At 37.5% G+C, this 243,793-nt stretch overlaps 1 protein-coding gene across 1 annotated transcript; it reads left to right on the top strand.

The window, feature by feature from the left end:
* Window positions 1–8,344: 8,344 nt before the first annotated feature.
* Window positions 8,345–131,180, top strand: LOC116712013 (cadherin-18). The gene is made up of 12 exons (XM_032551675.1): window positions 8,345–8,575; window positions 43,944–44,471; window positions 61,813–62,107; window positions 69,311–69,430; window positions 85,189–85,356; window positions 86,253–86,440; window positions 88,226–88,479; window positions 98,692–98,828; window positions 102,991–103,112; window positions 105,571–105,688; window positions 116,801–117,052; window positions 130,357–131,180. Exons 2-12 carry the CDS (start codon window positions 44,241–44,243, stop codon window positions 130,857–130,859), a joined length of 2,388 nt encoding a protein of 795 aa, XP_032407566.1. The 5' UTR covers window positions 8,345–8,575; window positions 43,944–44,240; the 3' UTR covers window positions 130,860–131,180.
* The last annotated feature ends 112,613 nt before the right edge of the window (window positions 131,181–243,793 follow it).

The following is a 243,793-nucleotide window of genomic DNA, read 5'->3' as shown; positions in this document are numbered from 1 at the left end:
AAGGATTAAGTCATTTGTAATCCTTGAAGACAACTTGATTATTTGTACAATATGACAGCACTGGACAGTCCCAATGGTGCTCTTATACCGTAAGAGGATCAGACAAGATCAGAAGATCAGCAGCACAAGAAGGGAGGTGGAGAGAGAAAGAGAAAACACTAACTCCATGCAACCACCCTTGAGAGTCTCATTTGTCTATTTCCCTTGTTCAGTTGGCACTCGAAGCCCTAAAGATGGTATCCTTTGACACGCAATTGCAAATTTACGTAGGTTTGTCAGTCAATGTCTGCGTTGTCGTAGGATCAATTTGTTGCTCAGTTGGTTTCTGTTTGTCTGTTCGTTTGTGTCAGTTGCCCCAGTTGCTTCGGCTGCTTCCTCATTACAGCTAATATTTCATGTCAGACCTACTTTGGAGTTACTTTGATGTTTCATTGTCTGCCTGAGTTGCATGCAAACAACCTGCCTTGTAAATCTATACCTCGATGCGTCAACAAGACATGACATAATTAACTAGAGCATAAAAAGCTGCTTTGAGGGTTTCCATTACTGAAAAGAACTGAAATAATATGCACCTACTGTTTTATTCATGTGTTCAAAACTCCCTTTTTCCGCTAATGACTTCAAAACCAATCTTTTTACCAGACTCATTGTGTCATTTTGAAAAATTGCAACTCCTTTTGCCACCTACAGGAAATTTCCTTGGGTATACTGACTGCTCATATCTAACAAGACAATTATACATTAGAGACTGCAGCAGTTGCTGTATTGGTCAGTGCAACATTTAATGCATTGTAATGAGGAAACAATGTATTTTCATAGCTGATGTCGAAGATGAAGATTTGTTGGATTCCTGAGGAGTGATTTGTTTTGACTGGCTAAGAGCTCCTGAGTGGGAATATTCCACAGAGGCGAGAGTTGTAGATGGCTCCCAAATGGCTGCTGTGTAACCTTGATGCTCGTTGGCCACATATAAATTAGATTTAGTGTGAGAGACGACTGAATTCCCAGTCCTACTCCGTCGATGTTTGTCTCCCAGCTTCTGTCTCTGCCATTTGTCTGTGTCCACAGTGGTTCCTGTGCCCACACCCACCCACACCAGTAGCTTGAAATGAGATTCACTCAAGTGCATAATCCCTCGGTTCTGCTTCATTGTGATTAATTGACCAAATATCTCACACATATGAAGGGTCCACAGACACAGCTTTCATAATTAAAAATGGAAGAAAATTAAAAAAATGATGTAGTTCACCACAACTATGTTCTTATAAGACAATCGCTTGCAAACTTGTACAAGGAACACATTGTAAACACAATGTACCATTAGAGGATAGTCACCAATTAGACTCCCCTGACAAAATGATTTACAGACATGTCATTAAAAAGCCGTCAGGGAAATGCACATCATGCATCGAAATGGCCCTTTGGATCAATAACCAAATAAGCTCTGGAGTGGTGTGCAGCTCGTTGTCAGGCTGACGCATTCATACATACGGAGTTTTGCTCTCGGGGAACTTCTCTAGTTCCTCATTAGTGAAGCCGCGCTCTTCTTATTAGTGTCATGGAGGTTTACAGGCCTTTGTTTTGCTTCAGATTACCTTTAGTGACAGACCTGTGAAAATCATTCTGCATACAGAGTGGAAAATAAGTGTTAAGTTTTTCTCAGCAAATATATTTCTGATGGGGATATTGGTGTTAATAAGGCAACATGTCACAAACTGGAATGATACAAGAAGTATTTATTGGACATGCTTACTGAAAATCAAAGTAGAAAACAATTTTTTTTAAGTAATGACAGATTCACTGTATGTCTAATCAATGGATTATGATTGTGACTGATTCACAATTATATTCAGCTAATATCTCATCCACACATTAAAAAGCTGGAGTAAAACACAGATTTTAGAACTAGATTTATCAAAACTACCTCGGGTGCAAATAACTATTTGTTTGGCTGCTGTTCACCAAGAAAAGAAAAGAAAGAATTATTTCCAGCAGTAAACTGTTTCTATGTTAGCATCGCTTTTTGTGTGTTTGTATCAGTGGAAAAACAAAAAACTGGTGCTTAGTAAGCATGAGTACCAATTAATCACGGTTTGGTGGAAAACCCCCCATCAAATGGTCTTTGGCTCCCTGAAAAGTATTTGTATAATTCATTTAAATCCTCAATCATACTCACAATACAAATTTTGTAAGTAGTCACTAGTTACTTCTTGTGTAATACTGCATAATAAGAAAGCTTTTCATAGGCCAGCAGGAAAGACCAGACCAGCTGATGTGAATTGCCAATCAAAGAAGAGCAAGTTTGTCTTCCTTTGTTCATCATGTGCTCAGTCCTTATCCAGTGTGCCGTTCTATTCCATTACACATAAATTAGGAGCTGTCTGCTCACTAGTTCAGACACTCAGCTTGAGCTGTGCTGCTGCTTCACATGTGATGTTTCACACTCTGCTCAATATCTCAAACATACCCTAACAATCTGGGTGGTGTGTTTAAGCTGTAAGACATCCTGTGGTACTGTACTGCCACTTTATTGCACAATACAGCAGCTATGTCAAGTTCAGTTATAGAAATGTTGCATACATTGAATATGACTTAAATTACATGGTCAAATTTCTTTTGATGTCTTGAAATTGGGCTTTTGTTGCTTTAAAAACTCCTGCTCTTTCTGAAACTCAGGAAGTCATCACAACATGGCTCCTCTATTAACCATTTAACAATGTTTTTACCAGCGTTTCACTGAGAAGTAGCTACTATAATGAGCTCAGCAGCTGCTCAGTTCCACCAAGTGTTTGCTAATGGCTGCTGGCTAGTCTGAAGGAATTGAGCAGGGAAGTCACGGAAGCTCAAAAACTTGGAAACTTCAACTCAGAGGAGGAGCTGCTCCTCAAAGGCGGAGCTAGGTCCAACCAGGGGTTTTGCAAAGCTGAATGGTTGCAATGGGGATTAAAGGATTTCTCAAACATGCAAAGCAACACTCTGGGTAATACTGCCCCTTTAAGAGCCAAATTTAAACATGCTACATTGGTGAATAAAACATATTTAAGGTTAGACAGATAAATTGTCTGACTAAACTTAGTTTATGGAATAATTTGTTTCAGTTTTGTTAGGGTTACTTGGATTGTGCCAGTCATCTGAAGTAAAAATTGTCAGTGGACCTCCTTCAGAAATGTTTACTGAGAAAAACGTTGATTTGTTCAGAAACTATATTCCCTTCTTGTCTCCAATGTCATACTCAAGCCCACTCATATAGTTTCAAACCCAGACTGAAATTAGAACCTGTTCCTGCTGATAAAGAGGCAGAGGAACTTTTCTCCAACATTGTCAGGCACTTTGACAGGAATCTTGCTGTGATGCAGCATAAAAGGTTGTCAGCTGTTTGTGCAAGGTCGTGTCTTCTGTTTATACGGGATGCTCCCACTTTGACACACGCTGCTTTTTTTATTCACCGCCTCTGAATGATATCTGCTGAAGCTTTGATCAAATTGACACGCTGTGAACGGAAGAACGAAGGAGCTGTTGACTCAAGCTTTTGTGTAATTTAGGAAATAAATAAAGCTTTGTTTTATCACTCGCGGTATATGCTGCATGTGTCAGGCATGATTGGCACAAATAGTGCCCCACGAAGAATGGAGCTGCATAAAGCTGGATAAAGAGACATGAAAAATGAAAAATAATTTTCTTTCTGCAGGATCTCACCCTTAAAATGTTTGCAAAAAATACAGATAAACATCTCTTTACAAAACAACCGCTGTTCATAATTGTTGGGCCCCCTGCTGTATGTGCTTTCTACAGCTCTCCTCTGTCAATAAGGCAGGACTCAGTTTTCTCTCACTGGATTTCATGAGTATGGAGCAGCAGAGAAAGAAACCTTTCTTCATTTCATGTTCCGTCTGGAGTCCTGCATCCTTTCTTTTGCACTCTTTTTCCACTCACTCCACAGATGTTGAACAGGATTTAGGTCAGAAGACTAAATCGTCCATGGAATAAGGTAGATTGTGTCTCTACCTTATTCTGTTCTGTTTCTGAGGTTTAATGTAACAAATTAATTATGTTGTAAAACCAGGATTTGGGTCATTTTCTGTCAAAATGCTTGCTATGCCGAGTTTAATAAATTAATTTGGATAAATGTGGTTCTACTTATTATAAAAGCTTGGTTGTAAAAAGATGAATATTTTATTTTGTACTCAATGTTTTGGTAATAATGTTTCCCTAATTTAAAACTAAAAGTTTAAGAAACAAATTTGCATCATTCTTGAAATGCAGCTGGGGACCAGAAAAAAATCAGTGCAAGGGCCACTAAAGGTCCCCAGGCCGCACTTTGGACACCATGATGTAGTTGCTCATATCGTGACATTTTTGTCCCCATATGCTGTCTTTATCCTGATATTTATATGTTAGATTAATTGAGATCTGTAGACAGACTAATCCTCCAAATTTAGGTCAAGCTGTAAAGTACAACCCAAATATCTGCCATGTTTATTAAAAAAATGTCCATTTCCAACAATCTGATCCCCTTTTCTTGGTTTTTTGCTCCGAATCAAAACACCTGTCTGCCTATTTCAAGGAGAGTCATTACTTTGGCTTAACATGCGGAACACATCCACTTTGTGGAGTTCTTGAAGCAGCATGCCAGCTCTGGATGTGGACCAGAGACGAACTTGTGTTGGCAGAAGGAACTGGGCTTGGATGATAGATGAGGCTGGAGGCAGTGTGCTGAGGAGCTGCTGACGCCTCGGAGACCCCCGTCTCTCCCTGTCTCTCCCTGTCTCTCGCCGTCTCCCCACGTCCACTTTCCTCCAGATCCTCATCACACTTCTCGCCTCCTCGTCTCTGGTGCCTAATCTGTCTCCTCAGCCAGCGCTCTCTGTGGTTTATAGGCCTGCAGTCCCTCTCCTCGTGTCTCTGTCCACGACGCAGCGGCCTCCATTCTCTTCATGCCTCCACCACCGTTTAATTGATGGGTGAATACTAACAAGTCACCCCCTCCCTCCTTTCATCTCTCCATCGTGTTCTCATCCCAAGTGGCCCCTCTCCCTCACTCTTGTGCTTATCCTCCACCTCCACTTGCCCATTTCGCTGCTGTCTTCATTATTCATTTAGTTTCCCTTTGGAACCAGAGAGAGCAAAAGCATAGCTGAATTCATAAGCAGACTCAACAGCTGGCCCAGGGGTACCTGTGTGACGTGACTGAGTGTTTCAAAGTGTGGGTGGGAGAGTGACTGACTGACTGACGGAGAATAGGAAAGAATGAAAGTCAAAAAAATTGCCCAGCGTGATTGCAAAAAAGTGTCTAAAACAGTGCTATTAGCACTGGAAAGCAGGAGAGTGTGAACAATTAAACTGAAAAGTGATGGCTGCAGAGCGTGGAGGAACGGTTGCCAAAATAACGAATGATGTGTGAAAAGAAAAAGAATACTTAGCATAACAATAATAATTTCATCTGTTGCTTGACTTTATTTTCATCAAAAATGAATATATGGACTCATTCGTTCTCAAAAATTCCTTAAGATATTTTCTTAGCTTTTGCTGCGGCTGGCTGTATGTGCTCTCTTTCATCCTATAGAAAACTGTCTGAAGGCTTCTCTGTTTAGCTGTGTTTCTCTACCACACTGCAGAACCACAAAATCACAAAGTATTTTTGGTCTAATTTTTAGTGCAAAAATCTAAGTAACTTTTGAGCAAGATACTGGAGCTTTTCCTTAATACTGATGAAATAGTACTAGTTCTACTGGCAGATTATTTAACTTATAACATGGGAAAAATGTCTTGTTAAAATGAAATAATCTGCTGGCGGAACTAGGATTTTTATTTATTTATTTATATTGCCATAAAACAAGCTCCTATATCTGGCTCAAAAGTTACTTGTGAATTAGCTTTGTGTTATTTTAAGTGTAATAAAATAGTTGCAGTCGTAACTAGACAGGAAGTAGTCAACAAAGTCAAAGATACAATGCAAGTGATATTCCAATTTTTGTTTAGATATTGTTTGATTTAAAACTCTGAAACCTAATTTTGCAAAATTTAAACATGAAAGATTTCTTCTTTTGCTTTTCAGAACTGCTATGAGCTTTATTTTGAAAGGCCAAAATAAATAAAAAACTCTTTGGTTTTTAAGAAAACCATAGAGTTTTCTTAAACTCTTTGGTTTTGCTCAATTTCTAAAGGTGAAATGAGTAACTTTTCTCAAAATACTTTGACTGTCTGTATAAGTAAAGAGATAAGAAAGACTCTAGGTGTTAGCCTGTGTGGTTATAGTGTCAAGATGGTTTCCACAGTATAAATAGTAAGCTATGTTTGGTGTTTGAACTGTTTAAAAGGCAGCTATAAGTGTTTTTAGAGGGAGTTTCAAGTATTTGTGGATTTTAGTTACTAGCAAACAGCTGTGGTCCCTAACCCTGCAACAAGGTCCCACTGTATAATTAGTTAAATTTATTGCATGTGTATTGGGATGAAGGGTGTAAACTGCCAGAGTGGTGCTTCTTTTTTCCTCTTTCCACATTTTGATTATCTCCCTGCCATTTTAAGGTTTTGTTAAGTACATAACTTTAATGTTGTGAAAAATGTCCTTGAATTTAAGGCACATATTTCCCTCTAGAGCAAAGCCCAGCAAAGCAAATTAAACTTCATGAACATTTAGACTTTTGCAGCTCAGATGTAGACCCACAGGTCCCTGAGTTCTTCTGAACTCACACAAATAATTGGAAGCTGTGCTTTGCTAATGGCACTGTCGAGGTTCTGGACAATAAAAATTAAAACTGAATCCCCAGCGCTTCTTCAACACTTTTTTTTTTTCAGAACTGTTTTATTCTTAGACTGCATACATCTTGCTACTATTTTTAAAGGTCCTGAAATAGAACACTGATCATTAAACATCACAAACGCAGCTGCCAGCTTCCATGGCCACAAGCTCTCAGGTGGAAGAAGTGGAAGGACACTGGCCACCCCCCAGGTTCAAAGAGTGGCTGTCTTCCCTTATTATTTTGATCCTCAGAAACAGTCATTATTTCCAATTTGGACTTAAAGTAACTGGAGCACAAACATCCTTTCACTTAGAAAGATAAAGTGAACTTTCCACTCTATTCCTCAGCAAATTGGGACAACTCTCCATGTTTGAGTACAAATACTTCTTACATACATTTCCTGTAACTGTATGACTTGGGTCAAACATTTTGGGTTTCCTCCCACAAACGTCTCATAGTTGTTGGACTCCTGGCCCATTCCTCCTGAGAAGGTTTGTATGCTGTCTGAGTCACATGCATTTCCAGATCTCCTCATAAATTCCCTGTTGGATTATGGCCATCACTTAAAGATTGACTTTGTTGTCCTTAAGCCATTTTGTAACCATTTTGGCTGTATGTTTGGGGATATTGTTGATATTAGATGTTGCTTCAATATTTCTACTTATTATTTTTTCCTCATGGTTCCATTTATGTTATGAAGTGCACCGTAGCGCCACAACATGATGCTGCCACCCCCACACTTCACAGTTGGGATGATATTACCCGAGTTACCAGCATCAGCATTTTTCTCCACACACTCTTCTTAATATCTTGGCTGATTTCTTGTGACTTTCTCATTGTGTCAAACCAGAAAGCAGTTTGTTCCAGGTGTTGAAATACATCTACAGGTGAGCCTCCAATCAAGTCAAAAGTGCCAGTCAACCTGGCACATTAGTTTCCAAAGCCCTGACATCAGGTCTGGGATTCCCCTCATTATTTAAAGAGATAGTAATCACTGTATGTAAATGTCAGTCATTGAGGTCATTAATAAAAATTTCGGACATATTATTTCCTTTGTTATTTTGGTTTTTAGAAAATAGAAATAATTTAGGTAATTCCAGCTTTAATCAAGAGAAGTTTGATCTGATTTAACCTCAGAGGAGAAAAAACAAACAAGGTGGTTTGTAAATCTAAGAAATATATTAAACCATTAAAAAGTAAATTCATATATTTTTCCTTCTTCAAGGCACGTCCATCTTTCCATTCAGGCTTGTGATGCTCTGCATTCAGTTGGGACACCCTTGGAAGGTGGGCTGTGTGTGTGCGCTTATGCGTGAGTGTGTGAGAAAATAGGAATGGAGGGACAAGAGAGAGGGGGGGGGGGGGGGGGAAGCTAAGGTATCACTTCCTGATCACTATCTTATATAATCACGTGTTAACAGAGAAAGACAGGAGCTGAGGATGAGAGAGAGATAATGGAGAGAAGGGGAGATAGGAGAGGAAGAGGATCCGTGTGTTGCAGTTGCGGATTGAGCTGCAAAGCGACCAATGGGGCGCCGTCTGTCGGCCTGAGCCGCCGCAGTATCCGCGCTCTATTGGAGAACGTGCGCACAGCCGGTGCCTGCGCTCGCGCAGTCGTTCGCGCGCGCACACGCGGACAGGAGAGAAGAGGAGAGCAGAGAGTGGGCTCTCTGCAAGCCGCGCACTGAAGCTTTGCCCCGGTGAGGATGGCAGCGCGCTGACCGAGGCGGGAAACCGAAGGAGGGCGGATAAATACGGGACAAACTCTTAACTCGTGCTTCGCTTTTCTGCGTTCGGAAGCTGTCGCGTGTGTTGAGGAGGGTGCGCGCGGACAGGTAAGGAGATGAACAAGTTTTTTTTTGTACTGTCTGTGCATGGGAGCTATTGGAAGTTGACATTTGCGCCTGTGCGCGCGGCTTTAGACGGGCGTGTGCATCCCCGCAAATTGGCTTCAGCAGGTCAATTAGATTGGAGTCGGGCTAAATGAAATGAAGTGCGTTTGGCGAGGCGAGTTTTGACTGTGCCAGCGTACAGAACGGCGCGGACTGTGCGCACCAGTCGTTTCTTGTTTTTTTATTCTCCTGTAATGAGTGCACACAACGCCTCAGTGGAGTTATGAATGATTGACAGGCCGAATAACAGAGCAAGAGTCTAAGGGGGTGCCCGATCCCCTCCATCAACACCATCTTTAATGTGTGGCCAGACTGGGATTTACGCGCACTGCAGGAAACAGGAGTCCACTCTCAGGGACTGCAGCCTCTATTTGAAGTCTATCCGACTACAGTCTCCGTCCACTTCCCTCTAGAAGGGGGGCAAGAAAGAAAGAAAGAAATGTGTGTCTTGTGTTTGGATTTCTGTGCAGATGTGCGTGGAAAGATGCGGCGCAAGTGTCCTCGTTCACGTTGCATTGACGGGGTTCGGCTGTGCGCAGGGAGAGCCGTATGGCTGCCAGTTTGCATGGCATCCTTTAAAGGTGCTCACCTCTCATCGTGAGTGTTCGGGCTGCAGTGGGTGAAGGAAACGTTATCTGTGGGAAGGACTTGCCTGCTGCTGTCTGAATCCAACAAATTCAAGTCTGTTTTACTTCTATCACTAGAAAGCAGAAGAAGTGGTGAGGGTTGATTTAGATGGCTTTTCCCTTCTCTTGACTGGGGCCCTGGAGATTTTTAGAGCTCTTACTTTCTGGGTATTGCAGTTATTGCTATATTTAGTGTAGACTAGATCTCAACAACAAATTAACAACTAAATTATCAGTAAAGGTAGCATCTATTTACAATGCAAAGCAAATATTTCCACATTAAAACCACATACTCAATGTATTTCAGTAGGATTTTAAGTGATACGCCAAAACATATGGAAACAAAATGATACTCGATTTAAAAAAATGTGTGCTGCACATTTATATTCACCTCTTCAGAGGCAATAGTCTTGGAAGGCTTTTCATACCTGAAGAGATTTTGCTCAAACATCTTTGTAAAATAGCTTCAGCTTAGTCAAATTGGAGGTGTACCTTGTTTGAACTATTTTACTCTAGCTTTGCACATGACAAGTCTCCCTATTTTTGTTAAAAAAAATATTCCCACATTATGATGCTGCAACCACCTTGTTCACCATGGGAATCTCAGTCTACTTGTTTACTGTGTCCAGAGTTAGTTTCTTTTCTTCAAGGGTGATGCAACTTTAAAGGTGGTATCATCCTGCTTTTAGGATAATACTAGTAGTTTTATGTATCAGACATTCTATAAAACAAGAAGTATTGTCTGAAATTAAAAAGGCCTCGCATTGAACACCTCACTAACATGTCAAACATGTAATTTCTTACCTTATTTATACATTTCTTTCATAATGTTCCCCAAAACCCGACCATAGATCTTCCAGTAGCACATGAGTTAACAGTTCCAGCTAGCTTGAAGTGAAAACCAGCTTGTGGTCTCTTTCAGAGACGCTCTCGCCATCAACACTTTCATGGATGGTGTTAAAGGGAAATGAGGAAGCTCACTTAATTCTGAAGAAGCTCAAACAGCGAGTGCTGGAGTTTGAAATGTTCTGGTCAGATGCCCGGCTTAATCTGGCAAGTGCAGCATTCTGGAATATTAACATAAGCAGAATAAATCACACCAGATGTACAAAAATATCAGTGTTTTGAGACTTTGGATGGGTTTAAATGAACACCATTACATTGATGTTTTTAGTGGCGATGGTCAGAAAAATCTCTTGACTTACCATCCATCTGTTCTACCTTCTTTATCCTTTCAGGGTTTCAGGTGTTTATCTCCACCATTATGCACAATTATGCGTTCACATCTGAAAGAAAACAAAAGTATTTGCCCCCCTTACAGACCTCATTTAGCTCATAAAACACCTTTTAATATCAAAATGAGCAATGAATTTTCAAATTATTTCATCCATCAGTGGTGCATTCACACCAGTCGTGTTTAGTCTGTTTTAGTTGAACTCCAAGCCATTTGTTTAGACGCGGAACAAAAAAGTGAACTCTGGTCTGCCTAAAAGCCTCAGTCTCGGTTCGGTTGAAGAGAAGTCTGGGACAATTCGAATGCATATGTGGTGCAAGCAGGCCGGAGAGCGCTCCAAAAGCAGGAAGCAGACTCCAGCACAGGGCATTATGGGTAACTGCAACCCATACAAATGCAGTAGTCTAACGCTAGCGGGAGAAATGGCTTGTGATCTTTTGCCAAAGACAAGGGAACTCTTGCAAATCCTACTGCTTCAGTCTAATGTTACTCAACTTTTGTCTGCATTTTGTGAAAAGGAAGTTGTGGTCATGTCATCTTTGGAGTTTATTTTGTCGTTTCCTTCATTGGTTCGGGTTGCCAGGCAGAGATGTAAACGACTCGATACCAGGTACCACATTTGCTTTAAAGCAGTCGTTGCAGTTTTCATATCACTACAAATTATAAGATAACTCTATTTAGTGCTTATTTAGGTTACATTTCCTGATTATCAACATTTATTTGATCAGGAATAGTTGGACTAAAAACACACTTGAATTATTTTTAGGGTGGTTCAGTGCTGTGATAAAAAAAAAAAAGTTTGCTGAAACACACCCACAAAAACCATCGCGGTAATAAGCAGACGGAACAATCATTTACCATTTGGAAGCTGAGATTACCAGTTGCTCTGAGCGTCAGTGGCCACCTATAAAAATGATGGAGGACCCCTCGGTGTTCACAGGCCATCAGCTGCCCAGTAGTAATCCGAGATGAACTGCAGATGTTCTGAAATGAAAAACTGGTCCCTCTGACACGGCTTGTTTATATAATAGTGCATGTTTGTGTGGCCTTGTGGATGAAAGAGTCTCGGGGTTAATTGGGCCATCATTGGTGCCCAGCGGTTCAGTTGATGCATTGTTCCCTCTAAACACACACCTGAATCCTACAAGTCAAGCTGGCATGTGATGCAGATACTGTGATAACCCCAATAAAAATGAACAGTTTTAATCGCTTTAATCCTCATTTGACACCAGTGACAAGTACCCCTGATGTGTTGTGTCAACCGAAGTGTGAATGCTTGTGTATGTATCAGTCACACTCAAAACACAGCATACATTTTAATGGAGTTTGTTGCTCAGCATGGCAGCAATTTGCAGTATTGCTGATAATCATTTGACACATCAAAAAGTGCAATTTACATCACACATTAGACTTACCAGAACTATACTGTTAATTAAGGAAGCTACCTTCATATAAGGTGAAGGTATGGAGCAGATTTCCACAGGTATACCACTCGTTTTTCCAAAACTTTCCATCATATTGGTCTTATACTTTTAAGCCCCATTTTAAATGCAATGTTGCTTTGAGCAGTCATCTGTACATGAGAGCCTAATAAAAGGAATTTCCAGATGTATTTATCCCAAATAAAAATAGAAAACATTAGTCATTGAACATTTTGTCAATAGGAACACTAAAGTTATTCTTTAGGCACCCCAGAAGCAGCTGCCTTTTCTTTGACTATATCAGTGTTTCCCAACCCTGGTCCTCAAGGCACACTGTCCTACATGTTTTAGAGGTTTTCCTGCTTTAATGTGCCTGATTCAACTGATTGCAGTTCAACGAACACCTGTTAATCAGTCATCAATTGAAATCAGCTGGACTGAAGCAAGGAAATACCTAAAACATGCAGGGCAGTGAGTCTGGAGGACCAGGGTTGGGAAACACTGGACTAAATAAATGTACATATTGGAATTATGAAAATAAATTCACTTAATGGAAACATGCCAATTTCAGAAAACTCACGTTTTTCAATAAAACATTTTTGCATTTTGCACTAGGATGAGGTGTTTTGTTTTTTTTGTTTTTTTGGTTGTACCAAAATTTGTGCATTTCACAAAAGGCTATGGAAACTTTTTCTTGCATCTCGAGTCATGTTATCAACAACCAAACGTTACTACTGCCAGAAAAGATGAAGAAGACGACAGGAAGTAGCAAGGTGAACAAGTTTATTCAAACCATCATCATACTGATGTAGCAGTTTAAAACTCCTTTAAATTATGTGTTAGGAAGTGTGGTACTTTTCCTGACCTAAAGAGTATAGCAGCATTACACTAACATGTTGCTGCAACTGGCCAGTCAGCTGTTAAGTGAAGAGTTTTATCCCAGACATTTCACCTTTTTCTCTTAGTATTTATGAAATAGACTATGTCAATATATCATAGAGGACACAGAATTTTCAGTGCTGGACAATATGGCTGAAAAATGTCATGGTACAAGCGTTTCACATCAATAAATATAAATAATTATTGATCCGTGGCTCTCTTTCTTATTTTTGAGCAGTTATGAAGCATGATGGCTGCTGCTGCCTAAGTTATTCAACAGGTTGTTGCTAGGTAACCAAAGTGTGAGTGAGCGAGTTGATGCCACCAACTTTGAATGCTGTGCGGTTTTGGATCAGCGTTCATTGAATATTATATATTGACTATTGAATATTTGATCAGACATATTATCTAAAGATGTTTATGACGTGTCTATCACGACATGTATTGTTATTAATTTATTGTCCAGCTCTACTGCCAAGCAAAAATAACCCATGAGAACCTTGTTGAAAATGTATAACAGGCTTACTCTAGATGCATTTCTGAAATTAGCTGATTTTGGTGGGTTTTTTCTTGGTCTTTCACTTTTATTTTGCGCTTGTTCAAAAGAAAACAACACTTTTTCAAACGTCATAACCTCTTTGTTCACTGGCATGAATATTAGTTCATATGTAATATTATTTTGACAGCTTTAGTAATAAAATTCAGAATCCTGGTTTCTACTTTGAACAATTAATTCATGTCACATGTAGTTTTAGAATGCTAGATTTGGCGTAAAAACATAACATTATGAAATCATCTTGACTTTTAAGGTCAGCTTCTTCTACTTATGGATAGAAGGTCAGATATTCTTAAAAAGCTATAACTGCAAACTCTGAGCTTTCTTTACACTGAGTGCAAACAACCTCAAACAAACAATCTGCCCCCAGGATTCATGGTCCAAGTTAGAATTGGCTCACTCCAGGTGGCTACAGTGAGCCCAATACAGTTTCAGTCACATCACTCGCAGACGAGACAGGAGGGAGAATAGTGGATTACTATAACAACAGCACAGCCGCAAGGCTTTTTAAAAGATGAATCATGCCTTCCCCACCCCTGACATTCTCTTCCCATCATGCCAAACAAAACCTGGTAAGTGACTGGCTCATCCTGCCACTCAGGGCTTTGATTCCTGTGGGAATTGTGGCTTTGAAAAGGCAAGTGTTGATGAGCCTTGTCAATGATGCCATCGTTTCTTTAAATCCAGAAGGTGATAAAGGAATATAATCCCCCTGCTCCGAATGCACCCGTGTCACATGGTGGTGTGGCTTGCAGATTTAAATGATGCATAGAATTTTTGGTGTTACATTTCATAGACATACTTACCCCGACAGGGACGTGTGCTGAGCTCAAACAAACATGAGTGCTCACATCTAGCATCAAACGTGCACAAAACACTGCGTTTTAGATTCCTGGCAGCAGACGCAGCTGCTCATTTGAAATTAGTTAAAGAGGAAACAGGCAGTGAGGAGTGAGAACAGCTCACAGCGGGGAAAACAGAGCACCACCTAGTGAAAATTAGATTATCCCTCAATAGGTTTTGTTTTGATATTCCTGTTGATGTCGGTAAAAATTATTGGTCAGTGCTGCTTTTTCATTTTACACACCCCTTGTTCAGATTTGGCTCTGATGTTTTAATCTGTCTAGTAATTACTGTCAATATATATAAAATATATATATATATATATATATATAAGCCTTTAATCTAAACAAAATGAGTCAATATCATAATAAAAACCAACAAAAGAGAACAAACAACCATCACAGAACAAACGTTTACAAAAGCTTCCAGGATATCTTTGTTATTTGTTAGAGGTGACAGAGACGCTAATTACTAGGTTATTTGACTCACTCAAATTTATTCGTGTAGTTCTTCAATGACTGACATTTGACTTGCTGATGTCCATCTTGGGAGCCTGAAGAGGATTCTAAATGCATCCTGAAAAGCCACTTGCAGTTTCTTCATTACAGCTTTACTATAGTTGCACCACAAGTGAGCCATATAAAGAGAATTACAATAGGCTCAAAAAGGGAGAACAACAACATCGTCTGTGCCAACATATTAGCTGGCATATAGAGCTGGCAGAGGTGTCTCTTTGTATCGACATCACAGAGATCACTTCCTAGAATATGGCTTAAATATTTCACTTTACTCACCACATCTGCATGTATTGAATCATTAACAAGAAGCTTAAACTCAGTTCACCCAGACTTACAATCATGTCATTCAACAGACAAATTATAAAAGAAAACAGGAGACAAAACTCCACCTTGTTTGACTCCATTAGATACAGAGAAAGATTCATTATCAGACATGTAAATTCTAGTTAAATATGCAAGACGCTTATAAATGTGAAAATAAGAACTATGTATTTCATCTTTTTTAGGTGTGGCTGTGACTGCATAGCACAGCAATCACAGCCGCACAAACACAAATACTATGCTTGAAAAACATTATTATCATACGTGTGGGCACCAGCTTCATAAAGAGGTGTGAAAAAAACAAAATTTATCAAGATAAATGATAAACGATGTGCCCAACCCTACTACTCCCTGCTTTTCTAATTATAAGAGCTTCTAAAAAAATCAAATGCCATTAATAGTTTGTCAGTAAACATATATATACCCACTGATATGTCTTGATAGTACAGCTACTGTTTTAAAATCCACCTTTTTATATGTATTTTTTTGGTTCTCAGCTATTTGAATGGTAGGTTTGTCACACAACTTGCCTCTGTATTTTCTATGCATAACTTTCTTTAGTTATGTTATCAATGATATCAGCTGCTGTTAGACATTATTTGAAGATTACTCTTCATAAACACCAGAGTATTAGGATCTTTGCAATTATGGGTTCCATTGTTGGTGATGACTTTATTCATTTAAAAGTTTGCATTGCTAGTCTCTCTTTGTGACTGACATTTGACTGTCAGTCACAAGCATTTTTTTTTAGAAAAAAAATACTTTTTTTCTAAAAAAGCATTTTAGAAAAAGTTACTCTATAAAACAAAACTTGTTTTATTCTGTAAATCCACTCTAGGTTTGCTCATCAGATGATCAAAACTCTCAGAATCTGCATTTCCACCAACTTGAAACTTTACCATAACATAAACTCAACAGGAGACCTATTCTAATTGCATACGAAGTTTGACAGCACAATACAATCTCTGATGTGCCTCACCAATGATATCAGAAAGCCATTATTGAGAAAGTTTTTTGACTTTTAGCTGGAAATCCATGTTTTTGTCATATTCTCATCTCGATGTTCGAGTTTTACAGTAGGACACTGAGCAGTATGCATCACTCTGACATTATTGCACTATGGGTTTCTTCAGTATGGGTGAAAGTAACATTAGAATGATTCATCTCCTACTCTCTCTGGCAGTGACGAATGACCAACAAAGCATTTCCTTTAAGAGCTCTCAGCACTGTAAAAGGAAGTTTGATTGTGGGCAAGCATCTACAGTGGGCTGCTGCATTATGGTGTTTATGCTTTTCATCTCAAGAGCACGCAATAAATGACAACCTTCTCCTGCACGGACTTCAAGGAAACCAAAAACCAACAGCTTTAGAGGTTTCTTGATTCTTAATAATTTGTCAGATCACCTTCCAGGGATGTTTTCATTGGTAAATGTTAAAACTTTTAGACTTGAGAACTCAAAATACAATTTAAGCAGTCAAGTATCATGAAATGAAGTTTGTTTTTGTGCTCTCCTTCGTATGTTCCAGCTGTATAGTGTTTGATCATAACCAGTTACAGGTAGACCTTTCAAATCATTTTGCAATACTGTCAAATTCAGGTGATCATATATCACAAGTCTGTCTTTGAAATCACCACCAACTGTATCAGGTTATTGATTTTGCTCCATTCTCTTATCTTAGCTATTCATGTTGCCATGGTGGAAAGAATCTACTTGTATATGTTGTGGTAACTGTGGCTCAGTTGACGTCTTACCTTAAAAAAGTTGTTTGTTTGATTCCGTCTTGCCCCTGGGCAAGACACTTAACCACAAGCTGCCTGCTGATCATCTTATTGGTGGATGAATGTGTGAGATTGTGTATTAATGAGTGAAATGGGTGAATGTGACAATAGGTAGGGCTGAGCGTAAAATCAATAACAATATATATTGCAAAAAATCAATATCAACAGAAAATAAATGTGATAGAATAGTCAATAATTTCACTGAAGTCTGATCCAGAACTGCACACAGTGGAAACTGTTTTGGCACAAAAACAAAAGCAAACGACTCCACACTTCCAATCAGTGGCAAGAAAAAATAAATGCTCTCAAGACCAAAACCCAGATGAGGTGGAAGATGATGGCTGGATGGCAAACTGCTCCTGATGTTGCGTTAAATAGTGGTTTGCTTAGGTAGTTCAGCTTCCCAAGATGTATATTCTTTACAACAGATGGTCTCTACTAACAAAAAAAAACATCAATATTCAAATCTTCTGTGAATATTTAAACATTGTGTTCCACAGAAAAATCAAACAAATAGGTAAATCTATATATACTTAGCCACATATAGATGCTATTTTAGATATTTCAAGTGGGATAAATGTCGCTATCCTCACATGTTGGTCTCCAGAAATGGTCATTTCTTCATCATAGTAAAATTGTTTATTCACAGGACTGTACATTTTAAACTACAAGAAACATGAAAGCTTGACTTTCTGTCAGTGTAGTACTTGGGAATCTGAGAGGTTCTTAGTTTAAGAACCACTTGTAGCAGAAGATGCTTCAGCACCATCTTGAGGTGTCGTGTTGGGTTTGGCTTTGACCTTGTGGCATCAGGAAACCATTGCTCATCTGTATTTGAGTCGACATAAGATAAGATTTTTTAAAAAGTCTTATTTTCACTTAGAGATTTAAAGTTTGAATAGCTGTGTATATTGTAAAACTACAAAAAATATATTTTCCAGTTTGATGGATAAGAGCTTATTCCCTCTGCATTTGTGTTCCCTTTTTTAGTGGAAGAATGACTTTGCGGAATATGAAAACAGAGCCATTTGATTGCCAATATGCTGCATGAATAGTTAATGCTCTATTAGAGGGTTTGGATTTCCATCTCCCATTCGTGAGTGTTTGCTCAGAGACGTTGACTTTTTTTAAATAGCTGTAAAGAATGAACTGTCATTATGTAATCGCTGTGCGTTTGTGTCTGGCATCCTGGGGGCTGCCTCAAAGTGCTTCATTTTTGTTCTCTGCTTTAAAGTGTCGGGCTGATGGGTAATGCCTTTTGGTCTCACTCTGGGTGCCTCACCCTTTTTTTTTTTTATGGAAGAGCTGTGTTCTAGTCACCTGGGTGCGTCTCGTATCACACTTACCCCCCGCCAGATTTACATTTTAAGCTTCAGGCATTTCATTTACACATTTGTAGTCAGCAAATCACACAGAATGGGGTGGCAGATATTCAGCAGTTTGCTGGAGGAGAGCTCAGCAGAATGGAGTGAAAGCATGCTGATGGACATTATTGGAGTGAACATAAAATGACAGGGATTGAATAAAACAACAGTGCAAAACATGTGTTTTCACACGTTCTCCACTGTGGAACAGCAGCAGAGTGGCTTTTTAATTTGCATTCCCTGCATATATTACTTTATAGAGTCTATTTTAGAAGCTGTGTAGAGTCCTGACAGAGTGGAAGGGGGGAGTCGTGTCAGGTAGTTGTCAGTGTCGCAGTGCAAAGAGAAACCCAGATGCGTGGCACTGATAAAACATTAGTGTGCTGCACGCCTGCCAGGCCGGCTCACCCTTCACGACGCGTAGCTGGGATGTTAATTGGACCATGCCAGTGCCTCATAAGAAAGAGAAGAAGGGAGAGGAGGAGGTGAGGAGGTGATGGACATGGCATCCATAGTGATTTGCAGATTTGCGGTGGATGAGAGGCAAGCCGTGGGGGGCTGTCCGCTCCAGTTAAGACGGCCATCGGAATTTCAATGCAACTTGAATACTTGCAGCAAAGAATATATTCAGTGCTGAAGCCGTTGTTTTCCAGAATGCACTGAAATTTAGATCTATTTCCAAATCACCAGCTAGAAGGCTTATGTAGATTCATGTGTCTTAGACGGTAAGAAAAATAAACAACGTTTGGCAGGAGTTTTAACACAAACTTGGTATTTTATGTGATTGGCCATTAAAAAGTAACACATCCTGTTGAACTGGAATGAACTGGCTTTTAAAATGTTTCTTGAAAATAATATCTACACTCCACATGTAACATGCTGCTTTTGAAGTAACCTAATTAGGAAATATACTCCAGCTTTGTATAATTTCTAACATGCTAGGTGTTAGAGGAAAGATAACACATCATCCTGAAAACACAATCCTTAATTCGAAACGTCATGCTGACGGGATCATTTTCTTCACACCTATTTTTCAAAGAAGGAACTACATGTGAAAAGCTAGTAGCGACAGATCCCCAAAGACTGGCCGCTGTAATTGCAGAGAAAGGTACATTTACATGCAGTTCTCATGGCAAACACATGGCAGAAGTTTAACCATTTTACCTAAACAATATGCCAGTACAGGAGAACCTACTCTGCAAGAGCACCTTCCAAATCCTGAGTGAAACCTGTCCTTCTTCACACTTCAGTGCATCAACTGTAAACCCGCCTTCTGCTATCACTGTTACTGCTGTATGACAAAATAATATTTAAAAAACAACCATATATTAGCTGATTAAGTTAGCTAATAACTATCCAGCCACTTTGAGGCAGTTGTAGAGCTTTAAAATATCCTATATACTGTATATACATATACAGTATACATACTGTATATATCCCCTATATATCAAAACAAAACAGAATGGTTAAATTACGTTACACTAAAGTAATGTACATTGTGTCAATACAGCAGTGCAAATTTCCACACCCTTGATGCCAACCCAAACAATCACAACTAAGAATGGAAGTGCATCAAAAGTGAAAGTTGTGCAACTCTGGTAGAAACATACCCCAAAACATCTGGAGCTGTAAACGTCAGCAAAGCACCATTCTGTAGTATGTTTAGTTACCTGAATACAAATATATTTCACACTGATCAGATTTTTGTTTCAAGACTTTTTTTAAAGCAATGCATCATTTTCATTTCTGAGTTATTCATCTCTTTGTCTGTCTCATAAAATACACTGAAGTTTGTTAGGTGTTACTCAAATTAATATTCTTTCAAGTTGTAAGTTATGTCATTGTAGCTTTACATATTAATATTTTTTTACACCATAATAATTCACATTGTTTCATCCATAGTGTAAAACGACAATAAAATTTAATGCATTACTATTGCTGCTCACGCTCCATAAAGATGTGCAGTACATAATCAGATTTCATTGGAACAGCTTCCAAAATTGTGACTGCACCATTCACTTTGCAACATCTGCCCACTTCCTCACCCCAAGGGCTTTACTGTACTCGGGAGCTGCTGCCAGGCTGTCAGATCATGTTCCAAAGTGTCAAATTGCTCTCTGTGTATCAGGATGAATCTCAGAAAGCAATTAGAGGGAAACAAGTCAACAGCCCCGTGCCGGCAGCCAGATTTTAAACTCACTATAAAATCATTTTCAATGTTAAAATGGTTTTATGTAATATGTTTCTCCCTAGTGTCAGAGAAGGTTTCGCATAAATGAAAAATGAGAAATAATGTAAAGTAAACACAATTATCTAATTTAACAATCAGAAAAATAATTTAGATGTACTTCGAATTTGTTGAAAAATCTGTAGGCTGTTGACATCTCTTTCTTCACCCCAAGGTCATGTACAAACCGAAAACCTTCTTTATTTTCAAGTTTCACGTTTTCTTTTAAATGAATGATCAAACTGATGGAATCAATGTTAGCAGTATTGTCAGTACTTTTGTCTTTAATGTAGATAGGTTAGTATGAGATCTTGATTGTTTCACTGTATTAGAGATCATCATCTAACAAATTCTAATTTAATTCTTCAAAGAACAGAAATACAGATACCACAATGCAGTAAAGCACTTTATCAGCAATCAGCTGATCTAAAATTTTTTAGCTCTAAATGTTGATTACCATGTCCAATGCTTGAAAAATGACTTATTTCTCCTAAATTTATATCCAGTTAAAAATATATTTTATCTTTGCTGCAAATTTACTTAATTAAAGATGCATCTATTTGCGTTTTTTTAAAAAGTGTTGAATTGGGTATGATGCAAATTTGCAATATTGGGCATATTTGATTAAAAACAACATTCCAGTCCGAACCAGATTATTTTATTGATGCTTCTGTTTTTTCCCACACAACTGTTTGAAATATAAGACACTTTTTTTGTGTACAATGTGTCCAGTCCTAGGGGTTTCCAGCCCCTTTTTGCATCTGTTAGTTAGTGTTTTTAATGTAATTATAAATTCATGTTTAAATATTCAGCACTTACTTATCATCTTAACCAGTCATTTAATTCAGTGTTGGACACTTGAAACCTGTGCGCACACTTACCAATTTCTGCTATTGTACTAAAATTATGTGCTTGCTATTTAATATTAATATTAATATTACTCATTAGAATTCCATTATAGTCTAATGTCGAAAACATATATATATATATATAAACAAGATACACATTTGTTTTACGCTAAGCTGACAATATGTGTGCAATATTAATATGCAAAGGACATTTGGAAGGCGATAACTTTTGTCTAATGTATTCTAAGTGACTCACTGCAGTAGATACCTACACCTGATGCAGATTAGTGTCCAGAATGCTGAAGGTCAAGAAGCGCGTTGAGAGCACAAATGAGTCGATTGTTCATTCAACAAAGAGGTTGAGTTTGGTGTGTACCAGCCACTTCTTTTCTTTGCCAGTTGTGATTAAAATTAGTTGCTTGCCATTTCTTTCTATTCTTTTGAAGGCTTTTTGAAGGGTTGTTATAAAGATTTTAAAATAGGCGAAGATTTGGTCAATGAGGAATACGTGAAGAAATTGACATTCAATTCAGTGCAATTCAAAAGTACTTTATCCTAAAAAGAAAATTAAATGTTATCGTGACTCGTTTCATTCAAATATCTTCAAAGCGTTATTGTGGATGGAGATGTTGTTGGAAGGATTTCCGAAAGCACTTACTTTTGCAACAAATCTGCAAAATCGCACTTACTGAAGAAAGCAGGAGTCTCCTGGGATGCTAACAGCTCAGTTCACGGACACGGACAATATTTCACCATAGCATGTATTGGATAACAGCATTAAATTTTTGTCTAGCCAGAAGTCAGGTAGAGATGTTGGAGTAGGGGATATGATTCTTGCCCATTATGACCAATTGAAGAGATGTTTGAAGCTCTTCCTCTCTATGCTTCAACTCCACTGGGATTTTGTGTTGTAGTTCAGGTATTATTTGAGATTTTGAGATGCTAATCAGCTGCTCCCAGTTGTAAAACAATACATTGAATGCAGAGAATAAGTGTTCAAGCAGTGTGTCAAACAAAAGATAAACTAAAGTCTACAAAAAGAACAATTCAAATCTAACAGAGCCACTCCAACATGCTGCCACCAAGAGCAACTCTAGAAACAGATAATGAATAGAAGTAAAATACATTTTACTTCAATTAGACTCAAAGTAACTGCAAGAAGATGCAAGAAAATACTCGAAGACTCAGAATAATGAAAACTGTAGTGAAGGAGAAAGCAATGCAACTCTTTGAATTTCCGCTTTTAAAAGTTTTCAAAGTTGGATTAAAAGGTTGAAAGAAATGTATCAACACAACCCCCTACCTAAACTGTCCATTCACTTGCAGCTTTGTCTCTGTTGTCTGTCTCACCAGCTTCTTCTTTATTTGGACGATGAGGCATATTTGTCTGTTGCTGCTCCTAACAACCCCCCACACACACTTACACGAGTTGCTGTGGGCCGTTGAAAAGCAAAGCAGCAAGCATCTGCGAAACCCCCAGATCTCTCACACTTCATCCACTCATGTGGGAACCTACCTGGCAGGGAGAAGGAAAGCTTATCTGTGTATGAAATGCGAATAGCCGCGGCCCCACTTCGTGGATGAGAGCACAGGTGCTTTTTCCTCATTGTAAAACCCACCTGCTCCGTGTGTTTTAGCATTTGTTGAAAGTGTGAATTCTGCCAAACCCCAGTGGCCTCAACCTGAATTTAGACTTCTCAAACAGGAGGAGAAGCCCAGTGCTGGAGGTGATATGAATATATTACCATCCTGAATCCACCTTGTGTCTTTGTCTTTTGTTCTGTTTGGCAAGGGACGACATTAATCCCAAGAGCTTGACATTCAGTCAAGCATTTCTGAAATCTGTAATTTGCTGATTAGTGGATTGATGGAAAACTTCCCTAACAGTGATTAATCAGTCAGCATTCATGTGTTTAATTGCTCCTTCTTAAATATGATGATCTTGCTCTTTCCAGGTTGATTTCATGAAGAAAGGAATTCAAAAGTTGATATGTGGGTTGTACTTTGTAAACAAATGAAGGTTGTCAGAAACTGAATAGTTAGTCTTATAACACTGGACTTCTGGGGCGTAATAATACAGTGTACAGTGAGGAGCTACAGACCACAACCATGCATGAAGACCTGAGATTTGTGAATACATGAAACACAGTTTATAACTGCCTATTTTAATAGTTCAAACACCAAATGCGCATTAATACACACAGTGGAAACTATCTTACCAGTACCACTCTTCACTGCTCCATCAGAGCTTTCTCCAATTGAACTGGATTCCCTCCAGTAGAATTTCTACCAGACCAATCAGTGAACGGAAGAAACTGTGAATGTTGACGTTGATTTTACAATTGTAATTTGTCTGTGGTTCTAGCATTGGCAGAGGAGGAAGTGAACAAAGCCGTTCAGTTCATGTTGGTCACACTTATAAATATTAGTGATTTGGTCAAATTTAAAACTTTTAACACAGTCCATGATACACTAAGCAATCGTTTCTCAGTAGCCAAAGATACAGGCCTCTGTATGAAGCAAAGGGCTTGTTTTTACCAGGCTAGATGGAACCAATTTCACAAATCTGTAATCACTTGCCATATTAACTGGCAAGTGAAGTGCATAACACTGATTGTCTCCTTATGGTAGCTGTTGGTAGATGGGATAGAAGAGTAAAATTTCATGAAATCACACCACAAAACTATTGTAGCCGTATGTTAAGTAGAGTAACTTCTTTTGATGGTGTTGGTGGTACGTTGGGTGATGTTGAAATTTAAAATAAAAATGTCTCCTGGCTGCTTGTCTGCCTTTGACAAACCAACATGTTTTTTTGTTATGTCTAGATGTGGTAGAGGTTGTTTAAGTTGCCCACAATTCTCAGTTAATTCTCAGGATGTCCCATTAATTTCCTATAAAATGATTCCAAAATCCACAGATTGAGGTTCCATGGGAAGCATTTAGATGATAAATTTATGTTCCCTATTGAATGCAACAAAACAATTTGTAAACTAAATTAATTGGCATATTTCCTTGCAAAAACAATGCATGCATTTTCATTTTTACGAGTTCAGGTCTGTGGTCCCCACCATTTTTTTGATTAATGTGCTCTAATGTTTCAAGGATACAGTCTGTCCTCCACCGGCGCCTCGCCATCTGCAGCTTTTTTATACGTTTGTGTGGGAGAGAGGAGCGAACATTTTGTGAGTTCATGAGTTTTCACAGTGTGTTACAGGCGTGTATGAAATAATTCACTGGAAAATTGTGATGAAATTAACTATCAACAATGATTTAAGTATTTGCTCTTTTTCCATTTTAACATCAGATATTAAATAAGAATCAAACAGTAATGACAGTGATCATCAGGTCTGGTATCATTTCTTTAAACTTAAAAAATGATCGTCAGTAAAATGATGCTCTGCTCGTTCAGATTTTAAAAGTGGATGAATCCTCTGTGTAATGAGTAGCTGCTGTTGCACCTACACAAATGTGACTGTGCTTTTGCTTTAGTATGAGCATTCATTTGCTATTTCTGTTCCACATTACGTCTGTAAAGCAATTTAGATAATTTAGTCAAAGTCCAATTTACATAATTTGTATTACAAAATGTAGCAGCAGTAACAGTGTACACATGGACAGAAAATAGAAAATAGAGAGCAGCTGAAGTGTCTGCAATTCTTGCCAAACTATGTATAGATTTTACAGTTAAAACCAGAAGTTTACATACACTGAATAAAAAGACACATTTACTTTTTTTCTCACCTTTTGAGGTTAAATTGGAGCAAACGTCTCTTGTTTTAGGTTAGTTAGAATTACCAGATAAATGCCAGAAAACATTGTAGCAATATATATATTTTTTCTAACTATATTTTAAGTCAGAAGTTTACATATTGTACATTTGTCAGCATCAGGGATAATTGTCTTAAACTGTATGATTTGGGTCAAACCTCGCTGGTTTCGGGTGCTGTGGCGGTGCAGGGGCAAAGCACAACCCACATATTGAGGCCTTAGTTCTCGTGGTGGTGGTCGCAGGTTCAATTCCTGGCCTGGTGACATTTGCCGCATGTCTTTCCCCTCTCTCATTACCCTCTTTCCTGTCAAACTACTTTCAAATAAAGGCCACTAGAACCCATAAAACCTTTTTTTTTTTTTTTAAACTCGCTGGTTTACCTCAACAAACTTCTTATATATTAACTGACACTTTTCATATTAGCATATCTGGGGATTATTTACAAATCAATGGAACGTTATTCTGCTCATAGGAAAGTGATGTTGCCAAGCACAACACCCTGTGAATCCCCATGATAAATTAGGATTCACATCCCAGTTTAATACAGAGAAATAAAGATTGTTTAATTGCCCTATTTGGTTTATAAAGCCATTCTTACTGAGACTCAAGAGAAAAACAATTGTTGTACTCTTTAAATATTTGGCTGTTTCATTTTCTTTAATGCTAAGCAGCAGCTAACTTTGATTTTAGATGTTTTATCTTAGGGTTCTAGATTTTGTCTTTTTGGTAAATGTATTGTTTATTTTCAGAATGATGAAACGATCATTCTTCTTGAAGCCTACTTTTCAATAAACATCTTTGAATTACATGAAGGAGAATTAGATATTTTTTTCTCTTAGAAGCAGGCAAATCATCTGTTTTATATATTTCCATATTGCTGTAGTATAACTGCTTGAATGGTTTTATATAATTCTTTTGAGGGGTGTATTTGAGCGCCATCTGCATAGCAACTGAACATGGAGTAAAAAGAATTGGTCTGAACAATTGGCCTGGTGGAACTCCAGGACTGTTTCGAACTTTTACAGTTCGAAACAGTCAAACTTTTACTGTTCGACTGTTCTAAACCTCATCTAAAAAGGTTTAGATGAATATGAGATCTATCAGCGTATGGGTTTGGATTGTGTATAGAAGTTTAATGTTTAGGACTCTAAAGGAGTAGTCTCTTAATTTTGCCAGTAGCGTCAGTTCTCTGATGTATTCTGAAGCCTGAAGGAAACATGCAAATTGCAACATAACTTCAATGATATTCACGATTTTCATTTTAAATAAAATTCTAATTCAGCTTCTTTCTACATCCTTGAATCACATCAAGAAGACAGCGACTGCTGCTGAAGAATTACCCAAGGCTGTCCATCGCATTGGATTGTGAGAAGCGTTTTGTTTTCGTCTGACAAAAGCCTGATTCATTAGATGATCAGCGTTCTGACTGACAACTTCAATACTCAGCTGGCTTGAAGACTTGCGTTCAGGCATATGTCAATGCTGTCTACTGTTGATGGACCCTCATCTAAATGTTTTGTGGCACCTCTGCACTTAGCGTGGAGAGTGATGACGGTGATGAGAGCTGAAAAACTGTGATTTGTTGTTTCTTTTTTGTGCTGTGGCCAGCAGATGGGTGCTGTCTGCTCCATCCCAGCGCTCCTGCTGTATGATGAGAGCTCAAGAATCCAGCCATTAAACACACAGCAGATGGGATATTTTCCATCTTCTACCCAGTTCTCATTAGGCAGCCAAACAACATATAGTGGGGGTTGAGGAGTACAGGCATGTTTTCTAATTAAACACGAAGGGAGAAAAAGAAACAGTAACAACAAAAACGCATTTCCTGATATAAATAAGTTGTTTGTTTTTTTTTAGATTGGCATGTAGAACACAAGGAGATGAAAACATCAAAGGCTCCAGTTATGCCAAGCTTTGTTTTGCTGGTTCATGTGAGGACTTTTTTGGTTTGAGGTAAGCATAACTGAGTATTAGAACAGATGGCATTTGGAAAGTAGTGTAGCGGAAGGACGAGTTACTGTTGACTTTGGGAAGGATGGTGGGAGGGGGGTGACGGAGACGCCGTCTTCTCCTCATGACTCTGTGGGAGTCATTACTGCAAGTGGTTTAATTACCTTCAAGGCTATTCTGAGTTTTGGAACAAGAGTTTTATTTATTGTAATTCACTACAGGGGTTGAAAAAAGACTGAAATGCAAGGCCCAAACTTTTTTCATTTATATTTCCGTATATGTACAGCTGAAAGCAGTTATTTACATACTTTGTTAAAACAACAGGAAGGCATCTTTCTAACCATCTGACATTAAATCAGACTGAGAATTCTAACTTTTCTTAAAGTCAAAATGTACCTAAAGTTCCTTAATATTTGATAGAATTGCTCTTTACATTGTATGACTCGGGTCAAACTGTTTTGATATGTGTTGTCAAGCTTCTCACCACAGCTTAGAGAAATTCTGCCTCATTTCTCCAAACAGAACCGGCGTAATTGAGTCAGGTGTGTAAGCCACATCGCTCACACAGATCTGCCCACAAATTAACTATTGACCCTTTGCAACTACGTCACTTCATCATGCAAGGTGCCATGATGGACGCCAGAAGTGAGGGAAAGGGAGTATTGCATGGAGCAACTGAGATCGTTTGCCCAAATTGTTTTTGCCAGCATAGCCATGGCTTCCACTTGTTTAAGTCGAGCTAATTTGTCTGTGGAAGTACCAGACATAGTTGGGGCTCATGGTCAGCAGTGTTTTACAAAAGTTTGAAATAGCTAGCTTAGAAACCGACCCTTGCCTTCTTCCTTCATCCTTCCTTCTTCATTATAGCCAAACACTTCACTTTTAGTTACATCAGACCACAAGGCAGCCTTCCAACATTAAGACATTTGCAGTGCAGTTGCTTATTGTAATAGGTCTTTTTGTGTTGCTTTTTAAGTAATGACTCCTTCCGCCCTGTACGTACAGGACTTGTTTCACTCTGAGTCGTAACTCTCTCTTGCCAGCTTTATCCAACATTTTCGCAAGGTCTTTGGATTTTGTTTTGGGGACGATCATTTCAGACCAAAACGGGACCCATTTCCTTCCTGAACGGTGCAATGCCCGGTCGTTCCCATAGCGTTTTCTTGCATTGAATTGTTCGTACAGATGAATGTGAAACCTTCAGGAATCTGGAGCTGTTATAAATTACCTTAAAGATTCTTTAAAAAAATCCATGGCATCATCGTCTTCCCTTTCCCAAAATGTTTCAAGGGCCTGAGTGTAAACTTTTAAATGTCTGATTTCAACAGAAGTAAAGAAATCACACAAGTTGGTCATTGGTATTCCTAACTGACCTAAAACAAGAAATTCTTAGACTTATTTGATGTTAATGAGAAAAAGATTTTTTTTATTTTATATGTATATATCTTGTCTCATAACTTATAAAAATAGTTGTCTTTCACTGTTCACACAACTAACTTTGATGATAGTTTACTTTTTATCAACAGCCACACTTTATTTTAATTTATTTCTTACTTTCTGTACCCTGAAATATAATCCTGCTTCACCTTCCTAATATTAGGCAAGGAGAGAGTCTCAAATCCTCAGATCTAGATCTGACAAGAAGACAGGCCTTGGGCCGTGACATGCATAGAGCCAGTTCATGATTATTAGATGATCTTCAAGTAATTTTGTGCCCACCATCCTGTGCTTATATAATATGATCAAAATTCCAGCCTTGCAGGTGTTGGAAAGTGAGCTAAAGTTGATGGGAGAAATCTTTAAGTACTTTTACATCAAATTGGGGAACTATGGAAGTGATGTTAGGTATTTGGAAAAACTTGATAGTCACATAGATGTGGAAAATGAAGCACTGCCAGTATATCAGTCTGAATTTTTATGTTTTGATCAGAAGTTTCATTTGACAAAACTAATTTAAAGTTATTGGTTTGACAATATTGTTTAATAAGTGCAGTTTCTATTGAATACTCTTCACATCTATTCGATTGTGGTCCAATTTTAGGTATAAAAAGACATTATGCAGAAGGATTGTATTGTGGTGATATTCAGAAACTAGGACTGTGGTGCTTTCATACATTTTCCACATTTTTCCACATTAAAACCACAAACTCAAATGTAATTTATTAGTTTATGTGGAATAACCCAAAAGTGAAAGAATTAGCTGTTCTACTCAGGTGAATAATGTGGAGGTAGTCCAGCTGACACCACCATTTTTGACAACTTATTCTGTTCCTACGTTCACAAAATCTTTTATTGGTTTCTTCAAAATGAAGGACCCAGTAGCTTAATCTTTGTCTTAAAACAAAACTTTTTTTGCTGAGGGAATTCAGCTTGCCCATGTAGGCAACTGCAAATTTCTTTTGAGCATAACTCGGTTGATTTTTGAGTGGGTGTGTGTTTCTCTGTTGAAAATCCTGGCCTTTCACCGAAAACCAGACGATGTAAATGAATTCTATCAATTCTGCCAGGATGAAAAGTTGGATATGCAGCCAGGATTATAACAGAAGCTCGGTGATGGCTACACAAAGTGTGTGGATGAGTTGCAACACGGTTAGAAACATTTCACTAAATGTAAAGGGAGGTGTAAATATATAAATGTGTATTATATTTCAGCCTGTATGTTTATTTCCAACCCTGCTGGAACCCACTGTAGAACAAAGCATACTTCTATTTCTATTTGAAAATATACTATAAATTCAAGCTTGTGTGCCCAGTTCTTGTTTAGAGAAACCACTAAAGTTGTTCGAAAAATGAAAATAAAACCTCAGAAAACTTAGAAGTACAAAAAAATGATCCTCTTCAAATTGGCAGGGGGGCTGTAGATGGAGAAAACCCACCCAGGCACGACTCCAACCTTCTTACAGAGAACCCCCCTCTGAGAATCCACTGATGAAACCCCCGCTGTGATCCAGCCATGCTAACCATGAGTCAAACGAGGTGCTGCGTTCTCTATATGGACACCTTTCTGTAATTTAATTTGTCATTATTGAAGCGATGCCTGCGGCGTCAATCCTACATGTCTGTATTATACCCTATATATCTGTATTTCTGCTCTTCAGTACTTCAATACAGAGAGGAACTTCAAAGCTTGTCAAATACAGAAAAACACATTAAAAGCCAAACACATTCTGCGGGTATATCGTGGGCAGGAAAGTTATCTTGTATGATCAAGATTGGGGGTTTTATGACTTTTTCAATCTGCTAAAGACAAAAGAAACCAGCATCAACCAGACCTCTCAGAATGAAGTTTTATTTGTCAGCCTCCACTATATAACTTTTTGCTAATGTGTGATTAAACTACAACTGGTAATTTGACATGTGTTCATTTAAAGACCTTAATCTTCATTAATACGCCGATGAATGTAATTTAGGACTGTGCACAAGACATAATAATGTCCTGTTTGTTGCCCACAGCTGGCGCTGCTTTATATTCCAGCGTGTCGGTCAGGTTATGTGTTTATTTGCATATAGAGTGGGGAAATGAGATCTGATCACAAGTGGTCACTTGAGACGGATGCAGACACATTCTAATGGCAAGTGTGAACTGACGTATTTAGAGCTGTCCGCTGCGTGATCTGATGACCCGCGGCGCATGTTAATGTCAGGTGTGAACCGAGCTTTTGGCGCATTGAAGCTGCACGGATCAGCCAAGTGAGATTTTCTACAATGGCGTGCTTAAGTTTTTGTAATGCACAAACATTTTTAAAAAATGTATTTAAAAAAAAATTTGAGTCACTGGCAAAAAAATAACTCTAATTTTAATCTCTGAATTTTTACTTTTCTTAGAATTTTGAAACAATTTGATTAATCATGAGGTATCAATTATGCAAACAATTTTCAACTGAGTAGTTGATTAACCATTAACTGGACAATACAGAGTCAAAAAAGTTCATTTGCTGAAAGAACAACATATTCAAAGCAGTAATTTAGCCAAAACTGCACAAAGTTATATAGATTTAGCATTTCAAATAATTAAAAAAAGCTTTGTATGTCAGTCTATTCTACTCAGAACTCCTCAAGTGGCAGCTTTATCTTAACTTGGTTCAAATTCTGTAGAAACAAAATCTCCTACTAAGCAACTTCTGCTATCCAATTATTAACTGATTAATCATAAAGAACAATCTACAGATCAGCCCAATACTGTATTTGTATTATCCTTTGCTACCAATGATTAAGTGCACACAAAATTTTATTTTATGTTCTTATTTAGAAAAGGAATTGAATTGCCTATTTGCATTGTTTAATGTCTTTCTAATATTGCATAAGAAAGGCTTTTGTGGTCAAATGAAAAAATATGCAAAACGTCCCAATTTCTTTTTCCGATTAATTGATTAATCCTCAGAATCATCGATACAACAATCTTTAGTTGCAGCCCTGGTGTTTTTGATGGCATTTGGTTGCATCTGATTTTATTTTTAAAAAGCATTTTAAAAAAGAGATCAAAGATTTTACAGATTTTTATTTAAAACTTATAAACTTTTAAAATCTCGCTGAGAATCAAATACTTTCCTGTATCTGAGTTGGCTTCATATATTTCAAAAATCCTGAAGTGTTGTTTCTTCAAAGCAGTGAATCTACCAGATATTAGAAGGAGACCAGGAGAAAAAAAAGAGTTTTAACTGCTCATCTAGTTTATTAGAATAATTTATCGGGGATTATTCTGCTTTGTTCCCTCATTTTATTTCAGTAAGATGACATTGTGGAAGTATTGTACTCTGGTTGGCTGAACTTCTAAACCGCTGGCACCGCTCTCCAAACTATGTGTCTCCTTCAATTTTGCGGAGCCTCCAGGGTGTGTTGCACAGTTAGAGGATTGTCCCGCTTGTGAAGCTGATCACACTAATCTGCTTTCTTTCACCTACAGAGCTAGGTCAAAGCATCCACAAGTCTGCCGGGAGGAAGCGCCTATTTATAGAGACGTTTCCGATCAATCAAACGTATTTCCACAGTTATGGTAAAAGACGACGGTGTCGTTTGTCAGAGAATCAGAAGATCTGCCTTTTTGCTGCATTTAATTCCAAGTAGAGAGGAATGGGGAAAGTGGAGTGGTTTATATTTTAGCACTGAATGAACTAATAGCAAACTGCTACGCATAATCAAGAAAATTGAGAAAAACAATTTAAATTTCGTGAAAAATGTGAGAAAAGAATGAATTGAAATGAATGTAACACCAGAAACTAATTTAGTCCATAAAACCTCATGTTCATTGGCTTTTCACCCACCAAGTCATTTTATTTGGCAAGTTGTATATAATATCTTTTATGTGTTTGAACCTTTTATTTCAGCACTTTGGTCAGTCGTGCTGGAAATGTCTTTGGGGAAAAAAGAGATTGATATAAAATAAATGATATGGATGTTTAAGTCTGTTTACAAGCTGTTAGATAAATTTGGTCACTTATTTCAGTTCAGATGGCTTGATTGGTTTCATATTTGTTCAGCTAATACATAAACTCACTTTCATTATGTAGTGTTGAATAAATAAAACAAATCTCACTTTTATTATTGTAATACATAACACACATCATTTTTAACAACTGAAGGTAACAAAGTTCCTTGATTTGGCTATAAAACGACAAAAATAGATAAAATATTCAAAGTGAAAATAGGTGATGTACATACTGTACTTTATACATGTAGCAGGATTTCTTCGCATTTAAATGCACAAAAAACACATTTAGAGATACTACAACTTAACTGTAGTTTCATATGCACACTTACAAGCTAAAGAGGATTAAAGTAAAGTCAAAATACACAGAAAATGTAAAAATTCAAAAAGAATCAAATGAATAGAAGTGCTGTGTCTATCTAAAGAATAGCAGTAGCTCTCCTTTTGTCACAGAAGTTCTTATAAATTCTTTAAACATCATCAGACATGAAAACATTCAGCTTTAGTATGCTCTGAAGATTATTCCATGACCAAGGTTTCAGAATAAGAAAACAGTCCTCTGACAAAATATAATTCATACGTACAGTATATACAGTACAGACCAAAAGTTTGGACACACCTTTTAATTCAATGAGTTTCCTTTATTTTCATGACTATTGACATTGTAGATTCACACTGAAGGCATCAAAACTATGAATAACACATGTGGAAATATGCACTAAACAAAAAAGTGTAAAACAACTGAAAATACCCCTTATATTCTAGTTTCTTCAAAGTAGCAACCTTTTGCTGTGATTACTGCTTTGCACACACTCTGCATTTTCTTGATGAGCTTCAACAGGTAGTCACCTGAAATGGTTTTCACTTCATAGGTGTGCCCTGTCAGGTTAATAAGTGGGATTTCTTGCCTTATAAATAGTCATGAAAATAAAGAAAACACATTGAATTAGAAAGGTGTGTCCAAACTTTTGATCTGTACTGTATATATATATATATATATTTTTTTTTTTCTATTAAAACTAGCAGCAACCTTCATCTTTCATACCTCTTTTCAGGGGTTCAGTGTCTAAAGCTTTTACAAGCAGCTGAATTCAGACATTCAGGGATGACGGACTAATCTGAAACTGAACATCTTGTGACAGTTCTGGACTTTTTGTCATCATCATGTAGGAAAATCTTTTCCCTCTGAATCAACCTGATGAGGCTCGTAACACTTGGGATTCCTTTAAAAACGCATGTAAACAACAGTAAAATGGTTCTTTATTCCCCTCTAAGCATGTTGCAAACTTTGTGCGTTTTTTCATGTGTCCATATTTTAACTCCAAACATAACCTTTTTATTCAGTCTGTAGAGGCTTTTGGACTTGAAGTTTAAATTGGGACGACTTGGGACATATGAATATGTCTATAAATCAAAAACAGTAATTACATACATGAAAACGCAGCAAATTTTGAGGCGATTAATGATTAATGTAGACTTTTATTATTTTGTAAATTTGCAAAACAAATTGACAATATCTTTCGCTTCAAAATCTGACTGCCCTCACCCCGGTTTGGAGTCACTTTCCTATAAAAAAGATGTCCATAAAATGTTTTATCAGAGAGGAATAAACAGACGCTCAGCCTCATTAAAGTATTTTAGGTTCATAAAATCTTGTTATGTTGGTCTAACTTTTGATATCTGCCAGCTGCCTCGTTCTGGCCACAGATGTTCTCTTCCCAAATCAGAACCATCAGATACAGACTGGAGTTTGTCTCATCAGATACTGTTGAGACTAAATAAAAGTATTTTAGGTTCATAAAATACTTCAACATATATAGATAGATATGTCTGCATGCAACTAACAATTATTCTAGTCATAGATTATTGCCAATTAATCAATTAATTGAATCTAGAATTTGGCATATTCTACTAAATTTTAATTTAACCACTTAGGTCTTTTTTAATAAAGTATTAAAATATATCAAAAGATGCAAACAAATCATTTCCTTGTTTTAACAAGAAAATGAACATTTTATTGCCTAAAATGCAATAACAAAGCTAAAACTCTGCCACTTGAGGAGCTTTGGCAAAAACATATATATGCACAATGAAGGATCTTTCTTTATTCATTTAAATGCAAAATGTATAAATTTTTTGTACAGTTTTGGCTTAATTACTTTTCTGAATATGTTAGTTTTTCGTGGACTTGTTTGAGTCTGTAAACTTTAGTTAATGACTAAGTTATTAGAAAATTATTTGATGCACAATTTGTAATGTTGTATTTCCAAGTTTAGGTATATTTTACTTGATTTTTTCCAGGTAGGCCAATAGAAAGTAGTGCATAGTTGTGAAATGAAAACTTCAAAGTTAAAACATCAACTAAAAACTCAAACGTGTTGGCTGCTTTTGCATTCTGTTCTTTTTACTTTTGATGTCACTAATGAAAATCCAGGAGAATCAATTCAGGAGAATGGAATAAGTCATGCACTTTAAATCTGTACTTTATGGATTGGAACAACGAAAGTCAATTGAAAGAGTGTCTTATCAAGTGCAGGTTTCCACAAACACCAAATAGATATTTGAACTTTTTGACCAACATAGAAAAGACTGGCACAAAAAAGTTCCATAACACTCTAAAAACAATACCTTATGAGAATGAAACTTTTATAAAGTGGTTCTTAGATGATCTCCCACAAGTTTACAGGAGAGTGTTGGGGTTATTGTAGCTTAAATAAATAGATACATGGCCATGGAGGAGTAAAATGTCTACCAAAAACAAATATTTACAAGGAGAATCTTGGATATTGTCTGATGTTGAAGTTGTAAATTTGCAGGAAAAAAAAAACCTTCTCATGCATAAATTTGGTATAAGAATACTAGAATATATTCAAGAGGTTTCAATGCTTTCCAAGACAGTGTATCTGTTGAGAAATTTTACTGGGGATTTCCACGGTCATGTTAACAGATTTAAGAGTACCCAGAGACCAGAAGTAGAGTGAATAGGTCCTGCTGATAATCAGTCACTGATGATACAAAGCCCTTCAATAAACAGGTTGAGATGTTTAAAGAAACAACAGAAAGGCTCCTGATCCAGTCGGGCTGAGAGGAAGTGTGAGTTCTTGTCGCCTGCTGCAAACAGCTAATGTTTCGCCCCCTCTGCTAATAGCTCATCCAGCGCATTCGATTTTAACGGCTCTGACTTTCTGCTGATGTCAAGCTTACCAGCCGGATCAAAACATGCATCACTGGGCCTCTGCTCCGTTCTCGGGACAATGAGGGTCAGCCGCAGAGAGGCGGCCGCAGCCAAAGAGCATCTTGACTTTTCACCTAACCAGGAGGAAAGAAATAAAGCATTTTGTGCCTGTTTACAAAGGGCCGTTTGTTGCCTGCAGTCTCAGAAGATGTTTTGCTGAGCTTGAGTACAGTAAGTAAGTACAAACAAGAGGGCTGGACCAGGAACAGAAAACTCAAATAGCAAGGAAAGAGAAAATAGGGAAACAGTACTGAGAAAATATTTGAAATAAGAAATGTTTCCGAGACAAAAATGTGAATTAATGTGATGTTTTTGTAGTTACTACTGATTTAGATCATAATCACGGTAAAGGACAGCATGTTATACAGATGTTCTCTATGTATTCACCCTTGTAAAGCTCCTATATTTATCACAATATTAGTTTGTTACAGTCTTAGCTTTCAGTGCATAGTCAAGTTTTTAGTTTAGGTATAAAAAATCATTGAGAGCCAATCTGAGATACAAAACACCATGTTTGCAATGTTGTTTTCTGAAAACTCAGAATACAGAAACTAATACTGTCACGATGTTATGCTGTCTTTGTTGGCCTGAAACTTTAATTCTAAATGGATTCGACCGAGACGGACCACAGTGGAGGTTAGGACCATAGCTACTAATACTTAAAACTGCCTATTTTAATTATTTGAACCCCAAATATACTTTAATAATATGCACAGTAGAAACCATCTTAGCACTACCACAGAAGCTAATGTCCACAGCACATCCTTCCATCTATTTTTGGCTTCATGTTTGAGTCTAGAGGGCCTCATAAATTAACCTTTTGATTACTTTTCCTTCAGTAACACCTTCCACATTGAAGAGTGTTGTTACCACTTTTCAGGTTGTGCATTAAATTATTGGAAAGGGATCAGATTTTCGCTAAGGATGTTAGAAAATCATTCATAAATCATAAGGAAATGCAGCCTTCTACCGAGAATCACTCCAAAAACATAACTTTTAGGGCATTTGGTTGCTCTAATTTGTCCTTAGGTATGGGTGTGAGTGTGTGTGTGTTCTATGTTTCCCTGAAATGGACTTATGACTTGTCCTCCATTCTCTCACCCAATCACTACTTAAGAAAAAAGATCCTGTTGCTTTGAGTTTCTCTTGTGCAAAAGTGTTGATAAGGTAATAAGAATCGGTTATGATTTTATCAATCTGACTCATTTGTTTTATACTGGAAAGTAAAAACTGTGTCAGAATTTTTCATAATTACATTGTGACTTTAACCTCCTGTAATGAAGTGAGCACACCCAATTTCAAGCTAAATTACACGAGCGCGTAACTGTACCACATTTGTGATTCAGCTCCCACATCATGACCCGTCTTGTTTGACTCTGCATATACTATGCACAAACACGGCGTGAGCGACGGGCCCCGCTCGAAACAATATCATCATCATCGGGAATGCGAGAAATTATTTTTGTTGATAGAGCCAGATGCTGTTGATTTCACGGCTCCCTGAAATGTATTTTGCTTCGAATCAGCATGATAATCAGACAATTAGGAGACTGATTGAAGAGAGCCCCAGGAGGCCGAAGTGAAACCAGTGGAAAAGCTATTCTTGTTGTTACTCACTGAGGTGCCACAAACGTCTCAAGTCTTTGTGATACAATCAGAAGAACACTTTTTCAACAAACATTCGTAGCAGATGAAAAAAAAAACTTCTCTTTGGGGTTTTATATATATTTTCAGTGAAAGAAATAAAACCAGACTTGGGAGTTGCAGTGCATGCAGATGAGAACCGTCTCCCAGATTACACGTTTAGTGTGTGGCTTTTATCCAACACTTTTAGTCAACATGGCCAGCAAACATGAGTTCATCCTGCTCAGCTACATTATTAGCTTGTAGGTATTAGAAACATTTGGATTAGTCAAATGGTTCTAAGCATATCCTAATCCATGTGGTTTTGTAAAACATATTTATTTTCTTTGAAAATATTTTAATAATTATTCTTCAAAGTGTGTAACAATCAAAAGTTCCATTATTGCTACTTTGCGGCTTTTCCCCTCTAATCTTGTCGCGTGTATTAAAAGAGATAGCGAGCAGGAGAAATGTTGAAGTCTTTCAGCACCAATATCCTGTTAAATATCAAATACATGCCTCCGTAATCCCTTTAAAGCTGCTGCTCCGTGCTCTAGGCTTCAAGAGGGCCATTTAAAACTGTGCTACATCCTATTAATAACGTGGGACATAAACACCTTTGTAGCACTTTGTACTTTTTTTTGACTCTAATTTTTATTTTGTAATGAAAGCAGTGTGCTTTCATTGTCCCTGTTTTGTTGTACTAAAGTGTTATCAAGTGTTGCTTTGAAGCATATCTGACCAAACTAAGCTGCAGTTAAATCCCTCTGCAGGAAGAGAGAAAAGTTGAAAATTAAAACTCCTGAATTCGTGTTAATCTGTTGTGACTATTATAGCTATCAATAAATGCTGTCTCTAATACTGTTACAAAACACTGAAAGTAATTAAACAATTACTTTAATTACAGAGAAAATTGGGGTCTTCAGAGGTCAAAGTAAAGAAACGGGTTTTTAACATGATGCTAAATCTAACATGATGCTAAATGTTGTTAGCTGCAGTACTTCTACAACCTGTCATTTTTTAAAAAAACATTTTAGATGTGATCAACAAAAAATGTGAGTAGGTCAATTTTCCATGAAAACTCTGAATTGTGTTTCGCAGAAAGGCAAAAGGTGATTTGTACTGAACTGCAAATAGCTGCGAGTTCACTGTGTAGATTAGCAAAAAAAAGAGAAACCAAACAAAAACAAACCTTTTATACATTTATTTTCTAAATGCCTTCATGAAGAGAAGAGCATAACTGAAGTCAAATTTATTGTGTGCAAAAACATGGCGAATACAGCTAACTTTGATTAATTTGTTCATATTTACAAATAGTTCATCCTGTTTTTCTAGTGCTAATACTGATGTGACCACAAAATGTATGAGTGTGTGCTATCATTGCATTACCGTCAATTTAAAAACATATTAGTGTAGAGCAATATATAGTTTTCGCGGGGGTTAGGTTCAGAAAAGAACCCGTGATAGGCGAAATCCGTGAAGTAGTTACCTTTATTTTTTACCATTATTATACAGCATAATTAAATACTCTACATTGAAACCAAAAAAACAAAAACTGTTTTCAGGCCTAAGCATTTTTTTTAACAAATAGAACGCTTTCTTACAAATAACTACAGTAAAATAATAATTTTAGTCGTCAATACGCAGTACAGTAGGACAAATTGTGACTCGTGTATTTCACTGTTCCTCTGACTGTGACGCTGCGACCTGACTCCGCTCTCTAGTGGCTTTTTCTCCTGAAGCCTGTGGTGCAGGTGTGTTTTTTGAGAGAAGAAGTTATCGGTAGATGTTGTCGCTCTTTTTTCTTCTGGGCAAAAATATTTGCCAAAATTTGCCAAGCTGTATTACGCATATTTAAATATTGTAACGTTATTGGGACACAGGTAGAGAAGAAGGTCGAAGACTGTTTAGCCAATCAGGACGCAGAACTCAATGCACTGTGGAAAAAAAAGAAAATGCACAAAAAACTCAGCGAAGCAGCGAGGCCTTGAAAGGTGAACCGCATTATAGTGAGGGTTCACTGTATATATATATATATATATATATATACAGGTAAAAGCCAGTAAATTAGAATATTTTGAAAAACTTGATTTATTTCAGTAATTGCATTCAAAAGGTGTAACTTGTACATCATATTTATTCATTGCACACAGACTGATGCATTCAAATGTTTATTTCATTTAATTTTGATGATTTGAAGTGGCAACAAATGAAAATCCAAAATTCCGTGTGTCACAAAATTAGAATATTACTTAAGGCTAATACAAAAAAGGGATTATTTAGAAATGTTGGCCAACTGAAAAGTATGAAAATGAAAAATATGAGCATGTACAATACTCAATACTTGGTTGGAGCTCCTTTTGCCTCAATTACTGCATTAATGCGGCGTGGCATGGAGTCGATGAGTTTCTGGCACTGCTCAGGTGTTATGAGAGCCCAGGTTGCTCTGATAATGGCCTTCAACTCTTCTGCGTTTTTGGGTCTGGCATTCTGCATCTTCCTTTTCACAATACCCCACAGATTTTCTATGGGGCTAAGGTCAGGGGAGTTGGCTGGCCAATTTAGAACAGAAATACCATGGTCCGTAAACCAGGCACGGGTAGATTTTGCGCTGTGTGCAGGCGCCAAGTCCTGTTGGAACCTGAAATCTCCATCTCCATAGAGCAGGTCAGCAGCAGGAAGCATGAAGTGCTCTAAAACTTGCTGGTAGACGGCTGCGTTGACCCTGGATCTCAGGAAACAGAGTGGACCGACACCAGCAGATGACATGGCACCCCAAACCATCACTGATGGTGGAAACTTTACACTAGACTTCAGGCAACGTGGATCCTGTGCCTCTCCTGTCTTCCTCCAGACTCTGGGACCTCGATTTCCAAAGGAAATGCAAAATTTGCTTTCGTCAGAAAACATGACCCAGGTGAGACGCTTTTCGCGCTGTTTCTTGGTCAACAGTGGTTTGACACGAGGTATGCGGCAGTTGAAACCCATGTCTTTCAAGCGTCTCTTGGTGGTGGATCTTGAAGCACTGACTCCAGCAGCTGTCCACTCCTTGTGAATCTCCCCCACATTTTTGAATGGGTTTTTTTTCACAATCTTGACTAGGGGGCGGTGATCCCTATCGCTTGTACACTTTTTCTGACCACAGTTTTTCCTTCCCTTTGCCTCTCTATTAATGTGTTTGGACACAGAGCTCTGAGAACAGCCAGCCTCTTCAGCAATAACCTTTTGTGTCTTTCCCTCCTTGTGCAATGTGTCGATGGTCGCCTTTTGGACAGCTGTCAAATCTGAAGTCTTCCCCATGTTTGTGTAGGCTTCAGAACTGGACTGAGAGACCATTTAAAGCCCTTTGCAGGTGTTTTGAGTTAATCAGCTGATTAGTTTGTGGCACCAGGTGTCTTCAAAATTTAACCCTTACACAATATTCTAATTTTGTGACACACGGAATTTTGGATTTTCATTTGTTGCCACTTCAAATCATCAAAATTAAATGAAATAAACATTTGAATGCATCAGTCTGTGTGCAATGAATAAATATGATGTACAAGTTACACCTTTTGAATGCAATTACTGAAATAAATCAAGTTTTTCAAAATATTCTAATTTACTGGCTTTTACCTGTATATATATAAAGTGACAGTATTGAGTAGCTTTCAGCTGCAGTGTTGCTTTGGATGTTCTTTTAACCAGTGACCATGATATGAGTTATTCTAACAGTGAGTCACATCCTGCCTGTGTTCAGGTGTCTGTGAACACCTGATGTATTGAAATGCAGCGATAACAAATGCTTTCTGCTGGTGTTTATATGCAAACATAAGCTATTATTAATGCTAATGTATTCATGCCAAATTTTGCTGAGATGAGTTCTACATCAAACTACAAGCTTTACCTAGCAGAAGAATCACTGTAGGTAGAGCAGTTCCTCTGTTCCTCTGCCATGGCTGTCACATAATCCTTTGGATAAGTCTCAGTCAGCCCTCCTCTTTTGTGTTTAGGTTCTTTTCTGTAAATCTTCAAACGCTCTGATCAACCATCTTTTTAGCACCTCAGGAAGGAGCAGGCTGGGAACTAAGAGGTGTTTCTGTGAGGATTAGAGAGGTTTTAATACTGCTGATTATATATATTTTGTACACAAGCCATTTTTTTCTGCAGAGGTTATTATGATGCAACACTAAAACTATGAAGGTTTCGACTTAAACTGAATTTAACAAAGTAGTGTTAGAAACTTTACATTTCAGTGCAGAGTATTTATGAAAACAGTTTGATTTAAGTTTTAACTTTTATTAATGATGTCCTCATATTCAAGTTAAATTTCAGTTTCTGTTTTGTCATTGAAATTTTCAGGCTAATATTTTATGAATCAATCTTTAGATAATGAAATTGATGGTATTCGTAGTGTGTTATACCTTCTATTTATACCAAGAGATAATAGAAAAAGCTTACAGATTCCCTGACTCAAAGTGAGCAGTTTTTTGTCAAAAATCTTATTTTTCTGCTGAATCTTTGAGTTGAATGACACTACAGAACAGCAAGGTCAAATGATTCATTCTTCTCTACAAGAAACAGACTGACTTTATGCATCAGCAACACCACAATAGCATATCTACTTTTCTAATCCAATCCAAGAACAGACAATTTACTCACTGATGCTTTCTGGTGGACTTGTTATCCACATTCTTTGCAGTGGCTGACAGAACTTGTCCTAAATGCTCACTAAGATGGAATTTCAATTATTCTTCTCATTAGTCTTTAGAAATTTCCTTTTTTTTTTTCTTGCTACTGTCGACATTTGAAGATAAGCTTTTTTTCAATCACATTTGAGAGATTCGATGCATGTCTTGATAGCAATAGAGTCAATTTCAATCATACTTGGACTAACTATCTAAACTTTTCATACTCCTAGAATGTTTCTTATATTAAAACAACGTAGTGAATAATTGTGAAGTTGAAGGTAAAGATGATTTTTAAATGCTTTTAACAGAAATTTTATGTGCCCAGCACTAGTACTGGACTCCTTTTATTCTGATACCCCTAAATAAAATTAAATGCAACTAACTGCTTTCTGAAGTGACCAAAGCACCATTCTGTCATCCCAAAATAGAAATACACTGGCTCAACTACGATCAGGGATGGAAGTTATGGATTATTTTTTAATCTAAAGTTGCTTAAACTTATCGATCGACTAATTAAATGAGAAAACCTGACTTTTCTCTTTTATTATGATTGTGTTTCGATAACACAAAGAGTAAAATTTTTCATAATATGCAGAAAAAAAAAAAACAAAACACATCAATACATCGTAATTTCTTGAGTCAGCTGTATTCATGTGAAACTGAAGGAGCTTGTCAGATGTTTATATTCAATAACAGAAGAAAAAAGAGCATTTTTATCCCACATCTGACTCTGTTGGGATCGTTTCTCATTCCCGTTCTGGTATGACCCTGCCGTCTTTGTTTCTATATCAACTGGATGACCAACAGTGCTCCACAGAGGGCACTGTTGGTCACTACCACACTGACAGAAGGTCTAAATGTCACTATAGTGAATCAAAAGGAACTAATTTTAAGCTAATAAACCATTAATCATAATTTAATTAATTGTTACATCCCTACTGCAAACCAATCAAGACATTTCTGTCCACTTAAACTGATAGACTGGGCAAGTAAAGCAGTAATGAAAGAAGCAATCAAGAGGCCCACAGTAACTATAGCTAGTCTTTAACACACTATCCCCACAGTGGTGGCGGTGTCATCATGTGGGACTCGGAGAACATCTGTTAGAGGCTGAAAAAGACTTAAAACTAGACCATAAAATGTTATATAGTGGAATAATAATGAATTGGTTTAAGTCAAAGCATATTCATGTGTGAGAATGGTCGAGTTAAAGTCTGTACTTAAATTTACTGCAAAATTTTGGCAAACCTGAAGACAGATTTTTTTCCCAGACACTCTCCATCCATTGTATTTGAGATTTAAATGTTTGCATGTAATTATGGGTCAGGTTTACAGTCTCATAGTGTTGGCAGACATACCCAAGAAGAGAGTATTTGCAGAGAATGAAGGTGCTACAGAATATTAACTCAAAGCGGTTGAACATAAATGCCAACTCTTGAATTCTTATTGGTAAAAACATAAAAAAGTTAAAAACGATCAGCATTTTCCTTTCACTCACTACTCGTATAATATCCTACTTAAAGGTTTGCAGTTTTAATATGAAACACTAACAGCCAATTTGTAAAAACTTACATTTGTATTACTCACTGTGCATCAGATACACACTAATTTTTCTTGTTAAAACGTCCAAATCAAAACACATGGAGTTACTTTTAATAAAGTCAAGTCAGGCTTTGAGGCACATTCCCAATGCTTCATGGTTGTGATTCATGATCTCGATTTCATCAGGCGATATCAGTGACCAAGCAGACCTCTGACAGTATAGGCTGAGACAACCTTCTTAATAACAGTGCTACTCTTTAAGTCAGAAGATATTTCCATCATGTGCGTAATGAGAGAAACAGCTGAGATAATGCAGCAGGATTTCTGGTTCCCTTTGTGTGTTCTCACAGTCAAACAGCTTGACGTGTGTGTCCTCGTCTAGAAGGATTTATGGGCCGCAGTTTAATTGGAGGAATTAGCGGACATTTAGACTCTAATATCCATCAAATTCATCTGTGTTTCCTCTGTTTTCTCTTTCAGGACATCCAGAATGGCCTCCTGGAATAACCCCTTCTCTTAGGGAGAACCACCCAGAAGTTGGCGTTCCTTTGAAAAGTCGATCAGAGTCTGGGAAATTCCATAATGTAAATGTACCTTGGCTTTGGACCATGAACCTTAGAGGATCCCCTTGGAAGATAGTTTCTGTAGTTTGGATTTAAACTGTCATTTTCTCTGGACCACTGCAGCGGTGGCTGTTGGAGGTGGCTGCTGCGGCAGTGGTGGGAGGACCTCGCCGCCTGGGAGTAAAGGAATACAGTTGCACAGCTCAGCGCCACCATGAGGATACCCGCCACCTCTTGCCTCTGTCCCTTCTTGGTTTGCCTCTACTTCATCCAGAGGTGCTCTGGGGTGGGCCATCACGTCCCCACCAAAGTGCCCTCCAAGAACCAGACCAAATTGGCCAGCGGGGAGACAGAGGTGCACCACAGACCCAAGCGTGGCTGGATCTGGAACCAATTCTTTGTTTTAGAAGAACACATAGGACCGGATGCGCAGTATGTGGGAAAGGTAGGAGTTTCACTGAAAAGATTCAGAGTGTAAAAATGAATTATTTCCAGCCCATGGAGCCTGCATTTGGAACAGCTTATTTGGCATTTTTCTCGCTCCTCTTGTTTATTGAGAAATGGGTTACAAACAGAACAAGCTGTTCTGTTGTTTTAGATTATCATGTCAGCATTATGCAAGTTTTTGTTGTCTTGTGATTTGGGTGTTAGGTATGAGCGTTTTTTTTTTTTTAAAGATATTTCTTGTAGTTTAATGGTTCTTTTCTGAAAATGTTTATAAAATGTTTTATTCTGAGTTCTTAAGAAGCACACCCTAGTGTCTCTGTCACTTTGCAAATCTAGCTATTCAAAATGCATTAATTCTGAAAATGGCTTTCCTTATCAAGCCAGTTTTCAGGTAACTGAATCATTTGCTCTGTTGAGGGAAAGAAACGAAGATTAGACCATGAAACTAAAGCTGCTTCTCACACAATGCTTTCTGTTGTTAAAACCACAAACTTCAATATACTGTATATGAATTTATGTGACTGACCAACAAACTGAAGCATAATTGTGAATTAGAAGGAAAAACATTAGTGGTATTAGAGTGTGTTTGAACCTCTTTGCACATTCCTCCTTGCAAACTACCTCAAACTCAGTCAGATTGGATGAAGAGATTTTGTTTTGATAAAGATCAGCTTTAAAATCTTGTCTTAGACTCCAAACTGAACCGAGGTCTGATCTGAGACTTAGATCCGATATGTAAACCAGGGATGAACCTACACACAGCTGTTATTTAAAAAAAACATTCAGTGGAGACTTCTAGACTTAACAGGATGTGGAAGGTATGTTAACCGCTATGACTTGGCCAACTTTGCTGTTTTTCAGTAAAAACAAGATTGATAACATCCAGAGTTAAGATGCGATTGATAACCAATCACAACAAATCAACATTTTCCTCCACCCTGCATTTATAATTTGTGCAGCCAACACATCTTGTCAACTATCTGTAGCTGCATTTCCAGTTGCTTTAAATGTGATTCTTAATGTAATCACTGCAATTTAGAAAATTTTTTATCACGTTTTTGCATTGGTTTTTCAGTTGTATCAAAACTAGTGTATTTCCCAAAACTGCAGAGGAAACACTGTTTTTGCGCCACATTTTGAGTCAAGTGATCAACAACCAGATGTTACTACTGACAGAAAAAATAAAAAGATCACATAAAGTGGTAGGAGGATGACGGCACAGCAAGCTGATTGTTGACTTGTTGCTAGAGCAAACCTTTTCATGATTTCATGATTTTCGTGATTTCAGTTATGATTCTAAATTTAACAGAAACACCACAATTTTGAAATTGTGTATTTTTGACATTAGCGGAATATCACCAACATTTTGCCTGTTTGTAATGGAAACACAGCTCCTGTGAGAGGCAGGCATCCACTGCTATCCTTGAAATTTCACTCTTGTGAGTTATATATTGTGCAAACCTCTACAAACTAGGTGATTTCTCGATTTTGTTTATGGGCATCAGAGTAGAAGAAAATGGGCCACACCTTTTTTAGGTCTTTATTTGTGAAACATTTTGGAAGTCATGTATCATGTTTTTACCTGCATTGTGGAAAAAAAGGTCAAGGGATAAAAATACTTTTGCAAGGCACTGCTTATACTTTCAGAGCCATTTTCAGAGTGACTTATACTCCTTTGGGTCCAAAAAATATGAGTACTGAGACGGCTTCCTGCTGGTGCATGGTACATTGAAGACCAGTTATTGGCTGTTGGTGGTGACTTTTCTGTTAGCTTCACAATAAGCCACAGGGAGCCGGGTAAATCCTCTGCTTGCAGATTGCCTACCCCTTATCTCCTGGAATGTGAAAATGTGGTTCTCTGCTGCAGTGATCATTATTCTAGGCACTCAGGCACAGAGTAATCCTCAACTGCACTCACAGAAAAAAGAATGAGAAGCGCTCAACGCTTCTCTGGCTACACATATGTCTGTATTTTAACTATCATTTGATAGCAAAAAAGAGAGAGAGAAGGGGAGAAGGAGACGATGATACGCTTGGACATGGGTCCTGGAAAAGAACAGCAAACATCACTTTGCGCCTCAGATGTGTGCTTATTGAATCAACCTGGGGATTTAATCGCATATCGCCTCGTTGGGCTGACAGAGAAATGTTGTTTACTGTTGAAACATGGATAATCTGCCAGTCTTTGATGCAAAAATGAACCATGAAATCTTCCACGTCAAAAAACAACTGAGCAGGCGTTGTGTCCTCAGTGAAAGCAACAACGAGGATGTTCGCAGCATATTCAAAGTGCCAGCTTAGCGATGCCCTGACTGCATAAATATGCAATTATTTATACATTAAATTGTTGGGCTGCTTTGAACTTCATTATGTCAGCTTTGCTGGTTGTTTTGTGCTGGTGCTGCAAACTACCTCAAGGGTTCTGTTGTTCCAAGTGTGTTATGTGTGTATGGCTGCGTGCTGCTGATGAAAGCAAAATAAACATAAACAGCTAAGCCTGGATGATAACAAAGCGGTGAAAAGAAATATAAACATTATTAGGAAATCAATTTGACATGCATGTTTAAAGAGATGAGGTCTCCAGATGGCAAGCACAAAGAAACATTTAATTATGTGGGTTGAGATGGGTGTGCAGTGTCCTAATGTGTCCAGGAGACAGAATGACCCTTAATTAGATGAAAATAGCAGAGAGGGAGGAGGAGGATTAATACACTCTGCATGGCCCACACTGTATTTTTTTTTTTTTTCTTCGTCGTCTCTTTGCTTGATTAAAAACTCTGGACATTAGCGAGAGGCAAATGAACGGCTCGACTGCAGGGAAATCGCAAACTGCCCCTTTGACGATAATTGGCTCATCAAAAGTTGGAAAGTATAGGAGAAACTTGGTGATAAGAGGTAAAATGTGGATAACAAATTAAAGAGGTGCCGAGGCATAAAGTGAAAACAATCACATTATAATGTATGAAATGGAAATTGGAAATAGGAGGCATAACGCTATCGATAATTATATGTAAAGTTGTGTGAAAAGCCCAAAGATATGGAGTAATCTTCTTTTGCAACATAATCTCACTCTGAAACATTTAGAAAAACCCTAATTTATTTTAAGTACAGTTATCCAGTGGGGAAAATGCCAGTCTTATCAAATACCCGAGCTTTATTGGCACACTTTTTGTTTAAATGTAGTATATTAAATAGAGCTGCCTGATAAATAAACACATGATTACAGTGACATAATTTACTTAACAAAAACCAACTTGTTTTTAAGTTCTGTTGTGTTCAGTTCTATCTTATTTTTAAAAAATTAAAGGTTTAGTATTTGACTTACAATGGATGTTGAAAATATTGATTTTAATGTTTTGATTCATGATATGTGATGACACAGAAATATAAACTTTTGCATCATCAGCACCCATGTACCAAAAGATACTGTAAAACTTCATAATCAGAACAAGAGCAAGGATATAGACATTGAATAAAATTAACACAACAATGGAGCCATGAGGAACCCCGCATGTAAATGTTCACCCAGATTGTTTAGTCTTCTGGTAAAGATCTGAACCAAGATCTAGTCATACCAGATCCTTTGCTGTCATGACTTATGTCATTCACTTCTTTTACCAATGGAGCCTCAGTGCTGTTGTGGGTTAAAGCCAAAGATCATTTGCCTTTCCAATAATCTTTGGCAAAAATGTTATGTAAGATATGATAATTACTTATTAGTGAAGCTTTAGGTTTGATTTTTGCATTTTTGAAGTTCAGTGGGAACTGATCTGTGTCAAGAGAAGAATTTACTACTTGCAATACTTTTAGGTACAACCCAGCATGTCGATAATGACTAAGAGCAGTTTAAGATAATTGGTAACCACACGATTTGGCTTTTTGTTAGAGTCAATAGAAGGTATTAGCAGTTTTTCTTTACCCTCCCTTAAGATCCTCCTTATTAGATCTGGTCATTGGTCATTTATGATCCTCTTTGTGACAGTTCCAGTTGATTTCATCATCTTTGCTGTAGATATGGTCACATTTAAGCAAATATCTATTTTCTTGTCACCATTTCAGCCTATCATAACATTTGCTGTCCTTGTGTGTGATGCTCTCTTCTCTTTCCTGTTTTGAAGAGTGGATATAAAAGCTGACCTTTGTGTCACATCCTATTTACTTGCAAGAAAAGGTCTTTTCTGCCAATTCTTTCCCACAAACAAAAATACAAATAAAGTTTTGGAACAAGTGAAGCGGCCAGTCTGTCAAGAACACTTTAATCCCCCTTAGGCTTCTCCTAATCCCTTGTGACACCTTTCTGGTGGGCTGACACATTGGGGAAATGACAGCTTCGTGCATGAGTGAGACGCAAATGCTCAGTAAAGGACAGGACTTGTCCAGATACCAGACAGCAGACAACCCATTCTCCCAATGGGAGGTATGAATGTCTCTGTGTCAATCAGCTCAGCGTGCCTCTTTGAAGTAGTCAGAGAACAGATTGGATGGTAATTTTGGATGATGCAAATACCCATACCCTGGAAGACGGTGTGCTGCAGCGAAGCGTCTGCTGTGAACTGGCAGCAGGATGAGGTTGAATGTTTGGAGAAAAGGAACTTGACTGTTGGGCAGAAAACATTGAGAAATCACTGGATATCTTTCTGCTACTGAACAAGACAGTAAGCTATATGATATATGACAGAATGGGTTCTTCAGTTCGGACATGGAGTAATGCTCCTTGTCTTATGTTGTGTTCATTTGCATAACAAACCCACAGTTTTGAAGAAAGGTGCCTAAATGTTTTATTCACGCATCTGAAAATGGGTTGCTCTGTGACAGAATCAGGCAACAGTGTGGGGTGTGTGTGTGTGTGTAGTAAGATCTCAACAATAGGAAGGAAAAGTCATGTGCTTCTCTGTGAGAATTCGCAATGCATGCAACAAGTCCCTGCAAATTGGACTGTTTGGAAGTGTGACATGTAATAACAAGGAACAATTCACAACCTGCACCACAATAACATTAACATTAACAACATGGATGGAATAGGAAAACACATAAAACATACACAGAAACTTTCAATGACCTTAAGACTTGAGAGTGGAATTTAAAGGTTGCAACGAGAAAGTTAAAATTAACAACACGCTGCTGCAACAAGTATATGCTGCCTTACACATTTGTTCTGTTTTTGCTTTTTTATCACACTCATGTGCTTTAGGTCATCAAACAGATTTTCATATCAAGCAAAGATAACCTGATTACAGTGAACCATAATCTGTAAACCCTTGAGACCCCCTAATGAATGCTCATCACTTCCTATTTTAATAGTTTTAGAATAGAATAGAATAGAAGTACTTTATTCCAAATATAATTAACAACACATGTAAATATTTGGTGTAATTATTTACAACACATGTAAATAATGTATATTTGGTGTAAATGTAATTTACACCAAATATATTTTGATATGCATTAATACACACATTGGAAACCACCTTAGCACTACTGCAGAAACTAATATCTATAGCCTTCCTTATTTCTCCCCTTGAGGTACCACCAGTCAACACCAGAGAAAATAAATGGCACTTCTGGATGGACTGCTTCGCAAACGTCAAGTAGCATTTTGCCTCGGTATTTTAGCTTCCCAAGATGCATTTTCTTTGTTTCTTTGAATCATTTTTGATTTCCATTCCACAGAGAAATGTGTGTATATGCAAATCTGTGAATATTGAACCACGAACAGGTGGAGGTCCTCTGTATACATGTAAGGTCAGAATTATTAGCCCGCCCTGATATAATTACATATTACTCTTCACATTTTTATGGAAATTGCCATAAGAAAAACTGTTCATGCAAAGAAAAACCTCCATATGCTTTGATCAGCACGTTTTATTCATGTGCTGAATTGTAACAAGAAAACTGAACAATGACGAGATTTAAGCTCTTTCCTAAGTCTGCATGGGTATGAAAAATATACATTCCTAGTCTGTATTACAGTTACATTGTCTGAATTTTCCATCCGTGCATGAATTCGTTTGTCTACTCACCCATATTTCTTTCACTTCACAGATTTCATCTGCATTTATTTTTCTGAAAATCCTTTTGGCGAAATAAAAGCTGCTTATTCCATGCACACTTTTTTGCTATGACTACAGGCTAAACCAGAAAACAGGATTGTCCTTCTTTGTATTTACAGCAATAAAATATTGGTTTAAGTCATCATGAATGGATTTGAAAGAATTTGTATGCATTGTGCTCAGTTTTATTTTTAATTGTAAGTATGAAAATCAAATGCCAACTTCAGCATCAGTACCTGAGTTGTTAGCCATTAGCCAGTGTCATGTCGCTGCACGTCTTTTCTAAAAGTCTTCAAACAACCTTTTCTCTGGTACCAAGCATTGCTATTCAAAGTAAAAGTGTGGGCTTCCTAAGTGGTAATTTAGCCTAAAATACTTCAGCTAAAGGTTTCAGAAGAATGATGACTCATAACTGTCATTCTTTTGGTGCATGTATTCTTTTTTGAGTCGATATTTCTCATTGCTTGAGGTCACTGCTTCTGCACTTTTAAGCATGCTTTTATTTTTCTCTGCCTATTTTTCCTTGTATTTTGCTCCTTGATCTCAGTCTGTGATTTTTCTGAAGCCTTAAATATTATGAATTTTGCCAAGCCCTCCAGGTTCCAGAGAGCTTAGACGAGGGACTGTTTGTTTCAATTTTTCTGGCTTTTGCTTAGACACAGACTTAAAACACAAAGAGGGAAATTGAAATACAAAAAGGATATAAAGGCAACACAGCACCGCAAAAACACAAATCTTACCAATTAATTTTGGTTTAATTTCCAGTGTAAATATCTTAGTATACTTGAAAAAAGACAAAATTGACTTAAAATAGGAGTTTGTTTTAAATTGTTAATATTGGTGAAATTCCACTGGCAGAATTTTTAACTCATATCAAGACCTTTTCCCCATATTATATACAAAATAATCTGTCAATGGAGCAAGTACTTTTTCATCAATATCAATGATTTAAAACAAACAAAAAAGTTCATTGTAAGTAAATTTTGTCTTGTTTCAAGACAAAATTAAATCCTAGTATTTTGTAAATACTAGGATTTTGACAAAAATACTGAAAAGGAAGTGCAAAAATAATTATGTTAAATGCTTGACATGCTTGATTCAAAACCAAATAATGTTAATTTAGGCTGTATCTTTGATTTAGTGTAACACTCCCTGAGTGTTACACATTACAAACTATAATGTATAACTTCAAAATACTTTCCTCTGTTTTTTATGTTTAACAGAAAAACAAGCTCCAGTTTTGCAGTTAAGACAATTTCTCTTTGCCTCACTGACTTCGCATGAGGTAACAACGTATGATGCAAATCTGACAGTTTGATTTTTACAATATGCTAAACTTCAGCAGCAATTACCAAGTTGCTCCCAGGACTCAGAGCGTCTCATTAGCATAAGTAAATATAACAATCCTCCCTGTTAGGAAAACAGAAACTCGTTTCAATTTTTCCTCTCAGATGTCAAAATAGAGGACAACTGTTAGGGCGGATCGGCGCGATGTGCATTAACGGCGTGTCTTCAGCACGCCCCTCATCACTACCTCTTGATGTATGGTCATTAGGCAGGCGCTCCGTCATCAGGGCTCGCTGTGACTGTTGCAAATCAATCAAAGGGAAGGGGGAGCTCACAGGAGTTGATTGGAAGGGAGTATGGCCAAAAGGTGGTGATAATCAGTCAATCAAGCACACCCACATAAGAAAGAAATAGATTAAGTCCCCTTGAGTTAAGTATGGGAGCCTGGATTTAATCAACAACAAACCCTCCCCTTTAAAACGAGAAGCCAAGAAATGGATCATCACATCAGGTTGGATGTTCAGTCATCTTTTTATTTCTCCCTCTCTTCTGCTACTTGGCCCAGCGTATGCTGCTGGAATACATGCTTCAGACCAAGATTTCCACTCTTAACTTTTCAATTCTAGACACAACAGTTTTAAAGAGACGTTCAGATTCTGTGTCTAAAGATTTGCAAAACTGCAACAAACAAACCTGTAGGGTAGGTGGGTAATAGTAACGTTTATTTTGAATAAAGTCTTGCAGCAAATTTTTCAGACCAAAGTTGAAATTATGTAGTTGTGCAATGATAATGTACTTACATGTTATCCTATTGCATAATTCTCTTGGTAGTGATGTCTAGTTTTTAACACTGACAACTTTAATCAGTGATTGGGGCATCTTCTTTGAAAATCTGACATGTTTAATCAATAACTCATGGAAATCATGAGCAGAAATTGTGCATATAATGAATTTTTTCATGTTTCAGCCTGTGTATTGTGAACGTGTGAACTGTGTATTGTGCATTCATAGATAGTACGAAGCATACCTTTGTTATGATGGGCAGGTAATTGAGCTAATGTAGCCCTTCTGTAACCTCAAGCTAGTCTACTCCCTGACCTCTGACCACTCAGAGCATTTTTAGACTATCTTCTGTAAACCTGAGAGATGGTTGAGTAAAAATCATCAGTTTCTGAAATACTTCACTATTATTTAATTATCTTTTCCAATCCATCCGGATGCTTCATTGGAACTTCAGGAAGTCTTTCTTGTGTCTAGAAGCCTAAAATTATAAATAATAAATAGACTGTGACTGTCATTCTAAATAAAAAATGCATGTTTCTTCTGTATTGTCGTAAATTAAGGTGAAATTTGACTGGAACCCTTTAAAATGCTCCATATACAAGACAAAATCCCCACCTTTTCCAAGTAGACGTAATGTTCCAGGAATGTATTAATGTTTAACTCTAAAAGAGTTTGAAATATTGGCTTGATCCACCTTAAATGTTGCTCAGGATTGTAACCCTAATTGGATCATGAAACAAACATGAAGTCGAGGATCTCTGTGGGTATAACTGTTGCAAAATCGATTAGAAATCAATACAGGTTTGATTAGGAAAAGCATGGCCAATGTAATGTGACTTCTTTTTCATCTCACATTCTGCTTTCACCTGCATTTTTTTCCTGCATAATATTCTAGTTCTCTCTTTTTTTCCCATCACATTTTCTAGCAACTGGACATGGATATTCCAACAGTAAAGGAAGTGCCTCTTTAAATTAACACAAAGCAAACAATCCAAGGCAGGCGCACACAATGAGTATCTGTAATTCAGCCAAGTCATTACAAAGTACATTCACCAGTAAAACAGTCCAACAATTCACATATATTATGAGGGTCTGTACAATAGGAAGCACAAAGCCAGGGTGATTGAAAACAGAAATAGTGTAAAAGAGATGACAGTCCGTATGCATGGCACCTAAACACATTTATATGATCCTCCATAGAGCATTTTTCCACCAGTCTGCTGTATTCTAAAGACTATATTATGTGCAGTGAGTCTCTTTTAAACAGTTATACTTCATATTCCAATAAAATTTTCAGTCAGACTAAGTAATTTCCTTGACTTCACCTGAAATGGCTGCTGTGTCTCTTTGAATTGCTGCCACTCCTAAAGCTTTTGGCTGATGGCTCCAGAGGCAGGTGGCCACTCAGCCTTATATTTGTTCAGCAGACAAATTGGCAGGAATAGCATAATTGGCATGGTGCTTATGTCTGAAGTAAGATTAAATGCTGGAAATGTGCAGCCGGCTCTCTTTGTCCATAAACAGAGAATTTTATCTGTTATGTTTTATTGTTGAATAGGGTTGTGAGTAGACGCTGCCTGCACCGGCTGCACTCGTTTTTTTTTTTTTCCTTCTGAGAATGTTCATAACAAATGGTGCTGTTCTTGGAATTTACTGGTAGCAAGATAAAGGTATTGATGGACTGCAGAGGTTCTTTGTAATGGAATCCATTTCAACCTATAGTGATGAAAAGACTGAATGACTCGGTGATTATTCTGTTGGTAGAATTCATATATACAATTTGCGGCTGGCTCTTTACATCAAGTGTGTTATCGCTTTTCTTAAACTTTTACAGTCAGGTAGAAATCTAATAAAGATGCATTCTTCTGTTGCCTCATATGGGAATGTTTTAGATTATACAAAGAAGACACTGGAAAGACTAATGAAAAAAGATGTTTCATTTTGGTAAAACATTCAACACAACCAAAATGGGCTGGTGTGAACATCTAATATGCAATACCGTACTTAACAGGGCAAGCAATTACTAGAATTTGATTTATTGGTATTCAGATGCAATAAAATATGGATACCCTTTATCAGACAGTCGTTGACATTTCTGAATTAAGGATTTAAAGGAAAATATCAGCACCGTCAGGCTCTGCTGTGGCTCTTGTCTCTAAGAGTTCTTTGAGGGGATTACCCAGGCCCTTCAAAGTATGAGGAAATTTACATGTTCATGTCTAAATGTGCTGCATAAGAATAAATGTGCTTTAGTGTTGGTGCTTTTTGAGCGAGAGCTCACACAGGAAGCATGACATGCTTGTTTCTCATCTCTGCACTTTTCCAATAATACCAGCCATAGATTATATATAGTAAATTTGATTTGTTTCAGGGTGTGGAGGTCAGTCACAGCTTTTGTTTTTTTGACTATTCACATGCTTTTGTTATTGATTTCATCCAGAAAGTCACTAAAACACCTGGATCATCAACATGTAATATTAATTCAGCCCCCCTGCCCGTCACCTGGCAACCCAAACTGAGCTCCAGGATGTTTGGTCAGCTGGTTTTATCGCTGTATGCATTGTTCAATGGCTGCTGGAAAAGTTGGTGACTTACCTTACAGAAACTACTTGCTGCTTTCTTGTTGGCTGTGCAGGTGGCTCTACTTCTGCATAGTTGCACATCAGTTTGCAGCCATTTTCACATGTGAATGAAAATGTTGAGTTGGGGGCGTGGCCAGCAGCAGTTTATCTGAATCTAAAGTTGATTCAAGTCATTCTGAAAGGAGACTAAAAAAGACAGAACTGAACAGAATAAAATCTGATTATCTAAGAATAATTTTGTGCAAAACATCTATTGGATATTTTTGTGACCTATTATTTTTTAATAATAAAAGATGTGATTAATGAAGACGACAAATATTTAAAAGATTGAAAAAGAAAAACTGTAATATACGTTTAGATTTGTTTAGAAACAATATCAAGCAACAATAATCAATTCAGTCATTATATATTACTCTAATTCTTCCTCTCTGAAATTGTATTTTTTCATTTTGACCTCTCAGTTGTGATTAGATGTGACATCCACTGATTGGCTGTACAGCTGTGATCCTAAGAGCCAGCTTAACTTTCATTACCAAAATGAGCAGAATTACCGCTTTGTTTTGCAGAAGTAACATTATTCGCATGGATTTCTGTCGGGTTTGATTTCTCCCTCAAATCTGTTGCCTTCCTGTAATTGACTTAGGCACCTGACAAGTGGCACTGGCAGTAAGTGGTTTGGCTGTAAGTACCAATTAGCTTGTGAATACAAACAATGTAAGTCTAGTTGTTGGCAAAGACTTTGCTGAATCTTCACTGTGAGAGTGGGAGAGAAGCGAAGATGAAAACTTTTGTGCCTGCTAGTTTGAGCTTGGAGTGTTCTTTTTCTGTCATGTGGCCTTGGAACCGCAGACTCTGCTGATTACTTTTATCTCCACAGAAATGCATTTCCACCTGCCAGCTGCCAGCCTCATACCAGTCACCTATTCCACTAGTCTTTAATAAAGTCGCCCATAGAGACTGGGAGATAAACACAATCCCTTGTTTTGATGCCCTATAGATGAAATGGATTTCTCAGAGTCTTTGTGGAGATATGACAACACAACAAGGTGGAAGAGGTTATATATCAAGTTCATTATAAAAGCTGGGATGCCTCTGCTCTCACCAGTATGATTCTCAACGTCATTATCATAGATTGTTTTTTACTCCACATCTTTCCCGCTGTCCTGCATTTTGTCCGGATGTATGTTAAACTTGCATCAGGTCAGCTTTGTAGCTTAACAAAACGGACTCTAATTGGGGTAAAGCTTTATGCCAGGAAATTTATATATATATATATAATTATTACATTTAGACATTGCAGTAATATGCTTCAACAATTAGTTGAATTAGTCAACAACTTAAATGCTTGTGTTTTTTTACAGCCTCTTAATTTTACTCAGTAACAGAAAAAAACTTAACTTATTTAGATCAAGTTTCTCTAATACACAAACCAGAAACAGAATTTTAACAGATTTTGATAACTTTTTTGATGCAATAAGTAATTTTGAAGAACCACTAGACTCAGATCACTCAGTATGATGACCAATTCTGCAGCACAGCAGCTTCCAGCAGGTAGTACGTGTTTCATGCTGACAGGGTGTCGTAAACAACGCTGGTCTTTCATAACAGGATGCTGCTTCCTTTGGCTTTAAGATTTCCAAGAGCACACTATTCCTAATAAAATGTAATGCTTTCTGAGTAAATTGGACATGTCTGAATTCTCTTAGCTATTGTTGAGACGCAAGGATTTATTTGCTGTGAAAGGAGAAACAAAGATTGAGAGAATTTGTCAACAGAAATGCTGAAAAGAGGGGCTTCAGCTAGTTTTTTCTCCAAACTTTTTACTATTTCATAATTCTGATTAATGCACATAAAAACATAGATTCCTCAAAATATAACAATTCTACTCCTGTCACTGGTGAGTGATTAGATTTGCTTTAAGGTTTATGTTGATACGTCGTCTTTGCATTTCTGAATTAGATGCAGTGTGTTGTTATGCAAAGCCTTTGTACATTTAAAAAAGTTGATTGGAAAATTCCTCTAAACTGTATTCCTGATGGAATTTGTCTATAAATTTCTTTGACTCCTGTAAACGTGATTTATTTATCTTAGTCTAATCCAGCTTTTCCTAGTGTAAACAAAGCCACACGGAGATGCCTCACAATGCCTGCACTGCCTTACGTTAAGCCTGTAACATTTATGTAATAGCATGCAACCTGTTGACACTTTTATCACCAATAGATTTTGGAAGGCAATAGCCTGTGAATGCATCATTGGTTCGAATTTTGCGGTTCATGATTTATTGACTCTTGCAAAGGAAGTCAATAGCTAAATTAGCAGTCTGTCTAAAGGCAAAATTACATTTATGAGGTGGAGTGCTGCTGCTGAACTGAAGTGGATATATGCTTTTAGCAGATATGGATTTGGATTGTTGTTAAGTAATAACTCTAATTCTTTGACCTGAAATCATAAATTTAGAGTTGGGAATTGATTATCCAACTCAGGCTAGCAGTGGAACATGAATTTTTCTGCGAAAGTGACAATAAATCAAAAGAGAGTAGGCATGCATAGGCTGGAGTACACCAACAAAGCAAGAGGGTAATAGGATTCTCCCTCACTGCTGCTGTATGCAAACAATGTCCAATTCATTTTACTTTACACTCTGTAGGTTGTGTTTCTTATTAGTTATATCTAGCCTCTAATTAAATACCTGATTCATTGGGATCTATGACTCCTTATCTAATTACAGGCTGGATATTTACAACGAAAAGGACAGCCGGCTCATCAGGAGTCAGGCCCAGAATAAACAGCAGCTCTCTAATTGGAAATTTATTTAGTAGTTCAGGTTTTGATTAGAAGTGGCCCTCAGACCTTTCGACATGTTAAATACCCACTGTCAGCATTTAAATAGATATTGAATTTAGACTGTTATTAAACATCCGCTTAGATGCACTTTAATATGTATTTTTTAAATTTACTCATTAGCCAGGAGAAACCTTCACAACATTTATCTGCAGAGGAAGTTATCAGTCTTTATACACAGTTTGGGAATGTATGGAAAAGGATGGAATTTTAAGTTTTTTACAGGTCTGGATAAGTAAGAAAAAGAAAAGGAAATAGTTTGTAATTATATTTGCAATTCCATCCATTAATCAATCCGTCCATCCATCCATCCATTGCCTTTTTCTGTAACCATCTATACATGCATTCATTGAAGCCACTCAATATATTATAAATATAACATCATCCCATCATCAGTGTTTGCAAGATTAATTTAGCAGAGTACTATTTGCAGAGCAATAATTGTTAATAATTGTTATGAACTTGCATTTTAATGCTGATGCTATGATAGCCAGTTGGACAGGACCTCACTGCTGCAGGTTTTATCGTAATGAACATTTGCATTCTTTGTTCGAAATGGACAAAATGAATTGAAAACTCCTGGGTTCAGCTCCCGGTCTTGACGTGCACCAAATGGACTCGGGCCATGTATCTAGATTACATCTACTCCTCCTCTCTCTGTCTTTTCAATGTTCAATAAAGCCCACAAGTACCTAAAAATATATTACAACAAAAAAAATACTACCATGTTTGTTCAGCTGGTTTTACTGCTGTATTCATTGTACAATGGCTGCTGGAAAAGACATGTTTTATTGTTGACTTGCTATTCAGAAACTACTTACTTCAATCGTGTTGGTTGTGTAGGAGGCTCCACTTCTGCTTTGTAAAGATGCATGGTTGTATAATTGCAGCCATTTTCATGTGCGATTGAAAACGTACTTCTTCAAAGAAGCATAATGAGTCATCTGTAGCAAGAGTGAAGCTGCTGTGTGAGAGCCTCACCATATGTTGCAGCTATATCAACATCGCTGTATGTGTGTAATATTAATATTGCAAAGGATTGCTTGAAATTGAGTAATTGCTGAGTAATATAATACAGCTGCAATGAGGGAATGTTAAATAAAGCTTCACAGCAGTAGATTTCCCAACCGGACATAGATTACCGACATGGCTGAAAAGGAAAATATGGGACAGAAAGCAGTGGGGAAATTTTGAATTTATAGTTATAACACTTATTTCAAAAAATATCTTCATTGTCTAATTTTCTAATGTTATGCAGCCATATTTGTAGTCATAAAACTAGCAGCTAAAGTAGCAGATAGAGGTCAAGCTAAGGAAATGCTAAACAGAAAAGCTCCTGCACAAGGCTTCATTATAACAGGGTGGTCTCTTTAAGACTGTCACACTGGACCAGTACCTCATAATGATAGATAGCCTCTATATTTAGATTACTGTGAAAGTAGACTGTCTTGTCCTTCCTTCTATCCTGGACTCTAAAACATTGTCCCAATTTGAACAGTGTACTGATTACAGAAACGACTATTGAAAAAGATCAAGAAATTATCAGAATGAAATTATATGAGACATGATAAATGAAAGACGTTCAAACTTTGTGTGTCTCCATTTGTTATAGTATTCCAGCCATTTTAGCTCCTCTAATGTCATAAAACCAATCACATGTAAAGGTTGGCTCTAGTTCAATTTCAATATTGTTTATTTATCTATATTAGGATAAGAATTAAAAACAACAAATGCCACATAGCTAATTTGTACAGTTGGTCTTCTGGTAATATGAAATAATAAAAACATTGTACAAAATCGTGTTTGATGCAGAAATGTCTTCTTTTTTTAGAGCCGTTCAGCTTCATTATGCATTTCAGGGAATTAGTCTAACTGCTCCTAATTTACAATAATCACTTGCTCAGCGGGGCTGCACAGTGGTTAGATAGTAAGCACCATCACCTGAAGATCAACAAGATCTAGATTTAGTTTCAGATTTTCTCTGTGCATGTGGAGCTTTTAGGTGCTCTTAAACTTTTAAGTGAGTTTATTTTTTTACTACCCTAAAGGGTTTGTGTAACCATTAGCGATGGCCCAGTTACAGGAAAGAAATACACAGACTTCATGGTATTACAGTGTTAAAATGTAATATTTTGAACAAAAATGTGCAATTTAAAAAAAATCAGTGCAACTTGTATTATTATTATTGCTAAAAAAAAACACATCTCGAACTGTTCCTAGTAACATAGATTATAATAATGTAAGAAGTTTGATTGTTTATGCTTTCTACCCCATTGGTTTTGCTAAGTACTATTGAAACACAGGAGCTGATGATTGTCAGGTATTTAGCATTTGTAGCTAGCTTTCAGTAGATTGTTTATTTTACCAATAGACAGTCTAACTCATATATTATTCGAAAGGCTGTTTGATTGACAGTGATTTTTTGTTGCAACATTTCACTCAGTTAATAAAATACTTCTTATATTTAATAGTATTAGCATGCCACCTTTATTTTGAAATTCAGCTTCACTGGAAAAATGTAAAACTGCTTCCCTGCTGAGCTTTTGGCATAAAAGTCTTAATCCTCTTGGTATCAATAATGGCTGAACCAATGGTTTAGCTTCTGCTTTATTCCTGTGGGCTCTGGTTAGAGAAAAAAGGGAACACTTGTAAGGATTTCCTTCAAACCTTTAATCTCTAAAGATGCAGTTCTACAGGGATGCTTGGGTATAGTAGCGCCTTAGAGAGGTATATTGAATAATGTGATGCCTGAGTTTGATGTTTGACCGATTTTTAAAGGGGAGGAATGTGGGCCAGAGACCACCATGCAGTGAATTAATCCTGTAAAGCCTCCTACTCTATGGAGTTCAGAGCTTCTACATAAAGTACAACTTATTGAGATGCAACTCATAGCCTTTTTCTCTTCATTAGTTTCTTTCCTGAGGAGGAAAATGCCCATGGCTCTCCCAATTTTTCTAAGTGGTGAATAAAATTATAAATGTTTTGTATTCTAAGTAGCTTTAAATGTCCATGGCTAAAATGTTTATACTTCTTGAATGTTTAGAGCTCTTTTCAATCCATTATCTAACAATGGAAAGATGGATGGAAAACCTGTAGAGGCTGCAAAAAACTATTGTCTGGGGTAACAATTCACCTTCCAACTGAACAACAACCCCAAACGTACATCCAGAGTTATAATATAATGGTGTAGATCAGTGTTTCTTTACCCAGAGTTCCACTTGTTTTAGCCCCATCATGCCTGGTTCAAATGATTGAAGCTCAAGGAAACACCTAACTCTTGTAAGTTGGTCCTTTCAATATGCAGACATAAATCCATTGGGAATCAGATATAGAACTAAAAGAGGTGTGTGAATAAACGGTTTCTATAGAGTATGACTGAGATTTGAAAGAAAGGAGATAAATTCAAGGTAAAGAGACATCAGCATAAAGAGTTCTTCTGTAATTACTGCAAAACCTGATTCTACAAGGTATTGAGTCAGGACCGTTGAATGCACATGCATGATATACTTTTTACATTTTATTTATGAAAGATTTGAAACCCATGTGATTTTTTTTTCCACTTTACAATTATGCTCTACATTTTGTTGGTCTATGTTTAAAAACCTACTGAAATAAATAGAGGCTTGTAGTTGTCTCATTAAAAAGTGAAAGGGGTATGAAGACTTTTACAAGCTGTATTTTCTGTCGCAACATTTCAGTTGCGAGTGATTGATTTAAAAAAAAAAACATTTAAATGTTTTAGGAACATTTTGTCCTCTGCATTCTAAAACCCTTTCTTTGTCTGCTTTCCATGCAGCTTCACTCAAACTCGGATAAAGGCGATGGATCCGTCCGATACATTCTGAGCGGAGAGGGAGCCGGGTCTATATTTATCATCGACGAGGTGACGGGTGATATTCATGCCACCAAGAGCCTGGATCGAGAGAGGAAAGGACATTATGTCCTGCATGCACAAGCCTTGGACCGCAACACGCAGGAGGCCCTGGAACCGATGTCGGAATTCATTATCAAAGTCCAAGACATCAACGACAATGCACCTCAATTTCCAGATGGACCCTTTGTAGCTACGGTGCCCGAGATGTCTGAAGTGGGTGAGTAGTGCAGCTTAATAACCTGGAGCTCTACATGATTGCCCTCTCTTGTCAATTGCAATAAGTCAGAGAGAGAATGAAAAAGACGGTCAGAAATGAACTTGAGTGGTTTTATTTGCTACTTTTTATGTAACACTCATGCCATCATTACATTTGTGCTCTGCAGTAAAAAGGGAAAATATCAAGGGAGGACCCTTGGCTTCACCCCTGCGTATAATTTAAAACTACTCAGAGTAAAATGTCCCAGTGGAAAAGATGGTGTTAATGTGAAAAGGTGCAATCAAACATTTACCCTGTGCTGCATTTTGGTTTGACAATCTTCTCCAGTATGTTTGATCTTTTCTAAGCCCGAGTCCTCTTTTTCATCTCTCTTTCTTTCTCTCCCTCTCGGGTGGGCAGGTCTTTATGAGCACTCAATAGTACCTCCACCATCACCACTGTAGAGTACCCCCACACTACAGAGGAATGTAAAGCCTCCAGCCTCCTTCGCTAAGACAGCCACTCTTCGCATGCCCATGCATCATGTGGCAAAACATCCATGTTTTATTTCTTTTTTTCTCTGCTTCTGTTTATAGCTTGGATGAACAAAAGCTGCTGCTTTTTTTGTTGTTGTTGGGTTTTTTTTCTCTCAGTCCAGTGGATTTTGCCTCACGGCGCAACAGCTTTAAAGTATGACGGTCTAATACTTTAAAATGATATGTTGCTTGGCCCGAACTGCAGCCAAACTGCTGTCAGAGTGATTTTGCTTCAAATGCAACATAAAGAAGCAGGTTTGTGGAACTGACAGTGAGGTGGAAGCGTCCCGTTTATTTCTGTCCTGTATGAAATCACCCACAGAAATATATGAGGGAATGAACGGCTTCATCTGGGTTGGAGGAGATGCAGGAATCCGATTAAACATGCAGAGCTCGACAGGTCTGTCAGAGCCCTCTTTATATACGGTCAATATCTATGGTTGCTCTCATGAATATTCATGAGAGCAAGAAGCCAGGCCTGATACACAGAGCTCTGCTTGTTACTGTGTAGGTTTCTGACTAAAGCATGTCAAATAAATGTTTCATAATCGCAGGTGATAAATATTTAGGTGTTGGTTTAGGGATAATGTGTTGGCACCAGGGGAGAGAATCATACATTTTTAACCAACTGTGAAAGAGTTTAATTTTTCTATCCTGACCTCTAGTTTGCTAAAGTATTTATACCACCTCTGCTTTATTACATACATGATGATGTTGGAACTACAAATTTACAAGTGCAGTGCTAGAAGACAATAGTTTGGCCATTTAAGTATTTATTCAGCTTTGTTGGTTACTTTTTTTGTCAGATTATTAGACAGATTTTAATAACAGATAACTTGAGTGGATAAATTCACCGCCAGGTGAATTAATTAAATGTTATTTAATTAAGAAGTCAAGCAACACCAAGAACTGCATATTCTCAGACCTGTTGAATCAAGACTGAGTTAAATCAGGGTTTCTGCAGCTTTTACTTAAACTCAAATGTAAGACTTTTTAAGACCACTGTGAATGAAACTTAAAACTTGTATCACAACAGAAATATACAAAATAAAACCGCAAAATTGTATGTTGCATTAGTTCCTGGCGTTTTAGTAAGGAATGCATGTAGAATTGTATGGGTTGGCAACAGAGGTGGAGAAGAAAGTCATCCAGCCAATTTAAACTATTTAGCTAGCTAACAAGGGTTTGTTAGCTGCTAGTTAGCGATAGCCGCAATCGACTTGAGTCACACAATGCAGTGAAGATGTTTTTGTGCGACTCAAACGTTTGCTTGACAGAAAAGTCCTGCGAGAAAAATAAACTACATAGAGTACAAGGTTAAATAGTTTTTCTAAAACTCAACAATTTGGTTTTGTAATTTCAGCCACTTTGTGTGAACACATACTGAGAGACCTTGTGTGAGATTTAAATGCACACTTCCCAAAGTCTTTGCTTACATAGAAATATGCAGTCACAGCAGTCTCACAGCACGCTCAGAACACTGGCACAAATGTAACACCATAAAGCTTTTAACTAAATGCATAAAAAGTGAGGGTGTTTAATCCTGTCACTGGGAAAAGTGAAGAGTGTTAAAATATGGATGTGACATCTGTGCGAAGGTGACACCAACGACTCAATTGCAGTTAATGGCGGCGTTACCTTAAAAAAGACGTGTGTGCTTCAAAACCATCCAATATGTCTGAAATGAAACAATTCTGCAAAGACAGGAGAGGCTAAATTTCTTCTGTCATGTAAGAAACACTTAATGGCAGGTGATGTTGCACAATTAGTTACTTTGTTTATTAGTTACTTTTTCACATGGAGTGGATAGTTTGTTTCCCTAAATGAATAGAATTATCATTTAAACACTTTTGTTTGTGCATTCAGGTTCTTTGATGCAAACATTTTGTGTCCTGAAAAACATGTAAATGTGGCAAACCATAGCTACAAACAAACAAATGATAGTTACAAACAAAGGCTCAACCATTGCTTTCACTGTGCAGGATTCTCTTTCAAACTATGTTAAAGTTTAAGATTGTAGGTGTCAATACTTCAGAATGTCTGTTTTCTTGAAGAGTTAACCTCTCAGTTTTCATCCTTACCTATTCCAAGGTTTTGACACAAACTCAATCATCAGTTGCATGTGATCAACTCAGTCACCACTAACATCCCAAAGAAATAAGTCAGCATCAGTAATGGGTAAAACAATTATCCTATTGGCCTGCCCCATTATACTTTTGCTCGTTAAAGTAAATCGACTTCAGCTGAGTGTCTTCAGCATCAAATCGGCTGTAACAATCAACTGTCCTCACACTCCAGAGCACTAATCCCCCCACCACATTTGTCAATACTAAATCTCCTAAGTGTAGGAATGGGCTGTGTTGGACTGTGGCAGCTAATTGCTTGTGATGTTCCTTTTCCCCTGTCTTAAGTGATTAGCTGGGTACATGTCAGGTAGTTCAGCTGCATGATCTTTTTCTATATTCACTAGGGCCATAGTGTTGTAGTGAGTACTGGTTTAAAGGGGATCAAGTCAGCAGTAGTTGTTTTCCAACAGTGGTTTAAAGATGCATTCAGCTTATGTGACAAGATGAAGGACGATTGTAGGATCATAAGATCGAGGGAGAGTAATCTGCGTCAACGCAGTGTCAAGAATTTCAATCAGAAATATTGATGCACTTATTGGATTTAAGCTTGTGAGTGGAAATGAAAACATCAAAACACAAAGGAAGATCTTGAGAATGGCTAAAGGAGTGCTAGGCTAAACACCTGAATATATTTTTCTTAACCAATTGCCTGTTATTTGGTACTCTTGCCTCAAGCATGAACTTTTTTAGCATATATTTGAAGTTTGTTGGAAACAGAATCCTTATATATTGATGGTGTTAAAAGAAAACATATTAAACATAATCTACTTAGGTCTATAATCTACTCTGGATATCTGTCAGCTTGGCAGTATTTGATTTTTTTCTAAAGTGTCAGTTGTTGAAGATCCTGTTGACTAGAACAGCGGTGTCCAAGGGCGATTGTCCTGCATGTTTTAGGTGATTTCCTGGTTCAACAAAACTGAACTTAATGAGTGATTAATTAGTGAGCCTCTGCAGACCTTAGTGACATACTGAGGGGGTAAATTGAATTTGAATTAGATGTGTTGGTGCAGCGACAAATCTAAAGATACAGGATATTGACAGGACATATTAACGACTCATAAACTCTCCACTGAGCCCGACCACCAAAAGTCTTTAAGGTGTTTTTGGTATCACAATACAATTTTCTGAAGTAAGTTAAAATATTTAAAAGTATTTCCATGCTGGTACTCATCGTAAAACCCAAATCAGTACTTGTCTGATTAAAATAACTGAAAGCAGATCTCTCCAAAAGAACAGCTGTTTCCTTTATAAATGTATGCTTTATCTTATCTAAATGACACCTAGTTTTGACCTATAAAGTCTCAAATAACATCACACTGGGGGTTCATGTCAGTGTAGTGGATTTTTTTTCTTCCACCCTGATGTTAAAATTCAAGCTTAACGCCTTGATTCTGGTCGCAGGAGGATGATAAGAACCTGCGATCCGTTTTCAGAGACCAGCTTTGATTTTAAAAGACCGTTATGTATCTCAGTGCTATCGCTGACTTTAGTAAGTGCTGAAGAAGTGGATAAATTGATGTTTGTCAGTAGGTGTGATAAGTGGATGTAAAAATGTGAATGGAGTAATTTGTATGAGCTGAATTAAATACACATTTAAAATGCAGTTTTGAAAGAAATTAAGAAAAGATAATTAATTCTGATTTTTACAGCAGTTTGGCTTTAAAACCTGCTATTGACCACATTCTGTTTTTTTGCTTTGCAGTATTACAGTTCAAGGGCTGAGTAGATGCATTGAACAAGTCAATGTGTGAATGTGCTATCTTCAGCTGAAAAAACCCCAAAACTGATTTTTTTTGTACAAAAAGATTAAAGATCAATAGTCGGCATGCAACCTCAGCTATCACTACTAGAAACTACTGATCAGGCCTGAAATCTGGGTGTAGTCATGGAATTAGATGTGAACATCCAGAGAAAAAAAGACAAGTACACAAGGCACAAAATACAATGTATGGGAACATGAAAAGTATTACACATGCTTAAAAAACCTAGCAGTTATAAAATAAGCCTCATTTCTTCATGTTCTGCTAAAACGTGTTCTTTAGAAACACCAACTTACGCGTCAACATGAGACACAGTGTGGTGGCATCTTTATCTCTGAAAACACACTAAGATTCTACAACGTCGTGTGTTTCTGTTGTTTCCTTACACTTGAAACTACTCAGAGTAAAACCTGCAACTACAAACGCTTCCATTTTTAATCCCATCCAATCCAAACTCCAAAGTACAGAGTAAACAACAGGCTCCTCACAATGAGTCAGTGTTAATGATGTTGTTGGAAAATATTTTGAAAATTCCCAAATGAAGGCCTATTTAATTTGCTGCAACTAAAAATAAACACAGAAAATACTACATTCGTTTTATTCACATAAACATAATTTTCCTCTTCGGGCTGAGTGTGCTTCTATTGAAAAACACAAAAACATGTTTGTTGTTTTTTGTTTTCTGTCTCACCCAGAGACTGTAAAAGGAGGTTTTAATGAGGTGAAAAGTTGATTGTATTTGATTATGATGCATCAGGGTTTTTCTCATACCTTCTTCTTTTGTTATTTTGCTTTATTTTTGAGTAATAGTTTATAAAAACAGGCACACAGAACATTGAGTTTAATGACTACAAACCTTTTATTATTATCATCATGTTGGCTCTAAATATAAAACACTATGGCTGATTTCACATTGCCATTTAAATGCTTCTTTTTTTTTTACATATATAAGACTTTCACAGATAACCTGTCATAAAATCAAGCTCATCTACCTCCTCCCTGTGGTCTGAAGAAATGCACCACTCCTGGTCAGAAACAACCAATCAGAGCCAGGAGGAAGGCCTTAGTGCTGGCAATCATGTTCATGTACACGCTGCACCTGTACTGATGGCAGAGAAACAACTTACTGTTCCAGGAAAACCATTTATCCACTGTCATCGTGACCATGCTAACTAGCTGTAGCGTAGCAGAGGAAGGGGGAGGATGGTGTGAGTAGCGCATACAGAGGAGTAATTAGCAGTGCTAAGACCCACCTCCTGGCTCTGATTGGTTGTTTCTCATCGTGTATTTCTGTCGATGGCATTAGGGCCACTTGGAGAAAACTGAGGAGCTTGATTTTTTTTTTCACAGTCGTAGCAACAGTTTTAACAAATTTGTAAAAAAACATATTGCCTATAAAGGTTATTTACTGCAGCTTTAAGTGTATGTGTGAATATCTAATGAATGCACTGTTATGCAACCTGCATAGATACTGTTCATTAAAGATGAATTCATAAAAGCAGGAGTAAACCTGTCTGTGTTAAATACTGGATTCTAACTTTTATTCATTTAGAACAAATTTAGATTGCAAAGCAATAACGGAGTTGATGATTTCCACTAAAACCATCCCTGCATGGTTGCTTGCATTCACAGCTAACCAGCATGCTGTGCACTGTTTATGATTTATGGTGGCTGCCATTGCACTCTGCTCCACCGGGTAACTGAAAAAAGGGAAAAAAATCACATCTGGTAGGACTCAGAGGAGTTTCACTGTGTAATTTCCAAAGAAGCTCAGGAAAGCAAGGCGAGAGTCCAGGGAGCTGCATGACGCATCATGCAGCTTACGTCAAATCACACTGTAGTGCTTCCATATATAAATACAGCAGTGCATCAAATAAGCCAGTTGTGCAATTACATCGCACTCATCATGTGATTAAAAGGGGTCAATGAAGCCTGTAATGCCATGTGAGCAACACTTGGTGTGTAAAATTGAACCTCAATTGCTTTTACAATGAGCTGCTAAATAAAAGGTCAGCATTAGTTCAGCCTTTTAATCACCTGTCTTTGTTTTATGGTGCTTTTTTAATTCCTAAACGTAATTGCATCCATAATATTTTCTCAGTTGAAAAAGGCTATTAAAAACATTCTCAACAACTTGCATGTGATGGAGGTCATGCATTGTACAAAATAATTTTTTTAATGTTCCCATTACATATTCAAAACCCTTTTTTTTCTTTAAATGATTTATTTTCTGATCAGATGCGCTGGAGCTGTTGACATACATTCCTTATGGGCTTCTACTTTTTTTTTGTAATTTTGAGTTTTTAATTTGATCTGTTTTTTTCCAAGATGAAAGTATTATACAACAAAAATCTGCAATGATTTTTTTTAAAACAAAATCTGGGTCCACAAGTTTGACGATTTTTCATAAAATAGCTCCGACTATTTAAGATATTGTTTTTCTTTGCACATTGTACCTCCACCACAGTCTCATTGCAGGCATCAATGAACCTCAGAGGATTTTTTCCAGCCATATGTTAACCAGTGTAGAAAAATAATAAATCAGCATGTTTGCTGAGTAGCTCCTTGTTTCTTTACATTACACAGGGTGACTTTGTTTAAAGTCTGACTAGTGTTTAAACTATTCTCTCTCCCGCCATGTGACCTTAAATCTTCTGGGATCTTAATGTTCTAGATGTGGTTGCTAGGAGATTTCAAACCAATGCACAATTATACACGAGTGTTACTACATTGCCATTAGAAAACCTTTTACAGAGAAAGCAGGAAATCACTTTTGCTTCTCTTTTCTTCTATTTTTAGGTACGTCCGTGTTGCAAGTCACAGCGACAGATGCTGACGACCCAACCTACGGAAACAGCGCCAGGATAGTCTACAGTATTTTACAAGGACAGCCATATTTCTCAGTGGACCCCAAAACAGGTGCCGTATTCCTGCTTGCTGGGAATAAAATATTGCAGTAAACGCCTATTTGCACAGAAGCACTAAAAGCAATATCCAAAAGTATTATCACCGTTGAATTTCTTTACATCTTGGCAACTACAAACCTGAATGTTTTTACTGGGACGTTTGTGGTTCACTGACAATAGCAACAGGTGACTTTCAAAAATGTTTCTGACTTGAAAAGCAAATTTTTTATTCAGCTCCTGTTACTCTGATGACTCTTAATAAAATCCAATGAACAGCTAAGAGGCTGTGTTACATTCATAGCTCAGGTGGAACAAAATGCAGACAAGATAATTATTAGTTTGCTCTCTAGAAATCTGGAAAATTTGCCTTTTCAGAGATTTTTCAGTATATAAAATATTCAAAAGAAAAAGCATTTTGACAAGCTGATTAGCTAAGTGCAAAGCTACTTGACATGCTACTGGTTAGCATTGGCAAATCAGACAATCTAGTGGATTGAATGCAGGAGCAGAAATAAGGTAAACTGCAGATATTAGATTCTGTGGAAGTGCCAATATGGTTTCTAACATGGACATTGTGTATATTTAGTGTTTTAACTTAAAATAGGCCGTTTTAGTTGTTTTTAGAGGAGGTCTCATGGTAATTTAAGCTGATGGAAGATGACTCTTGACCCCCTCTTGACAATACAATGTCTGCTGCACATTGTATTGTTCTGTCATCTAAAATGGTAGTAAAATACAACATAGATTGTTGTAATGTAACCCAGTGAGGAAAAGCCTTGGGTAAAAATGCTCCTGCAAGGTATTGTACAACTATTGTTGTTTAACTCTTAAAATGTAAGAAATCTTTGCTGTGGAAGCTTCTGTGCTATTTTCACCACATCTGACATCATAAACGTTAAAGCTACATAGTGCAGTTATGGCTGAGTCATAGAACCGCTTTATTGTGTAGCATGCAAACCTCACTGTGGACCATAAGTAAGTTCTCTTGGGACTGCGCAGACATTTGCAGAACTCTCTCCAGAAAGCCATTGTTTCCTGCTCAGCGGTGCTCAGTCTTTTAAAGTTCATCCTTTGTTTGAGAGGCCTCTTCTATAATCCATTAAACTTTAATAAGCCTTCTAAGGTACAAGACATATAACTTTTATACGATGTAAAAAATGCAACATTTTCAGCGTGTATACGTCTTTTTTATTTCTTATCTCTCTAAACCTTACACTGTCCTTTGTCCTGCGGCTGCTCTTGCATCTAAAGTTTGCATTGCTTTGTCTCTTCTGCTGCTGCTGTTGGGTAACCTGAACAACTCGTCTCTTGTATGAGTTGATTCATTGCCATCTGGGACACACTGCCACCTCCGTAGAGACTGTACCGCCCACGTGAAACGGGGATTTTCATGCTGAATGAGCAATACAAATGAACAGCTGTACATTTTGACTTCACCATGAGGAAAAAAAGACGATTGGGAATTAATGAAACAATTCCACAGTGGCAGATTTTAGAGTGAATACATCTCTTGTTTTTTGTTATTGCAGTGTAAACCCAATGGTTTCACACACTTCTGCATATTGTTCACTTTAAAATCCCATGCTTTGTGTCCTCTTGAGGCACTTTTCAATACAGTCACACATACATTTCATACAGTACATTTAGTTCAGTTCATTATTCAAATTAATTGTAAAAAGTTTTGTTTCTAAGGAAACCCAGCTGATTGTATCACGCTTTTCCTTTTTGACTTAATACTAAGTTATTAATTAAACATTTTTGTAACTTGATGTAACATATTTCTAAAATATGAAACTTGCAGAGATCACGATGGATGGATGGATGGATGGATGGATGGATGGATGGATGGATGGATGGATGGATGGATGGAGTCAACATTTAGATAGGACAGCATATCAGAATCTAAACTGTTTTTGCTTTGTGGACATTGTTGTCACTAAGCCTGTCGCAATCAGTAACAAATCAATTAATAACATGATAAATTAAGATGAGCTCAATAATATCCATTTGCATGATTTATCATTTTTCTCTTTTCTATCACTTTTTCTACCAAAATCTGGATAACAAAAGTCTTCACTCTGGTGCTTTGGTCTCAACTATCCCTGTTTTTGTTTACAGACACTTTATTTATTTGTTGCTTCTGTTGCTTTTTTCATTCATTTTGGAGATTTAAAATGTCCTCCAGGTCCAGTGTTAAACGTTCATGTGTACTTGCACTATTATGCCTTTATTATATTACTTCTAAATGGTTTCAAAACAACAATATTAATATTGTCCTTGTAGTTATTGCAATAACTTCAATAACAATTCATTACCCAGCAAAATGTGTTATTGTGACAAGCTGAGTTGTAACCTGACGTTTTTTAATCATTCTTTATGGAGATAAAAGGATGATATGTGCAGTTTTTCCCTCCGTTTGCCCATCCAGAGTCCTTCTGGCTGAATCAGATGCCTCACTTTGCCTGAGCTGACTCTGCAGCTTGTCTGAGTTCTAATTGGGCGTGGGGCGTGCAGAGGATAGGGATGTGATGGAAGGCCTCAGCCAGTTGCTCTCTCCACACAGCACTATTCCACCCACACATATTAATTTATACAAGTAGGCTGCTGCCTTTTTTTTGTCACTGGCACACCGGCCTTGTCTCTAAAATTAGCACCTGGACTCCTGTTGGTCAGCGGAGGACGCACACATGCAGCGAGCTGCGCTTTGATTTGATGGTTTACACGCTCAGGTATTAAAGCAGTTGTGCTGGCGCACCGCCACGTTCCAGCCTCCCGCCGGAGAGATGAAGCCACTTCTGCAGATGTCTCGCGGTGCATTAGCATGCTTACACGTCCTCACATCCTCCTCTGCTCGGTGCCCATTATGCTTAACCTGCAAAGACACCTTCATGGGAAATTCACAAACTATTGAGGGGCCGTTATATGAGTGCTCACACATGCAGCATATTCCCCTCTGAGCAAAGGTTGGCATCCTGACATAGAAGTGACTGAAGATTATTTAAGCACAGAAGGTAATCATGGCATTTGGCACACACACATGGCGCTGAAGAAAGACATAAGGGATTGCCTCGGACTTGACCCAAATCCTCAGCAGGAGTCAAAGTGACCGCTCTCACTCAGTTTTGTTTCTCCTGCCTTGGCTGGTGTGATAACATCCCCTCAGATCTGAGAATGACTGGAGAAACAGACGTGTCTGACCGCTGACAAATTGCATAAAATGGCAAAGATCTTTTCAACCTGGGAAGATGTCACAAATAGAGATAAAGTTATCTCCAAAGCAATCATGAATGTTTATTACAGTTCTGAAAATGCTCACTAAATATGGCTTTAATATCCGTAATGGCTTGCAGCTGCTTAATGAAGTTAAGCTATTGCAACTAAGAGCTGATGCAGATGCTATTATAACTCTGATTCACTCTTCAGTTTACATATGTTAGCTTTACAACTGTTTAGGCTTATAACTCGGAGTAGTTGGAAATTCAAATTCAACGCATCTGCCTTGAATTTGTACCAAAACATGCTATTTCTCACATTGCAAGAGCAAAATAAGCCCAAGCGTCTTGCGAGGTGGAATTTCGTTCCAGTGCGTTTTGTTTTTACTTTTTCTCCTGCTCTGAGTAGTCCATGTGTGTTAGGATCAAGGGTGTTAAATTTAATGTTCTTCATCATCTGGACGAAATATATTAGTTTTTTGTATGAAGTTACTTTTTTCATTTATTTATTATTTCACATTTTTCCATCATTGTCCATAAGGTCAGCTTCACTTTCAGTTTCAAGCATCTGATTTGTTGAAGGTATGAAGGAATCTTGATAGTCCAGACAGCACTGAATAGTGTGAGAATAATCCATGTTATTGTTGGGTCATTGCGTTGTCGTGGACTTTTTCAACGTGTCCTAAAAATCTGTGGCAGGTTTTGTTTGCTACAGTATAAGCTGCATGATAAGGCGATGCTGCAGCATATTTTCTGGCATCATGTCATCCAACATTATTATTGCACAAGGCAGATAGACTATAGTGTGAACATCCCTGAAGTTATAAACTGTAAAGCTTTTTTTCCTTTTTACTGCAAAACAGTGGAAATGTGGAATCTCTACCGAAGCTTACACAACCCACACCTGTTATGGTCACACTATAAAGGAAATTAACATACAAAACAGCTTAATCCCTGGCAGAAACATTGAACTGTTTAATCAGAATTGATTTTGTGTGTGTGGACGGGGCCTGTCCCTGTAGAGCCATTCTTCCCCCTGCGTGTCCCAGGCAAGGCATACTTTTTAATTATGCCTCGCCTCATGTACACATTGCTTTGCATACAGTGTCTCCAGGTTGACTGTCAAGGCTGTTGACTTAGCTGTCCATACGGATGCATGCATTTACAGTGCAAACACTGGGTGTTTGTTTTTTGTTAAAGGAATTGAACCCATATATGTATGAGGCAGCAAGCATCATTAAAAACAATTATTTTTTCTCTTTCCTCCTGCTGCATGCTGACATGCACAGGGTTGGGATTAATGCTGCACTATCACCTGCTCAAGGTGATTTTTTTTTGTTTTGTTCCCAGTGCATCCCAGAAACCAGCTGCAGTCAAGGTTGCAATGTTTTTAAGTTCATTTCAAGCACAAAGCACCTGTCTGTGCCCAGATATTCATTCACACATTCCTTTCTGGATGAAATGACAAAATATTGTAAGGGAACTTGCTCAATGCCATTTTAAAACACTGTATATACTGAATATATTTTCTCGCACTTGCTGCAAATTAGAGCCCATGGAATAAAAAGGTTTCACATTCAGTCAGTGTTTTTAGAAGGCTGCTCAGTTCAGGAAATAAACACAGACAATCTTTGAAAGAAATTGGACCAAAATGGTATTTTTGTTCATAGTTTTGTGTAGCAGCGGTGAATTGTGAAATCAAATGATGTGCCCATTATCTATTGTTTGAAATAAAACATTTGTTTTCAGAAAGCATTGAGCGAATAATAATTTGTGCCTCAGTTTGATTTGCAGACATTAATTGTGTAACAGTTAAATAGGCCTATTTGCTAAATCAAAGGCTAATTCTTTTAGACGTTTGACATCTCAAAGTCACTTACAGATGTGCTAAAGGGTGAGAAGAAATGAGTTCATACTTCTTTATAATTATGACTGAAATCACACGGAGGCATTTTCTCATCCCTACAAGAAAAAGAACCGAAGCCATGATGGAATCACAACTGACAGGACTGTGATGGTTTCATCTAAAATGCAGAAACAGTTGGAAACTTGGGATACGTTTGAATTTGTTATGGACCTAAGTGAAGGTGGCACAAACCTTAAGCTGGCATGTAGCCAGTGTTGCTTGTATTGGAAATTATTGAAGAGCTGAGGGGGAAAAGTATAGTCCTAAGACTGAAAGAAGCTGTGACACAAGACTGTCAGAACATATATGGCTGTGGACTTTTAAAAAACAATTGTGCTGGCCTCTCTTCACTGCAGAAAGCATTCACAATATGTAAGGCACTCTATTGATGTCCATTATATATATATATATATATATATATATACACCCACACATTCAGGACATGAAACCTCCATTGAGGTCATTGGTCGGGATTCAAACCCAGGACTTTTCCTTTCAAAACTGTTATGATTCTTCATAACATAGATTCAACAATGTGTGTGAAAAATTACTCACTTTTTTATTCTTGATTTTAAAAATGTACATAAAAAAAGTTTAGGTCAATTTCTTTCTATTTTCTTTCTCCAACATCATCATCTGTATTAGAAAAGGGGACTGAACAGGATTTGGTCTTTTCTGCAGTCCTAGCATAAATCAGGTGTCCCCACACCTAAAAAAGCTCTCTCAGGAAAAACACTGATTTGCACAAACGTGGAAATGCAGTGTGTCAGCACTGCGCTTCAAATGGCTGCAGCTAAATTCACAGAAAAATAAAAACAAAAAACCAATCACGATAACTGGCCAAACTGGTGACATGTAATCACCAGCGAGTCAACAAAAAAACACCGGGAGCCGTGATGGCAAGCTGCTCACATGAAACCACAGCCACCCTGACGGACAGATTAGCTGCACTTCTCTGCAGCAGGTGCAGCTGATTGTTGGCGCCTGATTAGAGCCCGGTACTGTGACTCGGGTCCAATCAGTCATGCTGGTAGGCAGGATGTGGTGCGAGCGAAGGCAGCGGCCCTGAACGTTGGTTTGCACATGCTGATTTGCATTCGAGAAAGACTCCCAAAAACCCGACTGGGGAAGAGAAAAGTGGGCGAGGCAGAGGTCACAGCAGAGCAGGGAACTCAACTCCTTCAGTCAGTGTTAATGAACAGTTCCAGACATCACCATTAAAGCTCACCAGTTTCTCTGTTTTACTACCTGAACTCTATGTACTACATTGAAACCACGTTAACTTGCATTGTATGAAAAAAACTAACATTTTTGGATATACTTTAAGGAAACGTCCCAAATAAACATTCCTTGTGTGACATTATTGACATAAAGAAATCTGTCAACATGTCAGGAAGAGAACCAACCCGATCCTCCAGTTATTTTCCAAAAGCCTAATGGGAGTATGATAATACATAATCAGGAACAGATTGGGTTTTTGTTTCAGAGATCAACATATTTTGGTGCAAATTGTGCATTTCAACCTCAGAACAAAAGCAAGACTCGTGTGAAAACCCTGGAACTGGAAAGAGAGTCCCAGACAGGATGTGGCCATTGCTCAAAAACCACCATAAAAAAGACTCCTACAACAAATGCATTTATGGAGAAACCCCTGAATTTTGGAAAAAAAAAATCTGAAGTGTAATAAAACATAAGTTGAATTGTTTTGTCATATAGCAAACTCCTGCCTATTCACAATTTGATTTCTCTGTGGAACATAGCACCAAATTATTTACTGAACTTTTTTTTTTTTCATTCTGTAGAGCAGGGGTCTCAAACTCCAGTCCTCGAGGGCTGCTGTCCTGCAACTTTTAGATGTGCCTCTGCTGCACCACACCTGAATCCTGAATAGAATAATTAGGTCATTAGCAAAGGTCTGGAGAACTGATCTGCACAAGGAGGAGGTAATTAAGCCATTTCATTCTAGCGTTTTGTATCTGTGGCACATCTAAAAACTGCAGGACAGCGGCCCTCGAGGACTGGAGATTGAGACCCCTGCTGTAGAGCATATATAGAATATCCAAAAGAAAATGCAGCTTGGGAAGGTGGAATAAAAAGGTGCAATGATACTTGACATGCTATTGGCTGGCGTTGCAAAGCAGCCTATCTGGGATTGCTGTTTGTTTTCCTTAGGAATCCTCATTGGAAAGTAAATCTAATCTTTTTGTTTACGTCATTTGGTGCTTAAGCTTTTAAACAGCGCAAAAAACACCAAAGATTACTCAGTATTTGGTCCAGTTTCTAGTGCAAATATCTTAGTGCACTTGGAATAAAACTAAACTGACTTACATGTAACTTTTCAGCAACATACAGGAACTTGTTTTAAATTATTACTTCCTTAATATTGAAGAAAAATTGCTAGTTCCTCTAGCAGATTATTTCACTTTTAACACAGCATTTTTCCATGTTCAGGTGAAATAATCTGTCAGTAGAACTAATAGCTTTTCAATAACATTATGGAATTGCTGACTGAAAACAAACTCCTATTTCTTGCTTAAAAGTTATTTTTAAGTTGCACTAAGATATTTGCTCAAGAAACTAGACCAATATGTGGTAAAGTTTTGGTTTCTTTGCATATTCATTCAAGGTAGTTTTGAAAAACTGCTAAAAATCATAATTTTGGATGAAGATCCTTATACCTGCCGCCTGCAGTACATGTTGAAGCTCATCGTGAAGCACAAGGACAGCAGTGAATCAGTCAGGAGCAGTGAATGCAAACCAGTACAGAGGAAATATTGTATTTGCAAATACAACCAGGCTGTTGTAGCAAGATTAGTGACATTCAAACTGTGTTCAACAACATTCACTGCAGAGGATTTACTTGATTACATGGTTTGCACATTTCAAAACTGCAAGCCAGCGGAATTTGGTAAAGCACTTTCTATATCTCAGCTGAGAGCACATCTGAGATGTGGTGCTGCATTCATCCTTTTTATAGTTTGGTCATAACTCCTGTCTTCCCCTTCACTACTGTGCATCTGTCACTTACCCGCCGAGACATCAAGGCTGTTCCTCTCAAGACTCACGCTCGAATACCCCTTAAACACGCTTCACATCTGTACTCCATCACACACACACACACATGCAAAGACTTTCCACATTACCAAAGCCCAGAGTCCCTTTTGAATCCTAAATAGGCTAATTTCACTGCTGATCTGGGATTTGTGAGTGTTTGAGTTTATTGAAGGAGCTGACACAGATCAGGATGTTTCTGCACTTAGTGAATTAATCGTTTGCTCTGGTTAAATCAAGGAAAATCTTTCCCGACACCAATCATTGGTGATGTAGTCCAAGCAGTTCCTTCCAAAACCTTACAGGTTTATTTGGTTTTAAAATTTTAATCACATCAGCACTTTCAAATTATAAAAGAAGTAAAAGTAATCATAATCAACCTGGCTTGAATTGAAAAATGAATTGTCCTTTAAACCAATCTTGATAGCAGTAGCAAAACTTTAAGTGTTTACAGTAACTAGCTATGTGTCTTTTACATAGCTGTGGAGGAATTTTTTTCTAGAATTGCTTAAAGGGTTTAAAGGTATTAAGATGGCACATCATCCACAGTTGAAACCATAAGTTTGCATAAACCCAATAGAACAACACACCTTTTTTTTTCTCACTGTCTGATATTTAATCAGACCAAACTTGTCCTGTTGTTGGTCAGTCAGTATTTGATAGAATTGGCTTCAGCATGTCAAACATTTTGGGTTTTCTTCCACAGACTTCTCACAGTAATTTCCTAGCATTCTGTTCAACTGTGATGCTTTCTTGGAGGTTTTAGCTGCAAATAACTAAACCTAAAGAGGAATGAATCTTCAAAGAGACTCATACTTCTGTCTTGGTAGTCATATTTATATAACTGTATAAAAAAATTGCTTTATTGTACCTGTAGAGGAGGAGAGTGCTATCATGATTTCTTAAATTCAGCTGCTGCTTTCATCCAACATTTTTCCCCTCAAACTCCAACTGTACTCACATGAAGACTGTATTAGATGAGCCAAAAGACCAAGATTCCTAGAGCTGGAGATTGAAGAGTGCTTTAGTAATCTCCTATAATCCTTTTTGTTCACTTGGGAGATTGTTCTCCTTTAGAAGTTTCCCGCCAGACAAAGAGGTGGATAGTGCGATAGTATCGACTATAATAGACTGAGGAGGTTGAGGAAAAGGCTAACCACCTCACCGTGTCAGATGAGGCCAGGTTCATGGAAGTCGGCTCTTTCTCAATTATTTTCTGAATTAACGGACGGGCACCGTAGAGATTTAGGAGAGACGGTCTGAGACGATACAGCTCAGAGTTGAGCTGGGAAGAGAGATCAGAGGTCTGATCTCTGTGTCAGAACAGTGATGTGTGTTTCCTGCTTCCTTCCCAAGAATGCCCCAGTGACTTTTTCAGTGTTGGAAGATAATTTGATTTAGGAATGAAGAGGCTGCAGTGAAAACTTTGCAACCAAATTTTGGTGACATTTTTACTGTGTTAAAAATATTCAAACCTCTTGAACTTCAGTGTCATTTTCATTTTCTGTGGCACACCAACACCAATCAATCATTTTTTTAAAGTGTGAAATTTGCTTTTGTATTCAGACCCCTGAGTCAATACTTTACACAACCACTGCTTACTGCAATTACAGCTACAAGTCCTTTCAGGTATGGCTGTACCAGCTTTGCACAGCTAAAGCCTGAATTATCTGCTTACACTGCAAAAACACAAAATCTTATCAAATATTTTTGGTTCACTTGAAATAAGACAAAACTGTCTTACAAGTCAATATTCCTTACATATTGATGAAAAGTATTAGCTCCACTGGCAGAATATTTCACTTCTAAAATGGGAAAACATTTTAATATATTTAGTGAAAATTATTTAAAACGAGCTCCTATATCCAGCTGGAAAGTTTTGTCTTATTTCAAGTGTATTAAGATATTTGCACTAGAAATCAGATGAAAACACTTCATAATATTTTGTGTTATTCATCTTTGGAAACACATTGAGTTCAGTGAGACTAAATCAACTGTGTTTGTTTTGCAAAATCATTGAATACAATAGTAATATTACAACATGATATGCTTTATTACATCCAGTAGGTTGGATTTAATTTAACTGCAGTGGATTCTCATACTTGACACATAAAACTACCAAACACATTAAAGGTCACAGAGAGTGTTGCCAATTTCATAATCATAGATGTGCAAGCATATAATATGACCACCTCATAGTATTTTTTTATTTTATTTGTTGCAACCCTTGTTTTAGGAAATGTGCAGTTTAACGTATTCACCTCACAAACCAAAAAAGGTAGATTTGAGTCTCATCTAATGAGAGAAACTTCTTCCACATTTTTATTGTTGACTGGCTTGTGGGGTTTTCTTCTTACAATGTTTTCCTCTGAACCAAAAACTCTTAGACGTCCCGTCAATAGACTCTCCCACCTGCGATGTTATTGGTTTAATAACCATCTCTAATTTGAGCGTCTCCACATCTTTCTCCCTGACCTGCTGTGCTGCTTGACCTTCTTGATGCTCATCTTCTATATCCTGAATGTACATTTTGGGATTCAATATGGAAAAAAGTCTGAAAGAGTTTAAAGGTTTGAAAACCTTTGCAAAAGACTATTTGTTTTACTTTGTGTGACTCACAGTTGGTCATTCTCACTGCTCACTGTGGGTAAAAGCAAAATTCTCGTAGCCACAGAAAGAAAATCTCATAAATTTTTTCTGTATGTGCTTATTGGTTTGGTTCCAGCTGTGAAATATTGTTCAGGAATGTCACACCTTTATGAACAAAGAGGTAATATGAAATTTGAAAGGTCAGGTCGTCTGTCTTGGTGTGGAGTTTACTCAAAAACTTTGACCATTTTCCAAGTAATGTGTCTCAAGGACTTAAGGTCAAATGTTGCTAAGGCTGAGGGTAATAACAAGGGAGTTTGCAGGGTTTGTATCATTACAGGAAAGTTGTTAGCAGCACTTTGATTAGTTTTTGGAACAAAGAACAACAGCAGATCCCTGCTGAGACCTGGCATTTCAGCAGAACACTTTGACGACAATAAGCTACTCAGGTTGTGAGTCTTGAAAATGTTTAGCTGAACGTGTATTTTCATTCCCTGTGGGAGTTGGAAAAACTGCATTGTATTATATAAAGCATTGCATCTTTTCTTTTTCTTAGAACCCATTACCCTTTCAGTCTGCCATGCTCTGCAGCTTATCAAAGTCTTAAACATATGAGAGAATTTCATGATGTCTTTTCACATTATTGAACTTTACCAACTCCAGCAGTAATAATTTGCTGTTTAGAACATGTAGTTTCTTTATACGTCGTTGAAGGACTGGTTGTGTCTTCAGACTTTCCTTCTGTAAGCCAATGGAGTCATAATTTTTCATCAATATTAAGGAATTATTGAGTTAAAATAAGCTCCTATATCTTGATGAAAAGTTACTTGTAAGTTAGTTTTGCTTTATTTGAAATGTACTCTGATATTTTCACTGGAAACTAGACCGAAATTAGTTGGTAAAATGTAATGGTTTTGCAATATATGTCCACATCATGCAGGGTACTACGCCATTTTCATTGTGTTCTAGAAACATAACAAAAATGAAACATAAAAAAAGTTTTATGTTTTATCCTGATCTCAGGTTTAAGCTCAGATTTAAGGTTCCTCTCTGGATGGAGCATTTCTGACTTTTCCATGGATGCCTCTTGTCTTGGATCCTTTATGTGATATTCATTAACAGAATTTTAGGTTATAGCTGTAAAAAATTAGGATGTCTGATTTGGAAATCTCAAGGTTTTTTCTTTAAATATTCTTAGTATTCTGTTTTCTGTTTGTAAGCTTGAGCTAAATGCTTGGTAAGTTTGTTTTTGTCTTGCAGTGTAAATCAGAAAGTAAAATGGATCTGAATTAAAATTAAACTACAAAAATGGAGCCAATACAAGACATCAACCATAGTTAGTGAGGATTCTCCTTGTAAGCCAAAGTAAATTAAATTCTGTTATATGCCTAGAAATAAAAGCAGCTTCCTTTGCTGCCCTACTTATAGCTACATCTTCTCAAGCAGACGTAATATGCACCGGATGACATAGTGAAAGCAGTTGTTACTATTGAGAGTGGTACTTGAGAATGAACTGCTACCATATAGTTCCATGAACTTTATTAAGAGCGAAAGTGGTTCAACCTGTTATTTCTTTATTTTACACAACACAGCCTCTGGTTTTAGTTGTGACCTTGAGGTAGAATTTTATGAATAGAGTGTTTTGTCTCATTTTATATTGAAAACTTGTCTCTTTCATCTGCTAAGCTTTAGTCCCCCTTTTTTTGCATCTGGAACGATCATAAAGAGGATGAATTACTGAGTTCCTCATTCATAGCACTACTAATACAAGAGTAGAACATTCTGTTTACTGCTCGCTTGCTGGAATGTCTTCAACTTGACAGGTTTATATTTGAAAGGTTACATTAAAATTGCAAAATCATCTGACAGGTGAAATCTTGATTACAGCTTTCTATGTTTTCTGTTTTGATAGACCTACATCCACCATGCTATTTAGCCTATATTTAGCCCTTTTTGTTGATTACCTCCTGTTAAATCCAGGTTTACTAGCAGTTGCCTGGACGTCAGCCAGGCTCACTGTGACAGATGATGTGTAACCTCAGATCCCTCAGATCTTAATACTTCTGCCTGCTTGGCTTCTTGACCCACTTTTAATGATTATTCAGCCTGAGGCGAAAGGATTACTTTCTGTCTATAGAGTCCTGAAAGCACTAGAGAGGAAAATGATCTATTGTGTAACACGCCAATGTCTAGCTCTTTTGTGAAGTACAGGAAATAAAAAAAGTGAATCCATTAACTCCTAAATGGGGTTTGGTGAAATTCAAGCTGCTTGGATTGAAACGGAGTACCATAAAATAGTTTGAATTTTAGTTTGACAGAGTGTTTCAAAGACATCTTAATAGATTTGATGCACTTTCATTTTATTGGAAAAAAGAATAATTGCAAATGCTGTAAATGTTTCTGACCTAAACAAGGCCATAAAAATTTGGTTTTTTATTATTTTGACTAACCCATAGTATTATACAAGTGCAGAACTGTGTAAGATATAAATAATGGTATGAATAACCAACTTGATTTCTCACATATATCAAACGTATTGTCAAAACTGGTAAGGATTGTGGCACAACTACAAATCTACTAAGATACGGCTACCCTCTGAAACTGACAAGTTCGAAAAAGACCAGCATTAATCAGAAAAAGGCCAAGTTGAATATGAAAACTATGGAGGACCTGAAGTAATCTAGAGCTCAGGAGAGACAACAACTAGTTGTAAGCTCTACTATTACTACTAGACACATAAATCCTTAAGAAATCTTGCTGAAACTTTGCCTTGAAGCCATTCTGAGAGCCAGCTTCTATAGGAGAAAAGGTGGTTGAGTTAGGTGAAACCAAAATGTAGAGAATATTTGTAAAAACCTTTTTTAAACTGTGTGGTTTTTGGTTGTAACATCAGTTTCAAACTGTATATAAAACAAATGACCATTACTTTTGGGGAACCAGTCATAAAATCCCTTTGCAATTTTCTGCTCTTTGAGTTTTAAATATTATGCCTCATCTTTGTTCTATCTGGAGAGATCAATCAATCAAATTTATTTGTACAGCACATTCCAGTACCAAGGCAGTTCAAAGTGTTTTATTTTATAAAACCACAAAAGTACAAAGTCATAAAAACATCGTACAGTCACCATAATATTTCAAGATTCTTAGGGCCAAGGTAGAGTCACAGAATGTTTGTGATAATTTTTCTCACATAATTATCAACATACCAATAAGAAAAGAATGATGCTGTTTTTTTTTTTTTTTACACTTTTTGGTGCGCTAACATCCATTTAGCCTTTGTATCCATTTTTTGTTTACCTCAAGGTCTCAATGTTTCTGTATAATCTCTAAATCTATTGCAGAACACAAGGTCAGTTGTGACCAGAACGTCCTGGCGCCAGTCAAAAACACAATATATAACAAAACAAGTGTGAACATATGGATTCTTGTCCTATGTGGTGTTTTTTTGTGTGCAGAAGCCAAAGCTGTAAATTATGTCTTGTTGGAAGACATAAAGTAGCACACATTGACCTTATAAAATCTTGCTGCATCTCTGCCCATTTCCTGTCTGGTTACTGCAAATAGAGGCCACTCGTGCCACAAAAACCTTTTTAAAAAGTCAACACAGGGAGCAAACTCATCTTTTGTTTTAGGCTCCTGCTGTGTCGCAGGAACAGTTTCTTTTTAGTCAGAGATGCAACCGTATATCATATTATGAAGGTTCATGGCTGAGCATCCTGTGTTTTCTGCATTATGAATAAATGTGATAGTGCAAGTACCTCAGGGTGTTACAGTATAATATGATTGAAAATTGCAAACGCATATTTAGATATAATAGAATCGGAAGGACAAGGCGATCAAGGATCTACAAAATTAAAGATGAAAAAGACACATTATTACATTCAGTACTATAAAATAAACCTGAAAATTTGGGAGAAAAGAAATATCTGTCTTAGTAACACTATTATTCACAAAATGTGAAGTATAATAAAAAAAAATATTTTCATTCATCATAAAAAGAATATACACCCACTGTAAATTTGATAGTTTTAGTATATGAATGATCCATTAGTATTCTGTTAAAACATGAATGTAAAGTTTGAATTTTGTTTTTATTTTTTTTTATATACCAAAAATGTTCTGAAATACAGTAGGCTACTCTGTCGCTGTCACCAGATTTTACTACATTTTAATTCTACAAAAGGCAAGGTATTTTTTTAATTGCATATTTCAATAAAGCAAATTAAAGTGATTTGCATGATGAAAACATAAAACAGCAAACAAGCAAGAAACATTACATTGCAGTGGCAAAATAAAGGGAAGTGATGAAAAGATGGAATACAGTTATGGTTGAGTTTTATTTACCTTTTCAGATTATTTGTTGGTCATATTCTGAGCAGTAACACAGTGTTTATCACGGTATAGTGACTTATTCAATAAAGATTATTAAAAAAATCAAAGTTTGTGAAAATGTACATCCCAAAACTTGTAGATACATAGAAAATACACAAAGCTCTGTCATATAACCATTTTATTTTGTGTTCATTCTGAATGGTAATTAGTCCAAAATGAACCTTTGAACTTTACCTAGATTCTCTAAAGCATGTCCCAGTTTTTTATTCACTCTGTTCTATTACAGAATATTTTGGGTCAGTGTTTTGTTTCCTTTGTTGGAAGTGTGTGAAACGAGGTTTTAGTCGATCTCAAAAAAAGTATTTACAAAAAAGTTATTTTTTCTTCCTTGACTCTTGTAGTGACTCAGACTTTCTCTTCTTTTGAATGGGAGTTTATACGAGAGTCATACTGTAGTTCATGGAACATCATGATGGATCTTTGTGACCTGACATAAATGAACAAATTTATATCACATAAGCAGAGTTTAAGCTATAACCTCCTTCATAGGAACCAGAATGGGGGTGCATGATAAAAAAAAAGTAATTGGTCTTGCAATTTTAAAACAACAAATAAATGTTTAGATGTTCCACATGTTATCTTTATCATCTTAAATTGCTTTTTTTTGCATTAAATTTGCAGGAATTATCAGAACGGCCTTAGCAGACATGGACAGAGAAGCCAAAGAACACTACACCGTTGTGATTCAAGCCAAAGACATGGCAGGCCAAGTTGGAGGGCTCTCTGGCTCCACCACCATCAACGTCACCCTGACAGACGTCAATGACAACCCACCCAAGTTTCCCCAAAGTAAGTACTATAATAATGGAATTATCGAAAAACAGATTTCTCTATATAGTTCTTACCAAACTTGAACAAATTGTCCCATTTAGGTTGGATATGTAAAGCTAATGGTTGAGCTGAAGTGTTTTCTGCTTTTCCTTTCCTGCTTAAAATTATTTTTCAAAGCCATGCTTGTTGTAAAACCGAGCACGGCGTTGCTCTGACATGTCTCCAGCCTTGAGCTGAAAGAAGTTTTCAACAAAAATTACCTGATGCTTTTTTATAACCTAAAAAGTATTTTTACAAACTGTGCAATCCTTTCATCTGTAAAAGATGAAAGGATTGCCTCTGAAATGCAAAGTTTAACAATTAATTTAAGCAACAAACAAGCTTCAATAATAGGGACAGAATGACTAGTAGCTTTTTGCTAAAGAACATGAACATAAATTAATTATATTAGTCAGTAATTCTTATTGTCATTTATCAAACTTTTTGAACTCAGAAATCTAAATTTATTTTTGTTTTCTATAATTTTCTAAACCAGATGAATATTGCTCAAACTACTATGTTTCCCAGGCTGAATTCTCTCGATTGTAATGAAAAATTTAAGTAACGACAGAGCCTCATCAAGAATATTGCCCTTCAGCAACGAGTTTCCCATTTATTCTGCAGCAAAGAACCATCAACATTTCCCCGAATAAATATCTGCTTCATTGCAGCGCTATCAACCACAGTTTAGCACTTAATGTCAATTGAAGCACTGCAGAGTATTTTTAATGACATTCCCTCAGGAGCAAATAGTGACAGAGTCAAACTGCTTAGCGAAGCTTCTAGGTAAACAGTCAGATATTCAGCTGTTTGGTGCAGTGGAGATTTTGCTTTTTTCTTTCTCTAAGTGAATACAAATCAATGTTCATTCACAGAAAATTACCAGCTGTATGTCCCAGAATCCGCTCAAGTTGGGAAACCAGTGGGGAAGATCAAAGCCAACGATGAAGACCTTGGTGTTAATGCAGACATTAAGTATAGCATCATCAACTCGGAGGGCGCCAATATGTACTCCATATCCACAGACAGAGACACAAAGGAGGGAATCATCAGCCTGAAAAAGGTAAGCGAGCGCAACTACAAAGGGAAAAGGCTGGTATCCATAGGTAGGAAATGGTTTGTTTACAGGTACCAAATGAAAGGAAGTTTGGATGGAGATGCCAAAACCTGAAAGAATAATTTGACCCAGAACCTCATCTACCATAACAAGCTTAAAGTCTTAGCCTTCAGTATCTTGTTTCTTGTAGCTGACTTTAAAGTCATGCCCATCGTGTTAGGACAGGCTTTATGTACAGTTTGGCTTTTTTTCCCCCAGTGTTTGACATCTAATAAAAATGTACTGTAGCTATTTGTACTTGGATGGTAAAAGAAATTTTAAATTGAAATCAGATTTCTGAAATGAAAAGTTGCTTAAATACTCTGTAGTGTAATATTTTTGATCACAAGAAAGTAGCAATTGTTTTGCAAGTGTTTTGGAGATATACTTTTACATTTTAAATAAATTGGCTCATTTTGTACATTGGATCCCTGCTTATTTGTGGTTCAGTATTTGTAGAGTTACCTATTTGTATTTTTGTATTCAGGATATCTAAAATTTTCAAATGAAATGCAGCTGGAATACCTTGGTTCAATGCTACTTGACACTATAGGACCATTTATTGCTGATTAAGTGGACCTGGGAAAACAAGAATTTAGCTTGTGCAGTAGTACTAACATGGTTTCCATAGAGATTATTAATGCTTACTAGGGGATATTTGATGTTTGAACTATTAAAGTAGCCAGAAGCGTTTTAAGAGGGGCTTTCAAATATTCATAGATTTCAGCCATTCATCTGTGGCTTTGGCCCTAAGCCATGCAAATATCGGCCGTTCTCAGTATTCTGAATCCATCTGTCTGTCCATCAGTTTTCCAAACCAGTTTTGTAATGTTCAAGAAGAAAGTATTTTTCAGAATTTCAGATCACATGTTGAACAATTTTGACTTAGGAATTAATGTTCCCAGCTGGTGTTCTGGGTATGTGAGATTTATTTTTTTAATTCTGGAAGGATTTTGTTGTGATTTATAGCAGCCTTGTTAAGAATTGTCTCCTCGTATTGTGCTTATCAAATGTCCTTGCATCCAACATACTTTAAAAGACACCTACAATGTTCACACAGTGAAGGAAATACTCTTGAAAATGTTATTTTGATGAAATATCATCCCTAAGTGGCAGCCATTGTACAAAAAAATTATTTAGACATCAGTTTATTCACTTGAATACAACAAATTTCATCATTAATTTACAAATACATTCTCTTACAACACTTACTATATGAGTGAAAGAAAGAAAAATCTTGAATCAAACTGCCTCTTCCTCAATAGTTACAAAAAAAAAAATTTGTGGACGTATAAATTAAATTAACAGTATGAGGTGCAAACAGATCATTCTCATTTTTAACTCAAAAGTGTTTAAGACTTAAGTATTTTTTCTCATAAAGTGTTTTGAATTGATTCATGGTAGAAAATTTTTCAACTCATCGTTCAAAAAATCCATAATTTTACTCCATGCTCTGAAATGCACATTTGTTTTAAAGCAGTATGCACAGTTTTGCTGTTGAAATCATATTTCCTTCTGTTATTTCTGTCACTTGAGCTTCAGGCTGAACTTTTGTAAATTAATTACCAGTGGTCTCTTTCTATCTTTAAACATAATAGGATTTTTAAACTAGCCAAATCACTTAGTTTCAAGATATTTGATTGAATAAACCATAGATTAGTTTGTTCTCTTGCATTCATTTTTATATAGAATTCTCATAGCTTTCTTTTGTGCCATAAACAAAGGTTTAGTGTTGTTTTATTTTTCCTGCAGCCCCTGAACTATGAGAGAAAGAAGACCTACACGTTACACATTGAAGGAATGAATACACATGTGGATCCACGGTTTTCCTACCTTGGTGCTTTCAAAGACACGGCTACCCTTAAAATCACAGTGGGCGATGTGGACGAAGCCCCCGTCTTTTCTATGGATTATTATATCTTGGATGTTTACGAGAACTCACCGAGTGGAACTGAAGTGGGATCGGTTACGGCTCGAGATCCAGACAGCAGGAACAGTCCTGTAAGGTAGGAGGCTCAATCACATTAAATCTGAATGTACAGTCTGAGCAAAAAAGTTCTGAAAAATGGATTGTTTGTTCCTTTAGACTTGCAAACTGCAAATGCAAAGAAAGCCCAGCCTTGATAAAGCAGTTAGGTTATTTTGAGGCTCAGCACTTTTTCTGCTGACTTGCAGCAGATAAACAGTATTTGGGTGATTTGATTCTATCTTAAATCAAAAGGTGTTTTGTATTTGGAGATTGGAGAACCTGTGAACCAAACAGATTATTTTTTATCTCAAAAATTGTTTTATATTTTCAAAGCTCACATTTGTGTGAGCTTTATATTTTTCAAAGCTCACATAAATATATATTTGTCCATTACATTTTCAGTCATGGACAAAGTTTTTAAAAACCCCAGCTCGCCAGAATATGTATACATTCTCAAATACAAACATGGGTACACAATACGTATATGCACATCATAACAGTGTAAACATTTACAATTTAACATGTTAAGGCTCTTTGAAAGCTCACTTTAAGAAGCACCTAATTTGAGATCATCATTCGGTTTATTCCACATATTGACACTGAAACACATCCGGATTTTACTTGGCTTTTCTCTTTAGCATGTTCAGATACTAAACAAACCTCATAAATTTTATTTACTGTCTTTTATCTTAATAATTTCCGAATACAGAATTATTCATTAAGGCCTTGTACATAAAAGTATAAAGCATTAGAATTATTTACATATTCAATGACTTTAGATTTTAAAATATTACTTTGATTTAAAAGTTAATTAGTTGGTTCCTGATATTCCGCTTTTTAATAAGCCTAATAGCTTTTTTTTTGTAGCTTATCTAAGATGTCAATAGACGTTTTATTCTCTTCAGTTTTGCAAGGTGTTCTGCATTAATTGTTGTCCGGATGATGTATTTGGCAAAATTCAGAAAAGTAAATGAGTAGAGAACAAAACAACTGTCTATCTTGGAAAAACTTTTCTATTTTCTGAAAATCATTTAAAAAAAATAGAAAATAGGTGTGACACAGTACCTGACAGTTTATCGTCCTTTGACAGTCTACTACTGTACGCCATGTTTTCAGTGACTTTGACATTAAAATTGTACTTTCTCCTCAAAACTGTGCTACTCTTTGTATTTTTTGATCAATTCAAGCTTGTGACATCATTGTGGCGTAGCATAGGATGTTCTTTTTGACAGGTTCTAAATTTGTCATTGTTTTTCAGTGAAGTAAAACTTGTAATGTTATAAAAAATATTCTTTACTGTTACATTCCCTTTTATTTAACTTTCAGAACATTCTGAGGGTTCACAGGGAGTTTTGCACTGTTCCCTGTAAATCATGTTAGTTTTTTGACTTCACCAGGTATCTGCTTATTTTTCCTGCGAGCTTGAGAAGTAACCTGAGGCAAGACAATTACTCTGCACATTTATATGCACTCTAAACAGATGCTTGTATGCTGGTGGGAAATGGGGGGAGGAAAAAAAAAAATTCATACTAGCCTTAGGCAGCGTGCTGAACAGGTGCCTTGTTCCTTGGCATTACACTCCAGCAACTACAGCGCTTGTAATGATTTGAATTTGCTCCATGTTCTTGACAAAATTGATGGAATAGTTGTGAATCTGATACTCCTTAAGAGGTAATGCATTGGTCTTATATCAGTAAGAAACAGTCTCATGTTGTTGCAGCGTGTAATGGGATATTATTTGGTATATTTGGCATGTGCTGCAGTGGCCAGAGGGTCCATAAAAAGCACTTAAGATTTATGAGCAGAAAGACATAACCAGTTGGTGGTTGATGTATCATTGGGTTATTTGCAAGAAAATATACCCACTGCCATTCCACAATGGGATTCTCTTGATTATTCGACTGCTGCAGCAGAAAATAGCAACGTCAAAACTTTGCTTCAAGAAGTGTTCGCCATCCTCCCTGCTCCTGGTGTTGCTTCACAGCGTTTGTGTCAAAGTCAAGCCTGCGGGCCAAATTCTGCCTGCAGTGTAATCCTAATTGACCTTCACATTATTTCTAAGAGTCTATTACAGCTAGTTTACTAATGGACAGCTTAAAACTAATATTGCAAATCTCAGAAAGCTCTGTTGGTACAGGGTAGAGTCTACCAAAAATGGTCAAGCAAAAGTTGGAAAGCAGAAGCTTGGGAAGCCATCTACAGTGGACACTCAGTATTTACAGGAATTTGGGACCACAGAGACAAACCAATAATTAAAATGAATAGTTAATAACACCAAATTTTGTATTAATACTCACAGTGGAGACTGTCTTAGCAGAATCTATGTATTTACAGCTCTTGGGGGCACAGTCAAGTCAACAACATGGAAAACAAATGACTCTTGTTGGATTGGCTGCTTATCAAATTCCAGCCAGTAGCATGATATTACATATGCTCCATAAAAAGCAGATTTGATTGAAAGATTCCACAGAAAAATCTGCCAATGGGTGAATTCAGAAATACTGTAATGGGAACATTCAAGCGTTCACTGGATCTGTTCATTAAGGTAAAAGACAGGATGCACCGATCCACTCTTTCACTTCAGATACCACCACGATAGCTAGGGTTTAGCATAACTTAAAACCTGAAATGTTTCTTTTTTTAACATGGACATAAATATACTGAATTACAAACTTATTTGTAATGAAGTGTGCTGCAGTACAGCACACTCAAATACACCAATAGCTTCAGAAGCTTGGTCAAACATGCAAAAACAATCCAACTTTAATTTGTTCAGACAAAAAAAACTGAAACTGACAAAGACAATAGTTTTAGTAAAATATGCCTGAAATAAACTGCAAAAAACTACTAAATTGTTCAGAAAGTAACTATAAAGGAATTATAAATATAATATAAAATAAGTAATAAAGCATGATGTCGCTCAAAGCACAAGGTATAGAATCAGACTGCATAGATCTGCCCTTATGGACTGGCATTGGGTGATGATACCCAATCTAAATAAATATATTTTAAAATATCAGGACTGATACAGATATTAATATCAGATTGGTGCATCTCTAGTAAAGGAGAGGCCTGTTTTTCCTGTGTGTGGAGTTAATGTAGCTGTAACTGAAATGTGTTCTATCTTTTTTAATAGATATCAAGGAAGGCTTTCCGATTTGTCTTCATTTCGGCACACTGTTCTTTTGAGTTTGATACTCTTGCTCCATAGTAAGAAATAACTTGACTTTAATGCAACTTTTGTGGCACCTTTGACCTTTATATACAGGAATCAGAAGGGAAACGTAGAAAACCAGAAGGGTGGAAGAAGGTATTATGGTCAGGAGTTGACCCAATATAGTAACCTCCGCATATGTGGCACCTGTTGTACCCACCACAACATGCCCCTCCATAATGCAAGATTTTTTTAAATAATACACATTAACAAGCACAAGTGTAAAGCTTGTATCTTGTGACAAAATGTTGTAAATATAAACAGCCTAGCAGCCACAGGAGTCCAGCGGGACGCCGTTGTTGGCCAAAAAACTTCCTGGAGCTGTTTGGTAGTCTGTGTCGCACACGCTGTGGTAGTGGATGTTTCTGAAATGCTGAGGGCAGTGAAAGTGTATGACAGGTAGCATGACAGTCAGCTAGTGGCACCATCAGCCAAGTCAGGCATTTATGAGCTGTCGTAACACTAAGAAATCACAACTATGTGAAGCAACAAGTGGAAGCCTCTGTACCAGGCGGTTAACTCCCACTTCCATTAAACAAAGAGCATTTTATCACTCTGAGTTCAAACATGTTTGAGGGTGTTTTTGACAGATCATTCCTTCTGTAACTGATAGGCAGCTTGGGACACATAAAAGGAAAACATCATGGAGGCATAAAGGGAAAAGGCAGGGATCGTAAGATCAGCATAGTCTAGTTTAAGACTCTGGCAGCACTCAAAAATGTCACAATTTCATGTTTCTTCAGTACCAAAATGTGCTAATTGCTACTAGTGTTTTTTTATTCGTAGTTTAAATTTATTTTGCATATACAGTAGACATGTGTTGGGATGATATTTCCATAGCAAATAAAAAAAAAGATAACTATCACATTTAAAAATATTATCTAAGATGACTACAAGTTTCACATTTCTCAAAACTTTGGCTTGGTTTTCTCTGAAGTTTAAAGAATTCCAGTCTAATTCGGAGTTATAATATCGGACGGTAATGTCAGGGTTCATGAGGGGAAAAAATAAAGAAAGGAAAGTTTCAGAAAGCGCCTGGGCATTCATCAAACTAAACCGGAACATCAGAGAAGGATCAGGAATACTGTGGGTCAAACAAGGCTGTTTATTGATTTGGAACCACTTAAATATCTGCTTTGTTGTTCTGCCAACTTAGTTCCTGTCTTGACTGGAAGGAGAGTGACTTGGGCTTCAGCATTGGTTCGCTGAACCATATCAATCATTAAATGTTTGATTTGAGGTCGCTCCTTACGGGAAAAGTTACCTGACCTCCCCTGGCTTTTGCTTTTGTGTTACCCGGAGCTTTGGATTTGGAGCAGCAGTAAATATAACAAATATATAACAATATAACAAAAATGTCGAAGAAGTACAGATAAAAGAAAACTATTTTCAGGAACTTCATATTAAAGTGAGCAAAACAACGCTGAGAAAAACATTTCGTCTGCCACCAAAATGGGTAGAGTTTACCAGGCTTGGTTTCAGATTATTTTGTAAAACCCCCTGCTGTTTGTGTTCTCTGTCTCTCTCTGCTTGTCACTGAGTCGGGACACACAGGTCAGCTGCTGCGAGTGCTGGAGCTACAAAACTGTTTAATCAGGAAAGAATATGTGACTATGTTACATTGTACAACCAATTACAAAAATTACATTTATTATTCAGATGTAGTGAGTTGTTTAAACTAAAGAGAGAGCAGAAAAGCCGAACCATGGTTTCGTTCACGCTGAGTTTACGTGCAGCGGCTCTTTTCCCGTCCTGTACTGCCAGATCGATAATCCTCAACTTAAAAGCTGCATCATATGAGTTTGAAGACATTTTTCCGTCGTGTCTGCTGCTAGCATGTGCTTGTTCTAAACAAAAATCAGCACTTTGTTCCTTGTTTTCCAATTTTGACTTCCAATGATTGACTTCCTGCTAAAGAACACCCTGGCGGTTGAAGAAAAAACCACAGAAAAGCCGCACCGGGCTACAAGCCGCATGGTTCAAAGTGTAGGAAAAACGTAGCGGCTTATAGTCCAAAGATACAATAATTGGAGAACTAAGCAGTCGTTTATGGCCAGTTTTCAATGTCCTGTTCTGTGACGCTTTGATCTACCACTAGCACTTTTGCTGATTCAAATTTATTTCTCTTTTTAAAAAAATAGATCATAAATAATATTCAAAGTATTATTTTCAATCATTCCTCTTACGAACATTAATCTGTTTATGTTATGAGCAATTTTACCAGTATTTGTAAACAAAGGCAAAATTATTTGGACTTTTTGACATATTAAGTAGTGCTGTCGGTTAGCATTAGTAACTGTACAGTGAGCCCTGCCTCTTTCACGTCAGCATGTTTCTGTTGACCATAACTAAATTGTTTGTGAAAAATTCATTTATTTGTAGATTTATGTAGATAGCAAAGTCAAATCTCCCCATGTTGTCTGAGATATAACTGTATTAATACAGTTTATTATTACAGCAGTAATAATAAATTGTATTATTATCAATAATAACACAGTGTATTATTATTATTATTATTATGAATAATAATAATAATAATAACTGTATTATTAGTAATACTGGTTCAGTATTTCCGAGGCATTTCAATGGACCTTTTTCCTAAAGATTTTAGATGTGGTCTATATACATTTTATATTGTGTCTCTGAATTGCAGTGCTAATGCCAAATATTTTTTTTAAATCCCCCAAAAATCTATGGCAACATGGCGTAGTTATTACGCAAAATTCACATTTTGTACATTTTTGTTCTTTCATTTGGGTTTCTGCTACTTCTAAAAACAGCCCAAACGCTTAAAAACGCCACCCAGCTGGTTTTTGCCGACAAGTTCATGTTTTTTGGGGTCAATAACAGATTTACGCCCCAAATTGATGATTACATGAAGCTGGTTTTGGTTTGCAGCTTTCACCACAGAACATTTCTGCTTGGTTGAATCTCACAGCATTTGATATCCGCTGTTGTTTCTGTCTCACTTTTTATCTCTGTTGTAGTAAAATTAGCTGCCATTTCTGTCTGTTTTATTGAGTGGGCAGCAGCAGCACAAGATGTAGTGAGGGAGAAAACTTGTAAGTGAATAAAGAAAAAAGCAGCAAACAGAAAATATATAGAATTTTTTTGCAAGAGTTGACTGTAAGAGGACATGTGAAACCCTCGGCCCAGCTCTGAATAAAGATATAATGTTATATCTTTTCTGTTGTTGTTTTGCTACCCTAACCTTTGACCTCTTTTTATTGAAGAGATAGAAAAAAAACCCTACAGGACTAACGGTGCCATGTGTTTCTGGGTCAAAAGCTGGATTAGTATTAGGCCTTTAGGACATTTACTTTGTATCTGTCCTTTACTGAATCTCCTAACCTGTGCCTGTGAGGATGAAATGCATGAATGTGGAAGGTTTAAGTCCATACACATATTTTTTCTGCTTTATCTCCCCTTTTTTTTATAAAGATATTTTCTTTCAGAGGAGAAATAAATTCAAACAGTTCTGCTCGCTGTCAGATAAACCTTTGCCGTGTGTATATCTCTTCTCACTCAGACTGCAGACCTCCTTTTGTTTTCTGTCTGTGCCTCAAAGAAACACAATGACTTGCAGAATCACAGCGTCTCATTGTTTACAATTTATCTACTTTGTCTGTCTGTTTTCAGCATCTGACTTGAAATCCATTAATGTGTAGGACAAGCTATAAAAACCCTCTCAGAGAATAAGGGGTAAAACCAAAGTCCATAAAATGCAGGGACTCCTTTATCTCAGTTTGCTCTCCAGAGCAGCCGAGTCCTGATAGGTGGGTTATGAAATGTGCATATGAACCAACTTTCTGAAAATCATTTTATACGCAAATTCAGCTGCCGGTTTGGTGATTTTTATCAGACACTGTCTCGTTTGTAAAATCAGTCACCGCTGAGTTTTGCGTTGTCTCTAAGGAAGGAGGGTGTATTTCATTTCCGATACTATTTTAGGCCTGTTTAAAATCCTGAAAACAAAAACAGAGAATACAAAGTAAGCATGACTTCAGTGAGAAATTGGTGAAACCCATTGAACTTTTACACAGTTTCACAGTATAATAATGAAGAAAAAAAAGAGATTTTACAAAGAAAAACAAACTGTTGTCCAGAATTTCACAGCTGTGGAGCTGCACAGTTTCTGAATCTATTTTATACATCAACTGCACACTCTTTTGTATTCATATATTACATAAAATCTATATAAAATACATAAAGATTTAGGTGTGAAATGTTTAAGGGGTGTGAATGTTTTTGCAAGGTTCTGTCTTAGAGGTCAGAGAGTTGAACTGAAGCAGTTATTAAAACTCAAACTTTTCTTGTTTCATGTTCCAGAAGCTGTTAGCATTTGTCTCTGTAAATATGGCCGCTGAAAATTTCCTTACATGTTAATAATGTCTATGTTTGCTCATAACGTGGAGCAGCAAATGCTCCTCTAGATTCACACATGCCTTGGACAACTCCACACGTTGTGTTTAAACAACATTTTTATATTCCACGCGTGTAGGTTTCCTGCAGCCTTAAAGCAAAGCCCATTTCTCTGAGTTAAAATCAAATCATTTGCGCGTCTGGTTGTGCTGTTGAGCTCATTCACTTCACCTGACTTTTACTGCGTCTGTGAAATGCCCTGTGGTCGTTGTGGCCTTTTAAAAACGGATGGAGGCTGATGGTGAACGCTGTGTGACAACGGGACAGTATAATTGCCTGAGACCACAGATATTTGTTTTGTTGAGTGAGACCATTGTCAGGCAGTAGAGCTGCCCAGCTCAACATGCATTTTATATGTTGTTTGTTAAAGCTTTTACCAGTCAACACTGATTTTAGCCAATTCTGATTTCACTTTTAAAACTTTACCTTCTTACTGCTTCAATGTAGGCTGCATACTTTTATTGTATGTATTAAAATGTATAAACTATAACATAAAATAACTGTTTGGACTTTTCTTGCCAAAGTCTAAATTAAGGAGAAATGTTACATTTTAATGTAGCACAAGCAATGAATAAAAGATTTAGTACATTAAACCACCTTTATATCTGGAATCCATGGATACATCAACCCCCCCCCCCCCTCTAAAAATGCATGCAGCTACTAAAATATGTCTATTTTATCAGTTTAAACACCAAATACACCTGGATATGCATAAATACACACAGAGGAAACCCTATTAGAAGCTAACATCTACCGTCTTCCTTATCTCTATGGAGGCACAGCCAATCAGCACCAACAAAAATAAATGGCGCTCCTGGATTGGCTGCTTTGCAGACAGCAGCCAATAGCATGTCAAGCAGCTTTGCGCCAAAGTGTTTCAGGACTTGTCCAGCACACCGCCATAAAATTAATGAGGAGTTCTCCCTGTATCAGAGGTGCATGAGGGAAATGTGAGACCATGTGTAAGAATATAAAGCCGTGAGACGTTTTAACAGTTACTTTCATGTACAGCCAGTTTTAAAGTCACCTCACAGCATCTGCATGAGTTTACGTTTGGCCTTGGACTTTCTTTTCTTAAACCTCAGCCACTCATTGGTGGGTTAATTGATCTGTTTTTGGATATTGTAATGTTTCAGGGTCCAGTTCTGCTTTCTCTGCAGAGAGTTTCACGTTTCCCCCAGACAGCCTTTGATAGGCGGATATATTCATGCAGGAAAACTTTCCCACTCATCTGACCAATATCAGAGAAGCTGAAAAGACCATATTTTAATCAAATGATTGTAGGTCCTCAATTAGAATATTCATGTTTGTTCGTGTATTTTGATAATTAGTTAAACAAGGTTATTTTTGATGCTTACTTATAAATTAATTAGTTTTTTATGAGATGGAAAAAACATAACCACTGAAAAGAGAAAAGAAAAAAGTTGGTTTCTCATATGTTCCAGATAGTATCTCATGTTCATGAGAGAATAATGGGAAATTAAATGAGATATATCATTTACCTTTTCTTCTGTGAGTTTTTGGATAACATCATGAGATATATTTGGTGTTTTCAGAAAGTTGGATTTTATTTTTCCATTTCTTCTGTTTTCTTTAATGGTCTGAATTTGTGACATCACTTGGTTGACTACAAAGAGTATCTGGTGTGTCTGATATTCATGTGTTTGAGAGTTTTTTGTTGTTTTTTTACATCGAACCAAAGACGTAACGGAGTGTCTTAACATTACTGTGCTTCGCTAAATATCTATAAAACTCCAAATTATAGAAAGGTGTTTGATTCAGATTTTTAATAACACTATATATGTAATAATAAATGATATTTTGTTACTATATTAACAGATTATTGTTGAAGCATTAGGAATTTAATTGAATGTTTAATGAAAGCACAGAAGAGAGCAATCATAGCAATAATCATAGACATTTTGGTTCTAATTAAACACAACTTTATTAGATTTTTAGTTTGTGTAAATACTTTCATACTATGAACTTATGGTAATTTTATTCAGTAGTCATATTGTCGGGGCTCGCCTCTTTGTCAAACCTTTCAACCTGAGACTGAGAGTAGTAAACTCTGGAAGGGACCCAGGCATTCAACTAGATACTTCTGAGACAAAGCAAACAGAGAGATTTGTTTGGTTTTAATGAGCATTATTAGTCACTGTGTATAATTTAATATCATCAACAGCTCTAAGGACCTAATTGCCATGAGTCAAAGAAAGCACAACTATGCCACCTAAAACCTTTAATATATTTATATATATGTATCAGTGACATGCGGTGAGGTTCATAGCTGGTGAGGCACTGACTTCATCATAATCAGATTTTCAAATACAGACCCCTGCATGTTATTGTTTACATAAGGAAATTTTGCGCATGTGGACAACGCTGGAGGTCAAAAAGACTATTCTTTGACCTCCAGCCTCCCCTGCCTCCCCTGATCGCACATCACTGATATGTACGTGTATGTATTTTGCACTTTGGTACATATATTTACACTCAAATTAATCTGTGTGTGCCTCCTTTTTTATCTTTGGGACAATGATTGCCTGATGCTTATGTACACTTAAATGCTTTTTAATTCAGTACCTGAAAATGCATTTATCTTTTTGACAGATATTACTTGGACAGCAAAGAGGACGGAGTAAGATACTTCCGAATTGATGAAAGCAGTGGAGTCATACGTACAACACAACCGCTGGATAGAGAAGACATACCTTGGCACAACATCACTGTAATGGCCTCGGAGGTTGGTAGGTACCCAGGTGTACGAAAAACATATTGCACTGACTTACTTATAAACATCTGGGCCAGAAATTGGCTGATATTTCCTAAGAACAGCTTTATTCTTCCTTTAACCATCTTAACCACCTTAACTCCTGTTTAGCTTCCTTCACAATGGATTAAATACCCTGTGATCTTTAGGATATTCATGTTGGATTTCCCCTTCTGCTTTTCAAATTGAATCTCTACTATTGGTGCCAGATTTTACCAAGAATCTTTGCTGAAATTCTTGAGAATCTCCTCATGAATTTTGAGGTGGTTTCTGCACCTCTGCCATCAGTTTTAGCAAAACCTTTAGCAGGAAGGAAATGGTGCTTCTGCTACTTAAGGTTCCTTTATTAGCTTGGTGAGTAAGAATAAAAAAATACACACAAATATACCCTCAAATGATTGATGATCTCACAATAGCAACTGTTTCTGGAGACCCTACATTTATCCTGATGGTTGTCCTGAGAACTGAAAATGAAAATAAGCAAAATGAGCAGGGATGAAAATGAGTTTTGAAGGATGACTAGGCTAGGTGATTACTACATGTTTTTCTATTTCCCATGCAGTGTTCAGATGTTTTCCTTCAGAGATGCTTTCAAATGGTTGGGAAATTCTTTACCATGGCAGCATGATTTAGATAGAAACAATTAAGTGGAAAAAGGCCCTGCCTATTGCTCTGCCTCTTTTTTCTCTCTCCCTCTAGATAACAGGACACCCTGAGGGGATCGTATAGTCAGAGGGCAGCGCAGGTTCAAATTCATAGAGAGTAACACAGGAGTCAGAATCAATATCAATAAAAGAGGGGATCCATAAAAAGCAATGAGTACATGAATCAGCAGCACACATGCTCCCCTCAGCTACAGAATCAAATCTGTTGCACATCGTATAAGTACAGAGCACTTGGTGGTGTTTGTGTTATTTAAAGACACTCTAGTTAGATTGCATGTTAGATTCTTTCCACCATCTTTGGAAAGAACATACTTAATCATACCATAATCAGCTCCCCATGAACACCTGTTGTGACCTGTTTTCCCATGTTAATGGAGCATGGCAGGTTTGATTTGTGGACACTCTGGACAGGCGATTCTCGTGGAAGTGATTAAAAAACAATCTAACTGTGGTGCAGTAAAGATGAAAGATGGTTCAGTATTTGTGACTGGCCATGACAAAACCAGGAGCAAGTCTCCACGGGAGCATATTGAGTTATTTACGGATTCTGAAAGTGACTGGTTTAAGCCTTCTAATGAAGTCAAACACACAGAAATAAAAATAAAATTAAATAGAAGATTCAAAACATCCATTTTTGAAAATACACATTTTTCTAAGAACAAGTCATTTTACCCTTAAAATAGTTTGTATTAGTGAAATTCACAAAAAAGTAGAATCATCCATATTAACCAAAATGAATATTTATTCCAAAAATGGCTGACTTTTCATTAAATATGTAATATTAAAATGTAAATGTCAAATATGTAGTTCAACAGATGTGACTTGTCTTATCTAGAGAGAAATGTATATTTTTAGAGGTTTTTAGGTTTTGTTCCATTTTCCAACGAAGCTGAAAGCGACCGTCTTATATTTTGCAGAAAAGCAAGAAACTCATCATTCTCTCAGTAATTGCTGGTCTTTATTTTTTTTGCTTTGATAATTTATTCCTACTTTCATCGTGATGCATCACATCTGTTTACATAAACGTCCAGTTGTAAATGAAATCACATTGTATAGTTCACATATTTATGAAGATATAAGGTAAAGAAAGTATTGGGTTGATTTAATTTGCACATTGTTTATACTGCATTTAAATATGTTGGAGTACTTTTCTCTTGGATTGCGTATAAAATTGAACCAGTCTCTATTGTTAAAATGTCCTTTCCTAGTCTGGCAACTAATTAAATCAATGAAGCCCCCTAACCTCCGGTGAGTTGGATAATTTGTAATCACAATTAGGCAAATCTCCAGCCAATGGTCATGCATGCTAATGTTTCTTTACCTCTTCATCTCTCTTTAGTGTTCAGCAATATAAGCCTAGACACAGTAATATTGCTACATAAAGCTTTATGTAGCAAACTGCAAGACTGTTTGCTTTATGTTGCAAACTGTCTTGCAGAGGTTAGAAGTTCATAGACAAAGCCAAAAGTGAAAAAGGAATTGGAGAGTGTGAATTTAGGTCAATTCTAAAGAAGATGCTGGTTCACAGAGTCTTGTATTCAGGCATGTTATTGGAAAGTTGAATCACAGAAAATCCTATTGTGAAAAAAGATGCAGAAGCAGCAGAAATAATCATGGGTTGGAGAAAATTGCAAAGCAAAACTCCTTTTTGAGTTTGAGGGGGGATTCACAATGCTTGCAGTTTTACCTTGAATAAATTATTGACACATTTAATTTTGATATTGAAGAACATTGAATTTATTTCAATCTAAAATAAAAATATAAATATAGAATATTTAATTTATTTTCCTCTTATTTGTTACATTTGTGTGCAATGTTTCTGGATCCCCATTGCAGACACTGAACTGTCTGAAAACAGCAGATCCCATTTTAAACATTTATTAGACTTTGCAAAACAAAAAAACAGACACACACACACAAACACACACATTCCTAAAGACAAAATAAAAAGTAAATATGTAGAACTTCCCTTGAGGATTTGAGCACCTGAAGATTGTTTTTTTTTCTTGTTAGGAGTATTTTTTGCTGAGCAAACGCAGTGTTTCACCTCAGCCCTTCTACTGCACACTTATACCGTAAATCATTATCTCTCCTGGAAGCCACCCAGTAAAAGCACTCTGCAATCCTGGACAGAGGTGCTTCACGGGTCGACAGGCAGCTGCATTCCTCAAGGACCCTTACTACAGGGCCACAGAAAATCCTGCATACTCTGAGTTATTTAAGCAGTTTGTTTAAGACTACCACAGTATTAAAAAGTGAACTATGCAGTTTATCTGATAATGGTTGACAAACTATTACATAATTTGTGGGCAGCTACTGTAAATTAGTGATAATTGTAGGAGACATTTTTTAAGCCAGGTGAACAACACTACCCAGCAACAAGTAGGGGAGGGGCACTGCTAGGTTAATTTCAGGCTTTCTAACTTTGACCAAAGGTGAGGAATATGCTTCATAACCTTCGAGTTGCTGTCTGTCCTCTGGTGCTCTGCAACAAGTCGATTACTGTATGCATTACACACCAATATATTCAAATTCAAGGTCACATTTGTCAGTCTGGAAAGTGAGAGGTTTACTTTAAGAGCCTTTTCTGAAGGCAGATAAACTGAGACAATTGGTGGAAAATCACTGTAGTTTTTTATGCTTTAAACATTCAGTAGATATTTCTAAGTAACCAAAAGTCGCTGGCTTATAAGCAAATAACTGAGTGTTTTACTGTGTGTTTATACATTTCATAAAATAGTAAAATTCAGATGAGTTTAGAAGCTTTTTTTATCCAGTTTCAGGAACAAGTGAGCAAGTGGTGTAGCTGAATTACTTAAACTATTATGAAAAACATTAAAATATTTTTAAAATATGAAAAATTGTCATTTTGCACATTTTTATGCACATCAGCCTCTTAAAAACACACAGCAATAAGTTGATCAATTAGTTGTTGCTTTTTGGTGTTTCACAAATGTGCAGTCTCAATTGAGACTGCATCCAGTTTGTTTGGTCAGCCGGTTTTACCGTTGTATGAACTGTACAATGGCTGCTGGAAAAAGACAAGTTTTCTGTTGTTGACTTACTATTTAGAAACCACTTTCTGTTGGCTGTGCAGGAGTCTTTACTTCTGCTTTTCAAGTTTGCAGCCATTTTCACCTGTGATTATAAACATTGAGTCGGGGGGTGGTGGCCAGCAGCAGCTTTTCTGGATTTAAAGAGACAGAATTCATAAACATCTCATTTTGAAATGAGCTCAAAATAGGCAGAACTGACCAGACTGAAATCTGATTATCTAACACTGATTTTGTACAAAAAAATTTAATGGACATGCTTTGTTTGCGCATGGACCTATCCTAACATGTTAAAGGATGTCCAAACAAAGCTTGGACATCCTTTGTTTCCAGTATCTGAACCATACCCAGTCACTGTACCCGTTTTTAAAATGTTTGCAATGAAAGCCTAAATTTGGCTTCTCTCTCTCTCTGCTTACAGACAACCCCAGTCTGCTCAGGCACGTTCCTGTTACCGTGCAGGTGCTGGATATGAACGACAATCCACCAGAAATAGCAACCAACGAGGAAGTCATTGTGTGCGAGAGCTCAAAGCTCGACCAGGTGAGTGTCTGGAACCCATCTGGGGAAGGAAAAAAATGCTAAACACTCCTTTACAGTTTTTCTCCCTATCTCTGGCCTCACATGTTCAAAACTTCCTTGAACTCAAAAGAAGAAAGTGTGGAGAGCTGCACATTAACCGCAGCCATTTCCCTGACCGCACCTCTTTGTGCTGAACTCTTGTTTCTCTCAGCAATTTTTGAGTTGCTCAGCGAGACCAGAGCTGTAGAGACGGTGCTGCAGAGAGGCTGCTTAATCATCCCTTATACAAAATGAGTATCTCAGCAGCAAACCATGACAGCTCTAAATCGAAGCTTGTTCCAATTTGCTCACAGTAGTCTTTGATTCATTCAAATTAAGAAGGTTGTTGAGATATAGAGCAATCAGCAGCTCGGAAATGGCTGAAAGTGTGGTTTTGCAAAGGATGATGGAGTAAAGCAGCGAAAGACGCAACTAAATACATTTTTAATAGTTAGGAGCTGGTTCAAGACGAGTCTAAAATAAATTTTGGATTAAATTTAAATTAAGGTTTGCAAGCTCAGGGTTCCTGGCTCAGAGGATTAAATGGAAAGAATCACAATGTTTTGCAGGCAGTGAAACTTTTGCATTCAGCAGAAAATGTGCATGGGGGAACATTATATTCATTTTGTGGTAATTATTTGGAAATTATCTACATTTACATTAGAAACTGCAACTGAATCAAATAGTTTTTGCAAATCTGAAGAAACTAAATCAAACTATAAAATGCTATTTTAAGGAGCTGCATATGGCTTACTAGACTCCAAAACTCCTCCAACCACCTGAGTTTCAGATGTCATGATATTAGACTAAGTGTGTCACTCGATAAATATGAACAACAATGTATCTATACACACTGCCTCCATATTAGACCAAAGTATTTCATAGTCTGAATCCTTCACCAAGCATAGATGTGATGTAAAGAAACCGAACCTCTTTTAGCCTGATAAAGTTCACATTTGACTAATTAAGGGTTAATGTTGTGTATTGGATCCCTAAACTTTTTATGCTGCACAAAAATGGGATGCATTATGAGTTGCATACTCTAACATTCGATTTAATTACAAAACAAACATTAGATTAAATTTTTAAAAGTTCTGCAGATAAACAAAAAGGAACTGACTGTCGGACAAAAATGGTTTGTCATAGGAAATTATTACAAAATTACCAACAGTTTCTAAAGAAAAATGTCATATTTAGGAATAACTAAATTCAGGATGAGGTCAGTCTCTTTCTAATTGTAAGAGATTGTTAAACCAGATATTTGACTCTCAGTTGTACTAAAAACGTCATTTTAGCATTTTAATTGATGTGACTTAACACATTAAGAAAGTAAAAAATATAAAAACCTTTGCAGTATTATATAAAACAAAAGAAATAATTAAAGGATAAACTGAGGAAATGGTACATTTGTCATGGAATAAACATTTGGAATAATTAAGACAGTCTTTTTCATGAAGATTTAACAGAAAATATGTAAAAAATAAATGTGGCAAGCATATGAAACTTAGCTTTGGTTGTTTTTATGCATAAATTATTGCAAAAAAAAAAAAAAATCTATAAATACACCCTGGCTGATGATGTTTAGTCTTTGTTCTTGTTCTGTAATGGGAAAGAAGTCAATGCTGCCCTTTATGTTAAATTGATTTTAAAACGATGTAGGAGTATCACGCTTATTCTTCTGGCTGTGCTTTGTACTCTATAATTTATATAATTTCCTATAAATTTATTTGTATTTGTTTACAATTGCTGTTCAAGTATTTACAGCAATTTAAAAATGAATCCAGTTGTAAATGTATCAATTACAAAGGTCCACAACTTACAAGCGCGGAGTTATTGGTTGATTTTACAGTCATTGTCGTTATTTAATTATTACCACTGTAAATTTATAGAGTCATAAAACTAATAAAGCCCAATTATCTACCTAAGAACAGAACTGCATGATGTATCACATCCAAATGAAGTCTCCTTTCAACACCTTTGGGTTTGGGGTTTTATTTCATCTTTTTGAAACTAATCAGTTCATCAACTGCTCCAGGTTGTAAAAAAAAAATCACTTTGTTGCCACGGTTTCACATCTGAACAACTGTACAGAGGTTAAAAAAAACAGTAAGAGCAAAAATCCTTCCAGCTGCACAGCATCCAAAATCACAATTGTGTAAAAAAACAAGCAAAGCCTCAACTAAAAAAGCAAAAACAAATCAGAACCAACATGAGAGATTTTCTCCAATCTGCTGCCACCTTGAGTGGCGCCATTCTAGATTGTTAAATCGAAGCTTCTCTTTTTTTTGAAATCCTAGATGGCGATGCTTCAAGCAAAGTGCTTGAAGCTTTGAAGGAGAATGTTTCATGTGATTTGGGCTGTTCTACTCTCCAGGCATGACAAAAAAAAGTAAAAATGTTGTAGTAATGATTTGAAAAGTATGTTCATTTTGTTTCTCAGTTGATCCAGACCGTCACAGCAGTGGACAAGGACGACTTTGCCAATGGACAGAGATTCTCTTTTGCTCTGCCAAGCCAACTGCCAGTTAATCCCAACTTCACCCTAAAGGACAACGGAGGTAAATAAAATGATCTTTACGTTTGTTCGTTTTGTTCCCGGGTTTTTGGTCGTCTGCTCGGGTTTTAAGCATTCACCAAGTTGTTCTGCTGCTCTCGTACCCTTGTGGTGCAGTAAAACCACACGCTTTATAACAAGTGAGCATGGTAAGCTGCAGACTCAGTGGGATCCCCTCTGATTGCGTTAAGCAGAGTCACAGAGCTGTGCCGTGTTTGCGCATCGTGTTGTCAAATGGATTACCCCGCTCAGCCGCTCCCTGTCGCCGCCTCCTGTGTATAATATCGAGCCTGCCTGCCTGTGGCCGGCGAGCGGGCGTTGCCATAGAAACCATTTTCAGTGTCAGGTGAGTACCTAGCCCCAGGGTGGTCGGCAATCACAGGGCTTTTATAAGCTCTCAGCCAGAAGATCTCACGGTTACCCACAGAGAAGAGGAGTTCACGGCACTCCGGATGCCATGGAGGAGCATAAAAACAAAGATGAAGGTCACAGTACGAGATAAAGAAAAAAAAAATCCCTGATCATACAAGATAGGTTGTTTTATCTCTTTGTCCAATTCCTTCCCATCACATGCCTTTCTTTGCCTCCCTCGAGTTTCTGAGGCAGGGCTTTTCTGCAGACATTCCTCACCTCTTGACCATCAGCGAGTCTCAAGGTGGAAGAGAATAAAAGCAAAGCCAAGACTGCAAAGACTCCATGAGAACAAAGAACTACTGGCGTTAAACAAACATATGGTACAAGAAGGTCATTAAGTCCTAGTTTTACTTTTATTAGCTCCAAAAAAAAACGGAATTCAATGAAACATCAGAAGTGAACGCATGAGTGGGAAAAGTAGGGGAAAAGTTCTCTAGTTATGTGGTTTTAATTCTGACCTATCAGTCTGTATAACGTCAACAAATTCCTCAAAGGAAATTATGAATGTTAATCTAATTTGCAAGAGTACAGATTTGACATTTCTATTACAAAAGGAAAACTGAGCCACAATCTAACAGAATGAACAACGTCTTTGAACACAAAGACTTTGCAACAAAACATAATTTAACTGCTTTAATTTAAAAAGGAAAATAAATAATTTTGTATCTACAGCTAAAATAAAACATTATCACAGTCAAAAGTGTTCTCTATGGCTTTAACTTATTAGCATCTTGATTAAAAACATATAGATTTTTACATAAAGATCCACTCGAATGACAGAACTTGAATGAATCAATGATCATTGTCATATACAGATGACTTATTTATCAATTAATTCCAGCTAAAGAGGTTTAGAAAAATCAAGAATTAAAGTCTACATCAGTGGGAATAAGCAGTGGGATTTTATTGAGCTATTTTCTGGTTAATTAGTTTGGGTATTGATGTAGGTAGCTAGCCTGCAGTCCGATGCTTAACACCTGCTGCTCTAGCCCTAGCATGCTAATTGTATTGACCATCCATGCTAACTCGCCTTAGTGATGCAGTTTTCCTCTAATTTTCATGCCAATACTTTGCAATTAGCTTATTTTATCTTCTTGTAAACAAAGGACACTTGTAGAAGACAATATTGAGTAAAACTTTGTCAGTCCTTATCTATAATCTTTTTAAATGTTGGTATGATGATATTTAGAAGTACTGATATGAAAGAATGTTAATGTCTATGTATTAATCACTTTTCAGATTGGTATTTGTTATAAAAAACATTTGAAATATTCTCTTTTCTTTTTACTTCATAATTATGCACTGCTTTGCATCACGTGAAATCTGAAAACCATCTGAATCTTTTGGTTGAAACATGAAAAAACATCAACAATCATGAACTGAATCAAAGGCAACAGAAGTTGCCTCTACTTAAGTTACACATATTTAAAGAGTGATATTTTGTCTTTTCACCATGGGTGTGATAATGATGACTGTGCTGTGAAAGTGACATGCTTTTTTTTAAATTTCTTGTCACCAAATTATTATTAATTTCTTTATGCAGATAGGTTCACAGTTTTCACAGAGTGCTATTAGACAATTGATCACATGTTAACAGTTGTTCAGAGTAAGAATATCTACGAACTTAATGCAATAATATAAAAACTTCTTCCAGGATCATTTATATTTGGTTAGCATTGTTTATTTTGTCAACGGTTTGGTAATACTTGTTATGTTTACAACTTTCCTGAAGTTTTACCTATTGCAAAATAAGAATCAATTTTTAAATCAACTGAGCTGGTCTACAGTTGATTTACTTGGTTTAATTTATTATGTTTGTTCTGTTGGGATGAGCTGCCTGGACAGGGAATGGAAACATTTAAAACATGGACAAGATCTGCTTTAAGTGTATACTGTAAAATAAAATTATCCACTTTTTAATACTTTTGTTTTGTAAAATATGTTTTAAAAAAAAACTAATTTAAATCCCTGCTGTAATGTATGTTCAAAGCCCACTGAAAGAGGGGATCTTCTCTTATGAGGGATTAATAACAGATTTTTTTAATTTAATGCTGTTTTGAGATACAGTGTCTTTAAATTTGTTCTTTACCTTCTGTTGCATGCTAGCCCACAGGCTCTTGTTTTTCTCTGATTAGATTATTTGATATAATCCTATGTGGGATGGGCAGGATTTTCCTGTTTAATTATTTTTCAGTGTAGATATGAGAGAACAAAAGGGTATTTTGCCCAAACTGATGTACATAGTAGAAGCTTGTGTTGTCGGCATATTTCATCCAAAACAGCAACATAGTATACTGGTTTGCAAAACTCACAGATTTAGTTTGTTTATATCTCATTATCTTTCAAATAAATACGGTCAATAACACAATTAGGATATTTCCTCCAGATATTGTTTCTGTTTAGCACAACCCTCCTGCTTTTTTGCCACAGGACTATGGAATAACATGAATATTGGATTTAAAGCAACAATTCATATATGAGCTAGGAAAACACAAACACTTAATGCTATTGCTAGGAGAGAGTTTGAGCAGGGACTTAAAAACCAGACCACCTAAAGTGGTGTCATATGTTGTTTGTGAGCAAAGCTTATCAAGTGGACAAATGTGATATTCATTTGTACAAATAAATAATGATTCTGAATGTTTGGTTATGAGAATCGGCTTTGCTTACAACAGGTTTTTCTCAGTGTCTGAGCAAAATGAAGGAAAACTTATTTGATGGCATCTCAGCAACTTAATTTTTCTTCTGTCCATTACATGTGTAGCTTTGATTTGATAAAACATTTAGGGTCAAACATATACTGTTGTTTTAATGGATATTGTATTATCCTCTGATCCCTGAGATCGACTACATGTAAATACAACTATCCTGAATTTTATGACTTAATACATATATAAAAAAAACAAGTATTCATAAAATTAAGATACGGGTCCTAAAATTTTACTTTGAAGTGTATTTAAGGTTGTAATGGTGCCATTCACTGATAGAAAATATGAATGATGTAAACCTACATAATTTACAAGTATGAAATGAACTTCACACTTACAGAATTTAAATATGCATAAAGTCTGAGTAGAATATTCTTTGAACGGACCACTGAAATACTCAGAGTTCTGGTATTCAGTGTAGAAATGCATAACTCTTTTAGAAATGGAATGACAGTAAGTGCAGAAACCTACTGCCCTGGACAAAAGGCATAAAAAAAGTAACAGACGAGTAAATCATACCTGTGTGAGTGTTGACTCAGCAGAGATAACAATAAATGGGAAAAGTAGACAGGACCATAAATTCAGCACAGCCCTAAAGCCTTTGCAGCCTAAATGGGTTATATTCAGGAATTTTATGTTCCCATTTCAAAGAGATTTCCACTTTAAGCTGATGATGAAAGGGTACTAATTGAAAACTATAAATTTACGGAAAGGAGGGGAAAGAAAATCCCCAAGAAGCAAACACAAAGAAAGAAGACGTTTGATATGAGTTCCCATCTTTGTTCCTCTTGATAAATGTTTTCTTATAAACATTGGCCCCTCAGGACTCATTGCTGTAGGATTTTTGTTCTGAGTGCATTCACACCAGTCTTGTTCTGTCCACTTTAATCAAACTCTAGTTCATTTGCCATTATGAGGATTTTCTGCTTATAACTAATAAAAATCCGACATTTAAAATTATATTACATTATATTGCTTCAAATAAAAAAAGGGCTTAATGAAAGTAATATTTAATACCTGCTTATAGAAAACGGAACCTTATCAGAATGCATAACCTATAACCTACCATCAAAATATGTTCTCTACTTTGATTACTTTGATATTTTTGTTTTTGTTACATGAGAACCAGTCTTGTTAAAGGGGCGGTATTGTTTATTTTTTTATGTACTTAGAGCCATTTTAAAGCACAACCAAGTAACTGTGTTACTTTCAGTTGTTAAAAAGTATATGCTATATATAACAAATATGACTTAAAGAAATTTGACATCACAATTTAATGCCTTGAAATTGGGCCTCTGTCTCTTTAAAAACTCCTGTTCTTTCTGAAACCTCACCTTCAGGAAGTCATCACATTCCTTTTTCAACTCTTCAGCAATGTTTTTACCAGCTTTGCACTGAGAAGTAGCTTGTATGATGAGCTCAGCAGATGTGCAGTTCCACCAGATGTTTGCTAATTCCTGCCTCTAGTCTGAAGGAGCTGAGTGAGGGAGATGCGATGGAGGGTTGCTCTATGAGACAGAAACTCTGAAGCGTGGAAACTGCAACTCGAAGGTGGAGCTCAGTCCACCCAGGCGTTTTGAACAGCTTAATGGTTGCCACGGAGATTAAAGGATTTCTTACACATGCATGTAAGGGTCAAGCTAACACTCCAGGTATGTTTTTGATGAAGGGAATATACATTATAACATGATATGAAACTCAAAAATATAGATTTTTTTATTATATTTACATGGTTGTATTTACTGCTTACCTATTTACTTTTTCCACTAATCCCTGTTCTAGTTGAATTAATGTTACTTATTTACTTGCCTTTTACTCTCTCCGGCTCCCTTATCTACATAAAGCTCCCTCTGAAAAGTTAAGCTGCTGCTCTCAGGCTTTTTCTGATATCAGTCAAATGTGCTCAATTAGAGGCTGCATTCGCACTTGAACTTGGAGAAGAAAAAAATCCAGACGGAGCATCATTCTGTTGACTCCTGTGTTTGATAATTCAAGTAAGCTCTTCACACTCAGAGCAGCTTCTTTCATTGCTGTTGTTGCAGACTAACAGTTGGTGGCTTCGCTGTGCCAGGACCTAATACCTCCCTATGTTGTTGTGCAACTGAAGAAAATCCCTTTCAGTCTCTCACACCAGTAACTCTCTCATGACCTCCTTTTCTGCTCAGTTGCAGTTTGATCACTAAAGTGTTTTCTTGAAACTTGATTCACTGCAGCTGTTTGAACTTTTCTTTTACAAAAAAGAGGTAATTATCTGTAGGTATTGATCATTGATACCTTTTTATATTGGGAAATATACCATCCATCCAACCTACAGCTGTCTGTACGTCTGACCTCCTTCTGTTTTTGGGCAGCTGAAAAAATTACCTTTCATCCAGACCAATCACTTCCTCATCTCTTTTGTATCTCATTTACACTTTGCTCACAAAAGAATCTTTCTAAAAGTGACTTTTTGACTTTTTTTGTACTAAATTTCCAATTAGGTTTTTAATTTGAGGCACTGCTCATTTAAACCTCTGCAGCTAAATAGTCAATTATACCTGCAATGGATTCATCCTTTCCCCTCATTTTTTGGTAATTTGACAGTAATGGGTATAAAAAGAGCCTATTAACTAAACTGTTGTGGCTCTTTTTTCATAAAATTTTCATCTCTTATTCGTATTAGATTTCTTTCAAGCTATTATCTTATTACAACAGGTTATTTTTCTGCTACACAGACCTCTAACAGCGCCAGCTCTTGTTCACTGAATCAGATAAGTGTAGTGGTTTAGTACTAAATGTTAGCTTCAAAGAAACTGTAATCTTTGTTAAAATGACATTTAGGTAGAAAGGTGGAAATCCTTTTGTGGCAAAATTCTGCTCTGGTGAAGTCAATTTAAATACATCAACCTCCCTGATTAATTTACAGTGGCTGAAATTTTGACTGGTTCCTTGATCTGTTTGATATATGTCTCACTCTATCACATTTCATCTTAACAACCAATTACACTGATGCTGTGATTTATAAATAAGCCTCATGTTTAAACTGATCCCTTGATTTCTGACAGCATCGTCTTCCCATGCGCATAGAGAGGATCCTATAATATTACAGTTAATAGGCCCATATGTGGGATGTCAATTAGCTTTTATGTCATGCACACTTTACTCACAGTTGATTTGCCAACACTTAATGATCTATTGAGAGAGCATGAGTTGGATTGAGTGGAGCGTCAGAGCAAACTGAAGCATTCTGGTTTTATTAACATCATACAGGAAATAGTTGCAAATAGAACACAATAGTTGCCTTCTGCTTAAAGGTCAGGATTATTAACTTAGATTTATGACTCCATTTCAGAAAATAATTGTGTGAGTAATAACTAAGCCAGTGTTGTAAAGTGTAATTATTGTTTGCAGAATGAATGCTTTCATTTTTTCTGTTTAATTATAAATTTAGTCATACACACACACGCGCACACACATGCTATGAGTCAATATTAGACTCTTCTCTTCTGACTGAAAACTTAATATTCTGACTTTTTTCCCCCTTCAGGATTCTGACTTTAACCTTCCAAGTCTGTGTCCTTTTATATCAAAATACAAATAAATAACAAAACATTCTTAGCTGTATGTGAATTATGTTGATAGTATATGAAAATAATCAAATCACTGTCCCAAAATGAGTTCTTAGATTTGAGTTTTAAGACTTGCCTGATTATGCATAAACAATTTAAGCACAAAAAGTCAGAATTCTAAGTTATGCAAGTAAGTATGAATGAAAGGATTAAATTATCAATACTAAAATCTGCTTCCTTTGTGGGATTTTTAATCTGCCACAGGGGATAGCTAAAGCAACACACAGATTTATACTGTATAGCAGCTGTAAGCTAAAATATAATAACACATGCAAATGGAAAATTAGAGCATCCAAGCACTGCAACTATGTTCATTTTCTGAATTAAAGTGTCCTTAAGGGAACCAAGTGCAAACATCAAAGTTAATATGAAATAAATGTAAAAATAGTTGAATTAAAGTATCAGAGAAAACTGGACTTTATTACTGGCAACAAAAAAGACAAAAACAGACAGTTATGGGTTATGGTGAAGTTTTCTGACTTTTCTCATTAGGGTGTTTGAAACTTGTGTTGGCTCACAGTTGTAGTTCAAGAAACACAAGTAATTGTTTTACTCCAAAGAAAAAATACTGCAGATATCCATCTGTAGAAAACAAAGGAAGTTTCTGTTCTTAGATTTGTTTTAGCCTCTGAAGGTATCCAGATAATTGATCCTCTCTGGGATAAAGCCTGTTAGGATGTTCAGGCTGGAAACAGCTGGAGTTATACCAGGTTGGAAGCATTTCATCAGTTATTTCCATTTCCATAATGAGTATCAGTGCTTTTTAAGAAAAGACAGTAATGACTTCAAGCCAATGTGTGAACTTGTTTCCTGATTTTATATATTTTAAGTGCTACCTCCTAATTGTGAATCTAATTCAAATAGATATTTTGTGGGGTGGTTGATAGAAGTATTATTTAATTAAGCAGAGCTAATTTACAAAGTCTATTTGCCTGAGAAGATGAAGTGTTACTGCAAATGTGAAGAATATTTGTAAAAGTGAAGACTAAAAATGTTACAGGGTTTTTTTCTTGATGGTTAAACTTTAACTTAGAGAAGAAACAGCCAAAGTTTAACTTATAAACTAGGACACAACATAGACATTTCTTCCAGAAAAGGATTTCCACAGCTCCTTATATCAAGTGCAAACTGGAGTGCTGCAGATTCCAGTCATTGGCACCTACTCACTCCCACCAACGTTTGCACGAAATGCAACCAAGTGCATGTGTAGGCAACTCTGAATTCTGTAGAGATGTGGTTGTGTCGTGTCTGTGTGCTATTGATTTACTTATTTTACTATTTTTGTTACTTATGGTCTGAAAGTTAACTTTGCAGAAAACAGTTTCAACATTATAGTAAAGTAATTATTTTTATTAAAAATTTAATCTCAAACCTTGAACCCTAAGGGGGTACTTAAGATGCATTCCTTGCAGCGTTATTGGTCCTTTTTATAAACAAAAACGTTAAAGATCTGTTGAGGTTTGTCTACAAGTTTCATCCACTTGTCATGATTTTTTCTGCTCTGCCCCTCCTGTCCTGTTGCCTCAATCCTTACCACACCTTTATTCTATCTGCAGTTCCTGATCCTGAACATCACCTTTACCTGCTCCCTGATTGCTCTTATTGTATGTCTGATGTTGCCTTCAACCTCTGCTTCATATCTCTGGATTACGTTCAAAGGCTGACGGATACAGCCTTTGATGGGTGACGAGGTCTACCGCGTCACCCATCTGTGTTGCCGACTTGGAGAGTTTCTGTCTAAGGAAATGCAGCAAGAAGAAACCTCCAGCAGAACCAGAACCTGGATTAGTACAAGACTCCATCTGACAAGATCAACTGGGAGTTTGAGCCCAATTTACAACAAGATGAGCTGACGTAGGATTATTTTTTATGTTCACGAATATTTTAAGACTAATCTGACTGGAGCAACTTCTTCTACATATCCTGTCTCATCTGAATGACCTTTGGCAAACTGCAAGTGGCATTTCTTGTCTTCTTCCAACAATTGTCTTGTTTTCTCTCAGTGCTTTCATTAAGACCAAATTAATTCATTCTCCTACGAATGTCAACAGATTCTCTCACCTGAGCTCTGAATCTGTGCATCTTCTCCAGAGAGGCACTGGGCTTGTTTTTCTGGTCAGTCTCACAGTTTAGGTGGAAAACTATATTTAGATTAATCATTTTGGATTCTGGGATGTTTAAAGTTTGGGTTATTGTTTTCAAATTTTCTACGTTCTCCTTAACCTGTCTGATGGGTTCCATAGTCTTAAGCTTATTCATGTTGTGAGTTATTTATTTATTTTTTTAGCTTATTTCTCAGATCTCCACACAAGATGCATTTATACTGAAAAAAGCACTTGGTTGTACTAAATTTTTTTAAGGTTATCAATGCGTCTGAATACGAACACACACCACACTTTTCAAAGGTTTATTTGCAAAATATCTTGGAAGCCATCTTTCATCTATCTCAGAATAACCTCATAAAAACTAAACTTAGTTGTTGTAAGAAGACAAAACTGGGAAAAGTTTTGAAACATTTTGCAATGCACCGTGGGAATATGAAATCTCTCCAAGTGACTCTTGCATTGCATTGTGTTGATGGTTTTGGGAAAAAGAATCTGTTTGCCAGCGCTTGCTCAGTGAAGAACGGAACCCAGAGCGTGAGGAGAGCCTCACATGCAGTGCATACTAATTACCGTGTTTGTGTCGTGTGGAGGGGAAACTGCTGGGCAGTTTACTAAGCTGGACCATTGTACTACCTGGTTAATGCAAAATACATAAATCTAATGATTCCAAATTATTGAGTGCTGGTAATTTTTTGTGGTTGCTACAGCCAAACTTTTGTATTCAGCATGGTGTCTCGTGTGTGTGGGGGGGGTGGGAGGGGGGGGTGTGGATGCAGTTTGGCTGCAGATGGTCTGTCTCGCTGAGGCATTAATCACACTCACTCTGCAATCACACCGCTCTCCTCCTCTCACCTGTGACGAGACATGGGTTCATGTGAATTACCATAGCATAATGGATCTGAACTTCCTCCCTGTGGTTAGTACAAGGACCTGCGCGTACACACCAAACAGATTATTTATTTTTGTTGTTGAGCCTCCTCTGGTTGAGCCTTGGTGTCACCCAGCCTGCTCTCTGCTTACTGCTCAGACATCCAGGCTCTGAATCCTCGTCTCTCCTCTGTGCCGTTTGCGTCTTCTGAAGCCTCCGTCCATCTGCGTGCTGATGCGGCGGTACACGAGTCCTGGCTTAATAAAGCTTGAAGTACGTGATGTCTTTCCAACTGTCGATCATAATAATTATTCATAGATGGAGTCGAGATTGGAGTGGGAGGCGAGGTCTCAGAGCGGCAGCAGCTCACGGCGGAGGTGTTTTCACCGGGCGGAGGGAAAACGGCCGCCCTGCTACACGATTCAGCATTTTCAGAACTTAAATAGCGTGAACATCGAGATCAGCGTGCAGCGTGTCACCAGTATGCAAACTCAAAGTTATTCATCCATAAATGATATCTTAAGTTTTCACCCACAGTATCTTTTAGGACTCTTGATGTCATACACCTAGAATGTTTATTTTATTTCCACTGATATGAAGAAAAGATGTGGCATGTGACCTTATTGATGTTTAATTAACATCTATAAATGACCTTTTTAATGTGCCGATCAAACCTTCTTTTGACAGAGTGCTGTGTCAAGCTTTGTCATTGCATTTGTAACAATACAACTTGGGTGCAATTTTCCTGATAAAAACAATGTCTCATTTGGAAAAAGGACAATAAAAATTATATCTTATCCACCTTATGAAACTCCTAAATATTATTTAGTTTATTTCTGATCAAATTGAGATTATCATATATGGCCAGGGTTCATTCAGTTTGAAATTTGTCAACTTTGTCACTACTGACGTTTTACAGAGTAATAAATGCTGGTCATTCAGGTTCAAGTGTGAAATAATTCCCTGCTACAGTCACCAAAACAAACCTTTCGCATTAATTTCAGCTCTCATACATTTGCTTGTCTGGGACAAATAGTCGATCTTGTCAGAAAATCTCCCGCGGCTGTTTTGCTCTTTTTTCGCTCCCTATTATTTCTGCTTATTCATGTGGCGATAACAGATGTGTTTCTGCAGAGATCAAGGTAAACTGCTCTTTGGTTGCACATTGGACGACTTAAACAAACACCTTTAAAATTAATTAGCCTTGGCAAGCCGAGGAGCTGCAGACACAGTAAATAATTCTACAGTATATTTGGATACTTTCAGAAGGAAAGCAACAGTGCCGAGACTAAGTTTAGCATAGTATTGTCACCAATATAGAAGTAATTGCATATTTCTCTGAAAGAGGTGTACAATTAGTCTTTCAGCCCAAGGGTATGACCGTTTTTTTGTTTTATCATTTTGTCTTTGCAGACAGCACAGCTAACATCATTGCCAGGCGGCGCCGGTTTAACCATCTGACCCAGGAGCTCTATGAGCTTCCCATCGTGGTGTGGGATGGCGGGGAGCCATCGCTCAGTGGCACCAGCACCTTGACCCTGCGGGTGTGCCCATGCCAGCGCCACGGCAAGATCCGGATCTGCCAGGGGGAAGCGTTTCTCTCCTCTGCGGGCCTCAGCACGGGGGCTCTGATCGCCATCCTGCTGTGCATCGTCATCCTGCTGGGTGAGTTGGTGGGCAGACGCTCTGGGGAGCCGCGGAAGGCTGGGACTTCTGGGGGGAAATATTCCGGGGCGATGGATGGAGGAGATGGACCGTGGAGGAGTTAAGAGAGTGGGAGGTTGAAGGAGTATGACAAGGGCAGAGATGGGGTGGGGGCTGAATAGATATGGAGAGATATTGGTGGAATTTGAAATGAGTAAGTACAACTCAGGGAGGGTCAAACAGAAAGTTTGTGGAGGACTTAAGAAAGTCCAGAGGGAGGAGGCTGGTGGAGAGAGAAGGTTCAGCTACAGAGTTGGTGCAATCAGGAGGGAAATATATGCAGCTGAAACAGGAGGTGTCCAGTGTTGGTCCTCAGCAACAGTGTCCTGCATGCTTTGAACGAGTCCTTCCAAAACATTCTCTGAAGTTTCACCCACGAAAACGGCTAAAACATGCAGGACAATGGCTATCAAAAACCAGAACTGGTCAGCACCGGCTGAATGGATCCTAGGAACAACCCTACAGCAATGGGACACTATTTTCTATTCTGTGCACCTGAAACATAAAAAATAGGGTGGAAAATGTATTCATTTGGTTGCCTGCCTGTTCTGGGTAAAACTAGAGGTGAAGATTTTTATCTTCTTTTTTCTTTTATGCCTATTTCAACCATCTCATCTTTAGTCTTCTTTGGTTTGAATCATTTTCAGATCAATAAACACAATAATGAGTAAATCCTACTGATTTCTGTCTCGCATGAACAACATGGTGACAATGACGCCATTACCAGACTTAAATGGGAAACATTATTACAAAGGAAGAGCTAAAACTATATCTCTACCAGAGCTTTTTGAATTTATTCAGAAGTACGTAAAACATAAATTACATTGCACCCCCGACTAGATGCGTATTCACATATTTTCTGTAGAACGTGACTCCAAATTGTTTGCAGAAAATTCAAATATTCACAGTTTTCCATAGACAACATTTAAAACATTTTCAATAAATGCAGTTTGGGAGATTGAAATGTCTGAACACAATGTTACTTGGATCACTATTGGCTGAGCAGCCAACCCTTGTCATCGATTAACTCTTCCCCCTAAGATCAGAGATGAGGAAGACTGTTGATATTACCTTCTACAGTAATGCCAAGATAGTTTTCACTGTATGTATTATTGCATATCAGGGTATATTTTGCATTTGAACTACTAACATGTGCAGTTAAAAGCTATTTATCGGCAGCTATCCCCTGTAAATACCAAAGGTCCACAGTAATTGGTGGTTTTGCTGTCAAGCAGATGCTAAATTTGGAAGAGATCAGTGTTAACCTGGCTTAGATACACAGGTTCATAAACTTAAATTAGACATAAATTAGACAACTAACTGGTGAGAAAGTTTCTAATTCTAATATTTTTAGTATGTGTCAAATCTGCATCAACAGCCTTTAGTGGGATGCAAACTATCAGCAATAGTCTATAAGAGTGTAAAGGGATAGTTTGGATTATTTTAAGTGAGGTTCTATAGAGTTTATATATACACCAAATGCGTATGTGTGTATTATTTAAAAGCCTCTCCCTATGTTTGCCTCTTATAACAATGAGAGTTACCAAACAGAATTTCATTATATGTGATCACATAAATACAATAAACGATTCTTGATTCATGAAATCCTCAGAGAAAACGGCGACATAATAGGGGCAAGTTTTTGATATAAGCCAAAGAAATAAATGAAAACTTTCGTGAACTAAAAATGACAGTCTTAGGGGGTACATCTCTAATCACACATGAATCCCCACAAAAAAGTATAATATTAAATTATCCCCAACTCACTGAACACATTAAACATTAGGAGTGTGAATTTGATATAAAATCTTTACAATCCACTTTAAAGATTTCACAGAATGCACAGAGGATTGTCTTATTTATCTAATATGTGCTTTGTCATTTCATCCCCCATACTTCTAGTATCCACAATCTCTACTCAGCAGAACCTTTTGAAGGCTGGTTCTGTTCCTAAATGGTGTCCAAAACTAGACACAGCTGTCAAAGTGAGATATCTTAAAAGTGGAAGACAAACAGCCCAGTTGTTCTGCTCTCTATTGGGTCCTTTTCTAAGTTTGAGGTCTATTTAAATAAACTGGGATGAAATTGAGATGCAAAATAAATACATGTTTTTCAAACTGCTTCACAAATACAAATCTGAGATGTTTTGCTTGCATCACCCCAAGCATTGTATAAGTATAATCCATAAGTGTTACAGGGTGACGAGGTCTTTAATTATAACAATCCATTCAAACCCCTTCAGATGAAACTCCTTACTTACTCTGAACAATTTAATACCTAATTTAATAACTTAAGCTCTTTCTCAAATGAATCAACATTTTTTTGTACAAATTGTTGTTTCTGTTTGAACAAACTAAATCCCAGGAGAGACACTGGGGCTCATTTTGCCTCTTTAACAGTACAATTACTTTATAATATCACCAAGAAAATTTCCTAAACTGAATTTCCTAACAATGGACAAACGAAAACAATAGTCATTGAATTTAACTACTTATCTGGACTTAAACTAACCCAATCAAGAAGAAAGTATTTTGCCCAGAGCTGAGTGAAGAACCAAGACTCTAATACAAAAAGCACTTGGTATTTAATATATTTTTTTGTATTTTGAGGCCAGCCAAATTGCTTGTCAATTGTATTGATCTCCAAGGCAATATGTCAGCAAGAAAAAAACTAAACAAACATGCTGAAAGGGGGCTTATTGACAACTATTGTAGCAGAGGTCGACACACTTTGATCAATAAATCAATTCTGCTCTCTTAAGAGTAGTCCCATTAACTCTCAGCCCAGTAGTCCCATTAAACAGCCTAACCCCTAACCACTATAACACATCCCACTTTTTACAAGCATGTCTGAAGGTAAACTAACTCAAAAGTGATTTAAAGAAAATTTGAAAAAAGAACCAAGTTAGTGGTGACTTTTTTCATGTTGGGGAAGGGTTTCACGTGTGAATGAAGATTCAGGTTTATGTTTTTGTATTTTATAAATATATTCTTCAGCATTAACTGATTATTAATGGCTTCATTCGCTCCACATCTACTCAGAAATTAGACCGTCCCACTGTCAGTTAGAGCTCTATGAAAGTCCAAAGTCTTTTGCTGGATTGCAGCAGAAATGAAATAAACTGTTTGGTGAGTTTCCTTTGGCAAAAGCCAACACAACAGCAGGACAAGTTCTCCACAGGCAGAAATGTTCAAACTCAGTTGAATATTATTTTATTGAAGTCAAAGCAGTTTTTATCTTTTACATCAATGTGAAAAGATGTACCTGTCCAATGCAAAGACAACTATTTACTAATGTTTTATCAGTTTGTTTTGTAGTTTCATAAACACATTTTTTTAGGATCATGTCTTTCACAGAAAGAAGTTAAACTGAAGTCCAAACTTTCCTCAGTTTTTGTGTCTTGTGTTTTACAGAAATCGCTTGAAAATATACTTTTTGCATTTGGCTGCATTATCTTCAGTCAAAGATGGTAGATGCAGTTTTGTAAACTAATTTAAAATTCAAAAGGACTTATAGAAAAAAGCATTATTTTTACTATGACTAATATTGTTAAGCTAAAAATGTATAACAGCTGATTGTGTATGCAGTAAAAACCTCAGTTTTACTCTCTTGTGAGCGTGTGAGACACTGCATCCAGTCACTCGCGCAGCACATGTTGATAATTGATCACCAAACGATGTGAGGAGCAACACGTCCTCCACTCCTGCTGATTCTGTTTCACATTCCACCACGAATACAAAAGACTGTCAGGAATCCTGCGAAATCAGAAAACTGTCATGGTGCGATCAATTCTCTGAACCCACATGTGCAGAACACACTCCGGAGGCAGATCAGGTAGGGAAATTTATTAGAAAAACAACGTGCAGATATGTACAGGTGAAGGTGAGGTGTCTCTCTCTTATTCTCTCTGGCAAGGGCTGGATCTCTGGGATTTGAGGATTTACAGGGGAAAGCTCGGCTGGAGCTCTGGGACTAGTGGGTCCGCGAGGCCGGGGCTCAGGGAAGGGAGGTGGGCTGGTAGCGGAAGAACAGGAATCCAGGGTGGAAGAACCCTCCAGCCAGTAACTCGGGTCAGGCGGCCAAGGCGTCACGGAGGGGCAACCATAACTGGCTAACACTCTGGCACTGGAGTGTCGGCAGCTCCATCCAGATATACTCCTCCAAATGAGTCAGATATGAGTCAGGTGTGCAGCCGCGAAACCACGCCCCTCCAGGAACCTCCAGGAAGCCCCCTGGTGGAAAAAGTGGGAAAGAACCCCAGCCAGCCCTCCCCAGATCCCAACAAAAACACTTTTTCAATATTGCTTGTATTAGCAGCCACACAGCTTTTTCTTTAGTGGGCATTTGTACTGTGTTCCTATGGCAACCCGGATTTCCAGTGACAGCAAATGGTTTTTACTTGAACTTGCAAACACGATCGTGTCTGACGGGTGGACAGTCGGTGTAACAGGTTAGATTAGAAAAAGCCATGAAAGCGCCATGAAATGTCTACAGAAAGACTAAAATAAAAGTAAAAAGATCAAAGGCAGCTCATTAAATTTCCACAAGTAAACAATCAGCCATCAGCTCTGTTAGGTGTTACAGCGTCTCCGCATTTGGACATGATTAGATAAAACTGTCTAATAACTGAGTCTCTCCTCTTCCCTCCTCTCATTACTGATTGTCTGTGGACATTAGCGCGTGAAGGTTATGCGTAATCATACTGACGGTCTTCCTCCTCCAACCCGAAGCTTCTGTCTGAGGAGAACAAAAGGCCATCGCCGCTGTTTGGAGGAAACGGTTGTGGTCACGGATGCTTGCTGAATACCTAAACATCAGCACAATGCAGATATGAGGAAGGCAAACAGACATGTTGAGCCCGAGGAAGTGATAATATTGGCTTCCTATTTATTTTTTGTAGAGGAAGATTGAATTGTGTTGCAGTTTGCATTCACTGTGTCCTCAGCCATTAAGCATACCGTAACCCCAGAGACCTGAGGCTGACTGTAAGTGTCAGCCAAATAAATGTCCTTCCATATTAGGTAACTGTCAGTAGGGTTGCTGTTATTTCCCATCTTTAAGGCATTTGCAAGAAAAATATTTTCTTGGGTTAGAAAAAAAAAACTGTCTTAAGATGCAAAAAAATAAGGTTCATTTTTCTTCATGCACAGCCATTGTTTATTTTTAATGATTCTTTGCAGAGAAAGACTTGGCAGCTTGACTTACAAAGTGGAGCTTTTTCAGGGTTTGCTTATGCTTATTGGTGGGCATTTGGCGTGTGTGTGCGTGTGTGTGTGTGTTTGTTTGTGTGTCTCCTTTTAAGAATGTGAACACAGTGTTCCAGCTGCATTCTTCCCAGACTCAGATTAAACACACTGATTACTCTGAATGCAGAGCTTAATAACATTTGAGAACACACATTTAGAGGAAAATCAAATGCATTGACAAGATTCTTGCTGCCCTGGACTAGTAATCTGCAGCATAGCTCAGTGATCAAAATCCAAATAAGTGAAACTTTGTAAAAAGACAATAAAGTTCATCAATTTGTACATTAAATATCTAATATGTGGGTTGTAAAGGAATTCCAAATCATCATATTCTGTTTTTATTCATGCACAGGGTCATTATGGTTTAGTAAAGACCAATTTGTCCAGAAGGTTTTATTTTCTGCCCAATGTCTTAAAATGTTGCTTCAATATTTGCACATAAAGTTCTGTCCTTGTGATGCCATGTATTTTGAGAGCCTTTCCTGCCGCAGAATACCAACGCCATGATACTACCACCTCCTTACTTCACAGTTGGATGGTTCTCCTGTGGGTAATTGTGGCTGCCTCGTTCAGTTTTGATTTCATCAGATCTCAGGTTCCTGAAGAAGGAAGTATTTGTCCATGAGTGAATTTGTAAACTGTAGTCTAACTGACCTAAAACAGGAAAAGTTTTCCCTCATTTAATGTGGAACCGTAAAAAAAAAAAAAAAAACAGTTATGCATATTTTTTATGCAGTGTCAACATCTGTTTCTCTGTGCGCTAGAGGGGATTTGGATGCAGGTGGGTTAACTGGTGAACACTGGGAAGCTTGAATCCTAACTGGGGACATAAGGTGAACTAAAGTAACAGTGAATAGAACCATTTGGTTAACAAATTTACCTAACAAAGGAAAAACTGTTTGGTAAGGACCACTAGTCATGAAAATCACCTTTAAAAAATTTTTCTGATTCTTTTTGAATATCTCACCTTGTTTTCCCACCAGATTAAATCACACAACAATTTTAATGAACTAAAACAGCAAATAAACCCACCTAAATACCGCATGGCCGTTCAATGACAGAAAACGTCGATATTTTTTTATCATATTGAGAACAAAAGTGTCACAGCATGAGCATAACATTTCCATAGCTCATACATTCAATTCCTGCTCATGTCTGAGTGTCTCTGTTATTTGTTTATGCCTGATTGTTTTCCATTTGTCTGATTAATGTCCGTGCTTTACCTATGCGCTCACTAATAAGCCGCCTTAATTAAGTCTGCGGCGGACCAGAGAGGAATACTCACTCTGAATGGCTGCGACTCGCCGGATAATGCTTTTATTTCCACGCAACTTAGATAATTTTAATAAGCAGATTCAATTACAAATACTAATTTTGTCTCAGAGAAAATTGTACAGCATCCCAGTGCTAATTGGTTTCAGCTGGAAAATATATTAAACATTTAACCATAATAAAAACTTTTTTTTTTCAATTCCAACAATTTATTACAGAATGAGTAGTTATGACAACTGCAACAACATTCCTTCATTTCTTTACATTTGTGTGTATATTCATTTGTCAGTTTAGTGTAATTACATTAAAGAGGGTTTAAAGTGTTTCTGTAAATTTCTTTACGTTTTTTATGACTTTATAACAGTTGTTCCGATCTTTTCAGCGTACCATGTTTACTGCCTTGACCAAAGTGTTGCACAGATACAACACAAGGCAGAAAAACAATCATTTAAAACCTTAATAAGCAAAATCTGCTATTTTCACACTGAGTTAAAAGCAATGGAGTAAATGTTTGTTTTCAAGTGAGACATAAACACATGATCTAAAAGAACTTGTCTTTGTGCAGAGGCATTTTTATGCCTTCAAAATGGAGCAAAAGGTCGGACCTATATACTAATGCAAGTCCATTAAAGGACTGGAAAACAAATAAAAAGAACTTCATCAACCCCAAGAAAAGCTAAAAACGTACCCTGCCTCCTGACCAATGACCGCTGGAGACGGGAACCAACACCTTTTGCGACCCCATAAGAATAAACGGATATAGGAAATGAATGGAAGGCTAAGATTATTACGTCCGAGTTAACTTTGGCCGTCAAGGTTAGGTACAGAATGAAACCTACAAAACCCAAATCTTTCATGGACGCTGCTGTTTGATAAATTCCGGTATTTGAGGACTCTGTCGATCGCCCTTTTTTGTGCTGACAGTTTGAGGTTGTATGTCTTTTGTGTGTGTACCTGCTCACTGCAACACATTCCCCTTTAGGGACAATAAATTTTAACTGAACTGAACTGAAATAAGTAGGAAGCCAATACAATGAGGCACAGTGATGTGCTTTTGTTCTTTGTACTGGTTAAAAAACTTTGGGGTTTTTTGGGCGTGCCGTGGTGGCGTAGCGGTTAGCGCGACCCGTATTTGGAGGCCTTCGACTCCTGGACCCGACGACATTTGCCGCATGTCTTCCCCGTTTCCTGTCAGCCCACTATCATATAAGGGACACTAGAGCCCACAAAAAGACCCCTTGGAGGGGTAAAAAAAACTTTGGGGTTTTTTGTGCATTTTTTATTTTTGACCAATTGAAAGCCTGACAGGGTGACCTAATTGTTAAAGGGAGGTTATCAAAGTATGGATTACTGATTCAAAGTTGGATCTGGAAAGGAGAAGTTTAATCTCTATATGTCACCATTCATTTGTATATCAAACCTAAAGGCATCATTTCTCTTTACACAGAAGTTGGTGACAACAGATTTTCAGTAAAAGGTCAAAACACAGAGAAGGAGCACTGTTGGAACAATTTGGACTAAATAAAACATTTTGGTTTTACATTCAAATCAACCAATTAAGAACCATCCGCAACTTAATATCACCAAAACGGTCAAAAGGGGCCTGAGTAGAGCGAGCACACGACTGCTTGAGGGGGAAATAGATTTCACTTTGTCATATAACTTGAATCGAATCCCATTGGCAAATGTTACAGGAAAACAAGAACATGCCCTATAAATTAAAGTCTTATCCATTGGGATTCACCAGACAACTGGTTTTATTTAAGCTTTTTAATTTAATTCCTGTTTTGTTCCAGTGTAATTTTCCATATCCAGAGGATGCTGCCTAAAAAACGACTTCAGTAATTATTGGCCCTCCTGCTGTTAAAACTATTTACATCCCGCTTAAGGGAATGATGGCCCTTATTCTTCTGTTAACATTTCATACAGAGAGAGAATCCCTTCATCATTCCCTTCTGTACAATCTCAGGGCTTACTCTGCAGGTTTTCTACAGGATTTAAGGCTGTGAACTGAGATGGCCGTGGGAGAGAGCCAATTTTGTGACTCCGGAAGCCTTTCTGCATCATTTTTGTCAAATGACTAAAAACAAAGTGAGAGTTCATGATGCCATGTTCTGGACAGGTTCCCAGGTTGGGGGAAGAGAGAGAGGCCCACAGCATCATTAATCTATCTCCATACTTAAAAGTGGGCATGAGGAGCTTTCCCAAAAATCCTGGCTGGGTTTGCTCTCAACAGATCAAAATAGCATCAGTGAAGAAGAAGGGGCATTTTGTTTCCATGTCCTGTGAAAGTTTCAGTAGTATTTAGCAACGTATAAATTTTTCTTTTCTTTTTTTATGTTTTTCAGAAAACCTTTTCACAGTGTGCATTCCTGTAGTCAACTAAGCTTGACGTGTAAGAATCTCAACAACCACACAATGAACGTCTGAATCTTATGTCCTGCAACACAATGCAGAGAAAAACCCAACAAACTGACTGTAAACTGTTAAAACTGCAGTTCACTTTGTGAAAACTCAGACGAGGTTTTACCAGGAACAATCTGTCATAGTCAAGTTATTTACTTCTATGTGCTAAAGTGCAGATCGGAGAACGAGGAGGTGGAGAAAAACAATGCGTTGGTTCTGAAATCTGCTTGATGAAGAAAATGAGGGAACAAAAGTTTCATTTTACTCGGTGATGACCCAGTTCACCTCACACAGCCCTACATTTCTGCATTTTGTAATTGGGTGTTTTAAACTAGCAGAGCGATAAGGGCTGTCTGAGACAAATTGCATTTTTTTACCCTCTCTAACCCCACATTGGACGGGCCAATTCAGCAGGAAGAAAGTTGGATATGATTTCTTCCTCCCCCCCTCAAATGCAGGTTGTGATATACAGTATTTCTCGAAAACAAAACCTCGAACTTCAATTAATAAATTACTTCATACGTCAATGATTAATTTCTTTTTCTTGGGGCACAGTCAACTTATTTATTTTTAATTAAAGCTATAAAGGAAATATTTCTTTGCTGAACTTTGTGTTTAACTTTTTATTGCATCTGTGGAAATAATTCTATGGGTGTTCTTTAAAAAATAAGTAAAAAAAAAAATCTGTCATAATTTTGGGGGTGTTTAAGCTACAAACATAAAAATCTGAATATTAGCCATGGTAAATATATGTAATATGTTATTCTGAATGATAAAAGCTAAAGTTTTGTAGTGATGTTGGTTTTTACTTTACCAAACCTTAGAGCAGGGGTGTCCAAACTTTTTGCAAAGAGGGCCAGATTTGATCAAGTGAAGATGCCCGGGGGCCAATAGTTTGTTCGGACATTTTTTTATTATTTTTTTTTTTTACCCCTCCAGAGTTTTTTTGTGGGCTCTAGTGTCCCTTATGTGACACTGGGCTGACAGGAAACAGGGAAGGAGAGGGGGGAAGACATGCGGCAAATGTCATCGGGTCCGGGAATCGAACCCGCGACGGCCGCGTCGAGGACTCAAGGCCTCCAAATACGGGTCGCCCTACGCCACCACGGCACGCCCTGGACATTTTTTAACTACAAAAGTTTCATGCAAATACACAATTTTCATTGTCACAATTATCTTTATTTTTCAAATGACAAAAAAACCCCAAATATAAGCCACTCAGGCAAATGAGAACAACTCTAAAAACCCAAATTCTGCCTTTCATTCATATCTGGAGAGTCAGATAACATTGAACAAACTGTATGAAATACCTTAAATTTACATGAGTTTAAAAATATCTTTGCCTCAAGAACATTTTAAACAGGAGTTATAAGTAATGCAAAGTTGTCTGTTATTAAATCTTAAAACAAGTGAATTTTGCTCGTCATTTACAATATCTTTCAGAAAGTAATAGTTTGTATCACATCTACAGGTTCATAACCAAATCTTACTCAAGAGTTTAATAAAAATAAGTGCCATAAATCCAAGTGCATAAATTTTCTTTTGGCTCTTCACTGCTGATAGTGACAGATGCTGCCGTTCAAAATAATCAGTTTCATGTCCTCAACTCTCAGTGCCGCACTGTTACGTGCCAGGCAAACATTTTTTCTCAAATTCTTGCTTCTTCTCAGGGCAAAATGTTCTCCACCATTTTCATAACACAGTCTTTGATAAATGTACCTTCAGTAAAAGGTTTGCCATGTTTAGCTATTAACATTAACATCGTAGCTTGCTTTGGTGGTATTTTCTTTTGACTCAGGCCTGCGTGAAGAATCGCTGTTGTGATGCCAGTCCAGCTTGGAGTTGCTTCAGTTTTTCAGCACGGTCACTTCCTGTTAGCTTGTCGTATGTGTTAGCATGTTTAGTCTGGTAGTGTCTCTTTACGTTGAAATCCTTAAACAAGGCAACAATCTCACAAATTAGACAAGCACAATTGCCTTGATTTTCAGAAAAGAAGTATAATTCCCATCTCTCTTGAAAGCGGCGGCCCTCACTGTCAACTTTCCTCGTTTTCTTTGCAGTGGCCATGGCAGAAATGAACGGAGAGGGGTTCGCTGCACGGAGGCAGACTGATAGTATTAAAGTGGTGCTGCCACCATTTGGTGAAAGGAGGAATTACAGTTTCAAGTTTTATGATTTATTTATTCTGTTTCACAGTGCAGGCGGGCCATAAATAATACATTATAAAATCGAAGCTGCGGGCCGTATGAAATCTGACCGCGGGCCGTGATTGGCCCCCGGGCCGGACTTTGGACATGCCTGCCTTAGAGGAAAGCCGAGTCCTTTTCTAAACAATGTAATCTAGTTTACAGTTCTCAAAAAACAACAAATGGAGCATTTCTCTCTGGTCAACCCAGCCGTCCAGAAAAATCTACATTTTCTGATTTTTATCTCTCACCGAGGCCTAAAGCTTCTTTTACCCACTTTTTCCTTCTACCTGCTCTTTTTTTTCTCACTTGGCTTTAAGTGATCTGGGAAACGTGAAAGTGCTTTGTTGTTTGTTAATAGATTTCAATAACCACCAGATGAGAGGAATCCTAAAGGTGTTGCTTGGGTACATTTATTAGTCAAAAGCATCCTCGTTGTTTTAGGTTAAGAGAGCAGAGTCTTATAAGTCCTTCCTAACACCTCCACCTTCCAGTCTCACACCTTTTAAGAACTAAAAGATATCTCACCCTGACAGAATGCTCTGGCACATGTGCAATTTTCTGTTTATGTCACCTTCCAAGCAGTTTTATCAGTTATATCTCTCGTTATGATCCTTTGTACCATTATGGTTTTTTCCCCTTCTGGTTGCTCATTTTACGACGCAACTGTGAGGCAACATTACCTCCGTAAAAAAGACGGATATATCTCACTTCTCTCAGCTAATGCTGCAAATTATCACCTTCTAGACAATTCATCTGTACAAAAGTGTCTTCTTCATTGTTGCTTTTTTGGTAAATTGATGTGAGCTTCCATTTCTTTCAAAGAGGTTATCATTAGCATGATGAAGCAGGTTCTCAGTTGCTCAAACCAGATCCTAATTAGAACATGTCATTTGAAAGGAAAACTTTAAACTTGGAAAGTTTGTTTTTATTCCTCATTAGTCAACTCTTTCTGAGTCTTAAAGATTGATGCATAAGACACACAGTTCGGTAAGAAAGAAAATGCAACCTCTTTTCTTTTCCAGAGTTTTGAGAGAAAAGACAAATTGTGTGTGAGGGACTTAGGAACAGCAACTCCTCTAAAAATGCTTATAACTGTTTATTTTAATTATTCAAACACCAAATATACCTTAATATCCGTAAATTTGCACAGTACCAACCGTTTTAGCTCTACCACGGAATACCCAATCAGCACCAAGGAAAATAAATGCCGCTTCTGGATTGGCTGCTTTGTAAATGCTAGCCGCTAGCGTGTCAAGTACTATTGCACCATGGTATTTTAGCTTCCCAAGCAATGCTTTTTTATGAATATTTTACTTATGTTTGATAAAAACGGGCAAATTTTTTCTCAAATAGCGTGGAAGTAACCTTCAAAGGAAAAATGTTGCAAAATGGTCAAATAAGTGAATGTCTAGATGGGGTTCACCGTACACACCAAAATCACTGCTGGCAGGATTTACCCTCAGTAGTAGATTTCTGTGTGAATTTTGGCCCTGTCTTCTTTTTAACATTACCTTCTCTAGGTTAGCAGACATTTAAGTCTCCCAGCATAGACATTTAATCAAATTTAAGTCTCGTCTTTGAATAGGGTATTGCAATGCCTTGATTATTTTCTTATTAAGCATTTGTTTTGTAGGTCTGTTGCTGTGTTTAGCATCACTGTCCTTTGATGGACATAATCACAGAACTAAGTAGCTAAAATGTTTTACCTTTTGCTACTTTTTTTACTTTAATTGTACAGGAATGTACATTTGAGGACAGATGTAAAGGATTCTAGAATCTGGTGACGTACATGTTAATGTTTTTAGTTGCTGAAATGTTAAACCTTCACATTACATGAGTGGCACCTTGTGTGACCTGAAAGTGTACATATTATGTACTATTAAAAAGTTTGCATTTTAATCACAGAAAGCTTAGATTTAGAGTCACTTCTTGGTATTGACTTCAAAGCTCAACCCATTTTAGAGTCCTAAAGTGATTGGAGTTCAGAGCAGTTTCTTTGTAGTGAAACAACTCAAAGGTCAGCATTTCCTCACATAAATGGAGAAAATAGTCATGCCTGTTGCTGATTGCTCCAAAGTAAATGTTTTCTTTTACCTATGAGGCAGCATTATCTTTCAATCAATATGTAAAATTGTATTTCTCTGTCTTGCAGCAATCGTGGTTCTCTTTGTTACACTGAAGCGGAGCAAGAAGGAGCCCCTCATCATTGCTGAAGAGGACATCAGAGAAAACGTGGTGACCTACGACGACGAGGGCGGAGGAGAGGAGGACACAGAGGCATTTGACATCATTGCTTTGCGAAATCCAGCTGCTGCCGAGGAACTCAAGTTCCGACGAGACATTCGCCCAGACGCGAGGAATCACTGTGGCATGACCCCCTGCAGGAGCCCGACGGTGGAGCTGGACGAGGTGGACGTGCATAAATTCATCAAACAGAGACTAGTGGAGGCGGACATGGACACCAGTGTGCCGCCCTACGACTCACTCCAGACCTACGCTTACGAGGGTCAGGGCTCATCTACAGGGTCCATAAGCCCGTTGGACTCTGCCGGCGTGCAGTCAGAGCAGGAGTACACTTACCTGGACGACTGGGGACCCGAGTTCCAGAAACTAGCAGAACTCTACGAAGAGGCAGAGTCGGATGTGACCACTTAGTCTGTGATTTCGCTCCCGTTCAAACCAAATCCGTTCCAAACCTGTTCTTTTTTCAGATTTTCAATGAATAGCACGGACACAGACAGTCTCAGTGGTCCTCAACTTTTACTGGTGAACTAAATCGACTGCTCTATATTTTTTTTGTTTGTTTGTTTTTTTATTTTGTCACATTGGATCATGGATTATTCGTCTGGAATTGTCAGATTTTAAAAATTGAGAGAAGATAAAATATGAGGAAAAGGGGAAATGATATTTTCCTTGGTGTATATTTTTTATTGCTCAATAAAGTCCTGAAATCCATTTGAGTGGATATGTGAAAAATTTGTACATTTGTCTTATTCCTGTAAGATGATATGTTGAACATCATGGATCATCAATGCGGAGAGAAAACTTTACTTTGGGCCGTCTAGCTTATTTATTTTAACCAGTTTTTTTTTTTTTTCCCCCAGAGTGGAATGACTGTGCAATAAACATCTGTAATCTTTTTTTTTTAATTCACATGGCCTCAAAATTTTGCTTACAGCTCAAATGTCTTCCCATACATCCACTAACATTGATAGAAATACCTTACCAAGTTCATCTCAACCACACGTTTCAGAATTAGAAGAAATAAAAGGAAATGTATGTTATGTTGACTTACCATCTGTATGGCTCAAGGGCGTAGGTTTGGTGTAAGTTTTGGTGGGACCTTACAACTTACTGACCAATACACCCCACCCCCCACCCCTGTACCGACCATTTTTGACCAGTGGGGGGGCGGCACCACATTGGCTTAATAACCCCCTCCCCCCAACCATAACCAAAACTTGATCATACACTAGCTTAACTTAATTTAAGACTAACACTTCAAATGCCATATTTACTGAGATAATTTCACAGTATATTACATATCTGAGAACTAACACCTCACCTGGAGCCCTGAAGCTCCAGCCATCTCTCCATCGTTCTGCTCTGCCCCTTGCTCTGCTGTCTGAGCATCCTATGTGAAAAAATATTACATAATTAACAGACCTATTCTACCTCACATTCAGTGCTGACCTTACTAAACACCGGACTTTACAACAAATGCGTTGCGTGATAGATATCTAACTTATGGGTCCACTCACTGTACTTACAGCCGAGGTAGCGAAATAACTTCTAATGTCTGTCGTCCTTTTCTTTTTTGATGGCCACATGGTCTCGGAGACTCATAATAAATGTCAAACTCAGAAGGAGACGCGTTCACTTTCAGCACCATGGACCAAGCTTCCGTTCCGCGTGTGGCCAGCTGGCCGCCGCCTGTTGCAGCTAATCAAAGAACGTAGATCCACGTTCTTTGAGCCAATAGCGGCATGGGTCGTCATAGTTCATAACAGCGAATTTTAAAATGAATGCTACCACTGCGTAGTATATTGAAATATTAAACTAATCAATGTAGATTTTCGTTTATTTATTTTGTTTTTGTTAAAAAATACATATGTTTTTTTATTTTAATTAATATGGCAAAAATTGGTCGGGACTATTTTATATCCCTTGAATATTGGTCGTGACATGTCACGACCGTCCATACCCAAACCTACGCCCATGGTATGGCTGCATTCACACCAGTCCTGTTTATACAGCTTTCATCAAACATTAGCTTGTATGCCTATGAGGTCCAGCTTGTTTGGGGAGGTGTGAATATGCAATTGAACTCTGATGCGGACCAAAACGGTGAATTTTGGTCTGTCTAAAAATTGCTGGCTGAGTTGAAGTGAACTCTGGTGCAGTTTGAATGCATGAGTGCCAAGAGGAGCAGAGACCGCTCCAAAACATGGAAGTGGATTATAGCACAGGGCATTCAGAGATTTTTGTGTTGTTTCCTTCAGTGCTTCGTGCTGCAGCGCCCCCACAGGAGAAGGGGGGAACAGGTTGCTCAAAGGGTTTGGTTTGTTTGGCACAGAGCAGTGTGAAAGCAAACTGCACCAGATGAAAATGTAACAAATGTGACAATTTTGGTCCCCAATCGAACTATCATGTCTTAAAACACCCAGTGTCTTTTCCTTTCATGTGCTAATTCAGTTAGATTTTTTTTTCACTGAAATCTTTATGATAGTCTTTAGAACTATGATGATGAATATTTAAGGTCACCCACTTATTCAGTTTGTAATTATTGCTGTGGCAGTCCTCTGTCTTTTTATTCATTAATTTCCAGAGCAAAAGTTGGACTGAAATAGAGAGACAGGCTGAGAAATCTCACCAGCATTTGCTTTGTGCCCGAGGCTGGCCCTAGGCAAAGGTCATTTAAGTTAGCCAATGGCAAGAATGGAAGTTCCCAGACCGCACAATTAGTGTTTGTTTGTTTATTTCCTCATACCTTACTGAAACACAGGAAGCGGCTTAAACTGCAATAACTGTGTTTGACTTAAAGCCAATATGACTCAATTATCAGGCTAATGCATTAGTTAATGTCCATCATGTTTTCTTCTTTTACTTTCACCCTCATCTTCGCTCTTTCCTGGTGTGGTTGCCAAGGATAGTAAAATCTGCAACACCACGGTTTACTGATGTCATCCAGGTCGAAATATATTTCTTTAGGCAGCAGATGTTCCTGTAACTGCCCCAGAGACCTGGGTTCGTACACAGACAAGAACTGGAAGTACTTCTGTCTATCTGACTGTCTGTCTGTCTCTACAGGTGACTCAATTAATTCCAATAGAAGTGAACAGTTTATAATTTGAGTAACTCACACATACAGATTAATTACACACATGCTGATGTCCTACACACTTTAATTAAAACTGCTGTGCTAGTGAGGCTAATGAGTAAATATTGGAGTCAGGTGTGCTAAAGTAGAGAGACATGTAAAAGTTGCAGGACAGCGTCCCTTGAGGGCTGGAGTGTGATAGACACCTGCCTCTATCGCCCCACTGCTTGGTTTCTGTTCCAGTTCTGGAATGATTAGTGCTTCAGCTCGGTCTAGACTCGATAAGAGTTTACGATATGAATCACATCTTCAGTCTGTCAGTGGCATGTCTTACTATGATGTTTCCTCCTGATTCTTCTCTTGGATTTCTGCTGCCTCATACATTTAGTTAGCAAGCCAGTAGTGGGGGCTATCTTTTATAATTCCAGGATCTTTACTGGTTTATTCTGGATAATGGTTCTAAAACTTGCTAGACTTTAAACTTTATGTTCGGATAGAATCTCAGGATTTTGGATGAAATTATCCAATAAATAAGCAGCTTTTGCACTACATGAGTCCCTCATTAACAATCAGCCTTCAGGCAGTAAATCATTCATTTCTACTAAATTATTTCAGAGCACAATCAACTGATTTTATTATGTGTAATTAAAGATCTCATTTAATTTGAGAGAAATGCATTTGACCCTTTATGGATGGTGTGTTCTCTGCGCAACACTGCCATCTTTCTTTGCTGAGCTAATGATGTTGATCAACATAATTCCCTCATCTGGTTCTGTATCGTTCCTTAGTGCAGCACTCAACTAATCCATAAGCATGCAATCTGTGTGGAGGATAAATCTGGTGGACAAGAAAGCTTTTTAAAAGCACAGACTGGTGAGCGGAGATTTTTCCATCTGTGACGGGCAAAACTAATCTCCAGGCAATTACTTGCATACATGACACTTAGACTCACAGCTCAAGCTGAGAAATGTAATCAAATGTTAATTAATTAAAAAGTGGTGTAAAGTTTCCTGAAAGCTAAACTGTGCTTCTTCACAAAAACAAAGTGCATTGAGAGATGAACGCTAGACACTATAAGAGGTTTAGGTGGATTAAAGCATCACTTTCTGAATAAAGATTGCTTTTTATAGAGACACAATCTATCAAAGCTTTTCCCATATGTTTCTGAGATAAGACAAGGGTAATGTCTCACATGCTGAATGAGAATATTTGTTGTGGAAACAGCTCCCCAGGTTTTATCTGTCGACAAAAGAAGCACAATGGATTATTTGAGAGAGTAACAGTCCCAATGCAAGTGCTAATGGATTCCATGATGTTTCACTGCCTCCTTCACCCCTAACTCCCTCTTATCTCCTGGAATTGCAGCGTGTGGCGTATCAGTGGAGTTTGTTTACAGGGCGCATGTTCGCATACCAAAACAGCTTTAATTGCAGTTTGCATATCAGGTCAAGAATGAATATGTGTTTGCGTTTGCATATCTGAGAGGTGTGGGGAGTATTTTTGTCTTTATTTGTTTTCATTTGTTTATTTTGGAAGCGAGACCTCAGGCCCAGCACATCCAGGCAGGGGCAAGACGCTTTTTATAGAGCTTGACGTCATCGGCCTCCGAGAAGGTTTGTTAAATCACACCCAACATGAAAGCTTCAGAGGAAGGTTTTGCATATTATAAATGTTCATGACTCTGCAGTATGAGAAGGTGAACTGGAAATAAATGAGATCAAAGGAGCTAAAAATGATGTGTGATCATTAAAGCTGTTTCACCTGAAAGTCTGAGCAGCAGGAGGCTGTGTACCATTTGAAAAGAAAATTGGTTCCCTAAATAAACACACTAATGCTGAATTTTGTGCCTTTTCACTGCCATAAATAAACTAGTTTCTTAATTAGAAGTTAAATTTTTCATACTTTTCCACTACTGGAGCATGCATATTCTAGTAAAATGACTAAATGAACAGTAAAGGACTAAAAGAACCATGATTCAGAGCAGCAGCATCACTGAGACAACTGACCTACATAGACATGAAAAGTTATGCAGGGAGGGGAGAGGAAACAGGCTGCAAGTGACTTGCTTTTTGTGTGATTAAGTTAGAGCTACATGATGTTACTGAAACCTCTTTATGAATTTGAGACAGATCATGTGCTAAATGCATATGAAAGAAAAGCCTTTTATGGAGGTTGGCTGACAAATCACAAAGCTATCACAAAAGTAGCTTACATTTTTGCACCCAAATTTGAAGGTTATTTGTCCTTCTGAGTCATTTTAGTATAAATTTAATTTTGTGTTGCCTGTTCCTCCTTAAATATGCATAAGTCCTCATAAGGTCTCAAACTAAGCTGCAAAACTAAAACTTCCTTTTGGGTAAGTGGAAATAACAGGTGGGAATAATTGTAAACAAAGATAAAGTGTTTACAATTGGGCCTTAGTGGCCCAAAAGGTTAATTTCAAAGTGGACTACAACAGATAACATATGCATACATGGGAAATACAATCAGTACAATGCTGGGTACATCAATGTCACACATTCAGCAATCAACAGGCATGGACTTAGCATCCATAAACTCACTGTAAAACAGTTCTGTTCAGATGTTTACATCTACTTCTCCCCAAGAATGCTGAATTATGATTATTGGGCAACCTTGACTGACATACTTCTTTTACTGTATGTACAACTGAAATAACTGTAAATGTAAATAAGCAGAGGGAGGGATTGGTTGTACTTTATGGCAGCAGTGGCCCCTGTGCCCTCCAGACTAAAACAAAATTACAAAGATCTGAATGTCAGTTATTGCAATTGTGCTTTTGTTTTGAAAGTGGTGTGGAGCCAACTACACATTTGTGTCAGAGATCCTGTGAGACTACAACAAAAGATTCAGGAAAAAATGAGCTCAGGTACTCGTGTCGGTGGTCCCTTCGGAAAGGCTCTCACAAATCCAGTAAAGACTTGCAAGTTGCATGTCCCTGTTCATCTGCAGACTCTCTAAGTGACAAAGTTACAGTCTCTCTGGACTATGAAGGAAAGTATGCGGAAAGAAAGACCACAAGAGAACACAGCTGATTTTTTCCTTTGAGAAACAGAGAACTACTGTGGTGCTTATGAATTACAAAACATGCTCTCAGTTGAATCTTTCCTTCTACATTAAGGTTTTAAAGCCCCCTAATGTGAATGTGTTACAGCATTCGCTATCTGGATGAGTCTGGTACGCTTCAGCTGAAGTGTGAAAACACTGATTCATCCACTGATAGCACTCCCTACAGACACCAGCATTGTTCTTTTTGTTTGCTATTGAAGAAGTTTGGAAAGAGTTGCCCTCCTTTTGATGTTCGCAGTTATAGCTCAAGTGACAAATCCTGCGAAATCAAAGAAGATAACGTGTTAGATGATTGAATTGAATCACCTATTTAATCATTCAAAACTTGAGTTTTGTGCAACCAATGTGTACAGTTCTTCTGATACTTTATCCACATACACAAAACAAAAGATTACTGAAGGTGCTTTGCAGACATTAACAATTCATCTAGCTGCTGCAGTACCCCCGACTGTTTCAAGTTGTTGAACGGATCAACAGTATAAATTATAAAATGTGAAATAAGCCACATGTACCACACATGAAATGACTTATTTATTCCTAGTGCTCAGTTGGTACACTGTGGTTTACTGCACTGAATTGAAATGAGTTGATATCTTTGGCTGCTTGTGGGTTTAATGTAGGTCAGTAAACTGTAAGCGAGGATTCTTATCTGAGATACCTAAAGAAAGCCGGATCCATCTTAAAATGTTTAACATACGTGTATTTTATAGTTTGCAAAATAGGTCAAACACTGCAAAGCAAATTCAAATTACTTATACCAAAGTGCTTTGTGGGATTAGTGCAAGATTCCATTTATTCCCTCAAGAAATCCTAATTACACCCCCACATCTATAGTGATGGTTAAAGTGTTTGAGATGTCAACACGAGCCCAGTTACAGAGCTCCACTGGAGGAAACATCATCGTTAATCTACAAAAAAACACAGGAGAATGAAAAGTACAAATAAGCCCAGGGCAAAGATGCAGTTGAGCAATAAAGTAAAATATTATACAAAACCAGGACTGAGCGTCCTTTTCTAAGGTGGACTGAGCGATATGAACCATCACTCTATTCATCCATTGTTTTGTTTTGTTTGTTTTTTTGCCTATCCAAAAACCCATCTGCCCAGTAAACCTTCAGACATTCACAGGGGCAGATTTATGTCGTCCTTCCAAAGGGCTTTGGGTCGACCATGAGGTCTTCCTCCAGTGGGACATGATAAAAACCTCCAAAGCGTCCAGTGGACATCCGGAGTGAATGGCAGAAGAATCTCAGCTGACTGTTTGGATGTAGGATATAGGAGCTCCTCACCACAGCTCAAAGGTTGAGTCCAGGCATCCTGCAGTTTGAATATTTCAGGTACTTATATCCAAGACCTTGTTTCTTTCAGTCAACATTCATATCTCATGACCATTGTTGTGGGTCAGAATGTCAGGGGTTGCACTATGACAGACCAGAGCAGAGCTGCAGATAAAGGCTTAACTCATTCTTTTGCCTCATTTTGAACAGGATGTGGTAATACACAGTGAAGTCCAGTGAAAGAGGCTGTAGGAATAGGATGTGAGACCTATAGAAACTTAAAAATTGAGCATACAAACTGACTGAGAAACACCTTCTGACCCCGTGTTCCAATATTTACAAGAAAAATTTGCTTTTGCATGTTGAAGTTGACAGGGTGCAAGGGTACTACAGCAAAGTGGAACAAAAATGACAAGCCGAGGAGTTTGGAAGGATAAATCACCGTCTCAACTATCTACTGCTGCCAAAAGTCATGTTGAGCTGCCCTTTGCCCTAGCTTAGTGAAGAAGCATGGGCAAATGGCAAGTATGACTTTTGAGAATCTACTAAAATATGGATAGTAGCACAGTAGATCCTTAAAGACAGACAAGGCAATGAACTTGAAAAAAGACTTACTTAGAAACAAGACTGAGCAACATTGAAGAACCATTTGGAATGGGGATAATACCCATTTTTCATGGTCTGGCAGTCCCCTAGACCAAAAAACAGTATACATCCCATTGTTACATATCCAAAAGAGTATGAAGAATGAAAAGTTGAATTGCACTAGACATACTGGTTAAGAAAAAATACTTCTACGAATGCCCAACAGTACAGATAAACAAACTGCTAAGAGACTAAATCCATCCAGGGTGCTTGATCCAATGGGGAACAACCATAATCATTGCCATAGTAGTCAAGAAGAGTGAGGTCCAGAGAAGAACTTAAAGAAATACCAACATAAATTCTGGCTAAAACAGAGCAGTTCCTTAAATGTTAGCTGATTGGAAAGAACACAATCCCAACTGTGGCCACATGTACCAGCCATCTGATACCCTGGTGGTATTGAACTAAATACTCCTGTCTCAAATAATTTATTTGTATCTTTACTGCAGATATTTGATAACAACAGTTTGACCTTGTTTCAAAACTGACCCAAGCTGATCAAATCAGGCTGCATCATAAAAACACGGCATCAGTAAATTAACGAGAAATAAATGAACCTGTGAATGCAAAACAAAGGATTAATTCAAAAGAGGGAAATTCTACATGAATTGCAGTCCAGTTGGAGTAAAAGAAAGAGTCTTGATCACCGTCCCATTTATCTACAGCGAGGGAGGTGAGGATGGCTCGGTGTTCCATGTTCATCATTGACAGGGTTGCTTAGGATGCCAGGTCTCCTCATTTGTCTTTGAAATAATTGGAAATTAAGAGGATAATGAGGTCTTTAGGGAGACATTGATGAGTGCTTCTGACATTCAGCTGTCAGAGGGACGGAAGATTTTTAAAACGGCGTCTGATTTTCTTCCAAAACCCAAGATTTCTCAAGCTGATGCTTCTGAAAGGAGGCCACTGCAGAATTTCACTTCTAATAACACATAAAAAGGAAAAACATAACAAAGGAGCCTTGTTCAATAAGTTACCCTTGTTGAAAGGATGAGGTCTTCTGATGAAATCTAGTGGTGTGGTCTTGCATTTTAAAAAAGCCATTGTTAAAAATGTTATTATTGAAAGGTGTGAAACCTGGTGCTTGTTAACCAACAATAGTGACAATGATTTTCAGTGTAGCACATTATGAAGCTCCTCTTTTTTGCCAGCTGGTTGTCTGTTAATGTGAACAAATCTGGACACCTGTGCCGTCCAGACAGTGAGGTGGTAGAAACTGTCTGTTGAAACTGATCATTTTCTCTGGGATCTTAGAATATTTGACTGTTAAAGAAAGGAATAAACAAACTCAAATGAGTTCAGTACAATTAAAAATAAAACTGAAAGAAAAACCCTTCATGAAAATTATGCTGTTCCTTTTTATAATGAGATTAAACCACAGCAACTAAGAAGGCAACACTAACTTGCATTTGGCCTGATACAGCAAGTAATTTATTTAATAATTAAATAAATTATTAAGCGACATCACATCTCATTACTGTCAGCAAAAGTAGCTAATTTTAAGCTGACTAAAACTATCTTTCTATTATGTTTTTACATTAAGAACTTTATAAGAGTATTTTTAATTCACAAGAAAGGATCAATGTACTGCTGTGCAAAAGTCTTTGTCATGAATCCCTTTAAAACATTTCTTTGGACATTTGTTAATTTTCACTCATTTTCAGAATGTTTTTTGGGCAATTTTTAAAGTGTTGCTTTTGTGATTAACAATATTTGACAATTGAGTTTTTTAGGTATTAAAAAGCTCCCACAATAAAGGGATAAATGAGTGTTTTACATCTTGTAAATAACCAGTTTAAATTAGATCTTTTGAAACTTTTAGCACTAGCAGGTAAATATGAAGTCAGGACAGTGGGCAATACTAGTTGTATATCCAGATTGAGGTAATCACAAAAATGTCAGGTGTTTTCAGGAACAAATTAGAATCAGGTGAGAGTAAAAAACACAAAGCAAACTTAGGCTGCCAAGCATTAATGCTGCTACTACTGCAGGGCTTCTCCTGTTATTGCTGCGGCTACTGGGATTATTGCCTCCTGCTGCTATTGCTACTATTATCAAGGTAATACTTCTGTTGTTTGTACTGCTAAAGCTACTGTCACTAGTGCTGCTGGTATTGCTTCTTTTTCTATAAGCATTTCTACAACAACCTAAAGTCCTACTGCATTTACAGCTGGTACTTTTACTGCTAAATGTTTTTGATCCTGGTGCTATTGGTATAGTTACTGCTTTGGTTGCTAGTATTGCTGCAGTTACTGGCATAACTGCTACTTTTAATATTATTAAAGTTATTGCTATTGCTGCTATATAGCTATTGCAAGTCCTACTTTTAGTTTTACTACACTACTGCTACTAAAGGTTGTTTTTCATCTTTTAGTAATGCCAACAGTGCTGCTGTTTTTGCTACTGCTGCCATTAGTCACTGGTTCTGCTGCTACTATTATGATGGCTTCTGTTGTTACTAATGATACAGTTTCTCAGATCATGCTGTTGTTATTGCTACTGCCACTAAATGCTGATGCTATGACTACTGTTGCTAGTAGTACTGCTGCTATTGTTGTTTTAGCAACTGCTACTAGTTGCACTGCTTCTTTGCTTGCTATGACTGCTGTTGACATTCCTAGTGCTACTTCAGATTTTACTGCCACTCCTACTATTTCTGCCACTACTACTGATAGTACTACAGTGGCTACTGATACCAGTTCTACTTTTATTGCTTTCCCTGCAGCTTTAGTACTAATATTGCTAGCATTTTCTGCCACTTTCTTCATTGTTGCTATTGCTACTAATTTGTCTAGTACAGAAACTGTTACATTCCTAATGCTATCAGTATTGGTACAAGTGCTACTGATGCTGCTTCTTTAATACCAACACAACTAGTTTTATTGCTACTGATGTTGCTACTATCATTGCTACTCCTATTAAGGTACTTCTCCTGCTGCTAGTCCTGCTACTGCTATCATTGCTACTGTTATTGCTGCTGCCATTGTTATCATTAGGGCTGCTAATACTAGGTACCGGCAGCAACGCTCTTTCCACTCAGGAATAGGAGGCATGCTGATCACGGAAAATAGCCTAACTTCCCATCATCAAAAGTCTATTTTAAAAAAAAAATTTTTCCAAAATCAAAATGACTGTGTTAAAGTTTATTAATTTTCCTTTCCAATGATGCCCAAGTATATGTATATTGAAGCAAATAAAACACTTGAATTTTCCCAACAGTTTTCATAAATATTTTGAAAAGTTCTGCTTAGAACGCATTATTTATGCTAATTCGAACGCCTCTCCTGACACCAAACATTGTCCAAGAAAACCGGTTTGGGCGTCGCGAACAAATGACCAAATGAGCCACCAGTGATATCATATTAAACCTTAAACTATATGCTTTCTAGACATACCCGGTTTGTCAAAGGTTATTGTTTTAGTTTTTTTGTAAATCATAAAAGTATCAAAACCTCAAATAGAGAATGAATTATAAAAAATAAACCACACAAAATGGGTATCAAAATAAAGATTAATATGTGAGCTTTAAATTTGTGACTGATGGATGTCAATGACTTTGTTGCTCATCCATTCTTGAGTTTCTTTCGACTATTGCCATATACTGTATGTTACTCTTTGAGCTCTTCCAGCCTACTTTATGTTGTCAGACATGTTGCATTTAAGTGATCTCTTGACTCTTTAAGTCTGGCATTAACCCAGATGTGAGTAGTTTGAATTTTTTTAGATTCTGTGCTTCAAGACCATTAATTTATTGTTTAATTGCTAGATTTTAATTAAACAAATATGAAACAAATAATTTGCTTCTACAAGATATTATGAAGGTTAATTTTGGTGTTGAAAAGCCTTATTTTATTTAAACTTATTTGTGACACTTTAAAAGGAGCAACTGTAATGTTATCTGCAACACAGACTACCTCAGGAAGTCAAGTGAAGCTTTGCTGGGGTTTTTTTTTTTTGTTTTTTCCCGACCCGGTTAGCCTTATTCATTGTCACTCTTAGAATAAGTAAAATGGGCTTGCAGACAGTTCAAATTTTCTGAGTTTGTTGGTATGAAAGAAACCCCTGTGTAATATTGTCAATTGGTTGACAGCCATAATAAAAAAAAAAACAGAATTCATAGCAGCAGTTTAAATAAAAAAGCATGAAGTATTCCTTTGGGTAACGGGTCCCCCTCAGCAATGTTTGCACTGTGGTGGTGTTATTTATAGAGCTGAGAAGCAGTAGATGTACCGGGATCTGTGAAAACCTGCTGAGCAAAACAGCAAGTCAAAGCTAATGCAGATTCCAAGTGTTCATTCCTGTTTGCAGTTTTATGATTATGCATATTTATGTGGGTCTTGAGATGATGCTGTATTATTCTTGATCTGTGGATAAAAAGACAAACTGAGACCAGCCTCAGGGGACGTACTGCTGCTGATCCTGCCCGGTCTCATGCCGCGTTTCAATGTTGATCTGATTAGCATACGAGCTTTTCATTACACTAAATATATTCTCATTGCTTCCAAAATCAGCCAGAACCTTGAAGAATAGAAGGAAAACACTATTACATAAACACATATTATGAAAGAAAATAAATCTTGTTGATATGGAACGCAGTTGAATGTTTCACCATGGCAGCCAAGAATATGACCTTCATTAGCATGATGCTGGTGTAATTTGTTTTAGACCAAATCAATAGAATATTATTTTAAAAACTAATAAAAAGCCAGAGGAGGTTAGGAGACCTGGTGTTGCAACACACAAACAAAACCTAAAAGTAAAATGCTTTTGTAAACACTGTCATGGTTCATCATGCTAATTTAATACAATCCTAAAGCAGTTTTCTTATCAACAGTTTCTCCCTCATGTGGATCTCTGTTTATACTACACAGGTGACACAACTTACTTCTGAATGCAGCTGTTTGAACTGTACAGCATCTACCAGAGTCAAAGTGGCTGAAAACAAATGCATGGGACATTAATCAGATTGTTTGTAAAAGAAATATGAAAACCAAGAATATTTTATTCTTCTACTTCACAATTCTGCATTACCTTAGATTCTCACAAAAAAAAATTCAGTGAAATATCCTGTTTATGGGTGAAACATAGCAGTGTGAAAAGGTTCAAGAAGTGTGTATTCTGTTGGAAGGCATTGTTGCTTGGATTGACTTGCTGAAGAGTGAAAATGTTGTAGCATTGAGAGTTTGCTGCATCGGTACCAGAAGGGTGGGGTGGGGGATGAACGGTAGTAGATATGGGGGGAAAAAAATAATTCAAGGTCAGACTGTTTTGTGTTTGCACAGAATAAGGCTAAATCAATTTATCAAGAGTAAATCATGTAGGGAAAACTGCCAGCTCCATGAACGCTGCAGCCAAAGCTCCTGGGAAATTTTCAGAGCACGTGTGTGAGTTACATGCTGAATTCATACAGAAACATAGAGTTATGTCCTGGTTGCTTAGCAGATTATACATGTGGCCTCTAGTATGGCTGCCTGATAGCACAGCTATGCCCTTGCAGATGGGACAAAATTACAAAGAAGGTTGGTTTAATATAAAGCTAAAGGATGAATAAACAATTCGCTTTGCAACTCTTTTTGTTATCCTTCCCACTGTATTCGCTGGATGATGGTAATTAAGAAAGAAGATGTAAATACAAGTGACTAATTCCTTATGAAACATCCAATATCAAACACAACAAATAAAAAGGATTTTTCTTTTAGAATCTTCTCAGAAAATAACTTTTGTCCACAAACTTAGGTTTTACTACATCAGCTGTTTTAGAAATCAGCTATAAATCTTGCTACGGAAAACTCTTCTTGCAAAATTGAGTGCAGGTGTTATGATTTCCCCTTAGACTAAACAGAAAGTAGAAGTTTTAAAAAAAAAAAGATCCTGATTTTGTGCTTTGCAAAGAAATTCTTCAGTTTTTCTCATTTAGTAAAATGGTACTCAAACTTTTTGTAACTTTTTTTGTGGCAATGCAAACATGTTTAAATCTCACCAATTTAACATTTTGTAATGTGGCCTCCAGTCTGGTCAGTCTAACTTTTTTTAGTTACACATGTCCTGTTATAAAAGTATAACAGAAGGTAAAAAACCCCATTATTATCCAAACACTGGTAAATTAGTTGACTAATGCTGAACAATATTTTTATGTTTTGGCACAAAGCTTCCTGACACACTATTGGCTGATATTTGCAAAGCAGCCAATCCAGGGGCACCAATCAGTTTCCTTGCTGCTGATTAGAGATGGAGAAGACAGTGGTTGTTGGCTTCTGAGATGGTGCTAAGGCTGTTTCTGCTGTTCTAATTAATTAATATGAAGGTATATTTGGTGTTTGAATGATTAAAGTAGGCAATTATAAGCATTATTAGAGGGGGCTGCAAGTATAGCCATTCACAGGTGTATATAATGGCTGTATACATGTTGGTAGTATTAAATGACTTAAAACCTTAACCTGCCATGGGCTTGAGTCATTTTGAGTTTAGGTCAGTCTTCCTGTTATCCATCCATAGTCTTGCTCTCTTGCAACCAGTTTTAATTTTATTTTACACAGCATCTTGCATCTCTGTTCCTCTGACTTTATTGTTAAAAGTCACATCGATAACAAAATTTGAAATGTTTTCCATCATCCACAACAGTGTTCACCAGTGGAAAGATGGACTAATGTACCAGGACATAAATCTGGCAATGTAGAATTTCATTGAGATTTATTTTACCATATTTTATCAACGTACATAGTCCCACTAAGGACATTTTTCACTTGACTGGGTGGTACAGATGTAAAATTCCTATTACACCATTGGTTGCACAGCAGTGTTTAATAAGTACTGATATATCTGCCAGGTGCCTTGTAAATTTTGGCTATAACATATGTTTAAGATTTTTCAATAAAAAGGCCTTCCCTCTATAAAATAAATCGAAAATGTCTTGCAGTAAAAAATCAGACATGCTTTGAATTTATGCCTCAAAAAGTTGATAATCTCAAACCATTTTTTTTTCTGTTCTTTAAGCATATTCAAAGTAGATATGAGGAAAAACATGAAGTGTGATCAAATTAAATGATGAAAAGCTGCTGGCAGGAAAATTGCTGTTGATTGCCCTCGGTTGTTTATTGTAAATCACCGAGCTGTCTTTGGTTGGATCTCAAGCCATGTGATTGCAGGACTTTATAAACATCTTCTCTGGTCTGATTACTGCATTAGACACTAAGGCGTTCCTGTTGCTGCTGCTGCATGACACACCACTTCCTCAGCCGCACACAGGCCTCCCACTCAGGATCCTTGACAATTTCACACATCTGAGAAAATAATCCTCCATTGAGAACCGTCAAATTCACCAAGGCAGGACATTCAGCGCTGTTCACAGATCAAAGACTGACAAATTGCAACAAAATAGGCTTGACTTTGAAAAAACCCTCAAATTCCACCTGAATCAGAAAAAATGAGTGAGCAGTCTTAATGTAGCACTTAAGGTGAAACTCTTTTGCTTCTGCAGTTCTCATCAAAGTGGGATAAAAATGATCAGTGTTGCTCACTCTGACCACCAGGTAAAGCGGTGACTCGTAATGTTTGTTTTTTTTTTAAATGAGGTTTTGTGGATTCTTTCTAGAGGAATAACAAACGCCTCAGTGTCTCATATGCAAATGAATAAAACTTTTGAAATAAAAAAGCAGAAAACAAACCTCCAAATCATAATGGCATCACCACCATTTTCTGTTGGATATAGAAGAGGGAATAGAGCAGCAGCACAGCTGGCTAAGACAGGAAGTTAGAATAGTAGCTATCGTGGCCTGTATGGCGCCATGTGCCCCAAGGACACGCACCCAAATCACTTTCAGGAAATTATATTCAACACTTTTTTTTTTTTTAAACAGATTGTGTTCAAAGAACAGTTTTTAAAAGTACAAAGATTTAATCTTAAAACTTATGCTACCCAACCCATTGAACCAGTTTGGCTACTGCATCAAAAGCAGGGGCCCCACCAGGAATTTTGGGTCCCATGACAAAATATAAAACTTTTTATATAACTTTTAATTTACTTTTAAAAGCAGACGTAAATAATGTGCTAAAGGTCACATTTAAGTCTACATTAATTACCAAAATAAAACAATTATTCTAACATTCTTGAAAGCTAATGACAAAGACACCTATTCATTTGTAACCATATAAAAATAAAATTACAACTTCTAAGATGTATAGCTTCACAATTAAATTAAAATATATTAACATCAAGATTACAGCAAGGGTTTTCACTGCTTGCTGTTTTCAAAGTAGTGAAAACAGAATATTTTTGAACAAGACAAGAACAAATAACTTCTGAAACCCAAACGTTTTACTCAGATATGTGGTTTGACCCTTGCTCAGCCTGACTCAACAAGAGCCCAAAGCTGAGCCTTCTGCTAGCGAAGTGATTGATCAAGTCTTTCTATCCAACTGACTTTCAATGGACAACTCGGCAAAACTGTAAAGTCTTTGAGATGCAGTGAACCTCAAATAGTTTCTGTTTTAACTTACTGAAAGCTCTTTCCCCACCTGCAGCAGTCGCAGGCAATGTACAGACTGTATGTGAAGCAACACAGACTTCTCCATAACTGTTTTGTAGTTGCATTTTGTTAACTGCATTTAGGGGACTATAGGAGGTTAAGTTACGATTGAAAGTGGCAGCAAATATCTGTAGCTGCCCAGACAGGAGGCTGTTTTGTTTTAAATTATTATTTCATGATTGTTTGAATTTCTGTCGGTCATAAATATTTCAGCGTTGTTCTGATGGAGCAAAGAGAAACGCCACAGGTTACTTCCAATGATGCTAACTAGCATGTTATTGAACACAGTTTTGCTCAACTTTTTTATGCTTGTGTGGGAAGTTACGGCTGCTGCTGACTCTGACTCATCTGTTCAATGTAGTGAAAGGTACAGTGAAAGGGAATGGATAAATATGAATGTTTTGCTAAATATTTGGCTTTGCTGACTAAATGCTGGTGAAATGGAGGCTAAGACTAGTACGTTAATATATTTTACCCACTTCTCTGAGAAAATCTGTGTTGCAAATTGACACTTTTTAATTTAAAGATTCAAGAGATTATCTCTCATTCTCCTGTATGCTATTATGTGTACAATAAAATAACGACAAACTAATTTTGTTAGATTAATTTTGACAAAGCTACTCCCATTGCACCAACGTATCCAAGACTTAGAATCCAATAAGCTTCTGATGCACCTTTTTAATACAAGTGTATTTACATTTGAGTTTATTACTTCCAGTTGCTTTTTATCCCACTGCAGTTTACATCTGAGGGCAGAGGTTTTCAAACTCTATTATTTCCAACAAGCTGTTCAATTTCTGCCGTATGCGTTGCCGCAGCGATCAGGTGGCCATCCTGCATGTGTGATTGTAGGAACATGATGCCTCATTAGACCTTCGGTGCCCTGACTTGCCACATACCCATACAGACACAATGGCCCTTCTTATTATATCCGTCTCTTAACCACCTGACTGCTCCAGTAAAAGGCCCTGTAGCCGCAGTCAAGCTGTTCCAGTTCATAAGTGACCAGGACCTTCTGTGCTTTGTAACATCTGCAGACTGGCTGCCTTGGATGTCAGGTGCTGTGATCTCCTTAGAGAATTTTTACAGCCTTTTTCTTTTTTAAAGTCCTCTTTTCCCTTAAAGCCTAACGCTGCATGACTGAAGCTTAACGTTACAGAAGAAAAAGCACAAATTCACAAGGGAGGAACGCGATAAAAATGTGTTAGACCTTGTGGAAGTTTTCCCACATCTTTCATATGTTACCATATGTTGAAACTTGTGTGCAAAATGTGCTGGACATGTTATGACACAATGTAATTTGCGCGTGGAGGTTTGTGACCTTTCCGATATGATTCTGCTTTTATCTGTTTAAAAACATATGGAAAGATGGAGCAGCTGTGACAACATGCATGCTAAATAACTTTTTTTTTTTAAAATTATTGTTTTAAGAGAAATTCTTACTGGCTAGCAAACTGCAATTGCAGTTTAAATATGTTTTCAGGAAATCTTACGACTGACCATTTAATTAGAAGGTTTCTAGAGCAGAATTGTGTTTTCAGAAGTATCTGAAGTAAAACCAATAGTCCTCAATTCTTTGTTTGAAAAAATTTTGAACTAGTTGTCAAAATATGTCATGTAAATTTTATGCATTTATTTATGCTTTCCAGAAAATGCCTCCCAGATTAAATAGTTTCTCTCAGATGAACCTGAACTTTCACTCATATCGTTACCCAAAGGAAGTTTATCATTGGTTGTAAATAAATTTGTAGTTTGCTTTTGCAAAATGCTGTGACTAAATTAGAACTGCAAAGAGCGTGTGCAGTAAAAATACATAACATTCCTATTAAGTGTCCTGTACAACCAACTTCTCACTTTTTTGCGGTGGAAAAAACTTGAGGCTGCCACATGCTCAGGCGTTCTGTGTACTCTGTACTCTTTGCTATGACTGATTGACATGACTAGAAAAGCACTAAATAAAGTCGGTCTGTTTTCCACTTTACATCTAATCCCAACATTTTCTCATTGTAATTTACATGAGTTTCCCACATTTTACCATCAAAGTGTTCCAAACATGTTTTTTGTGTGCACAATGGTTTACAAGGGCTTGACATAATATTTCACTACATTACAAAATTCACCTGAATTAGAACACATGTGAAATTAAATATTTCCCTGTAAATCACCAGAAATACCAAGAATCAAAGAATATTTTCTCTTCCTTCTTACTCTCTGGGGTTCTACTTTTTTTTCTGTTTTTCTCCTTCACCACAAGCATTTCTGTGTTCTTGTCTGTACATATAAGCATCTTCACTAACCACACACACCCGCACATCTTTTGTCTGCTCTATCTTCCTCTACCTCCAGTGCGAAAACTGTCTGGCTCCTCACCTGGATGTTCCTTGAAAGATTTCGACTTGAAGTACCTCATGTTCTGGATTCTTCACTCTGGAGACATACTTTCTTACAGAACTGTGAAGGGTTGGTGACTATGTTGAAGTTATTATATATATGAGAGGTTGAAGTGATGAAACAAGTAAGATTGGCATGTATGGACTATGTAGGTCCATGCCATCAATGTTTTAACACTTGGATCAAGAGATTTCACACCCATGTCAACTAGGGTAAAAAAAAATTAGATTCAGTCTCTTGTAGGAAAAAAAAATTTAACCTTAAAACTTTTGGGGTTATTGTGCAGATGTTGACTCATGAAATCAAACTCAAAACCACATAACAAAATCTATCAAGGTCAAACATGGGCTTGATTAATGTAGTCCTAATTGGTTTGAGCACAGGAGAAAGTAAATCACAGCAAAGAAGTCAGACACTCCATCATGTTGGGCTGAACTCCGATTTGTTGTGACACACCTCTGCTGACGGAGCTTGTGGCAACATGACGGATTACAGCCACTGCGTGTGATAAACAAGCAACTTGTAGAAGTTTGTGATGCTGGTTGGCCCTGCTTTACATTCAGGTGGCAACAGAAAATATTAGTAACATAAATATAATGTAGACGGTATTAAAACTGCATAGCATCATATATAGCCTTTCAAAAGTAATCATACCACTTGTTGCCATCATAATCTCCAATGCATATTATTGGAATTTTGTAATTTTGCTATCACGTAATGTGTAAGAAAAATGGAATAAAAAAAGCCCCTTTACTCTGAAATCCCTAAATGAAATCCAAAATTATCTTTTAACGGTAAATAGCGGAGCTTCTACTTCACAAAGCACCTCTCGTTCTGTGCCTCCCCCACTCAGCTCCTCCAGACTAGCGGCAGCAGCAATTAGCAAACACCCGGTGGCACTGCTGAGCTTATCAGACAAACTACTTATTTCTCAGTGCAACGCTCCAAAGCGTAATTGTTAATTGCTAAATGAGAAAATTGTGATGACGTGCTGAAGGAGGAGTGTCTGGCAAGAGATGGAGCTTCTTAAAGAGACGGAGGCCCAATTTCAAGATGCCATATTTTCTTTAAGTCATGTTTGATATATTCTTCATTTGTATAATTGACGATAACAAAGTTACCTGATTGTGCTATAAAATGGCTATATGCCTGGAGGATATGTAATACTGCTCCTTTGAACCTTTTTCATGTTGATGATTGAAGCCAGTTATGTCTCATTGCGTAAAATGCTTTGTTTCCATGTAGGCACGAATGTTGATTTGGAGACAACTCAATGAAAGCAATTACTTATTTAAATCATTTTACAGTAAACCATCAACTTACCATAATTCCACCCCCATGTGGGTAGTGGGGTCTTTCTGACCTATTTATAATAATTTATTTTTTCAACTTCAAACTCACTTGCCTTGTCTCATTTTGGAAATAACAAGCTAAAGAATGTGTTTTAATTGAGTGCACACTGTGTTCACTGTTTTGGTTAGTTGGACCCACAGGTAAAGTCTGAGACCTGTGGATGGACATAAGTACAGACCAAAAGTTTGGACACACCTTTTAATTCAATGAGTTTCCTTTATTTTCATGACTATTGACATTGTAGATTCACACTGAAGGCATCAAAACTATGAATAACACATGTGGAAATATGCACTAAACAAAAAAATGTAAAACAACTGAAAATACCCCTTATATTCTAGTTTCTTCAAAGTAGCAACCTTTTGCTGTGATTACTGCTTTGCACACACTCTGCATTTTCTTGATGAGCTTCAACAGGTAGTCACCTGAAATGGTTTTCACTTCATAGGTGTGCCCTGTCAGGTTAATAAGTGAGATTTCTTGCCTTATAAATAGTCATGAAAATAAAGAAAACCCATTGAATTAGAAAGGTGTGTCCAAACCTTTGGTCTGTACTGTAAGTAATGATGACAATTTAAGAAACAGTACTGCTGCGTAACCTCATTCTGTCTGCTTCTTCTCCTCCTATTGTTGCATAATATTTAATTCATACAACACAACTCTTTATTTTTTTTAATTGTCCTACACTCTAAAGTTCATCAAATTGCATTTTTTGTATTAATTTCTACATTTGTATCTGGTATGAACTACTGCTGTACTACTACAACCAATGAGATCAAGCTAGTGACTTTAAACATTGCAATCTGATTATGTTTTTCTTTAGCATTTTATACATGAAACACATTAACAACAAATTAACTACCAGAGCTCGTACAGTACTAAGATCGGTGGCTAATGTTATATGCAGTCGACTGAGGCAGGTGAAGCAATCCTTAAGGAAAGTTAATGGGTACTAAAAAAGATAAGAGAAAATACATTTATCCTCTTGATGTAGAGAGTTTTTTATGTATGACTTCAGCATTTTTATGGTCAATGGTTATTTTTATGGCCTCTTCAAATACATGGAAGAAGGGTGAGGTGAGGTTATGATGAGCTGTGCCTCACCTCAGGCGCACCCCGTCACACACTGAGTGATGCAGGCAGTTCGTCGTGCACACCCACTGCTGCCTCAACATGCATCTTCTTACTAATTTCATACTGAACTGTGACATCAGTGCATCATTTTATTGGTTTTTTTTTCTGTTCTTCTTGTTGTTTAACTTTTAGGTAATAAGTTTCATTATTCTTTCCCTTTTACTTAGTAGTTTGGCCGAGTAAAACTATGTTAGTCAGTTTGAGCATTTTATCGGAAAGTATAAAAGTTGAATTCATTTTGTTAAGCCCATACATATGAGAAAGAAGCGCTTTGTCCTTTACATACATCCATATGTGCAGATCTATGCTGTTAGAGAATGTCCGTGCCGAACTTAAATCCTTCACGTATTGATATTTAATATCTAAGGCTTAACAAACAGATAATTAATAGTGACGTGCCGATTTAATGTTAATATCTGTATTGGACCCAATATGGACAAAGAATTCTAGATTGGGTATCAGTGACAATGTGTCTTATCCATAACGGTAGATCTATTCAGTCTAATTCTGTGCCTTGTGCTATGAATGATGCAATGCTTTATTTATTTTTTTACATTATATTTAGTATTCCTAATTCCACTTTCTGAACAATTTGACAGAAGTTTTGTTGCAGTTTACCCTTTACATGTTTGACCAAGTTTGTGAAGCTATGGTGTATTTAAGTGAGCTGTACTGGTGAAGAGTTACCAAATACATTTGTAATTCAGTACATTTATTAAATATTTTAAGTCAATTCAGTATGTTTTTCTGTATTGTATTGACTTTTACTGAAACATAGATATCTGTATCACGAAGTGATAAATGTGGATCAGTGCAACCCTAGTAAATAATATTTATAACTGAAAGCTATTTGACTATTATTTCCTAATAATCCAATGATGCCCCTACTTGGTCATTTTGATCTAAATGATGATAGACAAACCTAAGCTGCTGTTGCATAACAACAAAGTTGAATTGTCTAACTAATGCTGAGGCGTTTTCTTTGGTATGTTCTGACATATTTGTCAATTCTTGACTGACGGATGTCATCACCTGGACGTGAGCTTGTTTCCATCTCTGCAACAACCTCATCAAACAGAGTACATATTGGCGACGCTCTCCTGCGGACCGTGTCATTATGATGTTGATTCTGTATGTGTAAACTCTTGGCTTCCTGTCGTCCCACTCTCGGTACGCTCCATGATTAATGACTCATTAAGTCCGGGAGGGGACATCTCGGCTCGTGTCAACGACACCGAATCGTGCATGTGTGTGTGTGTATGCTCGTCCTCCCAGCACTCCGTCACACACACACTGCCCACTATTCTTTGCACAGTTCAAACAATCCAACAGAAGAACCTGTCTGCAGTAGATGTCCCAACTAATTACCAGCTAGGACAGTATTGTTAGGAAAACATACCACTCCCAGTGGCAAGGGTTTAAATTAACATCAGCCATGGCTAGAGTGAAAAGAAGCTGTGTCTCACTTCCTCCTGTCTGATAATGGCACCCAGTGTCTGCTGGTAATGGCCTCTGTGTGTCATGCAGAGAGCATCCACATATTAATGAGCTCCACCATTTGTATGAATAAGCAGCTCTGAGGGTCTAACAGAGTAAACTGCTTTATGTGGAGTGAATGTGACCCCACTGATGACTTGGGTTTGCAAATGGGCAATTACAGTGTTGTGGGAAAATTATTTGCCCCCTTACAGGTTTCTTTGTTTGTTTTTCTCATGCATGCATATCCTTTAACTTAAACAAAGATATTCTGAGCAAATACAAAAAGTCGTTTTTCAATGTTTTTTTTTTTTTATGCAGGGGGATGCATCTGTCTAAACAATTCTCACTCTATCTGGGATAAAAGTGGTCTAAATGTAATTGGTTGAGCCACATTTGCAGATTTTTTTTTCCTCATCAACATTGGATGCTTTTAAAATATCAGCAAATATGGCACCCGGCAAATAAGTGAAACAAAAATGCAACTATTTATTTTACTACTTTACAAAGTATGGTGAAAACCTAGTGCTACACAGCACCCAGTGGAAAATGGTGGGCAGCAGCATGGTGTGGGGATGCTTTCCTTCAGCAGCAACAGGGAAGCTGGATAAGGTTTATGAGGTTAAATGCAGGACAATCCTGGAAGAAAACATGTTTGAGGTTGAAAGCCTTGGGACTGGGGTGTAGGATCACCATCCAGCATGAAAACGATCCTAAACATCCAGCCAGGACTACAGTGAGATGGTTTATATCAAAACGTCCAGAGCCCTCAATATAATTAGGAATCGTCTGCAATACCTAAGAAATTAATGACTAAAGACAGGGAGCCAGTGTAAGGACATTAGAACTGGGTGATGTGCTCTTCCTTCCTGGTTTCAGTTAGAAGGCAGAAGTTTTTTTTAGGTCTGCCTAAAGTTTTTATTTTTTTAGGCAGACCTATGAAGGCACTGTTGCAGTAATCAATATGACTACAGATAAAAGCATGCATGCGTTTCTTTAATTCTTGCTGGGACATCAATCCTTTAATCCTGGAAATGTTCTTCAGGTGATAGGCCGACTTTGTAACTGTCTTTATATCTTTCTTAAGGAAAAAGGTCAGATATTGAGACAGCAGGAGGAGCTTAATTGTATAATTTTATAGTTTTTTTTTCTAAGGTTGAGTTGGTAGAATTGAGCAATTTCTTTTAGCATTGGTACTAAATTGGCTGATGTGTAAATTAGTCCTCTAATTTTCCAAATCCTATCCATATTAAAGGTTATTAAATTCATTAGATCCTGGTAGAGTGCAGTTTAGTGTTGTCTAAAATTCTCGTTTCATAGAAGTTAAAGGCTGCACAGTGTTCCCACACATGGAGTTGTTTTTCCTCATCCTATTACAAGCTTGTGGCTTTTCAGGACAAGTCTTTGGTGGATTAACCTACCTGACTGATTTGTGAATAACCAAGAAGGAAGGGTTTTGTAACAGCGGACGAGTTTACATGCGTTTGGGGGGCAAGCAGCTGAATGACTGACTCATCGTATTATCAGGTGAGTGTGAAACTGAGGGAACATAACAGGCAGAAGGAAACCTGCCTGCTGCATTTCCATGTTGCTGATAATCAGCATGCTATCACAGAGTCAGTGTGTTTAGGAGTGTCAGAACTAATTAGATGTTCCCAGCTTCGCTTGTTGGTATATTCTGTCTGCTACCACTGTGAACTGTAAATAGTCTAATTAGATTGTTAACATGGAGAATGTGTGTTTGTTACAAAATATTTTCCGATCTCTAGCAAATCAGGAAAACATAGACTCCCAATAAATGTTGTCATAAATAATAACTCCTATTAAAATGAAACATTTTATAAGTTGTTTTCTATAGTGTCTGTGAGGTTATTGGTTAAAACTGCGTGTTCTAAATAAAGCTGCTATTTGTTGGTTTGAGTCCCTCATGCAGAAAAATAAGCAGACACAGTGAAGGATATTTAATCCAGGCTTCAGTACCTGTACCTCGTCCCTGAAATGTGTTATTTTCTACCTTCCTGTAGTGCATAAAGAGTCACTGCGACTTTATGGGACTTTCTGTTTTCTTACTACTTCTGTTAGTCTTGTACAGACTTGCTTGAGAAGAAAAACGTTCTAATCCTCAGGAAGGTAATTGTGTTCATTAGTCATTAGCATCTCATTGATTTTACAATTTAAAGCAATTTCACAGATTAAGTTTCCAAAAGTTTCTTTTGCTGCAAGATATAAAGTTAAATGTGATATATCTTAGTGCTACAATCCATATCAGAAGCTATTCAAAAAGCTTTGGATCCATTAACATTTTAAAAACTGAAGTTTGTACAGTTCAGTCATTTTGTGTGCTTTGGAATTATAATGGGGAGAAAATACTGTTTCATGATGTTTATTGATGTATTTACAAAAAAAAGAAAACTGAAACTACAACTAAAGGGAAAAAATTAGCATTTTGTTTGGGAATTTTAATATATTGTGCAACAAAATGGCTGCATAATGTTTCATGTTTTCATACTGCCGTGAAATCTGTAATGGTGAGCCACACTGAAGCCACAAGAACCTGTAATGAAGAATTGCCTACATGCCTACTGAGTTGGTAGAAACTGCAGCTTCTTAACTGGCATGGACTCTAGCTTAATAAAGTTCTATACAAAAAAGTAAAAATAATTTCCCCCTGTTAGCGTAAACCTTTCATAATTTGACCTGATAGGCCACAACAGACTGTAGGAGCTTTTGTTTGTATTCTGGTGGTAAAATGTCTGTTATTTTTGAATTTCGGTCAGTTGTACTTTTTTGCATTTTTGTTTGTATTCTGAGAAAATGCAAAAGAACAAAAGCACACAAGTCTAAAAAATTTTAATACGTTCGTTTGAATCGGCTGTGCATTGATTTAATTTGAATGAAAGCTAAGTGTAGTCTGGATGTACAAGTCACGTTTAGGCTATTCAGCTGTAATTTCACAGGGTTTCTGGTTTGTGAACAGTCATGCAATGTCTAACAAAGAAGCCTTAAAATTGACATGTTGGCATGACCACTTGGGTCTCTGCACAAACAGTAGAAGATGACATTAAATACAGTCTGGAGAAGGAACAGGCTTTGCATTGTAAACGCTCATTCATCCCATTCAGTTTCATGGACTTGGCAGCAAAATTAACATGATACTCTGGCACGTAAACATCTGCATTCATTGTACAGATGGTGTTGGGTTAACGCTTTGATGAGCTACAATGAAACAACACGTCTAAATAAAAGAAGAGTACAAAGGGAAAAGTGCTTTACAAGAGGCTGAAAACAGAGATTATGGGTCAGGATTCAGGATCCAAGCCGGCAATTAGTAACATAAGAATGCAAAGCATGATGCCTCCTGTTGTCTGTGGCAAATGAAGTTGGGGGGGGGGGGAAGAGGGTGCACAGGCGCTGCCTTTGTGTTCTAAACAAAGTGATAATACCCTGGTTGTGCTTCACCTGCATTTAATGTCTGTGCAGGCAGGCTGATATGCTAATGAGGCTTGGATGTGAGGAGTATGAGCAATTGTTCAGCCAAGCCCTTCTCCCCTGGGCGCTATGCTCTGCTGTGGAGAGCTGCTCAACTTCCTGCTATATTTTTTTTTAATATATATTTAGTTTGAAAACAGCCAAGACGCACTAAGCATTCTGAAGTGTTGATTAATTAAATGCAAAAACGGGATTAGCGCAGAATACCCAATTCCCAGATTCTGGCTAAAGCCAGGGATACAAAAAATGGGTGTGTGGTGCAGCAGTGAAGATTACTTAAGATTAGTAAACATGAATATTTTTGCACATATTTAAAACTCATGACAATTTCTACAGTTACCAAACATTTTTTGATATATATTTTTTAAAGTGATATCAAGGAATAAATAATTTTTATACTTGGACTAACTGTAGGGTTCATGCACAAGTATTTAGATCACTTAAAGTTTAATATTTTCTACATGAAAAACAAAAACCTTTGTGTTTTATTGGGATTTTACATGATAAACCATGTAAAATATTAGACAGGTGTTAAGTAAAAAGAAAATTATTCATTAGTTCCAAAATATTTCTCATAAAAATCTGAAATGTGTTCAAACTAAATGCACATACAGAGAACACTAGCCTATTTCTGCTTCAGTATTTGCAGACTCGCTCATTTGTGAATTTTTCTGTGGACTGTAACTGCAAGTATTTTCCTCTGGAGCATATCTAAAATATAAACTGAAATACCTCTGCACAATTCTACTTGACACTCTATTGGCCGGCATTTCCAAATCAGCCAATCAAGGAGCGATTTTTCTTTTCCTAATTAACTCCCCTAAGGGTCCATCTAGTGCTTTGAACTATTAAGATGGCATCTTTAGATGTTTGAAGTATTTGATGATTGTAATGGTTTGCGAGTCATGGGCCTTTTCTGTTTGTTCACTGTTTGTTTGAGAACTTACAGTGAGGTTAAATTAGGCAAATGTGGTTGCTCTTTACTGATTAGGCAAACACTGAGGGGAGGTTTTTTTGCACTGAATTTCATTGAGGGGTATCAGTGAACAGGGGGCTGAATATGAATACAGTCAGACTTCCCAGATCTTTATTGGTAGAAAAGTTTTGAACTATGCATATTTTTAATTTCAACAGAGAAAAATGCTATATCCTGTGCAGGTCTGTCACATAAAATGTTAATGAAATACAACAAGGTTTCCAGTTGTAACAAGGTGTGAAATTGTTTTACTTTTAAAGGATCTGAACTCTTTTTCTTTTTAAATTATAGACGTTTGAGAAAGTGTATGTGCTGCAGATGTAGAGAGATTTATAGAACACAGTCTATTACAATTGCCCCTAATAACCCTCACATCCTGAAGATGAAGACAAGAGCGATTTTAAATTAGCATGAAAGTCCTTTATTACAAACCTATTTCTTGTAATATATCAAAGACAAGCAGGTCCCTGGAAGTGTGGGGCTGATAAAGGCTGCCGCTTTTTATACATTCGTCTTAAAAGGTTATCGAGCCTCCAACTCCTCTCTTGATTAGAGCAGATTTTAATTCATACTATTGTAAAAGTCTTATCTATTAATACAGAAAGAATGTATTACACAGCGGATTGAAAGTCTATAAATGGTGAGATACAAAATGTGCCTCAGCTTAGATGAGGTATACTGATTTTTTTAAAAAAAAAACCTTTTGGAGAGTTATAAAATTGGACACCATGAAAACCCACTCGTCCTTTGAATATTGCAGCACACGGTCTGGCTCTGGCTGACCGTGACTCTTGGTTTCCAGCCTGCTGTGTTGCAGCCGCATCAAGAAGGAGTCAGCGGTCATTATCGGCAAATAGAAACTGTCTGTCCGGCTGAGTTGCATTCCTCCTGTGTTTTCTGTCACACTTCTTCTCTTTCACTGTCACGTACTCTGGCTGGCGGATATTGCCTGGCCTCACCTGGCTTCTCTTGTATTTCCGGCGGCTACACAGGTGCAATTTAAGCATGGCTCCCCTGCATCACGGCAACTCTACTGATGCACAGTGCATACATGCACAAAAGCAAAAAAATAAATAAATAAATAAAATCGGAAATCCTGTGTTGTCCATTATTCACAGGTTTAAGGTCAATGGGAGCTGGTGAAAGAGAGAAGTGACAAATTTACGCCGATGAAAGGTGGCTTTGTTCCCCCCCTCAGATGTGTGAAGTGATGTGAGGAAGAGGTTTGAAGCTATCCAAGCATATAATCGGTAATCAAAATCTATGCTGGCTGTAATAGCCTTTGCCTGCTGGTAGATTGAATTTCAATGTGCCATAATGACTGCGATTGGAAAGCCTTTCACAGTGCTTAATCACTTTGGATAATTAAGACTAAACTCTGGAAATGTACAGACATTTGTCTGGTGGCAGGCAACACATTAGAGATCCACATTCATTGAATATAATAACTGTTACCTTTTAGATGTCTTTATAATGGAGCTCATCAGGTGTGTATTGCCTGTTTAATTGTTTTTTTTTGTCAGCTTTTGAATTTTTTTGTGTGTTTTGCATAATGATGCATCATTTTCAACAAAACAGGAATTATACAGCATACATCTGCAATTATGATTATACTCACATCCCCACTAATGTTTGGTTAAATAGCAAGCAGCACAGGAAACGCATCCTTATATAGTCGTCAACCAGGTCCTGGAGTAATTCTGGCTGGATAACTCACCGCTCCTCAGGGCAGAATTGGAAGGATTCATGTGAATCAGCCGCTTTCCAAGACTTTTAATCATGGTCGACAAATTTTCAGTGCGACTTTGGTTGACATTGAGTAACCTAATGTTATTCTGTTTTGCCCATTCCAACCATTTATATTTCTTGCATCGTTGCCCTTTGGCACGCTGAGTTTCAATCATCTCGTTGCTGATTTGAGAAGAATTTGTGGCATTTGGAGGTAATGATTCTTTATTACATCAGTGCTGGCTCCACCATGCTTGGCAATTGGTAGAGTGTTCTTAAAGTTTCCCTTTCACCAGCTACATACATTTGTTTAGTAATCTATCCAAATGTTTGGTAAAATAAACATTTTGTGTGAAGGGGTCAAAATGACAGTTTGAAACCTAAAACACCTGTTCGCAGTCCAGTATTTGTACATTTTTCTTCTTTTTTTTTTTTTTTTTTTAGATTGCGACTCTAAACTATTAATGGAAAATTAGCCTTTCCAGATTAGAAGAGGACATATGATATTGAAAACAAAATGAAGCTTGGGAAGCTGAAATGCCTAGACAGAATGTTACTTCACATGCTACTGGCTGCCGTTTGCAAAGCTAAAACTGGGTGATCCTACAGGACGATGTTCCCAAACACAAATCCAAGCTGGCTTTGGAATGGAGTAGGCAGACTAACATTGGGCTTGTAGAAAAGCCTGACCTCAACCCTGTATGAATTATGCCAAAAGCTTACTTTGTGGCAGTGACCAGCCAATTTAAATGAAATCCACTAATTTTGCCAAGATGACCAGTCAAGTGTCGAGCAGAAATTATGCCAGAAGCTTGTAGACGGCTAAAGCAGCTTGACAAGGGACATGTGAAACAAATATTAGTGGGTAAGAATATGTATTTAAATCTTTTGGATTGGAGAAAATCCACTGTGCATTCAAACTGGAACACAAAACCCATATATTTATTGATAAACATATGGTTGAAACTGTGTGTTGTATAAACATCCCATCCTGAGAAAAGCTCACTTAACTCAATATTCATGCTCATGATGAGTGAACGTAAATTCCTAATTGCAACTTTATGTCAAAATGCGTGATCCGGGATGTTTTCTGGTCTATTTTGTTTTTCTAGTTTGGCATTTACAATGTGTAGAAACTCTGAGTCATCACCAATAGTGGTTGTGCATAGCTATTCTTGCCTCTCTTGTTTTGACAGTTGATGAATTGCAGCCAACATTACTGCTTTCCTCTGCATACACAATCCACAGTCCTCATAAAGCATAGCAGTCACTAGAAATCAGAAGAAAGTTTCAGATTCCTCCAAACTCGTTTCTAAACTAGAGGGAAGTTCAAAATTAAGTGGGTGCTTGTTCTTGCTGGTGTCGGCACTGCTAATTATTTTGTCACTTGCTCTGCTGATATCAGGGCCTGCCAGCATCAAAGACTTGAATTTTCACTATAGATTTGATTAGCTTGCCATATTTTGTGCATAATCATCTTAAACTGGGTTCGCAGGTGACAGTATAAGTACCCTAGAGTTAAACTTGTCCTTACAGGATAAAGAAAGTCCTTTTGCTTGTGGGCAGCAGTGACATTTGACGACAGTGTTTTCAGACTTTGCTGTTTCAAAAGTGTTCAGTTGGGTTTAATGACTGGATTGTAAAGTTTTTAATGCTGGTTGGTATTTTCAGCTGACATGGTTGGAATCAATGATCAAACCAAAGGAAGGACCATCAGGGGAAACGGTATGCAGAGCACAGCTAGTTACGTTGAATAGAAGTTGTGAAGAGAGCGCTGGTTGTTGCTAGCTTTATTGCCTACTTCTTAAAAAATAAACTCAGATTTAATGATGCCAAATAAAGCATCAGTATATACATATATATATATTTTTTGACCCACTTCTGGTGGGATATGAGGTGTTGTGGAAAAGTTGCTGGTCAATGCTAGATCCAACAGAAAGACACACAAGATGAACAATACACTTCTCTAAAAGCTTCACTGAATTTTCTTGACTGGAATTACAGACATTCATTTTTTGGGGTCATGAGAAAAATCAAATTTAGATCGTTTTGTTCTTGATGTTACCTGAAGAGAGAACTAACAATATGTAATTTTGATGAACACTGGGAATCCCCCCTTCATGTTATTGATCATATTCCTTGCATGTACATTTTAAATAAGCAGTATGCATTTCTATGCCTCCCATAATGCATAGAGGCACTACTGAAATCTGATATTTACATACACTGAATAAAAAGACACATACACATTTTTTCCTCACTGTGTAACATTAAATCTGACCATATTGTATTTAATAAAAAAAAACATTTCCTTGCTATGTACTTAACTGTTTCCACTAAAATCCATTTGTATCTAAGAATGGATATATAGTAGTAACATGTTTTAATCTCATAACTTCATTTTTATGTTTTTTTTTCATTTTCTTTAAGATTTTAGGTTTCTCACCAGTTTCTTTGGCTTTAGTTTCTTATCCACGTTTGAACCAGATTATCCGGCCCACAATCAAAAATGATGACAATAGGTGATTTATTGTAGTCAAATTATCAGATCAGTTTCATTTAAACTGTTGTTTCTCCAAGCATGTATGAAATGAAGCTGGGAACTGATAAGTGGAAAAAGGGTTTGTTTTTTTTTCACCTAAAAAAGTAAGAATTGTATTTTTTGGTACTGTTAGACTGTCAACATAGGGTGTGGGAACCAGGAGATGGCAGCCTATTAGTGGCAACTACACCGGACATGGTGACAGTTCTAACAACAAATATGTAAAAAAAAAAAAAAAAAAAAAAAACATTTATAAAAGTTACCTGCAGTTTTAACAGTAAGACAGATAAGCAAAGAGAGGACTAAATGTCAAGGTCGGTAAAATGGCAGCATATTCTTTCAGGGCTTGTTTTAGTCCCGTGAAATCTAAAATATCTGGGACTGGAGATAAGTTGTTTGACCTACAACACATAAGTCCCATTATTTTATTTCTTTTATCTGTGACCAATACTCAATCATGAGACCCCAACCGTACTTGTAAAATCAGCTGCTAAAATATAACTCTTTGACATTTTTTCACAACATTTGAAGCAAATTATTATCTAACATGCTATGCTGTGGATGCAGGAAGATCCACAGCATAAACATTTCCTCCTTCTGTTCCAAGGTCAGCCTTGAAGAGAATGAGAGCTACTTTCTGGAGGGCAATGCTTCAGTTCTCCTTCCAATAAATGCTTTAATTAAAAACCCATTGAGGCAGCCACAATTGCATCCTCCCCTGCTATCAGCTGCCTGATGTGGTGAGTGACCCTGCGGTTGTCACCCCCACTGCCAGGACCATCGATCCTAGTGACCGTTTCAGTGGTCAGGAGAGAGAAGGAAACATTTTGTGTTCTAATACAGTTGCGTATATTGCCATTGCATCCCTCAGAGGAGAACTTAAATGAGCAGTGAGAACAATAAAGCCCAGACACACGCACACACACCCACCCACACACAGACGCAGACACACAAATGGTGACTGCCAGGAGCTGGTGATCATGCAGTGAGTCACCAGAGAGAAAGAAAGCCTTTGTAGTCAATGGGTAATGAAGCCGAGGCAGAGATCGAGTAAAAAGCCAGAGAGGCTAACTGTAAGTCACAGAGGTGCAGGGAAGCAGTGGCCCGTTCAGCTCGCTCCTTTTTGATTCGGAGTGGAGGGTTTGGGGGAAGAAGAAGGGGTCGTTGTCGCCACCTTTAAGTTTTCTGTCCACATGCTTAAACTTTAAAACAGTTTATTGTCATATGACCTTAGATTGAACACTTTGTTCAATAGGTCTTAGTATTTTAAAATATATGACAGCTGTTTTTTTCTCTTTATTGAAATTCTGTTCAAGTCAAAACATGATTCTAGTGTCTTAATGAACACCGTCTATCTGGATCTATCTATCTTTATCTATATATAATATATGTATCTATTTAGAATTGATTTTTCATACTTAGCGTCCTATATCAAGTCCAAAATAGCCTTCTTTTATTCTAAATAATAAAATAAAACATTTTACAGTTTCAGGGAAATTTCCATTATATATATTATTATTGTATAGTTCTGCCCCTCCTTCTTAACTCATTAAATTCTGGATATAACTGGACCAAATTCTGACTGATGGTGACCAAATCTTGTGTAATTAGAACGTCTTACGGTCGATGCAGTCAAGAGTTTCTAAACCATGGCTTCAACATTTAAATGTTGTGATTTTTGAACCATTTTATCCATTTGTACTGAGTCATGCCAGATAACACACGGATTACCACCAAACTGTGCCTCAGTTGTTAAAATAATTCACTCCTAGAGAATGCTTTGACTCTCTGGGATGAAAAGCAACTCCACATGTGAAATATGTCAGGATGCTTCACTGTTGGCACTACAGGACTCGTGTGGGTGCTCAACTTAATTTCTGCACAAAAGTCCAGATGTCCCAAACAATCAGGATTTACGGGAGGCAATGTTCCTCATTGTTATCTTTGCTGCTGGATTTCAGTCTTTGTTGGTTTTTCTTTGACTGAAGGGGCTCCCTAATTGCATGATTTACTTGATTAAATCAAGATCCCCAGAGATTCACCAACCTACCAAACGGGGACCAGTGACGGCACAACGATGAAGCCAAACCCTTAATCTTGACGTTTGTGATGATCCCTAAATTAGTTTTCTGTTATAAAGTAAGGTTCTTTTTTCTGTAATAAAGACCTTTGCAATAAATGCTCTGTCTCCGACACAAACAAAACTTTTATTGCAATTGCTGTCCATCCTGAATTGGAAAACCGTTTCAGTTTATGAGAATAGTCATAACTAAGATTTTCTTGTGAATCTGAGACGGTTTAAGTGCAAACAACAAATCCACACCTGTATAGCTGTGACAAAAAAACCCCCAAAACAATGCTTCAGGACAATTTAACATGTGCTGCCTTTCCAATTCAGTTTGTTTACACACTTACATGTAATGACTTGGAACATTGCCTGGAACAACAGCATCCAGTTTATTACAGGATATATTTGTGTTAAAAGCTTGGTAAACGAGCAAAGATGGTCTGCAGATCATTATGTTTAATCTCGGTTTGTTCATCGCCGTTAAGTGGAGCCTGGTCATCCCCTGGGCTTGAATGTAACTTACAGTTTGGACGCATCCAGCCTTGCAGTGTTTGACATGCTGCTCGACGCTGAGGGCACAGGCAGATGCAGGGAGGCTAATTCAAGAGGAAATGGCAATATTTTAAAATCATGGGCAGAAAAATAGGAGTAGTGAGTCTTTTAGGGGGGTTTTAATCAAGGATCTGCTAAATATATTTCCTACAAACACACTTGAGTGCAGTATATGAGGTTGTTAAGGGAGATGTGTCTGTCTGACATTGTAATTAACCAATTAACCATGTGTTAATAATTAATGCCGTGTGTTTCTTTGCTTTATTCCTTTACACGAATCACCCAGGCTTTTATGTGAGCTACGTGCTTTCTCCATCAGAGAGCCAGCTTTCTGGCCAATAAAGAACATTTTGTTGGGATTAATTCATCCATCAGCCTGATCAGTCTACTTCCACATCTGACAGGTTTCAAGGAGCAATGAAAAGGCTCAATAAGCTGAAGTTAACAGGGTCATGCCATTCTCTGATCAAGTTTTGTTCTGTGACAGACATGGAGACCGAGGGTTTCCTTGTAAACCATCCTACATGTGACTATGTAAAACTGTCCCACTCAATTAAATAAGCTAAATCTATTTCACATTTGAGTGCAAAACTTAAACACATATCAGATGACAGTTTTCCCATATGTGGCCAACAAGTTGGACAAATGTCATCATGACAAGTTCTTGAGGTGTTTTTCCAGTTCTTTTTTTTTTTTTTTTTCAATCAAAATTTCCAAATGTTTTTGGAGTTAGTAAAAAAACAAAATGGAATTTGGTTACCTTCTTGGGCTCGAGAGTAACAGTTTTAGAATTAGACACTGATTGCTGTCAAATTAAGTTATTTTTTTTTTCAGTTTTGTTAATATAGCAAAATTACGGCCAGTTTCATCTCGTGGCACTTTATAATGCTAACATGTGCAATTCATATTTGGTTGTAAATCATCTGAATTCACCTGGGAACATTAAACTAAAAAATAAGAATAGATGTACCATAACTGTAATAACTATGGACACAGTGATCCCAGTTTTGTGGCCTTTCTTCAACAAACCAGTTTAGATCGAATGTTTATTTCTTAGTTATCCTGTAATTATTTATGTAAGCGAATTACATGATAGGCTGTCTTCTGCTCCTTAATTTTCCAATTAGAGCAATAACAATGCTATGCACTCCAAAGCCTGCCTATAGCTCTAATCAGTGGATACTTGTAATCCCCTCTAAAAACACCTATAACTGCAGATTATAATAGCTCAGACACCAAATATACCTTAATATTTACAATGGAAATCATTTTTTCACTACCACAGAAGCTAACATCCACAGTCCTCCTAACTCTGCTCATGGGTGTTCAGCCAATTAGCATCAAGGAAAATTAATGGCACTTGTGTATTGGCTGCTTTGTAAACGCATCCCAGTAGCATGTTAAGTAGCTCTGTGCTGAGATATTTTAGCTTCCCAAACTGCATTGTCTTCCTTATATTTGTGGATTTGCCTATTCATAGATTTTTCTGTCAGGTGTATCTCAAAGACTGTAGTATCAGTGAACCTGTATTTACCTGTCCACTGATGTAAAATACACTGTAACAAAGATTCACAATATACAACTCCTTTTGTAAGACCTTTAGGAATAGATCATGCTTGATAAAAGAAGAAATACATTTACTTGGTCTCCATTTTCTGGCATCAGTGCAGGAGCCTCTGAATATTTATTACACGTTTTATGTTTGATTTTCTTTTTTTTAAATTCCTTAAACATGACAGTGTGTCACTGGATTCTGTGACATTAGGTCTCAGAAAATCTGGTGTGACAAGCCTTCAGTCATCACAACCCGACTGACACATCTACGCTGACGTTACCGTGGCGTCTCGGGGTCTCTACGGTGACTCCTGTCTGAAAAACTTGTGACACTCAAGAACTGTGTTTACAGTTAAATGAATTACGTTTTTTTAGGGAGCTGAACTTTTTCAGCTTTTATCTTTGATTTCCATTTTGCTGTCTGTTCTCTTTGCGCTCAGTTCTGAAATAACTAAACAGGTGTCACCTCTCCTTTTATGGAGCGTCACAGTTTGCCAGATGATGAAGGGCGAACAGCTGAGGAAAGTGCTAAAGGTTCTGTTAACAAAGCCGCAAGGATTCGGAGCAAAGACGATCCTGTTTGCGCAACAACAAAAGCTGAAACTTCCATGGAAACTTTACTCTGTATTTCTCTATAGACAATCTATGGGGGAGCTACTGGTAGGTGAACATACTGTTGTGTGATGGTGGTGCTTTATAGAGTTAGAGAATGTCAACAGCAAGACATACTCTTTTAATATCTAAGGAAATGTTCCAGTGCTGTACTGAGACTCAAACATCCTACTGATCTTTTGAAAACACTTTCTAAAAGCCCAGTAGGGTGACTCCTGTTTACGAACACGCAGACTGCATAAGTGTCAAGAAGCTGTTGCAGTTCAATTTATGTTCGTTTCACTGCAGTGTTGTGTGGTTCTACGCTGTTGAGAAGAAAGTCACTGCTTCACTGCTGTTACTTGTTTGGATAACTGACAGATCCCATCGACGGCGGAGCGGCTTACACCACGATTGTTTGACCTAGTCGTCGAGTCATCGCAATTTGGCTCTTGCTGAAAAGCTAATCCTTACAATTGACAGTCACTGGTTTATTCAATTCCCAGAACCTAAATTGAGTCTGGAAAAATGAATAAGAGGGATAAATGCTTGTGACCGACCTCATGAGCAGCTGAATACTACAGTGATTGATTATAAAACTGCCACTTATTCACCTGTATGAAGGTTTTTGTTATCATTACATCGTAGTGGTTAGATCAAGATTAATGCATCAAAACGGGTCCAATACAATAAACGTGCACATTGGCTACAAATGGCTGGTTTCTACTTACTTTATGTTTATTAAGTAATTAGTCATCTATGTTTTTCAAGCGCAAAATGTGTCACAACTATGACGAGAACAATACACAAACACAATAACGGAAAATATGACTGGTCAAATATTTGGAAGATTAAAAAAAAACCGTAATAATAATAATAGTGATAAGATGGATTGAATATATCCAATGTGTGGAGAATTTATCCGTTCTCCCTGCTAAGTTCTTGATATATGAGGTTGAAGAAGAGTAAATGAGTTTAATTCATGAATTCCATTTATTAATACCAAAATACAGCTGGTCCATAGCAGGACAAAATGGCACCCAAGAACAGTTTGTCTAAGCTACGCCCCAAAGAGAGCATTTCCTTGAGTGTCATTTCCTTTAGTCTTAGCTTTGCAAGTAGCTAAAAGAGATGGAAGGAAAACAGAATTATTTATTCTCAACAACCGCCAATTTTGAGCAGCAGGAAAACATAATAAACCCAGCAAACCTCGTATTATGTCACGTCTGAAGTCCAGAAATGGTGCTGCATGGTCCACGAATTTTTGGGTTGGTATGAACCGCATTCGGTTTTTGCAAAGCAGTTTAGCATTCCTTCTATCTTTAAAGCTCGGATCCTTGGGCTTTAATGTGAATTTCTCGGTGGTTTTTCGCAAATAACTTCATGGACCTGATGATTGACTACTCTGCCTATCGTCTTCGCCTCCATGCTGGCTGTTGAGGCAAAAATGCTTCTCCTGATATCTCAGGTAACACGTGAGCTTCACTACTTTCACCTTATAGCTGTTTGTTTGTTGGAGGTTTGCCTTGCAATCTAGCCTTGGGATCAAGTCAAGTGGATCAATAGGACATTAACTTTTCAATTAAACATAAATCAAACAATCTTGTTTGAACTATGTACATTAAAAATAGCTGTTTTTAATGTTACATTCTGCTGACCGTTAATGGCCAGGTAAGAATATTCCCCATTAACTAACTATTGCTGCAGAACCTCTTTTGCCTAAATTTATTTGTAGTTTTTCAACTTTTATATCTTTCACCCAAGTATGAGTTGTTTCAGGAGTGTTACTACTTCAATATACATATATTTTTTGAATGAGCTGTTAAAATAGGATTACCAATAGTTTTAAAAAAGCTGTATATATTTTTATTTGAGTTAAAATGGAAATTAGATCATACCTGAACTCACTAGGGCCACCCTTAACACTTTTCACAACAGCTCCACAAAAGCTGGATGGATCGTCATCGTTATTACACCTAAATAAAAATTCAAGCAGAGGAACAAGGTGTCATGTTCTCTGCAAACAGCGCCACACATGTGCAGTGCAACTCCCCATAAAAAGTTTCTAATTAAAATGTAGCATGCACAATTAGAGCTCAAAATTCATGACCTAATAAAGTCAGGGCATCAAGCATGATATTATCTTCCTCCAAAGTGAAAGGGCAAAGGACACATATATTATCTCTCTGGCAGAGTAATTATAATGATAACTGGGTAGCTTTTCAACACTCCAGACATGGTAGTGCATTAATACAAGAAATGATGATAATGGGCCCAAAAACGACAGGGGGTGGAATATGAACTTGAATGTTTTTGTCCACTTTCCTAAATCGCAAAAGTTCATGCAAGTTTAAACTGTCAAGATGAACCCGCTCCAAACTGGCTTAATGGAGAATTGACAAGATCAGGAGAGTTCAGAGTGATGAAGATAGAAATCTTCAGAGCAAAGATGGTTGAAATGGCCATACAGCATTTACAGTGTCACCAGTATAATTTGTATTAGCAAGATGTGGATTGTCAGCCTCTCCAGTTAAACTAGATTAGCTTTGCCAAGTTTTACAAGTGGGCATGGGGAAGCATTTTATCCACTTATGAATTAAAAAAAAATAAAAATCCCACTGAGCCAGGTTATCCAGGTGTCATTCCACCCAGATGAACTGTGAATGCTTGGCTTGATCTTAGGTAACACCTGTAAAACCCTTTTTCCTGATGGCCTTTTGGTATTTTCCATCAAATCCTGTTGCTGCAGCTGCCAACAGAAAAGTTCTGCCTGTCTTGGTTTAAGCTTCAACAACCGACAACTGATATTGAAGTAAGAGCAGAGCAGAAATGGTACCTACATGCACTTTGCCTTTTTTAACCAGCAGAACACGAAGCCTGAGGCCTGTGGCCTTGTTATTTTGACAGAGCTAAACCAGCTTTGCCCATGTGAGTCTGCAAAATGACTTTCAAAAAAACAGACATCAGTCATTTTTTCCATGCACACAGAGACCTGCTGCAGCACATTATTCTTCCTCTCAGCATCACTCCTCTAAAATAAAATCCGTCCTCAAAGCACTGAAAGCTCCTGCTAGGAATATTTTAAGCAAAAGATCTCCAACAAGGTTAAAGTGGCAAGTCCTTTCATTACCTGCTGGAAAAAAATATTCTTGAAAGTAGCGCATTTCGCATGTTCAGTCTCCTCGCAATGTGGTTTCCTGTCTTCCTTTCAACTTCCTAGTTAGAGCTGGAGGACTGATGGCGTTTGAAATCATCATTCCTGTGGAAGATGATGGGAAACCCACAGGAGTCCCACTGAACACAAGAGACGGTGGTGTGCGCCACAAATCTGCCTTCACTGTGAGTCTACATGTATAAATTGGTCTCGCATCTTTAAATTGGGCCCCTCTGCTGCTCAAAGGAAGGAACAGAAAAAAGATGTGCTCCAAAAAAAGTCAAATTTGGCATCAACTGAGTACAACAGTCCTACATACACGCCACCTTATTTTGGTGCAAGTATCCCATGGTTGTTAAATTTTATTCTGAACATCTTTATTAATGTTATTAGCTAAATTAGTTACATTTTTTAGGTCTTCATCCTTAGTCTTGTGGGTTGGAATGTGGCCTGAAGGATGGGTGGATGGCTGAATTGATCGGACAGATTGACGGACATGATTGATGGATGAAGGTATTAAAAACCAGACGGATAAAACGATACAGAGAACATATTTACACTTTGCATATAATTACCATGACAACCAGTTTTTTAATCTTCAGTCACCGTATTGCCTTCCTTTCTGATTACATGTCCCATCCCCGTCGTTTCTGTCAAATGGAAGCAAAGATTGCGAACTGTTTGCCTTACGGCCAAACGGAAACAGTAAAATCTGCCTTTGGTCTGGACAAAACAAAGGAATACATACCAAGTCGAGCATTTGCTTCCACAAATTAAGTGTGACTTGTGTGTAAGCCAAAGACTCGACTGACCATGTCTGTAAATAATCTGAGCATTTTTCACAATATGGTCTAAAAACTTTTTGTGAATGACAACACGTATCAAAAACAATATTTTTGTTGTTTACCATACATTTTATCACACAGAAAATGTGTTTCTGTGTTTTTTTTTAAATTTTGTAGTCTGTGCTTTATGTAAGCACAATGGTAGCTAACAAAACATCTTCCCATGTAAATAAGACAACTTTTGTGCTATTATTTCAGCTGTACTTACACACACAATGACCAGGAACAAAGCTGTATTTTTTCTTTGCAGCTTTATATCTTAGCTTCTCTTTTATTCCTCTAATCTTAGATCCAGCGCCCCTTTTCCAGTGACTCTGCTTAGCCCTCTGTTCAGCCGGCCTAGTAAGCTTCTCCATTATTGTTTTTTCAACCTAGTACCTTAGGATCGCCTAGAATGAGGTGGAGAATGACACTGGGAAATGAAGTGTCTGAGTTTAGTTGCTGGACCTGTTGCCACAACAATCTGACAAATTGAAAGTTGACAGGAAATGTTCATGTGATCATTTGTGAACAACTGTGGTGCTCTTCTGTAGCAGCAGGAACTCCAGTATTTGTCTCTAAATTAGTGCAATGGGACAGTCAGCTGCCTCTTCAGTGTTTTTACTATCTTTTTTTTTTTTTTTTTAAGGAAAAAATAATGACCAAGTTTGTCTAGTTGCATTTGTTGGATAATGATGTGGAAATGCATGGTGATCTTTAAGGTCTCATATTCACTGATCTGTGACAGCAGGAAGTTGTGAAAAGGGCAGCGTGTTCCACTCTCAAAGCCGGGGAACAGAAGCACAGATGGCACGAGAAATTATCTTTGGAGGCATCAAAGTTGACACAGGTGATATTTTTAAATCGCTAATTAACTGAGGACAACTGAGGCAGCAGCTGTTGGACGATGTTTATATGTAGTTTGCTCAGTTTGTTTAGATCTGTGAATCCCACTGGTGACGAGCCAAATTTAGGTCTAAAAGGCAATTGACACCATCTTCTGTGAAACATCTCTAAATTATTTATAAAGGATATTTTCCAGTTTAAAGATTAAAGATCTTTCAAATTAAATTTTTGATGTTTTCAACACCACCTCGAGGAAATCCACTAATTGGCAAAGGCTGTTTTAAAGTAATAAAAAGTCTTATTGATTTTTGATTAATTCCTTAGTAGGTGTGGGAGGACTGTAGCCTGGCTAACTGTCTGATGCAAGCTAACGATAGGCTGTGCTTTTTAAAATTAAAGGAGGAGAGGGATGATTATTTCATGATGCCCTCTGTCTGACTGAACTTTCACTAAGCCCTCTCCAACTGTGTAGTGATGCACAAGATGGATTTGATTTGAAGAACCTTGAAGTATTTGTTATCCAGAGTGAATTACCATTGCACAAAAGGTGATTTTTTTTTTTTAATGGTCTTTCTTCCGCACTCACTGGATGATTGACTGATATTATGTCTTAAACTTTCAATTTGAACTTGTAACCTTTCCATAAGCTACAGTCTTTCTTTAAAAATGGAAACACCCCACAGAGTGGAAGCTAAACTACCTGATTTAAAGAGGAAATATATTTTTGAGACATTAAGGAGCAGCATGGCCCCAAAAAAACGGAATAAAGCAATCAGTCCAAATTTATTTGTAGAACACTTACCATGAAGAAAAATCCGCATTTCTATCGTTTTTTCAAAACTTGTAAGAAATCAAAAAATACTTTTTTATGGTGCAAATCAAACTTTTGGAAACCATTGAGTTAATTGCGAAGGCTGTAAAAGGTATTTAAGTACATATATATTTAAGTACATATATATATATATATACATATATATATATATATTTAGGAGACCAAACAGATGGTCTATATATATATATTAAAACTTATTAAAATAATTTTTATTTGGGCTACGTTGCTCATAAGTTAAAAACTAGAGCATAAATAATTTTCAGTTTAAGCTGAAGGCAGAATGTCAGGTTTGAAGTGAGGACAGATGCAGGGTATAGTCTTCATGTGTGTTAACCTAGGATTTGTGCAGGTGTGTGCACTAGTCAAACTTAGTTAGTCAGTTCTTAAATGGAGGGAAAATACTGCACCCCATTATTTAGCAAATATTTTAAAATGCCTGAAGTTTGTGTCCCTAAAACTTCAGTCTCAATCTGGCATTTACCTGCAAAGAGAAAACATTAAAAGACCTCATGATGTAACATTAAACATGAGGATGAGCTACTCGTCATGCATAGTTATCCAGACTGTCCCAAGTTGTTAAAATGCATAGTAATCTTAAAGTTTGTATTCATCTTAATTTGTAAAAAGCTATGAATTAGAAGTTTCTGCTTCTCTCCTTCATTAACCAGCATTTAGCAAATGTCTGTGGTGACCTTAACTGACCCAAAACAGGAAAAGTCTGTTCTGGTTTACTGTCGGTCATTTAAAGCAAAAGAGTTGTGTTTTTTTTTTTTTGTTTTTTTTTTTTTAATGCAGTTTAGATAAATATTTGGGTTTCACTATAAATCTTCAACATAGAACTTCATTTTTATTTTCTTGAGATTTTTGATTTACATCTCTATCAACATTTGACTGGTAAATCAATGTAAGTATGACTGGATACTATCAAAAAGAGGTAAAACATTGTAAAAAAAAATATGATCCGGCTACTTTTAGAGTAAATGTGTCCCTTAAGTATGTCAAAGTTGTATGAACAGAGTAAGAACTGACCAAATGCTCATTAGTTATTGGAATAAGAAGTTAAAAGGTCCCCTAGTCCCTCAACCACCATCCCATAGTCCCAACACTGCTTTTGCAGCGTAACTGCCCAGATAATTCACCATTCATGACTTATTCATTGCATAAACAAACACACTTCCAAGCAGCTGCTCGGTGAATGCTGCTCAAACGCTTCCTGCACAAACCCCACTCGCTGGCTTAATTGGTATTCCTAGCTCCAAGTGTCATTTGGTCAGGTTCAAGATCCAAATCTACAATTAGCCTGCGACATTGTGCAATGGATGTAGCGTATCTCGCTGTCACAAAACATGACAGAGCTCTAGAGATCACTGGCAGCAAGGTCAGAGTTGCATTCCGGTACTTTGTCTCTCTTAACACAGTGAAATCAGGTGGCAGCCGGAAACCAGCCGGCTCTTTCTCCGCTATATTCTTCCAAGAAGAAAGAGATGTGATTGTTTCCTCTGCGTGCACAGTCGAATAGCAAGGAGCAATCCTTATTCTGCAGCAAGCTCTGCGGCAGAGACGGAGAGGAGAGAGCCCTGTTCGCCATGGCTCCCCAGGGGAAGCTCTGTTCAGTGGCAGCCGGATGGATGCTCCTGCTTTTGTTCTCAGGGTTTTCCACAGGCCAACGGCAACACTTGTCTGCTGCCTGGCTGTCATCTGCATTTATGAGAGCAGCTTTCTGTCTTTCACATTTTTGTTTGTACTTTTTCGAATGAAAGATGTGGATAAAAAAAGGTGTACATTGCAGACTTTTTCCAGGTACAAGAGTCCTGTGTGGCATTTCAATTTGGAATTCTGTTGTAGCAATAAAGTTTATTAAATCCTTCTCGCCGTGATTTAAAGTTAGTATGAACTATCGCACTCAACAGATGCAAGAAAACTTGCTAAAGGTTGCAAAAGATTTGACTGAGGCTCACCTGCCAGCAGGGGAACAATGTTCAGCATAAAGCTAGAGATACAATGGAAGGATTCAAATCAGAAGATGTGGATATGTCGCATGGTGGTAGAAATTCAGACCATAATCAGTTGCCGGTTCAATCCCCCACTCTGACTTCTTTTTTTTTTTTTTTTTTTTAGAAAAGAACAAATTGGATCTGGTGTAAAAAAAATAAAATAATAAATAAAAAATTTGATTTTATTTTTGCCCTGGCCTAGTGACTTCAGTACTAAATATTATGTTGGTGTAGCACATATTATCATTAGCAGAACTTATCTTTATCATTGTGATATGATTGGATTGGAACGACTAACTTTTTGTTGCCGTGTCACCACTGATGGATACATTTCTAAATTAAAATGAGTGACAAAGAGGAGTGGCCAAAAGTTCACACAGTGACATGGGAGATTGCTGCCAAATAATGGAAACACTTGATGGTAGTTTTTGCTGCCATGGGTGGCTGAACCTAGATGTGTTTAAAGTGGCATCTACTTGATCAAATCATTTAATCATTTGAAAACAAAAATAATTAAAATTTACTCAAAAAATTTGTTTGATCTAAAATGAAACAAATTTTAAAGCAGCAAGTAGCTTATATTATACATGCTTATTGCAAAGGGCTAGACATTCATTTATTTGAGTTTTTAATTGTAGAACTAAGTCGGTTCCTTAAGATTGATGTTTGACAGTCTCTGCTCCAAACACAGCACAGAACATAACACTCCATAACAACTTTTTGGGTATGAATGATGCAATTTCACCTCAGTGAACAAGTGAAGAAGTGCGCATGACAAATCTTAATTAATTCACTCTTTGCATTTGACCTATTTTAATGAAATACAAATGGTTATGGTACCTAAGACGAACAAATAGTTGGGGCACAATGCAGATTAGGACTTAGTGAAAATATTTTATTAAGCCCCAAAAGATGGACTGTCCTATCAAGATTCATATTGGCTGATTAGAAAGTCTGATCAGTTGGCTTTGGCATTTAGCAATCATTTATGCAATTTGTGGTCTCCGGAGAACACGATTTGACCTTTAAATACTCAATTGAACCTGTGAGAAAAGATACAATCAGTCACGGGTTGAGCGAGAGAATGTACTGCGACAGCTGCTGAGGAAGAAGAACATCATTAGTTCCTCGCGGTATGTCAGGGAGATTTGTCCACGGCTTGATGGGGGCCGTTGTCAGAAAGGCAATATCGCAGAAACGGATGACACCACATTATAGCAGCACGTAGGAGGAATTCATTAACGTGATCTTTTTGTCATCTCGACTCGGAAAGCGGGCAAAGACAAGAACATTACGATCATCGCTGATTGGTAACTCGCTGATAGAGCAGCATTTAAATGGCTCCGATCCTTCCATCTCTATTCTCATTTGATGGATGACGTCGTTTGTCTAAGTTGTCATGTATGACGACCGCAGCCGGCAGTTGGTTTGGCGCAATCAGACAATTGGAAAGTCAGTTGTTGAGTACACAGCAACAAGTAGTACATAGTGTCTTCTGGAATTGCACCATTCATGTTGGCAGCATGTAAAAGCAGCGTATTTAGTCCTGATTTGATCTTTTTGTTAATGTTTTGGTTGAACATTATTGCCTTAGGGTTTTTTTTTTTTTTACTTTCAAACAGTTATGCTGTTTCATCATAGCAACGGTTACTGGTTTTACAATGACAGTGGAGCTACAACCACACGTACCTTGAGGAGTTAAAAAGGAGCTGAAATGGATGCAAAAAGCAGAGAGAAATACACTTTCTGTTCCGTCTAATGAACGGATCTGTTGAAAGGCTGTCGTAGTCAAAGCACCACACCAGGCAATTTAAGTATGACTATCGGACGCCCTGAAAAACCATGAAAACCCAGACTAGAATTAAGCCCCTCTGCTTAATGCCTCAGACGGAGTGTGAAAGTGGACATGTCCAGAGAAAAGAGGACATTGGTTATCTTACTGGAATGTTGTGGTGCCAACAGATTCTGATACGTTGCCACTTGCAGCTTACTGGACGAAACCAATAACAGCAGTGTGGATATCCAAACAAAGCTGGTACGTTAATCAGTTGTGTATTTCCCCACTCTGAAACTCAAATTCCTGCCAGTCAGATTTATTCGGTAAAGAAGCTGAATTCAAACACAAAGTGTACCATTTTACAACCTCTTAAACTGTTATGTAAAGCATGGAATGATTTCTTCATGACTTCAACTGGTATATTTTGAAAGAAAAGAAAAATCACTATTTTCTCAGAAATATTTTTCTGCTCGATCAACTCGTTCCTGTTTTTTCTGTGAATTTCATATTTGAATATAGATTGAAATTTATGTCTACCCCCCTTTGTTAAATACCTCAAACTGAAATTGAGCAGTGATCATCTGTAAATATTATTTCTTGTCAAGGATTCTCAGTGGAGTTTAGGTCAAAGTTTGAGCCATTCCAACACGAGTGTTGGATAGGCGGATAACTGTAAGAATATATGTATTTTTTAATTTGAATGTGGTTAATTGTGAAAAAAGTTCAAGTTCTATTAATACTTTTTCAATACACTACAAAGACACAATAAAAAATGTATTCACATGTTCAGAAATACAAAAGATTACCATCAACGTGTGGCTCGGTGCAGCGATGTGGGAGAGATTCATGCTCCTCTGATTCTAACACACACTTTAACAGCATGCACCGCTCGCTGCAACAGAATCAGGGCAACACGCTTAAATCAGTTCCCCTCCTCGACGGAGCCACGCTGCGGCTACATACCGCTGTCTGTCTGCTTTTGTTGTGTTTTCCTTCTCTCTGCAAGCACAATGTGCTGACTGCTGCATTCGGAAGAAGAAAATATGAACGAGTTTGAATATCTGCAGAGTCAGGGCTCTGCGAATTGGTTTGGCAAATGAAGCATCCATGACTTTCAACTGTACACTTTCTTGATTTTCACTCTGGAAACACGATCAGAGAGCGGGCCACAGGGATTTATTGAACAAATGATTTGATGCAGTCTGCACAACAGGGAGAAAGTCAGAGGGATGTGAGCTTCCTGCAAATTTCTAGTGGAGGTAATCATGTCTTCAAGCAGAAGAGAGCGAGAGAGAGACGGATCTCAATGGATAGTTTTGTTGATGGCAAATGACAAACACATGGAGCAACGGATGCGGACAGATGAAAACCCGAAGAGGGTCATTAATGAGTGAAACGGAGTGACTTACTGGGCTGAATGTGAAGAAAAGTGAAGGTGAACTGAGGGGATGTTGGATGCATCGATTGCACTTTAAAATGACAGCTGCCAGGAGCTGAATAAGAGAGGGTGTTGAGATTGCTGACAGCAACAAGATCTCACTCCGTCTTGGTACGTGGTGTGAGAAGCGTGAAAGTTCTCAGTAAGGAGCCAAGAAAAGGGGAAAAATAGGTTTTTATAAGTTGGCTTCAATAGGTTTTATGGACTTTGGTGGATTCAAGACAACAGGTTTTCACCTGTACAGTGTTTGTGGATGGAGTTGGTTTAATGCTCAACTAAGCAACATGAAATTCATTTGAAGTCAGAAAAATGCAATTTTTCTGGTAAACGTCTTTCCGATTTTTTTTCCATCTTTTTTGCTTGGTTATAGGGGGCATACAATGCAAAATTCACATTTTGCAAATTTTTATATATTTATTTGGGATTCTGCTGCTTCAAAAACAGCTTATGTGTTTGTTTGTTTGTTCTGTTTGTTTTTTTAAAGCCAGTTTTTGACAATAAGGTCATGTTTTTTAGTGCCTGGAAAATCATCAGTTTCAAGAACCTCCGGAATGTGACATCACAAATCTCCAGGCGATGCCCCTCACCTAGTAACCCCAGCCTGTTACCTAGCAACCCTAGTAAAGCCCAGCCCGTCACCTAGCAACCCATGCTGAGCTCCAGTACATTTAGTCAGCTGGTTTTACTGCTATATGTTTAGTAAGTTCCCTTGCACAAATATTTATGTCCTTCAACAACATATTTTAATGTATTTTATTTTAATTTTATTATTTAAATCGACACAAACCAGTGCATAGATGGCTGCAAAATGGAATTTTAAGAATGAAATAAACTAAATTCAAATTTACATGCTCTTGTGTTTTACTCTCTTTATTGTGAAATCAAGCTTGAAATATATATTGGAATGGTTTAGATACAAAAGCATATTAATATGTTAGAACAACCTAGTCAAAGTCCAGGGCTAATTCCTGTTGAATCTATGGCAAACCTCAATTTAAGGTCCAGGAATTCTCTCCATCAAATTTGACTACACTTCTGCTATTTGGTAAAGAAGGGGTGAAATAACTTCTGTCTCTAGATTTGCAAAGCTCGGTACATGCGCAAAATGACTAAATCTATAAAGTATAGATTTAGTGCCCTGAGTACAAATACCAGCTATTATCATGGAGTTCTTCACCCCTGTGTTGATTTCTCACATTAATTAATGAAAACGTTCAGGCCATTTCAATATTTTTGCACGTTACTGCAAATCTTTGGGAAATCACACTAAATGTATCAAAACTGTGAATTTATTAACCATGAAGGCAGTTCTGTGACACCAGTGAACAAAGGGAGTTGGGTGTTAATTAGACAGATTAGATAAAATCCAGGTGGTACTCTGTCAGTCTAACCATGACTGAGCCAATGTGTGAATAGAGAAAGTAATTACCAGCAGGATTCGTAGAAGAAGTGGTGTGTGCTAATGACAGTCCCTGCACAAGACTTTTATCAGCTGGGCTCAAAATTGATTTCCTCTCTTTCATACGTTGCAGAAACGTCCAGAACCCTGTAGCATTAATGAAAGTAGTCATTATAAAACCAGCAAAGATTAAAGTGTTGGAGATAACCTTTCCACTGTGTGTTTCCAGCCTGAACCCTGGTAATAGAAAACACTAGTCTCGTGTGGGACATTTCCCTTCTAACACACACATTTACACTGCAAAAACACAAAATCTTACCAAATATTTTTGTCTTGTTCCTAGTGCAGTCATGCCTTAACATTGATAACTATTTCACTTTTATCATGGAAAAATGTCTTATAGGAGAAATAATCTGCCAGTTGAACTAGTATTTAGGAATTATTGATTTAAAACAAGCTCCTATATCTTGCTGAAAAGTTACCTGTAAGTTAGTTTTCTTATTTCAAGTGTACTAAGATATTTGCGCTTGAATAAAAAATACTTTGTAAAATTTTGTCTCCACCTGGCCACCATACAAAGCCATCTTGCTCACCAAGAATATTTTTACAAATACTTTATGTAAGAAAGTCAGGTATTCAAGCTAACATAATAGTAATTTGATTTGCAGAATGGATGGATGGAAAAAAAATTCTGAATCAACTTATTACCTAAAAATTAGAATTGAATTGAAAAATGGTGAAAGATTTGCATCTCTGTAAGCTTTTTCTCTTGTTACTGCTGTAAAAGAAATTAAAATAAAATAAAAAAATTAAAATCCAAAAGGCACAAAGGTCTGAATTTAACACAAGATGATTCTGCGCAGTAAATAATTTTCATTTCGCCTGAAACATTAACCCTGTTTGACGTACCAAAACGTTTACGGAATTAAAGTTATGACAAATTATACGACTTTTAAACAGAAACTTGTGAAAAATTCAGTACAACAACAACCATTAGGATTGCAATAATTGCAAGTGCTATTCATTCGTATGCAGACTTCCCAAGCATTTTGATTAAATCCCCCAATCATAGAAGGTTCCAAGGTTGGTAAGGATTAGTGGCTGTGGAAAACAGAAAAAAACACAGTAATTAATTGCCATGAAACCATATACCAAGGGTAAAGCGAGCAGGTTAATCCGTCATTGAACATTTCTCAACAGAAATTCCTCCGGAAAATGACAGATGCCTGGTTTAAAAACATGGATTCTACAATATGAGGCGCTTACAGAGGAAGAAAGGAGGTTTCTCCTCTATCTCTGACAGCAGCTCTGCCAGCAACTGTCTCTCTGATCCAGTGCTGTTCCTAACAAGTTGGACAGGGCAGCCATTCTTATTGGCTTTGGTTTGGACATTGCAAAGTATAGGCTCTGTGATGTGTTTCACCACAGTCTAAATCAATTTTAGAAACTCCAGAGTCTATGCCACACTGGTAGATGTTGCTCTTCAGTGGATGAGTCTGTCTGATGAACATTCTTCTTCACAAGTCTTTGAGCATATGAAAGAAAGAAAAGGCTCTTGTGAAATCACTTAGTTTTTATTCAATTAAGTCAGATATAATTGCAAGTTGAAACCAGGAAATGAAGATACCTTTGTGGTTGTTCATGAGATTCATATCATACTGAGTCTAATTTTTCTTCATAATCACCAGGTGACATAATCTATCTTTACTAGATATCTCTTTCCAAAGGAAATGAATAGAAAACTAGTTAAAATGTTCACTTGGTCCTGTTTATATGTGCATTTGGCTTGTTGCAGAGATGAGTCACAGATCATGCTCCAGTGAAGAAATTTCTCATTTTATCCCAGCCCTTTTAGCTGCCTGCTGTGGAAAATTCTCTTGCTTATCCAAGTAAATGACTTGTTGACACTAGAAGCCAGGGCCAGTAATGCAGCTCAGCAAATATCTGTCCATGCTGATGGAGCTGAAACCTGGAGCTGGCTGCAGGTAATATGGTAATTCTTCAGCTGCTGTAGCGGATTCGTCAAGGCTCTAATCACCACAGACCATTAACAAAATGCAGGAGAATATTTAGTGATTTTTAAAAAGCTTTTAGCAAATGTGGTTGAATATTTTTAATATTATAAATAAAGGAAACTGCAATTCAATTAGCAGTCAGTTTTAAAGATTAACACAATAGAAGGGTTACTGCAATAATAGCTGTAGATCTGGTCAGCAAAGAGTTAAAACAATGCATGTAGTTGTCTGTCAAGGTGTCTCCATTTGTCCAACTATTCCTGTAGGGACAAATTGCCACGGGAGACCCTACCAGAGGCCAAGCAACCCGAGAGTTTTCTAATGTAAAGGTGGGGATTCTATAGAGTAATGGCTACAGAAATGTTCTATTACATCATCCACTGTTCCCAGTTTTACAACCTTAACATCAATGTGGACAAAAGTAAGGTGTTCATAATGGATGGTTGGCTCACTGGTGACAGACTGCAGATTACATCCACTACCAATTTAGGTCTGCCGTTCATGTTCCTGCAGAGGTGTGTTTAAAGGAAGCCCAGAGGACTCGCTGTACATACAGCTCTTCTGCACTAAGGAAACGTTAAAGTCTGTCTTTGAGGTCCTGTATGATGCTTTCATTGCATAGAGAAGGACATGGCACCAAGCATAAATGATGATAAAAAAATCTTAAACTTAATGACAGTGTATTATTTTTCTCACACAGACTAGCAACAGCCACCTGTTTCAGTTCCACTGCAGCTGTTGAAGTTGCAGAATGTGACTTTTGTTTAAAAAAAAAAGTTTATTACATTTTGTTAAAACTATCAACATGTTATGAGTATTAGTATTAGTATATTATGAGACAGATAATCTGTGAAAATATCAAGCTCCTCCACCTCCTCTCTGAGCTGCTATGTCTGTCTGAATTAATGCATCGCTCCTGACCACAAACAACCAATCAGAGCCAGGAGGAGGGTCTTAGTGCTGTCAATCATCCTCTTGTGTGTGTTGCTAAATGTGTTAATGGTGAAGAAACAACTTACCATTACAGGAAAATTGTTTATCCTCCAGCATTGTTGGCTTTGCTAACTAGCCTGAGTACTCCTGACAGGCTATGCTAGCTGTAGTGTAGCTATGAGCAGTGTTAAGACCCGCATCCTGCCTCTGATTGGTTGTTTCTATTTAGCACTGGAAGAAGGCGACATAATGAGTTTCAGCAAGCATGTTTCATAAAAGCTACACACTCCAGCTTTAAGCCATTGATTTAAAAGTTGAATGATTGTTCAGAAGACAACCTGTGAGAAGACAAAAACAGCAGAGATTAAGCTGATACTTAAGTTTATGACTTCTTGTTTACAGTGGATCCCCGTTATTCATGGGATCAGGTACCACAACCAGGTGAAATGTGTGAATGCCTCAGACCCCCTTTATAAATTCTTCTAACTGCATATTTCAGTGGTTCAGACACCAAATATACCTTAACATGCATTAATATTCACAGTGGAAACCGTCTTGCACTACAGCAAAAGGTAATATCTACAGTCTTCCTCGTCTTCGCTCTCGGGGACACAGTCAATCGGTGGCAAGAAAATTAATGGCACTCCTAGACGGGTTGCTTTGCTAATGCCAGTCAATAATATATCAAGTAGAATTGCACCCAGGTATTTCTGCTTCAGCTTAAAAATATCTGACACAATAGTAGCTGCTTTTACTAAGAAGACATTCATGGTTGAACAGAACTACACACACACAGGACAAATGTGCACACACTGAGCTGAAAACTGAGCACAGGTTCCTCTTCAAGATGAACTTGCTAACCCCAGGTGCTGAGTCTGATCTGCTGAGTCTCAGGTATTGTAGGTGACAACAGCTAAGTAGCGAGAAAAGTGAAAGTGCAGCTGTGATTGTTGGACTATAGTACCTTCGAAGCATGCAGGAAGTGATTTTGTTTTTAATAAACAGGAAAACCTTCCTGATGCTAAACACAATAACAGCTCCCCACCCCACAGTGCCACCAAGGATTAAAAACAGCTGAAACCCATCGTGCTATTTGTCACGCTAATTAAAAGAGGATGACACTGAAGTCTTGATTCAGGGGCAGATAATAGGCTCTGGTGATTGAAGCAAGCAATTACAGCTCTGGCTTCTTCAAAGGTGCAGTACGCTCCGTCTGAAGCAACAGTTTGGTGTAGACAACAAGCAGCCTCTTGTTCTTCCGTGGCTCACTGACTTACAGTCTGTGGAGACTAAGAGAGCAACCATCTATGGCAATTCTCAGTGTAACAATTATTAGTGTTTTGTTTCCTTGTACTTTCGTTGTGAAGACATTTTCATCTGTCAAAATACTTATTTAAAAGAACCAGTCTTAAGATCTGCTCCCACATTTCTTTAACCAAATTAATTCATGTTCATAGTTCTCCAGATGAACGTTTTGACCTAAATTCTTATTCCCAGCAGGAACTAGTTTGCTTTCATGCTGGGGTCTTTTTACAAATAAATCTCGGGGGAGGATCAACAGATGCTGAGGTGCAGTGTGTGTGTGTAGAGGTCACCAACATTATGCAACAGTTCCCGTAGCTTAACAAGATGGTGTGTTTTCAAATGGGATTCCATAAGTGATCAGCTGGATCCAAGCCTTATGCTGCGTTCCAATTACCTAGGAAGTCATAAGTTGGAGCTAGGTGTGATGTCAGACCGGAGGTACCGTATTTTCCGGACTATAGAGCGCACCTCACTGTAAGCCGCACCCACAAAGTTTTTTAAAAAACTGGAAACGTACATATATAAGCCGCACTGGGCTATAAGCCGCTGGTATCGCCGCCGCTCTTGGTTTTAAGCATCCTGAATAAATCTGCTATTAAGAACACAGCCCTGCGTCTCCACGCCAAACCATGGATTCGTTCACGCCGAGCTTACGTACAGCGGCTGTCAATCTGTACTACCAGATCAATAGTCTTCAACTTAAAAGCTGCGTCACATGAACTTCTTTGTGTGGTTTCCATGATGAGAGGGTATGAGTTTGAAAACATCTCTCCGTTGTGCGTGCTGCTAGCATGTGCTTATTCTAAATGAAAATCAGCACTTCTTTGATTTCCAATTTTGACTTCCAATGATTCACTTCCTGCTAAAGAGCCCCCTGGTGGTTGACAAAAAAAATCCACAGAAAAGCCGCAACGGGCTATAAGCCACATGGTTCAAAGAGTGGGGGAAAAGTAGCGGCTTATAGTCCAAAAAATACGGTAATAGCATTTTCAACATCGCAATGCGCATAAACGTTGTTTGCTGTACCAAAGACAAAAGAGAAATTCTCCAACCGTTATAATCTGACATTTTGTGAAGTTCATCTCTTCTTCGGGGGTTTTTGTGTTATTTCCTTCAGTAGTTCCTGGTGCAGCGCCACCACAGGTGAGGGCAGGAACAGGTTTTTCATAGGATTTGACTTGTTTGACAAAGGGCAGTGTGAAAGTGAACCACAGAAGCTGAAAATGTATCAAATGTTGTAATTTTAGTCCACAATCAGAGTTTACTGAACTATGAGGTTTGTGTACATTTCTCTTCCTCTTTCTGTCTTACTATGACACTCAGAGTTCCTTGTCCCATTGGGGATTAATACTTTGGAAAGGTTTGGGAGCTCTGCTTCATTATGAAGTATCCTCAGGCCAGACACCAATAACTGAATGAAAACAGTCACAATGGAAAAACAACATTTTAGGAAAATATCTTAAATAACCAAAACTACTGGTTTCCTTTTCAGGTTTCTTTTCATGCCACTACACTTCTTTATGCCCCTCCTATGTCTGAATGAAAAATCATTGAATAGTATTTTTTTTTCTTCAAATTGGATCAATAACTTCTGTACTGATTCACTTTTATGGTCTTTTATCTGGCAGGGCTGACGTGTCAGCAGCAGAATCTATTTGTAGCCAGAAACAGTCTCTCTCTGCTCAGTCAGACAAAGCCCACACATCAGCAAATACTTCAGCAAACACTAAAACAAGATTTATTTAATATTTGCTGGAAAATATTTATTTTAAACGTGAAAAGAAAAGCTAATATTTGAATCTATGCTTGGCTTTTTTTCTTCTTCTTCTGCTGGCCAGGAAGCACAGATGAGATTAAACAGCATGACTGTGGGAAATCTTGCCAGCTGGAGCTAATGCTAAGCAGCAGCATCCTCACACACAGTGCCAGGAACCTGCTGAGCAGTCTACTGAACTGAATACTGAGCACATTTCACCTCTACAAATTATGCATTAGTTTAGGGAGATCTTATCACAACACGGCCGCTTTGCCCACATTATTAGAGCAGTAAACAAATGAGATTCCATATGGAGATGTGCTGTCATATCTGGAATCATTTTTCAACTCTATAGGGCTTCAGGGCTCTGTCACCCACTCTCACAGAGGCTAGTCATTGATTACAGTCACGCATTATAAGCTGAAAACATTTTCCCACATGATGGTCACAAGTTTTAATGCTTTCTACTGGGATTTTTACTACGATTTTATGCATCAAATAAAAATGTGGAAAGTGTGCTGCTGGAAAGTGTTTTGTATTTGCCCTCCTTTACTATGACGCACCTGGGTGAAATCCAGTCCAGCCAATTGGCATCGCATGTCATCTAATTAGTCAACAGAGTCCAGCCGTGCTTAATTTAATCTGTGCAAAACCAAATGATCTGTGAAGGCCTTAGAGGGTTTCTTAAAAAACGTTAATGAACAAACAGCATCATTAAAAGCAAGAAACACAGAAGCAAGAATTATAGCTTTATTACATACAGCAGACGCCTGGTATTCACAGGAGTAAGACGTTGTGATCCCTTACTAGTGATGGCTAAAAACTCTCTCCAAATATGCTTATGGCTGGCTGTTTTAATAGTTCAAGCACCAAATATATCTGAATATGCATTCATATGCACAGTCAAGACCATCTTTGCACTCCTGCAGAAGCTAACATCTTGAGGAAACAGCCAATCAGGCCCAATAAAAATACATTTTGCTCCTGAATTGCTTTCTTTGCAAACTGCAGCCAGTAGAGTGTCATCAAATTTTGCTGAGGTATGTCAGGTTCCCAAGCTGTATCTTTTTCTGAAAACTGTTTGCTCTATGAAAGTATCTACAAATGATTGGATTTTCCACAGAAGAATGTGTAAATAGGAGAATCTGCAAATACTAAACCACAAATAGCCGTGAGGGAATTGGTCTTGGTCTCTTTAAGAAGCTCCTGCTCTTCCCGACACTTTGCCTTCAGCATGAAAGATTTATTCAAGAACCCAACGGCAGCATTTTGAACCGACTATAACTGGTGCAGAGACGTTTTGGTTGGTCAGGTGTAACAAAAGCATAATTGAAGATTTTTATGATGAAATAAAATACAGTAAAGTTTGGCTGTATTTCTCATATAACAGAACTGAAGCAGAGATTTGACGTAAACGTAAAATCTGAGTCGAAGGTTATCAAAAAGTTTCTAAAAATGTATTTCCCAAAATGCCAAGAAATCTAAGGGTGTCCTTTCAGCTTTACAGTTGTTTTTTTCTGTTTCATTTTTTCCCTTTATTTAATTGAAGAAAACTCAGATATTCTGTTTTTAACTTAATTTAGGAATTTTATTGTGTCTCCATAAGGACATTTCCAAACTGCACATAAACCTATGCTAACTCTGGAGCCCAACAAACTTTATTGTTGAGAGTATTTTTTGGTGTTATGTAACGCAATAAAAAAGCTGCTTTGTATAGTAACCCAAATGTGAGATCATGTTAGTTTATTGAAAATCTTCCTGAGACACTGATGGTGTATAAAGTGCATTTGTCTTGTTCTGTCTGTGTTTTTCTAATCCGGCCATAATCCCATGTTGTAGTCATTTCTGCTGTTTTTAGTTTTCCTTCCACGGTTTGTTTTTCTGGTTGTCCACGCCGACACTATGACAGTCAAACTGCCATGGGTGCAAAGAAATCCAGACTTTTTTATTTTTTCAACTTCAGTTAATTATGGGTGATTTATGTACAGTCATAGACATACTGGTGGATCTGCAAGCCTGAGGATCCAATTTTTCACCACACATGCAGATTAGAGTGTTGATGGGGAGGGGGAAAAAAATGTCTCCATGCATGCTTACGCTTTTCTCCTTCCTCAGATCAGCACCGCAGCTGAGGTTACACATCGGAAATCAGACTCTAGATTTGAAAAAAACAGCTGCTTAGTCATTGTTCCACGAGTTGTCAGAAACAACCGAGAACAAACTTGGGGATTCATTAGTTTCAGGCTGAATCTCACTCGGTTCAGCCTGCAGGCAATCAGCGATGAAGAGGCTCGGCGCCGTTTGGATTTCAGCTTCCAGTGAAGGCAAACGTCCAAAGGAACTGTGATGAACACACTTCAGTCTGTCAATATGTGCTTGGAAGGAAAGCCACAAACAGCTCAAACACTCGTGTTTCACAGGCTCTTGAGGAGTGCCTCAGTGAACCTCCATCGTGCTGTAAAATAATGAGGACCAACTGCTTGCCGTATACAGCTACAACCCACAGTTTCATGAAACAGTATTAATTTCCCTTGAAAGCTCTTTTTACATTGTCTACTCAAAACCTTCTATGAAATTTAAGGTTTTAGCCAATATTAAAAAATACTGTTCACATACAGCCCAGCCTGCCTTAATATAATACACTGTTAAAATATAGGGCAACCAAATGCCTTCAAAAGTCACTGAATTAGCAAATTCAGTTATTATTTTGTAATTTATTCCCACATAACATGAGGAAGCTTGAGAGCAAAGGGAGTTAGTTGAATATGAGCAGCTTCTTGAGGCAGAGAGGAAGAAGACCTACTTTAAAGAGTAACTAAATCTCAAATTAAAATTATCTTGCAGATAAGCTGGTGTAAATTGTGCTTTAAGTTTGTGTAAACTTGTTTATTTGTACAATATTTGACCTAAAAGCAACTCATGCTGCCCCCTTAGGTTGAAGGCTGGCTACTGCAGTCAGATTTTCTTATTTTCAACAGTCAAGTCAAGTTTATCCGTATAACACATTTCATCGACAGGGCAGTTCAAAGTGCTTTACATCATAAAAACATCAATTATGAAACGAGCCAAACACATTACATTTTGTCAACAGTGCTTTCCCTGCTCATCTCCCAGACTTTGCCACGCCCCTCATTGTCTCGTGGCTCCGCCCACTTTGAAATTTTTAAAAATTTGCCTGCTTATGCTTTTATATAAACTTTAATTTTTCTTTAAACTGTATTATGTCAGTTATGAAAAGCCAGTGAAGTTTGTGTAAAGGTTTAATGAGATTATGTGTTGTAGTTTTTGTAAGTTGCAAAACTAACACATTCACAGTTAAGAAAGTTCCGTTTTGGTACAACTGTGTCCAGACATGGTAACCAACCATACAAAATGTGGTAAGAAGACCCTGCAGGAGATGTAAAAAAAAAAAAAACATTTGGAAGGAGATGCTCTAGAAAGAGGAGACTAAAAAAATATAGTTATTAACAACCTAAACATTGCATATCACCCATGCAATGTCACTGTAACTTCAAAATATTCAGAGATAGCTAACTAATATATAATAGCATTATTTTTATGACTGAAGCATAAATTTTGGAGGCATAAGGTTGGATACATAAGTCTTTGAAGCTGGATAGAGGGCAATTCTTTGAGAAAACATGTTGAAACTGAGGCAACTTAGCTGAACAATGACCCAAAACTTGCATCCAGATCAATTTTATATTGTTTAGATCAAAGCATATTTGTGTGTTTGAATGCCTGAGATCCCAAAGCTAATTGGAAATCTTTGTCAAGACCTCAGAGAAGCTGAATATAAAACCACACCAACCTTTTCAGATATTTGTAAAACTTTTGAAAACCTGACATTGTTTTCTTTCAACTTCACAGCAGCAATAAGCTTCTCTTTGATTTAATGCAAAATCATAAAAATGATTTCCACTATATATTCTGAGATGAAAAGGCAATAATTCTTGAATGTTCAAACACGACTCAGACTATTAGTATGCATTAGGATTAGCAGCAGGTATTAGTATGCATTTCACCGAGCCGGCCTGTCATAAAGACCGACTAGAAATTGAAAAGAGATGATATCTGTCCTCTGTCTTTACTGAGGCAAATCAGCATAAAATCTCTGTAACTGCGACTTGTTTGGAAGGTAACATGTTTATCCCCAAATGAATTTAGTTGGAATGTTATTTGCTCTTTCTGTTTTTCCAGTGTCTTAATGGGACGAGCCCTGCGGGACTTTTATGAATATTTCAGCAAGAAACTCCCTTGCTGGTCTGTCTCTTTGCTCCACAATGAATACAGACTAATAAAGTGTGAAATTTCTGCTTTCTGGTTTATGCATTAAATAATGACTCCCAGCGGACGGTGTGCTGTACATCCAGATGAGCAGGAAGCTACGTTTATGTTAATGCGAGGTCATTTCAGGGGAATTTTGGGTGATCTTCTCCCTTTTTATTTTTGATGTCTTGAGATATCTTTTGTAAATTGTTTAAATAAAAGATAGCCGAGTCGGATACAACAACGAATCTTCAGAAACCTATACAAAAAAATATATGAGCAAAAAATTCTTTTAATGTGTAAGTCAAAGTGGCCGCCAACCTACACCAAACTGAAATAGGAAATACCTTCCTGAAACCAGTATAATATCAACCTTTAACCAGTTCTTTCATGACAACGTTTGATTGCCCATATGTGAATCATTGGCAAATAAGGAGCAATTTTTTTTACTCTCTGCAACACTGCAAAATACAATACAATATAGTAGGTAACATCATGTTACAAATGAAGGTTGTGGCTTTAAATTAAGCTAAATAAAGAACTCATACTCTTACTTATGCATGTGTAGGATGTTCCAATACATCAGAAGAAACCGACTTCATCTAGACTCCTTGTTGTCTACAAGGGAATTAATTGCCTCAAATCAAAATGCTTCCTAGGTTTGTATTGAAAGGTTTTCTGACATATCTGGTTGGAGTTGTGCCTAATTTGGCTAATTTGCATAGCAAAAATCAAGATTTTATATCAAATAAATTTGATATCTTCAACTCAGTGCAGATCTGTTTTCTTATGAAGCATAAATATCCAATCTATAAGGATTCAGTTGGTTCTGTTGCCCAATAGTATGTCCTATTATTATTGCCTCTATGCATTTCAGCTTCCCAAGCTGCATTTTGTTTTTAATATCTTAGAAAAACTCCTCAAAAAATGTGCAATAGGTTAATTGCAGTTATGCTCCACATAAAAAAAAAACAACCTGTGAATACTTAACTAAGGATAGATGGGGGTCCACTGCACTAGCAAGTAAATAAGTAAAGTTCAGTTGTTAACCAACCTTTCACAAACAAAACCATGAGTCAGTGCTGTGCAGAAAGCCAACAAAATACTGTAACTACAAATTAAATGCCAACAAAAAAGATAAAATGACATACAAATAAAACAAACATTCAACAGTTCAATACAGTAAAGTAGATTACTTTAAGGCATTTTGCATTTCTTTATCAGTTGTGCCAGTAAGTGAGGAAGACATTGTATATTAGAGATAATTGGGATCACCTACCACTTTCTCTGTTTGGTTCCAACAGTGTTAAGTGAAGAAAGTGAAACTCTGTTCTGGGGTCACATTGTCTCATTAATTCCTTATGAGTTACTGCTGTGCATAAGTGAAACAGCTGGGGGCTATTACCATTTGGTCGCAAATGATACTATGAAGAGTTAGACAAAGTCTTACAACACAGCACATGGGTGTATTTTAGTTCTTTCTCTGACAAACAAAATAAAAGATGAAAACCAAACCGGATCCTCCCTCTTCTTTTCCTGCTTATCAGCAAGCGCAACAAGGCAGGTGACTCATTAGCATTCCTTCGCCATCTCAGGATTAAGAGCTTTGCAGGTTAAAATATGTGGCATAATCAAATTATTCAAATGACCCTTACTCGGCTTCGACCTTCATAGCTCTACTTTGGAGACAATTACAGCAAGCAAGTTGTGCCTGAAACCGTTTCATATCGGAGGGAGAAAGAGAGCGAGACTGAGGAGCATTAAGGGAAAGCAAAAGATACAAAGAGACAAAATGTCTACGAGTGTCTAATTAAAATAGTTCCTTCAAAGACATACTTTTTTGCTCGATAAGAAGTTGTCCCCATGCTGAGCAGCTGCAGTATGTTATCTCTTTGGTTCAGTGGCCTAACAGCAGGCTCCCTGTCATCCTGCAAACTTCAAGTATTCTTAGATGATTGCTTCAGAAAGACTCTTCTTCTACCCACTTTCAGACATTTAAAATCTTTGTGTTCCTAATGTTTGCAGCAAAGCCTGTCTTATCAGTTTTACAACTTTTCCTTTTCAGCTGTGTTCACACTAGTTGCTCATAATGGCTAAATTCATTTCCATGTCCTAAATAGAGAAATATGTAAAAGAAAAAAAAAAGGTGGTGGGGGCGGGGCATGCGACAGCTGAGAATATAACAAAAATATCCAGAGGGATGATTTTAAGTTTATGAAGTGAAAACACATGATAATGTACCCAGAGAGGAGGAGAAAGTAAAGTTTTCTCTGGAGACCCAACAAACAGGCAGGAGGGAACTGAAAGCTTTTTCTGCCTGTAACTTATAACAGTAACAAAACCTGGTTGTAGCTAGGAGCAGACAATATGGACTCAAAGTTGCATTGTGATATTCTGTGGTACTCTTGTGATGACAATAAAAGTGACAGTAATAATTATTTACTACTTTTTTAGATAGCTTTGTGTCCCTTACTTCCTGTTTTTAGAAGAGGCATGACTTTTTAAAATGACTACATTTTAACAACAAAATCGAGACTTTTGTATATTTAGCTGCGTTGAAACACAATCTACTTTGTTTTCTTTATTTTTTGTTTCCACAGCTTTTAAATAAGACCCTGGCCTTTTAAGTGTTAATATTTCTGGAGATTAGCAGTAGTATAACTGTACTATCAAAGACATTCTCATATCTTTGTCTTTCAAGCAATCAATTAATGTTGTCACTTCTACGGTTAGCATGACCTTTCCCATCAGATGAACACAGTAGCATGAAACCAGTATTTAGCTTAGCAAAAACAGTTTTAGTTTTAATCTCTGAAGATCTCTTCATCTGGTCCATTTCCTGAGCCATTTTTAAAAAATTGTTTGTTTTCCTTGATGTGATCTGTTTTGTTACCCATGACACTTGGAAGGAGTTTGAGCAACAATCTGCCATGCATCATCTTTTTTTGAGCAGCACTCCTTTTGGCCCTCAGGTAATTAGCGCCGGCCCTTGTGGGGGGAATACCAGCGTGGGCCTCCATCGCTAGACGTGATAAATATTGACTCAGTCATACTCCTTCTTCTGCAGAGTTAATTAAAGTGTGGACTGTTTGTTTTTCTTGTGCTGCCAACTTGAATATGATGCCCCGTGTTAATCAACAGCCATTGCTCTTTCTGTTTATCATAAAAATGGACGCCTACTTCACCGGCAAATAACTGGAAGAAGAGGGTTTCTTCATATTGACCTGTTTGTCAGAGACAGGTGGGAGCAAGTGATTTTAAACTTGAAGGGTTTGAAAAGCCCTGCAGGCAAAGATTTAGAGATGGCACTTTATTAACTCTGCTTCTATTCAGAATTGTCTTGGAAACACAGTCACCTCTCATTGTTATTCTGATGGTTTAAAGAAATGCTGAGATGCATCACACAGGGGTTTGAAACCTTACTTTAGGCATAGTTTGAATAAAATGACATTTAATTTAGCTAAAATAATTGTATAGAGTGGGACAGGCTGGTATGAGGTTCTTAAACTGTAACATTTACTGAAAATATCATGAGTCTGGCCAGATCTGTGCAGAACTAAGTGTGCAGCACAATACAATGTTCTGTAAGAAGTGACACTAAGACAGACAGAAACCCCAGCTGTCTCCCAACTCTGCTGCTTGGGAGTTGAGGAAATAAGCTTGGACTGAATCAAAATGTTATGCCGTGGTACAAAGCAATTTTATTCTATTTTATTGTTTTTTTGCACTTACTTGATCTAGGCACCTAAAACGACATAAATCTGAATGTTAGCATCACTTTTGAAACAAAGAAATTGACTGAAGTCTAAATCCAGTTGCCTGGAGTTTTCAACCAGACCAAAATGGCGCAAACAATATGAGATGTGGCGGCTCATTGGTACTCATGTGCAAGTGATTTAACTTTTTTTTTATTGTCAAATGTCTTTAGAGTCTTATTTTAAAACACACATATTTAAACATTGACCATTTTCAATTGGTTCTTGTATAATCCAAAAAAATATCAAAACCAAATCTCCAGTCACTTCTATAGTGACCATTTTTTGTTTCCCTTAAATGACCTGAAATGATCATTTTTATGTACCATTGCTAATTAGTAGTTCCTAGACACTTCTACTATATTCACAGTGTAAGGTCTGCTTTGAATAAAGGGCATCTTTTACACTTAAATTATAGAGAATGGATGTGAGTGCCAATAATTGTAGCCTTGGTGGTTCAATAATATATTAATTATAATGCCACCTGGAGTATTCCCTTCAAAATACATGTACTAAAATTATAGAATTGATTTTTCAGTGAAACACTGTTTTTGCAATAAAACACAGATTTATTTTAAGACTTTTACACATTTTCACCAGAGGTGCCTGTAAATCTGGAGGGCATTTATTTATATTTATATTCATATTTCATTTATTTGTAAATGAATTAAAGCAGTCTGATCAGTGTGTTCCAACAATTCTCGACTGAGCAACATGATGCTTTGTTCCTTCTCAGGATCACGAATCGGCACCTCTTCACATCCTTGTTTGTTGTCGCCAGGTAATTGAGTTGTGCTTCTATCACAGTTTGACTTATCAGCGCCTCATTACTGCAGCGATGGCAACAACATCAGCAGCAGTCAAGTGTGGTCATTATAACTCCGCTGAACCAAGAGTCGACTGTCGTGCATCTGAAAACATTCCCAGATCCTGTCCAAAAGAAAGACACTCGTGTCATGAATGATGTACTTGTGCATTCCTTAAATATTTATCAAAAAAACTCAAACTATCCAGGTTCTTTTGAATTAATATTCTGGGGAGTTGAGCAAGCCTTTTTTCTGTTACCTTCTGTGAGAGCTGCAACTCGGACATAAAATTCAGGGTTTGAGGGATTTTAAACAGTTGCAAAATAATGTAGCAATATTGGGCCTTATCAAATGTTAAATACAATACAATTCAGCAATATTTTGTAGTGTCTCACCTGGGTAATCAAATAAATTTGATATAAAAGCTCGTAAAAAGAAGGGTTAACATCAAGTTTTTATCTCACAAAAGAAAAAAAAACAGATACAAAATGACCGAGAATTCAGGTTACGAGTTGATAAAGTATCATTTTTAACATAATAGGATCAGAACATAAAATAAAACAAGCATTATAGTAGAACTTACATTACATTCACTATTTTTATTCATGTATAACCCCTTCAAAAATATTCATACACCTTAACGCCATGTAATGCTTAAAAGTGGACTTATTCATTCTCTTAATTACTTTAGAGTGTGTTCTCTTCCATAAAGGCCAGAGTTGTGGAGTGGATAACTAATAGATTTCCTGTTGACAGGCCAGAGCCAGAGGGTGGATGGATGGAGGGCTAAGACTATGAAGTAAGTTCTGACCCTGAGCAATCCCTCGCTACAGACACAAAAACATCAAATGTACTAGTGCAACAACATCGTACATCAAAGCAGATTATCTAGAATTAGATGACGGCGATGAAGTACAATGGTTGCAAAGGATCACATTTAAGGTATCAGGGCAAAGTGCACTCTTGCATATTTGCAGCTAAGTATTTGCTGATGTTTCTGTGGAATTTATCTCCAAATTATTTGAGGAAAACTCTTTTATTCACAATTTATTTCTTAGAGCATGTCTAAAACGTCCAAAAGGAAATGCAGCTTAGAAAGCTGGAATACATGAATACAATGCTTCTTAACATGGTATTGACTGGCGTTTGCAAGGCAGCCAATCCATGAGCGATATTTTGTTAGCGCTGATTGGTTATATCCCCAAGAACAGCAATAAGGAAGACTGTAAATATTGGATTCTGCTGGAGTTTTAAGACAGTTTCCATTGTGCACATTAATGCATCTTAACATATACTTTGGGTTTTTAATTATTAGAATAGGCAGTTATAAGTGTTTTAGAAGGTTGTTAGGGGTGTCAGTTATTCGAGGATGCTGCAAATACTGAGGAGTTCAACTTTGCATAACTGCCAAAATATATGGAAGTTTGTGGTTTTATTGTGTCAAATAATTTAGTCAGATTAATCGAACCCAATGCTTAACTTTGTAAGTTTGAAATGTAAAAATGCACATTTAAATTTTTTTTTAAGGAAATGGCTTATTGTCTTAAACCAAAAATCTCAGTTTTCCAGTTTTTCATGATCAGGAAGTTTTAAAAGAGATCTCAAGATGTTAGGAGCATTATAAACAAAATGCAATGTTTTGAAGTCATTTTATTTCAAAAGTATTTTAACAATGTTAGCCATAAACTGGTTGTGCGTTGGTGGAAGGATGATTCACCGTTGCAATAAATAGGCCACATACCACCTTGCTTTTATCCGAACGTTTATTGAATTTTTTTGGCACTAGTGGATTTTGACAGTAATACAAAGGGGAGACGAAAGGGAGACAGTCGAAAAGACGTGCGGATAAAGAACAGAAGACAGGATTTGAACTTGGGAGGCCGGATCGAGGTGCTCTCTCTAACCGCCATGTTTTCTATAGTGAAGTTTGCCGCTGAGGACACCACTCTGATTCTCCTCACTCATCTTTTCACCTCTGCATTGCAGAACGCAGCACTAGACCATGTAGCTTTCTGCTTTGAACTAAGAAACCCTCTGCGGGAGAGAGGCTTTTAGGTCAAAATAGGTCATGCGATTAATCTGCTCCATGTAATATTAACTAGTTAAACGTTTTAGATTAATCACATGCGTTAACAAGTTCATGTTGACAGTCCTAGTCAAAAGCTAAAAGGTATACAGTTACAGAACTCCCTCTCTAATGTTAGTTTCATCACCCATTCTTGTTATATGACATGTTCATGTACCTATAAGATTATTTATGTTTAAATATTAATTTTGGATAAAGAGTTAAACCTCTAATACGGCTGCTGCCAGTAGCTTTGAAAACCTCCATCTCACCTCAGTGGGATGGATGGTTATTCATACTGCAAACCACAAAAGGGACTGAGTGTCAGATGAGTGATGGCTTCCGTCTTGTTCTGTCCCGCTGACCGTCGGCCTTTCATATTGTGATGTTCTCTGTACGATTATCTTTGTTGATAAAGAGGAACGCAGCTCTGCCTCGAGAATCTATGATGAGAAACCCCGATGTAAAGATAATGAGGGAACAAACGTGATTAATGTTCAGCTGGTGTTTATACTCATCTCACACGTTTTTATAATGCCCATTAACATGACGCACAAGCCTACTGCCGTGTTTCCCAGAATGCAGCAGTGATGATTACCAGGAAGCAAAAAATAAAGACTTCTGGAGGAGCTGCTACTGCTGCTGGGGAGAAGTAATATTTTATTTTCGCCTCTGCAAATACACCAAATGATATGCAGCTGGCAGATATAGTCATTGAATAACGCCATCAAACATTCAATCAAGCTTGAATGTATTTTTAATATTGACTGTCAGAGTGATGATAAAGAGGAAGTGGGATCTCCATTTGTGGCCCCGACAGCGAGGCACTCCAGGTAATAGATATGAAAGTCGTCACAGGGGAAATATCCCCTACATCAAAAACCCAATACAAAGGTCCCTCTGCCATGCGTCTTCTACTTCCCTCTCAACACATTAATGACATTACTCACATTGAGTGAAAGGAAGTCCATATATTATACAGGACTCCACCCAGCAGTAATGAGTGGATCTTCCTTTCTGGGTGGACACCTCGCCTCTGGTTATGCTCCTCCTGTGGGACTTCTCCCTTGATCAATCGGCGGACAGCTCTCTTTGATACATCCACTCCCGCCCTGTCTCACTGCACCGAGGAAACCAGATGGCACCAAATTCCCAGAGAAAATAAAAAACGGGGGATTAAGGCGCAAAAAATAAAGCCACAGATTAGATGTCCTTTTTGTTGTTGACATAAGATAATGAGCCTCGCGATCCGAGTTGCGGGGATTGAAACTACACCTTGGCTAGTCAGGGATGCTCATTTCCCTGGCATTCATGAGCCCATTAGACGAAAAGAAAGAAAGCCACTGTCAAATATTACTTCTCTCTCTGCAGCATTTCCGAACATACTGCCATAGCCATTAGAGAGACCCACCACAGAAGTCTTGTTTAGCACTCCCCGCTGCTCCTACTGCCTCTTTCGTCGGTCGTGATCAAGAGATGTTATCGGAGCTACTAACAAGAAAGAAACTGGGGAGAACAGAGGAAAGAGAGGCAAGGATGGACTGAAGATAGAGAGAAGTCAAACTGTTTTTTTCTTTTCACTCAACTCAGCAGTGGATCCACTTGAGCACAATAGATCAAACCAAGAGCCAAGATAAAGCCACTTTGTAAAGAGCCAACACTTTGTTGGTCTTGCTTTCCATGAGGCAGTAATGAAGTCATAGTTATATAACATTTAACAAAAAGCCTTTTATTGAGAAAAACATGCTATGAAAAGAAAGCCATTCAAAAATTGGCCTTCTTCCTTCTGAAACATTAAAGACTTGTCACATTACAACCAGTATGTTTACTCTATTTTATTGGGATTTTAAGCGATGGACAAAGGAAAAGTAACTTTGCATAGTTGTGAATAGGAATACAGGTCCCTCCAAGTATAAGAGATTTTTTATGCAAATACAAATCTGAAAAGTGTGGCATACAACACATATATTTTCATATTGCAACGGTTAGACTTATATTTCTGCCAGCTTCTGTAGCCAAGGATCAGACCGTCAAACGTCCACAACTTCGGCCTCTGACCTTCTGACCCTCTGGTCCTCTCCCACAAGTTTCCTCTTTGTGGAGAGGGAACACCGTTTCCACCGGTGTTTCTCATCTAGAGATGTTTCTCATCTCTAGGCTTTTATCGCGTCACGAGTGACATGATCAACAGCTGGTTGTTACCACTGGCAAAAATGATGAGGAAGACAACAGGAAGTGGTAGGAGGAAGATGTTTTTTTGTTTTTTTTCAGTGTGCAGCTGGCTCCACCAGAGCTCTCGCAGCCTCGTACAGTCCAAAAGAAGTTGTGTGTCATTCAAACATGTTGAATTCATCGCTCTTTTGTAAAATCGACTACAATTTCTCCAAAACGCCGCATGGATGCGGCTCGGAGCAGAGCCGCTCCAATAAGAGGCCAGCATCTGATAGATGATGAATACAGCTTATTAAACTGTTTCCGTTCATTGCTGCCATGATTTTTTTTAATGACCTATTGCGTTTTTAATTTTAATTATAAAATTAAAAATGTGTGTTTTTAATTTTATATAGTATTTAATGGAAATACAGTTGCTAATGTTTTTCCAACATTAGCAGAATATAGACAAAGATTTGATGGATATTTGGAGTAGAGATGGAGCTTTTGATTCGTAATAGGGACGGTGATGTGCAGGATTCATTCATTCATTCATTCATCAAAACCTTTAATACGTGTACTAAAGACTTGTTGTTCATTCTCTCATCTGATCTGTACCTCTTCCCCCATGTTTCTTTGTAGATTGCGTCAAACTATGAAAAGGTTTTATTTTTGTTTTTAATTTTACAACGGCTTTCTTTTGCCACTTGAGCTCTGGCTCTCTGCAGCTCCTCCAGAGCTACATCAAGCCTCGCCTTATTCAGTTTTTTAAACTCTTTGCAATCTTCCCTGTCACTGGTCTTTGTGATTTTAGCTGTAAAATAACTTATTTTATGTCTAGTTTGGTTGCATTATGATAATTTACTTTGTGTGCCAAATCCTGCCGGTTACTGGATAACTAGTTGTGCATGATAGATGTAGTTATGTTGCATCATAAACAGCCTCAGTAACAACTGTCTGATGGTGTAACACATTACACTAATGAAGATTACATCTACAACGTTTTGCTGCTTCAAAAGGAGAGCCAATGAAAGGACAGAAGACTAAGGCAAAGAAATTAGATTTGACCCAAAGCTGTCCCTTGTTAATACAGTAAAAAGTCAAAGAATAGAAAGAAACAGTTATTGTACCTGTGCAGAAATGTTATATTTCAAATCAGACAGAATGAAAATGAAACCCAAAGCCCCTCAGCAGCCCATAGGGCTCCTCCTGTCATAAAAGTCATGGAGGGTTGCCTTTGGTGTTCTTTCTTCCTTATGATTTTCTTTTCTATCATTATTGGCACTGGATCGCAGTGCATGGGAGTTTAAAAAAAATACATTTTGCCCACTTTAACATGCACTGGAAAAAGTTGAGAGCTAAGACCAAAGGCTGACACTGCACTGCTGTATCTTTGGTAGTAAAGGATTTAGCTGATAGAAGATGCAGATCATTAGCTTTTATAAGCAATAATCAGTTATTAGAATAATATTTTAAAAATAAGTCAAATTTGGTCTCATAATAGGTATTGTGATCAACTTTAATGTTTAAAATGCCAACCAAAGCAGAGCTAAATATCATAACACATTGCTTTAGGTTGTTATCATGAAGGCAATATGAGTGTTTTGACTTGGTAAGAAAAATCTCAGACTATATACTTTATAACTTTTCCAACGTTTATTTTTCTATCCAAGATTGCAACTTTTATAAAAATGTAAACATTCAATCTGTTTGTATATTTTTCCTTAGTTCTTTTTGATCAGTATTATGATTTTTCCTTCAGTTTGTAATATACTTGTCTTGTCTCAGCTTTCCTGCGTTATTGAGTCTCCTTTCAGTTTATTTCCCACTCCTGCTTTTGTGTTTAAGCTCCCGCATTTTCATTGTTCACTTGCCTCATCTGTTGCCATGTTTGGTCGCTTCCATGTTCCACGGCCTGGCATCTCTATTTCTGAGTTCTTTGATTGAAATTTAGTAATTTAATAAAACAAAGTTTTGCAATGCATCTATGACAAGGTAGTCACAGACTGCTGGTGAGAACCACTCCTTGAAAAATGTATTGCTACCACAGTTAAAAATTGGGGGGAGGTGGGAACGTGAAGGACAATGTAGTTGTAGTAGTTGTAGATGTATCCTAATTCCATTAAAAAATCCTTAAATGAAAGCAGACATTTTGCAACAGTGCAATGCAGCAGGAAAAACAAAAACTCTGCTAAAACACCACATTTATTATGGAAACTTTACGCTCACAAACAACACCCTTGGTCACCATGAGAGTCTACAAAATATCTATTACAGCACTGCAATCAACTTTATTGTGTCTTCATCACAGGGTTGTGCCTTCCTTTACGTAACATCCAATATTATTTCAGAATTATGGAGAAAATAAATATTTCAAACAGAGACTGTCAAACAGAAAAGACTTCATGCCTATTCTGCTACGGGAACAGATTAAGAATCCCCAGAACTAAGCTTCCAGTTTTGCTGGAGAGAGGTTTACCTTCTGGTCAGGTTACCTCAGCAACCAAATGTCAGATGAGAGAACCCAATGAATACATGAATGGAAGAAATTTTCAGTAAGTTTCAGGAAAATCCCCCTTGGTTACCCAGGAAATTGTCCCAGATTAAGGGATTTCTTACTGGGAGAGGCATTTATTAAGCCTGAAAACATAACTGTTTTAAGGAAAATGAATCTGTTCTTTAACTTGCTAATGTCATGTCAGAAAGGGGAAAAAAAGTATCCCCTCATTAGAGCATCATCCTGAGATATTCCTTAGGTCTCATTACAGGTTTCAGATGGATCAGAGGGGAGATGCTCCAAAGCGTCCTCACAGAGTTCGTTGGCATTTCACTCTGCAACCTCAAAGTGAGCACAACCTCACAGTGTGGACAAGGAAATAGTAAAGGATCAAATGAAACCGACAGGAAGAGAGAGAGTGAAGCGAGAGAACAAGAGGAAATAGTTAAGAGCGGGCAGAGAGACAAGGAATTGAGAGCTGTGAGAGCGAGTCATAGGCCAACGCATGTAGGTCATCGGCTTGCTCTTTTAGCTTGTGAGGAAAAAAACAGCTGAGAAAATGAGAGGGAAATGGGAAATAAAAGAGACAGGAGAGGGAGGAGGTGATAGAATGGGGTGTACACAGGTGACAAGCTGCCACAGGGAAAGAAGAGCAGTGTTTTGGTGCTGCTCTGTGGGGTGAGAGGACTCGTCTGACACCGCGACGGCGATATGGGAGCTGACAGGTCGAGGGGGAGAAGACCAAAAAAAAAAGGGGCAAGAAAGCATTCCTGCTGAGGATAAGTCCAACAACTTTGACATGACACATCCCAAAGCTAATTTAGCGCCGCTGAGAGATGTGTAGGGCTTTCTGCACCTCTCTGGGCTGCTTCATATGGAGACATTGATGTAATTACACTTCCACCCAGGACAGCGTTAAGCCTGCAGCAGTTTTTTTTTTTTCTTCAACATCTCAGCAACCCTTTGTGTTGAAAGGTTTTCTAACACTGCCTTGTCAATGCTGAATTTCACACTTGATTTTACTGTGGCAAGAACATAATGAGAAGACTTTGCATCCAGTGCAGCTGTTCTCGTACTTGTCCTGCAAGTTTGATTCCTTACAGTGAGGTCCGTTGGTTCCAGTCTTAACAATTGAAATGTCCCATTGTTTCATACATGCTATTATCCACATTAAAAAGCATTATATTGAAACATAATCTCTCAGTAAAGAGGTTTCCAATTATGAATTGATATGAAATTTGTAATAATTCATAATAAACATGCTCTGTAATTATCTATATTCAGTGAAAATATATTATATATATTTTAGTAATTCTAATCAAAATAGATTGACTAAACAGATAACTTAGTCCATCCAGAGCAATCTGACCATTTTGATTGTTTTATGGCTAATGAAACAATCAAATTAATTTTCTTGAATGACTTGAATATTATATAAAATATGTAAAAATAAAAAAAACTGCTAATTTGACAGTTGTCCAGCTGACAGTCATTGAAAATGTTTCTTCTTTTTAAGGATCTTGGAATTGTCCGTTTATTTTCTGGCCATCTTAGAGATCTCTTATTCAGTTTGTGGTTTTCATCCCTTTTAAATGTTTTCCTGTAAATATTTTGAGGTTGTATTGTATATTGATTTTTTTTTTTTTTTTTACCTAAAACACTCCTAAAAGAAACTTAAAAAGTATCAAAGAAAGAAACACATCTGCTCATAAAACAGTTCACCAAGTTAGACTTCTCTCTGAGGGCAAGCAGTCCTAATATGTCTGACCTCTCATTTTATAATTTTTCCCCTCTGCTACTGTTGCCTTAAATCTGTAGACATGGTTGGTTCTGGGGGGTGGTGGTGCAGGATGCAGGGTAATGAATCGGACCAGTGGGGTCATTCCGCCAATGACACTTCTTCTTGGCACTCGGTAATGAACCGAGGGGATTGGAGAGGAGACCCTGAGAAAAAGCGGGTAAAAACAACTTTACGCTGCAGAGCTGCCACTCCCAGGCAAACCTCATTAACCGAGCCCCGACCCAGCTACAGACGGGCTTTTGTACTGTACACATGCACAACCGAAGGTGAGGAGGACTTATCCCACTTTAAATATTTTACCATACTGTCCTTCAGGCCTGTGTGATCTATTTGTTTCACGGTGACATAAACGAAGAGCTTCAGGCTCATTATCACCTGAACCTGAATCATGACGACAAAAAGATGAGATCATTCCTGGTGTTTTCACCTCTCATGGAAAAAAAGCTGTGCAGCTGGTTGCACTGTTGCTTTGCAGCAAGAAGGTAAAAAATAACTAAAGTCTTTCAGTCATAAACCATTGGTTTCCTTGTTTGTTGTTCTGGTTTCCACTTCTTTCACTGGTAGTACTCTTCCAGTTCTAATCATTGAATGACTAATACAGCCTTGTTCTGGTTCTGCTCTGCATCCCCAGAACCAGACATGAACCAGAACCAGCGGCATTCAGCTTCTATGCCCCACAAATCTGGAACAAACTCCCAGAAAATTGCAAAACAGCTGAAACACTGAGTTCCTCTAAATCAAGGCTAAAAACCCACCACTTAGTTGCTTTAATGATGTATGTAAATTAATGAAACATTAATCTACATTCTGATGTGTAATGATGGCACTTGACAATTGTTGATTGTGTTATATGACTTTTATTTTTGTGTTTTTATGACATAGAGCACTTTGAACTGCCTTGTTGCTGAAATGTGCTATATAAATAAACTTCATTGATTGATTTATAAGGTTAAATATTTTTTTCATTGCTTTCACACCAGCTCTGTTTAGTCCACTTTAATCAAACTGTAATTCATTTGCCTAGAAGGTCCTGTGTATTTGAGAAAATGAGAATATGTGATCAAACTAATGAGGACCAAAAAGTGAACTCTGCTCCATCTAATAACCTCAGTATCTGTTTGGTTGAAGCGAACTCTGGCATAGTCCAAATGCTTATGTGAATGCCAAGTGGACCGGAGACCGCAGACTGTAGCGCAGGGCATTCTGGGTAAATACAACATGCTGGTGAAACTGCTCATAGTCTTTTACCAAAGTCTTTTACTAAAGGGAAATCCTACAACTTCTAAAATCAGATTCTATTCCATTTTTGTTTACATTTTGTGAAGAAGGAAGTTGCGCTCAGTGTCTTCCTCAGAGGTTTTTGTTTTGTTTCCTTCTGTGGTTCTTGGCGCAGTGCCACCACAAGCGAGGGGTGAGAAGGTTTTTCAGAGTTTGGTTCGAATTAAACCAAATCCTTTGGTTTTATTCTGCGCTTTGACAGTGCTGTTTGAAAGTGAAGCACACCAGGCGAGAATTTAACAAATGTTGCAATTTTGTTCCCCAATCGAACAGTCTGCCGGACTTTCAAGTGTGAAAGCACTTTAAGAGTCACTTTGACAAAAGAAACCTCTTAAGTGAGAAGTACAATGTATGAAAAAGGGAGGTTTGGATTCCTCCTGGAGCTTTTAGGATTACCATGACCTGGAGAGCTGCAAACCACAGCGACCCGTAAGTATCATTACACTAAATGCCTTTTTGTGGTGAAACAAAGGTAGGTATACGAGCCAGCTTGAGTCTGAGAAGTGACTTTGCGAACACGGGCAAACACATTCCTTATGCATTTCTTCCCAGCAAGCTCCACATTTCTTCACAGATGGAGTTAAATTATGCAGCACAAACTGTCTGGAAATGACGCTCTGAGTGTGGTGGCGGAGGTGGATGGTGTGTGGAGCTATTTTCTCTTTCCATCCTGTTAACCTGTGGGAGGGAAGTTCTCTCTTTGCAGCTGGACCATCATTTTTTTATTATTATTAAGTGTTTGACAAGAACTAAGTTTAACATACAACATGATAAAAAAATTATAAGTTCATTATTACCTTGTCTAGGTTGACAGTCTACTCTATTTGAAATGTGAGCTGCATTTTAACTGTCCTCTCATTACCAGTAGAGTGCTTTCACTGATTTGGAAGTCCTGGTTGTGGATCTACAGTCAAGTTGATGATTAGAGAAGGTCTTTTGGGAAACTACACCGTGTTCCAAATTATTATGCAAATTGGATTTAAGTGTCATAAAGATGAAATTTTTTGTTGTGCTATTAAATTTCTAGATATTATTGTGTGTCAGGGCTCTTTAAATCACTATAATAATTTCAGAGAGCTGGGCTGATTAGTTTGTGTGGTGAGCTCAATTAAAGGAAAATCTACTTAAGAAGGATGTTCCACATTATTAAGCAGGCCACAGGTTTCAAGCAATATAGGAAAGAAAAAGGATCTCTGCTGACGAAAATCATCAGATAGTGTAGTGCCGTATGACAAGGTATGAAAACATTAGATTAGATTTAACAAAAACTGAAGCGTCATCGTACTGTGAAGAGATTTGTGTCTGATTCAGAACAAAGATGGGTTTGTACAGATGAAGGCATAATGAGGAAGGTTTCTGTTAGACAAATTCATTGGATTAAGAGAGCAGCTGTTAAAATGGCCTTACAAAGCAGCAAACAGTTATTTGAAGCTGCTGGTGCCTCTGGAATCTCAAGGTGGAGGATCCTCCTGAGGCTTGTGGTGCATGAACCTGCTATTCAGCCACCACTAACCAGAGCTCACAAGCAGAACCGGTCGCAGTGGGCCCAGCCGTACATGAAGATTCATTTTAAAACAGACTTGTTCACTGATGACTGCTGTGCAACCCTGGCTGGTCCAGATGGACGCAGTAGTGGATAGATGGCCACCACATCCCAAAACGGCTGTGACGCAAGGAGGTGGTGGAGTCATGCTGTGGGGCGAAATCATGGGGAGAGAATCATTGGTCGGTCCCTTCAGAGTCCCTGAAGGTGTGAAAATGACCTCAGCAAAGTATATGGACTTTCTGACTGAACACTTTCTTTCATGGTTCATAAAGAAAAGCCGTACCTTTTTTTTGCCGTAGCAAAAATCATCTTCATGCATGACAATGCACCATCTCATGTTGCATGGAATACCACTGTGTCACTGGCTGCTATGGGCATAAAAGGGGAGAAACTCATGGTGTGGTCACCATCCTCCTCTGACCTCTGACCTCAACCCTATTGAGAACCTTTGGAGTTTCCTCAAGCAGAAGATCTGAGGATGGAATGCAGTTCATATCAAACCAGCAGCTCTGGGAAGATATTCTGACATCCTGCAAAGAAATTCAAGCAGAAACTTTCCACAAACTCACAAGTTCAATGGATCAAGAATTGTGCTGTGATATCAAAGAAGGTCCTATGTTAACATGTAACTCAGTCTGTTAAAATGTTTTTGATTTAAATAGCTTTTAATTTTAGTACATGTGACCACTTAATGCTGCACATTCAAAGAATGACCGTTTGCAGTTCTTTATAATCCATAAAATGTTAAGAAAATCTGCTGTGCATAATAATTTGGAACATTGCATTTTGAGTTTTTATTTTTTTTTAAATACTGCTCTCATGGGGATCTTTGTTCAGTAAAATTTGATTTATACTGTAATAGTTCATGACTTGAAAATTATACTGACCGTCATTTGCATTGACCATTTAAGGAAATCTGAGCAAATATCACTTGCATGATAATTTGGAACGCGGTGTAATGCTATTTTAAGATGATTTCATTCTGATTAACGAAAAAGACTTGACACTATCAAGACAGTTTGGAAAAAAAGGCCTGAGGATCGGTGTTACGCAAGACTGTTTTAGTGAAAATGAAGCTCCACATCTTCTCTCTAGCATGACATATCCAGATATTGGAGAGAATTTGAACATCACACCAAATGCCTACGTGTTGGAGGACTAGAAAACCATTAAAAGCTCTGGACAGTTAAGGTACTTTCAAGCTGAGTTGATTGCACCTTTTGCTGTAATTAAATCTGTAACGTCTGTCTGAAAGTTTCAAGCCAAAATTGCATCCATCATAGTGCAACATGCATGCCGAGTTGAATTTTCACTACAAATGCAAAAAAAAAAAAAGAAGTTTAAAGCACGATAATGTTCTGCTAAGTACAACGGTTCATCAGAATAATTTTACCCCAAAAAAACAAACTATAAGGTAACAGCAATTCTGATTTCTCATCCTGGATTGTTGTCATCTTTTTATTGTTTGGTTCCTTTCTCAATTCTTTTTTAGACTTTGAGGAAAGATAGTCAATACCTTTGATAAATCTCTTTGTACATTTTATTGAACATAAAACGGATGGAATTTCCAACACAGCAGCGGTGACATAAACGGAGCCTGACTGAGGTGCCTCACAATTCAAACCATTTTTATGTGATTTTCTATCACACACAAATATTCCACTGTTTCTTCTGTTCTCTTTATCTGCACAACCTTACCAGAACACAGAACAAAGGCCTGCTATGAAGATCAGACTGACTGGAAGAGTAAAGCAATTTTATGTTGCTGGAAACTTTAACAATTGCACAGAGACAGAGCGATTATATCCTAAATGTCATGTTTCCCAGAATGAATCAGAGCCGTGACGTCTCCCCCTCTCTGGCACATGATAGCTACTGATAATGGTGTGCAAAATTCCCAGCCCCAGAGCTCATTCAGATCAAACGAGTCACCTATACTTCTTTCTCTTTGTGTTTAACTCTTTTCAGACAGGAAGTAGCTTAGATTGTAGCCAGGTAATAATCTGAACCTACAGGGGAGGTATTTTAGTAAAAGGAGCTGAAAATGTATTTTATAAGCTCCATATTCTGTCACACATAGTCATAGAAAATATATATATGCCATTTGCACTTTTATTCTGTTTTCCTCTGATCATTCACTTTTACTACACAAATAAACCAATCGCACAAAGATAACCCAACCCTGGTAGTGTCACTTATATTGTAACACCAACTGGCACTGAGGCTTGGTGTTTGGTTTGTTAATAAATTGTTTTTTCGTTTTTCCTGAGTTGTTTTTAATTTGGGTTTTGACTGAGCCCTCTGAAATCTTTACTTCGTCCTGTTAAAAGGGCTTTCTGAATAACCCAAATGCGCTTAAACATAAAGTCACCAACAGATACGCTGAAAATCTCTTTGATGATTTCCTGCTACAGAGGAAAATTCATCCCTCCATCGTCTTACTCAGTAAATAATATTTGTCTGTCGAGAAAATTCCTTCTAAGAACCTACAACCAAATTCAACCTGCATGTCCACGCGCCATCGTTACACCACCTAAGGAATAAAAACTGTGAATGGCACAATAATCAGTTGAACACACTCAACTTCCCACCACTCAGCCAGCCTTACTACTCAGCTATGGAGGCTAATCTCCATAGCTGAGATTTTTCGAAGCTCCCAAAACATTGCAGACAATCTGCATATTCTTCAACTTTTCTGCAAAGCGTGTCTAAAATATAAGAAACAAACTGCGGCGTGGAAAGCTGAAATACCGAGGCATCGGCAATGAATCCTTTCTTTGGAGATTTTCAGCTGCTTCCTTCAGGTTGTTGGTATAAAGCTCCTGCAGTGAAGACTAATAGGCTGAGTTTCCTTTACACCTTCAGCTTTTACTCTTTGTAACTTGATGCTGAATGCTAAGACTTGTGCTGTTCTGTTTTGTGGGTAATATATGTCTGTGTTGTTTGCTATGTGGAAACATTGGCCAATCCAGGAGTGACATTCATTTTTCTTGCCAATGATTATCTGTACCACCAAGAGTGGAAATACGACTGCTGCTGTTGGCTTCAGTGGTAGTGCTAAGATTGTTTCCCTTTGTCTATTAATGAATATTAAGATATATTTGCTGTTAGAAAAATTAAAATAGGAGCTTGAGGCATTTATAGAGGGAGTCTTGAGTATTCGAAGATCGGCTTTGGTCACTGATCTCTGCACATACCAGGAGTTAGATCAGATAACAAAAACTATCCCGCATATGTTGAACTCACTATATTGACCAGGTAATATTTGGTGTTTGCAGCAATATACTTTCCTACGAGATTTGAGATGTTTATGTCGAACTTCTTTTACCATATTTCCAGGTAAAGGTCAGAGAATATAAATGCTCACAACACTCTTTAAACATAAAAATATATAACTTAATAGATTATGCTAGGATTATGCAAACCTTCTAATTGCCATCTAATTGCTTCCATATCTGATGGCACCCTCTAGTGGCGCCCTCTCAAGCTTCCAAAGAGATTTCCCAGCTTTTTTAAAAAAAACAAAAAAAACATTTTCCACCATTGGATCTGTGTGCAGCAACTTAATTATTCCCCTGGATGCGTTTTCCTCTGCCTCCTCCACCCCTGCAGCTCCGACACCCACCTGTGGACCCTGCTCTCGTAAGGCCTTGTGGGTAATTTGCATTGATCACTCCCAGTGCTCTAATTTTCCTCTCAGTGTGCTCTACAGAAAGTGATGAGTTGCAGGGCCTCGATACTAAAAGAAACCACGTGTCAGCCTGCTACTCTGTCAGCATGAAGCTGTAAGAAGATTAGTCATCAAATGACTTCTTGGCCTCTTCTCATGTTAGTGTCTCTGTTGGCCAATATTGCTCATGTTCGAGCTAAGAACATTATCCTCCAGGGTTTTGTCTCCAACTTCTGATAAACAGACTTTGCAGCTGATGACAAAACACCAGGGATCTCTCACACTGCTGGATTAAATTTTGCTCCAGCTTTGAAGATTTTCTTTTCTTTTTTATTTGTCTTTGTAAGCAATATTAGAATGAAGTGAATAAAACAGTCTAAACTTACGATGCATTTAAAGAACGATTGTTTGTAACAAGCCCATTTATTGCTGCTCAATGATTTTTCAAACATATATTTAAAAACTAAGGTGTAATCTGTAGCAGAAGGGTTACAGAAGGTCATTAAATTGTGAAATTGTTTAAGAAGTGCAGACATAATGTTATCATTAGGTATAGAAGTACAGACATGTCAAATAATTGCAATATGGCCTGTGTTTTTGTGACGTATTTGTAAATATGAATATTTAATCATGCATTAGAGATCACTAAATAAACCTAATGTTATCATTCTACTACATGGACACAGTCTATGTAGTAGATGTTGGTGAGGACATTTAAAACAACTGGTGTCATGCTAACATGGTCTGGCTGAAAGCAGGCTGTAAGATGCTAAAACAAAGTTGAGGATAAACCAAACACAATGCACCTCCAACTGTTCACGCTTCAGTGTTCTTACATTTGTACATTTTTCTGAGGAATTTAAATTATTTGTGGAAAACCCACATTTCTTCCGATTTTTTTTTCACATCACAGATTTGAAGTAATCAAAAGATAATACAGTTTTGGAAAGCTAACCTAGAGTCACATTCAAAAAGTTAGAATATATGTTCAGATGAGGCCCGTTTGTCAGATTAAAAGTACTAGTATTAAACATAGTTTTCATTAGAACCCAAACACCACTCGCCAACCTACACTCGCTACCGTTAAGGTGGGTTTCCAAGGCCTTTTGTTCGAAGTCTTTGTTCTGCATTGTGTCCTTTTGGTGAAACCTCCAAACCTTTAACTGGAGAGGAAATAGGATTCAGGTCCATCTTACAATGTCAAGATAAACAGTTTTTTTCCCACTTCTTACAATGTTTACAATTGTAGGCTAACTACATTATTTGATATGCTAAAATGACTCGTTTCAGCTCATTTAAAGGTAGGGCTGACTCTTATTTTGTATGCATCCAAGAAAAAAAATGACGGTAAATCTAGCTTATTAAAAGTTTTTCCTTCTACTGTTGTTTTCTGCCTGTGTTTATAAAACTCCCAGAGACCTCAGTGAGTCCAGACTATAAGACCAATTGTAGTCCAGCTGTTAAACTCTTTGCCATTGATTTCTTTTTGGGCTTGTTTGTGCCAGACCTGACGTGGGTGTGTTGAGCTGGAATCACTTTCTCCAAAGCACTCTGAAATGGAAAGCCTTGTTTCAGCCTCCCTGGACCAAATTAGATTGCGTCCTTGTGTCAAGGGGACTTGTTTTTCTGTATAGTTTCTCTTCGCAGAAAGGTCAAAGTAGCAGGGCGAAGACTGTCCTGCGAAGACCTTTGTCACAGTTTATTTATGGGAATTCGGCAGCAGATATGTGCAGCCAGAGCCTGGGCTATGCGGTTGATAAAGGGATACAGTGCAGTTAGCTCTCTGTCGCATGGCGTTCCGGCACAGGTCAGAACAGGAACGAGTCCTGGGAGACGAGAAATGTATGATGGGAAATATTTAGAGAGGAGCAAAAACACAAGGGAAGAAAAAACAGTTGAAGCTTGTGACATCAAATATGAAACCGAGATGAAAATACAATGCAGGTAAAAGAATAGGCATATGGCTCAGCAAATGCTGACTGGATGTTTATTTTTGCCCCCTCTGGTGAGAGAGTGGTGGAATAAATCAGTGTCAAACGCAGAGCTAATGTGGAACATGTGATGGTCAGTGACAGTATGAGTGATGACTATATTATTGAGCTATAAACTGCAGTCCCAATTCGACATCAGTAATAGTGTGCCTCCTAGACAGGTTTTATTCGGGCGTGAATGGAGGCTATGTGTCAAACTGTGCTCTATCTGCACAACATGGGGAGGAGGTAAAGACTATTAGTGTATTTTTGCATTTGTAATCTGTTACCTGAATTTTATGTTTTGAATTTTACAGACTAAGCTTTTCATGCAGAGATAAGAAATATCACTGTATACTGAAATGTTTGTACCGTTACTGTGATAAAGGTAAATATAATTGATTTTTAAACATTTTTTCAGAAAAAAGGGTGCAAGCAAAGGTGCGTTCACATCAACTTGGCTTAGTCCACTTTAGTCAAACTCTTTCCATTTTTTTTAATTTTTATTTTTAGAAAGACCAGTTTGTTTGGGGGTGTGTGAATGTGCAATCAAACTGATGCTGACCAAAACTCCCGTCCACCTTCAAACCTCGTTCTCTGTTTGGTTTAAGTGAGCTTCGGTGTGGTTCAATTGCATATGTGAAGGCCAAGGAGCCTGAGTTCAAAGCTGGTAAAAACATTGTTAAAGGGTTAATAGAGGAGCCTTGTTGTGATGACTTCCTGAAGGCAGAGTTTCAGAAAGAGCAGGAGATTTTAAAGAGACAGAGGCCCAATTTCAAGGCGCTAATGTATGACGTCAAATTTCTTTTAAGTCATATTTGATTTATGCAATTTTTCTGATAACTAACAGAAACATAGTTGCTTGTTTGTGCTGTAAAGTGGAACTATGTGTTTGGAAAACACATAACATTGCCTCTTGAAACAAAAATTACCCCTGCATTCTTTGGTCAGCATGTCTCTTATTATTCCTGGAATGGCAAAATATTCAAAAGTTCTACACTCCGATTCAGCTTAATTCCATCTGCAAAAGGTAAGGGAAGAAGGTGAAAAGGGAAATATAGTGACAGTAAGAAGCTAACCATCTGAAGGTTTTACTGAATTAAAAGGGCAGGCTGTGGCCTTTCTTATTCCCATGGAAAAGCAGGTCGAGCAATGCCCACAAGACAGTCTTTGATGTCTCAGCCTTTAGCCGAAGCCACAGAAACCCTCCTGCTGTATCTTCAGGGATGCCAGGCGGCTCAATAACAAACCGGAATCATGAGTGACTGGAGAGATTGAGAAATAAACTATATTTTGTTGCATGGGGTGATAAAGGACAGAAATTCTTCATGCCAGTTGACATTAGATAACGGGTTATAGGAGCACCATTTTATTTATTTATTTTTTAAAAGAGCGTGTGAGAGACCTTGTGACTGGAGATAAACATGCATGATAAGATGGCAGTAGGAGAAGCGTGTGTTGACGGGAGCAGCAAGGGTGACTGAATGCTGTTGACACTGATATACCCTTGCATGGTTCAAGACTTAATGTATTTTTGTGGGGGAAAAAGTTAAAACTGCTGCAAACACTTTGCTTCTAAAACCTGCAATATTCCGAATTATTGCAAGATAAACTCTCAATGTTTTGCAAGAGTCGGAAATATTTTCCATTTATTTTCTATGAGACATGAAAGTGACGAGGCAGAAGATTAAATTTGCAGCTCTGAGTACGCCCAGAAGGGTCAAAGGCCGAGACATGAAAGCTACGATTATCCCGGTGTCATTAATATCTGAAAGCTGGGGTAAAGGAAGATGTTAGACAGGAATAAAAAGAGCTGACAGACAGAAAAAAGGAATAAGTGCTAACAGCCAAAGAGGTTGTAACCTGAAGGAGGTGAATGTGGTTTTCAGGGTACATTGACTACTTTTAAACAGCGTTCAGCTTGTTGAGAGAAAAAGAAGAACTGCTCTTGACAGGAGACATCTGTACATCTGGAAAAAAGTGTGAATATTTATATTTGAACAATATAATTTACTTTCCTGCTGTGGTGCATTAAAATGCCATGTATTTGGAAGGACCTGTTTGCCACAGTTCAAATAACTAATTTGCACATAAAGGGATCTTTTTAGGCACAATGTAGTCCTACCTTGACCTTTACCCCTATCAGAAATCATTCATAAGTTCCGATGTTTTATTTCTAGTGTTTTCTGTGATAGACCAAGAGAAATGTGATACGTTTGATATGGAAGGAAAGCTCAAGTGTGACAAATAGCTAAATGCCTGAAAGTAAAAATTTGGTCGCATCTAACCAGAGCACTTTCTTCCACATGTTTGCTATGTTTCTAAGCAATTGCTTTCTCCATGTCACATTTATGGTGTGCATGATCACAGTGGACCCCAGGAATTAGCTGGAGTCCACTGGCGTTGTCGTGTCTCCCGTGGCAACCATTCAGCTGTACAAAACGCCTGGGTGGCACCGAGCTCCGCCTTCGAGATGCTGCTCCTCCTCAGAGCTGCAGTTTCCAAGCGTCCGCCTCACAGAGCACTCCTCCCTAGTGACTCCACACGCAGCTCCTTCAGACTAGCCAGAAGCAATTAGCAAACAACTGATAGAACTGCGCATCTGCTGAGCTCATTTTATGAGCGTCTACTACCCTTTTAAGCTACATTTTCTTTGAAGTATCTTAGACATATGCTACGAAAAAATCCACAAATAGGCAGATTTTTTCCAAATAATCTGGAGTCACATCCCATGGAAAAACCAGCAAAAAGCCAGTGGGGTTCCAGTGTAATAGCTATATTCTGTCACTTTCTCTTTGGATCTCTGCAAATCCTCCAAAAGTAGCTAAAGTAGCTAATGCTAACTTTAGCCAAAAGGCTAAATTTTTCCTTTTGGCTAAGTTCCATTTTCCTTCCATTTTCAGATGATGGATTGAATTGTTAAGCTTGTGGTTTGTTTTATAACCCTAACCATGCTCTCCTAACCTCTCTGCTGTGTTCATTCTCGATTCTTGAATTTGTTCTCTAACAAACCTCTAATCCCTTCACACAACAGCTCATTTTTTCTGAGCTCAAATTAAATGTTACTAATTTGGTGACTTCCAATTGCAACTGGATTTCATTCAGTGGAATCAGAGCAAAGAGGGGAGAATACAAATACACACCACACTTGTAAAATGGGTTTGTTTATTGCATAAAACCAAAACTGAATGGTTGTTCTAGTCTTTTACCTACAAGTTGGCACAGGAGGTAATAAAGTGATATTTTAACTGTCAGAAGTAACAATAATTTTGGCTGTGGGATATAATTTTTGCTTGATCCAGCACCAAAACTCTGACTCATGATGACATTCTGAAATGCACCTGGATCAAATAACTGCTTTTTGACCCATTATTGGTGACAACTCCAAAGTTTTTCTGTCAAAATGACTTTTTCTAGACAGCAAGGCCAGCTTTTCTTTGTGTCTTTGTGCCAACTGGCCACAACACTAGGGAATAACTGTGGAAGAAGTCAGACTTTGTGACTGCACGTATTTTAAATAAATAATACCTCACCCTTTGTCTCTGTACATACAAGGTAATTTATTCCCGGTTCTCCTTTTTCCTCCTGCCTGCGTGCCTGTCAGAAACTTTCTCTCCGCTGTTGGATGAGGTTAAAAATTATTTAAAAACTCAAGCTTTCAGCATCCTTTTTTCCCCCTTAGTCATGGTTAAAGCAGGCTTTTGACTCTACAGCCTTGGTTGTATTAGGAAAAAAAAAAAAAAAGCTATAAACCACCCACTCACACTTGAGAGGCATGTCTTTGAAAACAGATTCTGGAAGGCCATTAAGAATCTGCCAAAATCATTTGAGTAAGGGTCATTTTACAAAAGAAGAGCTAACTATGGTTTTATCTGAAAAATAGATGGCAGAGCATAAATTGCAACCAAGTTTGCCACCAGTTGATGGGGAAGAGGGAAGAATAACTGGCTTCAGACTTGAAAGCTATTTATTTTAAAAGTGAAAAGTGCATATTAAATACCATGATAACACTCACCAGATTCATTCAACAAGCTGATTTTCATATGTTTTTCCCAGCACATAAAAGAACACCGCCTATTTTAAATCTTATTTATTTGGTACAATGCACACTAATTGACATTTTTGTAATTGCCAGAATTAGCCAAAAGGCTGTTTATCTTCTGTTTTTCCTGCCTATTCATATCTTTTTTTTCATAGTGTTTCTGAATTTTTTAGGAAAAATGCAGCTTGGGAAGTTGAGATACGTACTTGACACGCTATTGGCTGGTCTTTGCAAATCAGCCAATCCAGAGGTGCAATTAATATTCCTTGTTGCTGATTGGCTGTACCTCCAAACATAAAAAAAGCAAGATCTTTGATATTAGAGAGTCCAGTCTTCAGGTCCTACTAAAGTCTAGAAAATTAAGAATAAAATGGCTTAATGAGGTGATAACTAATTTGCATAATTTGATGTTTTTATAGAAGCTAACCCTCTTCTGGTGTTGTATTTTGGATGTGGTTCTTTTGTGGAGGAGGGCATCAGCTAACATAATGCTGCCATGAACTAATCATTCTCCTTCTCCTGCTATTAACCTTTTAATTTCATAAACATTGAAAATAATCCTACGTCATCCATTTCTTTTTGTGTATCTGCTCTGTCTTCCTGAATCCTCAGCCAGTCATGGCAGATGGCTGCTTTACTGAGCCAGGCTCTGGTTCTGCTGGAGGTTTCTTCCTGTTAAAGGGAAGTTTGTCCTCTCCACTGTCGTTAAATGCACGCTCAGTAAGAGGAAAAGGAGGGAATGCTGCAAGTCAATGACTAAATGCAATTTGCTGGGTTTATTTGTATACAAACTTTTTAATTTACGTTGAATCGTAAACTGAGCTTAAAGCAATGTTTGATAATTAGGACCAGCTGAAACTGAAACGATCTTTTGTAAAGTGTGATATATAAATAAACTGAATTGAATTGAATGAGTATCAAGTTTTAATCAAGAACTAGTTTTTTCTCCAAGGTGTCGTTGAGACAAAAGAAATGAAAGACGCCTTTGCAAATGTACAGTGTGTAAAAAAGCGTTAAATCGAGTACAATTTGCAGAGCAGTACCGATTCTCAAGTTTCTCCATCCTACACTTCTTCATGTCAACCTGCTACGCAATCTTAAGACCTGACGTGATGCGTTAAAGCCAACCTGTGCTTCATCAATCATGATGCGCTTGTAATCAAATGGTGGAATTATGAAAAATGGAGCCTGTCATAAGAACGGGCCTCTGTGTGCGGGATGCTGCCGACTGTCAGACTGCGAGGCCACTTCCACTTCATCAAACAAAGTCCTCCGCTCGGATTTTAAGACTCAATGCAAGATTAAATTACTGGTTAAAATGCAAATTTCTTCGCACTGCATCCCCAACCTGAGAGAGCCTTAAATAAGTGCTGGCGAGTTACATCCAAAGAGGATGAAGTGTGGTAAACAACTTTTCCTCATGCTTGGCCTTGACATCACATCTATTAATCATTAATTTTCTTTTTGTCTGTCTTACTCAGCGTCTGTCATCTGCCTCGTGTCTGGATGCTGAGCTAGTGTTGTTAATGAATCCAAGCACAACCCCCTAATGAAACTGTCAAACAAGTTTTCAAAGCAGCATTCTGTAGATGTATCGAGTTTCTATCAAATTTTATAGATACTGTTACTTTGATGTTAACACCTCTAAAAAAGTTGTCTTATCCACTGAACGTTTTAGGTCTTTGTCATGTTATAACCTCAAACTTTTGTGTATCTACTGATATGTAACAAACTAGTTGATAACTGTGAAGGGCAATAAGTCTAATACTTATTTGTCTTATGAAATTGATTTTTTTTTTTTACTTTACAAGTGTGAATCACTTTATTGTTTTTCACTTAATACCCCAAATACATTGTGGTTTGTGCAAACTTGACAAAATGTATAAAAGGTCTGAATACTTTGGGACAAACTGTATGTGTAACTATATTGGACAAAGTGTTTTTAGTCCTGTTTCTTGATAATAATGTAAGAGTATGAATTACAAGAGTATAAAACTGAAGCCTACACAGAAAGAAATTGTACTTAAACACATATTAGTATAATTTTAGGTGACACTGTAGATGTGAATGCTTATTTTTTTAACAAACTAAATATACCAAGTTCAACAGCCCACGAGAGACCGCTTATTCCCACTGTTACTTATATGTAGAAACCACTTTCACCTTCTTCCCCTGAGAAAGCTGCTGTCACCTTAAATTAGTGTGTGAGTTTTTCTACTAATAGGTGTTGGTGGCAGCTTCAATCAGGGAAAGTGTCTTCAGCTGTTACTTAAATCTGAGTTCTCCTGACAATTGTTTTTCTTATTACGTTAATGTTGTGTGTCATTTCATCATAGTTTGGGTACACAATGAAAATGTAAAAACATACCATGGCACAATACAATATTCTACTTTTTGTAACTATACATGTAGGGTTTTCAAATTAAACAGTGTCAAAAAAAATAATTTAAATGTTATTAAAAGTCAAATTAGACCTGTGGCTTATTCTAAATTTCTATAAAAGATTAAATTATTGTTTATCTTGTAGAGATGCAAATCTTTCAGTGTCTAGCCAATCCATCCTGGTTTTTAGGGTCACATTTTGATTCGGAAACCAATTTTTCTATTCAAACATTGCAGAGATTCTGCTTGAATTTTGTGACTGACAAGATTCTGTAGCTCAAGCAGTTTTTGCTACATTTCCCCCAATAAACATTAAATGGGCTCTCAAAGTATTATGGCATCGTCATTTTGCAACATCTCTGCTTTTGAATATTTCATTAGGCATTCATATACAAGATGCATGACAGATAAACTTCATGCTGATCCAATTTCTGGCCCATTTTCTATGTTGTGTAGTCACTCCTTGGTGACCCAAAGATCTTCTTGTGCCATTATTATCTTTTCTTTCTTCAAATGTAAAGAAAAAAAATAACATTTCTTAAAAGTATGAGGATAATGATGTCTCTTAATACTCAGATGTTTTGATGAATCTGTAAGTTCATTCTGTCAAATGTTCAAAACTACAATCGCCTTCTTCTTCTCGTCTTCTTCTGTCTGTCAAACCTGCCATTTCTGTGCAGCTGGGTCTTCTGAACTCTCATTGATCTGAATGGCTATTAGTAAAAGAAAAATCTCCTTTTGAAGCTTTTGCAAACTGAAAATAAAAGATTAAAAAGAGCATTAAAAAAAATCCTTTTTACATATAACATATCAGTCTGTGGAGCTTCAAAGGTTTTTATACCCCCCTTTTGATAGCTATTTCTCAAAGAAAAACATATTTTGCCCAAATCTGAGCAGATTAAAGCAATTTTTACAGCTGACTTCAAAGTAAGCTTAGGCGGGGGGGAAATATCACTAGTATAATGACTTTACACATTCAAGCTTTTATTAGTTTGCGTGGTGTAGAGCAGAAATACTCCTAAAGACTTCCTTGTGCTCTTGTGGTACAAACAGCCTAACTCTTGTTTCTTCCTAAGGCACAAATACAAAAACATCAAAGATAACATTAAAATTTCTAGATGAGCAAAGCAAATCACATTTATACATTATGAGAATGAGCTCTGGGCATCTAACCTTAGGTTTCATATAAATGGCCAAGGGTGTATTTCAACTCTAACAATGGTTCAATAATTAACGAAAAAGGATGATAATAAAAATATAAAAGTTCAGTGCAGCTTTTCAGCAAAATATGTTTTTTAAAAAAGCATTTTTGTGTAGTGAACTTTAGTCTTCAGATTTCAGTTAGGGTGCAGACAGCAAAGCACAGATTGTAAAATAAAGAAGGCTGACATGATTATCAGGGTTCCAGAGTGATTTGTTGGGTGGATGAGCAACATTTTTGCAGAATATGACTTGGATTCATGAACATTTTCATTTAGTCAAAAGCAATTTTCACTTGAGCTTATAGCTTTGTCAGAAGATGTCCCAGATGTTTGAGCCCGGATCTGACTCTGATGATCCAGAAGGCCATGGTGCTGATGCAGAGGCTGAAACTAGCAATAACAAAAACGACAGCACAACTTAAACCGGTGTGAATATATTTATATTCCTCTCTTATTGTTCTGAGTTGCAGCAAAAGATGCTGCCAGCTTGATATACAGCTGCCACTTGAACATAAAATGTGCCCCATCCCGTTCACTCTGGTCCTTTTGTGTCGCTTCCTGTTTTGATTTTGATTTTGTTTTGTAATCTCCAATTTATCCAGAAACTTAATGGCATCTAGGTGTAGATTTCTGGTCATCAGACATGGCAATCCTGAGTGATAAAGTAAAAGGCAACGGTTCTTCTTATCTGGGAACGATTTCGTACTCAACTTAGTTGTGACTTAGGTGCAAACTGGAAAACCAGATCAGATCATCTATGAGCTACACATGGCAGAAAGAACAGCACAGCTGGGCAGTGAACACAGATCACAACTAAACAATTACTTTATATTGCTTAAGAAACAGAAGTAGGAAATCCTGACTTCTGAGTTTAAATGAAATGTAACACTTGGTCTATGAACTAAAGAGGAAACTGTGTAGATTACAAATCAATCAGACACCAAAAACTCACATATGCTGACATCAAGTATTGTATTTTCTTTTTCTTGAGTCATGTAGGTTTATTGTCAACATAGACAAGTGTTTTTCACCGTAATTAAAACTTAATGAACCTCACCTTCTTATAAACTCACATTTTTGTTACATTTCTCTTGGTTTTGACCAAAGCAGCTCTTCTTCTACTGATAATTACATTTGAAGCAGTCAACTCAGCTGGTCTGGTTTGATCTAATCTACTTTTACATGTGTGGTTTCCAAACGAACATGTTTAAAATAGTTGAAAAATCTCCTTGTCTTGACAAAAGCATCTTCTCGTTTTCTGCAACGCCCTGGTAAATGCTCAGTGACTTAAACCAGGTGTGTTGAAGCATTGAAGAGGCTCTTTTTTTGGTAGGGCATCCTGGGTAAATCCCAGGCTTCAAGCTACTTTTTCTCACTAAAACTTCCTGCTGTGTTCAGTTTAACCTGTTGTTTCCTCCCACATCCATCAGCTTTACATCATTGATTACCTGATTAACATTTACTGGCCCCTTTACCAGATGGAGAGTCAGCTGGGCATTGACTGGATAAAAGAAGGAAAAGGTGCTTTACTTCATTAGCTGCAATGGACAGAAAGCGGGCGTGAGTGTTCACCTGATTCAGGTCTAGAAGGCTTTGGAGAAATTGCAGCATAGCAGGAGGATGCCAGCTGGTCACACATACCATAAAAGGTGTGATTCCACTTGAACACTTAGCATAGGCATTTCATCTGCAAAGGCTGGCTCACTCTGGGACTTTGCTCATTAGAAAGGTGTTGCTTCTTCACTTCTGATAAGCATGCCAAGAGCACCTTGAAAAACAAAATGTAAACGGAATATGGTGGTCTCATACTAACTGGATAAATTCAATTTAATAACATTCACAGAATTTTTTGTTTTGTTTTCTTGGAATATTGATATTTCTATGCTTTTGTGTATCTGTTACTTGGTAAATTTACATCCTTGTAGACAGCCATGATTAAAGAAAATTACACCCTCTGTCACGTCAGGCTTGTAATGATTTAACAGCCTGTGGAGAATCTATATTTCATCCACTTGTATCTGAAATCTTGTACCCAAAACATGCTGCCATAGAGGGAAGGAATGTAGAGCAGCAGTTAAATCTCCACCTTTTAACTCGGTTCTGTCTTTATTGTTGCAGACGCCGCACCAATCCACCTATTGATCCTTCCTTCCATTTTTTCTCATTTTTGAACAAAACCCTGAGATACGTAAACTCCTCCACTTTGGCCGGAACTTGCTTAAACACCAAATATGCCTTAATATACATTAGTTCACATAGTTTAAACTACTGTAGCGCTACAGCAGATGGTCACGTCTAGAGTCTTGGGAGTACACCTAATTATCAGCAAGAAAATAAATAGCATGCTTGGATTGGCTGGTTTGCTAGTGAACTCCTGAAACCAAAGTCAAATTCCTTGTTTTGCACACAACCTGGAATATTTAAAGATTTGGAACATCAACCATGAACATTCAGCTAACGCTACACTGGAACAGTTTGAATTAAACTGTGTTGGAACAGCTTAGTCAACGTCCAGAGTTAAATCTGACTCTCAATCTAATATGAGCATGAGCTATTTTGCAAAGAAGAATGTGGAAAGTTTTAAGTTGGTACAATTTGAAATCCAGGTATGATTTTCCTCTTTTTTGTAATTTTACATTGCCTTATGTTGATGTGATATATTATCCCTGATTCTGGTTTATTAGTTGATGTTTAGTCATGCAATGAATTAATAGCATGTGTTTCCCCTGCTTGGTTTGGCACAAATGATGCACAAACTGAGCATTAATGTGATGGTTTTCTGCTTTAAAAAAAAACACAAATTAGTTTATTTGCATATTCTCTTCCTTGTGCAAAAAATAATAATGACAAACTACATATTATGCTAATGTGAGCATTCCTGGAAACTCCTTATAAGACTAGATGCTTGTTCAATACTTGTGTTATTAACAGAACTCTCTTAATTAATGAGAGGTTGAAGTTTAAATGGCCTCAAAAAGGTGGGAAAAAATCCAGTGGAAAATCTCAAATCAAATGTATATTTAGTCAGAAAATAGTAGAATTTCAATGCAGTTTTGCTGAAACTATGAAACTATATTGCATTCTATCTGGAGCGTTTCGAGAAGCAGGCAATCATGCGGTTTCACCGCCTGCTTGCTGAAATACGATTCCTGAATGAAGCAGAGGAAATTCATTCAGCCGCGTCCCTCCCTGTCTTTATCCCCAGTGTGACTCCTGATTCCTTTCTGTGTGCCCGCATATATTAGGCTTAAACGTCCGTCTCCAATGGCCCTATGCGTAGTGCAGGGGAGCACCAGCTGTGGCCCCCAATCTGCTCGACCAAAGCATTTAGACCCCTAAACGAAATGAAGAGAAAAGCAACAGCAGGCGCAGAGATGGAGATTATAGTTTGTTTCAGTTTGGCTGTCTGGATGCATGTTTTTCTTTATTTTTGTGTGTCTTTCCTTCTCTATATCATGAGTTAAGGCCCATCTGCCAGGCCATCATCCATATTCCATCTGCATCCTTTACCTTCATATGGCTGTGCCGCACTTTGATCACTTCTATTTAAATAAAAAGTCAACAAACAGGCTCAAGGCTCTGTGCTCTGTGTATTGTACATGTTTGCTTTGCAAGTCAGTGGCATTCTTTGCGCAACAAATTACCCAAAAGTAAACACTGTTTCACATTAAGCTGCAAATGATAAAAGTTTTGAGAAAAGTTTGACTCCTAATGGCGAGGCGGAGATTCAGAGGACGAGCGGTGATGTCTGAGCTGCCAGGCGCTCAACCTTTAAACTAAGAGCTGAAACAACGGCGGCGGCTCTGCTTGATTCAAGCTCCATGTTTCCCCGCTGGTAGGGAGAGATCGGCGAGGTGTTGTAAATCATGAATAATTCAGGGATAATAATTTAAACTTGTTTCCCCATTTGTATGAATGTATCTTGTTTTTACTCTGTTTATAAAAGCCGTCTGTTTGTCAGGCACACACAAAGCCATATTCCGGCTGATTGGATTTAAATAAACCACTGGGAGATTTGTAAAAAGATTTTTTTTTTTTTAATAAAATTTGTTCAGGGACTGAAATGAACAGCTTACAAAAACCATTACATATTTGTGTTTCTGGTGGGGAATATGGAAATGTCGTTTTATCACAATATTTTGTGGTGACATTGTGCCAACAGTAAAAGTGATGAGAATTGTTTATTTTTGCTTGTAGGTAACTGTATTACTGTAACTGCATGACAGTCAGAGTCCTACAAACATAGATACTGATCTTGAAAATCATATCCATTAGTAATATTTGACACCAATTGTATAAAGAAGTGTGATTTGTATCATTAAACTGCACACAATAACGGCATTTAATCAGATTTAATCATTGAACAAATAGTGGAGAAAAGAGTAAAACTAACAATCTCAACTATATGGACCATTTTGTGGGTTTTTAAACACTAATTTAAAAAAATTATAACCATAAATGATGCATTAAATGCCCACCCCTGTTTCAGATTTGTTGTTCATTGCCATAATTACTATAGAATAATTTTCCTGTTAACACTCATGGGACAAACGGTGCATAAAATAAACACTGAACACATATTTGATTCACTCAGCATCAACCCAAAGTAAAACATAACAGTGATTAAGTATTGAATACAAAAGATGTGCAAAAGACACTGAATTCCTAGAAACTACCTAAAACATGCCAGTAATCAGAAAGCGTATGTAAATGCTGCTATGTGCAAATCAGTATAAATTCTCATGTGATGATGATTACAGTTACAGTTTTAAATAAATTCCTTAAAGGGATCCACAACTGGTTAAACAAGTTGGCATAAATATGTTCTCGTTTCCTACTAACCAAAAAAGTTGCTGATTAGTTAATAAGGTGCATTTGATTCTGGATGATTCTTTTCCTCCTAAATCCAACGGAATAAGCAAAGAAGCTTTTCACCAAAACTGGACTGACGATCATGAACACATTCAATTTCACATGATTAAGTACTCTGTTTGGTATTCCACTGTTCAATTAGATAAAAATGAAATTCAAACTTGCCTTTGTGAGCAGAATAATCTTTCTGAAACTCATCTCTAAAGCTGATGGAGGACATTTCTCATTTTGACATCTCATCTGAAGCTTGAGTTAAAAATGGTCCTCGGTTGAATCTGAGTCCTTTATGTTCTCAGATGAAAAATATTTCTTTAACATGTCCTCCATTACAATATATGTTACTTGCCTGCAGCCACTACATACAACTGCAAAGACATTTTAATGTAGTTGTACAACTACATAAGTGTATCTTTGTAATGCATTATGAAAGACAGTTTATTTTCTTTTCATTGTTTTTCTTCCTAGTTATTCAATCTCACATTTGCAGTAGATTTTTAGAAATGTGGCCTAACCTGAAGAGTTGTAGCTGCCCATCAAACCTAATGAATATCTAATATGAATAAAGTGCAGCATTCAAGTACTTTACTTTATTCTTCTTGCAGGTATGCACACATCCACACTCACTACCCAAACAAATGGTCAACAAACATGGATTGTACCTCACTTTCAGAACAATGCTTCACACACTTTGACATACAGTATGTCTTCTTTTCCACATTTCGCAAAAAAAAAAAGAGTGCCTACAACTATGCAGCTTCACCTTGCCTCATTTTTGAAAAATATATTTGTGTGTACAGCACTCCATGCTTTTAAATTTTGAGATACTAGTCCTTTTTTTTTTTTTTTTTTATTCTAACAAAAATTTGACAGGACTCGTTTTCATATCAAACAAACCATTTCCTGAGTAAACTTTGCCCAGTAGCCCCTAATTAGAGGTCTGTTGTGCAAAGGGTCTGTACTGATAAAGCATGACATATTTCCACTCCCATGCAAGAGTTCACATGTAACAATACAGAACTGGCCCTGGAAATGTGTCCATATCCACAGGAATTTAATGCCAATATCTTTCAAGAGATATTAGCTCATTAGTGACCCTCAGCTGCTGTTAATGATGTGAAGATGACTGTGTTTACACCGGAGGAATACGATGGACATTCTTATATGAATTTCCTGCGCAAAGTGTTGCAGAAAATTCATGTTGTGGCCAATTCATCTATTCTCTGACTTTTCTGTGGAACATAACTTCAGATTATTTGTCAAAAGTCTGCTCATTCATGGCTTTCCTTTTCTAAGAGCATATTTTAAAAAATGCAGCTTGGGAAGCTGAAATCAGAGCAACGCTATTTGACTCGCTGTTGGTTGGCGTTTGCAAAGCAGCCATTCCAGGAATGCAATTTGTTTTTCTCTAAAACGTTACGAAAAACTCTAATTGCGTGTGGTAAAAATTCTAGTGATAAATATACCTTAATGTGTATTAATAGAAACCACATTAGCACTACTGCAGAAGCCATCATCTTCAGCCTTGGGAGTACAGCTGGTTATCGCTAAGGGAAATTAAAGGTGCTCCTGGGGTGACTGTTTCGCAAACGCCAGCCAATAGCATGTCAAGTAGCATTATGCCTGGGTATTTCACCTTCCCAAGCTGCTTTTTTTTAAAAAGTGTATTTTAGATATGCTCCACACACACACACACAAAACAAAAATCTGTGAAAAGGCAGAAAAATAGTAGTCAGGGTACACTTTATTCCTTTTGTTATGCATGCCTTAAAATCTCCCAGAATGACCTGGAGGGTGAGCCAAAGAAGACCCCCACAATCTGATGTTGAATAAGAAGAAGAGATTGGTTGGTTCTGTCTCTGTCCAAAGACCTCCCACAGCGTTTTACTATGACTGCAGCTTTCTCAGCTGGGAGCTTAGAAAAAAACTGGAACCCAACTATCCAGCACAATATTGTGCAAAACGGGGCAAGACAAAGGTCACACACTTTCTAAAGTGTGAACAGCAGAGTACCAGCAGGCATACAAGATTAGGAGTGAGTGAAGAGCCATTGTCAGCTGAAGTACATAGCACTTGATTGTTGAAATACTCAATATACCTTTAGAATATGAATTTGATGCAGTATTCACTTGAATAGCTCTGGTCTTGCAACACAACATCTCCCTCACCATCTGTTGAAATTTTTCAAACCAAAAGTCTCACACATTTACCAATGGGAGCTCCGCATCATAAATCACCTGTGCATTCAATGAATGATGATTTTTACAATTAATATAGCCGTAATCAATCATGAATGGATGCATTAGACGCATATTGGTACATTTAATAACAACAGAAAGTTCAGATATTTGATAAAACTTCTTGTTTATCTCAAAATGTCTTCCATCAAAGTATGAATAGCTTATGTATCTTGTGCAAAAATAATCAAAACAGCCGTTGAGAAGCTGAAACTACAATTATTCAGATCAAACAATTGATGCAACCATCATTGTGGCCTCCATGGAAAATACAGTGTAACAAATACACATAAAGTTGCACTGATGGGTTTTTTTCCCTGCCTGTTTTTTGTCATTTTTTTTTCCTTAAAAGCACAAAACCCACACGTGATCAGGCTCCAGGACGATAGAGAAAATAATTATAATGTGGCTATCATCATTCACTGGCACCACTGGAGGCTGCCTAAGAGTAATGTTTTCATTGTTCCCACTAAAAACAGACAGCTCATTAGTTTTCAAATTACCACTTGCTGCTAATGTGGAAGTAGATAACAAATCAGCAGCAGAGATGCTGACTAAGGGAGCAGAAGTGATGTAAATGAATAAGCTACAGCTGGGATATTCAGTTGTTTCAGAAATTGTGACTAAGTGGGGCATTTAGCATAAAATCAGACATGTGGACGCTGCTTTGCTTCAGATTTAACCTATTTCTACTGATGATGAGCTGGATTCACATTCCAAAAGTAGGATAAAGCGCAAGACGGATTTACTTTTCAGGATCCTTTTCCAGTAACCCTAACAAATTTTCTGCCTGTGGCATAAGGGAGCACTCTGCTAGAAATTTACCCCAGATAACTGCTCTGGCATGGAAGTTAGTACTGCTGAACCCTTAACCAGGAGCGGTGCTTATGTAAGACATCTGAAAAATATTCCCAACATCACAGTGTTGGGAATGAGCAACACTCCACCCGAAGCAACCCTCCAACATATTTTATTTGGGGCTTATAACAGACCAACCCAAGGTAGACACCAAAAAAAGAGAAGAAAACCTTGTATTGTTTTTGATATATACTGTTGTAATGTTTTTTTTAAAAAAGTTCAAGCAATAGGAATACTTTACAAGAGTAAAAGGAAGACTTGATAATCAAAAGCTATTATCGTTTCATCAGCATCTCTGAGATGTAGATTCAAGCAGGCGGTTGGGGTTCAGACTCATTACCATTCAAAAAGCACTTCCAATAAAAGTTTCCTGCAACGCTGAGGTGTATTGTGACAATCTGTCAATTGTACCTTTCCATAGCTTACTGGACCACCATTAGGCTGTGGAGTGGCAGAGCATATTAAAAAGGTCATGTTGCTTAAAATTCGAGGCATTGAAAGGAATAAGAAAAACCTAATTTCATTGTCTTGTTATTTAAAACAGTGAAGAAACTGCCATGATTATCTATAATTTTTCAAGGTGGAAAAATCTATTTTTGACAGAAATATTATAACATGAGATATATTCCCAGTGACAACTGTGAATAACAAAATGATGGGGTATGCAGTATAAGTGGTTTGGTGGCTGCAGCGGAGTTCTGGTTTAATACTTAGTGGTTCTTCAGACTGTAGACGTGTAATCTCTGTCATCACAGAGAACAAACATCATTAAACTTATTATTCGTTGCAGTAGCTTTGCAGAGGCCCCTGATGGAACATTAATAACAGTCTACTGAGAGACGCATCACTCTTCAGTGACTCTAAAGAGGGGACTGACAAGCATTCTCATCGACTCGGCCCCCTCCCCAAAGCACATTAATGATGATCGTTATTTCCCCTTTGTTCGTCATCATCCACATTCTTCCATTAACAGCAGAGCACTAATATCCTCTTTCTGTGTGCAAAGATGTAAGTTTTGTGTAGGTTTCAAAATGCTTTTTTTCCCACAGTGTTACCCCAAGACTCACAGCAGGAGGGAGACTTATTAAAGGTGGGAAGAAAACTCGGTTTTGATGTCTCGTCTCTGTCGTCACTTCTTCACAAAACCACCTTTTCTTCAAATCCCAGTCAATCATTTAGCTGAAAAATTTCAGCTGGGAAATATGGATTTACAAATCTAAAAGAATGAGACTTTTTATTTTCTTTTACCTCGTCCATGCTTCTTTTTTAGTTTTTTCAGCCAAAATTGCCCTGCAGGCACCAACTGTCACTCAGCCGGCTTTAATTCTTTTTGACTTAGTGGTTTTTCCTTAACTGATGACTCAGTTCCTGCCCAAGAAGCCACTTTCCAAAACTTATCAGGAAGAAGGTACTGTCCTAGGCATTGAATGGACTCTACTCTTTGCTTTACTTTAAAGTTGCTTTTCTAACACATAAAATGTGGAGTTTACTCCTCAGTTTCTAAACATTTTAATAAGTAAGGAAGGAAGTTCCAGAAACTACACATTAAGTTCTAAGATGGAAATACCTAGTAAGTTCAGGAAAGTAACATGTAAATTACATAAAAGCCAGTCTAAAGAAGACATATTTCGCTAAATTTACATTTTGTAAGTTTATTTTACTTCCATTTTAGTTTCTACTGCTTCTAAAATCCATCCAAGCGCTTAAATAAAACCACTCAGCTGTTTTTAGCGATAGGTTCACGTTTCAAAAACCTTCTCAGTGTAGCACCACAATTCAGAAAGGAAAAGACAAGTGTTTTGTTGTTGACTTACCATCCACAAACTACTTGCTGCATTCTTGTTGGTTGTGCAGGAGGCTCCACTTCTGCTGTTCAAAGATGATAACTGTGCATCTGTTTGCAGCCATTTTTACGTAAATGTGTAAAAGGCCAGGAGCAGCTTATTTGGAGTTAAAGTGGCAAGACATCCTAAAACAGCTAATTCTGAAAGAAACTTAAAATAGGTGGAATTGATGAGAATAAAAGCTCATCACCTAAGAAGTATTTAAAGCAAGAAAATGTTTCGTAAAGCTCATAGACCTAGCCTAACCTGTTCAAAGAACCCTAATGGGTCACATTTAAAGTACCTAGAAATGAAAGATTAAGGGTTCTTGGTTTATTTTATTCATTATTTCTTCAAACTGATGAAATGACATCATATCAGGAACTTAAATGACTTGTTTGCTTACGTATCACTAATATTTCTTCATCATAAAACCATGCTTTGGGGGAGATACAGATGAATGTTAATGAATTACTCATCAAAAACAACTCACTGAAAAGGTCATTACATTTATTCACCAATTATTTAACAAAAGTGAATAATTACTGTAATCGTTTCCTTCACCACTCAGCCAAGCCTCCATCAAAGGATTATTTTAGTCATAATGAATATTGTCCCTTTTCACACTGTAGGTGCTGATGTTCTGTTTGAGCCATTAACATCTTTTGAGTAATAGTGCAATGCACGGATGCAATAGGCAATAAAAGCACCAAACTCTGCAAATGAAGATGTAGAGGCCATTTAAGGTCTTGAAAGGAAATCTCATAGAGAGGGAACATTGGACCTAAGCTGCTTTTAAAATTGCTGCCACCTTCAGGTAAGGGCAGCATGTTGACTTGGTGGACTAGGATTCATTGGCAAGGTAAAAAAAAAATAAAATAAAACTAAGCGATTATCTTAATTACATAAAGATAAATACCTGGCCATCCAGGCAATTATCGATCATTCATCCGTCTGTCCACCTCCATTAACTCAGATTTTATCTTGTTAGAAATATCAACCAAAAAAAACTTTTATTTATTATTATTAAAATGAACAGGGTCATTCTGGACTGCAAAACTAAATAATCTGGACCTTAAGGTTTACTGGAACCCTACTTACTAGAAAGCCTTATAGGGCATATTATTCAAAGTGATGAGAGTGATGACGGGTGAACATTAATCCTTTTTCCGCAAAACATTGGCACATTAAGTTTGAGTTCCTTTTATCCTTTTACCTGTGTAAGATTGGCTATTACCAGATCACCCTTTTCACGCAGATGACTTGCTCTGTTTTAAATGTCAATAACACAACCTTGCAACCACAGACAATTCAAAGACCTTGAACAGAGAGGCTGCCAATCACCTCTGCGTTTTGGTCGACCGTGAAAGCCAGTCTGGACCCTGATGAAGTGCCTGTCGATGCAAAGACGTACCCTAACCTCTTAATAAATCAGTCCCTTCTTGCTGCTTTGGAGTGAACTGGAGGCTTTTATCTCCAGCTGGACCTTCTTACAAAAAGCAATTTGTCATTGGCTCATCTGCATTCAGTCCATATCAAGTGTAGAGCTGAACAGATTGACATCTCCATCAGCCGATTCTCCAAGAGCTCGCGTCGTTTTGTTTTGGGTGTTTGTGTTCAGAGGGAATAGAGGGTTTCCTGTTTCTCATGCAACAACAAGGCTGATGGCTGCACAGGGCAAACTAATGAAACAGTGTTGAGTTTTGGGCTTCAAGGATTGAGATGCAGGGAATAAGGCTGGAAAGATTCATCACTGCTGCGCTGTTGAACTAATTCCAACGAGTAATGATACTCAAGTGACATCTTCCCACGCTGTTTCTGTTGTGGCAGCCGGCTCTGGATATTATTAGTTGTGTGTGTGCTGGCAGCCAGAGTATGTTAAAACAAAGAACTCTGAGAACACAGTGCTGGTCTGGCATTCTTTAAATTTTTGTTTGAAATTTTAATTTGTTAAATTTGAGGATAGATTAAAACCGTGTTTATATACAATCTCCAACATGGAGTTGCGGTTTCTCATTTCTATTTAACAGTGCAGCACAGGTCAGTGTGGTCCAGTACATTATTTTGTCTTTTTCCGTTTGAAAAGTGCCCAGTGCAACCAACCTGCACTACAGGCTGGAGTGAGGAATTATGTAGAACTGAACAACTCTTCACAAAATACAAATAAAAATTGTTAAATGGCTAAAAACTCCTGGGTGTAAGTTGCAAAGTCATTGACCCCGGGTGAGGCTGTCTGTAGAACGATGTGGCGCTCTCTCCATGATTGTTTCATTACCCATCATGCTTAGGGAATGATGTAAACTGAAGCAGGAGTTGTGTCCCCAGGTGGTCTGCGTCATGTGTGAATACAAATGTCCAGCAACCACGAACCGTCGACTGTCCAGCTTTGGGTGAAATACAAGAGATCCATAAGCTAAGTATGTGTGGTAGAAGTGTAATTTGGTTAGGAAAAGGTGGACATACTGGGGTTTTTGTTTTTAAAGGGGCATAATCAGGCATTAGCTATAACTCATTCAAGTAGCTGTTACCATCACTTGATATAAAGATGCTATATATAGCTCTGGAAAAAATTAAGAGACTTAAAATGATCAGTTTCTCTGATTTTACTCTTTATACAGTAGGTACACGTTTGAGTAAAATGAACATTGCTCTTTTAGCCTATGAACTATTGACAACTTGTCCCAGATATTCCAAGCAAAAATTTAGGATTTATTAGCAGGAAATGTGAAATGGTCAAAATAATGAAAATGATGCAGTGCTTTCAGACCTCAAATAATGGAACAAAAACAAGTTTATGTTAATTTAAAACAATAATACGAATGATTTAACTCAGGAAGAGTTCAGAAATCAATTTTTGGTGGACTAACCGTGAGGTTTTCAATGGGGTTCAGTGCAGTGGTCTGAACGCCATTGAGTTTAATTTAATGCGTTAAATTAAACGCCTTTATAACGCCATAACAATTACCAGAGAAATTATTTTAAGATATTTTACTTGATTGCAGGTATATTACTCCTTTAAAGAACTCATTGAGCAGTTACAGATGAACATGTCATTCTGAGGTTTTCTGTGAAAATACCGCCAGTCGCTATAATCAGTGGCTTCAATTGAGTCTAATTTACAATTTGTAATGCTGTTGCTGAGGTCTATAAGCTAGAAGGGTTTTCTTTTTTTATTCATAAATGTTTTAGGTTCCTTTAAGAAAAATGTAATGCAACTTCAGTGTTTAATGTTGCTCTCAAACACTAGCAAACATGAGCCTTTTCTCACAGCGGCTTTCTGAGCCAGAGGGAGTAAAAACCCGCAACAAATGTCAGCACAGACACGTTTCAGGCTGGCAAGCTGTTACAGGCACTTCATTATGTTCTGGGATAGCATCTCATTCTACATTAGAACCTGGGGTCAGAGCAGAGAACGAGCAAGGGCCCCGAACAAAACAAAACACACGAAAAAAATTCCATTACAGGAAGGTGCATAAATCAATTCTGTGCAAGACAACATGCCCATTGCGTAACAGCACACTGTGCAACGCCGATATGCACTGAAATGGATAGTGACTGTCATAAACAAAAAACCTCCAGAGGAAACACGACATCCATCACAGCTTTGTTGCACAGCCAGGGATGCAACGCTCAGAACATCTCCATATTCCCGTCACAAGACAAGTCAAAACAAAAGGGGGCAAAATAACAATCCAGGCTAAAGGTGCTGTTGGTGAAAAGGAGAAAAACTGTGAAGCCATTAGACATATTAGAGTAGATCAGGGGTCTGCAACCTGTGACTCTGTGGACCTTCCACAACAAAATGAGACTAAATTCACCAGTAGTATTTATTAGGTCTATTTTTCTTGTCATTAGGTTGGACACTGCTTTTGTAGATGTTTGGAAAAAGGAGATGGATACATCTAAATAGCTTTTTTTTCCTTTTTAAAACCTAGAAATAGAAATGAAAAGATGGTACTGTCCAAATGACACACAGTCGATATTTATCAAAAATTACAAATAATCTTTTTCTAAAACGACATGAAACCTTAGTGGCTCTAAATGAGTTGTTTTTAGCAGGATTGAGGGCAAAAATGGCTCTTTGTATTGCAAAGGATGCAAATCCCTGAGGCAGATAATTATAGATATTTCAGTAAATAAACTTTATTCCAAAACCTTCTGCAGCATTTTTCTTTTTGCTGCCTTGATGGCATGAGTAAAAAAAAAAAAATTATAACTATATTGAGAACACGCAGTTAAATGTTACGTTCTGTAACATTGTACAGAACGTAATAGGATAATATACGATTATCCTAATATAATCGTATATTAGGATTTGCACTGACTTCCTATAGTGTTAAAATGCTGTGGGACTTTTTTTTTTTTTTTTTTAACTTTTTTAGCCAAATATAATATTTGATTTTACCAAACAAACTAATCCTAGTAAATAAAAAATGCAGTTATTAACTGATTACATAAAGAAGCTACCCAATGGGAGAGTATTTGAGCTTGAACGGCTTGGTTAAGGTCATGACACAGCATCTAAGTCAGAATTAAAATGTCAGACTTTAACTAGGCCACACCAATACCTTCAGTCAAATTTTTTTGGAATCTTTCAGAGGTGAACGTGGTCACATGCTTTGGATCCTTGTTGTGCTACACGACCTAATAAAGTGGCTGGTGAGTGTATGTGCACATATGCTGTCCACACTTATTATTTATTCCTATGCATACAGAATACATGGATTTAATTCTGAAACTATTAAGTCAAGTTCTCTCACTCAAGTTGCTGTAGGATCGTTGGTCAAGGCAAATAAAGTAAGAGAGCAATAAGGAAAAAGATTAATAAAACTTATAGATGCATTTTTCCTGTTAAGCTTGCTTGGGGTGAAAATAATTGATGTAAAGGTGATAATTTACTAACCTCTGAATACATTTGGACAGATTAACACAGTAAGAGACTAATTTATTGTAAAGCTTTTAATGCATCTTTACTAGGAGTCCAGATAAGTACAGACTATGTTGTAGATGCCAGAACAAACTTTGATTTTTGCTTAACACACTTCCCTTTTCTGTACCTTTTAGTATTATTTTCTGTCACAGAGTACTCTAACCTCGTGATCAGACTCCTTCCTTAAAAGCTACAAACCACCATCATCCTTTGCCATTCAACAAAGGCAAACCTGAAATTAGACTCTCTGTAAAACCTGTTTGGCTGAGCACACCGCTGCTCCTCATTTAAACTCTAAATGTCATGTCTGCTGCAGGATAGTGCACACATTGCTCTGTCACTTAGCAGCAATTTATCTGTGAACAGCAATGTCCCACACCCATCTCCACATCTCCTTTTTTCCTTTTTACCCCATTTTCCTGTGCCGTCTCTCATCTCCCTCTCGCCGTTTCTCTCTCCCCACTTTCTGTCTGCTCTCATCCTTTTCATTTTCTATGCTTTACCTTTGTTCCCCCCCATGCCTCTGTCTTCCTCAGCCCACCCCACATGCAGCCGACCGTCTGCGTCTCGTCTCATTTGCTCCCCCCTCAGGTTTTGTAGGACACAGCATCCACACACCAGAGGAGTCGGGGAGCTGATGAGTCTCACAAACCTCTTTTTGTTCTCTCTCGTCAGCCAGCATTGCGCTTCATGAATCACTGTAACATTACACAGTGTGAGAATCTATGGGAATTCCTCTGAGTATTTTCTCTGTAAGCAGTGAAGCATGTGTTTTTATCTCTTTGAGTCTGACTTTGTTATTAATCCTTAGGATATACTGTGTAATGTTCCAGCACCATGCACTCTATATGTTTCCATTCTCATCCTATAAAACAATCTATGGATGAATGGGTTTCACTATTGACACTTGACCTGATTTAAAATTTGTTTACACACAAAATTACATCCACAAGTTCTTACAAAGATATTTGCTCCTCTTGAGCTTTGTCACATTTTGCCAAGTTGCAGTAAATAATTGTGACATGGAATGAAAACTGATTATATATGGTTTTCAATTATTATTATTATTATTATTATTATTATTATTATTATTATTATTATTATCATTATTATTATTATTATGATGATCCCTGAAGAAAATGCAGTGCAACATTTGGTACATGTATTTTTCCTGCAATGTGATTTTTACCAAACATTTTATCAGCTATGGTGCATTAAGCTTACATACTTCAGCTTCCAAAGCAACATTTTATAGAGAATATTTTAAATATGTTCTATGAAAAAATCAGCAAATATGCAAATTTTCCCATGATATCTACAAAATCTGTGAATAGATGGTGGTCCACTGTAATGCAGAAGTCCTGGTTTTTGTCTATGTTGCCTATGGTAAACGTCAGTCTGGCCTTCTTGTTTTTCTTACTCCAAATGATATTTGAACTTGTTCAGTCTCTTTCTGATTGTACACTTTCATATAAACAATAGTAAAAGCTTTCTGTAGGTCCCATGATGACATTTGAAGGTTTTTGGTGTCTTCCTTCAGCATCTTCTGGTCTGCTTTCAGGGTGAACTTGGCTAGAGGATTAAACCTAAACATGCTGGGAGTTGTTTTAATTTCCTTCTACTTGTAGACTTTTCTGTGCAGTGGAATGGCACATTTCAAATTGATTTTAAACTCCTTTAAATCTTTAACAGGATTGATCTTTCTGAATGCCTCAGGCAGATCTCTGTTCAGCTCTTTTATCAGTAAAATACTAGTGGGTATAAATGTTTGTTCTTCACCAGAAGTTATGTGTTTTTTATATATTTTTTCTGACAATTTCAAGTAATTTGTATATCCAGTTTAAATTTCTTTTAACTTATATTAATTGAGTAGTCAGTTTTCTGTATTTTTTATTGGCTGTAGGTAAAATCAATACCTTTGAGGAATAATTATAAGATTTCATCAGATTCTGGTTTGTTCATTTGTTTGGTTAGGTTTTAATTTCTATATATGCAAGCCAGCATCGACACCCTACACCCACGTTTAGCCTAATTTGAACTGAATCTTGTGTGATGACCTAAATTTGATCAGGACAATGACCTGATTCAGATTAAGCAACAAGTCTTGAGTTAGTGGGTTTGTAGGTCATCAGTTATACCGCCTTTGGTGGTACAATTTATTTCCTGCCTCCTGCACTGATCCGGGGTTGAACCTTCAGGGTTTGAGTATTTTACAGAGCACAAAAGGAGCAAATCATTCTTATACTATGGTGTCAAATACTTCACTACCTCTTTGAGTCTTTGAGAGACGTCCAGAAATGTTTTCCACTTTTCTGCTGCCACTTCCTTTGGCCGCATCATAATAGGTTACACCCACATCGGGTGGAGAAATGCTTTTAAAACATCCATTTTCTCTCCTAGATACTCCAGGGTAACAACCAGTTCCACCCTTGATGTGAATCTCTTCTCTGAACCAAAGGATTGACTGAGATTTCTCAACAATCCTCAAGTCAAATACACAGAACTCCTCTTTAATATATAGAAAACTATCTGATATTTCACAGAGGAAATCGGTATTCAGTAATACTTCCCAGTGCCTGCAGCAAAACTGCACAACCTCTACAAGCAATACAACCAAACAAATACACACTAACTGCTAACCATGAAAGAACATAGAAACTGGCAGGTCAGTTATAGCAAAAATTGAGGCTCTCTTCAAAGATTTAAGGACAAACTTTAGAGAGGAATCAAATTCTGTCTGGCCTTTTTAAATCCAAAAGTTATTTTATGCACCACTGCAGATTGTTAACGACCTTGGCATGATTAATCCTTTTAACTCATTCATTCAAATACTATAGTGCAGTGACTATATAGAAATTTGCATCAGATTTTAAAACATTACATGTAGAATGTGCAGAAAAAGTTTTGCACTTGATCTGTGGACTTGCTTTATCTTCCCCTGCAGGCAGCGTTGGGTTTCCTTCAGTGTAACATTTAAAAGGTGCAGAGATTCTTCAGAGCTCCAAAACGTTTTTGAACAATAATAAGAGACCTTTATGGAGATATACAGTATTTATCCACTTTTTTAATTCATGATGTTGTTCTCTGAATTTCACTGCCACACTATAAGGTATTTTAACATAACTCTTCTACTTCTACTCTTTCATGTGGAGTTCCACAGGGAACTTCACATGAAAGTGGAGTTAGTGGGTTTGTAGGTCATCAGTTATACTGTCTTTTGGTATATATATAGTTTAAATAAATTATATGAAATTGCCAATTTTCCACTGTGGAAAGCTTCGTGACTGCCTCTCATTGTAAATCACTGCATTTCCTTGAGAAAGGTGACTGATCCCCTTTTCCACACTGTCATATTGATTTTTGTGTCCTGTAGCACAATCAATGAACCAACAACAATGCCCCACAGCCTGCAGTTTTATGCTATATTGCAATAAACTCATAATATGCTATTGCCTGAGGCAATTTTCATTAATGACGCCTGAAAGACAAAGAAATCTTATCCAACATAAAGGTCTCCTGGAGCATAACTGTTGTCCTTGAATGCTGACGGTGATTTTCCAGAATGTGCAAACCGGAGAGGGTGAAATCAGCAAGTTGATCACTCCTCAGAGGACCTCCTCAGGGCGCAATATGTCTTGTGCCTGTCAGCGGGTGACCTTTATGTATCCCTCCTTGATTTCAGAGTTTGTAGAGCGGCGCTGAGTGTCACACCACATTGGGAAAGGGCAATATTCTCCATGCTAAGGAGACACCGGCGACATTGTGAATCACGGGGGAATCAGTGACTTATTTTAATGGCGTTTAAAATACTAGAGGGCAGGGCTTTCAAATGAGCATGTCCTTGCATGTTCATGAATTTCCATCACTGGATAGTTTTACAATCATGCCCGGCTCTGTCTGCGCCGTTTGAAGAACGACACAGGCCAGAGCTTTGCAAAGAGGACTGTTAACCCCGGCCATTTTTGTGTCAGACTCCATAACAGTGTTGCTTTGACTGGTTTATTAACGTGCATTAATCTCCCCCGGTGGCACATTCACAGCGGAGGTCAACTATTGCCATCCCAACCTTGATTGACTAATTCCATCAATCAAAATCAGATAAAGGCGGTTGAGTAGCGCTTCCCAGTCAATCTACATATCAATCTCAGCGCACACAAGGCTGAGGTGACCCCTGGTAGCCGATGCAATTGATCAACCTCAGCAGGGCTTTGTAACAAAGTGGCATTCAGTTAATAAAATTAACTTTGGTGTAATCCTTCTCTGCTTCACAAGCTGTCACAGGTTCCAGCAGAGCATGATGCGGAGATATACACTTCACTAGGTACACGTACTCAATCACTTGTTAACATAAGTAGTTCCTCATCCAATTCTATGACAGTATGTAGGTATATCTACACTGTGAAGCTCAAACTGAGTGTCAGAATGGGGGAAAAAAGGATTTCGGATACTTTGAGCATGGCATCAGCAATATAATTTGCAAGAATTGTGCCCACTCACATAAGCAAACACACAACTGTTTGTCTGACAAAGCTTGCTCTGCAAGAAACTAACTTATTTTTCTGTCAAAACATTACTAACAATAAGGCATTCAATACCATGGAAGTGTCCTCCAGAGACACCAGATCTCAAATCAACAGAGGAATGGGAGATTTACATAACAGAAATGCAGCTAACATAGATTTACCTTGTTGAATCTACGTTAGAGAATTAAGGCAGTTGTGAAAGCAGAGGTCTACTTGGTAGTGTAAGGTGTACCTAATAGAGAGACTAGTGATTGTATTTCCACACACAAGAGCAGAAAGTGTCACAGAAATATGAAAACAATTGGAAGAATTGAGCGGAAGGCCTGACCTCCGATTTGTCAAGACCTGGAGAAGTTTCAGTTGCTTTTCCGGCAGGCTTTCTCTATGAAATCAATAGTTTCGTGGCCATTGGAGTGTAACTTCTCCCTCTTCTTTTCTTTTTTTTCTTTGTGGGACTGAGAACACTATTGACTGAAATGGAGTGTTCTCTTGTGACTTTGCCTGACATTCGCATTTTTGTTTTTTTGTTTTTGCTTGTTTTTTTGCTTTTCCTCTCCCAGGAAGTGGTATTGTTCCTTTCCCATCAGGCTTCATTACATCATCTGGTTTAACTGAGACTGGCTCACATCCACCAAAGCACAAGCATGTCACACATTTTCAGACTGGCATCCAGAGAATGAACAGACAAAGATGATCGGTTGTAGTTATTTACAAATTTACGCTCGCCTGGCAGTCCTTCGTTGTGTCCGTATCCTGTCCTCTGGCATACAGAGCACTGTATTGTGCTTCCATGCAGAAGCATGTTGTCGAGTGCTGATATATGCACAGACAAATAAAAGACACGAACACAGGTATACACACCTTGAAGACCTTAATGTCTGCATCAGAAGATAAGAAACGCAAGGTATCCTTCTCAGAGGAAGATATCCGCTGATGCCCCGCAGTTATATCCTGAGCATAGTTTAAGAAGAAAAAAAGGTACATTTGCACGGATAGTTATCTTTAAAAGGTCCTCTGGCTTTATGAAGCTGTAAACCCTGGATTTCATTGAGTGAGGACAGTATGGGAGACGAGATAAGGGACAAAGGCCTGACTGGAGTTTAAGAGTCCTGCTGTTTATTCAAAGCACGAGATCCAACTGGAAGGTTGACATTTTAACCTATCGAGCTGCGGACAAAGGTGTTCAAGAACATGGTTCCGCTTTCATCTTATCAAGATATCGTTCCATTAATCACCCTTACTGTTGGTACAATCACTGTTATTAGGACTTGTGTTTAGGCTATCGCACTATGAAGCACCTTCATAGTTATGGTGAAATAAGTAACTTATCTCAAGGAGTAAATAATTTTTTTCTTTCTATTTTTGCTGGGTTTTTTTTTTTATAAAGTCCCAGTCTGAACTTTTGTTTTATTTTTCATAAATGTTTTAAATTAGTAATCCTAATTTTAAAAGATTAATACCTGGATCACCTAGACCAACTCTCCAGCTAAACCAGCAATGGACTCGTACGAGACTTTGACTTTTAAAATTCGACAGACGGGCCGGGTTAACACCAGATGCAAACATAAACATAAAAAAGACATTGAAGTGTTAATACTTATATTCACTTTTAGTGGGAACAGTATTTTTTGCCAGTGCATCGAAGTCTGGTGTTAGTTTTGTTAGGACAAGTCTCAGAACAGATCTGAGGCGTTCATCACTCAGCTGAGATCTGTGAGGTGCTTTGTTGGTGTTCATCACACTAAAAGAAAGAGAAAAATCTAGAATTTAGAAGAAACTTTGGGGATTTTTTTTTTATATGGACAAAACTTTTAAGGAGCACAAAAGTAACATTGACAAAAAATAACCATCAACTTATTTGATGCCTCCCAACAAATTAAATATTTGTTTAATATTAAGTCCAACATTGTCTGGACTTAAAAAATTTGTCATGATCTGAATGAAACGCAATATATTATTCAACAGAATATTGAAAGGAGTCCATGAATCAGATAAAATATTTATTCTAGCTTGTAAAAACTTGATTTTTCATAACAGAGAATATCATATGAATCAGATATAAAGTGATTTTTTTTTCCACACAGCACTGCAGCAGAAATGAATCACCACTCATCAGTCATTAGCGGTGACAGATAGTTGTAGCAGCAGCAGACCAACGTGTCCCCCGGTGCCCCGAAATGAAAGACGAGCCTGTGGCTTTGCACTTGAACTGTACTTGCCCTCTCCCCCGATCCCTCAGATCTTCATCTGAGAATAATGCCTAAGTTGCGAAGCCTTTTATCAAATTTGTTTTGATGGGTCTGAAGTGCATTCAAGCTCGTCAGAGGAAGTTTGTGTCCTTGTTCTCATGGTTTGTACATTTGCTCAGTCTCACATATTTGTGTTTTTATACAACCTGATGAGGAATGCCGTGACCTTCAATCCTTCTTCAATTTATTGACTTTTTTAAATACAATAATAACATCGTATTGTAAAGTAGTCAATGTTAGTCACAAGTGAAAGGTGATTTTCAGAGTGCAAGAATAGAGAAAGTGAGTCAGAGACAGACTCTCATCAATGTGACTGATGACTGGATTGACTGTGTGTAAAAAAGCCTAAAGCAAATATTTATGAGGATTTTTTGTCTGTTTTCTGCCAATAGTTTAGATAAGAGGTAATATGTTCATTGTGTTAAAATTGTACCAATTAAAAAGTCTGAACTGATAAATAAAACAGATCTAAATTGGAACTGTTCCAGTCGTTTCACTGTCATTTGTTTTGGAAGCTTTATGATTTGAAACTTGGAAAAAAAAAACACAAACATAACTTGAATAAATGTGTTTAAAAGTATTAGAATATTTTTATTTTAATTTCTTTATTTTAAGTTGAAAAATGTAAAACAGAAATAATTCCTGTAGTATATACAAGTAAGAAGGGTTAGATCAGGTTAACACCAGTAAGAAGGTTCTCAAACATTCTTTCTAGGAACTCTTTCATTTCTATGAAAATCATCTTATAAGTAAATACTCTTCTCTATAACAGAGTATATGTTATACTCTCAGCTGAAGACACAACATAGGTCACTATTTCAGGATGTTTATGCTGCAAATGTTGCTTGCTTTCTATTTTTGCAAAGTTCCAGGCTAATCTTTGGGCCCACAATCAAATACCAGTGACCTTCACGTCTGCATGAGATGAATGCCAACATGTATCAGTCCTTCAACAGGCGAGATGGAAACCATGAGATACAGGCACATAATTTGATGAAAGGGATCGTTCCTCAATCAGTCCAACTCCCTGCCAGTCTCACCAGACGAGTTCTCTGTCTGTAATCTGTGTAAGATAGTCAGTAAGGTTTCCTTTGATCCGTTACACTAACTTTTATCTCCACACCCACTCTCTGGTTCCTAAAACCAATATGGTGAGGAAATATGCAGCAGCTGGGTGAATGAGACAGTGGATGATTAGGAATGAGAGTTCAGGCATGAAAGGTCACTAGTCAGATCTCTGTCGTCACTGTAAAGAGTACAAATATGTGCCAGTGGTCACTGCGCTCAGCATTCAAAGTTGCACTAATAATAACAAAATCTCTAGTTTTCACAGTCTTATTAATTTATGTTGTAAATTGTGAGAGTAAGGCCTCTAACACTTTGAATTAACAGAAGTAGGATCTTTTAGTTACCAGCCCCCATGGGTATCTACTTGTTTGAATTGGCAAGTTAATGAGTTTAACTAATTTCTAAGAAAATCCACCAGATAAAGTCACTGACTTCATAGCTTTCACTCCTCCTGGACAAGAATGTACCGACAGTAGACAATCAATTGCATTGTCACTGACTTTACAACAGTCTCTCACACTGAATATGCATGTAGTGACAGTGGAGAAGAAAAACTCCTTCAGCAGGAAGAAACCTCCAGTAAAACCTTGCTCAGTCATCTTAAGAAAACAGATCTGACATATATGTATATATAAATAAATAATAAACAAAAGAACTGAAATCAAGAGCTTTGCTTATTGACTCAACTCTTCCTTCAGCATAGACCTGAGCAGCACCTACTGGAAACACTTTTTAAAATTTTGTTTATTTCCTTTATTTAACCAGCTAAACCCCGTTGAGATCTAGATCTCATTTTCAAGAGGGACCTGGGCAAAAGTCTGCAATACACATCAACCTGGTTACAAAATAAAACAAATTCATACATATGCACAAGTGTAAAACGATAGAAAACAGTTTAAAATCAGTGACACTGTTTAATAGAACCTTGTTGCCTGTTTTTAAGAACTGCTCGAAATAAATTTAATGAAATCAGTTCTGACATCTTGAGTTCAGGCTGGAGCTGAATCCATCACACTGAATGCTTCCTGGGATCTGATCCTGAAAGTCCTGCTCTCCATTTCGGTTGGATCATTGCAGAACCACAAGGAAATCTGCAGTCTGAGAGTAAAGTGGTCTGTTGGGAACATGAAGGGAAATTAGTTCTTGAACATAAGATGAAGCTTTCTCATTAGTCAATATGCATAAAGAATATATTTTTAAATTCTGTTCTGTATTAACAGGCAGCCGTTAAAAAGAACCAAATTATGCCCTTCTTCTTCAGACATGTTGGCTCTTCTGAAAACTGCTCCAAGCTGTGCTACAGTCAGTCATCTGCCATTTTAGCTTCAAAGCTCTTCAAACGCCTCCAACAGTCAATTAAATCTGCCCTCTCGACTGACACTTTCCCCATCTGAAGACTTAACTGCACTCCTTTACTTTTAACTTCATTTAACAGTCTTATTTAATTATGAGTGTGGCTGCAACTAACGATTATTTTAATGATCAATTTTTTTATGGAATGGATTGTAACAAAAAATAAATATGGTGCTTCAACTTCTTGTTTTGACAGTGATTTATATAAGAAGCTTAGACATAACCTTTAATTTAAAAATGTGTGTTTGACAAGTCCAACCTGTCCATAAAACAAAATTTTACCTAACAGACAAACAAGTTCTCCTCCAAAGTAAATAAATATAGTTTGACAGCATAAAGTAGAAAAGGAATTGTTCAAACTTGTTGCTAATGTCTCACAGCTGCAGAGTAGGATGTTGCTTCCTGTTCTTTTCACCCTTACCATTAAACTCTATGTAAATCATCTTTTTACAACATAATTGTTTAACTAAAATTGATGTCTGCATTTACACGACTCTCCTCCTTTCTCAATCTTCCGTGTCAGACCACCGGTTTTTCATCTTGAATAAACATCGCAGTCGACAAACTAAGTTTTAACGTAGCATCTGGCCAGAGACAGTTTGGCAGTTTTTCTGCGAGGTGGTTAAGTGGGGCCTTTAATGAAGATGCATTGCACCTTTTCCAGATTTATCTCCAATCGTATGGCATGGCAGATGCTGATGCAGTGAACAACCTCCACGGCAAAAGCCTCTTGTCTCCACACACCGCTGCCTCCTCATCAAGGCTAATATGCTGTAGATCCAAGCAGCAGTTCTGTTTGCATCCCTGCAAAGCCCTTGATGGGAGTTCACTATAGAGCCAGGATTACAACGAGAGCGCAGTGTGCGTGTGTGTGAGCGCTGGCTTATCTGGCTGAGCCTCGGTAGCAGATGGTTCTTTTTATAAGCTTTAGAGCAACTCAGTCATCTTATTATGCACAGTGTTGTTGTTTTTTTTTCTTCTTTTTGTCTGAATTCATCAACAGAGAGTTCAAACTGTAAAACCTGACTGAAGAGTTCCAAGAAGTTGATTCATATCAGACAGAACCTGCAGCTCGTTACGGCCCGTTTCCAGCCTCAGCCTGACAGCGATCCACTCTAAGTGGTTTTTCATGGGGAAGCCCCATTGATTTTCCTCATTTAATCAATGCACCACAGCACACATACAGCTTATAACTCATACCAGCTGCTAGCTCATGCTGATGGTCCAACCGGGTCAACTGTAGAGAGTAAAGAGTCAAAGTTCG

This window comes from Xiphophorus hellerii, chromosome 21 (assembly GCF_003331165.1).
Source record: "Xiphophorus hellerii strain 12219 chromosome 21, Xiphophorus_hellerii-4.1, whole genome shotgun sequence".
In the NCBI taxonomy this organism is placed as follows: Eukaryota; Metazoa; Chordata; class Actinopteri; order Cyprinodontiformes; family Poeciliidae; genus Xiphophorus; species Xiphophorus hellerii.
The sequence above is the reverse complement of the archived record's forward strand: the minus strand, read 5'-3'. Positions and strand labels throughout refer to the sequence as shown.

What these genes read in the sequence shown, in the direction of transcription:
- LOC116712013 (XM_032551675.1), top strand. Translation starts at nt 44,241, where the DNA reads ATGAGGATACCCGCCACCTCTTGCCTCTGTCCCTTCTTGGTTTGCCTC. An exon ending in AGCAGGAACAGTCCTGTAAG is followed by an intron (nt 88,480 to 98,691) that starts GTAGGAGGCTCA and finishes TCTTTTTGACAG; the next exon opens with ATATTACTTGGACAGCAAAG. An exon ending in CACCCTAAAGGACAACGGAG is followed by an intron (nt 105,689 to 116,800) that starts GTAAATAAAATG and finishes TTGTCTTTGCAG; the next exon opens with ACAGCACAGCTAACATCATT.